Below are 229,082 nucleotides of genomic sequence, written 5' to 3' on the forward strand. Positions count from 1 at the left end.
CCTTAGAGAGTGAAAAGTTGATTGGTGAATTGCCTCTAAGGAAGACTGAGGCCAAGAGGACTGTTTTAAAACCACTTAAAAAAAACCTACAGTGATACCGTGTTTGTTCTAGGTTACCTTTACAGAGCACATGCCCAGTAGTTTGAAACCTGTTGAGTTGCAGAATGGACCAAACTCATCCTTTTCTGAGAGTATGGGTTCTCCATGTTGCACTTCAGCCAGGGTATCGCTTGACTTTCAGAGGAAGAAAGCCCAGAGGTTGCTAGAAACAGGCTTTGTACTGAACTCCATTCCCAAACACTAAGGCAGTTAAGCATCACCACCTTTGAAAACCCAGCCCTTTTGCTTTTAAGCCGTGTGAGTTTTAGTATAAAACCACACATTACTGCTGGATTCAAGTAGAGTCTTCAGCCAGTAAAGCTCTTCCACTGACTCATGTTGCAAAAACCAAGTTTTGATAGCTGGGTGCCAACTTGCCTGAAAACACCATCCAACCTACCTGATGGAGATCACTTACTGCCTTTGGTGTCACTCTCAGTGACACACAGCCCAGCCTGTGTTATCTTTGGGGAAAAAGTCTGGGAACAGGTAAGCTTAAAAAGAAGACAGATCAGACAAAATAATCTTACAGAGTTCTTTGTTATAAAAAACAAGAGAGATCTGTTTTTTTCCTACGCGACAATACTGCAAATGAGTCTAGAAGACACTGTTGAACTTGCAAATGCAACACTCGAAGTGGATGGTTTGAACCAGAAACCAGCTCTCGGCCTACTAAGAAGGAGCACAGGTGTCCTAGTTCAAAGCACAGGCTTCAATTCTCTGCCTCATCTCATTTTGAGCAGAAAATCTGTCAAAAGCAACATATTATCAGGAAACAAGGAGGTATTTACCTAAGCAAATCAAGCATGTTGTAGCTACATCTGACCTATTGCCAGCCTGAGCTGCCATGTTTCTGTGACACGATGCAGCATTTTGCAAAAAATGCTTGATTGGCTCTGCGTGTAATACAGCTTTTGTTGCTCGAGACCAAGCGGAAGCAACCTATGACGTTGGATTGCAGAGACTTTACAAGTGCCTCCACACCACAGTGTCCTTCACCAATTGCTAAATTAAATTGCTTTCTGTCAGATAAAAAACCTTTCCAGAGAATTTCTGACCAACTATAATATTGAGAATATAAATGATTTTTTTAATTTGCACATTGTCTAGAGAGAGAAAAAGCTGAAGAGGCAAACAGTAACCTCTGTTATTAACTGCTTTATCACGTTCCCAATGAAGTGCAGAAAACAGCAGCACAAAGGCATCACAAAACCTCTGAAAAACACGAGCTGGCACATTATCAAAGTAAGGAGACAGAAGAATCAAGCACAGCTCACCTTGACAAGGCTGACAATAAAATCATCAGTAAAATAAACATACTAAAAAAAAAGGAAAGCCAGAACAAGATATGTTCATTTTCAGATTATTCAGTACACGTGTTTTTGGATCTTCTAAAAGTACCATTGATTTTTCCAGTAACATATTAACTCCATAAACACAACAAAAGGCAGCTGGTGTTAGTGGAGAGAATCAAATCACTTAGGAGAGGGACGTACACGTTCCCTGTTGTGGTAAGAAGTCCTCTTGGCACAAAGAAGCCAGAAAATGGTGTCTTTCCCCAGCTCACCAGATTCAGCAACCACTTAAAGGTTATCCTCAAACGACTGCAATTATATTTCCAATTTCATCTGCTGGCCTAGTCATCTCCTCATTTCAACTCTGCCATTAAAAGCATTTAGATTGTCTTAATATTCCCCAGAAGAAAAAGAACAACCCTGCAGTAAACTATGAAGTAGCTTCATGCCATCTAAACAGGAGCCTAAACGACACTTGGTTAAGTAACTGTTAAACTGTAACTATGCTACATTTACAGAGCTTTGCAAAAATGCAGTACTTAAAGGAGTACAGAAAAAGATTATATTTTCCTCTCACTGAAGTATTGAATGCAGAATGTACTCCGCTGGAAATGAAACGGTGGGCGTTTGATGGCGTATTTTAAATAGTATTCCTCTTTGTGCATGCAGTGTAATGCCACCCAAGGGGGGGATTAAAAAAAAGTCTGTAATTTGCAAGTCCATTTCAAACTCATGTTGAGGATGATGTGAAATTCAGGATAGGATTCTTGAGAGAAATCTCCCTGGAAAATGTGTATGTACCTCAGGGAAGCTTTGGATTTGCTTCCCCACACTGGAAGGCTGTTCTGTCTTTTGACATTTCAGTGTTGTTTACTCTTGGCATCTAATTCTGGAATTATTGAGTGGTTTATTACAAAGGTGTATCTTTGACTAACGATAAGATACTTCTGCAACCTCCAAGAAATCTAAAAACCCCTTATTATTCATCTTGAAACTTAATTGTTAGTGAGGATATAGCGGTTACTTTTACAATAAGGGATTAATCCTGCTGTCAGATATTATGGAGGTAACTGACACTTACATGTGTGAAGGAACTTCCTTCTTGGCCCTGGGAAAAAACAGATTGCTCACATTGGTCTGATCATTCTCAAAAAATTGCAAACAATATCATGCTTTAAGGCTTCAGGTAGTCATCGGCGGGGATTAGGAGGGAATACTCTCCTAATAGATTTCTGGCTAAATGGGTTTTCTCTTTCCTCTGCGTTTCCTTCCCTGAAGCATTATAGACTGGCCACAGATGGATCTGGGGTGAGGAAAAGGGTAAGATCATTTTCCCGAGGTCGGATTCTCTTCCTCAGATGCCCAAGTGAATGGATGTTTAGCTTTAAATTCATCACCAAATCTGATGTCAGAAAAGTATCTTCCCCTGGGTCAGAGAGGGATGGCTTCTGCCTTCGCTTGTAGTGCGCAACATGGCTTGATTATAGAGATAAGCAACTTGATCATGTAATCACATCCCACTCATCAAAAAGGTTAGGAGTTACCAGTGATATCATGATCTTTCCTGCCTTTTTTCCATGGCCACAACAATCTGTACTGCAGAAGACTGAAGTGCTTCAGTCCAACACTGAAATCTTTGGATTTAATCTAGCATAGAAACAGAGTGAAAGGAAAAGCAACCACAGAGGACCACAGCATATACTCAAGTGATTTCCTTTTCCTCTTAAATTCTAATTAGTTTAATTTCACTTAATTTTTGCCACACACAAGTTAGACATCTATCCTTACTTAGCCCTCTGCGTTCTTCTGTGTTAGGGGAGAGAGTGTGGCATTAATCACTCTCCAAACCTGTACCTTGGACTTGGCTCACTAACCACAAGGAGAGCCATGACAACTAACTTGGACAAGAAACCTACAGTCCATATAGCTCAAAGTAGGGAAATTTTGGAAAATTATGAAACCATAGGAAGAAAAGGTCTCAAGTATTTTATGTTGATACTTACTGCTTGGCTGTTTTCAGATCAAAGAAAACAGTGACAGAAAAGCTCTTACAAGGATATCTAATCCATTACACTGAGATGATCCCCTCTACCAGCAAGACACTGGCACAGCCATGTCTCACTTCACTCTTCATCGAGGGGTTTTTGTCACTGGTATGAATGACAGATTTGAATCTGGCAGTACCTTTAGTTTGGTTTGTCCAGTTCAATGAAGATAGAAGTCTATTTTGCACTACAAACAAATGACACAAGGCTTTTTTTTTTTCTTTACCAAAAAAAAAAAACCCACACCTCTATACTATCCTCTAAACATACTTGAGAGACACAGCAGCCAGTCAGACTATTATTTTGCACTTTGATCAATGCAACTTTGCAAGTCTCTCATGCCAACAATTCTCCTCTTTGGAACTGGTAATGGGCACGACTATTAGAACAAAACCAGAAAGTTATGCTCACAGTTTATACTCTTACAGGTTAAGGTTTAGTAGTGTAGTAAAGTATAAGCAATAATCTTGCTGCTTCTGTAATAATGCAAAAGCACTATATAGTATCCATATTGCTTAGTCTAAAAATTAACATGTACAAATTCAATAGGACATACATCAAACATATATATGTATACACGATTCACTTATGAAAAGCAGGTATTTGTTCTGAGAAGAGCAAAAGTCCAGTTTTGAGCTAGTCAAGAATAAAGACAAAACAACATAAGCTTAATTATTATTATTTTAACATGTTAAAAATACAGTCACATCAAAATAGGATACACAGTTATAAAACTGTTGCAGATGACATAAGAAAATAGGGTGTATATATTTTTATATATAAAAATCTACAGTATTTACTAATGCTGATACATATTTTGGAGCCTTGTGTTGCTTGCACAAATAAATTGTACAGCTTTGTTATGAATTACAGAACCGTTAAACACTGAGATTATTACACTTAGCCACAATATTATATACATACATTTCTAAGCTGTTGTAACCAATTAGAACTAAGGTAAGCCCAAGTCATATTTTCTTCACAATTTTAGTTCAGTTTCATTGTAGTGCTTTGCTACTGTTACTTTGCTGCAGTTTGCAATTTTTAAAATATAAAATTGCCCAGTTCATTAAAAATTACATCAGACACATTATATACAGAAAAAAAGGTTTTGAAATATACTAAGTAAATGTTACTTCCATTTGTAAAAATTGTTTTACTTCTGTACCTTAAAACTTAGAGCCAACCTGCAGCAATAATAGGCACTAAAGCTCATTCTTTAAAGGGAAAAAAAAAATATTCTATGTTTCAGTTAACAAATCTTACAAAACAAAAGATACAGGACAACCTTCCAAACCATCCAAAACTGGTGTTGATACCAATGTTTGGTACTTCAGTATTAGAAAAATCTCTGTTAAGCACACCAAGGACCTCTTCTGGTGAGATCCTCATCCACCTCAACTCCCACTGGTTTCAACGAGAGGTCAGTGCATTCAGCACTTACTACGCGGCACCCAGCAGCTCGCAGGACTGCATCCCACATGTGCCACTTAACCTGCTTTTTTTTTTCTTCCACCCCCATTTCACAGTCAAGGAAAGGAAAACACGAAGTAGAAAAGGCTGCAAAGACCAATTAAAAATACTTACATTACCAGGATTCCTATTAACAGTCTGGATCATTTTAGTGTAAAACACCGCACGGTCTTTCAGCAGCCTGATAGCACAGCAGCACATGTCCAATCACAGACATGAACCTACCAGCTCTTTGGGGTAAAAAAGGGCAAAACAGAATGGAATTGACATGACAAAACTTAAGAGAAGGGACACTGCATACTCACACAGCTCAGGGAATATCAAGCCTTGACCAAATCTCAGACTCCTGCGTGTACTTTACAAGAGTGTCAAGGAGCTGGTCATTCTCTGATACCTGTGAGATTTGGCCCTGCAACTAGTTTATTTAGTTTGACAGCACAGCACGGCAAAAAGTGAAGGGTGCAGCACCATTTCTGTATCTGGCATTACTCTCACTGTGCTCCAATATTTTGCATATAGGACGACATTCTGAAGGTAGATTTGGGTGAGAAGGTAAAAATTCTCCATTTCGATGCACCTAAAAAACTAAACACTGCCCTGAATTTTAAGCACCATTTCTTAGCCAGATTAGAGAGACATTTTTGGCTTTCCGCTTTTGCCTGCTTGCTCCTTCTTGCTGAGGAAAGTGACAACAGTAGTCAAAGGAGAGGAAATTAACTCTCACATAAGATTAAATTAACAATCCCAAAGCATCTCTCCTGCCCAGAACAGATACCGGGATGCTGAGGCAGCTGTATAAAAATGACAGAAATTCCCACTCAAAACGAATGGCTTCTCAAATAAATTACAAAAAAAAAAAAAAATTAATATGAAATAAAAGTACTTCAGAAGCTTTGCCCAAAGTTAAATGCATTTACATTTAAACTCTTTAGCTCTTTTCCATATGCGTTTGTGTATTATAAGTGCACACTCACACGCACGCATACACGCATCTATACAGTGCATTAACAATGTCAGTCAAAATAAAACTGGCAAATGTGTTACAGGTTTTAGGCAGAAAGATTGTAACACGAGTTATTTAAATGTAAGGAACAATGACAGTATTAACCACATTGTGTATATGATCTTATTGCTATGTCTATGTGCATCAGATCACTTTCAATAGCTTCAATGCAAGTCTAAGAACTCAGCTAGCCTTCAATGAAAGTCTGAAACATCTTTGAAATAGTGTTGTTGCTTTTGAGACTCATGTGAACCGTCTGCATTTCACAGAAGAACTGAGGTGGACTACTACTAACATAGTAATGTTTAACTGGTTTTGGTTCTTGCCATCTTACTCAGATTCTCAGAGAAGCACGGATTCATGCATAGACAACCCATCATTTCTATTTCGATAGTGTTGGGCTTGAGCTGATGGGCTTGAATATTGGTATTGTGGTGAACCATGATCTTCAAAGGTTGGTGAAGTCCTGTATCTTATTGGACTATCCACAGAAACAGCAGGAAGACTATGGTCTTGAAAAGGTGTTGACTGAAAATGCTGGTGTTTCTGGATATTATCCAAGTGGCCTTTGTTAACATCTTGGCTCCAGGGCTGCCTGTAGGGTTCATGTCTGTAAATATATGCAGCATCTGGCCACTTTCTATCTTCTGGTAAATAATCCACTGGAGTGATTATGAATTTGACACCTGTGGGGGACCTTGAGTTGCTGGTATAAGCATCAACAGGGGCTACTTCTATCTGACCAGGGGCTGGTGAAAGAGGATTTTGGCGACCGACAGGATAGGAATTCATTTGTAGTTTATCTGGAGAATAATCCACTGACATAAAAGAACCATATGGCCTACCAGAAGGGCTGGTTCGATTCCCGTGATAATGCAGAGGTACAGAACTTGTATTGCCTATACTGGAAACATGCTTTGGAGAATTTCCATGGTAAGTAGGCGGATTACTATAACATGGCAGTGGCTGTTTTACATTCAGTCCATGAGGTGGTCCCTCAGATTGCGATGAATACTTTGGAGATCTGGGTTGTGAAGCGAAGGTGTAATTACTGGGTATTTTTAATGGAGTTGGTATTTTTTCAGTTTGCTTTCTTGGACTGTTAGAATATGCTACATGCCTAGGACTCTGCGGATGAGCTCTCTCAAGCATCTCTTCAACAAGATTCTCATTTTCATTCTCAACTTCCGGAACATTGTCATACTGAGACGCATTAGACCCCCGCTTACCTTCATCAGCATCCAAAACCCTCATCTTTTGCTTTACATTCAGAGGCTGCGTTTCTCCAGGACTTGGTGGTGGGCCCAAAACTGAATGGTTTATGGGCCTTCCTTTTACCTCTGCAGTAAGTTTCATTGTCTTTTCAATCATTTTGATATCAGATGGTTTATTCCACTTAGGTACAAATTCCCTTCTTGTATTTGAAGTAGCATTCGAATTTTGATTAGCAGCTGCATTATTATACTGTCTGGAGTTGTCTTGCTCTGTTGGATGAGGCTTTCTTCTAGTATCTACCTCGTTCTTAGGCATACTACTCTGTGTCTCTATTGGTCGAGTTTTCTGCTGTTTTAAGGAAGGTTTCTTTTCCAGTGAATTAATTCTTTTTCTGTTATTTGGTGAACTTTCTGGTTCTTCTCCTGGGGACGGCCTCCTCTCTGTCCTTCTTGCTTGTGTACCAGTGCTGTTCTGTCCATTAAGCATTGGAGTAGAGTTAAGTATAGCAGACTGAGGTCCTGATGGAATCTGCCCCAATGGCTTCTTTGGAAATTCATCTTCTTTACCTAAAACAAGAACAGTAATAACATAAATTCACCTTTGTACAGAAGTCTTCTTTGATCTGTTGGTCATGCAAGCAAAAATAGCTACAAACTCTATTCCCTGGGCCTCTCTCCGCGTCACCATTCTGCTGAACACCTCAAAGGTTTTTCTTTATACTGACTTGGAACAAAGATTTTGTTTAGGCTCTCATCTCAACCAGTTACTCTAGTCTTCCTTTCTACAGGTCTTGCAATCTTGCCAAGCTCTTGCTCATTCATGACTCTGCTGCAAAAAATCATTTTCCTAGATGACATTTTGGTTACAGTACCTACTCTGCATATAACCCTCCTCACAATGTCCCTGTCACCTTAAGTAAACTACTTTCTCCACTTTAAAAATCCTTCCCAATATCCCCCTCCCAATCTATTGTCTTCCATTCATTCATCTTTTAACGTTCACCTCTGGTAAGCTATACTATTAGCTGTTCACTTACACGCACAAGCTTCCTAGCAGACATCTTTGAACTTTATCTCACTTCTTTTTTTGGGTGGAGCTCCTCGTGAGCATCTGCACAGTTAAGTCCTTAGTTCCCCCTCAGCCTCTGCCTAGAAATTTAATCTTCAGTATTAAAAGGCTACAGTATAACTAAAAGGCTCTATGCAGAATCATATTTTTTTCAAGTCATTTTTTTTTATCAGTTATAGAACAACGGAAGTAGCTACTACTAATACTGGCTACATCATGATTTCTATTGAGTGTTCAATGGACGAGTTTTGCTGAACACAAGGACATCATTTACAGAACTAGGATACAAATGGAAAGCTCTCCCAGACTGCAGATCAACACATTGCAACAACCAGTGGTAAACATCAGTTATGTGGGGACCCAGAACAATCTACACTGTCACTACAGAAGAATAAAGAAGTGTTTCATTGTTTGATGCTGGTCATAGAACAATTTACATCGCATTTTCCTCTACAGTCTTTCTCCTTAGCAGTCAACATCCTTCATATTCTCAGCCAAAGTCTTTTATCATATCCACTTGCACATAACTTATTTAATTCTGTAATACATTAGTTTCCCATTATAAGCAGAAAAGGTCGCATACTTCTCATTACATATATTAATCTAAATTTAATTTATGTGATGTTCAGTATTTCCCAAAAAATAAAAAAACTTTTAAAGTCAGCATAACCAAACAAATTCTACTCACTCTGTACCTATTTATTAAACAAAAGCTCTGCTCTAAGGAAAAAAAAAGAAATGGCTACCCTTGCTTAAATGTTATGCAAAATAAATTATATAAAATGGCTGTGGGTAAAATAATTTAGTTTAATCACTGCTTCTTCCTAAGACAAGAACTATAGAAAATTTCGCCATCAGCAAAGATCATAAAGTTAGCACCTTTCTAGCTATTTGTAATTAGAATTCCTTTTCTGTGTCTATATGGGTTCACAGGAGCGAATACATACAAATGTCTCTATCCCTGACACGAGTGCTAAGTGAGCTATGTTCATTTTTACAGTCAATAGTATGAGTTGAATCTTTGATGTCTGGTTCATGATAGAGATACAGAGAGGAAAGCCAGCAACCAAGGTCAGTATTATTTATTATAACGGAATAACAAACTACCATCACGGATCAGTTGCTATATAAACTAAATGAAAACTTACAGTTTGTGCCAGCTAGGAGAGAGCAGGAGGACAGCAGAGAAGAATACAATGACACCATGTGCCATGACAAGATAACTAAGCAGAAATACTGAACAGAAACGGACTGGTTTTGCCAAACAATTAAACTAGACCTTTCTTGATTTTCAAAGTCTTTCTGAGGCCAAAGGTCATACGGAAACCTACTCTTTCCTTTAGAAATACATAATTTCAGAAACCTCAGATTATCTATAATAAACACAGCCTACTCAGGCTTTCTGTAGAAAAACCCTCCACTTATTTTCCCCTAGTTATCCTCTGCTCAATTATGATAATACAATTATTTAGATACACAAACCTATGCTTTTACACCGAAGGTACTCACTGTCTACCTTGCTATGACTTGGCAAAGGAAGATACTCATGCTGAGCTCTCTCCTCAATTACCTGTCCCCCAAAAGGGGGATTCCACATGTTAAATCATCTTATGGGATTATACACCTGGCACACTATACTCCATGATGGAGAACACCTACGCACATGGTTGCGAGACGGTGCAGCAGGTTACATGGTGGGGTAGGGCCTCAGCATTGGGCTCCAACAAGTGGCTCTTGGAATTACAAGTCTTGTGGTTTGGTCTCTCTCACTACGGGGTCATGCTATTCACAGACTGGGCTAAAATCTGGAGCATGGATTTGTAAACTTGCACTCCCCAGCAGCATGCCTTTGGAAGAACAGATGAGGGGACAGAGGAATGAGTTGCATGAATGCTGTATACTAAAGGTTTAACAGCTCTGCAATGTGCTGTCTGCTGCACCAGTCTCTTCAAAATTGTTCTTTATTCTTTATGAAGAGGAGTTCACTTTCTGAACTTGCTTCAGTTTGGCAAAAGGCATTTGTACCACTTAATTCCATTTGCATCCTCAAACAGTATCAGGCAAAGCTGAAGATCTTGTCTTCTAAATAAAAGTGAATTTTGCCCATAATAAATATTCCTGATACTGGAACCATGTATTATAGTGCTTTCGATCTTACTAATTTTGAATGTTAAAATAGCATGAACTCTGAATGAAGAAACAATATTCAGAGTACAGACCAAAAACTTGTCATCTAAATCGTACAGAACTAGTGCTTATATGCTGCTAATCCATTTATAACCTTCATGTGATCCATAGTAGTTATGGGGTAGCATAATAAAATGGCTCCTCGACATCTGTAAATTATTTAATTTCTGTCCTTGTATGCAATAAATGTTTTAGAAAAATTATTTATTTTCTTTCATGCTTGAAATTAAACTATTTAAGCTATATATATAAAAAACCTGAAGCTCCTCTAGTAGCTGCAATGCTTCCTTCATTTGTACAAATACATTAAAAGCATGAACTGAATTTCCTTTCTTCCAGCTTTTACTCTAAGAAATGCATACAGAGCAATATGAGATCCTTTGAAATATACTTGGTTGTACAATAAAGGTGGGCTTTGTGTGGGTTTTTTGTTTTTTAATTTCACACACTTAAGGTTTCTTAATTACCATTAAGCTCTAATAAAACCCAAGTGAGAATACTACAGACATTTTTATTGAATTCTATCTAGACTGCTTTGAAGATTACTTTCTGTCATCTTTCCTTCACATTTCAAGGTAAAAAACACACTACAACTAGGCATATGTGGGCTGCACTGTCTAGATGATGTATGCTATAACATGAATTACAGCTGTAAAATTAATATCAGAGAAGTCTTACCATGTCTGCTGTGAAACTGTTAAAACTCAACATTAATTCACGTACTGAGTAACAAGCAAAGTGTTCCAAGAGAATAGCTCATTTAGAAGAAAACCTCTGCATTCTAACAGCATGATACCATGTTTATAGGCTGGTAATACTGGAGCTTAGTGCTTTCAGGGAAAACAAAAATATGGAAGAATAAGTATGTGTGGAAGGAGGGTCAGTGGGGAAAAGAAGAAATACAGCTTTAAATCTTAGCCACAGGGCTTCCACAGAACTTGGTTTAACTTGACCTCAGACAGAAACAACAAACACAGCTTGCTTAATCAACCACATCTGCATGTGAAACTTTAAGAAAGGCCACATTACTGAGTTGAGTACCTCTAGCAATCAAAGCTACAAAGCACAGGCCTTGTTCTCATTCAAAAATGCTTGAGCTCTCATCACCTGCTGCCATAAAAAGCATTGGAAGGAAAGGAGTTATATAAGAATCTACAGTGCTGCAGCACAAAGACATCCTGCAAACCGGTCACCTTCTACAGGAAACCCAATTGGTTTTACACTGCAGAACAGGTATTTAATTCTAATTTAAGTATACAGAACATACATACATATACATACATCCACACAGAGCTGTCACTTCCAGTGGAACTACGAAGTACTTGAAAAACAAATAAAAACTCCCAAAAAAGTCCTCAGAATAAAACAAGTAGAGGATAACCAAATCCATCACCATGCACATTAATACAATGAGACATTCCTCAAATGCACAAAATAGCATGCAAACTATGTCCGTGAATGCTTTAAGCAGTCCACGATCAGCAAGCACAGCAAGAAAACCATGATGCTGCATGCTGGCAAGAAAGAAAAAAATTAATAAAAGCAAAAAGCTGAGGAAAAGAAACCACAATGCAAAAGCAAACAAAAGAAACCAAGTCACAACAAACATCTCTACGGTTAAGAGGCACACAAAGAGCTCACCTGAGAAGCATGCAAGAGCATCAATTCTTCTTACAAGCCGTGTATCTTTTATCTACTAATTTTCTACTCCAGATCTGCCTAAAGCCTCACACACAGCCATCATCTCAACCATCATCTTTACTACTTCAACTAAACTCACTATTCAAACTCCTCAGATCTGGGCATGCAGAAATTTTATTTGGATGTTTTCAAGGACATTCAATTTAGTATCTGTTTGTGCTGTTGATCCAAAGTCTGAGTTAATTCACTTTCTGGACATGCCTCCTGACTGAGGAATGGAGAAACTTTTGAATTCTACAAGTATTTCTGGGACAAGTGCTTTTCTATACAATCTATGATGTTTACACACAAGATTTAAAAGCATTTTAAAACTAGGAGTTAAGACAAAGCTGTCCAGTTCAGCTGTGATTTTTTTTTGGCAGCAACCTCTACAATCATCGAATATGCCTTTGTCTTCTGAAGCAAACCGGGCAATCAGATTTTTCCTAGATTGCCAGTATTTGCATGAGATGCAGAACTGGGTAACTCTGATCCTTCTCTCCCACTCTTCCTTCAACACAACAGGTTCCTAGACAGAGTTTAGTTACCGGCTTTTCCCAAAGACAAACATAATAGCTTACATCAGAATTTACAAAGCTGGGACCTTTAAAAGAAAGGTAGTGATTTAGTTGGCTTGTACGCAGTATAGCATAAAATAAGCAAAAAACAAAGGAAATATGGTGAAAAATGGGTGAGGAAGGAGAGAAATGGAAGTAGAGGTAGACAATTTAAGCAAAACAAGAACAATCAGGTGCTTCTTTGCTGCTGATAAGCACATTACCTGATATGAAAAGGAGCAAAGCAAGTATGAGCAGATCTGATTCTTCCCAAAGAGATCAAAATTCAAGTCATATTAAAGAAAGTTTTAGTCTACTGACTTCTTCCTGCTCTAACAAGTCTTGGTCACCACCCAGTGGAAGTCGATCTCAACTACAAGACCTTTACAGATAATTGCTTCAGGAGGCACTAATAGCCTCATGCACTGAATAGCAGACATATAATTGGAGTAAAGTGCTTTAAGTGCTCTCTCCGGTGAATAACAGTCTAGTCCTTAATTTCAGCACCAGAATACATGCACTTTGACTGTTCTAACACAATTTTCAAGGATGGTAATGGTCAGAAAAACAACTCTTAAAATGACATCTTGATATTTTGTGTTTATTTTCCACCAGTGATGTCCCATCTTACTTCTTCAGTTTATAAGTCCAACAGAATTTTAAAGAAATTTAAGTGCCTGCACTAGAAGCTCAAGCTGCTGTCTGAAAATCAACCTCTGCTCCTCCTCTTTTATATGCCATCATCGGCAAAGGAGTTACTAAAATTAAATCTTGCCTGACAACTTAAGGGTAGAACAAAGTACACCATTTGCCTTTCTGCTGCTATGTCACTTTTGTAGTACTGACAGTAAGGAAAACTTACTTTATAAACATCTGCATTTAGATAAAAAATAGAAACGTCAACACATTTGGCCATCAATAGAAGATACAGGTAGCCAGATGTAAGTCTGTAAGATGCCTTTGTAAAAATAATTTCTAAAATTAACCATTTGGCTTTACATCCCTAATTCCACATTTCTTCCAGAAGACACACTTTCTTGAAAAGTCAATTTAAAATAGGAATATGAACAATGACCAACGTAACTATCTGGTTCATATTTTTAAAAAGCATGCGTTTCAAACAGTAAAGATTTTTAAATGATGCAAAGCCAATGTCTAAAATGCTGAACATAATAATTATATTAATATCATTCCATATATTAATTGCCTTCATAACATCTCAAAGTAGTTGTATCACACAAGAAACAAGGCAGAAAAATTAGTTTAACTGATTAAAATATGAAGTGCATTGTATGAAATAGCTACTTGTGTATTCTTCAAGCACAAGTGAAAAATCCAAAATGTCTCTGAAACAAAACACAACCAAAAGAGAGACACCATCAGAAACAGGAAAGTCAAGCTGATTTACATATTCCTATTGTTTTGGCTGTCAAAAGGTGCATTCACAGCAGAGAATCGACTAGTATAGACTTCTGCACTGTCACTGATGAGTATTTAAAATAGACAGATATTTGAATAAAAGATATTGATAATAAATTTAATAAAATACACCTTTAGAGATAAACAGCAGATAAACATTTAAGAATTTGTGGTAAATGCAAGATTCAAATTTTGCTAGTTTGCCCTGAATACAGAAGAGGCTGGGAGAATAGAAGAACTGAGTTGGAGTTTAAAGTTGCTGTTATGGCACACAAATATAGTTAAGATGACCCAAAGGACAAGGGCAGATTCTAAATTTGCCAATGCTGCTTTAAAATGAAGGTACAAGACCTTTATCTTCGATTTAAGGCCTTCTCAGCTGCTGTAAACTTTCAGTCAGAAATAAAATCCAACCCAGAACCCCTCTGCCCTCCCTTTTCAGGACACCCTATATCAAAATGCAGGTGAGAAACTGTCTCAAGAACAGACCTGAGAGCCTTCAGCCTTGAAGGTGAGCCTGTCTTGTTTATGAAGCACTAGATTAATATACTATTTCCCACCACATATTTTTAAGTAGAATATGAAACTTTTGTTTATTAAAGTCACACTACTAAAAAAAGTATTAATATATAAATATTGCTTATTAAGCATTGCATTATTTATGTAGTCCTACAGGAATAACTTACAGTAAAGCTCAAAATTCTATCCATACCTTGTGAACATTTAAAGAATTTGGCTGCTGTTTAAATAACAGCCAAGGAAAGAATCTGCATCAAGAAATTTTGGAATTCAGTGATGTATAACAAGAAAATTCCTTTCGCTATGCTCTAGATACCATCCTTGAATAAAGGAAGAGATTGTCCACTCTGGGTCAGGTCCAGCTCCTTGAGAAGATGTAAACAGGAGTCATACAGATTGAGAGGAGTGTGCTGTTCAAGAACTTGCTGGGGTGTGGACACCCTTCATAATGTTCCACGCAGTCCAGAAAATACCAATTGTCTTTTCTACTAAATTTGGTTGAGGATATGTCAGAGAAGTACTTTAAAGGACAGTTTCTACTGTACAGCTGTACCAGCCTGCCTCTCTGAGGGCTTGATAACCAAGCAGCTTGACAATAAGAAGTGTGCTTATCCATACAGTTTACTGTTTCCACAGAGTCACTGGAACAGGGATGCCTACCTGGGGGTTTTGAGAACAACACTTAAGTTGCAAACACATCCTCTGAAGGTTGTAGTTGCTAAAGACAGGCTATCCTACACTGGCCAGCCGTTAAGACTAGAAATTACCACAAAGAAGAATGCAAATCCATAGTCTGCTTTATGGAAAATAGCCCTAGCGTTGGCAAAAGCATTTCACTGACATCCGAAATTAGCATGGTGCCCTTAATGTCCATGTTCTGGCTGAGCATTTTAAGGGTTTTATCACTGAGAAAGTGTTAAACAAAGTCCCTTCCTTCCTCTCTGCTCTGAAGGGAACAAGGAGCTCCTTAATCCAGTGGGAGAAGACATAGAGGAAGCAAGCCAGAGAAAGCTACATCATACATAAGCAGACATCCTCTTTAAAGCAATGCAAGTTACTACTTCGTTTAATATCCTACTGCAGCTTACCCTACTAGGGCAGAAAAATCTATACAACCTAACAAAGGATGCCAGATGGAAAATTCCACTGAGCTTAATTAGCTCACTGTTATTCCTAGATGATTGATACTGATGCAACTGTAAAATGAAGATTTTTTTTTTCTTTTTCCTAACATGCGTTTTTACTTAAGTTCTTAAAGGTTTAACTGTTGCTCAATGAAAAAAAGAAAGTACAAGATAGGAAATAGTGCTTTGATTTCAGCTGAGAAAACTAAAATAAACGCTACTTTCTTGGTGGATACTTAAATGAACAGTCTGGTATTTTCTGTGTGTAACTGCATGACATACAATGGTTTCAGAAGTTTTACATGAAAATAGAAGAAAAATACTAAAAAGAGACTGAAGGTAGTAAAGACAGAGTCAGACAGACATGCATATTGGTTTGCATGGCAAGGTTTTGGTAGCAGGGGGGCTACAGTGGTGGCTTCTGTGAGCAGCTGCTAGAAGCTTCCCCTATGTCCAGTAGAGCCAATGGCAGTAGAGCAAATGGCAGGACTTGTGACCCCGTGGGGGACCCACGCTGGAGCAGTTCGTGAAGAGCTGCAGCCTGTGGGGAATGACTCACGTTGGAGAAGTTCATGGAGGACTGTCTGCTGTGGGAGGGACCCCACGCTGGGGCAGGGGAAGAGTGTGAGGAGTCCTCCCTCTGAGGAGGAAGGAGCATCAGAGACAACATGTGATGAACTGACCACATCCCCCATTCCCCGTCCCCCTGTGCCGCTTGAAGGGAAGAGGTAGATAATTTGGGAATAAAGTTAAGCCTGGGAAAAAGGGAGGGGTGAGGGGAAGGTGTTTTAAGATTTGGGTTTATTTCTCATTATCCTGCTTTGACTTGACTGGTAATAAATGAAGCTAATTTCCCCAAACTGAGTCTGTTTTGCCTGTGATGGTAATTGATGAGTGATCTCCCTGTCCTTATCTTGACCCACAAGTCTTTCATTGCATTTTCTCTCCCCTGTCCAGCTGAGTTGGGAAGTGATAGAGCACCTTTGGTGGTCACCTGGCATCCTGTCAGGGTCAACCCACCACAACACATGAGCAAAGCTGAATGTCTAGAGAATGCTGAGAACCTGTAGCAAAATATTATTGCCTGAAGACAGTGATTAGTAAAACCAAAATGAACATCAGAGTGGGAAAAGAAGAAAGGAAAAAAAAAACAAAATCAAAGGCTTGTGAAATTCTTATGAAGAACAAATGAGACAGTCTCACTCAACTACAGATAGCAGCAGACAAATCAGCTAGATTCCCAAGGATTAGGATGAAGGCATTTTATATTTATTTTGTGAAAGGTTAAGTAGTGTTCCCATTTACCCCTGGCAAAAATATACCACACAGAGAGGCTTTCCCAGGCTACTTTGAAATGGAAAAGAAAAAAGCTCAATTCCTCATCCAGCACCAAAATATACTTCACTTTGGCTTCACTTTTTCTATTTTAATATTAAACCTCCCTTATTCATGTTGAAAAAAGAAACAGGCATTTTACTGTCATTAATGTTGCTTTAACTACCCAAAAGAAGGAATCAATATGGTTCAAAACAATTACTACTCTGTCAGCTAGTCATATTGGAAGTTACACTTAAGTGTATGAAGTATGAAACCAAACTACTTGCGTTCCATTGCCAAACTGTCCTGGCAAGAAGATACATTCACTACCTGTTGCTGCTGGTCTCCACAAGAAGACTCTTGTTTCTCACACTTTCTGTTACTGCACTGCCAGGTAGATGGCTCTTATGTCACCTTAAACTTCCTTAATTTTCTGTGAAAATCCAGAGTATTCTTAAATGAAATTTCACTTAAAGGCATTTTACATTCTTCCAAAAGAAAAGCCTTAAAACATAAATAAGTTAGGAACAGACTTTCTGCATTCATTTTTTTCCATCAAGAAAATTTCCAGTAAATTCTGTATTTTCTGCAGAAACTCTCAACACGAGTTACGTGCATGTGATTTTCTAGGCTGGAAGACACATCAACTCCATCATGTAGCAAACTACAAAAATCTTTCCCAACTCTTCAGCTACCACAGTTTCAAGTAGAAATTAGGAACTTCTCACTGATGAAATTTGTTTTACCACATCCAGGAAAAATCTACCTCATCTACAAACAAAGTTTTTTGGGATAGCCCCCTCACCATTCAAACATAATCACAGAGAACTCTATATTTAACAGAAAGCACTCCCATGATCTATCTTCCTGTAACACAATGGAGTGGAACTGATGCTAAAAGACAGAGTTGAGTTGCTGACTGACATACTTGCTCACATCTAGTCACCATGACCAAGCATCAGCTGCGACAAGATGTCTGACAAAGTGCACAACTGAAGAGTAGTGCTGAAAAGAGCAACTTGCTCTGAAGAATAAATCAAAACTGAAAGCTAGCTTGTGGAAAAAGGATGGAGAGAAGGCAGGATGGGAAGGCTGTGGTTAGAAAGGGGAAGCAGCAGTACACGCTGTAACATGGGGAAGAACTGCAGACTCACAGTCTGTAGATGAGAAGGACCAAGAACACTGAGCAGATGAGAAGACAAGAGCAGGAACTAGGCTTAGACCTATTGTGGGTGAGAAAAAGCATGCTGGAGAGATGTTATAGAAAGCCAGAAAGAGGGCAAAAACCAGAAACACAGAGCAAGAGAAATAAGAAGCTCTCACAAGAAGCCAAGATGATGGGAGACATATGTACGCCAGAGGGACAAATCTGCTGAAGAATCAGATGAAACAGGAATCTATCTGTAATGAGTAGTCCTGAAACAGCCCAAAACTGCATGCCATAAATAAGGTCTACAGAAACAGAAAAATGAAATTCATTAATGAAAGAGCTTCAGGAACAAATTATCACAACAATGCCACATAGGCAACCTTTATTCTCACACTTCTTAACTTCTGAAAGCTAACCACAGCAACTTAGTAAAGTTATTTTAGTAATTCCTGCCATATTTTTTAAATTTTTTAAAACATATATTGTTTTCACATACTATTTTACAATTAGCAAGGATAAAGAAAAAGGACTCTGAATAATCACAAGAAAAATTCTAATTAAAGATTGTGGAAGTAAGGATAGAAAAGATAATAGAATCTTAATACAGGAAGAAGAGGTCCTACACGCATTTCATAAGCATCGCCCCATGAAACAACCGTCTCTGCTCTGCAACTAAAAAGCAAACACAAAGGCTGAGAAGAAACAAAGAAAATAATTCAGTTAAACACTCAGAAGGTCTACTACCTGCAAACAATTAAAAACCTGGATTTGGCTAACAGAAGAAACTATTTGACCTTAAGTTTGTTCCACAGCTAATCAAGATACAGTCTGGATTCTCAGATAACGCCATTGCTTCAAATAACTTGAAACCTTGGTATTTAATCTTCTATCTTAAAGATTTTATTAATGCAAGTTAATAAAATTATCAGAACATGAGATGTTTTAAAGTGCTTTGCTATTAGCTTACAATCAGTAAACAAAACATCAAAAAAGAGCAAATTCATTAAAAGAAGGGTGTTGATTTTAAACTGTAAAATACTTTTTGTGGAAAAAAACCCTGAAACCTACGCAGTGATGGAGATGTAAATATTTGCACAGTTTTCAACAGCATGAATAAACACTTTAGAAATGGACAATATGTGAATAGCTTCAAATATCTAAATCTGCATATGTACAAGTTTCTTACCAGCTACTGGCAAATCCAGCTTTGCTCGTTTCAATTCTGATATAGAATTTTGGAGCTGGTCTATTACAAAGTCATCTTCATAGAAGAAATCCTTGGCTAAAGACTCCTGCAGAAATTCTACAAGCTCTTCCATTTGTAATTTCATCAGATGCTCTACATAAGAAGAAAATATTATACATTAAAAATATCTTTATTATGAACATTGGAAGATGTACTTAAGACATTAGATGCTTTTTTTTCAAAGTAGAATGAAAAACACATTAATTAAGCAGATAACAGAATTCTAAACCAGAAATTTATAAAATGCATTAAAAATTCATTTGCAAATCAGCATGGAAATGCTTTCTACTTATCATTCTCTACCTAGGACAATGTTTTCCAAGAAGAGGCATCTCCAGAAAACTAACTACCAGTCACCCTCCTTCAGCCTTCTTATGTTCAACAGCTTCGGGTCTTTATTTTTCAGCCCGCATCCTCAACTTACAAAACAGTGCTGTAGATCTGTACAACATAGATCATCTCTCTTACTAAGAGCTTTGAAAAGCAGTAAAACATTTTTTAAATTGATATTTACAGTATCCTCATTCACAACTGAATTAACTTCTAATGAAATTATGACTGTTCACACTTCAGAACCATTGCTTCAGGCGCTCTGAAAATTCAGGTACTTTTGGATACTTCTATCAGATTCAGGTCATATTTTGAAAGTCATTTTACAGTTATCAGATTATTTTTCTTTCCTTTTTTACACAGCAGTAAGGCCATGTTTCCCACACAAACCTATTTGGGCTTGCAAGGCTATAACTGTATAGCTATGGAGCTTTTAAGCATATGTATGCCATCAAAAGTTTCAGAATGTACAGTTTCTATAGAGAAACCATAAAAAAATGTTTTTACACTGTAAGAAAAATGCTCTTAGCATGCAATTCACAATGGCACTTGACTGGATAGCTACATCATCAATGTTTTTAAGGGTAGACAAGAGACTGGAAAACAAATCAGAATCCATCTTCTGACACCTCCTCTGACAGTCCTCTAATCTTTCCTCTGTTGCCATAAGGTACTTTCGTGTTTTGATTGTGGAGAAAGGTGCTACGTACTTGCTAAGTAAGCAAACCTGCACTCCCCAGACTTTTTCCTCAGGTCTTCACATAAAGAGTGGTGAATAAAAAAAATTTTCAAGCAGACGTCTACTTGCGAATAAGAGAAACCAAAATGCTAAGCCTAATGATTTGCCTCTAAATGTTCAGCTTTCTTAAGTAATTAAAAAAGGAACTTTTTTCATCTTTCAAAGCAGTTTACGAACAAACCAATGAGTACACCCCAGTGAGACAGTGAGGTAGTATCACCACAGTTCAAGGAGGGTAAACTAGCAAGCAAATTAAGACATCAATTCTGCAGGCTCCATGCAGACCTCTGAATTTACGTAAGAGTTAAATGACTTCACTAAGAAAGCCAAAGTTCCATAGTTAAGACTGTATCAAAATTGAGCTACAAGGTATCACCCTGAGAAATGCTCAAGTATATTTAAAAGCTAACACCCATTCTCAAAAACTTTTTGGATCCTTTGGAACTTAAGGTGCTAAATCACATTTCCCGCTGTCCTGCTGAGGAGGGGAGTGCTAGAGTGGCTTAGTGGGCAGCTGGCATTCAGCCAAGGTTAAACCACCACACACACACACACACATTAATAAAGCAAAGATTTGGGCCTTTTTGTGCATAAGGAAAGAAAAATACCTGTCAGAAACAGTGTAAGGCAAATGGGAAACTAAGATCTTCATACACAGTCAGGCTACACTAAATAAGAACAAAACCAGCTGAAACTCTGTTTAGCATTAAATGTCTGAGAGATTTCTTACTTCTGTGCAGTTTCAGAATTGTGTAAGACATAGCAGTGAGAATCCGCTCTCCTTCAAGTATGTAGATATCCCATATCCTGAGGCTTAATGTAAAGGGAGTCTGCAATGACAGAATCAGGCAACACCGTGAAAACAGTCTGTCCCAAGTCACAACTGAAAAGAGAAATAGAAAATGGAAAACATACTCACACGATCAAGGAAACACTGGAAAAACCACTTTGTTGTGTAAAAGCTAGTGGACATATCCTGGGAGTCCTGTGAAAAACGCAGCAGTTTAAAAATACTCACAAAAATCAAGTAATGCCTTGAACTGTCCATGAAAAAACATTTTCACCTTGAAATCGTGTTCCATCCACATCATAAATACCCAATATTCATCATAAAGAATTAATTTAACTACATGAGACACTGTTACTTCAATCCAACAAATATAATTTGTCTTTTATAGTTTTTCTTCATCAGTTTCACTACCTGAAGAAACATGCATTTGGAGATGCAGAGGTATTAACACATCTTAGACTTCCATCTTATTCTTGGGACACAGGTAGCAGAGGATTAAATCCTCTCTCAAGAAAATAAACCAATATTCTGGAGCAACCAAAGTTAAAGCACTGGGTCCATTTAGTCTTTCATTTCTCTATAGCAAGGCTGACAATACGTGCCAAAGGTTGTAAAGATTTTGTGACAAGAATACCTATCTGGCCAGAAACAATCCTGAAACAATCAAATTCTTCAAACACAGGACCTCAAAACAGCACTTAAGACTGATAAGGAATTTCATTCCTTAATTAAGAGGCCTAATTTCCCATAGAGCATAGAGGGTCCATCTGGTATTCCACCCCATTCAAAGATGGCTAAAGCTTCTTTGCAGTTTCATGGAGCTCTTCAACGTTCTTTGCACAGTTAGAGGAAAAGCCAAAGTAAAAGCTGGGAAGTTAAGAAATTCTGAATTTTAACTTTGGGATAACATCATATTCTATGCTTGCCACATTCAGCTTTTCCAAAAATTTCAAGTATACAAACAGTAAATAAGCAATGCACCAAATCCCTCTGGTTTATCTGCAGGCTTTACCTTCATCTTTCAGCAAGTTAAAATGGTCTCACCTTAGTGATACACTCACAGGAAGAAATGAAAAGAAGTAATTCTTAATATAATTGAAATAATCTTTATAAGATTTTCATTTTGAGAGTCTTTAAAAAAAGCAGACAGAATGAAAAACGCCTTATTTTGAGATTTTTCTAACCTATAAGAATGGCTATCAGCCTACTTAAAGATAGATATAATGGACCATGCCTTTCCCTGATAAAAAACCCTGATTGCTGTTAAATCTAATGCCACTAAACTAATTCACACAAAAATAGAACCAAGTTTTGATTTAAAACTGAAAAATATATAATAAAGTGAATGTTTTCTCTGGATCCCACTAAACAGGTGGCCAAGAACTCCCTCAGAAGGGAGTTATCAAAGCATTATATTTAAATAAGCTTTTTCAGTTACTAAAGCAACTTTCTGCACTTTTCTGAAACTTTCTTTTTCAAGTGACCCAAGGTGGGGGAGGAGGAGGGGAGATGGGATGACAGAAAAAAACCCCTTTCTTAAAAAAGCAGTAGTAAGAGGTATATAAGCCATATACAAAACTTAACAACGTGCCAACCTCCAGCAGTATCACCTCAATCGTGTACAATTATTTTTGGATTTTTAGAAAGTATAAGGGCCTTTTACCATTTACTGTTAAAAACCACCCAAACTTCTTGGGATTATTATGTATTTTGTTCCTGAAACATGACAACCTCAAAAATGAGAATAAGACTATATTTCTAAACAAGAATCATCATCTTGCATGTACTGTAAAAACTAAATCCACAACTTTCATTTCAGAGTCGTTAGTTACAGAACTGGTCTTATTTTTCTTTTTTTTAATATGAGAAGATCATCTTGTGACTAATTTTGACTTGACCTTTTAACAGAAGACTGGGGTTTTTTCCTAACCAGATCTGCCTAATTCCATGTTATGAGCAGGTCTTACAGCACGTTGTTAAAAAAAGACATTAAACTCTGTTTTATAATACAACAGGCACACATTAGATGCAATTCATCATTGCCAAGGTGATAGTCTTCTCCCAAATTGTTTTTTTTCCTTTTCCCAAGGTGATAAACATACTAAACAGAAAATAATATAATCCTGGGAAGGTAATGTTTATAAGCAGCTATCACACTTAAAAGATGTTGCTGCAACTGAGCATCTCTTACACTACTTTTTAAGACTTGCAGATGGATTCTGGCAGAACCAATGTGATTGTAAAAGAAAATTCTTGGTAACTATTGGAAGGGCATTTTTCTCCCATTAGAAAAATAAATTGTTCCTTAGAATAAATACAGTCGATATTAGCAAAAAAAATAAAGAGCATATTATTTCCTGTTTAAGAGCATTAGAAGTGATAACACTCAACATTTAGCTTCATGAAAATGCCACTGAGTACGTGCAAATTTTAAAAGGACCATTAACTCCTCTTATCAAGGTTATTTTTAAACAGAGATTAAAACTGGTTGGTTGCAAAGTCACCTCTGTCCAGAGATGAGCCACAAAGCTCTACATACAATAAGCTCTTGATAAAGTGTTTTAACATCAGCTTGCTGTACAGCAGTTCGCACGAGGCCAGGTAGAAGGACCACACATTTTCTTTAACTCAGAGGTCAAAAGTGAGACCGACACCTAATGTAATTACCCTTAGGAACCAATTTTATCCTAACTCTGCCAAGGTGCACCACAGCTTTGTCTATAATGAAAACAACAGCACTTCTGCCTCTTAGAGCTTTGCTTTTTTTTCTGAGGTTTGAGGTATTCTTAACCTATTGGGTTAACCTGAACTGAAACAAGGTAGCAAGCTGTAAATTAGTGCTTTTATTGCAGTATAAATACTTACCAAATGCTGCTTAAGTTTGGACAAAAATTTTTTCAGTATTTTGTCATGGTGTTCTTGAAACCTCAACAGTTTTGGAAAACCAGGAATAAAAAAACCTGAGAAAAGAAGTTAACCATGTAACAGGTGTATGTACTATAAAAATGATATAAAAAAGGCATTCAGAGCTCTGAGAACATTATCATTCTATAAGACCACTGGATCTGAACAGATATTCATAGCAGTATTATGATGTCCACATACGGATATGCACATACTCCTGCCTAAATGACTACAGCAAAACATCAGTATGTTCCCTTAGTGACTATTATTAGATTAGTAATGGTAGATGACAGCAGATCCATCAGTCCTATATTAGTTTACCCACTATAAGATCATGGGGGAAATAAATTTATAATTATTCTTAAAAGAACAGAACAACAACCCACAACCTACACCAACTAAAAATTTTAAAAGCACAAAGACTGAAATTGGGACTATGCATAGCAAATTCATGATAGAAGGGCAAACAGCATAGGCAGCTACTAGAACTGAAGAAAAGACCATAAAAAAAGAAAAGAAGGATATTCTACCAAGATGAATATATAGTTCAAATATGAATATATAGTACAAAGTAAAGATTGTGAGCCCACACAACTGAAACTAAGGGCATATTAAAAACCTTGAATAGTTTTAGTGACCATACACTGGAAAAGGAAGGCACTAAGATCCCCTTCCAACTGAGTTATCAGCAGAATTAAAAATAGGCTCAGAGCAAGTATGCAATACTAGCCAAAAAACTTGAAATGTAAAGGAAAGCTAGTACAGCTACACAGCAGGAAAAGAAACCATTCAAAGAAGATCCTTCAAAAAGCTGAAGCTGTGTTCAGATCAGAAAAGCAGACATGATCAAACACTGGCGGTATAAAAACGTGAAAAACAAGCCTCCCCCAAAAAAACAACTCACAAAAGACATTAAAAAAATACTAATAGAGATTTAAAAAATACTAATAGACCTATTTTCAAACACCTCGGGAGCAGAAAGCCTGACAGAGAATTTGTAGGTTCAACAGTCTGAAGATTTTTAGAACTGCTCAGAGAAGATAAAGTCAAGACTAAAAGCAAGTTAAATTTTTGCATGGAAGACACTGGTGAGGTTCCCAAGTCAGATCCCTGAACAGCTCTAAAAGAATTCAGAGATCACCTAGCTAAAATATTGATTCTGTGAAACCTCTTGCTTAAAATACCAGGAAAGAGGCTGACATGATGTCAGCCTTTCTTAAACTGGTTTTTCAGTACAATATCTGTCCAATATTCAGGCCAATATTCTGAGAAGAAACCAACAGAAACCATAATAAATAAAGTTGGGGTAAGTAGACATCCAGATGGATGCAATGCAGAGAAGAATCAACATGGTTTTTACAGAGACATCATGTCTCTTAAATCTACTGAGCTTCCCTGAAGAAATCAGTGAGCGTGTAGGCACAGAGAGCAGTGGATATTGCCTCTTTGACTTTCTAAAGATGTTAATAGGTTCTATCACCAAAGTAGCTTCATCTCTTCAGTCCATCTCCTAAAGCAGCTAATCCAATGAGTTAAAGACAGTAAAATAAAGAAGATAAAAAGGTTACACTCATGAAGTTGCACAGGAGTTTGTGCTGGGACCTAAGCTATTTAACATGTGCCATGTGTCCCCACTGTGAACAATCAGTCAAGTCCTAGTCATCCTGAAAGAGTATTGGAAAATCTGGAAAAACCAAGAAGTCACAGAGTTAACCAAGTAACAAGCGATAGGACAAGAGGGAATGGCCTCAGGTTGCACCAGGGAAGGTTTAGACTGGATATTAGGAAGCATTTCTTTACAGAGTGGGTTGTTGGGCATTGGAATTGGTTGCCCAGGGAGATGGTGGAATCCCCATCCCTGGAGGTGTTTAAGAGTCGGGTTGACATAGCGCTGAGGGATCTGGTACAGTTGGGAACTGTAAGTGTTAGGTTAACGGTTGGACCAGATGATTTTCAAGATCTTTTCCAACCTAGATGATTCTGTGAAATTATCAAAATATACAACCATCTGTGTCAAGAACAGATAAAAATGCCATGACTGATCAGTCTGCAGTAAAGAAACAGCTGATGGGAAATACCACCAAGTTGTGAGAGATGACTTGTAAAAATAGGTCCTGAAAGAAACAGGCCTGTGAGAAACAAAGACTGAGAAAAACAGCCTGAGAAAGAGATAAAGGATTGTGGGGGGACTGGAGACCCTCCGAGCTAAGGAATGTCTCAAACAGTCACAAGTAACGAAACTATAGTCATGGGGTGGATAGTGTGGAGGTCGAAGCTGATAAGGCTGCCCGAATAACACAGGATGCAGCCGGAGGGGGAAGCCCTGTGGAGACAGGACGGTTCTGCTCTGGTGCAGCTGGTCAGATTTCAAGGGCCATCTGTCTGGTGAATGACCTTTGCTTCATTATCCACGAAATGCATATTAAAGTTAACATCCCTGAATATGCTAATGAAGACTAACAAGATCATGCTAATTACATCATCCCATGAAACACCTTATCCCTCCCCATACATGGGATACGTAGGTATGTGGTGTAAGGAACTGAAGGAAGAAATGCCTCAAACATTCATGGACACAGAAAACCTCATTGCTTTTTATCCTTTTCCAAGTTTAAATTGTTCTCTACCTCAAGTAAAACATTTTGACAGGTCATTTGGTGTCGTTTCACCTTAATTTAACCCAAGGGGATCACAGAACCATTGTGATTCTCTGGGCTTCCAGCCTGGGTCGTGACACGTAGGTCGACCTAGGGGACAGACCCAAAGAAAATGTGTATAAGGGGGTGGGGGGGAGGTCCGGAGAGTGAAGTGAAGCAAAGAAGACAGATGCCTCCTTGAACCCTCACTGGCAGGATCGACACAGGAACCCAGACCAGTGATCTCTATTCCTCTGTTCTCTCCCTCCTTTCCTTTTTCCGCTTTTCCTTCACTACCATTAGGTAATGCAAGGCATACTGTATTGCTTGCCACAACTTGTTATATACTTAGCCAATTATCGTGTATCCAATTAGTACATTGTGGGAAGTTAATAGATGTTTGGACTTTGAGACTTGTCTCACCATTGTCCACTCCATTGGGGATTTACGAATCTGAGTCACTTGTTTCCCTCATGTGAGCAGGACATGACACAAGTGCCAGCAGTGAACAGGTTATGAACATTCACTGTCTTCTCTAAGGCAAAATCTAGAGGGCATCACTGAGAAATCATCGTGTGGCAGAGCCAAAACAAAAACAGAAGAACACAATCCATAGTCAAACGCAATTCATTATTTAAGGAAGAAAAGTCTACTGGAGACTATTAAAGGCAAAACAAACTTCCATCTCAAGAAGTTCCTCCAGAAATTCTTTCAGCCTCTAATACATTTTTCAGGAGGTGTTGATCTTTGGTTGACTTATTCTCAGACACCTCACTGAGCATCTGGTGCTGGTCACTATCAGAGACAGGTTAAATAGGTCTAGTACAGCAATTCCATATTCTTAGGATTAAAAAAGGCTACAAAAAACCCCAACAGTTTTAACTTGTAAATGATAGGCAGTCTGGAAACTGGAACAAGTATGGAGCCACAGAACACATCACTTTATTTACTGATTTTTTTTTTTTTTTTTTTTTTAAAGTCCCAAACCAAAACCAAACTCTTTTTGGGTAGCAATTATGTAATTCAGTGCATGGTCACTAAGCTCTAAGATTTACTATCTCAGATTCACATAGTTTTTGTATTTCATAGGTACAAATGCATATTCTATCATACTTGTCAGGCTGCATATTAGGAAAGGCTGTCAGGTTGCATATTAGGAAATTTTGCTAATATAGGCGAGGTGTTTGAGGTTTTTTTCTTAATGTAAACAGTGAATGACTACATCAAAGTTAATTAGCCATCATTAATAACAAACATTCAGAGGTGTTTTTTCCATAGAAAGTTGCTCTTTCAATTTATATATACCAACTCATTATCTTGAATTTTTAAGACTATAAAAAACCCAACAGAAAGAGCTTTCAAAAACCTAAATCATTTTGAGGGTGAGATACCTGTATCTTATCATTTAGAGACTTCACATCATCCATACAACATGAAACATCAGAGAGGCCAAATTCATCCCTTGTTTTCAAGCGGTGTTATGCTAGAAATTAGTCTGGGTATGTATCTGAGACACAGTGGCTGCACCCAAAAAGCATTCCAGGTTTCCAGATCACAGGTAGAAGAGAAAAACAAATGAAAAACCTTGTCTATAGGGGGGAAATTTTAACCATCCTACTCTTGCCAATATAATTCTGATTGACTTACTCAGCCCACCCCTATAATTTCCATAGAGAGATTCCATTTCAGAGAACTGTCTGATGGTCAGTAGCATCAAGTGTAATTATAAAAGTTTTCCTTCACAAATATCAGCAATTTAGAATAGAAACACAGAATCATCTCGGTTGGAAAAGACCTTGAAGATCATCCAGTCCAACCATTAACCTAACACTGACAGTTCCCAACTACACCAGATCCCTCAGCACTATGTCAACCCGACTCTTAAACACCTCCAGGGATGGGGACTCCACCACCTCCCTGGGCAGCCCATTCTAACGCCCAATCACCCCTTCTAGAAATACTTCTTAATATCCAGTCTAAACCATCCCTGGTGCAACTTGAGGCCATTCCCTCGTCCTATCGCTTGTTACTTGGTTAAAGAGACTCATCCCCAGCTCTCTGCAACCTCCTTTCAGGCAGTTGTAGAGGGCGATGAGGTCTCCCCTCAGCCTCCTCTTCTCCAGACTAAACAACCCCAGTTCCCTCAGCTGCTCCTCGTACGACATGTGCTCCAGACCCTTCACCAGCTTCATTGCCCTTCTCTGGACACGCTTGAGTCATTCAACGTCCTTTTTGTAGTGAGGGGCCCAAAACTGAACACAGTCATTGAGGTGCGGCCTCACCAGTGCCGAGTACAGGGGTAAGATCCCTTCCCTGTCCCTGCTGGCCACGCTATTGCTGATACAAGCCAGGATGCCATTGGCCTTCTTGGCCACCTGGGCACACTGCTGGCTCATGTTCAGCCGCTGTCAATCAACACCCCCGGGTCCCTCTCTGACTGGCAGCTCTCCAGCCACTCCTCCCCAAGCCTGTAGCACTGCTGGGGTTATTGTGGCCCAAGTGCAGCACCCAGCATTTGGTCTTATTGAAGCTCATACAGTTGGCCTTAGCCCATCGCTCCAGCCTGTCCAGGTCTCTCTGCAGAGCCTCCCTACCCTCGAGCAGATCAACACTCCCACCCAACTTGGTGTCATCTGCAAACTCACTGAGGGTGCACTCGATCCCCTCATCTAGATCATCAATAGATGATCTAGAAATAGAATGAATAGAAATTATTTAGGCTTTAAAGAGCTGGCAAACAGTGCTTGAAACTACTTTCCCCAAAGAAGGACACAGAAAAAGTGCAAACAGTTTTATGACATCGGTTAAGTCAGGTTTAAAGTTTCTGTTATAGAATCTACAGTGATATTTACAGTAATGCTGCACTGTGGCATACACTCACTTAAAACATACATTTAAAGAATCATAGGAAAACTAGGTTAAGAAGGGACTTCTGGAGATTATCTGGTCCAACATAAATGATAAACTGGGAACATTTGCGTTTCTGTCAGCATATCTATAAATGTAAACTTCCTTAACAGATGTTGCCAAGACAGCTTCAATGTGTGTATAAACCTGTGGCACGATGGTTCATATGCCCTGTGGAGGAACTTATCAAGCCTTGGCCTACTCAAAGCTCCCTCCTTCCCTCTCTGATCACTTGACAGGTGTGTGCCCTGTAACTGGGGGTGGAAGGAATGAAGGAGGGAGAGAGGAAGGTCCGAATGGGGTATTCAGTAAGTTACACAGGCAGAGCACTGACTCCCATACACACACAAGCAATATGTCTGCCTGTGTAAGTCCATCACCAAAGACAAATTCTCGTGTATATCACAGCAAGTTCAAAGGATGACTACAAAAATCAGTCTGAGAAATTCATGTTAAGAGTTCTCCGTTAGCATCATTTTCCAAGGTTAGAACTCTTTCCCATTTTAAAAAAAGAGGTGCTCTGGACAAAACACCAAGACATAAAATTTGGAAAAATTTTTAAAATCCGGTTTAACAGTCTACAGCATCTTAAAAAAGGCAACTACACCTACATGAAGCTCCCAAGTATCAAAACCACATCAATTGATTTGGTATATTATGACTTGATTTAGACTTACTCCCCAAAACACCTAAAATTTTCTATGACCTTTGAGGAGCTCAACGTTCTACACAGTTGTATTTGCATAGCTCTTGATTATTATTAAATCTATAGATTTTTTTGTAAGATGCTTTTAGTCTGTGTTAACATTGTGTAAAGCTCCAAGCAAGTCTTTGACTTCTGATGAATTACAAATGTCACTATGACATTGATCCTCATGTCAGATTGCACTTTTTTGAAGGCAATGCCTTTGCAGAAGTATAAACAGAAAAATAACCAACTAACACTTTGTTTTGGGGGTGGAGAACATCCAGGAACACTGAAAAGCCAGGGAAGGAAGATAATCACAGTATGAGAAAGTCTTAGGCAGGGAAAAGGAGCTAGAGCTTGTTGGAAATTTGCTAAAAAGCCCCCATTCTAGATAATATTTACTTTTTCAGGTTCCAGGAACTACAGCTTTTCTGAATCACTACATCACTAACATCTACAAATGATGCTGGAATTCCTGGAGTTGTTCCATACCAATAGCCCTGGAATATGCACTGATCGTACTAAATTAGGCATGGAAAGAGAGAACTACCAATAGCATAAAAATAACAAGACAGAGAGCAAGACATGCTGTGCAAGGCAAAGATAAAACTAAGAAACCTGAAGCTAATGCCTAGATACAAGTCCATTTTTAACTATAGATTCCTGTCCTGCCAAATGATAGCACAGCCACAGTATTATTTAACATATTCTGCATTAGGTTTCCACTACTATTTTATTGTTATATAGATGTCTACATAGCCAGCTTTCAATTGGTTACATTCCCTAAGAGATTAAGGGGAAAGGAAACCATCTGATTTTCATTAAGAACTATTTGAAAGGTATTGCATGTAAAAACAATTACTTACCATTATGGGTGAGAGCTCTAGTAACATCCAATAGTCCCCAGTATAAAGCTCCCATTATGTCTTATTTTGACTATACAGACAGAACAGCATAGTTCCATTTTCAAATAATTTACAGCTTAAATAGAGCAGGTTGAAATCTAATATATACTAAGTGACATGAAACTCCATACCATGCATAGCATGCTTTGGACCAGAGAGAAGTTTCACCAAGGCCCAGAAGGCATCTTCTTCATTCATGTACATAAGTAGTAAAGCTGTGATCTGGCTCATTCCCTGACAGTATCCAACTTCCTGAAAATCAGACAGTGAAAATGTTAAAACACTGAAAATAAAAGCCTCATAACCATGAGCTTTTAGTTTTAACTTGAGCTAGTGGAGGAAAGAGGATGCCTATCTTGATGGTGTAAGTTCCCTAATTATGACACCACCAAACACTTAATATTTAAACATTTAAAATATTGATAGATAGAAGGGATGATGCACAACCCTGCAATTGAAAAGTGAACTGGAAGCCTTGATTGTTCATTAGAACTCTCTACTGATGCACAAAATCCATGTCAGTACTAATAATTTCAAGTAACTGTATCATTCTGTGAATGGATGTGGTTTCCATTTAGCTGTAATTTGGGCTTTTTTTGGGTGGGAAGGGGTCTTGCTGTGTTTTGATTTACAGTCAGGGCACCATCTGATAAACACAGGATTTTTCAAGAGTGACCTGTAACTATAAACACACCCATGTTTAGCAGCCCATAGCAAACAGATGTAATAAACACAAAGAAAAAAAAATTATCGTTCCAAAACTGAACTTAAGTATTTCCTCTGCTATTAATTTCAACTTTTATGGCAGGAACCAACTGTCACTATCATTTAGCTGCTCAGATAACCCCACTGCTAAGGTATTTGTAAGGACAATGACTTAATTGTTGAATAAGTTTTTCAGGTTTACAAGTTCTTAGCAGAACTTTGCTCTAGAGATAAAACCAAAGCATAAGAATTGCTATACATTAAAAGGAAAAATGCAACAACATAAAAATAAAAACCTCACTGCAGTATTCCCATCATTACACTTTAACAGTTGATTTTAAATATTATTTTTCATCCAACTTGAAGACACTAGTCCGGTCTTCCATAAGAGAAATATATATATGTCCTTCCAGAGTTTTTATTTCTCAGTGTGTTAAGGCTGCTTACAAAGGAAAGCTTAAGACAACGTAACAAGTAAAGACAACAAATTCCAGCAACGTAAGTTCTTTTATAGGCCAACAATTGTGGGGAGACAGGAAGTGAAACAGGACTTCCTAGAACCTTGAAAAATGAAACAAAGTGGTATTTAGAGTAACTGCTTAATTTCACTTTCTTCTTCTTAGCTTTACATATTTTTACATTGAATTCTAAGGAGCTGCTGATGGATATAAAATGAAAGACGTACAAAAAATGATCAAAATGGGCACAAGAAATGAGGGGATAGTGCATTAAAACCACAGTTAAATGTGCACATGATAGCATTTCTGTTTCTTCTATTTTTAGCATGAAGCCAAAACACATTACAAAATACTAACTTTCTAACTGTTATGATATAGTCTCGAAACCCCACTCTAACAAATCCTTATCCAGGACTGCAGCCAAGACCAAGGGCTTAAGTAAAGAAGATGCAACTTTAAAACCATTTTCCATTTGTCAGAATCCTCCAGGTTATGAAATATGCCTGTTTACTCCAACATGCATCTTTCTGCAGTGTGTTTTCCTTCCCATCACACAAATGAATGGAAGGCATATCATATAATGGGGGGGGGGGGGGAATATCAGTAGTATAAAACTCCAGCACTGCACAAATTCATTACTATTAGACACAATACTATACATTGTAAAAAAACCATAATATACAGTTGAACAGTATATGCACAGTCTGTCCAGTAAGTTACTCATAATCAGGATACTTTATTTTAACTTCAGCTCAAACATGTCAACAAACAAGTAATTTATTTCTATGTACTTCCAAAGGTCTCTGACATATTTGTTGCGTTTTGGTTTCAGGGAGAAAGAAGATATGGAATTGCAAGTTATTATTTGATTGCATGTTCAGAGAAACCCTATTTAAGTGTGAAGGTACACAACTTACCGTATTATATATGGAATATGCAGCTAAAACATGGAATAAAGACTGTTGCCTGGAAAAATAAGAGTAGAAAAGGAAAATATTATAATATTATCTTTGGTAAAACCAGAAAAACATATAAGTAGTGAACTATGTTTTGGAGACTCCCCTGTTTCACTCATCTAGCACTAAAGAACAGGATAAACCACACTTTACAATGATATGCACTTCTGATTTCAAACCAACATTATATTTAGCACTTTTCTGATGTTTTACATGTTGAAAGATTTCAAAAAATACCTATAATACTTTAAGAAGGCAATGATGTCAGACCGTAATTTTTACAGACAGGTAAAGTGAAACATAGAATGGGCTACAGTTCAAACATCAATTTATTCTGAATGTCAAACTTTAAACACCTCAGCCCTGATTTCTGTGCTTGCAGAACAGTAACAGCTGTTACTAATTTCAAACAGAGATGTAGAAGAGTTGAAATACACAAAGCAGCCACAAAGGTGTCTTAATCTTGGCACCCAAATTAAAGGCTGCTTTAGTGACTGCTACTGTCAAACTTAAGAAAAACAATACTAACTCTGATTTGGCATCCTATGCTCAGTCCTCCAGAGTGTACTGATCTCCATGTACTTCAGAGCTAGGATTACAACAAAGAGCTTTGTATAGGTCCTTCGCTTTCTGTAAAAACAGTCTAACTTGTGAAGGTAGTAAGACTGGAAAAAAAAAAAAAAACACCCAACAACAAAAAAACCCCCACTCAACCAAAACGTAATTCTGATCTTTTCTAATGGGGATATCAAAATAATGGTGGAGAGCTCTTGTAATTAATTTTAAACTCACACCCACTTTTTGTGATTTGTTGGGGAGAGAATTTGGAAACCTGAATGCCTACTTTCATCTACAACTAAAACTGCTAAAATTTAACTGCTGAGTTTTGCATACTGTCCTTTTTCTGTCCAGCAAAATTCTCTCTTGACTGTCACTAATCAAATGTATAGAAATAGATACTAGCAGGTTAAAAAAAGTAAGCATAAGCAAAAAGCTGCTTATTTTCTATTGGGAAGAGGATGCACACTTGGGTGAATTTTACCAAAACATCTAGATTATGACATTTTTGCTTGACCTCTTGCAGAACTGAAGCTTAGCCATTCTTCAGTAAGCAAAGTGTACACCCTGAAGGAGCAGATATTAAGCTGGAGTCTTACTTCACAAGGACAGACTAAAAGGTCCCAAATGTACACAAGAACCTTCTAAATCTTCAGTTGACCATATGAAACTGAACATAAGAGCTCAATCTCATTCCCAGTAAGATACATAAAATAATGGTAATTTTAGTGCTATTTACACTAGATGATACCACCAAAGACCTGCAAAAGAATGAACCTCAAACACATACAGTCTACTTAAAAGTCAAACAAGCTATTGATTTACCCACGGGACTTTATTTCATTGCTATGTGAAATGATTTCTGAATTTTTCATCGAGGCATCACTGGAAATGCATTATATATCTACAGTAATTCCAAGATCTATTCCAAGTGTGAAATTGCTTTATGCAGCCAAAGGCTTTCCTGTGGACTCTGAGAGCATGCTCACAATGCAGCTACAGGGACTGGAGCTGGCTCTGCCTGCGTTAACCCCAAACTGATGATGTAGCAAGCTTCTGCTAACATCTAAAATGTGTGCATAAAAACTAACTGAGGCCCAGAAGCACCCCAGTCATTTTTGCATGGCACTGTGTCAGTACTACTGAGAGGCACGGCACGGCAGCTCAAGTACAGACAGCACTGCACAAATGTATCTAAACTACAGTGGCTGCACAGAATAGCTCTCAGCTTGGGAATCTCCACTTTGTACTCCACGCTGTGTTGCAGCCATCAGACAAATTCCCCATATTTAGAATTTTTCCACAAAATACCTAGAATAATAATATAAGAAAATGTTTGTTTTATTATCACATTAAAGTCTCTTTGAGTATTGCTTTTTGAAAATAGCAGACTACCGTACAATCTGCCTTGGAAAGAAAAGGAGATTAAAAACTGAACTAATACAGTCAGAGAAGGGAAAAAAAATACTCTCTTCATTTCAGCAGGGTGCTGATGCTGCAAGCTAGCAACAATACTGGTGTTTGTATTGCCACTTATTTCACTATTAAGCATTTTTAAAAATGACAGCTGCCTAAGATTCCTCATCCAATGAGAGTAAAGAAAATCCAACATTTTGAAGAAATCCAAAAGCATTAAGGCCTACATTTGTAAAACATTAAATGCTCACATGTGAAATACTGCTTTATTTGGTTCTGAATTAGATATCAGGAGAAGACGAATATAAAAATCCAGAGGAAGGCTAAAATCTTTGGGAAGATAAAAGTTATTAAAGATGCAAAAATTTATTTTGGTTTTGAAAATACATAATTAAATAAAATGATTGCGTAATCAATCTTAATTTATTAGCTTGAAATTCCCATGCTTTTGCATTTACAATATTCTGAGACTCTTTATTAAATATGAAACAAGGTGAGAACAGTTTAGAAATGGTTTCCTCTGGAATGCTACTGACCACCTCACAGTGAGGGAAAACTAGTTCGTTGGAAGCAACCATCTGGTTTTGCGGTAGTAACGGTAATTACAGCTTTGCACACAGACAATCCGGCTTTTAAAGTCTGGAGTTTACATTCAATATGCTCATATAGGTCAAAGAGGCTCGAGGCAGATCAGAAGCCAGTTTTAAGACAAGCAAAACAAAACCTTTCTATTTACTTACTTAACACCGTATCTGTCTCGAAACATGATATGATCTCTATATGTTCGATTTACATCAAGATCAATTTGCCTAATATCTGGCGAAGACCCTCGTGCTTGACACTTCAATTTCTGGGAAAACAGAAAAGGACAGAAATTAAGTTTAAAATTGTGAACTCTAAAATAGCAGAATCTGCCTGACTGTACACATATATTGAAGTATTTGCCATCTTATGATTTAAAACACTTAATATAGACTAGCCACACACAAGACAACACTTTTAACTTCCAAAATATGCATATACATCTATAAATTCTACAGAGTCAGACCAATCCCATAACACACGTTTTGGTGACCCACCATTCCCTACCCATATTCAAGGCTATGTTTCAGCAGTTCAAATTTTTAATTGCCATTTTGCAGACGGGCATATCACTGGGAGAAAGACAGAAAGTGAATTTTAATACTCAGGAACAAGAACCAAGATGCAAGTGCTCCAGATTGAACTTTCAGTAAATGATTTAATGTAGTTTTCATACTTTTCCTGCCTTTTTCTCTAAGCAGAAGTAATAGCTACAGAGCTGCCAGCGGAGACCGATGGACTTTTCTCTAGTCATTTCCTCTGTCTTTCTGTCTAATCTAATTTAGTTGTAGAATGCCTCTACTTTAGCACTTGCTTTAATGTCTTATAATTAAATCCAATTTTGAAATTGAATACTTTTTTTGTTTAATTGAATACTTAGGAAGCCTGCACAGGTTAGATTGCCACCTTATTTTTTGTATTTACAATAATTTTCTCCTGATATTCATTCATTCATTCTCACTTCTGTCTCTAAAATTTGAGTTTGCAAGGCATTTCTAACTGGATTCAACATGGTATTTTCAAACCATTACAGCTGAGTAGGCATGATTAGAGAACACCACAGACAATCAAAAGGCAGAACTCTACAGATTCTGGTTGCAAGGAAAAAAAAGGTGCAAAGACAAAAATAAGAAAAACAAAGGGATCAAACAGGGAACATAACATCCATTCAGTCTGTTGAATATAACCAGAAACTTCAGGCACTTTGGGAATTACCTGGAAGTCACTGAACCAACTGGTAGCAGCCATTAACCACATTAACACTAACCTCAACCTCAGCTTCATGCACCTTTCAGCATAATTTAAAGTACTAACATCCAGAATGATCTGTCCCCCAGACAAACAGAAAAGTGAAGAGAAAATTTATAGTTTTAAGGTGGCACGAGGACCCAGAGCCTATTATTTCTTGGAATATAGGAAAAGAAGCACGGAGTCCTTGCCATCATGGGAGATTCTAGCATGAGTAAAATCAAAGGGTGCTCAGAGTTTGAGAAACAGAAAGGACAGAAGATTAAGAACTGGTAATTGCCCTGCACAGAGCACTGAAAGAAGCTGTTTGACCTACAGCAAATGCGCATATTTTCCTTCTAATTTTAAGGTGTGCAATTTGTAAGTGATACTTGTAATGACGAGTGTTAATATCACTTCAGGAAACGGGAAAAATGCAGAGCAGTAAAATGAGCTTATCGCAAATAAATAAGCTAGGATAATGATGGAAGAAACTCTTTCTACTTCTATATCTGAACTACAAACACTTTTTTGTTTTGCATTGAGCACTAGATGGCATTAATCATTTCTGAAGATAAATTTACCTATTTTTAAATGCTTCTAGTTTTACTCAGTATTCTTTCCCACAACTACATTATTCAGCATGAACTCTGTTTTATCCCTTTGGATCTGCCACTAGTCTTACTCATGAAGCTAAACAAAATATAATAGCCAGAAAGAGCAGCCTGTCAACTAAAGAGTGATAAATAATTTAAGAGGAAGATCACAGACACCAAAATTTAGACATCAATGCCAACATTGATCTTCTTTCATGATCTTACAAGATTCCTTGTCTACTCAGACCCAAAGTCTCAGCTATTAGAAAATGCCAAAATCAAACAAGCAATGCATTACCTTGAAACTCCGGACATTATTTCTTTAAAAGGCAGTGAACATTTAAAGTCCTGTGGGGAAAAATTCAAAAACTCTACAATACTAAATTGCATTTCTGTTAGCTAAACTCTCCCTATAATCCTCTAGCAGAAAGAAAGAGAGATAGAGAGGAGAAGACAGAACTTTAAAGGATTTGATTCCCCTTCTGCCTAACTTACTAGCCTGCACATGAACCTTACTCTCCACTCTTGGGTCTGAAGTTTAGCTCTGATGGCCATCAGCTGTATTCACACCCACAGGCAAAAGTAGATTTAGTAGGGAAAAATTCAGAGGAGCATAACCACAATAATTCAAAGGTTGCTAAAACTTCTACCCAGGGTGAGGATGGGGGCTGAGGCAGTAACACATAGTTATTTTCTTTATATTTTAAGTAGGAGATATGCTTAATTGGTTAATTTATGCCTGTAGAGTTTTGTGGGGTTAACATCCTGTCATCAGTTGCATCTCTGAGAATACAATCAAGTAACCAGACAGTGCTTTGTAAGGGATATCTAAGCTTCACTTGGAGGTGAGATGGCAGAAATATAGCCACCTTGTTCTGGTTTTTACAAGATTAAGGCACCAATCTCCATTCCCTCCAGAATACTAAAACTCCTCTTACTGATACTCAGCTTAACAGACATTTCTCAGAGAGCTGTAGCTTCAGAGGTTTATGTCTTCTTATTGGAACAGGGTTTTTTTTCCTGTTTTGTTTTAGTTTGCTTTTAGAAGGGCTTTTGCAAGTATTCAAGGATGGGAAAAGAAATGGAAAGAAGATCAAATTAATTACATGAATTACAGAATCAAACAATAAGCTGAAAAAGTGCTTTTCAATACATATCATTTCTCCTAGCTAAAACAAGCAGTAGAGTTCAACGCAATTTCTGATCTTTTTTTTTTTTTTTAACAATGCATAACAAAAAAGGCTTAATAAAGCCTGTAGTCTTAGTGTCCGAAATTTTTTAATTAATAGTAAGTGGAAATTCTAGAAACTCACATTATAAAAGTCTTTCATTTCTTCTTTCATTTTAGGGACATCAAGTAGTAAAGACCAGACCTGCCCTCTGAACTGCAGTGGGATTCCTTTATAAATTCTCCTGTGAAACTGTAAAAATAAAATAAAATATAAATGCAGTAAAATCTACAGCATTCTGAACAAAAGGAACAGTAAACACAACACGCTAAAGACAAAAATGCAATTATATCAATTGTCCTAGCAAAAGGATGACCAGCTGGGGACAAAGTGTTCCAGTGTCTTTTGAGGGACTGAAAGTGTCCAGTGACATCATCTGGGACATCTGTTGACAGAATCAGCGGAGGCAGAGGGAATTAAAGGGACACACAGGCCAAAACATCACTCTATGCAGGTGGTGCTTACAAGCCAGGACTTCAGGATGGAGGAATGCCTGTCAAAATTGTATCACCTCTGCTGAGCAGCACTTATTCTACCAATATTGGAAAGACTACTCCAAATTTTGTAATTTAAACTCAAAAAAATCAGATTCTTAGCAACACAGTATTTCAGGACAAGCCACAAATAACTCACTATAATTATAAACTATGAACGGGAATGGTGAAAGGCAATCAGCAATATCACAAAGCTTTAAAGACTATCAGTTAAAAAAAAAAAGGCAAAACTGATTTTTGAATTCTTGTAAAACTGCAAGTGCTGAAATGTATGTATGTATGTCAAACAAACATGTGAGATCACAGATTTCAGATCATATTTCTAAACTAACAATCAGTTTTCTAAATGCATATTAAAACATTCGCACAAAAACAATGTATAAAAGACATTCTAGCTACAGTTTCTAAGAATATGGAACAACCTACCAAAACTGCATGCAATTCTTAGCTGCAAAATAGAAAATTAAATTCCCCATTCCTGGCACATTCTGTTCTGACACATAAAGCTTGTACTAGAAATGAGTCAGAAGGGGATAACTCAGCACCTGTGTGTAACTAGAGTTGTTATATAAACTATTTACCAGTCTTGCCTCTGACATGTCCCTGCTCTTGCACTCTCATTCAGTGGTTTGGTTCTTCCTGGGCTTATTTGAAAAAAATCAAGAGCACTGACAACTGTCTTCCTCAGTTCTCTTCTGATTTGTGCCTCTTTATGCTGCAGCATTTAGGAGCATGAAAAGCCCCTAAACAGAGAAAGATGGTCTAGCTGTCTGAAGTCTTGGCTTTACACAGCCAGGAGAGACTGAGGATAAGCAAAGCCTCAGAGCAACTGAATCCTAGTAATTCTGAAAACACAAAAAAATGTTATCATCTTTCAGAAGACATGTTTAAGAAAAGGAAAACCAGACAACTCTAACAAAGAAAACAAACCTTTCTGAACTTCTGTTTTTACCATTATTTTAAAGATGGCACAGGGAGACAATCAGATTTAAAAGAGAATAAAACACACACAACCCCTCCCCAAACAATTTATTCTTTGCATTTAACCTACAATGACTGTTAGACCTTAAAAATTTCAATTGAGTTATCACTTCCTTGAAACATTTATAAATAAGTTATGTTTGTAACTTAAATAGTATTTTAAAAGAAATGTCCCCCTCAAAGACAGAATCCTTTTTTCTTTTTCACGTATTTCACGTCTCCAGTTTTGGAAGATTAATGAACTCCTCATTTCAGTATATTTGTAAACATTCTCCTGTTTGGAATATATGAGATCTCTGAAGGTGTCTTTAATGCTAGCAAGGATTCATGTCTGCGTTTTAGAATGCCTAAGTCTTACACAGGTAAGGTTATGACTTTATTTGCTGTCTCCCCTTTTCAAATGAAAATTTTGAACTTGTATAAGATGTAACAGCAATCCTGGAAGCTGTCCACAAAGAAAATCTTTTAAAGAAAGTTTTGCTGCTTTAATATTATTAAGAACGCTGGAACAGCAACACTTCTAGTGTGAGCACAGTTATGACAGTACGGTTTCTTCTGTAAGGATAAAGAACAAGATACAGTGCTACAAAGAACTCTTCTCTATAGATGTATATCCAGACTTCAGCTCACACAGAGAATTTCAGTATGTGTCCACCCAGGAACAAGGATAACTGCTTGTGAGAGAGGGGATAATTCAGTCTTTTGAAAGCCAAGCAAAACCAATTGCAGTGGTCATCCTAAGAAGAGATTAGCCTGTCTACCAGAAAGCAGAATAAGCCAAATTTGCGAAGTCTTTCCTGGGAACTTGAAAGAAAAAAATTTTTTAAAAAAAACAGTGTTATACGTCCCCAGTGACACATAGATGTATTCCTGAGACCCATGGTACAATAACAGCATACCTTGATAACAAACATTTTTATAATTATAATTTTGTAACCTGTTTTCAAATGCCTCCAACAACCATAAGGTTATTAATGAAGAGAGTTGGTTGAAGAATACATTGTCAAGGCTACTGTTGATCTAAATGAGTATTTTGGGAAAAGGTCAGGTGGACACCAAAGGCCAGAAATAAGACTTTGTGATAATAGTTTCTTATTGAAACAGAATTAAAACAAATTCAAACCATCGAAAGTGTGAGGATGTTCTGTCTTTTTTCAGAAGATAAAACTGAAGGAGAAGAACAACCAGTTTCAGAGGAGTCTGCAGCATATCCAGTTTTCCCATCTCCTGCACTTCCCAGACTGAAACAGCCAAACACTAGAAGAGCCTCTGAAGTAGTAAGTAAAAAGTGAGATAGAGAATTGCAGATGCACTTTTAAAAGAAAAGTTTGAAAAATGAGCTGGCAAATATAACTTTAAAAAGAGTGGGAAGGACAGAGAGATCAGCAGTTTCATTAGCCCACTACAGTTATGCCAAAAAAACCAGAAGGAAAGCAAACATTTTCAGTAGCTAAGATCAGAATTATTGCACTACCTGACAGAATAAACTCAAATAACATTCAGAGCTTCTTGCAAACCATTTTAGATCTGTATCCAGCTGACTCTGCTGTTCCAACTATTCTTTTACTTAGGAAGAGAAAAAAAGCTTTCAGTCATCCCCAAGTCATTACAAGATCCTGCCTACAGACTCAGCAGAACACGAGACTAAAGACTTTCACTGTCTGTCAGGTACATGAGAGAGAAATGTAACTCAAGAACAGAACTTTTCATGGCACAGGCTCCATTACACGAACAATAATGTGGAAACAAGTGTGAATAATTTTATATACAATGGAAAACTGAGAGGAGTGGCTGATATGCCAGAGGGTCACGCTACCACCCAGAAGGACCTCAACAGGCTGGAAAAATGGGATGACAGGACCTCATGAAGTTCAACAAGGAGAAGTATAAAATCCTGCACCTTGGAAGGAACAACCCCATGCACCAGTACATGCTGGGGGCCACCCAGCTGGAAAGCAGCTTGGCAGAAAAGGATCTCAGGGTCCTGGCAAACACTAAGTTGAACAGGAGCCAGCAATGGGCCCTTGAAACAAAGACTAATGGTATCCTGGGCTGTGTTAGATAAAAGTACTGCCAACAGGTTGAGGGAGCTGATCCTTCCCTGTGCTCATCAGTGGTAAGGCCACACCTGGAGGTCTGTGTCCAGTTCTGGGCTCCTCAGTACAAGACAGATGTGGACATATTGGAGAGAATCCAATGAAGGGGCACAGAGATGATGAAGGGACTGGAGCACCTCACATATGAGGAAAGGCTGACAGAGCTGGGGCTGTTCAGCTGGAGGAGAGAAGGCTCAGGGGAATCTTATAAATGTATATAAATACCTGAAGGGAGGATGCAAAGAGGGGGCAGGGAGGGCAGGGGGAACCCACACATACTTCATGGCAAAACTCATTTCTGACAATCAGTCACCAAACAGTTACAGAAAATATAAATGAGCAAACTGATTATTAGCTAACTGAATATCTTTACCGTAAGTACCATACTACTGCCCTCTGCTGTCTTTTATTTCCTTATATACTATGAGGTTGAAAATATGTTGAGAAACACTGGGTTGGGTCTATATACTTGCAAAACCCTACTCTACTCTTCTGTTCTCTCTGAATTAATAATTAAAACAAAAAGTAGAAAATTCATCTAGTAACTTTTTCTTCTAATTGTGGGGAGATGAAGTAATGAGTCAATCTTCAACAAATTCTTTAAAATTAATGATTTCTTAAGATAATAGCTGAAAACAAAATACAAGTATATAAACTCAGAGTTCAGATAATCGTATGAAAACATGCATCTTTCAAAGAATGGTGTTATGGAATACAGGATGTTTCCATCAGCGTAAGACATAGAAAAAAGAAAGTCATCCTCGGTAGATATAATCATACAAGCACAACTTAAATAAAAATACAGGTTCAAGTTCTGTATTCCATCTAAGCTGATATTCAGCCAAGGCTAGCTGTCACAGACTCTTGCAGTTATTACTAATATTGTTGATCCTGAAGTAGATAGGACAAGCGGACACTAGATGAGGCCCTACCACCTGGGAATTCAAAAGGAGCTTCTTATGCCAAAGGAAATTGGACCTATAAATTGGACCTTCCCATTGTGAAACAAGAGAATATATAAGATGAACTAAAAAGCTTACAAAGAAAGAAGAAACAAAAAACTCTCAAATTTGGAATATTCCCATTTAGCTATCATCTCAAATAATGAAATCCATAACATCCAACATTCAATGTTGCCTCCATGCAAAAAATCTGGAAAACATACAACCTCCCCTTCCTTCCCCTGCCCCAATCTCTCCAGCTCATAAACCCAATTAGTTCCTGGACAAGAAACGAGGCCATTATCACGCAGGACTAGTCTGAAGAATAGGAACCAGCACTCTTGCTGCTGCAAGATATAAAACTGGTTTTCTTGAAAATAAAACTTTCTCAGTTATGTCAGGAAGAGCTGCACAAGCAGCAGAGGGACTCTGCCACCTCAAAAAGAATCAGTGATGAGAAGCATAAGAATTAAAATCTGAAGTCTCACAAGAAAGTATATTTATAATGAAAAGAAAGTATATTTATAAAGGCTGCTGCCTTTAGAGTTTCTTCAACTTCTGTGGGTTGCATAAAAGGAAGAAAAAGTGCAAATACAAGAGTTGCTCAACTTCATTCAAAAAATCTCAGGAATGCAAAAAGGGTTCATCATTAAGGTTCTGTGTTCAGACTCTAAACGAAGCAGAAACTTGATTATTATATTCTGTGTGAATGCCAGAACAGCTAGAAATTGCCAGCTACCCTGATTGTTTCTCTTCTTCCTTTCCCTCTCAATTTAGGCAACTTCAATCACAGATAGATGAAGGTAGACAGTGAAAGGCAGAAACACTTTGGTGGGAATACTCAAATGGGAATATAACATATAACAGTTTTATTTAATCTTTCCTGAAAGTTATGATCATACTAAGCCAGGAAGGATTTACTATCTGTGGTGGTTGATTGTACCCTGGATTATTAAGCAGCAGAATACAAATAGGAAATAAAAGCATAAGCTAGAAAAAGACCACACTGAAACACAAAGTTTGCTGCTCTATGACACTTCCTGCATAAGAAATGACTAATGGGGAGATGAAAGCTTTGTTTTGACAAATATCAATCACTCAAAGACACAAGGGCAGTTACACACTTCAGAGACTGGTGTCTGCAAGAATCATGATGCCTCCACTGAAAGAATGCCTAAATAATCACATAGGAATCAAGGAGTTTTATACACAAAGAGGAAGTCAGGCAAAAAATGCCAGGAGGCCTGCATGGGTGAACAAGGAACTCGTGGACAAACTCAAACACAAAAACAAAGCCTACAGAGGGTGGAAGCACGGACACGTAGCCTGGGAGGAATACAGAGAAATTGTCCAAGCAGCCACGAATCAGGTTAGCAAAGTTAAAGCCTTGATAGAATTAAAACTGGCCAGGGACATCAAGGGCAACCAGAAAAGCTTCTATAGGTATGTCAGTGATTAAAGAAAGACTAGAGAAAATGTGGGCCCTCTCCAGTACGAAACAGGAGACCTGGTTACCCAGGACATGGAGAAGGCTGAAGTACTGAATGACTTTTTGCTTCAGTCTTCACCAGCAAGGGCTCCAGGCACACCGCCCAAGAGGCAGAAGGCAAAGGTGGGGACTGGGAGAATGACAAACTGCCCACTGTGGGAGATGATCAGGTTTGAGACCATCTAAGGAACCTGAAGGAGCACAAGTCCATGGGACCTGATGAGATTCATCCGTGGGTCCTGAGGGAACTGGCGGATGAAGTTGCTAAGCCGCTATCCATCATATTTGAGAAGTCCTGGCAGCCCAGTGAAGTTCCCACTGACCAGAAAAGGGGAAACATTACCCCCATTTTTAAAAAGGGAAAAAAGGAAGACACAAGGAACTACAGGCCAGTCAGTGTCCCCTCTGTGCCCAGCAAGATCATGGAGTGGATCTTCCTGGAAACTATGCTAGGGCTCACGGAAAAAAAGGAGGTGATTGGTGACCGTCAGCATGGATTCACTAAGGGCAAATCATGCCTGACAAGTCTGTTAGCCTTCTACAACAGGGTTACAGTGTTGGTGGATAAGGGAAGAGCAACCGACATCACCTACCTGGATTTGTGCAAAGCATCTGACAGTATCCCGCATGACATCCTTGTCTCTAAATTGAAGAGACATGGATTTGATGGATGGACCACTCAGTGGATCAGGAATTGGCTGGATGGTCACACTCAAAGAGATGTGGTCAACAGCTCGATGTCCAAGTGGAAAGCAGTGATGAGTGGTGGCCTCAGGGGTCTCTGTTGGGACTGGTGCTGCTTAACATCTTTGTCAGTGACATGGCCAGCACGATTGAGTGCACCTTCAGCAAGTTTGCTGACAACACCAAGCTGTGTGGTGTGGTCGATATGCTGGAGGGAAGGGATGTGCCATCCAGAGGGACCTTGACAAGCTTGAGAAGTTCAACAAGGCCAAGTGCAAGGTCCTGCACATGGATTGGGGCAATGCCAAGCACAAACTCAGGCTGGGCGGAGAATGGATTGAAAGCAGCCCTACAGAGAAGGACTTGGGAATGTAAACATGACCCAGCAATGTGCATTTGCAGCCCAGAAAGCCAACCATATCCTGGGCTGCATCAAGAGAAGTGTGGCCAGCAAGTTGAGGGAGGGGATTCTCCCTCTCTACTCCACTCTCATGAGACCCCACCTGGAGTACTGTGGCACCACTTTCTTACGTAGAAGGACATGGCCCTGTTCAAGTAGGTCCAGAGGAGGCCACAAAGATGATCAGGGGGCTGGAGCACCTCCCCTGTGAGGACAGGCTGAGAGAGTTGGGGTTGTTCAGCCTGGAGAAGAGAAGGCTCTGGGGCGACCTTATAGTGGCCTTCCAGTACTTAAAGGGGGCTACAGGAAAGATGGGGAGGGACTCTTTATCAGGGAGTGTAGAGATAGGATGAGGGGTAAGGGTTTTAAACTGGAAGAGGGCAGATTTAGATTAGATATTAGGAAGAAAGTCTTTACTGTGAGTGTGGTGAGACTCTGGCACAGGTTGCCCTGAGAAGCTGTGGCTGCCCCCTCCCTGGAAGTGTACAAGGCCAGGTTAGATGGGGCTTTGTGGTCGAGTGGAAGTTGTCCCTGCCCAAGGCAGAGGGGTTGGAACTAGATGATCTTTAAGGTCCCTTCCAACCCAAATAATCCTGTGATTCTACACAGCTATGGAGTTGTACATGGGTTCGTTTTATTGTGTCATCCTTTATCACCTCTAAATCATTACTCAAATATTGTAGAGACTGGCACATTTCTGGTCTCAATGTGACAACTTTTCCATCTCTTTCCAGTTCCTCATGGTCACATATTGCTTCTCTCCATTCCCCCTCCTCCCCCCCCTTTTGTTTTTAATTAGGTTTAAGTACAGAAGTTCTAATGGGAAAACAGTGTGAAGTTGAGATATTCATCTGCAATAAAGATCGGGGAAAGATGTAAATTGAAGCACCTTGCACACACACACACATCAGTCTTTTAATGTTTTCTCATTAATTCCCCTTGTGAAGTTATGACAGACAAAAATAGGAAGCAGACTATAGGCAGCTCTGCAAGGGTATTAAATGAAAACTGTATTTTGCAATTAAGCATATGACAGTTTTGGATAATGTAATCAAATATATGTATTCATTTACAGTATGTGTACAGTATGAACAGACTTCTTCAAGCCAAGACTCTCTCAGCTGTATATTATGAAGGCTCATTACAAAGGGGCTGTCTAAAATCCTGTACTTTGTACATACCTGTTCTATCCCTGGGACCATCACCTTCTCTGACTCTCCCTTGCTCTCTTTTCAAGACCACAAGCATCCCTCAGGTATGCCATTTTCCAAAACCAAGCCATTACTACAATTATAATCTATAACCCTACAACATAATATTACTGCTGTTGCTGCAATGTTCCCTTCATTGCTGTTTCTAAACAACACTGATTTCAGGAGCAGCCTGACTGCACTGAAACCATGGGAGTGTCAGGTGAAGTGAGTCTTTTAAGATACAGGCTGTTCATTTTCCTTACCAATTAGTTTCTCCAGTGTTAACCACTTTATCCAATCAAGCAAACACAGAAAGCAAGAATCAGGAATTGTTCTTGCAACTATTACTACCGTGCCTTAAGAAGGTGATCATGGAAAGCTGGTGCCTTCTTCCAACACACTTTCAGATAGAAACTGTCCTTATTCATGAGTTTTGTTCAACCTTAAGAACATCGCCAGGCTTTCCATAAAGAGCAGTGACAAATAACGTTGGGGCTGGCGGGCGGGGGGAGGAGGCTGATTCTTTATTCTTTATGTTCTGGTTCACTTACCACATAAGATGCAAGAAAGAATAAGGAAAACACCCTTGTTTTTATAGTCTTATGTGCTCTGCAAGGGTTCAACAATCAGTGAAAATTTTTCCTAGCCTCAAGCAAAGTTCATCCCCTTTATGAACATACTGAATTATTCCCACTACTATTTATAGTTCAGCCTATAATTTGTTACATGAAACTCTTTCTGCTCAGCTGATCTGCTATACCTTCTGCATGCCTGGTGAATAGAGGATTATTCAAGTTAAATCAGTGTATCACGGACTGATGTCACCAGTGGCTGAAGAGGAAAACCACTGCTGCTTAGACAACACGTAGCTATTGTGTTACCTGAAAGGTCATATTTAACATTCTCTTTGCAAATGAAGTAGCTGTAACACAGGTTTTTTGATCATCCCTTTGACTTAGGAACACACTTGACCTTCAAATCACCCAGTTGCCAAAGTAAAGAAACAAAGCCACAAGTGTTATGACCTCTAGCTTCTCCTTCCAGAGAAGATGACAGGACAGAAAGTAGGATTATAAGAAAAATTTGGGAAACAAATTATTACTTTTTCATGCATTCACTTCATATTTTAAGAAAATGGATTTGCTATCTTCTTAGTTATACCCTGAAAAACATGAATCACTGGCTTTGGTATTTTTAACAAAAGCAAAGTGCAAGACATAGCTGCTAAGTCTCAAAACCAAAGGTAGTAAGCAGACATCATGAGTAGAGGACACCCTGAGTAAATTTTTCCCTCTACTGGAATTGTAGTGGAGCAGGGAACTGAGAATCAGGCTAACAAGTATGCTGGTCTCAATCTCTCCCTTTAAAGTTTTCCACTTTGCACGGAATAATTTACTAAAACAGAAGTCTAGTAAGGGAGTAAGCTAATGCTGCAGGCAGTTATCCAGGCAGTAACTTCGTATGCTGTCCCCTAGTCCTCAACAAAATACAGGTGGATCAGCAGCATCAGAAAATACCAACAGAATCCCCAATAGAAATACAAGTTTTAAGCCCTATTGAGGGGAAGAGGCAATTTGAATTTGGGAACCTCATATTCTGTGCATTATTCACCAAACAGCCACAAGAACAGTTATGAAAACCTCCCCAGAACACAGTGTTGAGAACATATCCTCTCCATCAAGTTTTTTCCCAGCTGAAATTCTTCCATAATTTTAAAATGACCAAGACTACAATTCCAGCAAATAAACTATTCACATGAAAATCCCTATCTAGCTTTTAAAGCAAGTAAAAGCACTTAGCACTTAATGGCATACCTAACATAACCCACTTTCTGTCATTACCCCCAGACCATTATTTGTTGTCTGAGTAGGATAAAAAGAAATCTGTAACTACAAATCCTGAAAGCAATTTAAAGATTATTAATGGGCAATTCACTTCCTTAAAATTCACCTGCAGCTTCACATAGAAAATAATTTTAGTCTTTTTTTTTTTTTAAGTCAAGAAATGCTGTAGCACTGCTGGGCACTGTAAGTAGCTGCCAGCATATTTCAGTTCTTGCGTATTGACTCCAAAACAAAAAGAGCCCATCAAGGTACAAAGTATTCTACTCAAAAGTAGATCTCATTCATACCATCAAAAAAATGCACTTCTCTTGAGGATTATGAATGCTGCGTTTCATATTATTCACAGAAGAAAACAGACTTATCCCAAGGGGGACAGGGCACTCAATGGCTTCCTGTACTTTTTACCTTCTAACTTACTCAGTGCAACTCTCCTTTTAACAAAGCAACCAGGTATCTTGGGATATCCTAAGATATCTGTGCTGGCAAGTGTGATAATTTAAACATCGAACTATGTGTTCCATGTTATGACTAATCAGTTTCCTTGGAGAGTTATTCAAGGTAGTTTTCACTGATCCATGACTGTAAGCTATCCTAGGCCCTTCAGTAAACCTGGGCTGCAAAAAGAGAAACAAAATAAAGGAAAAAATACAGAAACCATAGAAAAGAAAATAAATAAATAATAGGTCTCAATAAGGTGCTACCAGTAACTCAAAAGAGTAACTTTAAATTTAACTATTAATTAATACAATATCCAGCATACAAAGGAATAAAAAAAGTAAAGTTAAAATTCATAACCCTTGAAAGAAGATTGATGACTCCTGAAGAATTCAGATATACCCATTTAAAGGTGTCCCCTCTTTTCAAGTTTATAAAGATTTTTCTTTTTTTCCTCCTTTGCATTCTCAAAGCCTAAATAAAACACAACTCCTAGCTCTCTGCAAGATAAGACAAGCAGGTCTGATGCTTCAGCGCTCCAGAGATTATTTTGTAGACACGAACACAGTATGCTGTGTGATCCTAGTTCCAATCCCACAGTGCAAGTGCAAAGCGGTACAGCACACAATTATTACTCTGAATACGTTAGAGAGCCTCCGCAATATTGCCCTTAGAAATTCCTTGCATCTGGCCACCAGTTTTGCTGGGTTGTTATCGTTATTGGGTTATTATGTATTATTGCATTTTGGAAGAATAAAAAGCCTTTTTCTTTCACTGTGGGGTTTTGGGTTTTTTTTTTCAGATCTCATAAACAGAAACAATCTAATTTAAGGTTATACATTCCTTCCATAAGTGATAGCTAATGAAGAAAGCATGCATAACTTTACCTTTTCACTATTCTTGTATTTTTCCCAGCTTTTCAGCATCTTAAGCCATTTTGTAGTTCTTTCAATTTCAATATGCTTTTGCTGAAAAGAAATTAGAATTTTTTAATCTTTTAAAAATTAATACATTTTAAATTATTAATGTTTTCTAAAAAAATTGAGAAAAAGTTTAAACACAGCATCATTAACATTTTATTATTCATCTAAGAACAGCAACAAAGAGTAACTTAAAACATCCAAAAAATCAGCCAACCAAAAACTGAACAGAAACCCTTGTTTTCAGCACTACATAAAGAATTGTATGTTGTAACAGGAGTTTAAACACAAGATTTATAAAAATTTCTTCTCTACACATTGTTGGCAGCTACAAAAAAACTTCAGTTTGTTTTTACACTCGGTAAATTTTCAGACAAATAATTCCTGCTGCAAGCTTCTTAAAAGTTAGTTGACTTGGAAGTGATGACTTGCCCTAAACATAATTAAGCTACTTGATCACACAAACCATCCCTTCCTAAAAGGAACAAAGTACATGAACAAAAACAAGTGCATGCAAGAGCGACAGTGCAGTAGCAGAAGTGGGAATAAACTCTAATTCTGGACATTAAAAACTAGAAAGCCTTGTTATAATTCTCATCCTTGGCTTGGTACATTTTTACCTAAATGGCCCTATATCTTAACTTCAAGGATTTCTTCTGAAGGTAAGATCTACTTGCTTAAATTACATTACTGACAAGAATATTTCAGTAACAAGGTGACAAAAATGAGAATTCAAAACAAACCCCATCTTCTCAAAATAAATAGTTATATTAAGTAGTATAACATGTAACATAATAAATATGTGAATTCCACACTTCATATTATATATGACTTTAAAAGCATGGGACAGCCCTACTACCTTAAAGACTGCCATACTGCCTATGAAAACCTTGCTACAGTTGCCATTCTATTCTTGAATTTGGGAACCAAACAAGCATGTGGAATTAGTCCCTGAAATTTCACGACACTGGCTCTTCACAGCCAATAATCTGTATTTTGCTGGCTCCAGTGATAAAATTTTTAGCATGTATTTTTACAGCCCAGTTTTACATGCTGTAAAGTAGGCGAGGTGTCTCTGATTATACTACAAAATTAACTATTAACTGTATATTTTTAGACTTTTTTAACAACATTATTTCAACTCTTTCATAGTGCTTTGGAGCTGAGGATGAACACTGGAAAAGCTAAAGCAGAAAAACGTATCTGTGTGGCTATTGCTTTCTCTTCAAAGATGAATATAAACAAATACTTAGGCTTTCTTGTAAAGGACAGCTCCTCTACCTCCAACTTCAAATCCAGGGCTTAATAAAACCAGGAAGAACATTCAGTTTCATATGGTTAGTGATGCAACCTGGTAACAATGTAAGAGTTTAATTTCAAAGCTCTGTGGGATACTGAAAACTTATTAATACTTTCATTAAGTCAACTTGCATTTGAAATGTTGGGGGAAAATATAAAATAAAATTATTACTTATTATCTCAATAGAATTCTAATTTTACTTCTAGCTTTTACTCATCAGAATTCATGCATTTTTTCTTGGCTATCAATGCAACAAAATGGGCAAAGCACTTTTTTAATCCAGGAGCCCAAAGCCTTGCACTGGCAGAATTACAACTTGATGGCTGTTTAGGTCCACCCCAACCACAGTTCAGTCCATGAAGTATCCTGGAAGTAAGTTTTGGTTTTTTAAGTTATTTTTATTTGAATGCAACTGACATAAGCCTGACAAAAGTGTAAGAAAGTTATGAGGAAAGAAGTGCCTCCACTCTTTCAACCTTAACATATCTAACTATTCATGTTGCAATCAACTGCCCACATTCTTGTTCAGGTTCCATGCTGTATTTGGTAATACCCCAACCACTTTCTTTTTTTTTAAATTATTAAAACCACTGAAGAGTTAGATTAGAGGGGAACAGTAGAAAAAACTACCACTTCCTAGATTTCATAGGTTTCACAACACTGTTTCTGATTCTCCTCCACAATCTCAACCCCTTTAAGAAATAAGCATTTTTAACATCTCTTAAAGCAGATGTTCTCTGGGCATAGTTTAGATTGCAGGAATAACATTGCTATCAAGTCAGGAAAGGTCTCTGACTTCAACAGTTTGTTCAGATAATTGGTAAGAAAAATAAAACCCTATCTGCTCCCACGGTCTCTTTGTATGTTTGATCTACTTTCAAGATTCTTGGTCTTTTGAGCCAGAAGCTCATTTCAACTGTATGTTTGTTCAAGCTTTTATGTCTTCTGTATCAATTTATCCCAGTTCTCAAGCGATGCTACTGTAGTCAAAATAGCAATTATTTCTGTATTCTGCTGTTGAAAACTTTTAGCTATTTTTTCCCAGTCTGAATTATGTTCACTTTCATGTCTAACAGGTGCAACACTGAAAACATGGATAGATCTGACGCAGCTCATTGCAGAGCACGGGGATGCTGCTGCTGCTCTTTCAGGCAAGTTCCATGTAGCTGTCACCAAAAAGAAAAAAAAAATTCCTTTTATGTGTCTTCTGAGTACATTTTACACTTTGAAGCATTTTTGCCATTGGGAATAACAGAATCCCTAACTGAAGCAGAGAAGGTTTCATACTCTCATGTCAGTAAATAATACACTACCCAAAAGCAAAAAAGCATGAAGTTAAGTTGCCAGCATCCATCTTTTGTGCAGCACCCTACCTTCCTGAAGAGCAAGTGTGCTAGATCTGAGGCATAAAGCAAAGCTTTAGCAGAAGCCTCAGACAAAGCCAGAATTCACTGAGCTGTTCCCTGGAGAATTTATAATCAAGTAAACCAAAGACAAAACAAAAATGACTTACAAAACATTTCACAGCACTTCAGGAAAAAAAAAAAAAAAAAAAAAGAGAAGTCAGACACAGATTTTCTGAGGTCAGTTCTCTGTCTACTTCTCTCCTCTAGATTATCTTTCCTCCCCTAGTTTTATCTCAAATGTGCTGGATGATTCATCTGAAGCTTAAATAGTTCATAATGTAGGACAATGATTCAATGCATTTAAGTCACCAAATTGCCCAGCAAGGTAATAAAGCATCAAAATTACTCTGCATTCACAGCAATAACGCCCATTCTGAAAGTATCATGCACATGAACACAGACACAGAAAACCCAAGCTTAAGCTTTACACTAGGATGTATATGAAGAATAGAGATTCAAAAGTCACAAGGATACACAACCTTTTACATAAATTGCAAGTGAAATGAAAACATGACTTGGGAATAGTTTTTAAAACTCACAAGTAAGGCAGAACTTTACATTATGCTACATTAACAAGACACACTAATTATCCTATAAATGGTATCTTGAAAATTTGAAGATTCAAGCACCGCTGACAGAAGACAGATAAACCTTAAACCAGCAGAGGTCAGGATATCATCAGGAGTATAACCAGAAGTCTAATACAGGAGCATTACTGTAGGACTATAAAAAGACACTAGATTTGCAATTTAACATTGATTCAATAAATACAGTTTCTATGCTGACATTTTGTCTGAGACAGCATGAATACAATATGGGACAGAGAACTGAAGACACTGTTTTCTCCCAATAATTTAAGGCTAACTACAAAGCCACAGTGAATCAGCGCTTCAAAACACATATACCACAACATTGCAAGCTCCCTAATATTTATTCTCATAGACTCACCACCCTGCTGTGTCCTTCTGATGGAAACGAAATTATATATACACTCACTACATTATTAAATGTTATGAAACGTGGCAGGAAAATGCACCTATTTCAGGCTGTGTACACAGAAACACACATAAATGCCAAACAAAAGGGACTCAGAAGTTCCCTTTTATGAAAAATGTTTCTTACTAGCCCTATACCGAAGCTCAGAATAACCCATTTTCAGAAATATTGCTGCTCTTAACACTCAGGGAGCTGAACTGCTTTAGAACAAGTCACTCCATCCCTTTTCCATGCACTCTACTGATTTGTGCAGCCAAGAGGGCTAGCTTTAAACTTACAGGTTTAAATATTTTATCCTTAGTTTTCTGATGATACAGAAGATCAATATGGACAAACAAGAAAGATCTGGTCTGGTCTTGGAGATAACAATAGGCCTGACAGACCAAGGGGAAATACCAATAGCAAGTAGGCCCAGATGAGTAGAAATTTAGTTCCCAATGATTTCAATAAAAGCCTTCCATTTTCCCAAAGCATCAGTTCCCAAACTTCTCCTCCAGTACCGTCCAGCAGCAGAAGAATTTTTGGACTAGGGCCTGCACCAGCTGCTGACAGGGCTTGCATGTCCAGAATACACCTGGCTGGTCAACTCAACATTACAGGGGAGGTTCACGGTTCGGTGGCAGCCAGGATATTTGTCACCATTTAGCAAACTACATTCCTCAGGGGACAGTAACATACACCTCAGCATGAAAGCCACCGCCTCACTTGGACAATCCATCCATCCAGCACAGCTGATGACAGGTCATGAGACAAAGACAATAGTTCTCGCTCTTTCAGGGCAGAGCCGGGTGTGATCTCTTAAACTTGCTGTTTTCTTTACTAGGCCATATAACGGGTGATGAAAATTCATGTCTTGTTGCAACTAGTAAATGTAAGATCGTGTGGGCCCCAAGGGATCTGTGGGTGAGTTAACATGGCCTCAAGGACCACAAGTCTTTATGGGACTTAAAACGTGTTTCTTTGGGAATGCAAATCATTAAAATGCTTCACCTCCTCATTTCACAACGATTTATATTAAAAAAGTCTTAAATCTGTAAACATTTACTTCCTAGTCAAAAAAACTGGAAGACACTGGACTTACCTTTTCTATTGCTGCATCATGGACAGGAAGCTCCTCTGGACTGAAAACAAAGACAAAGTTCATATTACTCTTGGTTAATCTTGGCATAAAATCATTTCTGCATTATGATGTGAATTCTTACAAGTAATCATTTACAGTAGCAATATGTAGTAACAAGTAAACAAGAATTCTGAACTTTAGAGAACTAAGAAAATGACACACAGGAACCCTTGGAACTTACTTTTTAAACACAGTAAAACTCACAATATTTTAAGTACAGAACTAAAATTATTTCAGTCTTAAACCTTCTAAATGAAAGTAGCTGCACAGCTTCAAAAGACAAGCACTTAACAGAAAGTTTATTTTTTCTTTACTAAAAGCTCCCTGTGCTGTACCACTGAACTGAAACCTAAGTGAACTGTTTGTTTTGTTTATTACATCATGCTACTGTTAGCTGAAACACACCTATTCAAGGTTTTCCTCCTTCACTACTCTGTCCTGTGAAAAGCACTGAGACTTTGCTTGACATAGGGGAGTTCACTTCCATTTTCTCAAAACTACAAAACTCACTCTGAGCAAGAGGGAGGAGGTGGTAGGAAAAAAAAAAAAAAAAAAAAAAAAAACAACAAAAATCAGTTTTATCACTAGGTATCTAAATAATATTTAAAAATACAGTCCTTTCACTTCTTCACCTAACTCTAAAAAGGCAGGTTATGAATTGAAAGCTTGAAAAGCAGCCTTTGAAAAGACACATTTTCAGACTTCATATTATTTTAGTTTCATTCTGAGGGCTCTAACTTCTGTTTTTCTTATCAAAGAAACTTGTGTTTTGCTTATCAAAAGTAACTGGACCACTTTGATGCCAAATGAGCCTCCCTTCCTTTGCCTGCATCATCTGCAGCTTCTGAAAACATAGCAGCTCGTCTGTAAGTAGCAAGGCTCCCTTTTTCTGCTCTACAAATCAGATAAATAACACACCCAACAAAAGCCTGTTTAAAAGGGACTAAAAAGCAAGCACTATGTGAAATCCTTTTTTAAAATAAATTCCTAGTGAGTCTTGATATGGTGAAAAAAATTCCTACCCACATCATTACAGCTTTCTATAGTGAGGACATTAAAACCCAGTATTTTAGACATGTATCAAATCTGTGCAAGGGCAAAAAAACACTGGGGAAGGCTACAAAAGTAGTTGCTGCTGCAGTGAATGTAAGACCAGTCTGATCCAAAATGCTTGATTTACATTTGATCTCATTTATTTCATTTAAAAGATGCGGTTTCAGATTCAGAAGTTATATTTGAATAAAGAAATACATTTGAATTACTTCATCTAATGGAAAAGCTTGCTCCAATCAACACCTTCTCAGAGACCACACACACAAGTCAGTTTCCAGTACACAGCCTAGAAACCAATTTAAAAGCCAAGAGAGTGTTCCTTTTGAACAGCATTGCAAAAAGCACAATCCATTCATTTAGAAGCACTTTCCAGGTATCTGAAAGTTTTCTTGACGAACAACATCAAAATAAAAAAAAAAAAATGTGATTAACATCTAACACACTAGAAACAGCCTACATTCAGTGTTACCTGAGGTTGTAAAGCTATAAAATTATTGTGCACATTGCCATATAACTGAATTAACGAACTAAAAGGAGGCCCTTTGTATGCCAAATATCACCTAGAAATTAAGCTTATTTGAACAGAAGTGGAAAAATTAAGCAAACGGGAAGAAAAAATTCAATTTAATAATCTGCTTGTGGAGTTTTGTTGTTTGAAGTACAAAGACTGCTAAGCCTTTCAAATGTCACTTAAAATTTTCAATTCTTTCATGACATTTGCAGGCACTGTCTACCTCCACCAGAAGCATCAGTCTCACACAGCAAACCTCATTCTTCGCGGCCCTACAAGATCACACCAGCAGCTGGCTGCACACACAAGAAACTCTTTTTTCCTCCAGTGCTGCCAGCAGCACGCAAGACACCACGGATCTGATGGCTCTGCATCCCTGCGGACTCACACCAGACACAGCAACTCCTCTGCTGGACTGGTACCACTTGACATCTTATCTTCACATTTGCTGATCTGGCATGGAAGCTAATCACATGAGAGATTAATCAAATGTTATTTTGTTACAAAGGAAGAATGAATCGCAATGATTTATTAAGGAATTACTCTGCTAATTTTGCAAGTTTACCATCGATGTGTAAACAAAAGGCACAGCTGAACCTACCCAGCAGTCAAAGAAGGTTCTTTTGTCCTAGGAAGCAGACATCATACTCCCTCACTAAATTAATCCAGCAGCAAATTTATGACCACATTCCTCGTTATTTCTTTAGCTGCACAGCTATGCACTACTACCACATACCTATACATTTTAAGCACTGAAATTCCACAGAAGCACATTAAGCCAGCCCCATGTTTTTATTCCCCAAGATGCTGCTGGCCACTGAGCACCAGGAAAACAACGCAGAAGCTGAGCAAAATGCCCCAGGCTGCCCAGTAACTCACTGGACTGGAACGAAGAAGTTCCTGGAGATCTTCCTCTCAATTAATTAGATTGCACTAACTACGCCCACGTATTCACATACATAATATTCAAATCTGCAAATCCCTGCAAGGACTGAAAGACACAGTGGGCAAACAAACTCGCTCAAGCCCCTAAAGATATTTTAAACAAATAAATTTCCATTTAGTGTATCTGTTTTCTGTTCAGAAGCACCTTATAGACTTTTTTTCCTAAAAAGGATTAGGTGGGATGAGACACAAAATCAATTAGTCTATTAATCAATATAATTTTATTGTACCTTTTTTCTTTATAATGATGAATCTTCCCCTTCCTTCCCCAGCCCAGCCAATCTACTGCTGTTACACCTTCATTATTTCTTTTAATGTTGAATCTTCTCCCACTGTCCCCAGCCTATTTAAACTTGTATTTTTCGATGTTCTTTATCTGTGTACTTCACCAAGTAATAATGTGAAACAGTAAACAGTATCAACATAATATAACCACATCTTGCTTTAAGATGACTGTTTTCCTTTTAGTAGCGCGAGTAATATTCATTTAGGGGATACAGAGAAGAACAGGACTGATTAATGTAATTAGCTCAGAATCATACAATACTTGATATCCAAAAGAAGAGTTACAGAGACAGCTTTTAATTTAACTCAGGTAAACAAGGTCTCACTTAGCAGAAATGATATCTTAACACTATTATCCATAAAGGAAGATTCAAACTTGGTATCTTCATCTGTTTCACCATACAGGCATCAAGAATCATTACACCTGGTACGTGCCTTTGCCCCAGGCATAAAGACTAGAGCTTCCCACTGCAGGCTGGGCAGCCCACACAGCAACCACCTAACAGCAGCCCAGGGGCTCTGGATGTCACTGCCAAGCAGGTCTGGTGTTACAGCATTAAGAGAAAGGTCTGAGGATGTTTGTCTACAGGTTTGGGAACTGCAAAATGCTGGGACCAAATCCTAACTCCAATAAGGAGCAGGGTCCACATGAAGGCATGCTGGGTTTCCTACTAGAAGGCTCCTCAAAGACATTTCACTGGGAGGAAGTCCTAGACTCCCAAGATCTGACTGGAACTCAGGACCTCTACCTGTGGTCCTCACTGGTGGAGGTCTGCAGCACTGGCCCAAAATCTTCTTCCTATCTTTCAATCTGGACTATTACCACCTTATCCTGAGGATTATAAAGCCTATAAATGCAAAGAAAAGGGATTTCATTTTGAAGAACAAGGACTTGATTGAAAATGCTTTTCTTACTATCTAATAAGTGATAAATAGATTTTACATTTTTAAACCCACCATGGTGGCTAATACTGGTTTTCATTAATTTTTCAAGATAACTTAAAAGAAATATTAATCTTAAATGCATAAATATCTGACTCTTCGGAACATTAAACATGCCTCTCTCTGATTTTGACCACTGAGCTATGTGTTGTAATTAGCCTCCTCAAGTAACAGTGGTAGTTTAAATAAATCGAAAAGTCTCAGACTTAACAAGCTTACAGTCACCTACCCACTGCTGCTGTTTAAATCAGTCTTCTTTAAACAGCACTTTGATACATTTGTTCCATATAAACACAAGGAAAGACTTTCTCATATTAATCACTCATCAGATGTATTCTTTTCCTACATTTGTATTTAAATCCCAAATATGTTACCTGCTGGCTCAATTCACAGCGTTTTCCTGCTTGCAGTTTGACTTCAATAGATTTAAGAAATGTAAAAGCTCCTCTATCATTTGCAACTTCAGTTGAGGATGGAAGACATTTAGTGCAATAATCAGCAGTCTCAATACGCTGATATTCCCAGAACTGTAAATTCCAGAGGATCAATTCAATTCTTCACAGTTCCAAGTTGTACAAACCCTGACAGTCAAAATTGACCATAATGGACTAAAAATCTTTATCACAAAGTTTACTTGTCCACAAAGCTGTTACCTTCAAAATTTCATTGTAAGGTGTACTTTCATTTCTCATAACTATTATTTCAAAACATACCACTTGCCTAAAAACCCTCTCTACTTGCTGTAGTCTTTCTTATCCCAGAGAGAATTAGCCAGTGCACTGTGAAGAACCTTGGGGTCCTTCATCCTGAAACATGTTGCACGAATAACTGTGATATGTGCAAGTCATTATTTAATTTTAAAAGTCAATTAAATTCAATATTCCTGTATTACTGAATTCACTATAACATGACTATTAAAAAACTCAAATTCTCACAAAACCTGTGGTGCAGTCCCTATGCAATAGTTTCTCAAACTATTTCTCAATTTTCTCATGCTCTTCTCAAAGTTCTGCTACATGCAGTAGCATCACCTTGTATCACTGCATGAACATTTTAACTAAAAAGTATTTTGAAATCATATTTGGTATCACATATTAAATACAATGTGGGAAGAGTTTCTTGCAGAACACTTATCTTCATGGTCTCACCAACTTAAATCATGAAGAAACAGATGCTGTGCAATCAGTTTTTCATTTGTGATGCAATGTTAAGTGTTTAAATCCATGAGGAAAACACTTGCTACTACCCAGAATTATTTTGAAGCAATTCTTATAAAAAAAAAAAAAAAGAAATCAGTCATTTGTATCATTTTGAAGCTTCTATGACCAAGGAATTTGTGAGTGAAACATCCAGAAAAACATAAGTAAAGCATAAAACTCAAAAGCAACAGTATCATAAAATAAATTTATGAAGAGTGATCATGCACAGGTAAGATATGAGAAGGAAGGGAAGAATTCAGCTGACATATCTGAACAAGAAAACTTTAGTACAAATGGAGTTGTTTTGCTCTACAATATAGAACTCACATTGTAACAAATGACAACATTTCAGTACTCAGATGTACTAGGAAAAAGTAAATCCTCCAAGTATGAACAGTCTTTAGGCTGTGTAATTTGTCAGAAGTGAGTTGTAGGAGTCTATAGCTTTACTAGGCAAAAAATTAGTATCTTCACACTGGGAAACCAATTCTACAACAATAAACACTAGGTGTTCTCTTAGGTCTGCCTCCCTTTCAGTGTCTGATACAGGGCACATAAAACTGCCAAAGCAATATACACTATTATGGATAGTTACAACAGCGCTTTGCAACAGAATACACCTTATTTTATATACACATATACATACTCTTTCCAGGTATATATATGTACACACACATACACAGATACATATACTCTTTCCAGGTAGCTTTTTTTTCTCATGTCATAATATACATACTGATCTTTGTTTTAGAGTTAGCTCAAAAGTGCTTCACAATCATCTTATAGAAGGGAAGATAAATAAGACTAATTGTGTAATTCATAGGACACGCAGCATTGCTACTTATGACTATTTTTATGTCTGCATTATGTCACAAGGTGGACTACAAAGCAAACTGTTTTCTGAAGTCAACTGAAAGAACGTCATTAACCATTATAAGTAGAAACAATACCTATGATCAAGTTATTCTACTCTTTATAGCACAAATCTAAAGCACAATTTAGTGCTGAATTCAGATCATTCAGTCCAAAGAAGTTAATTTTCCCAAGAACTCTGTTTATGGATGATTGCTTTAATCCTCCAACCTTTAAATGGAAATTAAAGGCAATAGTATCATTTTCAAAACCAATAATACATCGAAAAGATTTCTGAAAATATCAAGGAGAAATAAAGCAAGCTGTTTTTTAAACTAAATGATGGATTTTCCACAGATAAAATTCTATGGATCACTTCTTTCTTTCCATTATACGTTTTACTTACGTTAACTTACAATTTTGATGGTGTGTGTCAAAATAATTGGAGCTCTGCTACTGTAATCATCCACTTTGAGTTTTCACCAAATAACCTCTGCACAGTATGGGGGTGGTGACTACAGCAGATTAAGAAACAGCTTTCGTAAGTTTTGTTAAAATTCACAAGCAAGCCAAAGCAATTAATTAACATACGGGATAAGCTAATGTGATATTCCACAATATAATTATCAGGAAATATGCTGCAAGAAAGAATTTAATGCTGGCAAAAGATTGGATTGCATGTGATTTTGTGACTAGGTTTTAGTTACAATTATTATTTGTGGATTCTGTGGATGTTGCTGCCAATACGCACAGCACAGTGCCATGAACATATAGCTCCTGTCCAGAAAATCTCTGAGAATGTGCACTACTTGAGATGAGATAAAATAAAATCAAAAGATTTATCAAATTCAATTAAATCTCAAAGCGGTGAATTTTTAGTGAAGTGCTTTCCTGCTTGAGAAAAGACAACTTCATTGTAAAGTTTTTATTGCCAATATAAAAAACGATTGAGAAATTCACAGCAATAAAAGATACCCATATTTTCACTGCCACATGCTAAAATATATGCTTTCTTGTGTCTTTAGTAAAAGACGTGTTCTACATGCAAACTTTAAAGTTTTCCCAGCTTACAATCAGAAAACCTTTGAGAAAATCTATAATCTGCTTAATTGAGCACAGCAGCATTTCTAGTGATTTCTGATGTCACTTTAATTGAACATAAACAAACACTGAAGTTAAAAACGAGTTCTCAGAATCACATTCCAAGTGTTTCTTAAAAAAGATAAAATTAGTCTAAGCTACCTTAAAACTCTCAAGAGGCTAAAAGACAAATGAAAAAGAAGGAATCTCTGCCTTGCTTCTAATTTACATTTGATATATAAATGTCTAAAACACCTAGGATTTTTTCCTTGAACACATATATATATATATTTTGCTTTTAAGTAAAACCTTGCTTGAAGGTTAATTGCTGTACACATCACTTACACTATCTATTAATAGCGATCCAGGACTTACATGTTGGCAGCTTCATCTGTATTAAAATTCATGTGCTATGCAAAGCGTATTCCAACATAAATTAACTAAGATGGGAGTGTTCCAGCAATATATATTTGTTCACTGCTCAAGCTCAATGCTTTATGTACCTACGCTTGCTTCTTTTATGAAATAAACTTCTGCAGTCTAAAATTCCATTCTGGTGGGTCTTTCACTTGGCTTGAGAGTAGCAGCATCTTTGCACTTCTAAAGACTGTCGCCCCAGACCTGTTTTAGCACTCTTAATAATCAGTGCTAGTGAAGCAAACTCTGGCCATTCCCTGTATTCAGTTACTTTAATCTTCTGTAAATGCTAAATATAGTAGGAAATACATGTGGTAATAATGATTATGTTAAATCCTTACATTTTACGGCTTAAGCAGTAACTCGAAACCAATGCGTTATGTATGCTGTATAAATTAAATCATATATTACCATATTCAATCATTTTCTGAGTTCTGTTACCTAATAGCTCTTTTCATAAAAGGAAGTGGTTCATGAATTCCTAGTACACAGCGGGTGATCTTTTACTCAAATCAAGTAGCAGCAGCTGTTAACACAAACACACTATTTGTCCCTAGTTGGCAGAATTATCCTGCAGCTTACTTTTGTGTTTGCAATCAAATCTGCAGGATTGCATTCACCTCATTTCTTTCTGTATCTGCAGAGGATTGTTGAACTGACAGCCTGAACTAATTCAGCTAAAAGAATGGATTTAAAATTCAAATTTCAACTCTAGTCCTAAGAATAAGCTAAAGAAATGGGTACAATTGTGACAGAGTTTTAGGAAAAAAAAACATTCTATTCTGAATGATAGAAAATAACAAGACTATTCCTTTCTTCCATGGGAAGGACCTGCATGAAAGGAGTAGGACCAGTATATGCTAGATCATCATGATAACACAAGAGGAAAAAGAAAAAAAAAATTCAAAACCCCTTTCAAATTATTCTTAAAAAACCCCAACTTTCATTAAGATGAACAAAACTGAATTAAAGAGAAGGATCTCCTAAATGCTTTTGTAAAGGAACTGAAATTAGCAGTCCAAATTACAGAAAAATTTATTAGTGACTTCTAGACACATAGATATTAAAAAAATTATTGCGACCACGAGAGCACAGCACATGGGCAAAGCTGCTTATTTTCCAATGGAAGCCAAAATTAACTAGACAACAAAAACATGGCTGAGAAACATACACCTAAAATCCTAGCACTCTCGTGGCTATAAATACCAATGCAGGAGGTAGGTTCTTCAGCTATTGTTCGAATTACAGGTGGTTGGCTTCTTCTCTTCAAACAGGTCCAAAATAGGTGATTTCAAGCCTTGCATAAAATGAGCCGATTCTGGGTTCAAATAGCCTCCTTAGCTTACAAGGTTCTAAAGCAAGCCTGTCTCGGACAATGATCTAGCCAAATCCAGAAGTAAGGCCCTTCCTCCTTCTCCCGCTGAAGTTCTACCACCAAGAACACCAGTGGTGTACAAATACTGTAAGATCCCATATGATTGTGAAACTCACAGGTGATCATCTGGGACAGAAAGTCTGGTTCCTCTCCTTTCTGCTAAGTTTGTTTTAGCCAATTTTCATGGAACAGCTTTCAAATAAATGACCATTTTTGCCATCAGGCTGGCAAAAAAGACTTCTTTAAATAGCAAGTGAGGAAAAGCAAACAGCAAAAGCATTGAAGAATTCCTCAGAGCAACTAAAACACATTCTGAAGCAACATTTCTGACCACATGCTATTGCAAAATGAGACAGCGATTTAAGGAAGCAATTACTGCAAATTGCCATAAACATCTCATGTTTTTAGAAATAAGTTCAAATGCACCAAATGCAAAGCAAAGGATTGCAATGCAACCACCACCATAACTGGAGACGAATGCAGAGATCAAAGTTCACTGCCCCGTGGAAGCAGAGCTGTAAACTAAAACAGTCAGAATGGATGACAGCTAAGTAAAATTTACAGCAAGTCCAATGTACTCTTCCACTGTCAGTGATGTTTAAATAAAACTGCCTGTTTACCTTGGTCTCTGAAAGGTCTGTCTCTGAAACTTAGCCCCATCACTTCACAATTGCATAGTAAGCAGAGATTCATTTCAACTTATCAGGAGTTCAGTAACTGATAAATAGTAAAATCTGTAAAACCTCTTCATTAATTGTTTATTATGATCCATCACTGCTGTGTTTCCAAACCAGGCTTTGTCATACAGAAATGCAATTTAAATATTCTTTTAGAAGTAGTTCCCTGTGAAAGCATGCAAAGAAAAAAAAATGGTCTATTGCTAGGAAGATGGACCTAAAAGAAAAAAAAAGCATTCTGAATCAGGAAATCTTCTACGTTTCTCCTTAAATAAAAATAATATCCTCAGTGTACATTAGAGCAAAAGGAAAAAATGTGAAATAGAGCTGAAATTTGTGGTTGTTTTTTTTTAAGCAGCAGTTCCTCAGTATGTCAATTAGCAATGAATATTTCAGAGCAAAATTAGTCCAGGGAAGTATCACATATGAGAGGGCAGAATCCATTGCACACAATGCAAGACTACAGTGGAGTTTTCACAGTAAATCTTTATAAAGTCACATGAAAAATTCTACAGTCACAATGTGGCATATTCATATAAAAAAGAGAATTAAGAGAAACACAACTTTTCTCTAGCATCCGAGATCTGAATTTTTTTTTTTTTTAATAAAGGTTTGTCTTCGGCAGCTGAAAGTAGCTGAACTTAGCACAATTTTTTCCCCAAGGGAGGCAAGAGTTAAGCCACTCTCCTGACAAGCAGGTCTGACCCTGTCTCACAAAGCTGAGAAGAAAAGAGGAGGAGAGGAAAGTGACAGCAAGTCTCTACTGAATGACCAAGACATATGAAATGCAGTAAGATTTAGATTTATAATTGAACTGTTAAGAATAAACATCTCATTGGTCTTTTAGCACATCACTGTATCACTTCGTGTCTTTGGCAATACTTACTGTGCCTAGAAACTTAAGGATTGTGGCTGTGTGTCACTATGAACAATAACTTTGCAACTCTCCTAGTAACCCTAGAGCTCTTAAGCTTTGATGTGCAGACTTTTCTACTAAAAATTCAAAATTCAAATTACATGAAAATCCCTATTTTTTGAATACTTCTTTGATTATTACCAAATTACAGCCACCATGCTTCTTTCTTCAATTTCTGTTACCCAAAACTTTTGGCATCTCAGCATAACTACTTTTGCTGCCAAGAACAATCAGAAACCAGTCCTTACATCTCTCGTTTGGTAAGACTTCACCTGTGCACCTACCAACCAGCAGGGTTAGTTGTGTAAGAGCTACTGTTTGTGGACATGTGGTTCAACAGGCACGTCATAGAAAGTATTAAGGAATGCACAAAGAATAATTTAGAGACAAGGACTATTTTTCAGCAAGGCTATGTAAAAATTACCAAGAAACAAAATGAGAGAGAGTTTAAGTAGTTGTTCATCGTATTGCTTCCTGTTAAAAAGTTAGGGGGAAAATAATCCTGACCAAAAAAAAAAAAAAAATCAATACCTTCATTTGGAGACATTTAATGGAGTATCTCACAATTCTTGATTGAGCTCTCCATTTCTTTGCTCCCCTTGCTCATTTCTGCATCATTTTGCAGAAATGCATTACAGAGCTAATAAAAATAAAGTTTGATGAAGAAGAGCAGGTAGGCCTCTATTTTAGCAAAAGAAAGAATAATGAACTCTCTGCTATTTGAAAAATGCCTCTGGCAACGCAATAATCTCCAGCATTAGCAAACTATTCTAAAGGCATGTTCACTGTTTTAATAGTCTCATGGGATAAAGACTAAGAGTCAGATTCTCAGCTGCTGTAAATTGGTACAATTCCATCAAAATCAGCACAGAGCTACTGTAAGAGTAGTACAAGGATCTAACCCAAATTTTTAAGAGAGCTTCCTGAATGGCGGGGGGCAGGAAATCCACATCTGTATTTTCTACCATTAGTACTTTTACTGTACATGTTTGCCTTCATGAGGGGAAAAAAAAAAAAAAAAAACAAAAAACAAAGCAAAACAACAAAAATACCCAGAAAAAACACCCAGAACAACCTTGCAGAACAAACTTTCAATCTGCCCAACTTCACTGTGCTGATCCCCGGATGTTTATCAACAGAAGAACATCTGCCACACTGCACATAGATCCCCAATTTCCATTTATTGAACAGGTAGGAAAAGAAAAACATGTTTAAGCTGAATCACCCAAGTTAGACCACAAAACCTGTCAATACTGGTTATTGCTATAATAATTATTAATACAAGTTAACACACCTTAATAATAACAAGACCTGAAAATAATTCATATTGTGCAAGTTGGAGAAATGAAAGTCTTTAAAATAATTGCTGCATTTTTTAAATGGTATCTTACCATTTAAATGGCAGCTTACAATTTTCACTGCTCATTATCAAAAGTTAACAGGACAATTCAGCTGATGGCTTTCATCAATGCCTAATGGAAAGAAAAACCTTATTGCAAAGTTGCCTTAAGTAAATTGTAGTTTCTTCTGTTATTTCTACTTTGTATCTATTAAGACCTGAACAATTCTAACACCTTCCACGATAGATTAGTCAGCACATTTTAGTCATAATCTATGTTTCCCAATGTAGAGTAGTAAAATTTGGCCTTGAGCTCTACCTGCCCCGAATTCCAAACAGCAATGTTATTTTCTTCTTTCTTAGAAAAGCACAACTGTGGTCTTACAAAGTTTTCTTATAAAAGAAAACTGAACACCTCCCTCACAGAAGAGTGATGCACAGAAATAGATAAATAAAAGAATCAAACGAAAATATACACAGAAGTATGAATAATAAAAGACTAGATAATATAAATTTTAATTGCTAGCTAAAAAGGAAAGGTGCACAATTATTTTTTTTTAATACTTTTTGCTTGGTCACTCTCTGATGAAGGACTGAAATCACTAGTTCCAACAGGTACCAAACGAATGGTCCTGCCTGATGTCTCATCCCCGAGAGGCAATGTCATTCAATGCCCTAGAGATTTCAGGACAAAGAAGCACAAAACCTGGCAGTATGTTGAATAGGGGCATATTGGTGTGGAGACCTGAGTAAAGGAATATGCCTTCTAACTGTTTGGATTTGCTCAAGTTTTAGTTTTCTGTGCCATCCTAGGAAGACGCGGAGGCCGTTCTGCTTATCCTGCTCTCTGACTTTTGCCCTGGTGCTGAAAGGCCCAGAAGAGGACTCACTCTTTAAACATGAAATTGATGTTGACCTTTAGAGTTGCAAAACGCTGCTTTCAGCTTCTACCCCATTTTAGGAGCACAAACAAAGTTTAGGCTGTTTTGCAAACTTCAATCAGCCAATGCTCTTGTGACCATTCAACCTTAACATTATATGGGGCAGGGAGGAAGGGAAGGAATAAAGCTATTTTGTCCTTGCAGCTAACTGGAGAGTTCCACAAAAAATAAACACAAGAATACATTCACAAAAATATATCTTTAAGCATGTACTTCAGTGATCTTCAGTTAAAGCTTAAATTCTTATTTATTTACAAAACATTCACAGTCATTAGGATTTGTTGTTTTCTCTTGTTGCTTTAAGATCTTTAATTTTTTAACTATAAAAATCATTCATATAATTGACACTTCTATATAGACAAATTAATACAGATATTATTATTTAAACTAGGCTTTTAAAACATTCCTAGGAATGGTAGGGAACTTGCCACCACTCAAGGAATAACATATTAATTCTAGTAGCTTTTTTAGCTATCCCAAAGCAGTAACAAATCAACTAAAGAATTCAAGGAGGGGGAAGGGGGAAATCCCAGGTCCCAAGGCATTACTGGAATGCCTGCTATGAGCTTCAAGACACTCAGAAATGCCTTTAGGTTTTTTCCCCTGAAGTTATTCCCTTATCAATGATTGCCGCTAGAAAAACTGCAAATAGAAGTATCTACAATGTAAAGTTTCTATGAAAGAACAGGCCACAGTGAGAAGATTAAGAACATTTACTTTAAAATTTAGCCAGGCTCCAAGATAAGACAGAAAGGAACGGCTTTTTTTTTTTTTTTTTTTTGGGGGGGGGGGGGGTGAAGGGTGTTTGGTTTTCTGGGGTAGGGGGTTTATTTTTCTGTTCTACTTGTTTGTTAGGGTTTTTTTTAATTGCAACATTCTGGTGCTTTTTTCTGTGTATGTATTCTGAGCATGAAATGAGAACTTCTGATTAAATCTGGAGAAAAAAAAAATTAGGTAGTCTGACAAAATGTTGACCAAAAAGACATAACATATCAAAGAAGAGGGGAAAAAAAAGAAAAAGCCCACCAAACAAAAATCTTATTTTTTATGAATACCAAACACATTCCATCTTTTGCATTGCCAAAACCAACTGAAACAGTTTTTGTTATGACTATCTGTTAAGAGATCTGAGGCATTTCTCCCATTCCTAAAATACTTGATTGAAAAAGCCACATACTATAGACTAAGGCTTAATATACTATAGACTAAGGATGAGCACTGAGGTGGTCCCCTGAGATGGTCTGCTAAGACTTCTGTCAAGTACAGGTATAGAACAAAGTATCCATGAGGTACAGTTTCAAGCACCCATTTTCTAGAAAAGAGTATTTGATCTTATCACACTGGTAGACTGTGCATACAAACACTGGTGCTAGACTTCCTGAAGGAAAAATGTTTCTTTTAAAAATGAACGGTGTTTTTCACATCAGCCCTACTGTTCAGCATTCCCACACTGTAACGTGAAATCAGGAGTCCAGCAGGATTTTTATTGGAAAATGAATTGTATTGAATAAAGACTATGCCTGAAGTTTTTTGGGTACAGATGTTGCTGTCTTTTTTTAAAAAACATATTTTTAGGATTACAGGTAACCACAGAGCACCTGTAAGAAATACACTGGTCTGTTCTCTCAAGACTCTTGTGGTCATGACTAAGATGACTTCCCTGACATGGTCTTCTCCTAGACAAAAATAAGTCTCCTAGACTTATTATATACATGAAGAGTAAAGTTTTAATAGGCACTACTCCATGTATACCAGGTGGCATTGAGGAAGACCAACAGTACTTGACGGAAACAAGTCTATATTACTTAAAATGAACAATGCTAATGAAATTAATACTGTATGAAATGTTATTGAGATGAACCAATGCTACTTCACCATTCTTGTATTGATTTGCAAACTGAGATTAACTAACAGGATTGGAAATACGGCACTGGAAAAAATGAACAGCTATCAACTGGGTCCAGGTGGCACACAAGCAGCATAATCTCAGCTATGAGAAGGCACATCAGCATCCAAAGCATAGCGCTCTCAGAACTGCTCTGTGTCCTCCGAGTCAATTGAGACCTCTAGACTCTGACATGGTCTTGCATTCCTTGGAAAACAGTGCACTGAAAGCATCTCTCTCCAAATACATCCTCAACCTTACAGAAGGAAGCAAACACAGAGTCGAGTTGTACAACAGAATCTAGTAACTGGGGTCACGTTCACAGTGTTCTGGTATCAACACGTCCAGAAAACATTAGCTCCCTTGGCCAGCATCTCAGTTTGTGCCTGTGCCTTCTTTGTGCCTGTGCCTTCTCTGTGCCTGTGAGTTTCCAGTGCTGGACTCCATACCCAGGGTGACAGTTCTTAACCACCACATGTACTGGGCAGAACTGGCAAGGTTTCAGTAGCCAGGGACTGCAGGGGTGACCTGTGTGGGAGGGGGCCATGACCTGCCCTGTGTCAGTCATGGCTGCTCCAGCCAGCTCTGAAACTGCTATGACCAAGCCATCATGTGCCAAAACTTCAGTCAGTTGGAGGAACGCATGATGCCTTACTAAAAACATATTTTTAAAAGCATGGGAGATGCTAGAGGCAGGAGAAATGGAGGAGATGTGGGGAGAAGAAGAAGAGACAAGTGGAAGGAGATGTTACTGGGGGCATGGCTGGAGATGCGCTCTCAGAAGGAGGCACCCCATGCCGGGGTTGGGGGAGACATCTCCAAGGGGACTGCAGCCCATGGGAGACCCACGCTGGGGCAGCAGAAAATGGATAAGACACAAGGAGCAGTAGACGAAAACAAGTAAGAAACCAGGAGCAGCAGAAAGCAGCTATTACATGAAGGACCTCAACCCCCTGCACTGCCTGTTGCCTCACCAAAGCAACTGGGATGAGCCAAGGGTAACCCACAGCAAAACACAGGGGAAATTAGTCCTGGAGGCAAAGGGAAGAGAGGTGTTTCCCCTAAGTGTCTGTTAAAGTTTTATGTTTTGGAGTTCCCCTCCCCATATCCAAATCAGTAATCAGAATGTTGTGTTATTTGGCAATAAAATAAATTACATAAAAAATTCCCCAAGTTGAGGGGATGCCTGCAACACTATATGGCTTAAGTAAACCATGACAACGACCACTTCCTGACAGCCTCGCACAACAGTAATTGGTAAGGCCACGTTTTCTACGTTTTAGCCTTTAATGAGATTTTAATTCTTTCTGGTTCATGCATGACACTCATATACAATTTATGAGCTACTCTACTGAAAGCATACCTGTTACAATTTAGTCAGTCCCACTGACAAAACTCCTCATAGGTGCATTTTGTTTTGTACAATCTGGTCTTAAACATCTCAAGAGACAGACCCCTTCAGCTCAAAATAACACACACACCCCCCCCCCGGGGTTATTTTGCAGCTTAGTGTGTTTGCTGGAAACCTTCTTCTCATTAAACTTCCCTTTGTTCATTTTAAACAAGTCTCATTATTATAATGCTTTGGTACTTCTCACTGAACTTACTTTCTTGTTCCCAAAATTCATTAGGTATTAACTCAGCTTTTTTATTTTTTGTTTAAAATAGCTGGTTTAATAACCTGTCCACAGCAATTTCCTTTGAATATCCAAAGTCAACTAGAATTTCCATATTCATTTGCAGAATTGCAAAATTAAAAAAAAAAAAAAAAAGTACTACAGCAAATAGATTAAATCGTGTTCTTAAGGCAGCAGCTACTAAAAATTTAAGACAGTGCTAGGTAAAGATGGTCCTAACTACGGCATCAATAAATACTAAAACAACAATTAAAATCGACCAAAGCTGCCAGATATTTCAACTGTGGGTCTTAAATGAAGGTTAGCCTTAAGGTGAGATATTTCACCTGAAGGGAAATGTCATACATGTTTTCAGTCACTAGCGATTTCCACACCATTACATAAAAAGGCACCTTCCCTCTGCTACTCAGTATATTCATGGAAAAAAACAGTTTTACTCATTTCTAATGGTGTGGAAGAAAGACAATAGAAGTGTAATTGTCTTCAGGTTCCCCAAGTTTACTAATTCCTAGTTTGATACACAAATAAGGACAGTGGGACACCAGAAGAATCATTGATCTAGACCAAAATTTCTCATTAAAAGTCTCTAGACTTTACTTCTCAGTGGCAAGTTACACAGGCGGCTTGAGTGCTTCATCTCATCAAACTTAGCTTTTCTGCTCTACCAGCAATCAACTGAACTTTGAATGCACCTTCACAGAGCCAAGGAAAGCTGCAGACAGGACATAGCCAAGAAGAAACAGAAGTTTATAAACTACTGATAGTAATCAAGGCCTATTGTACTTGAGAAAACAAGCCTTAATTTTCCATCAGGTTTCCCACATCCAGCAGCCTTCTGACACAAATGACATTTTTCAGCTACTTCATATTTTAAGATGTCAAGCTAAACAAGATTACAAATCATTGCAGATCTCAATTAGAGTACAGTAAGTTTGATACTATCCCCAGATTTTCAGTTTTCAGAGTGCATCAGCCTGTTTGTTAATTTACACTATGAACATCTGACAGAGAATGTCCAGGGAATTATGGCTCTCATGGATAATAACCATCTGAGGCTTTTGGTACATACTGCTTAATTTTTAATTCTCATAGGAACAGGAGTTTCTTTCAGAAACGGTAGATTGCACAAGCTCGGTATCGCAGTTATTCATCAACCCAGACCACAGTTAAAATCTATAGTACAATATGAATTGTCTTTTCAGAGACAGACAGTTGATATGCTTATCCTAATTATATTTCTCCTATTATGAGAGATTTTATTTTTCAGGAAAATAAAAACATCATTTGCAATAAATTTGCTTTTAAAGAATCATGAAGCAGCCTTGATAGCACTCTTAGGTGAAATATGCCTTATAACAAGACATCAATTAGCATACAAGCAGCAAATACTGCACAATTAGTGAAGAGACAAGAGTATCTACAAACACTGTTAATTTGTGCTGTCTTCATGTTTTATAAATCTTTCAGATTTCATTCCTTTAAGTTGACTATATAGAGAATGAGTTCTGTACTGGTGACAAAGACATTACCAGAGAGAAAGTATGGTCTAATGAGTAAGGTCCACCTACCCTGCCACATCTCAAGCATGACAGCAGTGTGATGTAAGGGTGCCCACAGCAGCTTTAAGTTACAGTTACAGCAGCACGGAAACTGGCACACGGTGATTTGCCAGGCTGTACCTCCATAACTGCATCCCAAATATACTACGGCACTGGAGCCATGAAATGCAAGACTCCTGAAAACTGACTTCAGCAGCAACTGTAGCAGACACAAATTACCTTCCATGTCTAATACATATAAAGGGAAATACTACAAGTAACAGGAGAAGTTCAGGAGTTCATGAGGATACTAAAATCAAGAATCCACTCTCAAATCTAAAGGTGTGGGATTCAATTCCCATTGAAGCCAGTGGTGGACTTAGCACAAGAAACATTCTGACATTCATTCTCCACTAAGAATGCCTGCAACTGCAGCCACAATTCCAGACACATAGTGTTTCAGCTGTGGTTTACCAACACAAAGACCTCTCTGTGTAAAATAGAGCTGTTTGCGGGTCATACACCAAATTAACTCACCCTGATGAAGCAAAGGCAGTCTACAGGTGAAAATGACTCTTTTAACTGACATCTTATAAAAACAATGACATTACAAAGGGAGGGAAAATCCCACCAAAACCAAAACACACACACACCTCCCAATACTATAAAAGTACATAGTCATTACTACATTTTTCCACTCATCACTGATTTTTCTGGATTTTAACTGCATTTCATGTATTCAAACATAAATGCCAAACACCAAGAATGGCAGAGAGTCTTGACTGGATATTATCAAAAGTAGCAAGGCAGCTTGTGTTCAGTTTCTGCAAGCTGGATACTTACATTTGCCAACCACAAAAGTCCTAGTACAATTTAATACCCTCATCTTTTATTTGCCAAAAAGACAGAGATTATTTGTTACAAAGGAGGTAAAGGAGGTACCTACATGGTAACTGGATCTGGATTCTGGTATTTGCTGACTTGGCTTTAAGAGGCAACATTAGGTTCCAAATCAACAGAGATTTCAGTAAGGTTACTAAATACATAAAGTTAAATGACACTTATCTTTGAAAGATTGGGATACACAGTTGTTCATGTGCAACCATTAAGTAACCTTAAATGTGTTGGGTTTTTTTTTTAAAGATCAAAAAAATTTTTAAAAATCCTTCCAAGAACTTCAAGTTTGTTCATATATAACACAGTTACTTAAAATCAAAATTTATCTGCAATTAAATTCGGCTTGAAATATCTTTTTATAGACTAATCAATCTTCATTTCCAAATAAAATATTCAAAAACATTTCACTCCCCATGCAGGATCAAGTTACAGAACTAAAAAACAAGATAGAAATGGAATTGAAAAGCAGTGAAAGATTACCCAAAACTTACACAGCAGTTTCCAGATCTATTAAAAGACATAATAATACTTTCACCAAATAGCCAATAAAGTAAAAAGCATAAATAGTAATAGTATCAAACTCTTAATCTTATTTTCTTTTCAAGCTTGCTACTTACTGTAGAAACCCAAATCTATCCGTGACTTTGTAAAGACGATAGTCAGCATCTTCCCACGGTTCAATCTGCGCACCCTCCCGTCCCTAAAAGGAAAGGGAAAAAAAAGAGCCCAATTAAGTTTTATGACACAATAACCTAAAACACAAAAGACAGGATTCAACCACTCAAAGCATAATCTTTGGGACACACTGGTAGTAGGGTAGAGGAGGGGGAGGAGAACACAAGGAAAAGGACAGTAGCACACCTCTCCCAGCCCCAAAAACCAGTATTTTCATCAAAGGAAATCTCTTTCAGTCACTGCTATACCAGAATAAATTTCAACCACAGACTCATTATAATCTCACACCTGTCATTAACCTCCACAATAGTCCACCAAGGCCCCCACAGAGTGCCTTCTACTCATTTTATTTCCATAGTCCATCTTTCCTGAACCATCACCTGACAAGAGCACATACTACAGACAGCCTTGAGATAACATCCATGCTGACTTCCAGCAGCTGTCAAACAGAACGCAGCACCAAGTTTTCCTTCAATGAAACATTCATTCATGTTCCTGTCTTCTACTCCAATTGCCAATTTTACAAAGACTTGCAGAAATTGCAGCTATGTATTCTGCCGGTACGTGCTACGCACAGGTAACTGAGTATGAAGAGAAGCCACGGCTCAGAACATGGGATGTATTGAGTTTAAGTGGCAAGGTTTTGGTAGTGGGAGAGCAACAGGGGTGGCTTCAGTGAGAAGCTCCTAGAAGTTTCCCCCACATCTGGCAGAGCCAATGCCAGCCGGCTCCAAGATGGACCCACTGCTGGCCAAGGCCGAGCCCATCAACAACCACCATAGCGCCTCTGGGATAACATGTTTAAGAAGGGGAAAAAGTTACTGTGCAACAGCAACTGCAGCTGGAGAGAGGAGTGAGAATACGTGAGAGAAACAACCCTGCAGACACCAGGGTCAGTGAAGCAGGAGGGGCAGGAGGTGCTCCAGGTGCCAGAGCAGAGATTCCCCTGCAGCCCGTGGTGCAGCCCATGGTGAGGCAGCTGTGCCCTGCACCCAGGGAGGGTAACGGGGGAGCAGATCTCCACCTGCAGCCCGGGGAGGACCCCACACTGGAGCAGACTCCTGGCAGGACCTGTGGCCCCGTGGATAGAGGAGCCCACTCTGGAGCAGGTCTTCTGGCAGGACTTGTGACCCCGTGGGGGACCCACGCTGGAGCAGTCTGTTGCTGAAGGGCTGCACCCCGTGGGAGGGACCCACGCTGGAGCAGTTCGTGAAAAGCTGCAGCCTCTGGGAAGGACTCATGTTGGAGAATTTCATGGAGGACTGTCTGCTGTGGGAGGGACCCCACGCTGGGGCAGAGGAAGAGTGTGAGGAGTCCTCCCCCTGAAGTGGAAGAAGTGGCAGGCACGTGTGATGAAGTGACCACAGCCCCCATTCCCTGTCCCCCTGCACCATCTGGGGTGGGGGGTGGAGGTAGAGAAAACTGGGAATGAAGTTGAGCCCAGGAAGAAGGGAGGGGTCAGGGGAAGGTGTTTTTTAAGATTTCGGTTTTATTTTCTCATTATTCTACTCTGATTTTGACTGGTACTAAATTAAACTAATTTCCCCAAGTTGAGTCTGTTTTGCCAGTGACAGTAATTGCTGGGGATCTTCCCTGTCCTTATGTTGACACATGAGCCTCTCATTATATTTTCTCCCCCCTGTTCTGCAGAGGAGAAGTTGATAGAGTGACTTTGGTTGGCACGTGGTGCCCAGCCAGGGTGAACCCACCACACACATGCATGTTTTTCTTACTAAAAAAAAAAAAAACCACCACCACAGCCATTCACTTAAGAGCACACCGTGCAAACCACCACTAAGTCTAGCATGTAAAACGTTTCATGAACGCCACAAACAAGTCTATTGCTCTGTACTCCAGTGACACTTATAAAGTATGTAAGTGTTACAAGAATATGTGAATATGATGTAGGCATTCTAGGCATTCTCTGTGCCAGGCTTTTACTTGACAAGTGGTTTAAGAAAAAAAAGGGTATGACTAGGGTATTTCTTCAATTCCTCACATCCATCTACCAAACAATGCAGTTCACTCATCTTTTAAGTTATCTTAATGATGATTTAAATGTTTCTATTACCATAACCAAAAATTAAGTAAATAGACAGTAAAATAAAGAGTCCTTCTGATCTCATAGATATACTGAGCATCCTCAAACACCCGAGTTTCATTAACTCTAATACATTACCGTACCTTAAAATAGCCCCAAAGCAACTTGCCATGCACCTGAAAAATGAGTTGATTGAGTCATTATCCAGAATATCCCCTGTGGAGGGAGAATTTAATTCACCCAGAAGCCAGTGTATCATGAAACCATCAGATTAGTACTACACAGTGTACTTGAAAAAAAGCTGGTGGGAACCATGATTCATTTTTTTAAACAGACGTATTACTAAGATTAATTATAAAATGTCTTTTAAATTATTATCAAGCTCACTTACTCTGTCATACTTGGCAACTATCTCGGCTCGTTCTTGGGCAAGTTTGATAGCAGCATCCTGCTCAGCATCTGCACCTGTAGAGAATTAAAATAGCACTGTTCAGATTCTCTCCCTTGTGAACAAAGAACTGCAGCTAAATACTTGGAAAATAAACTTCAGAGAGACTACTTGGATGGAAAAATGCCAAAACAATTGTATCAAAGCAAAATATGACCTTGGTGCATGTCTTGAATACTGTTCAGAGTAAAATACAATTATTGGATGGTATCCTAACTGCTGAGTTTAGAATGTTCCCGATTTTCCACTAAAGCAGATATTAAAGGTAAAAAAATAATACTCCACAACCCACTAACTGAAAGAGTAAAGAAGGTAGTAAAAGCTACTAGTTGCCAATTACACAAATATTCATAGAGCCAAAGAAAGTCGAAACATACACTAGTGGTTTAAAACAAAAGTGTGAATTATTTACAAGATTTGTAGATAGGGATTAGAAATACTGCATGACTTCATCTGAGAAACTGCCTAAGACTTATTTCTCAGAACACATGGAAGGACATCGTTATAGCATCAGAATTGCAACATGGGCAACCCAGAGTTGGAATAAGCATAAGGGTATGACAACTGGAAGGTTGACTGGCAAGAAAAAACGGATGGATAAGCTTTGGACATCAGTACACTGCAGATGCAGCAGAGTTTACTACAGCAGTGGAGTTAAGAAAGTTTAGATAAATCTGGTTTGATCGAGAGAAGGTGAAGCAGGCTGCGTGTGTAATTGAATTAGGTTCCTTGGCATTGTTCCCTTAGCAGAAACCATCTCTAGAACATGGACAGGAATGTAAAGAGGGCACCAAAAAAGGAAAAGTAAGAAAGATGCTACTTTGAATATTCAACAACATGATGCACTTCAATATCCCAAATGTGATTAAGATTTCAAACCAATGAGGCAAATCAGTTTTAATCAATGATAAGTCTGTGAAAGATTTGAGATTCATTTGTTTCGATTATTAAAAAGCAATAAACTCTAGATAATGCTTTAAGAAGGTTTGAAATAGTTTTTAAGCACACTGTTATAAAAATAACTCCAGGCACGTGTTTTTTCTTCACTGTTTAGATCACGGCAACATAATGAACTCCAGGAATTGTACATTATCAACCATCTGGGCCACGAAATAGAACAACAGATCAGATATTACAGTTTTCTATCATATGATATTAATACATCTATTTGTTCAAACCCAGTATTTCTTTAATAAGATTTACCTACACATTTCTCAGATATTTAAACAAGAAGTTATGCCAAGGAGGACTTCTAAGCCATCTGTTAGAGATTTGGCATGATCTCTGCATGTTTTCTCTTGAAGTTTCTTTAGGGGAATGCAGAGAGAACCTCAGTGTTCCCCATCACAGACACAAGCACCAGCATTCAGGCAACAGCGATGCTTGTCCCAGACTTTCCCTAATAGAAAGTCTGACTGCTTCTTTAAAGCTTTCACTTGTGATCTCCAGAAGTTACACTTTGTTATCCTCATTCTGGCCCTCTTCTGCTTGTCACCATCATTCGCCAATCATATTACACCCATTTATTAGCAAGGACAATGAGCGCTGCCATTTTTTCCAGTGTGCACCAGAACCAACACACACGTTTACACAATTATTTGAGGGGAAAAAAAAATTAGGAATTACATTTGCTATATTTAAAAATTATCTCTGCCACAACACTGATAAATAATTTCTTCCCTTTAAGGTGAAAGGTGAGTAGACTCATTTCATATTGCTCAGCATTTGGCACTGTCCAAGAAGTGTGCTGTTCCTCCTGCTCCTTCAGGTGCTGGATGCACCTTTATCCCTAAGCTTAGAGGACTGCAAGACAGAAAGTTTGGTTTTAGGTTTGTTTTTCTCCAAAGCAGTTTTGTAGCGATTGCAGGACTCTGTGACCCCAGCTACCTGTATGAATGCTGACCAAGATACAACTTTTAGACAGCAACCGCAGGCCCTTCTGGAACCCCTCCCCAACACTGTCACCACACAAGACTGAATTCCATGCTACTCTGAGTGCATTCAAGCACTATATATTCTCCAACACAATTATAACAATCTGGGTTTTATCCTTTACTAGTTGACGTACTATGCCTACTAAACTGACAACATCCACTAAAGCTACCAAATCCACACTGACAGAAAGTAGTAGATGAAGCCAGTATTACTTTCAAAGCGAGAAGCTAAAGGAACCATAATCAAAATGAAATTGCATTTTCTTTTGTAAGACACAAAGAGATCTGTGCTTACAGTAAGTCTTTACAGAAGGCCAATTATGGGGTTTTAAAAAGTAAACTTTATGCTTGCTTAGAAAACTGACATTCATTCAGAGAATTCAAGTATTGAGCAATCCTAATCTTCACTTCTCCAATGGACAGATGCAGGGGAAAAGCTTACTTGTTTTAAGTGCAACTGCTGCTGGGCTTCAAGCAATCGCAAAAAAAATCCTATCACTATTTTCCCGGTTAGAGAGAGATTAGATTTGATTTGAGGAAGAGTGTGGCTATATAATAAGTAGTCAATATTAGTAGTAGTCGATACATTCAAGTAGTAGGTAGTCGATACATTTTTTATTAACAGAATTAAAAAATAGATTACTACTGGTATTTTAAAATGTGCTTGAAAGGACATGCACAGCTTTTCAAACAACACAGATGAAGTAAGTGGACAAAGTTGAAACAAAGTTTAAACCTTTGCTTAAACGAATGCAAAACTGTATTTGCACCAGAAACTGAGTCCTGATTTATTCTGAAAACGTGGCCTTGGCTTACCTTGCTTTCCTCTGCATAAGTAACATGTGAATCAAAGTTTGGCATGTTCTATGCCTCATGACAATTCAATTACATTTAGTGTGGAAATTAACATATTCATTGCCTTTAAAGTAATCCTCTTCACTTTCTGCCAGAATCATCTTAACCTAGCTGCACTGAGATAGTTTAATATTACGTTAATCCATTCACAGTGAAACTCAGAAAACAGCTTGAGACAGGGACAAGAGGTTATATTTTGGGAGATAAGCATAAAATATGATTTCTCCAATGAGAGGAATTATTTAAATATCTCCAAGTTAGAAATTACACAATGATTCCTGATAAAGTAAAAGCTAAATACAAGAACAAGAAAAATTCTTCATGAAATATCTTCCTAGGTACAAAAATACATCACTACAAAATTAAAGACAAATAACTAGTATTCTAAAGTCTTATCAGTTTTATTCAGTAAGTCTTATCTCACTGAAAGCAGTTAAATATGTGAAACAAGTATGATCAAATTTTCTAATTAAAAGTTAGCATTACAGATGGATCAACACCACGTTACAGAGGAAACAATGCAATCTCAGATGAGGCTGACATTAACATACATATAGTCAGTTAAATAGTACAGACAACTGATTTTGATTAAACACTTGAGGAAATATATTATCAATGACCTGGTGATAAAATCTGCCAATGATGGCATGCTAAACAGTGCATTTAAGTCCCCCCTCAAACTGATCAGGCTCACAAGGTACAACAAGCATGCTTAAAACTTTACCAAGCAGCAGCATCATGCAGCTAGCTTTTGAAAAAGGTAAATCATAAAAAGAAAGGCCAGGAAAAAAAAAATCTTCTGAACAGTTAGCTTGATACACATAACACTCCCCAGCAGAGAATATTTTTCTCTCAGCACTCTGTCACACTAATGTGTCAGCAAATGAAACAGAAAAATCCCAATCTATGATGACATGAAAAAGGACTGACATAACAGTCAGATTACTTTTCTGCTACACTTGGAAATCAGATTATCTTACTTGTGAGTCCTGAGGCGACTAGTAACCTGCTGGATTTAAACTTTCAAAAGGATATTTAAGGATGGGACTACAATTGGTCTCATTTTGCAGCTCCCTGATTTTAAACTGCCGAAGTCAGGCCTGCTAAATTAGACACCCAAGGGCTGCTATCAGCCCTACAAAATGAGAGGAAAGCATTGCCTAGGATCAGTACAAGCTTTCTTCCTTTGTCACTCTAATAAGAGTCTCTCCTTACCTCATCATTTATCACCAATTATCGAAGACTTGAAAGAGACACAATTTCTTCAGGAACAGAAGTGGTGAGAAATGTAAGTGGCACAGGCAAAAAATTAAACTAGTCCTACACAAGGACACAATCCTAATTAGTCTCCGGTACTTATTTTCTGAGAGAGGAAATAAGTGATCTGGAGATGCCAGCATTTCTTAGTAGCAACAAATTTACATATAAATTTTAGATGTTACCCTGCTAGGTGTGCATCATAATCACACCAAAAATATTTAATCGCACTGAAAATTTTTAAAGTTGGAAGTTTTTTAAAATTTCAAAACCCCTGTCCAGTTCAGTCAATCGATCTAAAAATTTAAAAACTTCACATTAAATTACAATAAATTCCTAAAACTCAAAACAAACAGGCTTCTTACACAAACTTAAAAACTAAATGGAAACTCCCAGTTCCTACTAAGCACCTGCAATTCTACGTATCTTGCAGCTTGCGAAGAATATTGGGGAGAATAGATTACTTTTCCAGAATTCTCAATTCTTCCAATACGAAGGATGAAAGGCAAGTGCAGTAAATTTAGGTGAAGAAGAACTAATAATATCAATAGACATAATGCAAACAAAAATTATGCAATGTTCTGCTCTATAATGAATGCAAAACTAACTGGAAAGGACCAGCTGCTGTAAGTGACATTTAACAGCAAAACAACAGATCCAAGTAAAAACAAACACTGTTAAAGAGAAAATAAGGATATGCCCTACAAATAGATGTAGAAATGAAATTCTGACTATTAGTAAAAATTTTCTCAAGGACAGACATTTTTGCAAGAAACCAGGTACTGATACAGAGCTAGTTTGACAGATCTGATCCAACTAAAAAAGAAATAATCCTGCCTCACTCTTGCCTTCGTGCCATCCTCCCCCTTCTGTTTCACAGGGAAGAACAGTAGCTGTAGATGTAGGCACCTACAGACACTTTCGATCCACCCACCTAAAATACATTTTTTTAAGGGGGTGTGGGAAAAGACAAATAGAGGAAAAAGTAAAATTGGCAAGAATGTATTTTTGTATTGATTTAAATTAGCAAGCTAAACACTGAGGATCCTTCTTGCAGCCCCAGCAGTAACTCAGTTTTCCAAAATAAAGGCAGGGGAACTGGTAGCACTATCCCTTGTGTTTCCAGCGGCCAAGGAGCAGCAGAACAGCCTGTGACAGCCCGGCAGCACCTCAGATGCTCCTGGATGGGGTGACTAACACCAACAGCCCCTAGTTACACATGGTTTTCATCACACAGCCTGACAGAACTGAGCTGTTGCTGAGTAAGGAATTGCCAGAAGACAGTAAAACTCTGGGTGTTCCCAAAAGAAAAAAAGCTTCTGCTCTTCAAGGTTTACTGAGTACCTGTAGTTTGAACTCTGCCTAATCCTCCATGGCTTCTAATCCTGTTCAGCTACAGAACTGCAAAACAGTAAGGCACAGCATTTTAAAAAGTGCTTTTTGTCTCCAATCCACTGCACGTGCATCTCTAGGCCATGCAAAAGTAGTCATAAGACTTATGGGAATGATCTTTGGGGTGACTCAAACTCATCAGTGATATTCTCCCTGAAAGAGCCTAAAAATGGCTAGTTAGATACAGCACCTCACCTGGAAAAGGTAAAAACAGGCGAGCGCTAGCTCCCTCATCAAGGTAACATAAAATAAGTACCACCAAGAGCCTCAGCATGTTCTTTACGCATATCAAAGGAGTGTGTAGGTACAGGGTACATGATAGTGCTTATGCATTATCAGCAGCATAATAAATAGCCTCTTACAGATGTGCCATAAATTTAAGTAGAATCATAGAATTATTTAGGTCAGAAAAGACCTTCAAGATCATCAAGACAAACCACAAACCTAACACTGCCATTTTCACCACTTAAACCATGTCCCCATGTGCTACATCTACACATCTATTAAATACCTCCAGGGGCGGTGACTCAACCACTTCCCTGGGCAGCCTGTTCCAATGCTTGACAACCCTTTCAGTGAGGACATTTTTCCCAATAACCAATCTAAACCTCCCCTGGCGCACCTTCAGGCCGTTTCCTCTCATCACTTGTTACCTGGGGAATGAGATCAACCCCCCACCTCACTACAACCTCCTTTCAGGTAGTTGTAGAGAGCAATAAGGTCTCCCCTGAGCTTCCTTTTCTCCAGGCTAAACAACCCCAGTTCCCTCAGCCGCTCCTCATAACACTTGTGCTCCAGACCCTTCACCAGCTTTGTTGCTCTTCGCTGGACACATTCCAGCACCTCAATGTCTTTCTTGTAGTGAGGGGCCCAAAACTGAACCCAGTAATCGAGGTGCGGCCTCACCAGTGCTGAGTACAAAGGGACAATCCCTTCCCTAGTCCTGCTGGCCACACTATTTCTGATACAAGCCAGGATGCCATTGGCCTTCTTGGCCACCTGGGCACACTGCTGGCTCACATTCAGCTGGCTGTTGACCATAAGTAATGCCTCTTTCCATGTGGCTGAGGATCAGTATACTAATAGCATCCTCTGTAATCTTATCCCAAATTCTGAAAAGGAGATTTCTCCCTTTTTTGTTCTTTGACCCATCATCACTGCTTCCTCAACTGCACAGTTGTCTAAAAACCCCAAAAGACTTGGAACATGCTAATGTTTTCCATTACTTCACTCCAATTCTTGCTTGTTTGCACATTACACATTCCACTGCACAAAGAGCTGCACTTGCACAAATTCCTGTCTGCAGGCACTACCACCAGCTGCTACGCATCTACACATTCAAAGCACATATCAGAGCAATAAACAAAACATTTTGTAAGTCTCTGGTCATATCAGAAAGTCCCTTTAATACCCAGGCTGTTTATTTTCCTTCCAAACCATTCCCACAAACAATGAAATAAAAGCCATGATGCACACTTCATAGTATTTTGTTGTGCGTAGACGACGTTCCAAAGGAAAAATCTTAGTAAATACCTGCACACAGATACTAAACCTGCTCTGAAGAAAAAAAGATTAAGCATCATTTATTATACTTTATTTTTCTCTTCATGCAGAAAAGAAGCTTTTAACATAAAGTGAAATAGTTAGAAATGCAATCCCTTTTACATAGCAACACTTTCTTGGGAAAACAGTATTTCCAGAAGTTAACTGAGCTAGATTTCTTCCACCATTAAACATAATTATCTACCTCAATAGTTTATAGTATTTAAAACTCAGAGTTACCGCTAATCTGAAATAAGTAAAACAGCACATGATATAAACAAAGACCAGTACATAAAACAAAACGACATTTTACCAATCTTTAGATTGCGATTTTCTGCCCAGTCCTTGTAAAGCTCTGTTTTAGTCTTCATGAAGTAAATCTGTTCGTTTCTAGACCATATTCTAAATCAGTTTATCAAAAATGAATGGGGGAAAGTTCTCCTCCTCCACTTGCAGCATTTGCTCCACAAAACCGAGCCACTTGACACGTGCTCCTTCTTTTTCATGACATGGCCCCTCTACAGTTACACGAGCTGCACATATTCAAACAAAGATGCTGTTTGTTAATAAGAAGTGTCATGCAGGCACCATGCTAGTGTTCTCCACTGCAGCCCACAGCCCTGCGTTCCAGCTAATAATAAACAAGAGGATTTGAACAAACAGCCTCAGAGGACACGGTTCCTGTAACACATCACTGTTACGCTCTTGAGTAAGAATTCTTACTGGTATTTACCAAGTGCTGCATGAAAAGCATCTTATTTAAAGGACTTACTAGAAATGGGGCTTGAAGTGCCCTATTTCTGGCTTATTACTTAAGAAACCATGAAATTAAGACTTAACTCTAAAAATACAGTTTAGATTTCTGTAACTGTTTGGCATTCCCTGCTTACAGGATGGAGCTTTTACATATTTTCTGTTTAAAACTCCTTTGTTGTTCAGGATATCTTGGGGACCTGAAATACCTAGGATGTCAGGAGTTGACAAGAACTTTTTCACTGATGAAAGTATAAAACCTGAAGATTTAATACTGGTAGAATTCATCTGCATCCTCAAAACCTGAAAAACAAATCTCCATGCCAAATATTCAAGGATACACACACACTAAGATACTGTCCTGCATAAATATTAGTCCTTACACGTGCTCTCTGAAGCAAAATGGCAGCTGCTATGTGATGCTTACAGCCAGGAGCCAGCCAATTCCATTTCTTAACCTAAGCAAGTCAGAGCACACATGCTACCAGACCTGGATGGGAAGACTTGAGTGAGCTTCCAGCTCTTTGTGAAGCCAGCAAAAAGATGATCAGTGGGACTGTTTAGCCTGGAGAAGAGAACACTCAGGAAAATCTTATCAACAGACAAAATTATCTGAAGGGAGGTACAGAGAGAACAACAGAGCTGGGCTCTTTTTAGTGGTGCCCAGTGACAGGACAAGAGGCAATGGGCACAATCTGAAACACAGGAGGTTCCGTCTGAACATCAGGAAATACTCTGTCACTGTGAGGGTGACCAAGCACTGGCACAGGTTACCCAGGGAGGTTATGGAGTCTCCATCCTTGGAGACACTTAAAAGCTGACCAGGGCAGCTGACTGTAGATGGCCCTGCTTGAGCACGGGGGTTGGACCAGAAGACCTCCACATGACCCTTCCAACCTCAACCATTCTGTGGTTTCCTTGCACCCTGAAAAGTGTTAAAGTGCTGGGAACAGGAGAGCTGATCAGGTGTGTTGGACTATTCTTCTCTTTCCCAAGGGACTGGGGAAAAAAAAAAAAAAAAGTTCCTTCAATTGTTTTAATCTTCCCCCCCATAATCGCCTGGCAGAGCACTGAACCTAGAAATGAGCAGCAGCTCCTTTGTCTTTACCACTAGTTACTAATCATGGATCCTACCTAAACCCAGGTGTCAATAGTTTAATCTATGGATTCAGTATGAGTTTAGACCGAGCTAGTGGGATATCTACCACTAGGCACGTTTCCCTCCAAAGCAGCATTTTCCTTCTGACATTTGTAAGCACACAGTAGTAACCTTCTTGCTACACAAAAATCGTCTTCCATTCTTCTCATGATAGAACTACTGAACTGGTTTTGTAAAAACAACCTTCTGTTTCCTTACCTGAGAGCATATTTGTGGGGAAGACATAAAGAATTCACAGGCAATGAACACAAGCACTCGTTCCAGGTTAACTCAACAGATACCTTCACCACCTGAAAAAAACTTGCTTTTTAATATCACAGGTACTCCTCTACCACACACTACCTCAGGCAGCAATAAGTTAAGAGCTACATTACACATATTTTTCTTATATTTTTAATTGGTTTTCAAGTTTAGCATGTCTATTTTTGTGGATGTTTTCAAGTAAAGACTCAGAGAAAAGGGAATATTTTGGCTTAATCAAAATTCTTCTCTATTCGGAAGCAAAACAAAAAAAGCTGAAGTTGGAGTAAAACTATTTGCAAAAATCAATATATTCCACTATGCTCTGCATCAGAAAGGAAACACATTCTAACAGCACCTGCAAAACACGTGCACCCCTCCCCCTCTTAATAATCAGCATTTCTTCAGAGTAGAACTTGTAGTTTTACTGCATGAGGAGTAACGGGTGGAAGATATGAAAGTAAGGATTTATCTTTCTAAAGAAACATGATTGAACTCTCATCTTAATGAAAAATTAAGTTTCACTACAGCAGAGTATTTGCAGTTCTGCAACATCCCTTATGAGATGCTGCAGTCACCAGTGGAAAATGGTCACTTTGGAAATTAGTAGAATTAACTGCTATTAAAAACTATCTCAAAGCAATTTTTAAATTATCCCGAAAGGATTCAAATCAAGATCAGGGAAACCAATGCATCCATACTAAGCAATATTTTACACAGGAAGCCTGTGTCAAAACATGAAATTAGAATTATTGCAAAAAATTTAAATCAACTACTCTTACTATCTCACTTGTAAGTGGCAATTGACTAAAGGACTTACAGGAACTCTACTAATATTAATCAGTTATTGCAATATGTCTATGACTTTATTTTTAATAACACAGCCTTGCTAATATGCATTAGCTAATACAGCACTGAAGGAACAAAACTCAGAATCAACCAGCAATAAATCAGAAAAAGAACATAATCTAAAAAACCCACAACTTGGCCATTTATTTAGTCTTAATTTGCAATTTTTTTTTTATATGTTTCACACACATAAGTACACCTTAAAATTAAATCATCTCCATGAGCTATGCCTACAACTAACCCAGCTGATAGCTGCAGTTCGAATGCTCATGTCATCACCTCACTATTAAGCCTTATGAATGTTACCACAAGGGTTACAAAGTGGAGCGACAAGAATTGGCAGTGTTCTACTGTAATTCCATTTTACAAAGTGTTGTGTGTGCAGTCATGAGCCAGAAGATAATTTGTTGAAGGTTAACATAATCAGTTGCAAAGCCAGAAGAAACCATAATTGCTAATTTGCGACAAGCTACACTGAAAAGAGTAAACCCAATTTTGAACAATGCTCCCTTCTTGAAAGAAAAAGAGAAAAAAACCCACAACACACAACCCACCCTCCTGCCCAGGACTCTGTCAACACAACCCAAAACATTTATAGCAACTCTTAATAGACTTAAATGTAAAGACTTGGGCTGGGTATAATTTGGGGCTTGCCAGTATGTAAAGACTGGTCTGACTTGTGCAACAACTAGCTCATGTCTTATGCCTAAACTTAAGTCATCCTTTGTTCTCCTTTTTCGCAAGGGTGTAGTTGGCATGTGGCCTTTTCACTAGTTTATTAATATTTTTCCTCGTTCCTCACTGCTATGAAAGGGCACATTATGACCATTACGAAGTGTTCATTCACCTATACATTTCATCTTTAAGTAATGTAGGCTCTATGCTGACTTAAGTAATGTCAGCACTACAAACAGCTGTTCAAGTGGTGATCAGAGCAGATTGCATTCTTGCTGTTCAACGAGATAGAGAAAGCCTTGTTTCTGCAACATTATAATCCAGCAGCAAAGAAACGACAATGATACAGTCATCATGGAAAAACACAGGAGGTTTTCTACTACATGGAAATCATTTTACAGTCTTCCACCAAAGACTAAATTTCCTAGAACTCCTACTGTGGCTAGAACTGATCCCGCTGTAACATGTAATCTGTTTCATCTACAGCCCATGAGTATTACTCCCACACTTCCCTTGAAATCCATGACCTTTCCCAGTACTAGTCCTAGCCTTTACAATTAATGCCTTAATAAAATATGCTGCAAATCAGCTGCTCTACTATATGGTAAGACCAGACACTTGACCACAGAAGCAGTATTAGCAGATAAAAACCAGGAATATTTCAGGAATTTTACCCTCAACCTAATGTAAGTCAAGTCATCCTCTTCCACACTAGCAGCTTTTTACATATTGGTTATGACTTTATAAGCAAATTTATCTGAAAATACCATTTTTTGATCCCTTGTCCTTTAAAAGCACATTGTACCTGCAGTCCCCAGAGGCTTTTGAATACTAAAGTATCCCTTCTGAACATTGACACTACTCATACTTTTAACCATGACAGGCTACTAAACATACAAGCAAAACGATCTTTCAGCAAGATTGAATGTAAGAGTCCTCTGCAATAAATTTCCTCTTCGTTTTCCCAATGCCATACATCAGGATGACACATAAAAATAATTTTTCCCAGCAGCATAAAGCAAAAGAACATTTTAAAATAATTATCTGAAATTTTGACATAATTTCAGATTTCCTGTATTGTACATCTTCATTAGTAGTAGACTGTGAACGTTTTCACAACACTAAGATTTGCAGTATCAATTTAAACAGTAAAATGGTTCTAGTATTTTAGATTCTGACACAAGCCAGATCATTTCATAAGAGGAGTTATGCTTCCCACATTATCAGACTTGTATTTAAGTAGTCAGATGCCACACTGCACTAATTATGTTAAGACTCCCGATTAATCATTTTTATCTCAGCATTAGTCAAAATTAATGGAGCAAACAATAATTATATTTGAAAATTCAGCATTAATGATGTGAAGTCTATTCCCAGCTTAAAGCATCACCAAAACAACGCTCATGCATGCCCTGGAAGAAGTTTTTGAAAGGGGCTTTTCATTTTTGAGGAAGTTGTTTTATTTCTTTCCTAGGGCTAGAGAAGTTACACAAGTTCTCTAGTTACAAAAGTTTCATCTGTATTTGTGTCATTTTACTGGCTAAAATAGAAGGGTTTGTTCCTCTACACAATCTTTGAATACTCTGACATACACACAGACCAACTCATCATTTAATTACACAGCCAATTTAACTGATTAAAACAGGAAGAAAAGGAGGGTTTGTTTTTGTAGTAGATGTTATTCTGCCAGTTAATGAAACTAAAAAGCTCCAAGACAGCTCAGAAAAACACCAGCGCTGACTCAAGGTGGCAGGAGTAAAACTTTACCAGCATCATTGGGGAAGAAGAAACTCCCCTCGACCTGCCCAGTGACCACAAGCTATTACCTAATGGCTGACACTGTTCTTGCTCAGTTAAACGGGCTGCTGAAACCTCGCTGCACCTTGGTATGGGAAGGGAAGTGTTCGCAAACAAGCAACAGAGGAGCAGTTGCCGGTAGTACTAGCTTTCACTTACCAGCTACACAGATACTATCCCTCTTTCATTTTTCTGCCTTCTCCTGCAAGAGACATCATGAGGTACCTAGGGACTAGCCCTTCCCCAAAAACATGAGGGAACCAGCCTTCAGCCTCTGTTCACACTTCAACTTGAGTCTCCCAGATGCCGAGCGAGTGTTCTGCCTGTTTGGGTGTGGCCTCTGCATGGGGGCACCTCAGGATTTATTTTGATGTTTTAAACTCAGTTTCACCCTGATATGCATCAGGAAAATAAAATCTTAAATATTGCAAAAGTTCTGGCAGGATAAAAAAGCATTTCTTGCTTTGTCCAGCAAAAACATGTTACACTAGTTACTACAGGCTCCCAGACAGGTGGTTGTGATCCACACATACAGTGTGGACCTAAGGTGTCCGTCCCTTCACCTACCATACTGAAGGAACCATCAGTAATCACAGGACCAGTTACAGAGGAGCTGCAAGGCCCTTCCATATTCAACTTTAATTATACTCTTAACATATTAAAAGCGTTTCCACAAAAAAAATACTGAGTTACATGCTATAGCTCTGTTCACTGCAGCTGAACAGCTTTCTTCAGTGACTGTCTCTGAGCTATTCATCTTTGAGCAGATAAACACTTTAACTGCAGTAATACCCTAAGTACAAATAGGATCCTCTAAGTAAATCCTATGAAAAGTCTGAATGGCACCAAGAAGCTCCTATGACACTAAACCTACTCTTGGTGACTCTACGATAAGTTTGAGTAAGTCCACAAAAAGACATCAAGGCAAATTTAGATACCTGCCTGCTTATAATATCAGTCACGTCTACACAGCATGAAGTAGAGTTGTTTTGAAAAAATCTGAATAATCAGCTACTTAAAATATCTGTCATTCATGTTACTAAAAACTAAAATAAAATTTGGGAGAGGGGAAAAAATAAAAAGACTGAAATCCCCTCTGAACATTTGAAATTATCTTTAGTGCCATGCAGCACTATATCGATGTTTTTTCATGTTTATAAAGTGGTTATAGGAAGGGCTGGAGGAATAAGAGACAGCCAAATAAAGGGTAAACAAGTCTGTTGAGCAGCAGCAGAAACTAGAGAAGAAAATGCTATCAGTTTCTTCATCCTTGCGAGGAAAAAAGGAAGTTAGAGATAGACAAGAAAGTTCTGTTGTTTTCAGTTTCGCTGATTGCGGACTGGTAAACAAAACAAAGTAAACACCCATGTGAAACAGGAACTAGGGCCTCAAAAGCTGTCCTGTCTTCTTTGGGTTCCAGGCTCAAGCTGAAGGAAAACACTGCAGAGTGGCTGCAATAAAGCCCAACGGCATACCCCTCAAGTTGAAATCAGGTTACATTTATACTGGTATCGAGCAATACCAGCACAAATTTTTTTGTATCCATTTATTTTGCATCAGCTAAAACATTTATTAATATAAAACAATATTAATATAAAACAAATCCAGAGTTTGGTTAAAACAACACAAAGAAAAAAAAATGTTTTAAAAAAAATCAATCCCTCAAACTTTGTGGCTGTTTATCCACAAAATGCTGTACCAGTAAGATAAACCTTCTGGCTCCATTACATCCATCACCTTTATTTCAATTAATTTTTGCTAGATGTAACACCTAGTTTTTAGATTTAATCTATCCATAAAACTTAGAATCGTCTGTCAAAGAAGTCTGGGGTTTTTCCCCCAACCTCTGCTAGGGAGATGGGAGACATCAGTTAAGCACAGAAAACACTGAGATACCATTATCAGTGAGAGGCAAGCACAAAGCTGCAGCAGTATAGGACCACAAAACAAAAATGAAAAGGCATTTGTTTGAATATTTTATTTTAAAGGATAACACTGGTTAATCAGAACTGAATTCTCCACAGAGGTTATCCATCTCCTTCAACTAAGAGATCACAGTGAGAGGTACAATTTGGCTCATTCTTTGGACACTCTGAATATGTTTTACAAATATCCAGTGTTCATATAAGATGACAATTATTAATTTATTCTGCTGTTGCACAGAAACAATGACTTCAGTAATCAGTGAATTAACAGATATACCATTAATACTTTCTTTTTACTGGTTCAGAGGAAGATTACAAACACTGAGGTACCTTGATGACACTCACAAACCTACCATCAAGTTTTCAATGCTACTTCTCTCGAGATATCAAGGTGCTGGAGCGAGTGCAGAGGAGGGCAACGAAGCTGGGGAAAGGCCTGGAGAACAAATCCTGTGAGGAGAGATTGAAGGAGCTGGGACTGTTCAGTTTGAGGAGGAAAAGGCTGAGGGGAAACCTCATCACTCTCTACAACTACCTGAAAGGACATTGTAGAGAGGTTGGTGCTGGTCTCTTCTCACAAGTGATTAGTGACAGAACAAGGGGGAACGGCTTTAAACTGCAACAGGGGAGGTTTAGACTGGACATTAGGAAAAAAATTTTCACCGAAAGAGTGGTCAGCCAGTGGAATAGGCTGCCCAGGGAGGGGGTGGAGTCACCATCCCTGGATGTGTTTAAGGGTCGTTTGGATGAGATGCTGGGGGATATGGTGTAGGGGAGAACTTTGTAGAGTCGGGCTGATGGCTGGACTCGATGATCCCAAGGGTCTTTTCCAACCTGAATGATTCTGTGATTCTCTCAAAATCAATACTTTTATTTCAGTACTGATGCAAGATGAAGAGCTACAAGCACATGCTGCAAAGACCTTAAGAAGTTTCTCTTACAAGACAAACACAAGGTTAATTCTAGTCTAGGCCTTGTGCACAGGCATCAAGCAAAATATCCATTTATTTGTTAATGATGAAGTCAATGATGCAGTAAACATACTAATGAAGATCCACTCTTTTTTTACCACTACACTCTGTTAAACAGCAACAAAAAACCCAAAACAAAACAAATCCAGAAAAATCTGACCATTTGTCATAGATTCTTATATCTCTGCAGAAAATGACCTGAAATGGCTAAAAAGCATTTTTTAACTCAGTACACAGAAGAAAGTCTACTTCATCTAATCTGAACACTGACACAATGTTTTGGCAACACCTATTCCAAGTTACAAGGATTAGCTCTAGAATAATACACAAATAAAGCCTTTTATGGATTTCAGTCCTGCTCAATAACCTACTTCATTCCAAGCAGATTGCCCTCAGCCTCTGCAAATTTCATATGCCTTACAGAATCAAAATCCATAGTAATAGTCAAGACTCAGTTGAGCCCATGGAGCTGCATCCAGCAAACAAGCATCCTGTAGGCTGGTAAAAGCAGACTAACTGCAGAATCCTCCCAAAGAAAGGCAGACACAAGCTGTCCTCTTATTAGCGAGCAAGGGGAACAGCATGTCTGTACTCAGTGAAGCACAAATTGAGATTGAAACAGATCCACCCACTGTCTGCACTGTGCTTGTATACAAGCAAGGGGAATATTCAGCATTTTGGGGAAGGTTCAAGGTCTCATTTGTGCGGCCCAGACAGACCAGGAGCAACAGGGCCAACTGATTACCCAGACATCAACAAACATCTGAACTCTTCACAAGATAGCTTTGAGCATTAACTACAGCCAGCAACTGAAGAGAGAAAACTTACTTCTCAAAGCACTCGGTATGCCTAAATTGCCTTTAAACCCTCTTTTTGACTTACAGATGTAGCCACAGTGGTCAGACAGGAAACCTTTCCATGAGGTATAACATATTCTAAAATTCATCAACTTCACATAAAGTTGAGCAAGTTCAAGTCTGAAATTTTCATCAGTGAAGTTTAACCCAAACTAATTTCTGAGGGGAAAATGTATCTTGGTGATGAACTTTGGTTCCCTCTTACCTTACCACCAAAGACATTTCTTCAATGCACATTAAAAACCCAACTTTGCATTTCTCATGTTACTACAAACAAAGCCAAAGTATCTCCTTGAAACAAGGAACTGTAATGCAGTAAACCAAGGCATCATCTCTGCAAAGGTATTCCCGAAATGTCTAGCAATAAAATAGGAAATGAAGAGGTTGAGCATAACAGATGTTGCTTCAGTTACTGCATTCTGGAAGGATTAAGAGTTATCACTCCAGTGCCTTCAAACTTGATGAAAATACAATAGCCTTTCATCAATTCTTCCCTCTTTAGCAAAAAAAACAGTTGTCATCTGCCATCACGTAAGTCTGACTGTGAGTGAAAATTATCAAACGTTTCTCCTATTCTAGAATATTTTCTGAAACTGGTTGATTTAACAGCAAATGTCTTGTTGCGACAGCAAGTTCTTGAAAGAATTTACAAAGAACTTGGCCTATCTTAAGGCTGGAAGAAAGATATTTTCAAACTTAAATTTATTTTAATATAATCCACACTGAAGACAACAGCCTTTGGTGTGTGTTAGCCATCAGTACAAACTTTACTGTACTTAGTCTAGAAATTCTGCTCACTTTTTTTTCCCTCTTTTCCTACCTCACTTTCTTCACTGGCATAGAAAAAACAAGGGGTGTTAACTACTAAACACTATAAAATTACTCACAGATACTCTTCATTTGCCAACACCTGCTGTTTTGGAAAAGCACATGAAACCTAAAAATTGACAATAGGGACCAACAGTTCACATTAGTGTGATAGTGTGTGCTATAAAAATGTAGAAAAACAAAAGCATCAGAGAGTACTTTGTACCTGAGGTACAATAGGCTGTTTAATCCCAGGATAACATTCAAGCCATTTCAGACACACGCTGTTGATGGGTTTCTGTGAAAAATGAGTCAGATGCACGTCCTGGGGGAAGTTCTCTCTCTGATTAAAACACTATCGCAAACAGCCATTATTTTTCAGGTGCTGTTGAGTTGAGGTGGCGTTTCACTGAATCATGGGCTCCAACACAAACTAAGTCACATTTTTTTCAGAAAAACAGACAGACCTTCAAGGAGTTTAAGCAAAGGCGCAAGACAAATACACAGATTTGCAACCCAACTAATCAGGTTTTAATAAATCAAAAATCTTTGGTGGGAATGTAATGAAAGGCTACTGCTGTTTTGAGTGGTGCAAATCTGTTCAGAGGCTGTGGATAACGAAGCTGGTGCAGGGTCTGGAGCACATGTCATACGAGGAGCGGCTGAGGGAACTGGGGGTGTTTAGTCTGGAGAAGAGGAGGCTGAGGGGAGACCTCATCGCCCTCTACAGCTACCTGAAAGGAGGCTGCAGAGAGCTGGAGACAAGTCTCTTTAACCAAGTAACAAGTGACAGGACAAGAGGTAATGGCCTCAAATTGCGCCAGGGAAGGTTTAGACTGGGTATTAGGAAGCATTTCTTTACAGAACGGGTGGTTAGGCGTTGGAATGGGCTGCCCAGGGAGGTGGTGGAGTCCCCATCCCTGGAGGTGTTTAAGAGTAAAGTTGACTTAGCGCTTGGGGATATGCTGTAGTTGGGAACTGTCAGTGTTAGGTCAGTGGTTGGACTGGATGATCTTCAAGGTCTTTTCCAACCTAGCCGATTCTGTGATTCTGGATGCAAGTGAAGGCTGTAACACATGGCTATAGAGCAGCCGATGGAAGTACAGCCTAACTGACGTGGCTTAGCTCCAGACACTGCAACCTGTACCCTGACACACAACACACTGGAAAGAGGCAATGACGTGTATAATTGCTTTCTGGTAATATAACACCCTCTGAGACTAGAAAAGCAGAAGACCGACGATTTACAAGTCAAACCTAAGGAAAAGTACAAATGCGAACAATATGAAAAGGGAGAGGGGTGGTGGTGGAGTGTGATGTGTTATCTAGGGAATGGCATTTTAAGAGGACGATGTACAAAACTGCCAGAATATAATTAGCTGGAAGTTAAAGCATACAGGGGTCATCATCAGTAAGGGGTATGAGACTTAAAGCCAACAGAAAGGGATTTTAAAACTATACCTTGCATCATAGGTATTTTAATGCACAAATGTATGAACAAGCCAAGAATTAAATAAATGAAAAAATTATTGAGCTACTCTAAGTTTTTACTGCCTTGTTATACAACTAATTCCATCAGATCTGAGTACCAATTTTCCCACTGCCTTGCACCTGTTCATCCTTCACACCTGTACATAAGATCAGCAGTAGTTTCTATCTCTCTGCATACACAAACAGTGCTGAATTGAAAAAAAAATAAAATCAAAAGCCTAAAGGAAAACTCATGGAAATTTAATTTCTGTGAATATGGAGCCAGAACAACTGCACAGACTTAGAAAGATAAGAGAAGAAATAGGATACATGAGGCTGTGCCAGAAATTAGTGTAAAGGGGTCCACTGAACTATAAGTAACTTTGTGAATGACAAAACCCATAAGCAGAGAGAAAAGCACAACTCTTCTCCAAAGCCTACACAACTGAGACCTGTGAAAAAACTTATCAGCAGGGAAAGGATACTAATAAGGTGATTCTAAATTGGTTTCATTTTAAAATATATTATATATTATAGCTACCTTTTAGGTGGCTCCAAGTTGATCAATAAGAGTATCATACAAATAGAGAGCTACCATATTTATAAACCACTGCGCTGGTCTGATTGCCAGATCCAATTGCTATGTGGCCACTTCAGCACAAGCAAGGCAATTTTCTTATTCTTAGACCTCAGAAGTCACTATTTCTCAGGGAAATTCGTATGCCATTACTACTCCAACTACAAGCAGTTCCCCGATACATGATTTAGCCATCAGTATCTTAAATTCAAGCCTAGTATTCTATTTGTATAAACTTACGAACAGGTACAGCCTTTCACATGGGCCTACAGAATTGAGACCAAATTTTAACTGAAAGACTTTTCAGATTTGTCTCAGAATGAAGAAGAATGGTTTGGAAACAAACTCATCTGACGTTGTTTTAATTGTGGAGAAAAAAAAAATCCAACAATCAAAGTAATAAAAGAGAACTGAAATAGTTTTCACGTTACAGCAATTTTGTAACATCTTTGTATGAAAATAAATTATTCTCAAATCTGAAGCTGAAAGATTTTTCATTTTTTTTTAGTTCTTAATTGGAAACAACTGTTTTCCCACTAATAAGAAATCTATGGACTCAATGAAAGCTGCATGACAGATAAAAGGCAGGCAAAAATAGGTTGGAGAGGGGAAACACATACAGAATACTGCAGAAAAGCTGTTTTAAATTAAAAAGGAATCACAAATTGTCAAGACAAGCAGCTTACTCAAATAAACAAAGCCCAAACCAGATCACTATTAAATAACAATTCTACACCAGCAGGAACATTTAAGATATGTCAAGTAAATGTTGTGTCCCCCTCGTCCACCTGCCCCCCCAAATCCACTTCACATTCAAGTGTATTCCCATTAATCCTAATTCGATTATCCCTTCTACAAGCCTTCCATATTATGCCATTTCTGTAGCTAGGATGCAAGAGAGATAATTTGTTGAGTTTTCCTAATGACAGTAATTACTTCAGTAGTTCTAACACTTACCAGCTAAAATTGCACAAAAAAATCCACTGGCATACCAATAAATACTGTTTCAAAACCAATTACTACAGATTGGTAGTTGGAAATGTTAAGAAGGTGGTTTTTTGGACAAGCTTATTCATTTTTTTTAACATGGACAGATTACATCTAGTAATATATTGAGAGCATAAAGAAAAATGTAGGAGGACATCATTCAGACATCCCGTCCAGGATTTACAGTGATTGTTGAACATGTCATTGCTCTTTGTCTTCAGCTCTGTGGGAAGTTACTGCTCTGGGCTGTGCTGGTAAACAGGATCACGTGAGCGCACTGTAGTCCGCAATGAGAAAAAACAAAACTGCTGAATTAGCTCATGCTACCATCGCTGGCAGCTTAAGGGAACTTGGGCTGGAGCAAACTTGCAGGAACACACGCTGTCAAAGTTTAAAGTTTGTCCGCATCCTTAGCATAGGTGTAGTGGGTTGACCCTTGGCTGGCTGCCAGATGCCCAGAGTTGCCCTTACTCCTTCTACTAAAATAGGATGAAAAAGCTCATTGGTCAAGATAGACAGGGAGATCGCTTACCAATTACCTTCATGAGCAAACCAGACTTGGCTTGGGGAAATTAATTTATTGGCAGTTAAAAATAGAGTAGGACAGTGACAAACAAAGTCTTCTTCCCAGGCTCAACTTCACTCCCTTGGTCCCAATTTTTCTATCTACTTCCCACCCTGAATGGCACAGGGGGATGGGGAATGGGGTTTATGGTCAGTCTGTAACAGTTTGTCTTTGCTGCTCCCTCCTCCTCACGCTCTTCCCCCCACTTCAGCATGGGGTCCCTCTCACAGGATACAATCCTTCACGAACTGTTCCAGTGTGGGTCCTTCCCACGAGCTGCTGTTCCTGCCAGAAAACCTGCTCCTGTGTGGGCTCCTCTCCAGGGGCTATAGCTCCTGCCAGGAGCCTGCTCCAGCACGGGCTCTCCGCAGGCTGCAGCTTCTTTCAGGGCGTATCTACCTGCTCCCCTGCAGGGTCCTCCACAGGCTGCAGGGCGGGTGTCTGCTCCAAGTGCAAGGTCCTGTACATGGGTTGGGGCAATCCCAAGCACAAATACAGGCTGGGTGAAGGAGTGGATTGAGACCAGCCCTGTGGAGAAGGACTTGGGGGTATAAGTGGATGGAAAACTGACTATGAGCCAGCAATGTGTGCTCACAGCTCAGAAAGCCAACCGTGTCCTGGGCTGCATCAAGAGCAGTGTGGCCAGCAGGTCGAGGGAGGGGATTCTCCCCCTCTACTCCATTCTCATGAGACCCCCCCTGCAGTGCTGTGTCCAGCCTTAGGATCCCCAACATCAGAAGGACACGGACCTGCTGGAGCGGGGCCAGAGGAGGCCATGAAGATGATCAGGGGGCTGGAGCACCTCCCCTGTGAGGACAGGCTGAGAGAGTTGGGGTTGTTCAGCCTGGAGAAGAGAAGGCTCTGGGGAGACCTTATAGCAGCCTTCCAGTACTTAAAGGGGGCTACAGGAAAGATGGGGAGGGACTCTTTATCAGGGGGTGTAGGGATAGAATGAAGGGTAACGGTTTTAAACTGAAAGAGGGCAGATTTAGATTAGATATAAGGAAGAAATTTTTCTCTGTGAGGGTGGTGAGACACTGGAACAGGTTGCCCAGAGAAGCTGTAGCTGCCCCCTCCCTGGAAGGGTTCAAGGCCAAGTTGGACAGGGCTTAGAGCAACCTGGGCTAGTGGAAAGTGTCCCTGCCCATGGCAGGGGGGTTGGGACTAGATGATCTTTAAGTCGCTTTCAACTCAAACTGTTCTATGATTCTATGATTCCACCGGGGTCCTCAATGGGCTACAGGGGGACAACCTCCTTCACTATGGTCTTCTCCATGGGTTGCAAAGGAATCTCTCCTCTGGTACCTGGAGCATCTCCTTCCCCTCCTTCTTCACTGACCTTGGTGTCTGCAGAGTTGATTCCTACACATTTTTCTCCCTCTCCTCTCTCAAAACTACTGCACTACGTCTGTTATAATTTCTTAAGTATAACAGAGATGTCACCAGCTTCACTAGAGCCCAGCTTTGGCCAATGGTGGGTCTGTTTTGGAGCAAGCTGGAACTGGCTGTGTCCAACACAGTAGGCAGCCCCTGGCCTCTTCTCACACAGGCCACGTCTGCAGCCCCTGCTACCAAAACCTTGCCATGTAAGCCAAATACAGTGGCCAACCTGAAACTTTCCCATGCATTTAGCACTTTTCTTGAGAGGCAGAGCATATACAAACACAAGTCATAAATGTCAGTCTTCAATACATTAATGCATATTCTCTTGATCCCCTTTCTGCCCTTGAAATATGAACCCTACTAGAACTTCCACTTATTCCTAAGGAAAACTCAAAGACATTCTATCCAATGTCAAGATCTTAAATCTGGGGTAAAAGACTACTGATGTTCCATGCAATTCTATAAATAGCATTTTGGTTTAGGTTGGGAGAGTGCTTTTGGAGCCAATCCCCAGATCATCTCTATTTACTGTTCGTCAGTTCGCGCTGGGAAGCGACATGGACGTATGCAAAACTGGATTCCTTCCAGGTTAAACTATCTGCACGAAGCGCTCCTAATTCTAAATTATGTTCCACCCAGAGAATAAGGCCACGGTTTGATCTAGCCTGAAAAACCTGCTGAAACACAGAGGGATGTCAGACCTTCAGTTTTCCTCTCTACATCTATTACTACAGTGCCATGCTACTTGCTGACACAGACACAGTCTATAAGCTGCTGTTACATTAAATACACTGCATGGGCTCCAGCACAACCAGTCACCCTTTGATTTGCCTAACCATATTTGCTCATTTTTCCCTTTAGAGCCTATCCACGCTATTTATAGAATGGCTTTACATTCTTACTAGTTACCAGACAATTATTGTTAATACATGTTCCATCACTACAAATACTCTTCTGTGAAGCTTTATACATTATGTAAAATAGGCAATTATCACTGCACAGTTTAGAAGGTCATTCCAACGCCTATAAACTAAATAGCAACGGGAACTGAAGTCTGCATAGCTTTTTTTATTTTTCATCTATAGATTTCGCAAGCTCCAAACTAGCATTCATCCCACACATTTTAAAACCTAACTAGGGTACTAACTCACAGTACAGAATTGACAAAAACATTTTTATTGATCTGTGTATCTTTGATTTGTGTAATGCGCGCTCCACACAACAGTCTGCGAACATAACATTTTCTTTTACTGGGTGATGAGACATGGTGGTTCCAGGACTCAGTGCAGCTGCAGCATAGATAAGGAAATTTTTCAAAACACGTTAAAAGTCTTTTCAATGTACAGCTGTCGTCAGAAAAAGGGAAGAATTAGTAATTTTTTTTCTTTTTAGAAGGAGAAAAATTAGGACACAGCGCAACGGTGCAGCCATTTATCCATCACACAGCAAAGTGCCACGCCTGAAATCAGCAGTATACCACACACTGGGGAGCCCTGGAAGCATCCCAAAAACACCCAACACTTGAAAATGATGACGAATTGTTCCACTAATCCAAACAATGTGCCTTTAGATGAAACAAAATATTTCTCTGTGAAAGATCACAGCATATTCATGTTACCGAAGTCCTTTCATTAGTACAAACAGTACTTCCTTTTCTATCAGAAAGAGGAAGTCTCACATCAAGGCAACTTCTCACATTCCAGTTGAGACCTGTGAACTGTACTATAACTATCTCCTTCAGACTACTGCTATTTCCCACTCAAAAATTAGGTTTAACAACAAAAGCTACACTTCCATTCTAACTGTGATAGGAATCAGTGAAGCAAAATTATTAAAATTAAAATTCTGAAGGATATATTTCTAAAAACAAGCCTCAAACTTAGCCTTAACCTCTGGAAAATACTCCTGACAAAAGGGATATAAAAAATGGCATGGAAAAGAGTGCCCTTTAGTCAAAATATTTTTGGGGAAAATCTAGCACATAGTGTAGACTAGCAGACATGGTGAAACTTGCCTATTCACACTCAGGTTCCCCCCCAAACACTTACATATTAATCTTGTCTGGAACATTAGATAAATCCCAAAAGAAAAATATATCTAATCTAAAAACAAGGAAAAGAAAAAACAAACATTTTTCCCCTTCAATTTCCAGGGAAGAAAAATATTTCCCAGTCAATAAATGCAGAAAGTTTGTGCAACCTGATTAACCCATATCTTACAGGCCTCTGCCACTTGCTTTTGGAGAAATAATAGACAGAAAGATTACATTCTGAATGCTTCATGTTCAGACATAACTGGTGCCTGCGTTGGTGCAAGGAGAGGAAGGTGCAGACATCATTTATACCATTATGACATAAATGCTGAGAAAAAAAACATATGATTTTTATATTCTTAAATAGAAACCTATTTTTCAATGAAGAATTAGAACAAAGGGAAATAAAGAGATTTCTTTTCCTACCATCCCACTTATATTTCACTAGTATCTGCATTAGACTACTATCATGTAAAGACCACCTGCGAATGTGCCATAGAAATGCAGCATCTATATTGTGGTAACGTGGCATTCTGAGAGCAGAACAGTGCCGTACAAAGAACAGCTATGTTGGGGGGGGGGGGGGGGGGGGAAGCACTGAAAAAAAACCCAAAACAAAACACCACACACAGTGGGAAGAGAGAAATATGCACGCAACTTTCACCCCCCAAGCACAAGTGGTTTCAAGTGCATGCATCAAGATCATACCTGGCTTAAAAACTACAAAATGCCCAAAGTCTTCAGAACACCCTGAGACTAAAGGCACAATTAAATCCTATATGACTCTTCAAATAACTCCTGTAGATTTGGTGCTCAAACTGCAAATTCCATGTAAAGTATGCACTCAAGCTATTTCCAAGTGGCAGCAGAAAACACCTGCAATCCAGCAGCAGTACTGCAGTGATATTTGGCAAACGAGTATCAGAAGAAGTCTACAACCTGAATATCAATGAGCTTCTCCATATGGACAGAATCTGCTCACAAGAGCTGCGGTCAGTGAGCCCGGATTCATTTTACAACAAAGCCCACATGCACACAGAGCCCTCGTAGCTGACAGGTTACAAGATTTATATCGCACTCATCAGCATGGCCTGCGGTGAAGACTTAAGTGACCGTGACCAACAACCATGAGACCCGATACACTCTTCTCCTGGAGAGAAGCGTGTGCAATCAAGTGTCTTCATATCTATTTTCTTCTAGTTGTTTGAGTATGTTGCCATGTAATAATGCTACAGAGATAACAGTAGGAAAAAGAAACCTACATCACCTGCGATGTGATGCAGAAGGTAGTAGGGTTTGTTCCTTGAGGAAATCATTCCCACAAAGGACCTGCACCCTCCAGGTACAGCCAGAAAACGCTTCGTTAGCTGCTTTATTAACAAAGAGACAGCAGCAGTCTTGGGCATCTGTGTACTTATTTCCTCATTTCCACCAAGAATTTAATTAACTGACATTAATTAAGTTTGCTGTTTGATCTGGAAATTCAGTTCAAATTAACATTTTTATGGATAGTTTAGTACTAATGCTGACAGATAATTTCTTTTAAAAGAAGTTGCTTGGACTTGCAACAAGGACGAAACAGGGGAACCTATTCCACTGAGAAACCAATATTTTTGTTTGCTGTTAGACATGACTAACTAAAAAATTGGATATGTTATCTGATTCAAGAAGTCTGGGTGTTTTGCTTACAAGCTATACCAAAAGATCTAGAAGCTCAACAGGACATAAAAGTACTTTGGAGAAGCCAGATAAGATGTCCAGGGAAGTTGTAAACTGTCAATATACACCAAAACACTATCTAAGGCACCAGATTGCTATAATTACCTGTTGCAGAAAATGTCCAGCTGAGACCCTGTCACTTCGTTTTTAATCACTTAAAATGTGAATATTTCAAACAGGCAAACTTATTAGCATCTATCTCTGCACTGTTGCTTATTCCTATCCACCGCAATTTAACAAATTAATTTGTTACCTTTTTAAGCTGTAAGCGTATTAAATAAATTCTCTACAAGCTTCACAACCAATAAACACAGATGCTAGCATTCATATTTCAAATTTCATAAGCATGAGGATAAAATACCTGGAAACTCAAGAACTTAAGACAGAAACAAATTAGATGATCCCTCATTGCTGTAAGTGTGCATATCTCAACAGCACAAGTTCTTCGTTAAGAAAGAAAAAAAAAAATGCTTTTTAGTGTCAAATAATGTCAACATTACACTTTGAAAGTCCACAAGAAGAAAGAAGTTGTCCATACTTGAAAATAGCATATGCAAAATTGCCACGATCTTAGCAAAATCAAGGTCAGAAAAATAGGTTCACCTGAACTATGAAAATGCAAGACAGAGAATGAAGCTTGTTTTCCTAGATCCTTCATGCGGAGCTTCCCAGCCTTTTCTCAAGTGTCTCCAAATCCAAAACTAAAATGTCTGGGCTCAGTTATAAAATTCACATCATGGTAAAACTACAAGAGCAGCTACAGAAGGAAAGGTACAGGACACAAACGCCTTTTTGCCATGTTCAGGTCCAGGCTCAAGATCTTGTCTCTATTCCAAACATATTGGACAAATGCCCGGGGCAAAACAGAATCCTTGTCTTAGTTGCAGTATCACTGAAACCAGAAATCCAAATCCATTCATTCTACCAGCTCAAGCTCAAAACTATGTAACCCATTAACCTTCTGAAACATTAAGCAAATACTTGAATGAATCGCTAACTCCACACACACAGCTGTCCTATTCTTTCAAGAAACCCAATAAAGACACCTTGTTTTCAGTCGGTCTGTCCACCCAGCTGCCAGGTTCCCTCTGCTGCAGTGAAATCACAAGGGCAAGTTTGACAGGTCAGCAACAGTCCCATGCTTTACACAAATTAAGAAGTCCAGGCAGATTTAACAGCATACATCCACGGCTAAAGATTAAATTGATACTAAATACAACAAGTTTTAAAAAGATATTTAACACGAGGCTTCATTTCTCTCATTTCTACTTAGCCAGAAGCTAGGACCAAACCAATGAATTTCAATTGTAAAAAGCTCTGAAGGCCACAGCAGGGCATCCCACCACCTGCGGGATTTAAAAACCACAAGACAGTCTATTACCAGCAGAGGATAAACAGCAACTTGCAATCATACATCATCATGCAGTCTTTCCAGCTTGCATATTGCTTGCTTCCATTTCTTACTATTTTGGGTCAATAAAAAATTTTAACCAAAGCTATACTTATATTTGAGATTTTTTACATTAGTTGAAGAGAGGCTTGTTTAGATTCCTAGAACATCAGTGGAACCATTCCAGAGTTTGCAGCTCACTATCACTTTACATTTGACTATCCTTGGATGCATTGAAAACAGCTAAGGCAGTCAGCAATCCTAGCAAGTGAACAAAAAAAAATAGCCACCCAAACAACTTCTTTCTAGTATTTTTTTTAATGTGTGATTTCATCTACAGGACAGGAATTGTGAACTCTGTAGCTATGTAAAAACACACACACACCCCTAGAGAAACAATAGGTTTTTTCTGGGGATATTTTACTGTAGGTGGGTTTTTTAAAAAAAAAAAAAAAAAACAACAAACAAACACAAAAAAACCCAAAAAAAATACACACACAGAACAAGTCAGATCAGCTTCACTGATGCCAACACAGCTGTGCTGATTTATGCCAAACCAAATTTCAGTCCCATCTAGCAGAAACACCACTGTGAACCTGTTGTGTTTTTCCCCATTACATTACTGCACTATTCCTTACTCTTCATTCTTTTTCAAACCTACTTTTTTATAAGAAAATTTTATGTAAGGTGCCACATTTCTCATATGCTACAAATAAGAAAACTGAAGTTGTACTTCAGGATTATTGAGAATATTACAGTTGACAATTCATGAGTTTAGGGTCCCACCCCCCCAAAAAAACCCCAACACATACTGGAATAGCAAATCATGGTATGCAGCTGGAGATCGCTTCTCTTTGCTGTGCCTTCCTTGTAAATTAACTCATTTTAGTTGACTAAAATTATTGCATAAAGAAAGTACAAGTAGTACTTCATTTTTCTGTAGCTCCTCTATAGCTAAATCAATTTTATAGAAACACAGGATGGTTTGGGTTGGAAGGCACTTGAAAGATCATCTAGTCCCAACCCCCCTGCCATGGGCAGGGACACCTTCCTCTAAGATCAGCTTGCTCAAAGCCCCATCCAACCCGGCCTTGAACCCTTCCAGGGAGGGGGCAGCTACAGCTTCTCTGGGCAACCTGTGCCAGTGTCTCACCACCCTCACAGAGAAAAATTTCTTCCTTATATCTAATCTAAATCTGCCCTCTTTCAGTTTAAAACCGTTACCCTTCATTCTATCCCTACACCCCCTGATAAAGAGTCCCTCCCCATCTTTCCTGTAGCCCCCTTTAAGTACTGGAAGGCTGCTATAAGGTCTCCCCAGAGCCATCTCTTCTCCAGGCTGAACAACCCCAACTCTCTCAGCCTGTCCTCACAGGGGAGGTGCTCCAGCCCCCTGGTCATCTTCATGGCCTCCTCTAGCCTCACCTGAGCAGGTCTGTGTCCTTCTGATGTTGGGGATCCCAAGGCTGGACACAGCACTGCAGGGGGGGTCTCATGAGAATGGAGTAGAGGGGGAGAATCCCCTCCCTCGACCTGCTGGCCACACTGCTCTTGATGCAGCCCAGGACACGGTTGGCTTTCTGAGCTGTGAGCACACATTGCTGGCTCATAGTCAGTTTTCCATCCACTTATACCCCCAAGTCCTTCTCCACAGGGCTGGTCTCAATCCACTCCTTCACCCAGCCTGTATTTGTGCTTGGGATTGCCCCAACCCATGTGCAGGACCTTGCACTTGGCCTTGTTGAACTTCATGAGGTTCGCAGGGGCCCACCTCTCCAGCCTGTCCAGGTCCCTCTGGATGCCGACCCTTCCCTCCAGCATGGCAACCACACCACACATTTAAGCTGTCTGTATTATGTTGTTAAGCCATAGATCAATTCCCAAGATACAATATCTAACTACTTTGGTAAATGATGCCACCTACCTAATAATCAAAGACCAAATAAACAGACACTAAAGTCATTAACAGCTACATATGTCTAAGCAGCGCTGCGACCTTTCTTAATCATTGCGTCTAGCATCACACAAATGAGAAAAATTAAATAGTTTAAGCATGTTTATATTTTTATTAAATGAAGTAAAAAGGCAATAAATTGTCAGGATAAGAAATGCAATAGCAAAACCATGTTTGTATATCCCATGGAAGTTACTACTATTCAAAGTGAGAGCTAGTGGATGCCAGCCACAGAAATGGAACACTGCAGCTAAAAATCCTCTAGATGAGTCACCATGTGTCCAGTATTTCAATGATCCAACTGTATTATTACTTGCTTGTGTTTGTATCATCCTGAGGTGGAATTCCTCACACTCTTGCAGTAGCATGTCTCAGAGGCACTTTAGGCTAGCGCCAGCCAGTGCCACCACGGAAGGAAGGCCACCCCCACCCTCTCGTATTTACTCACATCCCACTGCGGGCTCCTCCTTTCAGCTGGCATGTTTGTGAACCTGCATCAGTAACTGGATTGGTTAAACTGATCAAGATTAAAACTAGCTCAACAAGAAAGAAAAGTGTAGCTTAATTCAGATCAGCTTCCCAATTCAAATCAGTATATGGCTATAGGAATGCTTATGAAGCTCTACAGGGATTTGAATTGGGATGAGGAGACAAAAAGAGTAGCAGAAGCAAGGCAGGAGTGCATCTTTAAGAGGAGTCATTTATGCTAGCGTTAATTATCTGTGAAACCACAGCCGAAAGGCCTAACTTTAATACAAATATAATAATGTCAGTAGAGCCTGTTGAAATACAGTTAAATTTTGTCACATTGGTAGAACCTTAGCCATAGTAAATAATGAATTGAAGCTGCATATATGTACTGATGAGCTGCAGAATACAATAAATTATCTTGACTGCCATGGGCAGAATTTCATATTTAATGACACCAAAAAAAAATTTAAGTCCCTGCTGTCAGACTTGGCAGCTCATTGAAGAACTTGCCGAGTTCATTTTTATTTTAATTAATAAATAAATAAAATTTACTGTTCACCCATATTCTGGCCTTACAAGAGTAAGATCGCTATTCTCCCACATCCATTCTACCTCCAGAAAACAAATTTGAGAACAGGTATACACATCTACAAAACCTTTACTTCTATCCAGCATTTCTCAGTTAAAATATCCAACCTAGATTATAATAGTATTCCTTCAACAATAAAATACCTATGACTACCCAACCTTCATTCATATTCACATGAACTGTAGTAACACTGGTTGTACAGAGGAATGGCTATAGTCAGTAGTTCACCTTTAAGCAAGAGGTCACATTAGATTGTGATAATCTCATCCACCCTTTAAATATACCAATTTTTCACATCAGCTTTTCTAGGTACACTTGAATGAGAAGACTTATTTTCTACCTCCTAGACACACAGTCCAAGGAAGCTGAAGTTTTTTTTAGGGTTATTTCAACCTGAAATACCACTAAATTATGTTTTTGCCAACCAGAAGACACTGAAGGGTATGAGAGGTGATTGTTTTTGAAAGAAAAGATCGAGGAAAACTCTACGTATAATGAAATCACATGAGCTGGAAAAATTCTTGAAGCAGCTCTGGAGCAGTGGTGGGAAGTCTGAATTCCTTTTTTTTTTTTTTTTTTTAAATACGTGAGAATAAGGTATCTCCATCTACCCATTTTATGCAGGACACCATTTGGGTTTCATTAACAATTTGAAAACAAAAAAGTCTCCAGAAGGTATCCAGTCCTGCTGCATTCTTTGTCTATGTTCAGTTTCCCTGGAAGATAACAGATGATTACAGGAAGATGATACAGGAAGCTGGCACCAAAGAGATACATGCAAAAGCCAGCGGTTTTGGGGTTTGGTTTTTTTTAATACTCATGAAAAAAATCTAAGCAATCTTTGAAAGCATTACTGATTTGTTCAATATTTTGGTTCTGGCTCAGGAGGTGGAAGAGCTTTCTTCAGAAAAATAATCTTATTATTATTGGTTTGCATCAGAAAGCATGCATATGCTTTCATAATGTCACTTGCTCAATCCAATTACACAAAAAAAACCAGTTATCATGACAGTTCTTGCATACAACAACCCTTCGGGCAACTAATCCAGAGCTCAGCAAACAGAACATGAGATTTTCCTGTGACGGAAAAGGAATCAGGATCTTTATCACCTGGATTGAAGGAAGAATCACAGATGATGCACATTAGGCTACAAAGTATTCCAGAAACTTAAAAAATTGGGCCAATCTTAGCACAAATGAGATGCTGGTCAATGATGGTTAAGAACTTGTCCCAGAAATTCCTCAAGAACTTTTCAAGCTTTAGGCTGCATGCTGCATTCAGTCAGCTCATGTGCATGCTTGCAGAACCTTGCCTGAAAGCAAACTGCCATAACATATAGCTCTGCTCTTAAAAGAGGCCAGGGCAAAAATCAGGAAGTCCTAAGATTTTTATTTTAAATAGACATTTCCTACACAGTGTTCATTGCAGAGTATTTAAGTGGGGCAATTCTTAAGTAATGAAGCAAACTGCTATAAGCAGACTGAAAAGTTTAAAAAAAAACACATTAGAAAAAGAGTAAAAAATGGCTTCTCACATATATAAAACAGAAGTCACTTAAGAATAAAGTACTACATTTTAAAAAATCCTAAGAGATAGAAAGGAAAAAGTATGTAATTCTTTCTGAAGGAAAGCAGGAAGTTAAAAAAGAAATTAAAAAAGAAATTCAGGTAACCCTGAAACCTCCCATATGAGTCAAAATTCTCAGCCTCCTGTGCAAAGATGTTGTAACAAATAGAAAAAAAATCAAGAGACTGAAGAGTTTCCCTAGTTGCCCTTGAGGGAATGCGTTTGATTATACCTTTCCTCTACTATCACCAAAGGTAACAACAGCTGCTTGATGTGGGATCTTTATTTTATTTTCTCCATCTTGCAGCTCATCGACTTAGTCCATTCCAAAAAAAATAAACCAAAAAAATACAGCAGATTACTTGCCAAGTCTCAGTCTGAAATACAAGGTTCTACCACAGTAAGTGAATTCAGGCAGTAACCTCTAAAGTGTGAGCTATTACTGGCACATTTAAACATGATTATTCTTGTCTGACCCAACGTTTACATACCTCGTAGGCCCACGTTTCCAGAATGAAAACTATCTTTGAAACTGAAGATATCCGTAAGCTTTGTCTGAAACCTCAAAGGCTGCAATAAGATACATCGCCTAAAGAAATACAGGGGTTTCCTGATGAGCCTTATCTTTGGCTTACAGCCCAAATACTGCAGTGACCAATCTTAGGTCTCCTCTTGCAATCCATAAAAACCTCAAACCAAACTTTTCTCTCAGTTATCCATCTCTTACACTAAATCACTGCATGCCTTTTTAATTCTATGATTTTGATTTAGTTGTCCCATCTGCTAGAAATATTTTAATAAAATATCTCTTTTTATATCCTAACATCAAGGTAATGGTGCCAATTAAGTTCTGCTGTGGCTATCTGTAAAAGGAAGAAGGGAAGAAAGAAGCAAACATAAATATTTATTAATTTTAAACGACTTGGATTTCAACCAGTATTTCAGTGATGGGAAAAATAAAATAATTAATACATTTATACTATACATGGATTTCTCTAGGAGAATTAACATTTGAACTACTTTTAAAAACTTCAAAACGTTTCAGATCTTGCAAAATGTTTGGCTTTGAATTGGACTGCTTATCAAGAGAATTTTAAACTGGTGTGATTTAGGACATTTAGGACTTTATCCAAAGACAGACTTTTAATTTCATAAATTAAGAAATTCAAGTCTTATGAAATTAAAATGATGGCAACCTCTTCAAAATATCTTTATTTTCTCTACAGCTTCATGTTCACCTTCAAATTTACAGAGCATGTAAAGTGTTACCCTTTTGACAATAAATGGATTAGAGGCGATTTTTTTCTTTAACTGACCTGATGTTACCTAAATACGGTAAGGGTCTGGGTTGGTTTTCCCAAAAGCAAAAACCATAAAAAGCAAACAAAAAGCTCTACACACTCAGCTTTCACTGCAATTGGAAGACTGTGAAACACAATTAGAGGGTGGGTTTTTTCTAAAAATAATAAAAAAAAAAAGGATTAAAGGATTCAAGTTTTAAGCAGCACAAGATTAAAAAAGGATGGAAATGTGAGACATTATAAACTGAAACTTACTGTTTAGCTCACTGCGTGTATCACTAAGCAAGAACCTAAGAGGCCTATTGAAGGATTTTCTGATGTCAGCCTCAACAGTCAAAGAGAAACCCATAACCACAGGACTCGCAACTGGGAGACAAGATAAATACTCATATTCACAGTGCCTAACTGTTTGTAGGATTTAGTCTTGTATTTGTAAACCATTTATTTATCACACTCATGATAGAGAAAATGAAATTTAATTTAACTAGGGGCATGAGTCACAGCCACAATGAAAACAAACTCTGGCCTGTAAAAACCAATTAGACTCAGCAACTTTGGCAGGCTGTTCAACTATTCCATTAGATCCACATCTCGACCCATGAAATGTTAATAATGGGTTTCTTTTACACAACATTCTGCAGGAATTTCTTTGGAAGGATTGAATTTTCTTCTCCATAGTAGCTATGCTTACCATAGGCCTTATAACAAGCTTCTGTTGTTGAACCATGGATGCAAAAAAACCACTCTCTTGCCTAGTAACTGTGTTTCTAGGTCTTAGCCTGAAAATAAATGCTGGGAAAACTGGAGGCTGGAGGAATCCTTTCCTCCACAACCTTGTGTACTATTTAGAAAAATAGTTATACAGTTAGGACATTAATTCAATCTTAAACTATGTGCAATTAATACATTATACTACTTTGTAACATTTGTCTCCTGAGTGCAAGTTAGGCCCCTAACGAAGGCTGTGCTCTTCCTCCACTCCCCACGTGCAGTGACCCTTCTGCGAGTGTCTGCTCAGTTATTTTCAATTTTGGTTTCTTGAGTTCCTATTTTTCATGAAAAGGGACAGAGATTTTTAAGAAAATTTTCACACAAGTCAAAACCAATAAATTTCAGACTTCTACCCAATAAATTATATTCTAATGATAAACACTCTTTTTAAGGGGAAGAAGAGGATGCACCCAAGGAGTAGGATTAGAAACATTTACCAACACCAATTTGAAAGCACATTGGTAAACACTTCACATATCATCCCTCATGCCTCAACGAATTCACCTCACATTCACACTGGGCATCCTAGCAACTCTTCCTTTACAAATACATTTTTCCATTTACTGAAAACAATAATGAGTCATTTCTGTAGAATACAATCCTTCACATACAGCAGATGCCTAATGTTGCATGCTGTGAAAAAGAAAAAAAAACAAACCAACAACCTAATGCCTACTCAAATTGCTGTATTTATCACAGAAGTCTGTCAGCATTTTGCATCTTTTGTGAATGTTTTCTTCAGAATGTTTGAATTTTTTTTTTAATGATAAGATCTTAATATTGCTTGTCAAAATGTACTACCAAGTCCTGTAAGATTTAATATCTAATTAGCTCAGTTACTACCAGCTTAGGAATACCGCCCAAACAACAACCCACAATTACTGTCTTTTAACAAGGGAGTAAACCAATGGAGAGCAAAAAACAGTCAATGCTTTGGAACTGAGAAAATGAGCAGTTCCTTATGTTTTTCAAGGCTTTACCTTCCAATGCCATTGAATTTGTTGCAATAAACAAATTTTTTAAATATTTTTTGATGGTGTCTTTTTAAACTAGTTCTTACACTACTTCTATAAAAATCAAGCCTGACTAGCTAGCTACAGGCAGAGCAAACAAGGAGAACCGTCCCCTTCATTCTTCTCTGTAACTAGTGGAGCATAAGTACACAAATCAAAAGATGAACAGTAAACACAGAACTGAAATCAAATAATTCACTCTGACGAAATTACAAAACTGTTGGGTGGGATGTTCAACCAATCACTGCAAAATCTAAAGTAGTAATTAGGAAGCTTGGTTTTCTGAAATGCATGGCTTTTTTTCAGAACAAGAAGGTAGCAGCAGAGCGCAGTTTACCTTTACTCATTTTGTTTTCTTACAGAGGTGTTTCATTAAACTAACTCATTAGAATTACAGCAGCCTGATGTTATTAGATGACTGACTTAAAATAAAAGTACTTGCCTATAGCCACACATTACGTGTAAGGGCAGAACAGAACAATGACACGGTAACAGGCAGACACAGATGCTGTAGATCCTAAATTATTCATGACTTATCCGATACAAAATAAAGCAGTCCTAGAAAATTAATTCTAGTAAAAAAAGGAATGCAATTTCTAAGACATCTCTACAGATTATTTAGTTCCTCTACAAACTATATATCCAGCAACAGCAATTAAGATGTAAAAGTAAAGATGAAAAAACCCTGTTTAATCAGTTCCTAATTAGATAAGTATGCCAGATACCACAAAGGATGGCACTACATTAGCGAAGAAAAAACCAAACATTCAACATGCTGAAGAGAACAAGAAAAGCATTTAACATCAATTACTTTCAAACAATAATTGAGGATTTCAAGTAATAGTTTGTACACTTGCAAGAGCCATTTCGGATTTTGAAGTTAGTTGTAATCTAGAAATGAACTCATTGTAAAACCTAACCAGCAGTGCAGCTGTGTACTTTCAGTCTCATTTCCATAAACACTGAAGAAACCTATTTTTGCTCTTATTCTCATTTAGAATATTGACTCTAGAAACTATTCTGATGGGATTTCACGGAATACGGTTGCTGTTTTCACAGCCTGAGCTATCCAGACAAGAAAAACATTTTTACCACAGAAAAATAAGGAAAAGATCTTTAGAGCAACAGTAGCAGATACAAATGCTGACACAAACTCCATCTTCAGCATAATAAACGTCATCGGGATTCTCTTTGGGAAAACTGCAGTTGCAAAACGATAATAATTAGGCTTAATGTAGTTCTAAGCCAAATCATGGCAGCTGTACATGCCACAACAAAGAACATTTTTAAGTATCGAGTACACAGTTTAAGTACAACCAAACTCCAAAATATTTCTGATTTACAGTAAATTACTCAGAACACTGAATATATCCCAGTGCTGCTCTTACCTTTCTTAGCAGCATCTGTTCTCCGTCTTGCTGGCGACACCAGATCCTTTACAATCTGTAGCACTTGAATCATTGCTTGTTAGCAAGATCAAAGAGACTAGATGCTCTTCTAAAATTCCAACAGGTTTCATTACTACATGTTATTACATGGCTGTCTTCAGCATGCTCAAGCAAAACTGATGCAGGAACAACTCATCTACCTTCACAGAAAGATTTCTGCCTGACGACTCTACAGGCTGGGGTGATGGATTTAAGGTGACTTCAGCACAAGGAGACAAAAAACTGCAACCAGTCCTAAATGTATTTCTACAGAACATTTTAAAATTATTTACTGGAGAGAATGCATACTGATTCCTCTAAATAAAGTTTAAAGGAAACATTCACACCACAAAGTAACTAAAGAAAACACCACTTGAAATGAATGCCGACAGATGCAATGTACTCCCCTAGGCTCAGCATTTAAGAAGCATATCCGCATCCTCTTTTAAAGTCTATCTCAATTCATGAAATTTCATGTAATGCTTTAAGAGAGCTATCGGTGCAGTGTAGAGCCAGCATCAGACCTACTAACAGAATTAAAATTAAATCTAGCTTGCTTGTTAAACTCCATCAGGCACAAGCTAGCACCTGCTAAAGAGAGCCATTCGGTTCCTTTTCTCCCCCCTTGAACACACACCTCTGACACCCGTGTACGTGATGGGAATTCTTGCACACCGGGAGGCACGCTGGAAATCCTGGGAGTATCTCAGGCGTTCTTCTCTCTCCCACCACCAGAGGCCCAGAGAGCTGTTTCAGCTAAGGTATGATCATTACTTCTGTCAGGTAATTTTAAGCAAACAAATTGCAGTATGTGCCCCACGACATTTTTAACGCCATTTGGAAAATGTACAAAGGCACTTCAGAAATGCCTTCTGTCAAAGCCTCTACAGAGTGAACAAAAAAAAAAAAAAATCATGAGAAATCATGTTTTATAGGGTTGTGTTAAATAACTGTCAGCCCTGAAGAGGCTCTGTGAACACTTCAGGAAACCAAATTCCTACACAGCATTGTGAAGTCTTGCCTACACAAAGAGAGTGATTTAGGAAGCCAACTACATTTTCCAAAAGCTGTAACATTAAAACAAACCACAGGCCACAACTGAGGCACAGCAAGACCCATTCTCTGGCCTTTAGACCTTTTGTTCCCATTGCTTAAGTGTTAGATGGTGGGGAGGAAAGGTCATCTCTTTCCATTTCCAGCTGCTGATCACAGGCGTTAGAGATTTTTAGATTTGCTGGTGCATTTATCCACATGCATGTCAGTCTCTTGAAACACATACAGCGTAGGCACGACAAACTGTTTCTGTTATGTCAGTCTTATTTACAGCCTGTCCATTAATCCACCTCTGCCAGAAGTAACAGCAACCCAAAGTACTATCGTATTTGGCTTGGCAAAACAAAGACAACTAAAATCATTCTCTCCGACAAGCTGTCCCATTTCTTCTCCCACTCCACAAATATTCAAGTGTCCACTCAATAGGAAGTTTGTAGACATTGTGTGCAACTAATTTATCTCTTCCTGAAAGAGGATTCTTCAAACCATTAGAAACAGAACTCCCAGGTTTCAGACAAATTACTTTATATGTAGAGAGGTAAGGAAAATATTACTATAAGTACATGTTTCCAGAACAACTACCATTTCAAAACATTAAGTAAGATGTAGAATGCAGTGTTGTCTGGTAAAGCTTACCTTAAGATCCTTTACTTAATAATCCAGTCCTCAAAATTCCTGCTGTAAGAATTTTCCCACCATTATCTTGCCATGATGTGTTTGTTCTTTATTTAGTTGGGCTATCAAACAACTTGTCTTCAAGTTAAAGACATGAACTCAAAGGCACATCTTTACTTACAGCTACATTACATTGCAAATTTTCTCTGAAAAGCTGACTTCTGAGTTTATGGTTTATAGAAGAACACAACTACCTCTACAGCACCAGTAAGCTTTTGATGGCCTTTATATAAACATATTAAGGATAGAAAACAGGATTAAAAAAAAAAAAAAAAAAAAGGAGTAAAGTAGAATAAAATTGTCAGAAACAACATCTGCCCACCCACCTAATGCATATACCTTGCAGATCCTCAAGGAGATTTTTAACTGAACTAGATTATCTCATTTCTACAGCAAGGTTCTCAAGTACTAGAATGAGGAGAAGGTGGTGGACTGACAGAGAAGAACAGTGGGGAAGGGGGAGCAGAAGAGAAAGGAGTAGAAAGCATGCTTTGTACTTGCTTTTGTGTCAAATTTACTAAATAAAAGAAATGGGGCACTTCAGTAGCTAGGAATTAACACCCAGAAAAGGGTTATGCCTGGCTGCAAAAAGGATAGTTGCTCCCTTTTCTTCAGAACTGTCCCTTGAGCTGCTGATAACAAAGACGACTAACTGGGAAAGGACTCCTAGATGATTTGCAGGTCTAGTGGACTGTGGTGAGAATAGAAAACCAGTACCTAGTGAAGTCTGCAGAACAGCCATTAGAAAGTTTTTCATCCCATGGTCACCAGTATTTCTCTCTCTACCAGTGGTAGGGGTATTTTAAAGTCGAAGCCTGCTCTGAGCTTTTAAGAGACACATACAAGAACTTCAGGACTAGAAACCATTTTCACACACATCTGCCTCCCCTGACATGAAATAATCTACAAAGATGGTATGCACAGTAGTTTCCCTCTCTTCTTTGTTAGGGAAAATGTCACATAGAAAGAAACCAAAAAGAAAAACCTAAAGCTTTAAAATTAATACAGGAAAATATAAACAAGTTCACTGAACATCCTGTGTGCAAGGTAAAGAAAGAAAATGGTGCAAGTCTGAATCAGGGCCATGGTGTTCATGATAAACAATGTAACAAACTTAAGACAAACCACTCAGACTTTGAAGAATTATACAATAAGCTTTGTGGCTGCTATTCCTCTTTCCTCAAATCAATTCATACACCTACTAAGCCAATAATATTAAACCATGACATCTTCTTTGATATTGCCACTCTTTTAAAAAGACTTCAAGAAACAAGACACAACTAACGAGCCAAATCATGCAATTTCAACTGTTATTCATGAGTGATAACTTTGTTAGGGTTCACTCTTACCTTTGAATCGTGAAACTGAACTGATATTTATGCAGATCTGTCACTACAACTGCTATCTCTCAGACCACATGCTAACAGAAACACAAACTGTGGACAAGGTATATTCACCAACCAAAAGTTCACAGCAATTCTGACACAGATACACAGGGTAAACTGAAAAGAAACCAAGTGTCATAAATTAAGTGTAACTTAAGTGGATTCTGTTTGACAAAAAAAATAGTATTATACATTCAGTGCATATCACATGAATTTCTGCTAAGCATTTTACATCGTCAACAACGAGTTTGTTAAACAATATTGTGCTTGCTGATGTGCTTGATGATGTTCTTGCATTTTGCTTTTCTTCCTTAACTTCAAAATCATAGGGAATACAGAAATCATGCACATGTTATCAGCCTGATGAAATACATTGGTGTGAGAAGCAGCAGTTAACCAGGATGGGATTTTATGGATCACGGTGTGCAGCCCTTGACCTCTCCTAACCATAATAAAAAGAATGACCTGCATCCTGATTAGTCAGCTGTCATCACTCAAAATTAAAACGGTGCCATTAGCGTAATTATAATTAACTGGTCTTTGAAAGCAGTTCTTTTTCATAAAGCACATTGCCAGGAGGTAACATATTTACAGCACAAAAGATGCTGCAGAAGTATGGCTGAGTGGGTATTTGTCAAATGACACTTGAAAAAAAAAAAAAACACACCACAGAATTTAAGTTTGAGGAAAACTTCATATTTTTTTCTTCATTCTCTTCTTATAATCTGCAATGTTTATATATTCATGACATTCTGTCTAAGCTTTTAAAAAAACATCAAGAACTCCTAGGGTAATCCCAGGCAGCACTGCAGCTACCCAAAAAAGAGCCTGCTTATTGCACCCTCATTTACAGAAAGAAAGATGTACAAGCTACTAATAAAAAAAAAAAAAAACCACAAAAAAAAACCCCAACCACCAAACCCCACTAAAATGGTTTGAGGGCATGCATTCATATGAACAATAGATCTGCACACATTTTATTTGAGATGCAAAGTTATTGTGACCTTTCTTTTTCCAGTTCACATCAACCCAAACTGGCCAGAACTCAGGATGCATACAGATTATTCCACCACATCTCTGCAGAAACCTATGCAGATCTGTTTTCATAATCTTATCTTACGCTTCTCATAGCCAGACTTATTTATGTCCTTTTCCCTACCTGCTAGACTCTAAACACGGTTAAGACACCAAGCTTTCAGGCCCGACACACCCAAAGCAACGGCCACCCCGTAATGCAATGGCCAGTAAAGTACCAGCCTGAGATCCAGTCCTGTTGCTACCTGTTCCAATAGAAGTGAGATCAAGCCTTAAATCTTGCTGTTATCATCTAAAAAGCAGATAAATATACATACACAAAACACCCCTTCTGGTATCTCTTTCGTTCTGTAAAAGAACAAAGCCTGGTGTTACAGGCAGGAGATGGGGATTTACAAGAGCAGAGGTCCACGTGCTCTTTGGACCCTTCCTTCTACATCTGCAAAATACAGACGGCCCTTCAGTATGTTACAAAGTCAGTAGGACTATTCAAAACAAGGGCTATAAAAAGTCAAGCACTAGCAAAAGTGAGGACCGCTGGTCTTAATGACCAGTCTGAATGTTTGCTTTAAAAAGCTGGAGTTTCAGAAACCACACATGGCAGAATTGCTTCATCATCCTCCCTCCCATCTTAACAAAAGGGTCAGAAAATGAAGCAGATTTTCTTATCAGGAGCCACAACTATTTCATAAGCAGGAGAAAAGTTTTCAACAGTAGATTAGTTTAAAGGATTAAGGGAATACAAGGCAGGCACATTAGCTGGGAAAAGATTCTTTAAATATCAAACAGAAGGAACAGCATATTGTAAAAACATTTGCAGAGTGAGTTCACAGTAAAAACTGCATATTTCTTGCGAAAAAGAATAAATTCAAATAAAGTCTACCTAGCAACTAATTCCCAGAAACAGCTTAAGTATCAATAGAAACATTTTGTTTTATGATACTCCTCCTGGACTTTTCTTGTCACAATTGGTCTTCAAATTAATATCTCAAAATAAATAGGCATTGAGCTCTAAGACGGGCAATATATCATGATACAAATGATTACTAAAGCAGCTATAAAAGTAGGTTATCTATCCTTTCTCACCAATAATTTGAATTAACTTTCCACTCCATGAACTGAAGCCCACAGTTTTTATTAAGTTTTAAATAATCTACTGTAGTTGGAATAGGAGAATTCTAGAGTTCCAGATCAATAACTAAACCTCCCCATAAATCTCTGAAACTAAATTTTGATCTTCATTATTTTCTACAAATTATTCTTTGACAGTAATGCACTGAAATGAAAAATATAAAAAAAGAAAATCTAATGCTCTCAAGAAATCATATATGAAATTCTGGTAGCCTTTCCTGTGAAAAATGTTTGCACTAGTGATATGACTCCATTTATTATTCGAGACATTCATTTTGCAAAGACAACTGCTTTTGGCTATGCATTTTGCAAATCATCCATAAAAATAAATAAATAAATATCCTCAGTCTTCTGAATGGTCCTACAGAGTCAATAAATGTCAGTAACTGCTTAAATCAACAGAATTTGCATTCACTTTGGAATATATTTTTTTTGCCTTCAGTTTTGGCACTTTTGCTACAATTTTTAAAGCATGAAAGTATGGCTGCAGTTTTTAAACAAACTGATGTAGATATATGACCCTCTTTTGGAAGAAACCTTCTCGGGAGCAGAAAGAAGCTTGATCTAGAGGCTGAAGAAATAATAAATAATTGTAACAGAAAGCTATCTAAGTCAACGGTGATTAAGGATGAGAGGCATTTGTTCACATTTTTTTTAAAAGTCTGTTTTTCCTTCTACTCTAAACACACAAGAAAGCTGTTCATTAAATTCAGGATGAGTGAGAACTTCAATAAAGGGTCAATGAAATTAACTCCCGTTCCAGGGAAAAACTTACCAACTCAAAAAGGAAAAATAAATGCTGAAAGAGAGGAAAGGGGAAGAGAGAAATACATATAGCTACATTCAGCAGCCATTATTGCACACTTTGAAGTTTTAAGGAAAGAAACTACACATTGCAAAATCCTGTCACTGCACAGTACCCTCACTGTTATCCTTCTAACTCTATTTACGTTATTTTCTACCCACTTAGCTCTTGGTACAACACATTCTGGAAGTGCATATAGATGATAAGCAAGATAGACAGCAACTTTGCCAGACAGGCACATTGATGAAAAGGGAACTGCCCGTGTAGATCACTTTTATCATCCTCCTGATAACAGACACTAATGGAGATCAATATCAGAAGTTTATGTTCAAATTTGTTTGAAATATACCTTTCAAAAGAAAGGTATATTTTATTTTTTTCCTCCTGATAGATGTTTTATACCTATCACCTCCATGAGCAAAGGGCACTGCTTAGTCTTTGCTCATATATTTACTGTAAAAGGGTACCATCAGATTTAGACATACAAGTGCATCTAAACTACACAGTTTAGCAACTGTTTAAAAGGCTTCCAAAAGCTCTTAGATATTTAACCTGTAAAGATTTGTCAAAAGGAATAGCTTAGGCTACAGTGCAGAACTCCTGAGATAAAACAGAGAAATACTTCATGTCTTTTGGAACTATGTGATTATCATTGTGTTAAGCAAGCTACCTGGATATTATGATAAAGAGGAACTACAGAACCACAGATTCTTATGGATCTTCAAATCTATCCTATTTCTCTCTCCTCTCCCTCACACCCATGCCCTTCAAAGGACAAAAGGCCACTTTATAAGGCACACTAGCTAGTAAATAAAGTGCCAACAAAGCAAATGGCATTTTCCCCCAAAAAAGTTGTATCTAAGCAGCCCACTTTAAATATGACAAAATACGCTTTTTTAAAACAGGAGGAGGAAAAAGTGTTAGTACAAGATCTCATCTCGGTGAATGCACACACCCCACAATTTCTCAGTCTCCCTCATATTACAGTCCAAATCTTTATATAGTTTTAGCTGCAAATAATTATTTTGAGAAAAAAGTTCCATAGTAAAAGTCTCAAAAAGAAACCAAACATTTACGAAGTTGTAATTATGACAACAGAAAAGTTTTTAAATATTTTTCCAAACAATATGCAGCATTTCCTGCATATGCAGCATTCCAAACAGAATATGCAGCAATTCTGCATTTCCTGGATTTGGGTCATGGCTGTAATATTAATTGACAGAGATATCTTCAAACTAAATGATATTATTAAATATTCTGTCAAACCTAAGCATACAGAAAGAAGCCATACTAGTCATTAAAATACTTTTTTCTTTTTTGCAATATTAAACAAAAATCAAAACCATTACTCCTACATGTGTCAATACTGAAGTCAAAGTAAATTTATTATTTTAATCTGGCAAAGACTGATAAAAGTGAATGTGTGTTCAATTCAAAGAAAAGATAAAAATGTTGCTTTTAATTTAAACCCTTACTTGGTTTCCTGTTGAAAAGGATATGAATTAGACTAATCATCTCTCACCTCCTTGAAGCAAAGAAAAACTACAAAATTCTGTGCATCACTGTCTGTTAGCATGATTAAATCCTTTATTGCATGTAACATTTCTATGTTGATATTTAATCCCAGTAATAAAATGCAGCTGTCCACAGCCACCAGGAAGAACATCAAACTTTTTTAGTCCACTGCAAAATACACAGTACTTTTATTAAACCCATGTATTTGCAGGCTTAATTTGTGTAGCAAATAGTCTACGGTATGGCTTTCTCTCTGCAATAAAATCAAAATTTTTAAAACAAGTTTTTTAATACTTTGTAATAGGCTAATCTAACACTAAAGAGGTGTCTATTCCCACAAACATAGATTACCTATTGAGGAAAAATCTGTTAGAGAGACACATGCTAGGGAAGAAAGAATTTAGCACTTCAAAAGTAACTGAAGGAAATTAGCCTGAAGGTCACACGGAGCAGGAGCGATCCACCCTCCTCTGGAAGGAAGTGTACCTGGGTCAGTTTGCTTACTGCAGTTGTGTTCTAATGGGAGACACCATTAACTGTTCACTTCCAAACTTCTGCCTCCTGCTCTCCTTGAGCATCCACTCAGAAAATAGAGTCTTTTAAAATATATTTTAACTAACATATCTTAAAAAATCCAAGCTTAGTACTTGAACATGACAATCATGTTAACTGTGACTACTTAAGGGTAATGCTAGATTTACATACCAGATACATATTCTGGTTAAGTGCCTGGTTGTGGCTATCTTTGTGGTTATCTGTTTTGCCTCTGTTCTTACAAAAGGATTTATTTAGCAATGTGCTGTAACTAGCACATCACACTTGCTTCATATCTAATCCTATTTCCCCGTAAAGCATCTACATGCCTCGGCTACTAACCAAGAGTTCTCCTATTTCCTCATCAATGAGAAAACAGGGAAACACCTGGGCAACTTAGCAACACTGCTTGTAGATAAACTATGCTAGACAGCGGCAGGAAGCAGCACTATGAAATAGGCTTCTTGATTCAACTTCACTTTAAGACAATCAAACTCTCCAAATGAAGAACTTACCCACCTATTACAAGAGCAAAGATAGAGGAATGGTACATGTCCTCGTCACTCAGTCCCAATTTTGGCAGACAGAAGACTGCAGTGGATTTACTGTCCTCCATGCTCTCTCTCTAGCTGGAGAGAATTTTAAATCATGCCAAGTTTCAGCCAACAATTGCCCATGGTCTGGACAAGAAGGGCCTGAACTGCATCACTCTACACAATATTACAGTCAGACATTTTATTCCACTCTTGTAACTACCAGTAGTAATACACGAGTGCTAAAGAAACAGAAAAAGAAGGGCCATCATCCTCCATTTACAGTAGATTTATCCTTGAACTTGATCTGTTAGGTTTCACTGGACAACACCCAGGTAACCTGGTCTTACTATACCATCTTGTAGGACCACTGAATATACAGCATCAAACAAAAACACAAATTAAGAGTTAGTTCTCCAAAATGGATGTTCCAGTTAATGACTGATGCATTTTAACAAATAAAAAAAAAAGAAAAAAAACCCCACCACCACCCAAGACTCTTACAGTGAGCTTCACAAAAATATTATTTCTTTTAGTTTGTTTTAATGCATGGGGAATAAATAAATATTGAAATGTCACTAAAAGTGACTCATTAGCCTTTGGCCTAAAAAGAAGTATTTTCCTACCACATAAAGTAAAAACTACAGACATTTTTGTCACTACTTCAGGCATAGAAAAGAGCATGGTGGGGGGAGGAGGTGGGAGGAAAGAAAAACCAAAATCGACACTTTTCAGTTTGTACCTAATGTTTTCAAGGCAAACTATAAACCTGATTTTTCCTCTCCTATCCTCCAAGACCAGCCCCGACACCCTTCAAACACTCTTACAGTAACTTGCTGTAACTGGGGGGGGAGGGGGGAAGAGGAATCTAAAAGCTTGTCTGTTTTTACAGCCAGATATAAAGTAATATGAAATATAACCACTCTGAAGCATGCAAGGCAAGCAGGGTCTGTAGACCAGCCCGGACACAAAGTACGGCTGTAGCACAGCATCACTGGTAAGAACAGAGAGCTGCAGCTGAGTGTCACTTCCAAAGAGTAAGTTTGGGGGAGGGCAGAGAAGGAGGGTTACATCACTATAGCGTTTGTACAACTCAGAAATAGTAGCATCATAAAATAAAACTCCTCATATAATGCTGTACAAAATTCTAGTACAAAAAAAAAAAGAAAGCTTTATATTGAATGCAACAGAACACATTCTGGAGAGAGACTTATTTCCCTATGTCTCTAAAAATTCTGGGAAGTCTGACTACTGCTCAAAGGGGCTCTGAGTGAGCCTTTCAGCACTCTACATGGAATTAGGCAGGTTTTCAAAGAGCTTTTCAAGGGTAAAACATAAAGACTGCATTCAAGAATCCTCTCCTATGGCAAACCAAAGTGCTTTATTAAAACAAAGTGCCCTTTTACATTAGTGATCTATTATATTAATCACTGCACTGACCAAAAGCACTGAAGATTCTACAGCATGTTGGTATGCCTTCCATTTCAGACAATAATTATGTTACACAAAGTAAAACAAGGGGAGAAAGAAAAAAAAAGAAAAAAAAACACTCAACACACCAGCTTCCCAAAACAGCCTATAAATCCTGCACAGCCTCCTGCTCACTTTAGGATAGGAACAGGCATACCAATAACCTTGAAAAAATCCCAGGGCTATCTTGTCAGTCTCCCACATAATTTTAAGAATTAAAATCTCTTAATTATAGGGGGCTCTTTTGCAATGAGAGATTAAACGAACCTTATAATCAGCTGATTGATATCACCTAAAAGCAGCTACTTTGTTTAGACAAACATCTGCGACCATCCTTCAAACACTGAAAGAACAACAGATTGGATAGTTTAAGTAAAGAAAAGATCTTAAATTTAAACAAACACAGAGCCAGTCACGGAGCCAGTAATCCTGCTGGGATTACTTGCATAACCCCACTTATGGCAACAACCCCAAGTATTTTCCATCTGTGCTACAAATCAAAGAGTTGTTTCCCATCAAAAATTGGGTAAAGAATGTCAGAGTAGTTTTGCTTGAAATACAGTCAATTTAGCTTAAAATAACCACACACCTTGTAAATCTGGTGTTTTGTTTCTTGACTATGAACATAAATAATATAACATAACATAAAATGAGGTTGCAGGTCACTTATTTTTCTTATCTGTGGTAAAGTTACACTAATGAGCAGCAATAGCTTCACTTTTCCAACACAGTGGTGCATATTATTCCATCATTTGTACGGAAAGGGAGAACAACATGACTCAACAGGCAAGGAAAGTCCTCTAAATACCTCATTTGACACTGCTGTTGGAAAAGTTCTTCAGCCCATTTCTAATCCTTCATCTGACTCAGCTGTTGTTTTGTGAATTCTCTAACTCAATAGGAAATTATAACACCACTTGGGAGCTTATTACTGCAGCCTCTAGAAGTCCTCCCTGCAGTTAACTAGAACGCTGTTCTATCTCCATAGTGCTTTATGCAAAAAAGGGGGTGCCTGCCCAAACATCTACATTTATAGCTCTTGCTTTTCATCTGTATTTTAGCTGTGAGTTTCTGTATCCTTCCCTCTTTGGAATGTACTTGAACACCACCCTCAACTTATCACAGGATGAATAGGATCCCAGAAATATGAATTGCTTACATAGTAGCAGATACTTAATACGCACTCAAGAGAACAAGGTTACAGTGTTCTTTTGCTACTTACTCTTTCTGCGGCAGGAGTACCAAAGACCCACAATAAAGGCATTATTGTGCAATGTTCTATATAAAGGAGTACAGAGACAGGTCCAAAGACGAAGATTTAAATAAAAAAAACCCTGTGACGGGAGAGCATTATCATGCCAAAGGCATGTACTTCTGTGAACGCCAATTAGTCGTAATAATTCAGTGGTCCTTACTGGCCATCAATCAAAACAGTGAGAGGCAGACAAATTTAGAAAGATGACTCTCCCCCTCTACACATACACACATAAATAAAAGAACTGTTATATATTTCATGTAAGTATATAATTAATACTATAAATAGAAAATAATTATATCAAAATATATGACAAATGTAACATGTAATGAATGTTTAAATATATATTAATTATTATTATAAACATATTTATATCACCTTTGCTATTTTGGATACACACAGAGTTAGAGTGTCATAAAGTAAGTAATTTGTAAATAATCCCACCTTAATTTTCCTTGCAAATGTGACAGAATAAATATGAAGTACAAGTGTCTAAAAAGGACATATTCAGGGAGCAATAAGTATGTATACAGACAGACTGCTCCTCCAATAACATTCATGAGGGTAATTTTCCTGCCACAACTGTCTGTCAGTTCAAAACTAACAATAGTTTCCTCCCAGTGCCAACATCTTGGTTTACAAACAGAAATCACGTGGCTTTAAATGTAGGTGTCATGTTGCACTAACTTATTTAGAGAAGCCCCATCAATCCAACCATCAATTTAAACTCCCAGGGAGAAAGCCCAGCTGAAGGGAGATAGCTTTGAAATTCCCTTTATGTCAAAAAAAAAAAAAACAAAACCCCAACATAAAATAACAACTTCTTTTTAATGTTCAATAAATGTATTTGAAATATATGCAAAGAGTTTTTACAGAGTTATACATCATTAACTAATTTAAATTAAACAGTAAATACTATGGAATAGCTGTTGGTTGACAAAGCCTTATAGAAAGTGAGACTACTGAACTTGAACATACCACCTGGAAGCTCAGTTTCTGAATGGGATAAATATGGTTTTGGTAGCTGCAACCTCCTGCAAAGCTTAGGAAAAGAAAGTGACTTCACTTAAGTCTATGGAGATTGAAGACTTATTTTGTTCAGGTAAAAAAAAGTACAGAACAAAAAAAATCAAAAATGCTTGTCTTCCTATTCAATCTAAAAATAAATTCTAAGTGCAAGGAGAGCCACAACTTACCAGTGTATCCTAAAGTGAACAAAAATAAAGGAAGGATTATGAAAGAAAAATTAATATAAAAAGTCTGTTTAAATACAAATTTCAAAAAGCTTTCATTTGTGTTCTGATACATTTAAATAGCTATACTATCAGCAAAAAGAGTCACAAGGTCTGAGAAGTTGCATCATTATGTCTATTGAATAAATAAGAAGAAATCCAGCATCATAAAATGTGAATATTAAGAAAACAAGCAAGCTTTTACTAACATGACTACATTTCCTCAAGGTGCTTCATCAGTTCTGGGATGTAAAGTATGTGGTTTTATACTTTACTGTGACTAATGCACCCTCTGTATTTGGAGGGGCATTTTAATTACAGCATTGGTGAGAAACTGGGTCATCTAAGATCTGATTAGCCCTCTGGAGATGCCTCTCCTCACTTAGCATAGCGGAAGCCTAGGATGACCACATTCCTAAACAACATAAACTATAGTTCCCTACACACTTCAAGCAAGGGAAAGACGGCATTACCAGTGGAAAGGACAGGCTCACCCACCAACCACTTATTCTCACCCCTGTGCTTCTCTCCCTGCATTACAGCAGCACAACCATTTACACAGCTATGTAGTAACAGCTTAGGGAGCCCACCCAATTCAGATCAACCTCGTGAATCCTCCCAGAACAAGGAAGAATGCAGGAATTCAGACAGTGAAAAGACACCACCCCCACTATGGACAAGGGCAACGTTTTGAGTGGGTCATGAAATGTTACAAGACCCTTGTTCAGCCTTGGCTCCTACAGGCCAGACCTTTCTACTGAAACTCAGCTTCACTCAAAACTTTTCTGCAAGTCCATACAAGTTTCTGTAACCCATTAACTCTCAGCTCTGAATCTGCATTTCGGGGCAGAAAACTATCTCCAGCACGCTTGGACAGCCTCCCTGAGTACTAGCTGCACTGTACAGAAGGGACAGCCAGCCACTATAGCATTAACTAGCAGTATCTGAAGAAAATAAAGTGAAAAGTTAAGATAAACCAGAAGAGTTAACAGTGAAGAAAGATCAAAAGTGGTAAGCGTTTCTCCTGACCGCTAGGTTCAGCGGCCAAACAACTTTGTATACATGTATTTTTCATGCTTGATCCTCCCACTACAAAAAGAAGTTACTATGCTACTACTTCTGGTCCAAGTGCTCAGGTGTCACTGCAGTTACATATAGTGGTACGTTCCCCTGACAGTTTCAAACAGAGCAAACATAAGATAAATGCTGATGTGATCAATGAAGTAATTTTTATGCGGTTGTTAAGATACAGTAGCTTACTATTTTAACTATCTTGTGAGTTTTGTCTTTTGCAGATAGCTGAACTGCAGAGGAGGTGATGATTATTTAGCTCTTAAAACATTTTAAACATATCCCAAGTCTTCAAACTAACTTTTTTCAAATCTGCATTATGGCTCTTTATCCCCTATGTCCTACAATTCTTTATCATTCAGATCTTCAGTTTTTCATAAAGAATTACTATTTCAAATTTCAGAAAAGACGACCTAGGAGACAATAGCTTCTGTATTTCTCAAGTCACAGTATTTCTAAATTAAATTTCTAAATGAAATCTAAATGAAATCAAAAGAACAATTGTTAAAGAAAACACTTCACATACTGTATCTTCAAGTTTGTATTTCACGAATGGGTTTTCAGGGTTCATGGTTCAAAAATAAAATAAAAACTTAGCACATAATATAATAATCCAACACCCATTATTATTATTCATTATAAAGATCTTTTAGCTTACTTCTAAACTTGCCTTCCCCAGTATGGAGTTTTACATATGCATCTGAACTTACATCTTTTTCCGTCCTTTCAATCTCAGCTCACTGAAAAGAACTGGTGACTACAAAGCCTCTTAAACTACATCAATCAGCTTTATAGTTATTTGCAACACTTTATCCCAAAATACACAAAATGCACAGCCACCTTACACTTTGTGTAAACCACAAAAAATTGTCCATTTCCCAGCATTTACTTTATGAACAGTTTGACTTGGTCCTCAGTTCAATACAAATTCATTCTGGCATACAACAAGGGGAGATTGGAGGTGAAGGGTGAAAACCGGGCCAGCCTTAACCAAATAGGCTTCTCTTAGCCTACGAAGCTTTATAAAAGCCCAGAATGCACTTTTCTCAGTTGCAAGCATAGGAAAAATAATGTGTACTTGCTAAAGCATTCTACCTTTATCTATTGAGGCTGACCTTAACATTTGTTTTAATTCCCAAGTTTATTGCTCATGAAATACTGACAGCCAAGACTATTTCTTTACACACACTACAAAAACTCAAAAAGAAAGGGAAAAAATTACTATTTTTTTTCAGAAATCACAAAACCCTAGGTTACCTCTGTGAACACCAACTAGAAAGCCAGCTTTAATGAGAGGTCAAGAGAAATAACCGACAATCAAACAGAAGCAGCCTTTAATCACACCATTGTGGTCTTGATTTGAACTGGTGAAGCAAAAAGTTTCCCACCTCATTACCAGGCCACACTGACCATTTTCAAAATATAAGATTACACTGCATAGCCTCTCTCCAAACACACAAAATGCACTCCTACCCTCAGTCAATCACAAAGAAAACCTGAAGAGATGATACTGAAGCATGAAGAATAGCAGGTTAACGCTGCATGCAGTTGGGAAGTTATGTTTTTAGGGTGTGGGAAACAAAACTAAAAGCAGAAAGACAAAGCCAGGAAAGAATTATTCTCTACAATTTATTATGGCAGCAGAATAATAAATTTTAAAAAGAGTTGGCACTCCATCCTATACATTTAAGGGGAAAAAACCCAAAGATGTCAGCAGCTTGTTGCAACAGTATATACTAACCTTTAGTTTAATTGTTTGCAAACTGAGTTCACTGCAGCAGCTCAAGTAAATTCACTGCACTGACCTTTCTTCAAAGGAGAAAGCACAGGAAAACTCCCAAACATAAAGAGCACAGTTTATAATCATCAGAATTTATCATGACACTACACATTTTCTGGCAGCCAAATGTCAACAATTGGAGAAAACGTTTAAGATTAAACCAGCTCTTTCTGTGGTGTGACATTCTGGGCAGGTTACATATAGCCAGATTTTCTCTGACAGGTTATCTTTAAATTCAAAATAAATCAAAATCAATTTAACTTAGCTACACTGTATAATCTTACCCATCCTTTAAGCACGTGACCACACTGTCCTATGGGGCACACAACATTAAATTTGAAATACAAAATTGTCTTATCCTTATTTATGAACACAGACATTTATAAAGGCATTCCACAACAATAAAAGCCTTGACAGAGACTGCCTCAATTTTAACACCTTTTCAGATTCTCTGTATTGCCCAGCAACTAAACACAACTACCATGAATGGTGGAATTTACAATTCTGTCAATACTCTTCCCCAATACTAGAGAAGATCCAGCACAACAGGATCCAAAGCACTTACCTACACACCTGATAACTTTTAATAAAGTTATACGACAGTGGTTCCCCTACTGACTTTCCAAAAAGTTTTAACTGATCATTTGCTTAAAAATAAGCTTGTGTGAGCATCTTAAGTACCCAGATATTACAGATTCACTTCTACAAGCCATTTCAATAAAATAATATGCTCTATGTAACAAACCACTAAAATGACAAATGTGATACAAGGTAAAAATTACTTTCTAAGCTAATGAATGAGGTTGGCAGAAAACCAAATAGATATGAATTGCCTGTGAATAAATTTAGGACAATATTAGAAAACAGATTTAATCATTTTAGGACTGAGATTCTAGAACAGCCCTTCACAAACAGCAATGGAAATATATATTTCATCAAGCGTATCACAAGAAAATAACAAGTAGGATTCTATAAAGTAGCCTGCACATAAAGCATTCTGAATTTTTTAACCAAGAAGTTATTAGCCTTAAGTCTGACATTCCCACATTTTAGATGATCATCTTAGATAGATTTTCGGTTTGAAATACACTAGGTGATGCACTAGTTTGAAATGCTAGAGTCTCCCATCACTTTTAATACATCTAGCTAGCCTCGGTGCCCACAGATTTTGTGAATAAGCCTACATGTACAGAAGTATGCAAATAAACGCATCTTCATAAGATGAGAAGTGCCTTATAGACTGAGGTGTTTAGTAGAGAGGAGCCTAAAACTACGTAGACCATGCTTAGAGTTCAAGTTTCTCTAAAGTAAACCATAAACTAAGAAATCCAACATCAGCTGAACAAAACATCTAATCTTCTCTAAAACGTATTTTCAAAAAAAGTGGCATTTTCTGTTGTGCCCTTAAAGCCCATCACTTAGCACGGATTTAAGCATCTCATCTACCACAAGAATGTGGTGTCCTGCAAAGGAGAGACTGTACTTTGAATAATATTATTAGTAACCACACAAAAAGTATTCCCCAAGTGTTATCTTTCATTTGAATAAGGGTCTTCATTCTTCCTAATATAAAGCTAAACTCTCCACTCCGGAATCATGTCAAAATCTCACCAAAACCACCAGTGTTTTGCTCAAGTCATGACAGTAATTGTTGTGCTCAAACCGACAACATCACAGCAGCACCTTGGTGAGTCACACTTAACACAGCAACTATGATTCAAAAGGCAAAAAGACTTACAGTTCTTTGTTATGTTTAAGACTATACATTAGGCAATGACAACACATGAGATGCTCTATAAAACAAATGAAGATTAATATAGCAGCATTTGACAAATCAGGATATTCAGGTACTTGAACAACTGCCTGTAAAGTTGTCATCTATGCAATACAGTAAATACTTTAAATGTCAGAAAGTAAGCAAGTGTGAACAGCAATATGAAAACCAGATATAATTCCATATAAATACTAAAACAGTTCTATCTACGCTAAGCATGAAAGCTGAAGTTCAGCAATGCATTCAGTCCTTTTTTTTTGATGTAGTTTTTCTTCTGCTGCATTTAGCAAGCATTTCCTTTACCATTCTTTTTTCCTTCCAGATGTCAACAACAGTCATTTTTCATTTAGTTTGACAAGAAATTTAACCAACAATTTTCTTTACTCACTTCCTCCCAGAAAATCAAATGATCTTATTTTACTAACATGGGATATAATTATCCTATGAACTAGATACTCATTCTTCAACAGATTCAGTACAGTTGCATTGAAACTAAGCTACATTATAAATACAGTTCCTGTGCATATGAAGTTATATCCTTATTTCCACATGATGTAAGGCTAGGTAATGTTGCTGCCAAGAGTTATATTAATAAGTCTCACATCCGCAAAACTTATGTAAGACCTTTAAATACTCAAAACAGTTCACTAAAGAAGATTATCTTAGCCATCAGATATGGCCTAAAACAAAACTTCTGGTGTCTTTCATCTGTTTTTTTTCACTAAAACAGATCTTAAGTCACAGTTTTCTATGGCTCAGATCTTTCCAACACAAGCCAAAATTCCTTTGGGATCAGACCTCTATACTGGAATTTGAGTAATATATTTATTTTTTTCCGCATAAAATGAAGTCCATTCATTTTATGTTGGATTTTTACCAGCTATTTTAATTTACTGGACAGTCACATATTTTGGAGTTCTTAGCAAACCCAAGACATTTTCCCCTCAGAGTTACATGTTTTATTTATACTGGAAAAAAAACCAAATATGAGCTTGTTACAGAACTCACCTTCTTGAGAATGACACCAGAGTATCAACACAGAAATCTTAGAGAGCACACACTGATCAAAAATTTGCAGATTAAGAACAGCCTCTGCCAAATCTCAAATTTCTGTGGCTATTTTTGAAAGGACTGAAGAGACAAAACTCAGTATGAACATTTTTGAGGAAGAACCACCTTCTAAAACCCACTACAGAAGTACCTTTCTTCTAAACTGCAAACTAAGGGTTTCTTTTTTCTTAAATAAAGAAATCTACTCACTCATGACTGGAAACTTCTTTGCATATAATCCAAGACAGGTCTTGAAGCAAGGTATCTTGTTGGAGAAGGTTTCTCAGAGGTATTCATGTCCTGATGATGGTAGGAAAATAAAGAGACAAATCATTTTTTCAACTTCAAATAACTAGAATAAATGTTTATATATAAACTGTCTTTCCTACTACCTTTTCATCCTCCTTGTTAAAAAAAGGAACACAAGGATGTATTTGTTATGACTGAGGAACTTTACCGCTTATGGATATATTTTGAAGTTTATGAACTCAAAACATTCATATTCTAAACTTGCATGCATATACTAGTTCATAAAATATAACTGCTCCCAAAAGATAACAAACATTCTTAAGAAGTTAAAAGTACGAGACTACAATATGGATATAGTAACCGAAAATACCATCAAAATAGTACTTTCCTTCAGCAGCCTCAGCTAGCAAGAAGATGCAATATACTCTTTAAAACACAAGAGCTACAAGTAAGTTTACTATCCAACACTTTCTCCTCAGAAACAAAACCTGAAAAAGTTACCATTTCTAGCCACTGTAAATCATCAGATCAGTCAACTCATAATCAAAATGAAAAAAAAGATATCCAAGTAGGGCAGATATGGATTCACTAATAATATGCCTGGCTCTCCCCAAAGCAAAACATAGAGGACAAGCTCCAAAAATTACAGCACAGCAAGTACATTTTGGAAAAATTATTATATGATCTCCATCCTGCTGCTAAAAGCAAGTTTATACAAGTCTGATAGAACAGTTAAACGGAAATAACTTCACCTCACAACTGAGATGAAAAGAAAAAAACAGACATACCGATTAAGCTATAAAGAGTTTTCTTCTAATACCTGCACAAATGGAGTTTCTGTAAATTAAGGAATATTATGCAATTTATCTCCTCTTTTCAGAGCCAATTAGAACTTGCTGAACCTGACCACCTGTGCTAATCCAGCCAGACAATACCTTGTGCTGACTCAGATTTCAGTCTCAACTGCCCAGATCTCTTAATGTTTTAAGAAAATAAAATAAAACAAAAAGACAAAAGAAGTGATCTAACTTTTCTTAAAGTATAACTTCACATAACGTTTACAGATTTACAGCACATGCCAAAGCAGTAGAGGAACTATCACAGGACTGGATTCACATCAGAAGGCGGCTCCTGTATCCATTGCTAAAACCTGGTTCGTTTAAAAAAAAAAAAAAAAAAAAAAAAAACAAACAAAACACAAACCACCCACCAAAACAGAAAAAAAAACCCACAACACCCCAACAAAGCAAAAAACCACCACCAAAACCACCCACACACCACAAAAAAATCCAACTGTCAAAAGGAAGCCGTTGGTAACACTGCAGACTGAAAGTTAAAACCAACTTCTTTTGCACTGAAAAAGTAATGCAGGGAAGAGACTTAATAGGGGAAGAAAATGGTATCATGCTGAAGAAATACATATGCAAACATTATAAAAAACCACAGGTGAACACAAAGCCATTAGATAGTGCAATCACCGAAGAACGGTTTGAACTGCAGGTCTGCCAATTCTCTATGAATGGCTGATGAATTAAATATCTAAGCACACACAGCCTAATAAAAAAAAAAAAGTGTCTGGTTAAAACATATCATTACAACTGCAGTCTTGTCAGCTTCCTTTTGATTACTCATATCAAAATTAGCAAATATAACTTACATGACATTTAATTATTTACTGGGTTAATTACAGTTATTATGTTAAGAACCCCAAATGAGTCACGCAGATGGCCCTTAACCCAGGTCCAAAGCACTTATGACCAGAGCTCCATACTACCTTTGGGCCCAAATTGTTCTTCAATCATATGCAGAGTCAACTGGAAGACTGGAGTCTCCCATTCAACTTGATTTTTCAAAGGCACAGTTTCACCTTAGTTTTCTAAATACGAACTAAAAATACTTTGCCTCACAGACATCAAGTTACATGACATTTTATTGTGTGTATGTACAGGAAAAAGCTGTTCATTAGATAAAAACAAAACATCAGTTCTGAAAACCACTTAAGGCTAATAATAGCATAATTATGCACCATATCATTTATAAAAATCTAGTCATGTAACACTAAGGAAAGAAGTAGGGGAGAATATAGCAGCTACATACTACCTAAAAGCATGTGTCATAACCATGAAAAGTGAATGTTTCAGTACACCACAGCAACTTGAACTCCAAATGTTACTCCTATCTTGCCTCCTGTGCCTAAATATTTTGCTTAGCTATTGCTAATATCTGTTTATTGGTCAATATGGACTTCTGGTTAAATTCAGTTTTTGTCTTTGTAATAACACTGTATATGTACTTTACAAAATTTCCCTTGTTCACAACTTCATCATTTTGCTGAAGGCCATTTACTTGGACTATTTGAAAGTGCTTAAGTTCCTAAAAAGGGAAAGTTTCATCTTTTATCTATAATTTCAAGTATAGCAATAGCAAGCAGTATTGAAAAGTCAGGAAAAGTCCATACTACCAAGTATCAGAAAGTCTGTACTTTCTATTGCATTACAATATTGATACTTTTCCTAAGGATATGTGTTAGAAACTAAACAGTTACCACTTAGCTCTCTCAGTCAACAATTTCAACGCTTATAGTGTTCTCTCCTGCACAGAAACACTACCACATATTACACAACAGAGAAAGAATATGACTTGTTAAGTGTCTTGATGAAAGATACCATCTTGGAAAAACTGTCTTTTTAGTATCTGTCATCCTTCATGCTCTCCCTTGCAATTAAAAAGGCTATAAAAAAACCCCACACACATACCTTAGATCTTTCTCTTTTCCTGAAGAGCTAACCCTTGTATTCCATCCCCTGTTTCCTCTACCAACACATATCTACTAGCCCTTGGTGGCATTCACCTTAAGTAGTTGTGAAACTATCAGCATTTTAACTTAGATTTGAAAGGAATACCTGAAGTGAGAGAAGCTCTTTACAACTTCAAATTCAGGCACACTAATTATACATTCAATTATCTGTTTCCACACCTAGTGCCAGGTCTCTTTTTTTACCCAATACTCTGTTTCAGGATAATTAATATGAGCCAGATTGCAAGTAAATTACCTTATATTGCATATATGCATATTATAATTCTATGCACTATGACTCTATCCAGAGAAAAGATTTTCCTTTAAATTGGCAATTAAAGATTCAGGTCTAGTCTGCGTGTATGTTATTGTAGTATCTGTTTAACTTAGATGCTAAGGAGTTAACATTAAGAATTTATATCCCCAGTTCCCAAGAACCAGAAATCACAGGAGCAGCACGCAACTGCACTGTTTAAACACACACACACACACAAAGACAAAATAGTCTAAGAGAGCCTGCCTGGCACAAATCAGTATGTTACTGTCATTTACTTTCTTCTTTAAACCCAAATGTTATGGCCCCTCAAAGAAAACAGATACAGAGATTTCAGAAGCACATGTTTTAAAGTTTTATAGATAGCTGGCTGGCAAAACATTAAGTCCAAAATGATTGGTTTCCATGCTGTATAATCAGAGGGCAAAAGAACAGCCGGTTAAGAGGCAGTTCTACTGAATACTTATTTTACACTGCATCCAAGTTGAATTAATTTCAAAGTTATAACCAGTAACAACAAGCAGAACAAAGTCACTTAAGAGCACGGCTATTAAAAAGCACATAATAAAAATTCCTAATATAGCACCAAGCTTCTGAGCGTCCCAGCTCAAGAAAACGCAAATGTAAAATTCACAACAAAATATGACTACTACTGCTGAAGTACCTACACAGAATCATTGACTGGCCACAAATGAGGAAGCACATACAAGTACAAATGAAACAAGCACGATGACACACCCTCCTCTTTGTTCATAGCAGGAATATTTACACTACAAAGCGCTGAAGCAAATTGCTTTTAGTTTCAGGCACTGCTGATTGGCTGCCGTATTTAATACACATACGCCTAGCCGAGTTTGAGTTTCGACTGTCACACAACAGCTCTAGATTGCAGGGTACACCTCAAGCTAAATAACCATAGAGAAAAATTATTTAATAGACTTATTCTAATTGAACTGATCCTCCACAAAATAAATTTGTTGTGAACAAGGCAGATGCGTGCGTGCTTCATTCCACTGTAATTCAGTGAAAGCTAAAAACTAGCGACACTGGTAGCCAGCTCTCTGTGCAGCTGCCTGCTCCAAACACAAAACAGCACAAAGAAAGTTATTCTCAAGTGTATGCGGGCAAACGACTGGTACAGGAGTTTGGTGACAGTGTTTTAAGTCACCACTTGACTCTCATTCAGCTGGCAGTTCAAAGGCTTCGGTGGTTTCCTACAGGCAACCATCCATGCCACAGAATGAACCCAAAACATCTGATAATTGGCTCTTTTGCTGACAGTCCCAGCAGACCAAGGACTAAGAGAGGGTTGTGGAGACTGGAGTCTGTTGGCAGCACAGCCTGTGGGAAGCACGCAGGGCTGTGGACCCTCCTGTACAGGCCACGACGCTCAGCCTGGCGCTTTTTCACCACCTGAAGTATTACAAAAGGCAGAGGAGGGAGCAGGTACACAAAGCAGTAGTGCCAGAAAGTCACGTTAAAACAAGGGTTCAGCCATCCAAAACCTCCCTGCTCCCAGCAAGGGTTGATATTACAGCCTCCCACCTTGACAGAAAAGGGGGGATCCTCAGGAAGGCCCCAAGGGGTGTCTGACCCACAGCCCTGCCCCCCCCTCCCCACTCCACCGCCTCAGCCCCATTCTGACCGCAGAGGCCCAGGCCACCACAGCCCCCCACGCCCTGAGGGGAGCGCACCCCTCACCCTCCAGCCTGGGGGTGCCTTCCCCCGGGGCGGCCCCCCCGCCGCCGCCACCCCTCACTCAAGCCTTACAATGGGACCCAGGGACATCTCCAACAGGGCTTCCCTCGGGCTCCCCCACACACTCGGCTCAGCTGCCTCCCGCACAGCCCCGGCCGCCCACAGCTCCCCACACGCTGCCCCCTCCGCCCCCCGAAGAAAGCGTAAGGACCCTCCAAACACACACACCCCTTCGCTGGGAATGGAACAGTCTGAAGCACCCCAGTACCCTCCGGGAGCCGGCTCCCGCCTCTTCCATCTCCCCAGCCCCGCGGGTGGTGCGCGCCGCCCGGGCTCCCCCCAGGGGAGGATGGTATTGCCCGCCTCCCCTCAGCTCTCTAGGAACTGGGTCCCACCCCGCCCGCCTCAATGGAGAGCTCCGGCGCGGCATCCCCCCCTCAGCACGCCCCCCGCGAATGGAAGGGTCCAGCCGGCCACCCCGCCGCGCTCGTGGCGCTCCCCCACCCCGGGGGGCCGCACAATGGCCGGACGTCCCAGCTCGCCCGTACCTTTGCTCGGCTTCCTCCTCCTTCCGGGGCCTCCCTCCACCTCCTCCCCAGCGGCACTTCCCTGCTTGCTGCCCCGGGACCGGCGGCCTCCAACCAGGAAGTGCCCCGGTGTGACACCGGCGGCCGCCGCTATGGAAACCCGCCCCGCCCCTCCCCCGTCGCCGTCCCACAGGGCTGACCCGCCGCCGCCATCTTGGGCTCACAACGAGGCGCGGAGGTGCCCGACCTCGTCGCGCTCCCCGCTCCCGCCGCCGCCATCTTCAGCTCGTAACGAGGCCTGGGCAGCGCCGGGAGCCGTCCCTCGCCGAGGCCGGGGCTGCACCAGCAGCCGTAGGGATGGGCGCCCAGCAAGACTCACACGTTTGGCCCCTGGGCCAAGCCCTGCTCCCACCAACACCCAGCGCAGGCCTCTGCCCGGCCGGTCGCCTGGGAGCCACTGAGGCACCTGGCAGGAGCGGGGGAAAAAAAGGGGGCGGGGGAACACAAAACAGGCCTTATGCTCCTCAGATTTATTTTGGCTGCTAGACTGTGCTGCGTGAACTACCGAGGCGCTCGATTCGAAAAGCCCGTTCTGCTTTTATGGTTTTCTCTGGCAAACCACCAGCATTCGGTATTGGAGGATTGAAGTACAGGTAAACGTCGCAGGCTTGTGTGTGAAAATGCATCCGGCGGGATAGGCTGGGTTGCCCATTCCAGCTCTCCTGGCATCGTGCACACATCACAAGAGGGATGACTTTGATCCCAGCCCTACCTCTTCCTGAAGCAGAGTGCTCCCACTCCCTCTGCAAATTACTTGTGCATATACATCCCTGTGCTTTGCATGGGGCAGTAAACCAAGTTACAAACAAAACTGGAAGGGAGGAAGCATAGAAATGCAAAAAAACAGCTGCTTGAGACTACGAGACATCTCAAATGCCACAGCAGTGTCAAGACCAGAAGGGTCGACTCTGGTTTAAAAAGAAAACCATTGTGGTTAAGAGGGAATTTGGAGTAGCAGTAAAATATGATGTTACATTAGAAGCAAGATTAAAATAAACAGTAGTTAAAATGTACTACCAAAAGACAACCAGTGATGATACGAAGAGAGAGCAATGTTCAATAAATGTTTGGAGTATTTTAAACAATCCTGTATTTGTGTAATACTTATATTTAAATACTTCCTATTCAAATAGTAACCAAGGTATTTAGCATAATCTACTAAAGATAAACTCTTTAAAATAAGCAGTTCCAGACAACTTGCACTATGAGTTGTGGGGCCCTTGACTCCTGATATTTTTACGAAATCTTGTAACACAAAAACATTCTGTGACAATTTGTAGAAAGCACTGCTCTATTATTTCAGGGTAGATTAGATGAGTTGAATAATTATTGACTGGTTAGCCAGAGATCAGTAAATCTTCACCACAGATATTTCCATTTTTAATACACTTTCTGTCCTCAGAGTTCTCTTTTTAGATGAAAAATAGCCTGAATAGTGTTACTTCTGGAAAAACTGGAAGTATCAACCCTGACATAGGAAATACCCATGCCAGCACACCTCACTGCTTCTGAAAATCTAGGAAATCTACATAGCCGTGTCTGAACACGGTTGCATATGACATTCATTTCATGTGGGAGAAAATGGCTAAAGGCAGTAAGACATAGCAGCTCGGATCGCTTTTGTCTAAATGTTTCCTCTCCTAGTGCAGAGGAACAGAAAAGAGAAATTATTTATGGTTTTGCAATACATTTCAGAAAGTAATTGTGATTAACTAGCCTGTCAGTATCCCATAAATCTCAAGAGGGACACTTGGTTGGATCTGACTCCTTCCAATTTCAAGTCTTAATTGTCTTTTTAAAAATTTTAGGTGTTGGAATATAAAAACATACTTAGCTTTCTTCCAGCTAGGGATTTGTTTCCTCCCAAAATGGCTAATTAGTTAAGATAAATGTCTTCCACAGGGAGCTCTCTACTTCATCTGAACCATCTCATCTCTATTTCATACATTCTCAAACTATATATCATCATTTTTGTTTCCCCACATGCTCATTGTTTCCTGTTGCACTACTATAACTAGGACGTGGAACAGTTCTAAAATCACAGCTTTCCAAGTGGCTGACAGTGATATCATACTTGTTTTATCGCTACTCCCACATAAAAATCCTGCAATATCGTTTCTACCAACACTTTCTTTTTTATTACAGTTCTTAGTCTAAGAAAGTGTATGCAATCATTGTTATTTATAATGCTTAAAATTCTGTACGGCATTGCAAGAACGTAGAAGAGACGTTGCCTAGGTCTCCGCTGTCTTTGCAGGAGCGTGTCCCAGGAAGCAGGCAAATCTCTGCATGGTTCTCCCCAGTCTTTGACCACTGTTTTATCTACACTGCCCTCAAAACTAGTCCTTTATGTAGCCTGCCAGCCAGCCCCATACTGCTTGGCTTCATGCGATTCCCAACGTGCTGATTTATCTTCCATGTCTTGTAGGTAGGATGAGCAGTGCGGGTTACAGGGTAGGAAACTTGCCTCTGTCAAATCCATCTGCTTTCTAAACAGGAAAGCTGCAATTTGTTCACCGAGTGTGAACTTGGACTAGAAAGATGTAAGGCACATTTGGATTTCTGTTGGGCATCACGTTTATGATACGGTCTAGATATTTTCATTAAATTACATTCCGAACTGGTAGTATCTGTTAATGTTTACTGGTTACCTCAAAGGATGACCTGGTCTGTGTTTAAGTTGAGATGGTGTAGCTGCCTACAGCTGTGACTGGAGCCATAGGAGCGAAGATACTGAACACCTGCAGACTTAACACTTCACCTCTTCAAGCCTGCACTCAGGATATACCTCATCAAGATGCTGAGCACTGAGCATAGCCAATGACATTATTGGGCAGCTATATTACAAAGCCAGAGTCAAAAGAAGAGAGTATTTTAAAGTATCCTATTCCCTGTAACATTGCAATCCTTCCTACTGGACTTCAAAGGAATACAAGAATTCATATTGCAAAAATTACAAGATTTTCATCAGCAATTATTTCTCAATGTGCTTTGCTCTTTGTTTTTTTTAGCTATGAAGCTTCTGAAACCCATTCTGTTCAATAAAAGAGCATTTTTAAAAATTAAGCAGAACACAAAGCATATGTGCAGAATTATATGAGCTAACTGCAAGATCTCATGGAAATAAATTTGTCTGTCTGCAAGTTCTGTTTACAGTCTGACCGTACTGTATCGATGGGTTTCCTAGCTGAGTCAACCCTGTGAGATCTGAGTCTTGCAATGGGACAAGGGAATGATTTTGATGACCCCTCAAGATTCCATCTTGAGATTCTTTCTTCCTTGCTGCGCTCCCCAAGTCTTCAGAGTACACTCAGCTCTGCAGGGCTGTGCGTGTACTGCTGCATATGTCTTTTGCCGTCGACTGCCTCAACCAGTCATTGATAGAGCTGTAATCCCTGACAGAGCGAGGTTCCAGGATAACCACAGGTTTGAAAAGCAAAACCCAGGCTTTGAATTGGCAGTTGTAGACTGGAAGTCCATGAAAGTTTTGGAGCATTTTGCTGTGGTGGCCTATCCCTAAGGCAGCCCACTGGGCTAAACACATAAATTCACACAAGGACACAGCTGTGGCCCTGAAGAGCTCAACTTTGACTTCACAGAATTATGCGTTCTGTGACCTGAAAAGACAACAGTTAGTAGAAGTTTGTTGGTCCTAAAATAATTTTTAAAACTTGTTTTGGACTGTTCCTTTCCAATTGTGTTTGTGCTATAGGTTTGGCTTAGCTTCTGTGGTGTGTAGGATTTCAACATATTTTCTGTGGCATATGGCATTTCCACTTCTGCTTGCAGATCATTTTTAAGGCACATGAGCTAATGTTGTTTTTTTCTGTGTCACTCAAAATACAAACCATTTATGCACAGGCATGTACCCGAGAGTGAGTGGCTCAGAAGATCCTGCAGGTATCTGAACAAATACAAGCCTGTCTATTAAATTCAAACAATTGCCTGTTCAACCTCTGAGGCTTGTCACTTCTAAAACCTACTGTAATCATTACAAAGGATATCACTCAAAATATCTGATTTGATATGAAGTGTTTATAGGACTATGAACAATAGGTGGCAGATGGCGATTCTCTCCAGAATCATGAAGTACATATTTTATAAGATTAAATGTACTCAGCTGCTATACTACCTGCTGGTTTTGCTTTTGTTTATTTTCCCCAGAATGAAGGTTGTGGGTGACTGTGTTTCAGGTGTTACTTTCAGTCCATCACTTGCCTGATCGTGTCACAGACATTTCCAGGAGCTTAGTATCAGCCAGTTTCTGCAGAACTGATGATTTAGGCAGAGGTTTGCCTGTACACAATGGTGGCATCAGCCCACCATTTTATATTGGAATACTGCATTATACTGAGGAAGGGATGTGTTAAAAGCAGGGATGGGAGTGGGACTCCAAGCAGGAGGGTTTGCCCTTTGCTTCATTATAGACTGCTGACATAATTTTCTGGCTGCCTGAAAGACTGCCTTCTCTTCCTTTTGGTTCTGATTGTTCGCTCGCCCTCACTCAGTGCCATTGTCTACAGGCTCCCTTGGTTTGCTGAGGTTCAGGTTTCACTGATTCAGGCCTTTCTTCCTGGTTTAGGTGGCTTCTGCCATGGGAATCGATTTGAATGTATACAGCACTTGCTGTTGCTGCCTGCTGAAAGGAGCTATTTCTGTCCCCTCTGTCAAGACAGATTTTCTTCATCTCCTTCCTTTTTTCCCAAATTTTCTGTCTCCTATGGCATTTTCTTGCCTTTTCCCATTCACCTCTTTCTGTCTTATTCCTTCCGTTACTTCAGAATTCTCCCATTTCTTTCTCTCTCCCCTTTCAAATGTTGATTCAGCTTTCGGTATTCTTTTATCTGTGAAAAGTACACATAGAAGAAAGTTTAATACACTCATACAATGTAACTTTCTAAAATGTCTCCTTAGTACCAGGTAGTTTTTCAGTGAATTGAAAAACATCACAGTACCAAAAATATGTCACTTACCTGTATATCCCATGTCATATAACTTCCTGGAGATCCCTTTTCACATTGACTAGATAGATGATGGAAGATGGCTATGCGGAAAAAATGCAAAAGTTAGAAAGCCTGCCTGAAGAAGGCACGTGTGGCTGTATCAAAACTGAAGCATATGATGGTTTTAAAACATGAAATTGGGGTGCTTTCCTGAATCTGAATCTTAGATTCTTGTTAACCAGATTTCATCCTGCTCCCACAGCAGAAGGGGAACGGATTTCATGAAAAAGAGCAAAAAGCTATAATTAAATCATACGACTTCAAATCATGGAAAAGTAGAACATACAACAGAGAAAGAAAAGGAACAGGTAAGACAGAAGATTAAGTCTTGTTGGGAATGATGTACAACAAAACAAAACGTTAGCTTCATCTTTTGTGTGCCTTAGTGTGGTTTTCCAGGACAGTAGTTGGAAGATACGTTTTTGTAAACTCTGAAGATCCGATGTGGAGTTACAGTAAGACAAGGAAGCTCATGACAGTATTTTATAGAGTCAGTTTTCAGAGCACATTAGAGCAAAGTTTATTATCACTCACCCGTAACCACCAGAATGTCAGAAGTAACTCAAAGTTAACAGAAATAGAATAATTTCTTAGACACCAACTAGTTTTAAAACCTCAAAGGGATAAATTTTCATGAAGTTACAAGCAAATGAAAACAGGAGCCTATAATAAAATGTGTAGATGCTCTGTGCTGGAATAGTGTATCCTGCAAAAGGTGTAATTACTTGTCTAATGTAATGCAAAAGTTAAATCTTTATGACCTTTTCCATTTGCTGCTGAAACAAGCAGACAGAGAAGTGTAATTGACTGATGGAGAAGAAATATATTCAGTTCACTGAGGTAAAGCTCCTTGTGGAAGATCAAAATTTTTTTTTCAGCAGCATGGTATTTAGAGTCTTTTCCCAGCTCCACTTCATGTAGAATTTATATAGCACAGCACGAAATGGAGGATGGAAGTTGGGCTTTTAAGCACGTTCTTCCTCCTCTGCCTTGAGCCATCTGTGTTCGGTCAGCCTCCTGTTCGGGGTAAAGCAGTGTGAAGGTTTCCTGTGAAACCTTAACTTTAGAAATAGCTTGCCAGAGAAATGGAAGTCCTATCCATTTATCTTTTCCCTAACCAAGCCCATATGGCAACCGTGGAGTGAGACAAGCCAACTAGAGGGTGGCCAAGCTCTCTCAAGCTGTTTCACACCAGTAAGCAATTGAGTTCATTTCCCACCGTAGGGCCATTGCACAAGTGGCAGTAAGACTGCCCAAATACGGGGACCGTGGGGTAATTCACATTCCTGGCTGATGAAGAAGATGTGCTGACAGATACTGCTGAGGCTGGTGTTTACACCAGGCCTTACTAGGAACCAGTTACCCAATTTCATCCTGTAAGGAGGCCAGGGGACCTTGTAGGCAGCCACCATCGTTAATAAAGACACCCCTCACCTTTGGCAAACAAAACCAGCTTTAGGCTGTAAAGCAGTATGAAGCTTCCCAAACATTTGGCAGATACCTCTGGAGTGTAAACATGGTTTATTCTGTCACAAAATTTTTATGCAAAGAAGAGCTTTCTGAAAGGTGAGGCACCAACCACCAAATAACAGGGGTTTTTCCTCAAAATTTCCTTATAATCCAATAATTTACTATCACATCTGGAGTTTTTTCCCTTCCCTAACTTCAACATAATAAACAGGATTCAATCTGACCACAGTTCAGATCGATCAACATTGTGAAAGGTGGATTTTCTTAAATACTGGGTTGAGGGGAAAGTGAATTTGTGCAAGGACACACATACCTTGAGATATATGAGCCAATCGGCTTAAAATGTTGTTTTGCCCTGACCTGACAAGGCTTGCTGTCTCTGGCAATGCATAATCTCTTTTAATATACTACCAGGAAGGTGATGGCTGTTTGAAATGCTTCTAAACTGCAGTTTATCTCAAAGGCTGACACCTTAATAGAAACTATACCATCTCTTTGGGAACCCTGTTACAAGCAGATATTAATAAGGGTTTGTGTTGATTCAGGAGAGAAATGGATAAGGAAACACTCTGAATCAACTTGTCATAGGTTTTGTGCAGAAGTTCAAAAAATTGTGTGTCAAGGATTTTAAAGCGGACGCTGCCAATGGAGATACCTAGTTCACTTGATAAAGTCATGAGTCTTCGTCCTGCATATCACTATGTTTTCCTAAGAGTGTGCTTCTCTTACTCATCACCATCAGCATGGTTTGAAGTTGTGCATTTAAGACTCAAGTGAGCTTCTCTGCAAACACTCTTGAGAATAGGATCAAAATGGGAAGAGATTACATGTAGTCTAATTATGTTAGGTTCCATTTGAAATCATTCAGTGTAAAAATTAAAAGAATACGTCACAGCTTTACAATATGCTATAGCTCACATGGAAATTATATGAGCATGTGTAAATGAGGCAATGTGAGAAAACATCGTGTGTTGGGTATACATCAACATTTGCTTTAAAGAATCTAAATCTGAGGACTAGAATGGTTTGGTGAACTAAAAATAAATTATAAGAACTTTACCACCTCTGTCATTAATGTGAAGCTAGCCTTTGCTTCCTATTATTCAACCAAAGCTCATATGAAAAAAATGGAAATCAAAAGATCTGTATCAAAAAATCAACACCAAACATGACATTGGTTGGTGAGGTTGTGGCTGGAGCAGCACTGATGCTGAAGATTAACATCTGCTCACAGGACAGACAGTGACTCTGTTGCTAAGTGGTCTGTACATTTACACCATAACACTCACTTTACAGTAGGGGCTGTAAGGACATCCATAATCACTAGAGACTGGTTTGAGTAATTCTTCATTTTCACAGTCTTTTCAAAAACACATAAGTGAATGAAATTAACTTTGACTGTAGGATAAGGAAAGGTAGTTTCACTGAAATTGCACCATCATAGGATCCACACTGAATCAGGCCTCAAATTATGTATTAAATGTCTGATAGACACGTGTGCTCCAAATCTGCTTGGAGGGAGGTCCTAGAAAGCCCTGTAGTCTGACTCACCTTGTGCATTGAGTGCTTCAGATGATCTGGTGAGAGGCTCAGGTGCAGTACTTCCCCTCCACATCACCACCAACGCTCCCGATCCATGCATGATCAAATTCAGAACTGGACTATGCTTAATTTGTCACTTGGGTTTTGGCACAGAGGCTGTCCTTCCTAGACTTGGGTCTGGAGCACCATCCAACTTCCCAAACTGTTCTGGGAGATTCCTCAAAACTGGGATTGTAGAAAGCTCATGAAAACTTCTTGTCCAGCTATATTTCCATTATCCTGAGTTACGTCAAAACTGGATTCAGAAAACAGGTTCCTTTCTCATTTTTAATTTGATCTATGAGCTTAAGAAGTTTCTACAAAGTCCCCTTAAGAAGGAGGAGGTTGGATTTCTCTTCAGATTTTTCTCTGATTTTAGAAAATGGATCAAGCTGTAAAATTCAGACCTGCATTTTGCCCTCCACCACAGAACTCACATTCCAATTCACTGTAAGACTACAGATCATTTGCCAAGGCTACTTCTAGCGCAATTCCAAACATCTGGGCACATCCTGATCTCATGTTGTAGTCTGGGTCTGTCTGATCACAGAACAGCAGCTAGGGAATCCTCATGTTATGTGCTCTACAACCAAAAGAAACAAATACGTTTAAAACAATGAAATAAGTTCTGTACCAGTTGCTAGCCAGATGGTATTGTGAATTGTTATAATTCATCAGCAAAACAGAGGAAGGAAGTGTTTTAAAGCAAGATTATATTATTTTCCTTAAGTTCTTATTATGAAATCTTCCTGAAGTGAACTTTCAAAACTTGAAAACCCTTCCAGAGGGAATGAATGGAACAGGGCAAACCGGAGACTCGCTGGGGAGTAGTTAAAAACAAGGGAAAAATATAGCATGCCAGTGAAATAAAGGAAGAACCCATTACCAAGTTTTCAGTTTGGGAGGACAAATGAAGAAAACCACAACTAACAGAAAAAAATAAGTTGTACGTGAAAATGGTGTTTCTGTCCTCTTAATAACTATAGGTTGGAAAGCACCGAGGGTCTTCCCTTCCACTGGAGGGAAATAAGCCTGAAAGCTGAGAAAGCAGATAAGGCAAGCAGTGACATATTCACTATATAGGAAGACTGCAAGATTTAGCAAATTACTGCCAATAAAGTGCCTTGAGATCCTTAAGAAAAAATGCTGAGAAAAATGCATTTTATTTTTGCTGTAATTTAAGAAACAAAATACATTTGAAAACCATGAGAAAAATGTGTCTTAAATGAAAATGACCTCTGACCATTAAGTTCACTCCAGTCAAATAAAACACATCCTGTTTTTCTAACTTTTTTATACAAGGCAGATCCTGGTCTGTATACACTCTTTCCAGCCAAGGATTTGACCCACAGTTGAATTTTAGTTAGAAGCATGGGAGGTGATGGAAAATACAAGATGCTGCTTCCACTCTAAGATAAACGATGAAATCTGCATTTGGGAAAATACAGAAAATGAAGTAAGTTCATTGCACAGTCTCTCAACTAAAACTAGTTGGTACAAAGAGTTTAGAAATCCTCTGGCAGGGCCAGCATATCCACTGTATCAGTTAATTAAATGACACACAATTGGTCACTTGAAACACATCCTGGACTTTCCATATGTATCAGGTCTGGCTGAGCCAGAATTGGTTTTCCCCTGTAGCAGCCCTCATGGTGCTGTGTTTTATGTTGGAGCTGGCAGGGTGTTGATAGCACACTGGTGTTGTGGCTACTGCTGAGTAGTGCTTACACAGCATCAAGGCTCTGTCCGACATTTTCCCCCCCCCCAGTGGGACGGGGTGGGCAAGATCTTGGGAGGGGACACAACCAGGACAGCTGACCTGAACTGACCAAAGGGATATTCCAGACCATATGACGTCTGCTCAGTATAAAGCTGGGAGAAAGGAGGAAGGGGGTGGGGTCACCCTTGGTCCTCCGAGGCAACCACTACGCGTATTGGAGCCCTGCTTCCTGAGAAGGCCCGACATCGCCTGTTCATGGGAAGTAGAGAATAAATCTGTTTTCTTTTTTTTTGCTTCCGCACGCGGACCTTTGCTTCGCTTTGCTTATATTAAAACTGCTGTTGTTTTACCCACAAGGGTTGTTTTGTTTTCCTATCTTATTTTCTTTCCCTTCTTTGCCCTGTTGAGAAAAAAAGGGGAAAGGGGGGGGAAGTGATAGAGCGACTTGGTGGGTACCTGGCATTTAGCCAAGGTCAAACCACCACACCATACAATCATGAAAATCTGTTACACAAGCTTCATCAGCCTTTTCATTATTATATTCTTCTGAAACATCTGCATTGAGATACAAAGGCATAATCATGTTGTGTCCTGCATCAGTCACCCCAAAGTCTTTCCCATGGGAAGAAGGAATTGTTGGTGACCCCCCCTCACTTATCGTGCATAAAGGAATCTTTTTTCTCCTTGCCTAGACTTTGTGGAAGAGCTTGGAAAAGCCTGGTATGTGCAGAGTCTCTGGGCAAGCCATAGGTGAGAGGGCTCACAAGTATACCTAACCACTTTTTTTGTGAGACTGCTTATCCAGGGGCTGCTGAACTCAGTTCTACAGCCTGTTTCAGGCAAGAAGTCAGACGAGAGGATCTCATCGTCTAGTAGCCACCTAGGGTAGGATTGATCTCACTTAACCTTAGGTGTCTACAGTGTATGTGCCTATATGTAAACTAGGTGTCTAGGCTGCCATTCTGGTTGCTGGAGGACTAGTCAAAGGAGTTTAGGTCATGATTCAGCTCATTATAAAACAGACAGAGTTGATTGGATTAATCGCACTCTAAGCTCCACTGACCAGCTCTTCATTGATAATACTGGGACACTACTCAACAAGTACCTGCTCAGCTTTAGGTGTCGATCTTATAAATGCCTGATATCAGGTTCAGGTTGCGGTTTGAGACACCTAACAGTACATGTCTTCAAGATGCGAGTTAGGTGACTAAGCTCCCTTTACAGATAATGGTGATCTGCTCAGCAGTCAATGAATCTTGAGCACTATGAAGTGAACCAGCCGCAGGTGCCTCTGCTGACCACGCTGGGAGCTACGACAGCTAACTCACATGTAAACACCTACGTGCAGACACCTAAATTTAGGTAAATGAATCTGCTTCCAGTCATCTTTGTAAAAACACTGGTTTAAAATCCAGATTTGAATAACTTTGATGAACTAAATGTAGAGAAGTAAACGGTTCGGAAAATATAATCAGAACTGCATTTAGAGCTGAATATAAACCAGAATAAGAACCAAACGGGAATTTGCTCTCTGTGCGTGGTATCTTGTCTTTAAATATATACATACCTCCTACTCAGCTGTTCAGATGCCAGAATAGGATCTGCCTTCATAGAAATAGATCAGGATAATTTGTCCTCTCCATGATTATAAGCTGATTATCTATTTTTTAGTAGATAAAACACATTTTGTCATCATTCGTCCTTACTGACAAGAAAATGTTTACTTTGCATGGAAATCTGCTGCCTGGTTGATACTTTCAGTCATTTCAACATCAAAATCAGTGTTGATACAATCTTAATGATTTTTGGTATTTTTGTTGCAAATGAAAATCAAGGATTTGTAGGTTTCAGTGTTTTCAGGTGATGACATTGTGTGGCCATGTAGGTCTAAATACTTAGCATTTAATACAGTGTAAAAAACATGAGGCACACAATCTATTTTTGCCAGAGATGGTCTATGTAACTAAATGTTTTCAATGCTAATTAAAGCATTCTCATATAATGACGATGAGTGTTAGACAAATACCTTGTAATCAGGCAGCACTCCAAATCTGCTCCTGTGTTCACACTGAATATTGCTGATAATTATCCTCTTCCCAATCATATTACCACAGAAAACATAAGTGGAAGGGACACTGAGATGGGCCCATCCACTGCATTCTTCTACCCCCAGCTGGATCAGCTATGCCTAAAGTTTCTAAGTAAGTATACTTTTTTTTTAAAATGCATTAAAATAATATCTTGTTCTTTACTGTTTTTTTCAGGATTGGACATTGGTTTATTTCCTTTTGGGGGACAGAAAATGTTTGGATCAAAGAAATAGGTCAAAAAATCCCACACTTCTTGGTTTATTCAGAATCTTGGACAGAATGCACCTACAAATTACCTGTCCATACAAAGAAAGCAGACTGGCTTTTTTGTCCCAGCTGCCATGTTTGGACATAACTGGAAGAGGAACAGTAGGCTTGAGGATATGGAGAGGAGAATTATTCTTCATCAAAAGCCTATGTCTTCCTACAAAGATTAACAGAGTCTTCTAATGATAATAACAGGCTTCCAAAAGTTAGAAAACTACTTCTGAGCAATATCAAGTCATGCAGGTCTAATAACAGGAACAAGATCAAATTATTCTCTTGGATGCTTGTCAGTCTTTTTTTACAAATGGGTGGAAACTGTAGGTGTACAGCTGAGCAGGATATAGTTCACAGCCTGCAACATTCCTTGTACCTGAACCCCTGCCCATGGCAAATCAGTGTGAAGCTATAAAAAGAAAATGGGAATTCCTCAAGACAAATTCTGACCCCTGCTCTAGCAGATAGGAGCAGATGGAAGAAACAAATAGACAGTGTTACAGGAGAGCTCCCTCAGCAGAGGACAAATGCCAAGGTGGCCTAGAGCTTGTGTAGTGAAGAAACAAAGGGGCATAAAACATCTCTATTTTTATGTCACGTGATCAATGAGGCTATGAGCAGCCAGATTTCATTTAAAACCAGCATTAGAGTTGCTCTAATTTAGCTTGCAGATACCTAGCTTTCATTCCTAAACTTGAAGATCTGGGCCAATATTTTCAACACATTACTGCAAACATTCCTCTGTGTATGCTGTGTGTTTCACTCCTTAAATCTGCTTTAAAAGGAAGTTCAGAAAGAGAAAAAATAAACTATAGATGTTCTGGCTCACATCTAAAATGACAGTAGTCCCCATTTCTGGGGGAACCAGGTCTCAGGGAAAAAGCAAGCCATGAGAGCAGCTGCCAAGGCAGGAGTGACAACCACCCCCAGAGCCATTCTGCAGTTCTGGCTTGACTTTCACCCGTGCTCACTGGTTGTTTGTTCCAGTCCCTGTGCTCAAAATCTCTTTTACATCAGCTTCATTTCACTCCTGTTACTGTTACTCCAACAATCCTCTTTTCAGTATCTCTTCCTCTTTTTCTTTTCTTTGCATTTGTACTCTCATAGCTAGTCTTACATCACCAAAATACTACATAACCTACATGCTTGCTATCAAATTGCAACCCTCACTTTTACATAAACATTAAGCTGCTTTTCTCCAGCTCTGAGCTTTTTTGGAGCAGGGAGTACAGTGTCATGTTGGGGGGAGCTTCATACCTTCTCAGCCTTAGGCACTTGTGTAATAAATATGATTTACCTTCCTAATGTCCCTGTAATTTCACTTCTATAGATTGATCCAGACCTAGACAACTGATTAATGTTCATGTGCGCTGAAGAAAAATAGTTGGTTTTCTACTATCAAAAAGCTTTTCCATTATGTACTTATTATGCTGCCCTGCAATTTTAGGAGCACCAGGGAGCCAAGGTGCTGTCTGAATTCCATTTTGTACTGTTGCGGCTCTGAGACTGCACAGACATTGTTAGCACTGCATATCCCAAAGCTGAAGGTAAGTCTTCATGAACCGTCATGAGTTGCCACAAGCGTCAGTGCTTGAGAATTACTGGGCCGGGTCCAGAAAACTGGCAGATGAAAACCTGGTTCCAGTGAAGTCCGTAAGAATCCAGACATCCACTTCAAACAGGACTAACATTCATCTGGCTTGCAAAGTCAGACGCTCTTCCAACCTCAGCAATTCAAATGAAACCTTCATGCCACTGTCAACAACCAAATCTGTATGTTCATGAAAAACATGAAGAACTTGAAAAACTTCACAGCCGCAATTAATTCATATAATCATATTTCAGTTACCTCAGATGTCCAAATATATGCTGTTCATCCTCCCTGAAGATTTCTGCTGAGAATAGTATCAGCTGAGGTGCCCAGGTTCCTAGAGCTGAATGTGCAAAGCTCAAAAGGTACTCCTGAAACAAGAAGAAATCAAAGAAAGTGAAATTTAAATAAATTACTTAGCTAGAAATGGTCTTTTTTGGCCTCATCCAGAACTAAGCACATAAATACTGATGCAGGAGAAATTCAGGTAGCTGTGTTTTAAAGTGAAATATTAAACTACATTATTTTAAAGAGACCCAGCCAAACCCTCATATTTTGCCTACTGTACAGATCTAACTGGACAAATAAAGTACCCAGATTAAAGTAATTTAACGTCAGTGGGATTAAGTAGGATGTAAATTGGGGAAGCATTTGATTTCCTTGCCTCTGATGAGAAGAGAGGGGGAAATTGGTGTACACACGTCTCTCCTGCTATCATGTAAAGCCCAAGCACAAGTTTCTCATACAAGTGGAATGAAAAAGTGAAAATAAAAGCAAAGATAAACTAGTCAGTTGGCTGATAAAATAAATGGAACTCTAAAAATTCACTAATGTGATTAGTTCATTAAAATGTTCATTGATAATTGATAGGTCTATTGCTGTATTAAGAATCTTTCCAGTACTAATCAGCTCAGCTCTCAATAAAACAGTTACACAGCAATGAAAATCAAGTTTACTATAGCATTGCTGTCGTGTAGGAGGCTAGTCTTCCTGAAAACAACAGTGTAATTTTAAATGTAGGAGATTAATGTTATCATGGAGGTTATTTTAGCCTGGTTTCCATTGGAAATATGATCACACTCTGTTTCCTGTTACATTTGATAGCAGGTTGGGCATCTCAGTGATCTTAAGTATCCACGTCTCTTAAGAACACCAATGACCAGACAGAGATTAGAGACCCAAATTATCGCCTCTAATAAGAGAAAACCTGCAGAGTTCACTGGGCAGTCATCTGTTGTGTTTGACCTGCCAAAACCCTGCACCCTTCACACCATAGCACGTCTTGCTCAGTTAACGGACAGGATGATCGGGAGGACTGGAGGTATGGTGGGGGAGTGAGAGGGTAGGCGATGCAAGTGTTACGGATGTAGCAACACGAGTTATTTCTCCAACTACAGAACTAGTAAAAACTGTTTTCTACAAATTTTAATTCAGTCATGCACTGTCACAGTAACCCAAAGTCCCCCTTGTATATAATCCCCTCTCTTACAGTGTCTCTGCTTGGCACATGTACAAACACACTCTGTCTTGGCTTCCTTCTACAGCCCGTAATTCCTCGTGGGGTGAGAGGCGAGGCTGGGTCCAGCTCCGAGCAATGCGTATGCAGAAGTACGGAGGTGATAGTCCCCCTGTGCTCTGCACTGGTGAGGCCACACCTGGAGTATTGTGTCCAGTTTTGGGCACCTCAATATGAGAGAGATATCGAGGTGCTGGAGTGAGTACAGAGGAGGGCAACGAAGTTGGTGAAGGGCCTGGAGAACAAATCCTATGAGGAGAGATTGAGGGAGCTGGGACTGTTCGGTTTGAGGAAGAGAAGGCTGAGGGGAGACCTCATCACTCTCTACACCTACCTGAAAGGACATTGTAGAGAGGTTGGTACTGGTCTCTTCTCACAGGTGATTAGTGACAGAACAAGGGGGAACGGCTTTAAACTGCAACAGGGGAAGTTTAGACTGGACATTAGGAAAAGATGTTTCACCGAAAGAGTGGTCAGACAGTGGAATAGGCTGCCCAGGGAGGGGGTGGAGTCACCATCCCTGGATGTGTTTAAGGGTCGTTTGGATGAGATGCTGGGGGATATGGTGTAGGGGAGAACTTTGTAGAGTCGGGCTGATGGCTGGACTCGATGATCCCAAGGGTCTTTTCCAGCCTGAGTGATTCTGTGATTCTGTGATTCTGTATTGATTGGCACATGCATGCCAATTAATTGGTCAGTAGGTCACACGAGATAGATGATCACTGAACTTGTGCTGCAGCCTTTTCCTCATAGTAAGCATTCATTTCTGTCTTTTTGTTCTCCTCAGCAATAATTTTCCTGCAACTTTTAACATCTCTTCTCTTCCAACCTCCTTGACAGATCTCGGTGACTGGCAGACATAATTCCCTGAACCTTTTTTTTTCCTTTCAAAACTAAATTAATCCTTTATTATAAAAATGGCCCTTTTAATTTCTGGGTTAGTATTCCCTGAATACATATATTAATATTTCCTCTGCCTGGAAACAGGAACCACAAGCACTTTGACACAGACAGTTACAGGATGTTTCTCCACAATATCAGACAGCTGTGCTGAATCAGACCATCGCCCCTTCCTTAGTGCCAACACATTGTGAATTTAACATGTGTGGCCTTGATAAGATAAAATGGTGCAGTGAGAGTATTGGGGCCATCTGGCTTATGGTCCGAGCCCAAACTCCTACCTGGTGTTCCCTCCCCTACGAGGAAAGAAACTACACACGAGCAGTTGGCAGCTCCGCTGGTGACTCCCTGTCCTGCCTCATGGCTGCCACATTTGACACAGCACGGGGGAGCTAAGGTGTAAGATAAGGTAAGGCAAAATGTACGACATTAAGATACATAAGTCACTGACAACCCATTAATGAGCAGCATTCTGGATCAAGCCCCTCACAAGAAATGTTCCACCTGAGGACACTTGAAAGCATCCTTTGCCTCTTGCCCCAGTCTGGTATTGACATGCCTGGCCTCAGCTCCTAACTGAAGTAATTTTTTCTGTGACTGTGTAAACTTTTGTACCCAAGGTGGATTTTATCTGTGTTATCCCTGTGAACCTTCTGACTCTGGTGGTACCAAGGAACCATTAACTATTAAGATTCTGTCATTATCCTATTTCCCTGTAAATCTCATGCTCATTTGTAAGATTCTGGTATTCTTATTGGATAAAGATCCTATTTAATTGAAAAGAAATTGGTCTTTTCCCCAGTTCTAATACGACGCCTCTGGTGGTTGTTACGGGGCAAAAAGAAAAGGAATGAAAGAAAATGAAATTAGCTGAAAATTGGACAAAGGGCAGGAAACAGGTGAACGGGAAGAGTCCTGAAAATTCAACACATTTTGCTACGGAAAATAAGTTACTAGCAGAGGCGGGGACAAGGTGGGTAGAGGGTGGAATTTTGTGGTGAGAATTGTCATTTGCAGACGTGGCTTGGAGCAAAGCCACGCAACGACAGTGGCTGTTCCCAAGTGTGGAGAACTTTTAGGCAAATTTTTGCTCTTGGCCCCAAACAGCAGCTACAAATTTCTTCTTCTTTCACAGCAATGTTTTTATCCGTAACCACAGCAGAGAGACACTGACATCGGGAAGTGAATCCTGCGATACAGTCAGAGGGTCGTCAGGCTGAGAGGATTCTGGGACTCCATTCCTCCGGCGAGGTCCCTGGGCTGAGATCAGCATTTGTACTTTTTGTGTGGGTGAGGGGAATGTTCACACCATCTGCAAGAGGCATCTGACCGGTTTTCCTTGGTTTCCTACGCAATCAGTAGAGAGAAGCAGGCAGTCTGGAGAGGCACTGGGAGCAGGCATCTAATTTAGACACTCTGACCAGCCCTGCGGAGGAGCGCTCATCTCTACTGATCGTATGAGGGAGCCTTGCAGGATTAAGTAGCTAAACTGGGAACCTAAAGTTAGATACTCCGAGGGCAGGAATGAATACCACCTTTTATCCAAGCCTGTTATAGCCTCCCATATATTTCATAATTCTGATCATTGTTCACATCTTAAGAATCTCATAATTGGAAGGCACATACGAAAAATCTAATGCTAAAGCCAGGGGAAATATGAATCACTTGAAAACCTCTGAGGAAGTGAGGACAATGAAGGATGAAAAATGAGTGTGGGAAGGATAGAGAAAACCATCAAATAAAGATGAACAGGGATGGGTCTAGTGACAAAAGGACTTTGATCATTCACCTGGTTCTCAAGCTGAAGGGAAAATAAGTAGCATCCATTACGTGGAGTAGTGCTGCCACACAGTGACAGAGAAAAAGCTCTGAGCACTAACTGCAAAAAACTGCAGCAATAATGACACTGAGAGCTTTATGTTTAATGTCAAAGCCAAACAGGACACTGGCTTGTTTGCCGAAGGAACGCTAAATGTAATTACAGGAGGCAGCAGTGCTGCCAGGTAAGGACCTAATCTGAGCCTGACTGGAGTGGCAGGTGTTGAGCCTGCTTCACAGGTTATTACAAAATATCAATAGCAGCCATAGAGTCAAAACTGGATTCAAGTCCTTTCTTTTAGCAGAATAATATTTTTTTAAAAAAAATCACTTTCTCTTAGAGTACAGGCTAAACTTTTCTGATAGTCTGCTATACATTTATCCTATAACTGATTTTTAATTACTATTTCTAGTAATTAAAGCCTCTCTAAAGAGAAGGCTGATAAACAACATATCTTTCTGTGACTAAAGTAAAGTAGAATAGTATCTTTAAAAGAAGAAAAACCAAGGCTAGGACCCAAAAGGTTAAGTAGCAAAGTCATATGAATTTCAGGCATGAACAGAGTAAAGAGCCCAAGAGAAAATCCCAGCCCAAGTGAGTATTATCCTGAAGTTTCTGTGCTATTTCTATCTTAATACCAATATAGAAAACATGAATTGTCTAAGGATACAGTAAAAAATGTTACACAGACAGCACCCATCATGTGGTGCTGGGACTCAGCATGGAGTCCTGTCTGAATGGGAACAAAAATGCAAAATCTTTTTTCATCTTTTCTTCAGGCAGTCCTGGAGGGTTCCACATCAGAGAAACCGTAATGCACTAATCTATCTCTTTGCTAGCAGAATTCACAAAGCAGGAAAATAAATTATTTTCGTTGGCCTGGGTGCAGGAACAGGGCCCTGCTCTCCCTGTTATGCTGGAACTACTACACACCTGACCAGAATTAAGCAGTCCTTGAGTTTCAAAGGTGCTGAACCCCTCTGGCTCCCAGTGGGATTTGAATGCCTTCAGCAGTGTTGAGAATCAGGTCACAAGATCCTCTGGGAATGCCAACGTTTCACAAGAAATAATTTGCATGAAACTCAGCTAGGGATATGCCTGCCTCACGTTCCGTAAAATAGTCCCAATTTTTCATCACAGCATCCCAATTAATAGGTAGTAGTGTCTTTATGTATCTATTTACTCATTTACATATGTGTGCATATATGTATTATACATTTCAGCCTCATCCCAACGTCTCCCTTCACCCTGGGATGAGCTGCTCCTTATACTGACCACTGGGGTGAAGCAGGTGCTCCTACATGGTGCACGTCCCGTCTGGGCTCATTGAAAGCCAAGGAAATAAAGACCTAAATAAATACTTGTGCTTTATAAAGAAGGGGATCCTGTATGCTATCTTTGCTGTCCACGCATGCTCTCTAGCAACATTAGAATGGAGACCCCAGAGTGCTTTATAGCAGCTAAGCACACTTGAATTTCAAAACATCTTTCCCTAGTACAGTATGATACCCTGAGAGTTTCTGTAATAATCTAATGATGAAGTTGCATTATGTCCCTTATCGTCTCTCTTTTTGTTTTATATGAAGGATCAATACAGCTAAAGGTTAGAAAAGCCCCGTCTGGTACTTGCAATCCTGGCTCCTACTTGTCTCCAGTTGGAAGTGTGAGCTCAGCCGGAACCACAATGCTGCTAGCAAATGCTATAAAAAGGAAAGCTGCCTGAAATTGGAAAACTTTTTTCAGCACTTTCTCAGAGAAGGCAGCAGCAGGTCTGTTTAATGCATTGGGGAAGCTGCAGCCAAAAAAAAATCTGTAATGGGGGTGGGTGTGAAAGGAAACATGAGGTTGTCAATCAAAGTGAAAAAGAACAGAATTTCCAGGGAGCTGGAAATTCTATATTAAAAAGAAGCTTTTTGGAGACCAAAAAAATTTATTTCCTTGGAGATGGACAGAAAAAGGACAAGATAGAGAAAGATAAGGAACTGGAAGAAAAAAATTAAGATCATATTCATAAGGCCTGCTTGAAAGAGGTCCCTGGTCAGAGTTGCAGGGGATTGAGACCTCCCAGAGCTAGCACACACATTGTGTTCTCTGTGTGCTGGCCGTTGCCACACCAAGCAGGGACTTTGAAAACTGCTGTGATCTATTTAAGATGATTTCACTTTCTTCTAAACGGCCGGGTTTTTTCTACAGACTCCTACCATATATTAAAAGCAAATTTTAGAAGAACTTTTCAGTGAATGACCACGAAGTACAACCAACCATGAGAAAATTAAAATGGGCAAGTGGGGAAAGCCCAGTGCAGACCTAGCTCTCAGGCCTATCAGTGTCCTTCAACACTTTAAAGTGTACATAAACCCACTACTGCCATTACAGTAGAGTCACAAAGCCCAATGATCTGACGAGTTATTGTTTTAGGCAATATAAAATCACTAAGCAGAAAGCACATCCCCACGCTAGCTGTTACTATCTGTATAAGTAAATATTATTAAACACAAAATTCAAGTGGTTCTTTTATGAGGCTGATGTTCAGAACTGAGAAGCCACAATTGCCACTACACTCAGAAGAAGCTGCAGGGGTTCAACAGACATGATGAAACTAGAGACACCTTTGGGAACCTACAAGTACTTTGCAAGAACTCACAGAGAGTGGGGAGATCAGGAAGCAGCACAGATTTACGTTTACAAGGAACATATCTATTTTATTATAGGGTACCTACTGTTCTGCCAGAAAATGGAGCACAGACAGTGAAGACTTGCGTGTGCATAAAAGAGTTCAATTACTAATACTTTACCTTTGCATTTAGGAAAAGATATACGATGAGTAGGTGAGATAAAGAGCAGGGAATTATGACTGGGACAGCCTGTATCTCCTGAAACAACGCCGCTTGGTCTTTGGGCCTGTCAGCATCTCATGGCAGATGAGATTGTTCACTAGCTGCCTCATCCACACTGCTGCTTCTTTCCCAGGAGACTGCCTGAGCCAGGTGTGAAGAAAAAGAGGTCATCGCTCTTGCGAGTAAACAGAGAACAGAAGAATGAAAGAAATGTGAGAGGTTATATTGCAAAGGGACATTTTCTAGAAGAACTATTTTGAGTAATTGGGGTCTGCAGAGAGCTGTGCATACCTCAAATTAGAAAGACTTATTATGCATGATACCAGCAGCTGGCAAAGGAGAGCTCTGGCATTCAGCAGAAACACAAATGGAGAGGGACCCACTTCCCCAGATCCATCCCACTGGTAACCTAGGCAGAGACATCATATAACCCCTTTTAGAAGCCTCCTGAGCTCCCTCTTAAAAAAAAAAAAAAAAAAAAAAAAAAAAAAGAAGCAGATTTTATCCCTGTGCTTCTATGGCAGGGCTGTTCCACAGTCTCACTCCTCTAACGGCAGTGTCTTTGCTCCTTCATTTCTGGCTCAGGTATGTTAATGTTCAGCGTGTAGCCCTTTGCTATAGTGCCCGCGCAGTCCTCCATCTTACAGAGCTTTGTGCCTTCTCGGATTGCAAAATGCCTGCCCTCTGGAGACAGCAGTCATAAGTTCTTTTATACTTGTTTTGCTAGACTCAAGGAACAACACTCCTCTCATCGCTCATAACAGAGTCTCTGTTCTATGCCGCAACTATTCTCTCTGCCCCTCTTTTAGTTTGGCTTCTTGAACACAGGCGACCAGAAGTATGAGCAATAATCAAGATGAGCTGGGAATGTACTTGTATGTCCCTAAAATACCTTGCATCTTAAAATCACATTTGAATTTTAAAATCACCTCTTAAAATCACATGTGTCTTGTTCTTTTTTTTCTTGGGTGCATCATACGGACTACAGGCTGACTCTGTGGAACCAATTAAAACACCCAAGGTCTTCACCACAACCATTTCTAGATGATGAGCTCCCAGTGAATAAATGATGATTTTATTAATTCCCAGGTATACAACCCCAAACCCTGTAGTACTGAATATCATCCTGTGACGCTTACTCTCAGCCTGAGTGAGCTCGTTCTCTCTGCATTACAGAGTTGTCCTCTCTGGTGAAGATACAACCTAAGTGCCACTAACGAGTTTTCTCAGCAGAGCCCTAATCCCCATCCCGTGGTCACAGATGCAAATGCTCAATGGAAACTGAAGAAATTATCGCAAATGTCAACTAGTACCCCTCCCGCCTCCCCAAGATCCTCGTTGATGAACGCCACCTCCCCACCCAAGTGTCCCCGAGCAGGAGGTGGCGGGAGGCCTCGCTGGTTCTACACCCAACATGGGGAGGTCAGGCCCGACACCTGAACCGACAGCGAGCGCAGAGTCTGTACCGCTTTGTTCAGTCCCCGGGCTGCAGCCGCCGCCCCGGGAGCCGACACGGGCCGCCCTCCGCGGGACCCCGCGGGGCCGCGCCCCGCCCCGCCGCAGCCGCCGGGCCTAGAGGTCGGTAGCGAGCGGCCCGGCGCGCCTGCCTGGCAGCCATGGCCGCCGCCCGGCTGGGCCGGCTGAGGGGGCCGCTGGCCGCCGCCTTCAGCAGCGCCGCGGCGGCGGGAGCCGGGGGGCCGCCCCCGCCCGCGAAGCTGACGGTCCGGCGGCAGGCGGGGGGCGTCCGGTGAGGCGGGGGGCAGGGGGGGGAGGCACCGCTACGGGGCCGCCCCTGAGTCTCTGAATGCGATTATAACTTTTTTTATAGTAACCCTCGTTGTTTTTAACGGCTTTTACAGGAACATTATCTTGAACAACCCGAGGAAAAGAAACGCCCTGTCCCTCTCCATGCTGCAGTCCCTCAGGGAGGACCTGCTGCACGACGTCAAAAGCAAAGACCTCCGAGTTATCATCATTTCAGGTACTTCCGTCATTTAAAGCCGACGGAAGAGAAGGAGAGGGCGAGGGAAGGAGGAGAAACGGGATAATACGGAGTTTAAACCGAAATTTCTCACAGAATTACGGAAGGTGGGACAGGAAGGGATTTGCATGTTGTTTTCCAGGACAATGCAGAGTATCCTACAGGTGCCTTCACCCTTCAGACCCTGCTCTCATGCTGTTCTTTCATACTTACCCCTATTTCCACTCTCACTCACTTAATTCCTCATTTTTGAACACAGCATTAACACTTGACTTGGTTTTTGTTATATTTTTGTTTGTAGTTAACACGTCTAAGAAGAAATGCTGTAGAAACGCGTTTCAGAATGTCAGTATTCCCAGGTTATGCACCGTGTTTAGAGTCCATGAGCTTTTTCCTTCTGTTAAAAAAAAAAAAAAATCAGTAGATTAAATAACTCGTTTAAAATTTATGTGTAAATAATACTTTAAGCAGAACAAAAGCCAGGTTCTAATGGTGATCAAAGTAAAGAAATAACATTCCCAGATACAGGGTTTCGTGCAGGAACAGGCTGAGCAGGTATGACACTTGTCACCTTCAGTGGCAGGTATAGATTGTAGTAAACAGGGCTCACAAAGTTTCTTCAAATCATCTGCTCAGTTCCCCTGTTCTAAGCCCGGATCAGCCTCATTATCTGCTACTGGCTTGTCAAAACTGGTTTTAAAACTGTCTGATGAAGACGAGACCATAATAATGATACTGCAGTCACCTCTACCTGCAGATGTAAAACTTTTTCTCTCACAGGCTATTACAGTTTTCCTCCATTTAGGTATTAACCTGTAGAGTTGTTAAAGATAATGAAACTTGAGCTGTTCTTAAGCCATCTTTTTTTCCTCTGCTATTTTAAGATCATCTTGCCCTGTCCCCTTTCCAAACATCTTGGAGAAATAGGTTTATTAGTGTGGGATGCCGCTGTTTCCTGTATGTAAAGTTAAACATTGTGTGTTAGTGCACAGACGTGAGAGTGGAAGTAAGCTAACTTCACAGGGTGAGTTTAAATACATATAGTCAATGTTCCAAACAGCAGCTACAAATTTTGTGAATCACTTCAGGTTCTTCTTTGGGAGTACAGTAGTCTGGGAGTTTGTGAACATGATTTCATTTGTTATTTTGTTTTAGTTTAAAAAATTGCATGTTTCTGTTTATTTCCAATTCCCTTGCTGAATGGAATGCAAAAGAAGAAATCTCAAGAAAATAAAAGACTTCTCAGGGAATGCTTTGAGTCTTTAACACAGACTTTGCAGTGGATTCTTCTTCAAACAAATGCAGATGGGATTAATTTTCAGATTTGTATTGCTGATCCCATGAGCTGACTGATGTTAATTGTGTGGTTATTTCTGGATAGCCTGTGTCACAATCTGATCCCTGAGAAACAAATGTGTAGGTAAGGTCCTGTCTGCGTAGTTGTAGCTGGAATTGTCACATCTATACAAATACCTGAGAAGTTCTGAAGGATTCAAAAGCATCAAATTGGTTTATTCTTATGTCAGATACCCTCATGACAAAGGAAAACTCTTGTAAAGATAGTGTACCCCTAAAGGCTGTTTTGATCTTAGATGCCGCTGGAGGCAAGCAAATCCAAAGCTTAAGTCCACAGAAACCTGCTCTTTTGCTGCCCAAACCATGGACATGCTTTCTGGGATTCTCTAGATGACAATTTAGCAGTGGAGGAAAAGAGGCCCCAACAAACCTTCTGGTTCTCCTCTGGCAGAACTTTTTTTTTTCTTTTTTTTCTTTTGCGCCATTGTGGCCTTGAACGCCATGACACAAAAATATCGATGCTTATTTAGCAAAAGTTAATCATTAATGCTGGATACAATAAATAGGGACTAACTGTGTATTAGTCTGAGAGCAGAGCACTCCTACCATGCTCCAGCTGACGAGTTTACATTGTACCAAGGAGCTGTTTAGAACAGCATCCTCACAAGAAACTGGGCTCAGAGGTGTGAAGTGCCTTGTTTTTAACTGAGTTAACTTGGAATGGAAGTAAAACTAGGCCCTTAATAATATTTATGGGTGTCACTGTGGTTAAATGTTGCATTGTAGCAACTTAAAGTTGTTACAAAACCCAGGAGGCAGTATTTTGGAATGCTGTGTGAAACTCTCTCCCCAAGCTCCTTTTTGACCATTGACAGACCTTTAGCTGGGGGATTGATATGCTACTACCCCTGGTTTCTTGATTAATTCAGACTGACTTTTACTGAAATTCTTTGTAGCTGAAGGACCAGTATTTTGTTCTGGCCATGATTTAAAGGAACTGTCAAGTGAAGATGATATGAAGCATCATTCCCAAGTGTTTGAAATCTGTGCAGAGGTAAGCAGTTCTTCTTAAGTGCCGCCCCTTTTGCCTGGAAAATTTGTTGCTTTCAGGACCAGAAGAATTTAAATTGTCCTGTATGTATATCTAGCACTGTGGCTATATTCAGGATTAATGAGTAGTATAGCAAGCTTAACTTTGATTAATAAAAAGACATAGGAAAAAATAACAATGTCAGCATTTAGAGTTAAAAACATGCCTAGCTTTCTTTGTGAGAATGGTGCCTTACTCTATAGTAAGTTTAGTAAGGGGCATTATTACAAATAAAAAATGGTATACCAATTTCAGATGAAAATTCCTGAGACCATGAAATTCAGAGATTGGGAGATACTCAAAACTCAACTGGACACAGTCCTGGACAACCTGCTCTACCCGAGCTTGCTTGAGTAGGGGGGTAGGACTCGATGATCTCAAGAGGTCACTGCCAACCTAAATGCTTCTGTGAAACTGGCAAAGCAAGGTCAGGAAGAAATTAAATCTAAGAGATGAAATGACACTTGAAGTGATCCCTTTTCTGATGTTCATGGTAGTGATAAGTGCTTTAAACTCTCTACCTGAGTATCCTAAAGGGATTTAAGTTTCTCATAAATCACAACTCACTGTTATCCCCATGGAGGAAGAAGGTCTTACTGGTTAATAATGGCACTTTACAGGCAAACAGAAATAGAGAAATTTAATTCAGGCTTTATTTAGGATCCTAACTAATATTTAAATTTTAGTTGTGTGGTAGAATAATGGACTTTTGCTTCTTTTTTGGTTAATAGAGAAAGGTACTTTTGGGGGCTTCCAAAATGGCATCATGTCTTCCTAAATTGTAATACTTAAGTAGAATGGATCCTACCCTAAATGACATGCCTGCAGCATTGTGGAGCACTGGACTTTCAGGTTTTCAGGAACCTTGGCTTCTACATCTGGCTATGATTGGTGACCTTAAGCAGATCATCTCAGCTGCTACATCTGTTTCCCTATGCATATAACGGTGTTAGCAATACTGTATAATGCAGTATCTGAGAACTAAGTACTTGCCACATACACGTTTGAGACAGCCGAGAATATCACTTCTCAAGAGGCTTTTCAGATACAAAAGCATAAGTACCAGGGTTGTTGTTTTTTTTCAGAGAAGCTGTTGACTTTGAATTTTTATAACCACAAGAGCGTTCTATAGTTATTTGTCAGCACACATGCAAGTGTTGTTATTCTTTTGTTGTCTGCTTCTCAAGATCCACTGAAAAATTGTTTTTAAACAGAGATAGAAGAATGGAGACAGACTGATGAAATACAACACTGAATGTACGTAATTTTACCTAAGGAACATAAAATTTGCTGGACTTCACCTACTGGAAAAATTGAATTAACAAATGAAAATTTGTTATCTTGCTGCAGTGTGCTAATATGAGACATTATTTTTTAATCCAGATAATGACTGTAGTCATCTAACTAGTGTTTTCTATCTTCAGGCATTAAAATTAGGTGAGTTTATTGATTCCCACTGTATGGAAGGAAAACCTGAGTTAGAAAAGTTAAGACAAATTAATCTTTCTTAACTTCAGCTGTCTAAAGTTGAATGTCCAACCTTCAAGAATTATCTGAGAGAGAGAGATACAATGAGTGTATTTTCCCATAGTATGTCTAATGCAAGCAGGAAAAGTTGGGTTTTGGCAGGTAAGTCCCTCCCTGGAATGCAGAGTAAGCCTGGAAAGACATCCAATGATTGTGTTTGGGTGAGATCAACCCAGACTCAAGATCATGCATAAACCATCGAGAGTCTGGTTTCATTTCTCAGGACAGAGATTTTTATGAAGCCAGTTTTCCATTATGGGGCAAATGGAGGTGGGGATGGTGTGTCTCCAGTACACATCTTCCCACAGCCAGGAACTCTAGACCCGCAGCGCAGAGGCACCCAAGCTCCATACAGATCCGATAACAAGTGTTTCTGCCTTTCTTTCCTGTGTTTTCCATTTCCACTGGCCTTTGCAGACCAACTCGTGCTACATAAACACAGCTGAGAAGATACTGCAACAGCAGTGGTCTTGTGCGTGAGGTTTTACAGAAAGCTTACTTCTTTTTCTAAACCCCAGTTAATAAAGCTGAGGTGTGTGAAATTCAGGTGTGTGAAGCAATTGCAAGTTTTAGAACAGCCACTACTTAAGTTTCAGGGACTGACAACTTTCTTTTGTGCATGCAGGTTATGACTTTAATCCAGAAACTTCCAGTACCAGTGATTGCCAAAGTAAATGGCTTGGCTACAGCAGCAGGCTGTCAGCTTGTGGCAAGCTGTGACATCGCAGTGGCAAGTGAGAAATCTCAATTTGCTACTCCTGGAGTAAACATTGGACTGTTTTGCTCCACACCAGCTGTGGCCTTGGGCAGGTCTCTTCCAAGAAAGGTAGGCTCCCTTCCCAGATACTCTTTGTCATTTTGCAAGAATTAGGTTCTCATGTTTCAGTTCCATTTCCTGAACTTTATTTTCCTGCCATACAACATTCAAAATACTTCATTGCAAAAAACATCCTCATAACTCTTTGGACTGGGGAAAAATAATAAAGGGATGAACTCTGTTTAGGGAAAGCAGCTTCCTACCGATGCAGTCCCAACCAGCATGAACTCACACCAGCAGCACACCAGCTCAGCAATCGCTTTCCTTCCAACAGACAGCTCTGGGCTTTAGACAATGATGTTCTCCCCTGACGAGGAAACCCCTGCAAGTTCAGGATATCAGTTCCACCACGGTATCAGTTCTTGCCAGGCAGTGACATTTCGCTGCCAGCATGATCTGCCTGGGTGTAAATCAAGATGCTTTAAATAGCATCTAAAACCCTCCTGTACTTTCTTCTTGCTTTATTTCCTACTGATTGTGACCACACATCTCTCACTGCATAAACAGTAGTATGATCTGTAAAGCTTCTGTAACTGAGAAAAGAAGCTTTAAGTTCTGATCCAGTTGGATTCAGGAGGACAGACTCTCTGAGCCCAGCAGGGCTCTGTTGAGACGCAATGACTTAATTGCACAAGCCCAATTGCTGTAGAAGAACTTCAAGTTTAAATGTCCCATCTGTAAATCATCCTGTTCAAATATAGTCTGCCTGTGGGGTATTTTTGCAAGTGTTCCTATAGTGTACAGTTGTAGCTGTTTCTGGGGTTTATGACTACCTTTTTTAGATGTGTGTGACATACTTTTCTCTGTGCCACTTTTCAATGTAGCAAGAACATTCCCTGCAGTTCTCAGGATTGCTGATTTAACCTTTTATCAAATGAACTGTTGCCACTGTTTGTGGCTACCAGAGCAAAGATACTAATGAGGATAATCAGCTCTTGTGATTCAGGGCATTGGTCAGTTGCATCAGGAATCATGGAAAAAAATTCTTATTGGTATATAACATTGAATAGTCACTGAGTGTTTGGGGGATTTTTGTAATCTGAAACCTCAAGTACAAGATGCTGGCAGCAGCAGGAGACTGAAACCGATGCGGCTATAAGAAGTGCATATTTAAAAACACCCCAACCAAACTTAAAACTAAGGCAGGTATTTTTAAAAACTACACATTGACATAGTAAGTCTTTATTTATTATTATATGCCCAGCTTAAAATACTGAGTTCAGTCATTTGACATTGTGGACCATCCACATCTCTCAATTCCTACTGCAATCACTAGAGACTGTGGGCTTTTGAAAAGTAACCCAGAGGTGTCAGCCTGGGACAGCTGGCATCAGTGGGCAGGTTGGAAAAAAGGCCAGCTTTAGACCCAGTGCTCTTTGCTGAAACCTCATAACAATTCCTTGGCAGTTTAAGAGGCCAAAAGATTTAAATCCTACATTTGTCAAAAGAGTAACCTGTACTTGAAGGAGGAGGCTGAAATTCCCCAAACAAACCAAAGCAATAAGGCAGTTGAATTGACTTAATACAGTATTTTTTCTTGTTCAGGTGGCATTAGAGATGCTTTTCACGGGTGAACCTCTTTCTGCCCAAGAAGCATTAATGCACGGGCTTGTCAGCAAGGTGGTACCAGAAGACAAGCTGGAAGAAGAGACCATGAAAATCTCTCACAAGATATGTGAAAGCAGCAAATCTGTCCTGGCATTGGGGAAAGCCACCTTTTACAGACAGATGACACAGGACCTCGATACTGCTTACAGAATGACTACTCAGGTCATGGTAGACAATTTGACTTTGAGAGATGGGCAGGAAGGTATTGAAGCCTTCATTCAGAAGCGTAAGCCTGTCTGGTCACACTCTCAGGATGAGAAGAAATGAATCTTGTTTCCTTAGCTGTGCTTTATGATTCTTCACGCAGTTGCCTTTGGGGACTATATTTTTGTTCTTCCTGCAAGTTAAATTTCTCTTCTTGCATATGCCAGACACAATAAATTTATTCTAAGTACAGAATAAATGTTAAGAAAAATCAAACCAAATGGTTTTTTTCAGCAATTAATTTAGTCTGTGGTTTTAGAAGGAACTCTGTGCTGCAAAAATCAGTTTAGTACATCCCAGGTTACTTGGGGAATCACAGGGGCTGGGAAGGAGCTCAGATGACCCTGTTCAGTACCTGTCTCCATAGTTCTGGATGAGAATTTCCATTTATTGTTATTAATAGAGAAGTAAAAGGCTTGGAGACATGCCAGAGATGATGGTAGTACATATAATGGATTCCAATACTGTTCATATGTTATAGACAAAAGCCTGTAACAGTAGTCTGTTGCTCCTTATGAATAGATCTGCTTATGAACTGTATGTGTTACTAGTTTGTCTCCTTCAGCAAATCCATCAGTTCAATCGCTTGTCCCAGCTCTAGAGAATTTTGTTGCTGACTCCAGTGAGGCTGAGCATGGCTTGGGTGTGTTTAGTTTCACAAAGGGTACACCGCGAAAGCCACTGCCCGTGGGCTTCAGCAGAGATTCTCACCTGGCAGTGTGTTGACCCAGCTGTAATTTTCAGGCTGTACATCTTCAGTTTATCACAGAATCTGAGATGTGTTCGTTGGAATGTCCATCCTTGTGCTGAAAGCTGGGCTTTTACCGACACCGGAGCAGTTCAGGCATGGATTTACGGTCTTGACAACCTCTAACAACAGAGATTCAGCTGCTCCTCTGGGTAATCTGTTACGGTGCTGTGCAACCCTCCTGGTGAAATATTTTTTCTTAATGTTCAGTCTGAGCCTCAAAGGTGCATTTTTTTGGCCATTGCCCCTTGTTACATTATCTGACATTACTGAGAAAACTTCAGCTCTATTATCTTTGTAACTCTCTTCAAGCAGTCACAGGCTACAGTTAGACTGCACTTAGATTCCTCTGTGTCATAGCAAACAAGTCCAGCTTCCCCCACTCTTCTGTGGGCCACGTTCTCTAGGTAACCAGCTTGGTAGCCCTCCAGTGGACCAATTCCAGTTTCTCCACATCCCTTTTGTACTGGTTGTGCCCAAACTGGACTGTATTCCAAATATGGCCTCACCAGTGCTGAGCAGAGGAGAATAAAATATTCCCTCCATCTGCTGGCCACTTTCAGTCAGTCAGTATTGCTCACTGTGCGTTCTGTTTATTTGTGATGAGAGTGCACTGTTGGCTCGTATTCAGTTGGGCATCCACTGTAAGCCTGGTTTCAGCAGGACGGCTGCTCTGCCGCTCAGCTCCCAGTCAGGTACTGGTGCTTGGGGTTAGCAGAAACTTGCATTTCTCCTTAGATTATGGTTCTTCTGGATTGAGGCCAGGCCAGGGGGTTAGTAAAACTGCCACCTTAGACTTCCGGAGGGCAAACTTTGACCTGTTCAAAAGACTGATTAACAAAATCCCTTGGGAGGCTGCCTTGAAGGATATGGGAGTCCAGGAAGGCTGGACATACTTCAAGAGAGAAGTCTTGAGGGCACAGGAGCAGGCTGTTCCCGCATGTCAAAAGGTAAGCAGGTGGGGAAGGAGACCGGCCTGGCTAAACAGGGACCTTTGGCTGGATCTCAAGAACAAAAGGAGAATCTATTGCCTTTGGAAGAGGGGCCAGGTCTCTCATGAAGACTATAAAGATGTAGTGAAGCTATGCAGGGAGAGCATTAGGAGAGCCAAAGCACAGCTAGAGCTCAACTTGGCTACAGCTGTTAAGGATAATAAAAAAAGTTTCTATAAATTCATTAACAGCAAAAGGAGGATTAGGGAAAATCTCCCTCCTTTATTGGATGCAGAAGGAAACATGGTAACTAAGGATGAGGAAAAGGCTGAGGTGCTCAACGCCTACTTTGCCTCAGTCTTCCGCAGTGGAACTGGCTGTTCACTGGACACCCAGCCTCATGAGCTGGGAGATGGGGATGGGAAGCAGAATGAGGTCAGCACAGTTGAGGTGGTCAGAGACCTGCTACACCACTTGGATGCACACAAGTCTGTGGGACCAGATGGGTTACACCCAAGGGTGCTGAGGGAGTTGGCAGATGTGCCCACCAAGCCGCTGTCCATGATTTACCTGAAATCATGGCTAACTGGGGAGGTCCCATTGGTCTGGAGGGTGGCAAATGTGACACCCATCTACAAGAAAGGCAGAAAGGATGATCCAGGAAACTATAGACCTGTCAGTCTGACCTTGGTGCCAGGGAAGGTCATGGAGCAGGTCATCTCGAGTGCCATTAAAAGTCATATAATGGACAACCAGGGGATCAGACCTAGTCAGCATGGGTTTATGAAAGGCGGGTCCTGCCTGACAAACCTGATCTCCTTCTATGACAAAATGACCCGACTATTGGATGAGGGAAAAGCTGTGGATATTATCTACCTGAATTTTCGAAAAGAATTTGACACAGTTCCCCATAGGATTCTCATAGAAAAACTGGCTGCCCATGGCCTGGATGAGCAAATGGTCTGCTGGGTCAAGCACTGGCTGGATGGACGGTCCCAGAGAGTGGTGGTCAATGGAGCTAAATCCAGCTGGCGGCCAGTCACAAGTGGTGTTCCTCAGGGCTTGGTGTTGGGACCATTTCTGTTCGACATCTTTATTGATGATCTTGATAAGGACATAGAGTGCCTTATCAGCAAATTCGCAGATGACACCAAGTTAAGCGGGAGTGTCGATCTGCATGAAAATAGGGAGGCACTACAGAGGGACTTGGATAGGTTGGATCGGTGGGCCAACGTCAACGGGATGAGCTTCAACGAGGCCAAGTGCCAGGTCCTGCACCTGGGCCACAACAACCCCATGCATGGCTCCAGGCTTGGGGAGGTGTGGCTGGAGAGCTGTCTGGAAGAGAAGGATCTGGGGATTCTAATTGACAAACAGCTGAACATAAGCCGGCAGCGTGCCCAGGTGGCCAAGAAGGCCAACGGCATCCTGGCTTGTATTCGAAATAGTGTGACCAGCAGAAGTAGGGAGGTGATAGTCCCCCTGTGCTCTGCACTGGTGAGGCCACACCTGGAGTATTGTGTCCAGTTTTGGGCACCTCAATACGAGAGAGATCTCGAGGTGCTGGAGCGAGTGCAGAGGAGGGCAACGAAGCTGGTGAAGGGCCTGGAGAACAGATCTTATGAGGAGAGATTGAAGGAGCTGGGACTGTTCAGTTTGAGGAAGAGAAGGCTGAGGGGAGACCTCATCACTCTCTACACCTACCTGAAAGGACATTGTAGAGAGGTTGGTGCTGGTCTCTTCTCACAGGTGATTAGTGACAGAACAAGGGGGAATGGCTTTAAACTGCAACAGGGGAGGTTTAGACTGGACATTAGGAAAAAATTTTTCCCAGACAGAGTGGTCAGACAGTGGAATAGGCTGCCCAGGGAGGTGATGGAGTCACCATCCCTGGATGTGTTTAAGGGTCATTTAGATGAGATGTTGGGGGATATGGTGTAGGGGAGAACTTTGTAGAGTAGGGCTGATGGTTGGACTCGATGATCCCAAGGGTCTTTTCCAACCTGAATGATTCTATGATTCTATGATTCGGTGTGTCAGCCATTCCCCCAGTTTCGCATCATCTGCAGATTTGCTGAGGATGTATTATTGATTATGATACTGAATGATATCAGCCTCAGTATCAATCCATGGTGATCAACATGGGATGACCTCTCAGCAAACACATTTTTTCTGAAGTTCCACATAGCCAAGTCATGAAGGCTTATCCATTTCATCCTTAAATAGGCATCTAAGAAAGATCAGGTGAATCACTGGGCCTTTTTCTTTGTTAGCAGTAAAAGTAGCCTAAAGTCCTAAACTCAGATTTATGTCTTAAGTTAGATCAGGTGAATCCTACCTACAGCTACTAAAACTCCAAATGTGGAAGTATCATGAATCAAAAAGGATTTTTTTAAGGTATGTTTGCTCCCATATCCTTGGTTCCCTGTCTGTATGAGTGTTAGTTCATTCCTCAGTTCTCCTCTAGAGTGATCAGATCGCAGAATCACAGAATCATCTAGGTTGGAAAAGACCTTGAAGATCATCTAGTCCAACCGTTAACCTCACACTGACAGTTCTCAACTACACCAGATCCCTCAGCACTATGTCAACCAGACTCTTAAACACCTCCAGGGATGGGGACTCCACCACCTCCCTGGGCAGCCCATTCCAACGCCCAACAACCCCTTCTGTAAAGAAATGCTTCCTAATATCTAGTCTAAACCTTCCCTGGTGCAACCTGAGGCCATTCCCTCTTGTCCTATCACTTATTACTTGGTTAAAGAGACTCATCTCTCTGCAACCTCCTTTCAGGTAGTTGTAGAGGGTGATGAGGTCTCCCCTCAGCCTCCTCTTCTCCAGACTAAACCCCCCAGTTCCCTCAGCCGCTCCTCATAAGACCTGTGCTCCAGACCCTTCACCAGCTTCGTTGCCCTTCTTTGGACACGCTCAAGTAATTCAATGTCCCTTTTGTAGTGAGGGGCCCAAAACTGAACAAAACAGATACCCAGTAAAGTCCTGGGACAGTTCTCTCCAGGGATCAATTACTCCTAGGCAGTATGGACGAGCCAAGGCTTACTCAGCACTTCACAGTGCCCTGATACTATACCCACAGGCCTTGTCTAACTCTCCTGAGCACCCTCAGCATCATATTAAAAACCACCCCACTGGCAGGCCTGCCTGTTTGAACTGTAAAACTGCCACAATGAAAAGTCAGCACTTTTGTCTTTGGGCCTTTGGGCCATGAAGGTGCTGTATGGAGCTAGAGGAAGCCCAGGCCAAGTGCTGTGCAGTGCAGTTGCTGCAGGTCTACTGCAGAATGACCTAAGCACGAGAGCCACCTTGCAAAGGACGTTGCTGGTAGTGTCAGCCTTGTCGTTGGCCCCGTTATGAGAAGTGGTCTGGTTCGGCCAATCTGCCCCCCGCGAGGTAGCAATGGACTGTAGTCTTATCAAGTGCACCACTGGGATCAAGGTGTTGAATGACACTTCGCTGCCTGAGTAGCAGAATTAAATTCTGTTATTTCTTATACTGGAGCAAGACCTGGATAGTTTGAGCAAAAATCAGCCTTTTTTCTTTCTAACTGGCCTACACATTTTCATTCAAACCAGTGATATAAATACTTGTATCATTTCTACGTATACAGCCCCACAAAGCAATTCTCTTTTCCATCTACAATGCATACTCAGGATGAAGAGAAAGCAATTTCCAGTTCTGCTGCTATTTTTAATTTAAGGAATGGAAACTTGAACTTAAACGCACCATTAAAAATAGTTTGTTTCTATAGAAATGTGAAAAACATGCAGCATTTGGAACAGTTTTTTTAAAAATATAAATTTGAATAGTTATCACTAGGAAAGATGGGTAAGTTTTATATAAACTCACACAGTTTATATAGGTTAGGAACTGTTATGAGCAGTTAAGAGATAGAAGGGTTAAATCTGGAGCCCAATAACCTTCATCATGTCCTTTTTAATGCAGTAAGATGCTTCACTTAGACTCTGTTCCCACATGCTGCTCTAAAAGCATTAGGAAAGAGTAAATTGTTTTTAAAAATATTTATATTTAATGGCTATCTTGCAACTACTCAGCAAATCTCTACTGGCTCTTTTGTTCCAGGCTTTTAGAAATAAGTACATTATCTGATTTTTGCAGAATAGTGTTCTTTCCAACTAACTGCAGTAATAAAATGGTTTCACTGGCCATCTTAAAACATGAGTGATAGTTTGGATGAGCACATTCTTTCAGATATTTAGAAATTCTCCTTCTGCAATTGATTGTCATCTACGCAAGAACGAGGCTTGGCATTAATTCCTGCTTATAATTTCTGAAGAAAATAAAATTTGCATTTTTAAAGAATAATTGCTTCATTTGAAATAGTTACACTCAAATGGAATCAAATTTTGGTCATCTTATTCCTGCACATGGATTCATTGAATTTGACTGGCCTCATAAGACACTAATATTACAGAGACATATAGGTGTCTTTAGTATTATTCCCTGTGAGCAGACTGACATTAATGGAAGTGCTATGTAACGTTAAGAACAGGCATCCTTTAGCAAGACAAAATGGTGATGGGAGGGGAAGTTAACTATCAAAAATGGTGGTCTGGTTGTTTATTTGATAGGCAGAGGGTGTGAGCGTTACCTTATCCTTGGCTTTATCTGTAAAAGATCAAACACCACAATCCCTCGAGCTCCTTCACAGTTCAAATCCATGGAAGTTGAGGAAGCACTGGATGACTGAGTTCAGATCCTTCAGAACACTTCTTTTCTAAGCTCGTGGTCTTTTTCAGTCTAATTCACAGCTATGACAAATGTTTTTGTTGTACTTTCAGATCTTGAAGAGAAAAAATATTTATGTTTTAACTCCATTTTCACAGTATTTGTACTATTTCATGCAATAAAGTAATTATGTAATTAGTAATCATCAGTTCCAAAAATGGTGGCATCCACAGGAACATTTCCCTCCTGCTTGAACCACTAGACAGAAAAGCTTCAGAAGGTTTTAGCACATTCCTGTACTGGCCCCTGTGGATTGACAAAGCAACATAGTTTTTCATTGCTGACTTGTGTGGGATTTTTATTTTTGCCCACATCTGCCTTTAGTGTTTAATTTAACGGATTTACAGGCTATTCCTGGGAAACAGACTGGTTCCAGAATTGTTAATTAAGTTCTACAGCCAAGAAAAAGCAAACCGAATGATAGATTGGAAGCCTTACTGCTGTGGCTATCTGCTGCCTGAGGAGAGAGTTTGTCCCAAAATAGCAAGCAGTCTATCCCTTGTCACCCCATTCATTTTTATTAAAGAATCTGCTCTGCAGCGATGTCTGCCAGGTAATTAGCCTAGTTTCAAGTGACCCTAATAGCATGTGTCATACACTCAGCCTTCTCCGTAAACTAAGTACGACTCCATCTGTGTACAGCCTCTAGGATGCAGCTCATCACTGCAAATGACAGACAGGGACACGTTTTCTATTCATATACACAGGAATGGCTGGAAACTGGTCAAGAAAATGCAAGGAATTGCCAGTATGAATGGGATGAGCTATCCAGCCACTGACCTCAGGGTCCATGGAGGCCTTAGAAGAATGGCTTTGAGCCTTTACCTGGAAATTCCAGAAAAGATACATTCGCAAAATCTGGAGGATATGATCATATCATCACTTGTGATGTAACTTCAGTCTCCCCCCATGAACAAGGCAAACAAACAAGCCAGGGTGCAGCAGTAGCTACAGTAACACTCAGCACAAGGTTGTTCTTAATTCATGGACCAGGCAGCAAACTGCCTCACCACACCATTTAGGGGATACATGCTGAAGACAGAGTTAAACAGAGGACTCAGGTCCTCAGGACTCATGTATTTATACCTTCCACATTCCACAGAGCCAAAGAATAGAATGGGACTTTATATAAGCTTTTATATAAACTTGTCATTTTCTTAAGTCCACCCAACCCAGAATTCAGCAGACCGCGTAGGAATTAGTTATGTGTTGGTTTAAAGTAATCTCCTGTAGCTGTGGAGGAGAGAACTTGAAAGTGTGTACTACAAAGGCACAAAAAACTGGACGTAGTTAACATTAAAAATACATGACTAAGTCATTGGCAAAAGTCAGCAGCATAGTTTTTACCATCGAGCTCATGATTTCTGAGCATTTGGATGGCAACACTGTGCCCTTCATAGATTTGCCTTTGGGTAATTCCTATATTGTCATTCCTGTATTGCAGATGGGGAAATTGAGGCCAAATGTGCTCTGCCTGAGGTCTCACGGTGAACCAATGGCACTGTAACAGTGGCATCCACAATGCTGACACCTGCTCCTTGGACTTCTTCAGCAACAAAGTTTGCAGTAAAATCAGCAGAAAAGCAGGATGATTGAATGCCCTGAAAAGACTGCAAAGGCTTCTGAACAGGAATTATGAGCTACTGCATCAAAGGCCCCATGCTTGACATTTATGGGCTTTTTTGATGAATGTTGAGGTAATTTTACTGTCAACAGTTTCTCATTAGGAGCCTGGCAATGTTCTTTCTGACCATTATCTTGCTCAGTATCACACTGGGTTGCTACAAAGAGCAGAGATTTTATGTAAAACCCATCTATCTCTGTAGCTGCAAAATTTTCTAATAATTCTACATTTAAATAATCTTGTGGAAATGCTGGGTGCCTTTTCTAAGCAATAAGGGGAATAGACAAACAGTTAAATTTCCCTGAAGACCTAAAGCTATGGGACAAATCTCACACTGCAATGAGTAGGATTAATTTGTCTTGATTTCACTGGCATTGCACCTTGATTATACTAATTCTGAATTTAGCCACTGAATAACGCATCCCCATCCTGTTTTACACTTGCAAAGGAGGGAAAAAAAACATTAAAGCTATACCTTTCTCACTCTGTATTGTATGATGTACCATCTCCTGGCTCCTTGTTGTCAATATTAGGAATTGTTTTTGTCAAACCCATAGTTTTTATAAAAAGAAAATAGTAGAAATGTACCCCTAATACCATTGTGTATTTGGAAAGGGGAAAATCATTCATTAAACTTTGATGTGGCCAACTAGTACTTTTCATTATATGACTTCTAAAATGTTAATAATTTAAATATTTGTATCCTGGAGTTGTGATAATGGGAGCATCACAGGGTTATTGTAGATTTTATTGATTGTGTTTGTTATAGAGAAAAAAATGAAAACTAAACCAGATGATAAAATAACAAATTGAATTTGTACCACTAAAATTTAAGCCAGATTCACGGGTTTGATTCGTGACTGTTGTTCATAGTTACTTAATACAAGAGACTTTAATTTTCCCTCCTTAGGTAGGACAGTATTTTCAGCCTGCTGAAACCAAAACTTGTAATATTGTGAAGTTAACTGAAAATGAGAAACATTCCTGTAGCCTAGATCAAAACACAACCAACTTTAAACTAACTTTCATAGCAGTGCAAGTTAACCTGTTGGACTCAATGTGGATATAGACATGGATCTCATCCACCGATTCTGCTGAAGGAAAGTCACCTCCTGGAAAGGCAGAACAGGTACGGATGGCAACGTCTGAGGCTGTTTGCAGCTTGGCTGGTTAGAGCCGTATGTCAGTGCGGTCTGATGTAATGGGTCATGTCTAAGAGAGCGGAAGCTCCAACCGCAATCTGCTTTCTGAAGGAGTTTTTAAGGACAAATTAACTGCAATAAGAGAATGTTGACATTCAGGCTGCCTCAGCTGCTGATGACAAGAGAAGGCGTTAAGTCTTCCAAAGTGGCACTCAGGTTTTATTCCAGACCTGTCCTCCTATAAACAATTACAGTGGATGAAATCATTATTGGAAAGATGAGCAATGTTTTCCCTGTCAACTCTACCCTGTCAACATCAAGGATAATATGATATATACCAGCTCTGGTCTTCTCCACTTCCTGGCCCAAAATTCTCAGTGTAGACACTGAGTGATGTTTCTGGAAAGAAACAGTAAAGAATTAGTAAAATGTATATAGAACATGGGGGGAAGGAGAAAGCAAATGAACGCATGAAGTCATTCTCCTGATGTGTTCTTCAGTCTAGCTGAGTATTTTGTTTCTTGTACTTGTTTATGAAAATAACCCTTCATGCAATTAAAACTTTACCATCTGTTGTTTAAGGGAGTTAATCCTATAATAAAATCTCTATTCTGAGTGTTAGGATATTGTATAAATATAGACATAGTGAATACTTCTGAGTTAGTCTCCCTTATCTTTCAAGACCTCACTAGATTAGCTTAAGAAGATTTTAAAATTAGTGTACTTTCTCTTGCTTTTCTGTTTTTAAGTCCTTAGTGTGAAGTCAGAACTCATATTCTATTTTTTAATCTCCCTCCTTGGGGGTTAAATTTCTTTTTTAAATAAATTCTGAGATTCTTATAAATAAGTACACAAATCTGGAAAGTACACAAATCTACAAAATACCTTTTAATACATTTTAACAATACAAAACACCTTTTAATACATTTTAACAACTCTTAGCACTGCCATAAATACTGGAGTGGGGGAAAGCATCAGGTTTTAATGCAAAATCTGTAAGAAATGAAAGAGACTTAACAAATGAAAGAGCAGGGTAATGAGAGAATTTGGTTCTCTGAAAGATGGTCCTGCAGGAGAAAAGTGAGGTGCTCTCCAGAGCACCCATGCAGAGGACTAAAAAACTGACTCAGTTTACCCCTTTTTCATTGGGATCATCAAGAATATTCATGCAAGGACAATCAGCCCCTTATTCACTAGCCCGAGGTTATTATCAATTATCAATATTATTACTTACTATTATTGTTGCTATTATTCTTGCTATAACCTACTTAATACAGTGACACCACTACAGTTCAGTCTCCTCCCCAAAGCTGGGCTTGGAAACTGGTCTTAATCGCTGAAATCAGAAGCTTCTGCTGCTTGAGTTGGGGCATAGCATTTGTCTGGGGGCAAGAGTAGACTTTTATCCTTTTACATCGCCTGTGAAAAAACACTTAGTATTTACCATGCACATAGTATGGTAACATAGAAGTTGTTGAAGATAACAGTCCTTTTTGTCTGCTGTCTGTGGATATTCCTGTAAGCTTCTAGTCTTTTGCCATGTCAGCATTTATTCAAAGCAGCCAATCCAGGAATATTTCCATGGACCGCCTGAAATCTTTATGAGGGACTGGATGGTTGAAATGCAACACCAATTTATTCAGCACTCACAGCTACCAAACTAGTAAATCCAAACAGTAAATTTACCACAGCAACATCCTGGTAAAAAAATGTCCTAGACCTTTCTGTCCCATTCATCACTATAACATTTAAATACATTCCTATAAGCCATTTGCTAGATAATTCTGAAATGTAAACAACAGGAAAAAAAGATTTTAAAGCCCTGGACAAAAGAAGGAAAAACCCAAACAACAACTGGATTCACTTCCTGGCTTTCTCACAAAACTACAGCGTGACCTTGGGCAAGCTGACAGAGGCAGAAAAGAAATGTGACTGTCCAGCCTCCTATTTATCATAGGTCATTGCTTCTTGGCCTGCTTACCCCAATACGGCATTTGACTGAATTGCAACTTTGGTTGAGCTAAGGAATTATCTAACCTTGTGAAGAAAAAAAGAAAAAAAAAAAAAAAAAGAAGCAAAAAAAAGAAGACGCCAACAATGTGATCCATTCTCCTTGTAGTCAGAACTTGTGGCTTATTTCTGCTTTGAATTCATCTGACTACAGCTTCCAGGCAGGGTAATAGAGCTGCCTTTCTGTGGGCTCAGCTAGACATTTCAGTATCTCAGCAGCCTATATGTAAAATGGGGCTGATCATTCTTTTTTTTTTTATTTTTTTTTTTTCTGCTACTCTTTATCTGTCTCGTCTCTGTAGACTGCAAGCTCTCCAGGCGAAAACTGGCTCTTGCTAGCTATACACTCATTGCCTTGCTCAACAGCTTAGACTGGACTTATCTTTGATGTGAGATGATTGATACGTAAGTCTAAGTTATAACAGTGAGAAAGGATATAAACAAATCAAGCAATAAACCCCAAAAATCTCTGTCTGAGGGAGGTTCCTTCAGTTTACTACAGAGCCTCAGAAATCCTTGTTTGTGCTACAACAGAAGGAGTGGCACTATATAGCGAACTGTCAGCAGAGGGCAATAACAGCTCACGTCTTGAAGCAATTCCTGGTTAATGTGTTAGGCCAGTCCTGCCACTGTTGTTTTTCTACTCGACTGCTCACAGGGAATGAGCCCCCGGTTTAATCAGGCAGCTCTCTGAACAGCATGTGTGAGAAAGTACTCCTGAGAGCCGTGCAAGTCATGGGTATAAACTCTCTTCTCCCAACTCTCCCTGCAGCCCCTCTCTTTGCATCCTCACTGATTACATTGGAGGACCAGTTGCAATCCAATAGTCAAGATGGGCGACTGTACCGAATCCTAGGAAGATCTTTGGAAGCAAGAGGAGACCCTGTTCTGCTTTAAGAAATACATCTGTGAGAAATAGAGATGTGTTTGGGGAGCTGCAACATTCAGCAGAGCGCAGCTTGGGAAAGCCTGGCTGTTCTGGCTTTCCTAGGGAGTTTTAATTTTAGATCCAAATGAGTTTGTGTAGATTGGTAAGAGGTTCTGGAGGGAAGAAGTGATTCAGAAAGACCTTTCAGGAGACTGGATCAGCAAGCCAGGCAGAAGAGGTGAGCAGAGTGTGACAATCATGCCTTCATGCCTCAGACTTTCAGGAATAGGTAGCAATCCACAGAATGGGTCTCCCAGCCAGTGTTCAGCCAGCCAGGATCTCAGTGTCTCCTCTTCCACCCTCCTTAACAGGTGAACTAAGTGACACCACCTCTTCTCTCCATGACTCAGTTTCCCCACCTGTAAAGGAAGTTGTAAATTCTCTGTGACACACTAAAAGCAATGAATGATAAAAACTAATCAACTGTGCTACTCACAGCTTGATGATGAACTAATGCACTTGTCACACTGCTGGCCCAGAGTCTGCTGGGTAGAGAAGAAAACTGCTGAAGGTGTTAGTCCAGATGGACTGTAAATGTCAAGGCCCAGCAGGAACTGTTGGAAAATAAAAATATTCTCTCAAGTCCTCTCCCAGCAGGAACAATATTCCAACTGTAATGCAGATATCCTGCCGAGTCATTCCATCCCTCAGGGCAGGTGAACACTTTGCAAGACTCTGCAATGGTAATCATTATACTATCGTAAATATTAAAGAATACAAATGCCAGGTGTTTCTTTATCTGAGCTTCAGCTTTATGCCTGGCTTCATGAAAAGTAAGAAAGCGTGACCACCCATACTGATACCATTAATAATATTTGGAATTTCGGGGAACACTGGTTATCAGCCTGAATTAACTGATTATCCCCAAATTCCCACACTGTAGAAGAAGGATGGGGAGCAATTACATTGTTCAAAGCCACCACGGTGAAGGAAGCCTGTAACTTTAAACATCAAAAGAGCCAGTATACCTGCCTGTGCTGAAGCTGCAGAGGAATTCAAATAAACAACATTCAGTGACCAGCTCTGGAATGCAGTGAACCAAGCTAGGTCAACAAGCACACCGATAAGCGTGCAAGGTGACAAGGGAGGTCCAGCCCAGGGTAAACCTCCAGGAAACTGTGGTAATGGGGTAGAGGTTATGTCAGCTTTGTGCTCGGCAGCTTCTGGACAACTCTCACCAGCAGACTGAGTGGAAGATGCAATTTAACTGCTTCATCAGTTTTTACTGCGAAGGCTCCACTCAGACCAGAGTCATGCCTGTCAGTCATGATTCAGTGCCTTTTCTCCTAGACAGCCTCAGGTCCTGTTGTACAACTGTGCTCCCACACAGCTGAGACAGGGGTGATCTGTGCCCTCTGTTTCATTTTCCTCTCTGCCACTTTTGATCTTCCTCTGGCTCAGTGTGGAGGATTAAGCTGGTTCACACAGAAGCCATTTCAGACTATGGCCATCTGTAACCACAGAAGTTAAGACACGGCCAGTAATAACACTAAAACCAAGCAATTGAAACTTTGAAACAAAGACCAAATGTTACCTCAGAGCGATAAGCAGCTATGATAACAGACCTGGCAAGACAGTATTTTAAGCCAAAAATGTGCCAAAGAAATATTTTCACAACCCTTTTTGAAATCTTTTCTTCAAAGAAGCTAAAATGTTGGTTCTAGGAAAAAGGTACTGAACCTCAGTTTTAAGCAAAGGGGGTTTTTTCTTCTTAATTAAAAACTTACATCTTAAAGGGTTTAAACAAAACTTTATGCAGGCATTTCCATATAGATGAAAAAAACCCCACCATTCTTTTATGTGGACAGAGAGTTCCTGTTAAGGCGTGGTTGCATAGAGGATACAAAAATAGCTGGTAACATAAGTGTATAGGGGATGCCATTAAGAAATCAGGTGCTAATGAGCCTGCTCAGGACTGAATCACGACTGCCCCGTGGCTATTCCATGACAGCTCTTCCAGGAGGTGTCTCTAGCAGCCGTGAGTCAGATCCCCGTCTCTGTGTCAACCCTTCTGCAGGAAACTCCCTACAGAAAAGCTGGCAGGTATGTCCTTGGAGGCAAAGGAACCAGGGCCTTCCCAGCTCTTCCAACTGCAAGAACAGATCACAAAGGCAGCTTGGAGTGGGCACAGATAAAAGCAGCCTGAGAAATCTCTGTACAGAAGCACAGGCAGGAACCCATCAGGGTGGTAAAGGTACAAATATGGCTGTGAGCCAGTTTTGCTCCTGTTGGTCCTTGAATTGATGTTGGCTCTGACTCTTATGATCTTGAACATTCTGGCCTAGAGAACAGGCTCTTTATTGCCTGAATTAAAATCCTGCCCTCAGGTACCCTAGGCAAGGTTAACGACTATAATTTATTAAAAGGCCTATAATGGTTTGTTAAATGATGTTGAAAATGCTAGTTTCATGAAAACAAGTTACAAAGCATCCTGACAAACAAAAAGTTTGCACTGTACTTCCTTCTAAATGGAACAGTCATAAGCCCTGCATTTGTCACCTCTTTTGGGCCAAGATCAATGCATTAACATGTACCTACCATATACATACAGGTGCCCTATACCACACCGTTTGTTGATGTGCCAAATGCCACCGTGTGGTTTCCTTCCCATCATCTGCACTCCATGGATGTCACACGAATGGCACCTATAGCAGCCTTTGTATGGAAAGCAACAAGTGAACTAGCTGCAATCCACCCCTCATTGCTGTCTTCCTCTAGCAATGCGGGCTCAGCAAAGCAGCACCTTTCCTTGTGAGAACCAGCAAAATATCCGTAGGCATTACCTCCCAAGAGGCAGGGCTGGCAAGAGAGGAAGGGATTAGTGCACAGGTGACATCACTTGTTCTGTTTGTACTGATGTTATTCATAAAACACTTTTATAGCTATTAAAGAAAAACCTGATATTAAAGACTGGCACTGTTACTCTGGTATTTAGCATTTGCAAGAGACCCTGCATGGCTGGAACTCAAAAAAGCCTCCAGCATTCAAACCATTTTCTCCTTTTCCCAGGGTCATATTCTCTCACTAGCCTATTGCAAAGATCCTGATATCCGGTGTCTAGTGTTTAGCTGCCCAGCCAAAAATGATATCTAAGCCTGGAGCTAATTGTCTAAGTTCCTTCTATAGTTATAAAGAGAAATAAATGCTTCAAAAGATCAAAACACCCAAAATACTGGAAGGTACAGAGCTCCACAGGCTGGTAGGGAACTGATGTCTCTGAACACTTGACCTTCACGAGGGAACTCCTTGGGAGGTGGAGTTTGACACATTGTCCTGAGCATAGGAATATTTTCAAGAGCAGAACAGGGCCACTGTTTTCCTCTTGAAACCCACAGAAGATTTAAAAATAAACTTTTAAAATGTTATTTTGCACTTACATATGGTGACTTTGCACTTATTTAAGGGCCTGAATGTTGCTCTCATCTCAATATGAGCCTTTTTTGATATATCCTTTTTTTAGTTTGGAATGCCTCTCCCATTCCAGTTTTAGAGGTGCACATGATAGCAGTATCCTGACCTTAGAAACCGAGCTGTTAGTGCAAGATCTGGTACTAATTGTCTCACTACCTCTTCCATCTGTCTTCGCACAGCACCAAGAGAAAAAGACGGGAGGGAGGGGAAAGAAGTAACAAATGTGCTTTCATTCCTCACTTTTAAGGGTGAGATTTCCTTTTACGGGGAAATCTCTCAAATTATTTACTACTGGAGCCTGATATCTTTAATGGTACCTTCTTTTACCAAGAGAACAAATTATTCTGTAAAAAAGCCAGTTCTTTGCTTGTTGCCACTGCCAGCTGCATGCAAGTACAAAATTACAAAGCACTCACTTAGATGAAGTGAATACTTCATTAAACAATTAAGCAATAAGGCAGAACAAAGGCTGTGGTTTCCAGGCCTCCTTCTGTAATTGTATCCTACAGCATTAGGAGAGCCAAGGCTCAAGCATAGGGGCTGCAATTTAGGCTAGGATTATCCTCTAATAGCCTTGTCCTGTGAGATTAGAGGATTGCCACAATGGGGAATTTTTTTATCCATCAATGACAATGTAAAATACGTGATTTGTCCTTGAAGGTCTGGAGGTGAGGATTTCCATCCCTCTTTCCTCCTTTCATCTTCTTGCTGTAACACCTTGATTAGAAGCTTTTATATCTGCTTTCACTTTCTGAACCATGAAAGTTATCCACCAGCCCAGCTTCTATGAAGGTATATAGAAACCCATAGAAACCCAGTTCATAAGCAAATATCCCCAAACACACTGTGGACACTTTGAGCCTGAGTGACACTTAAGGATGAAAAATGTATAAGCCACTATGTTGAACAAGGTTAAGTTTGTGCTGAAATTTTCTGTTCACTTCATACAGCATGTGCTGCTAGTGAACTTTCAGGTCAAACTGAGAGGCACCTACAGAGATAAGGCAGATACAGGTTTAGATGGCTGGTAAGAAGAGATTGTTTGGATTGCAGATGAAATTTAAATGTCTAAAGTCCATTTACATTCCGCTACAGAAGTCTAAACCCTTTTCTTGATCTAGTAAAGGCCTGACTGAGCTCCTAATGAAATTACCAGTATTTGTTCCACTGACTTGAAGCTGACCCTGGACAGAGCCCACAGCCCTACCAGAATCCCTTTCCAGAACAGTTACAGAACATCCTGGATGACAATGGCAAATCCTTTCTCCAGACATGATATATAAGGAATGCCTCCGTGCCGCTCTCCTTCTCCATAAACCATTCAGTTCTGCTGAAACAGAAAATACAGCTCAAATGCAAAATACAGCTCACTGTATGACAGGACACCCTGTCCTTGGGCACTGGAAATAAGATCATCCACACTTATATTATGGGCCAATGGAAGACCATTAGAAGAATTAACTTTCAGTTCTAAAAGGAATCAAACCAGAAATTTTTAAAAAAAGAAAAAAAAGCCCAAACCATTAAAACACACAACAACTTAAAGAGACACGTTTATTTCTGAACGTATATTCAGAAGTTATGCTCTCTTAGAATAAACAATCTTCTACATTCCTTTGATTCTCCTTGCACTCCTCCCCTTTGGAAATAACATGATTAATATTTAATTCCATTCAGTGACATATGTTTCCATTCCCCACAGGAAAATAAGTTGCATTCATTTCAAACTCATTGACACTGAAAAGTAACTAGCTGTCTGTACTCATTGGGATGTATGGGAGAACAAATTATCATTCAGTGTCAGAAAACTTATGCTTTAAATACTAGAAGCCAAGGAATAGCTATTAGGCATACTTTTGTATTGCATTAATGCTACAGGACCATGCTAAAATTGGGCCACTTTCAGCCAGATATTGCAAAACCAGTAGAAGGCTCTCCCACCCCCTCTAAACAGACCAAACATGGGAAAAGGGAAATATTTGCTCTAAGAGCAGGATCTGCTGAAGGAAAAGATGAGGGACTAGAGCTAATAAAGGATTTAGGAGTCAAAACTAGAATTTAAGTGAAACTGAGGTACTGAATGCCAAAAATACACTGCAGCTCTCCTTTCTCTCCCCCCAGCTGAACTGCAGACAAACCCTGAAGACAGGACAACTCATTAGGCAACTTCTTATTCTGCAGAGTTCTCCTCATACCTGCAAATCTTGTCTCAGCAGTGAGGTGCACTAACATCAAAAGTGAAATGAGGAGAGAAATTAGGTCCAACTTATTAGACAGCTTACTAGTATGCCTACCAGACTAGGCTCTGGAGGCACCAACAAGGAAGAGGGACATGGCTTGATGGAGAGAGAAGGCAGTAGGAAGCCAGAAAGGCAAGATGGAGAGTTCTGGAGAAAGAGGGTGGGTCAAGAAGCACTGGTGGGGTGGGGGTGATGGTGGAGGAGGCCGAAGGAATGGCTTGGGGACAGTGAGATGACCTCAGCAATACAGGAAGGAGATAAGGTACTGAAGAAAGAAGGGGGCAGAGGTGAATCTGGGGATACAGAAGACAAAAGGAAAACTGTGAAGGCTTGCTGGAAAAAAATAACCACAGCTCTCGATGCCTTCAGCTCTGCTTCTGTACAGGTACAGAATGGCACTGGCCACAGCAGCCTCACTGATATTTCTCAATTAACTTAGAACACAACCTGGAAATTAGATATCCTTCTGGCTTAATCACAAATAGAACTAAATGCTAAAGGCATTTCTATAGAGTGCCAAATAAATGCTGACAGTCTCTGCTCTCCCCAGGTCCTCCTATCTTGGCCATTTTTTTCCAGCAAGTGATGGTATCTCAAATGCTTGTCTAGGAAGCGTTAGTCTAGAAGACTCAGTTGTCTCTGAACCATTAGACCATTCAAACTCACCTCTCACTTTCCACACATGCACCCTAATCACCCAGGGGAGGAATGGAAGTTGCTCTCTGCAGCTCAGATGACAGGATTGTAAACTTCCCATCTTCTCTTATGAGAAAGTTAACATTTTTAGTTCTTTTGGAGCTTGGGTCACCACTTTTGGAGTTCCATATTCCTGTCCCTAGAGCAACAGATCTATCTAGTTTCAAAGGTTGCTGTCTCCCTCAACCTCAAGTTTGGTTTTGTCCCATGACACTCTGAACCAAATGCAAAATTATCTAGGTTAAAAAAAGATACAAACTCCTTCCAAAAATGTTCATGGAATCATAGAACAGCCCAGGCTGGAAGGGACTTCACAAGATCACCTGGTCCAGACCTTCGTGGGAAAGGGAGTCTAGATGAGATTATCTAACACCCTGTCCAGACACATCTTGAAAACCTCCAGCAATGGGGACTCTACCATGTCTCTGGGGAGGTTGTTCCAGTGAGTGATTGTTCTCACTGTAAAAAATATCTTTCTCATATCAAGATGAAACCTCTCCCAGTGCAACTTGTACCCATTGCCCCTTGTCTTCTCCATGTGGATCCTTGTGAAGGCAGAGCCTCCGTCCTCTTTGTAGCAGCCCTTTAAGTACTGGAATACTGTGATGAGGTCCCTCCCGAGTCTTCTCCAGGAAGAAAAGACCCAACTCCTTCAGTCTTTCCTCACAGGGCAGGTTCTCCAGCCCTTTGATCACCTCAGTGGCTCTCCTCTGAACCCTCTCCAGTCTGTCTGGGTCTTTTTTGAATTGCAGAGACCAGAACTGGACACAGTACTCCAGGTGTGGCCTGACAAGCGTTGAGTAGAATAGGATGATCATGTCTCTATCTCTGCTAGTAATGCCCCTGCGGATGCAGCCCAGGATCTGATTTGCCTTCACTGCTGCAGTGGTGCACTGATGACTTGCGTTCAGCTTGTTGTCCACCAGGACCCCCAGATCCCTCTCAGCAAGGCTGCTCCCCAGCCACACAGATCCTGGCCTGTATTGGGCTCTTGGGTTATGTTGTCCCAGGTGGGACAATGTCCCAAGGTCTGTCCCAGACCTTGCGCTTGTCTTTGTTAAGCTTCATACAGTTCTTGCTAGCCCACTCTTCCAGCCCGTCCAGGTGTCTCTGTAAGATGGCTCTCCCTTCTGACATGTCCACCTCACAGAATCACAGAATCATCTCAGTTGGAAAAGACCTTGAAGATCATCTAGTCCAACCATTAACCTAACACTGACCGTTCTCAACTACACCATATCCCTCAGCACTATGTCAACCCAACTCTTAAACACCTCCAGGGATGGGGATTCCACCACTGCCCTGGGCAGCCCATTCCAACGCCCAACAACCCCTTCTGGAAATAAATACTTCCTAATATCCAGTCTAAAGCATCCCTGGCGCAACTTGAGGTCATTACCTCTTGTCCTATCGCTTGTTACTTGATTAAAGAGACTCATCCCCAGCTCTCTGCAATCTCCTTTCAGGCAGTTGTAGAGGGCGATGAGGTCTCCCCTCAGCCTCCTCTTCTCCAGACTAAACAACCCCAGTTCCCTCAGCCGCTCCTCATACGACATGTGCTCCAGACCCTGCACCAGCTTCGTTGCCCTTCTCTGGACACGCTCAAGTCATTCAATGTCCTTTTTGTAGTGAGGGGCCCAAAACTGAACACAGTCATCGAGGTGCGGCCTTACTAGTGCCAAGTACAGGGGTAAGATCCCTTCCCTGTCCCTGCTGGCCACGCTATTGCTGATACAAGCCAGGATACCATTGGCCTTCTTGGCCACCTGGGCACATTGCTGGCTCATGTTCAGCCGGCTGTCAGTCAACACCCCCAGGTCCCTCTCTGACTGGCAGCTTTCCAGCCACAAAGTTTAGTATCACCACCCAGTTTAGTGTCATGAACAAATTTGGTGAGGGTGCTTTCAGCCCCATCACCCAGTGCTGAGCAGTGTGGGGCCCAGTATCGATCCCTGGGAGCCCCCCCTTGTGACAGACTGCCAGCCTAAGACCACTGATCACCACCCTCTGAGTGCAGCGTGTGAGCCTATTTCTTATCCATCTCGCAGACCACCCACCCAGTCTGAATCTTGTCAGTTTGTCTTGTTTGTTTTAATCTGGATCACTACACAGACCTGACTGACAGCCCCACAAAAGCCAGTGAATTGGCACGAGAGAGGCAGCAGTGACATCTAGGCTGGGATGTCAGTCTGCTGCTGAGTCACAGACAAATCCTGAAGTTTTGATTAGTGTAAGTTTATGTCACTGTTTGGAAATCCATTCTGCCAGCTAGGCACTGAAAAGCAAGGTGTGCTGCGACACCAAAGCCTTTCATTGGCTCTAGCTGCAAGTCCCTTGCCAAAAAAAGGACATGGTCAGTCATGAGGAAAAGTTGTATAAATGAGTCATGAAGCATATTTTGTGTGGGATTACTGATTGTAAACAAGAATAACAGTGACTGTACGCTACCTGGTATTTGTACAATGCTTTGTACAATAAGCCATGGTCTTGTCTTGAGGTTTCCAATGACCACTCCTACACAAATAACAAATCATAGTATTATGTTTATCAGAACAGTAAGTAAACTATAATGACCATAAACGTGATGCAGCCTTCACTTTGTCTAAACCCTGTTTCCTGCACAGTTACCTCATCTCTCAGTGCACATTTATTTCCTATTTTGTCTATCTGTTGTCTTATGTTCAAAATGTAAATTACCAGCTTTGTAAAACGGGATTTTTTTTCCCACTTCATATACACTGCCTTGCACAAGGGAGCTCTGAATTTTAACTGTTGAGCTTTCTAAGCCTACAGAAATTCAAATAAATAACAGAGAGCTTTCTATCATTCTATATTTTTTTCCAACTGCTCAGTTCTACCAATTGCTTACCAAGTCCAGGCCCAAAACAGACCCAAAAGGAAATCTACTTGTGAAGAAAGTCCTAAACAGGTGAATAAGATTCTCTTTGACCGCAGTTGCTTAGTTTAATGTCTCTAGTCTCAGCTATTTGCAGTAATAAATACAACAAGCACATTCTGTGAGAAGAAACTTGAATTTTGGCCTGGAACACAAGGAAAAGGAGTCTGATTGCCAAGAGGAGTTTTGTAAACATGGGCTTGTACTAGTGGCTCTGGTTTGGGCAGCATTGCCAGGGGGGCTGCAGAATGGGCTTCCCGTACATAAGACTGACACTGACAGTTGGCTATGTTGTGACATCGATGTTGGAGAACGATAAAAGTTAGAAAAGCACAAAAAATGCTGTTTTGCGTTATTAAGTAGCAACCAGAAATGTCAGTATCACATGTTAATTAATGATTAATGTTAGAGGAAGGAGGTGCATGCCTGACATATTTTTAAACTGGTATAACAAGTTTTCACAGCGCAGAGGGAAGTTCTCTATAATACATAGTAATGGGCTGTGTACTTGGAACTGTGCACCATAAATTTCCCCACCTTCAGGACAGAATGTGTCAACACACAGTTGCTCTCCTAGAATAAAGTCAGTGCCCAGATTAGTAGTCGGTAATGTTGAAGAACGAGGAAAGAAAAAAACGTAGAAATGATGATCAAAAGGACAAAAAACTTTCAGACACACACCTGGGGTAGAAAAATGTTGACCGAGCACATTTTTAATGTAAGACTAAACCTGATATTACAAGGTGCTGAGAGTAAATCAAGAAATAAAGAAAATAAGACTGTGTGGAGCTGACAAAGCCATGGAACTGTAAGATCTTCCTCAAGGTAATATCCTACTTGGCAAGGAGAGCTTTAGCTCAGGCAGGGTGAGTTAGCATATACTTACACATAATGCTGTAAGAATAATACATTGAAATTATCTAAAATCCCACACTGATGAATCTCAAAGCACTCTGCATCTGCACATTGATGTTCCCACACTAAAAATCAGTAAAGTACATGATTACCTTCAAGTATATTCTTGAATTAAATATGTTTGCCAAAGAAAGATGTTCTCCTTAACCAGGGTCTATGTGCTGTATGTAGTAGATACCACACCCACTTTGCTCCTTGATGAAATAAGGCACTTTCCCCTCCTGTACTCTTGTGCAACAGATGTTACACAGGACAGTCATACGATACTGTACCAAGTTGTTGGCAGAGCCAAGAATAAAAAATAGAGGTGAGATTCATATAGCCTAACATTAGCAAGCTATAAACTAGGCCTCCAGTCAAGAGAGACACGTAGGTCAGGTTTCACCATTCTACAACCACTGGAGACACATTTCCTCACGTGATTTGTCCAACCTGTCTCAAGCCGGTGGAGATACCCTATGTCTCTTGACTGCAGAATGATCAAACAGCTAAGATTAGACATCAGCTTTAAAATAACTAAAGATTACCTAAGGTAAATCTCTTTTTGGGATCTCAATCATTTGCTCTCCTCCTAGACACCACTCTGGAGGATGCTCAAGAGAAAGATGCAGATTGGGGATGGTCTCACCATTTCCAAGCCCTCGTTGACCCACACTGCACAGCTGTCCCTTCCTGGTTCTGTTACGCCATTTATTTTGGGTAGGGCCACATCTTTTTGAAACATCTCCTTCTTTCATACTTTGAGGTACTTCCTGCTCTAGGAATATTTCTGCCACCACAACATGGGTGAGAAATAATGATTTCTGAGAGTGGCTTGAAATTTTTACAGTGTAACATAAGTCATAATCATTAATCTGATGGCTGCCATGGCCTTGCACAATGAAGGAGGGAGGGAACATGATTACTTGATAAATACCAGTGAGTATGATGACATATTAGCAATAAATAAGAGTACAAATAGGCAATATTTGTTACTGAGCTGTTGAATATATGGGTGGTACAGATTAACAAGGCACACAACCCCCTTTCTTTTCCTCACTGAAGACACAGGCTCAGGCAGGGAGCATGTGGCCCAATGGGGAGGCAGGGGGTTGGGCCAGTGATTTTCGACCCTCTTTTTTCACCTTTTACCCTCAACATTTCCCAGTAGCTCAGTGGAGGGCTAAGCCACACGGACACCAGATCCAACACAATTTATCCCTCATGACTGCCCTGAGATACGAGGGCCGGGCAGGGTTTTACTTCAGGGATCTCAGACAAAGCTAAAGGTAACACCTTCCTCCTCACCCACCGCGGGCCGTCATGGCGCCCTGCTCGCCTCCCTCTCTGCCCTCACGGGGTGGCTGTGAAGACCCACATCCCCCACCCCGCACACACACTGCTTGGGGGGACACTGGGGACCGCTCCTCAGCGGAGCCATCTCAGGCAGCGCTTTGGGCGAGGGGACGCAGGTTTAAACCGCTGACCGCGGGGTTACACGGCAGCACAGCGAAGCCCCTCAGACTAGAGCGTACCTCAGACTAGACTAGAGCGTACCTCAAACTAGAGCTTCCCTCAGACTAGACTAAATCGTACCTCAGGCTGTCTCCCCCGGCCGCCCGGGAGGGAGGAGTACCGCCCTTATGCCCTGCCCAAAGGGCCCGGACTAGGCGGAGCCGTAACGAGTCGCCGCTCCCCACACGGGGCGCGCAGCCCCACCCCGGCCCGGCTTGGCTGGGCGCCTGCCGCTTTAACCGCCCGCCGTGGGTGGTGGCCGGGCGCAGTGCGCATGAGTTCGGGGCCGGCGGAGCCCGCGCTTGGCCGGAGGTGCTGCCCCCGCCACCTGCCCGCTGCTGCCCTTCCTCTGGGCTCGCTCCTCGCTCCGCCGGGAGAGGTGCGGACTGTTCCCCGCAGCCGGTGAGTGCAGCCTCCCTTCAGAGGGCTCCCCTCGCCCTGCGCGGAGCTTCGGTGCTCCGGCTGAGGGGAATCTTCGCTCCCGCCCTGGCCCCGGTGCTCGCCTGCCGGGAGCGGGGGCTGGCGGCGCGAGGAGCCGCTGCCGTGAGGCGATGAGCTCCCGCCGCTCCGCCTGCCCCTGGTTCGGTCTCCCTCAGCGGCCCCTTCGCAGAGATGCCGCGGAGTGCTCCGCGCGTTTGCCAGCCTTGAGAGGAATGGTTCAGTATTGGTCTTACTACTTACTAATTGATTTTCTAATTTTTTTTTTTTTTTCTTCTCCCCCCTCACGCCCGTTGCCGCGGTTCCCAGCGCGGCGTTGTCAGCGGGGAGAGGGGGACTGGCACAGCCCCCGAGGGTGCTTTGGACTTGGCTTAGTTCTGTGTACAGATAAGGGGAGGAGGAAAACTCTTCGCGAACTCCTTCCCTGCTGTATATGAGGCTTAGTTTCTCAGTATTGAGCTGTGTTAAGGTTTATTTCCCCCCCCCCCCCCCCCCTTGGATTTGTTGTTCTTCCTCATCATATCCTGTCTAAAAAGAATTTGTGTGTGCTAATTGGCAACTTAAAAAAAAAGAGAGTTTAGGAAACGATTCATGCCTGTGCATTGTTAAACTTTGGTACGATATTACTGACTGACTGAGGCTGATGGGAAAGAGCTGCTTTATTCCTCCTCATTGTTTTCTGACTCTGCAATTTAACATTACCAGTGGAAAAACTGTGGGCTTGAACAGTAGCAGATTCCAGTTCAAAGTACTTTTTTTTTTTTTTCCCTACCCTCTGTCAGGTGCCTTTTCCATTGGAGATGGTAAGCATGAGATGGATGGTGCTTATTAAGGTTGTAATCTTAGGTAGTTCGGTGAGGTTTAGTATGTGTAAGAGAAACCACAGTCTTATAAACAGTCTTGGGATTTTCAGTAATCCAGGATCTCAAGGGCATGTTTCCTGAATAGTTTTTGTTTTAGCATGGAGAGGAGGTAGCTGAAAGTGGAGCTCTGTTGTGCTTGGTCCTGTGCATGGGTGTAGCAAGAGATGATTCCTGCAGTAACGAGCATGCAGATGAAATAGAGAAATTGGGAGGAGGTTGTTTATCTTCCTAAAAATTTTGCAAGGATTTTAAACTATAACAAGTATCAGAAATGTAAGTAACAATTATTTCCGCTTCCTTTTATGAAGGGCACAGAAGGAAAGACATTTCCAAACCCTAAAGCATAAGTTTTAGTTTTAAAAGCTTTTGCAATTTCTGGCTTAGGCTAATGAAAAGGCATTATTTTAAGACTGTTCTACAGATCCTTGACTAATGCAGCATTGCAGATGGACTTCCTTGTACAGGTACTACTATAAAGAATAACAATTGTGGCTTTTCTCCTTCCTTTGCAGTAATTACTGCTGTATAAGGGGGGAGCTGGTGTTTAAACAGTAAAAGGAAAAAAAAAAAGTTACTCTCAGGTGTCCAGGAAATGAAGATACTAATTATTTCTCAGGAACGGAATAGATTTTTTTCCAGCTGTGTCTTTCTTGTCAAGGTTTTTTTTGGGGGTTTTTACAACAAAGGCTGAATGAGTAAAATGAAGTTTTCTGACTAGAAGTAATGCCTGATACTGGAAAGGAACTGGGAGATTCTGTATTACATCTCTAGTTTGTCAATAGTAAAACTCTACTCTTGTTGGTCATAGCTGCTTTTTCTCTGCGTGCCTCTGAGAGAAATATTAACCAAGAATGTTGGCAGAGGGGCTTGCTGGCTGGATATAGTAACTGGAACAATTTAACTCCTGAGCAGTTGACAAGTCTCAGGCTGACTGACCTTCTAAAATACTGGAGCATGAAAATAAATGAGCATATGAATGTGGCTTTCAAAGCCAGCCAGACAGGCTGTGTCAAATACTGTTACCAAGTCCTCCCTCCTCCCCTTTTTTTTAATTAAAAAATAAAAGCAACGAATTTTAATATCCAGTGTAACTAACTGCTTGAAGATATCCTTTTCAATTAGGTGCGTATTGATTATCCCTGTACCAAGGGAAGTCCAGAGCAAGACTTTACTGCTCTGTTTTGCCAATGCACTTTTCAGCGCTGTTTGCCTTGGGCAGGCAGACCTTTATGTACTGACGTAGGAATGAAATGTGCATTAAATTAGCTGCTTTTTAAAGTAAACACCTCTGCTTTGTGCTTCAGATGTCTTCTGTCCTTCTCCCTATGCCAGCACAGCAGCTGCAAAAAGAAACATAGGAAAGCAACCTAAGATCCAGCTGTGAGACTGACACAGCTGTACTGGGGCTGAAAATTACCTTTCTGTCCTAAATACTTTGTAAAACAGGATTTGGTTCACCTTTGCTATGAGTGCAGCAGTAGTTACATAATGAAACCCTAAACCCCAGTGATGTTACACCTGTGACAAGACAGAAGTTGACTAATTACAGAGGAGTCTGTACCTGAAATTGTTTATGTACATTTCATGTTTCTAAAGTGTTGGCTGTCATAGATAGCACCACCCTGATGTTAACAGGGGAGACTTAAAAAGGGTAACTTTTAAAGAATTGGATACTTTCCTTGTTGAAATTTACATAAGGAAATCTGAACTCAGAGGAGACCTCAGCCACCACCTGGATGTGTTTAAAGCCCTGTGTAATACTGGACTAGACAGCTCTGGCTGTCACATGTAGTTTTCCCACTGAGCAGGTACTGGTACTGGTCATCAAATCTGAATTGGAGAGTACCAGTGAGAGCCTTATCGTTATCCTTCAGTAATATGTTAATCTAAAGAAAAGTAACTGCTTGTCCCTGGCAGTAGTTTTATTTTTAGTTGGGGCAGGGAGGGATTCTGTCACTGTAAACACGTGGGAAAATGTGAGCACTTCAGGGATCTTTCCCTGCTGGTTTAATCCACAATGTTGTGTATGAACCTTAGCCACTGGCCTTCAATTGAGGCAACTGGATTCAGCTGAAGCTGTTATTGTAGTGAACTGGGAACAGAGTTTACTTGCAAGGGATAAAGACACGTGAGAACATGCTTCATGGTTTTTTTCCCCAGATAAATTCTGTCTTGAGGGTGGACCAGTGTGCTTAGCGTTATCACATCCTGCATTGATACTCCACTGTCTGTTTTAAAAGATGCAGCATTTCCCAAACACTGCAGAGAGGATGATGAGGTAATGATGATCTAGGCTTTTGCCAGAGGTCTCTTGGCTTGTGTTGGCTTAGTTGTCTTCAGTAGGTAACAAAGTTTCTAAAGTATAGGGTCTCAAAAAACTAAAAAGGCTGTTCTTGAAAATCCAGAAAGACCAGTTAAGAATGAAGCACAGTATTGAACCCTCTTTTTCTGGTATCTTGAGGCTTGGATTAGCATGGTCAAAGGTGTGACCTTAAACTTTGTTTCTGAGCAAAGCATGATTTGGGGAATTCAGTGTAGCAATTGAATTATTACTTTGGTGATGTAAATGTTGTTTTGTGATTGTTTCCTTTCTTTTTAAGTGGTTGCTACATTTAATTTGTGATCCAATTCACCAAACCGTTTAAGCGTGTGATGAAATATCTTAGTGAAGTCAGCTGGATTTAAGTTTCACTGAATTGGTGCCTTACCCATCTAGTTCTTTTAAGAACTTGTGTACACAGGATTAATTATTTCACTGTTGGCAGCTCTCACAAATTCTAGTGCGAGTTGTATGAATGACATTCAGTGTGTTTTTTGAGGCTCCAGATTCGTAGGACTGAGAGAATCTTTGTCTTTAGTTTTAAAACTAACGGATTTTGTAGTTCTCCAGCCTGTAGAGGAAAGTTTGAATTGTCACAAATGCACCACAGAAACCAGAAAGTTTAAAACAAAATATTGGGGTTACTTGCATTAAATTCCCTTGAATTCTGAGAGTCTCGCATGGCTGTTAGCACTCTAATTATTTTGGTTGTAGCTGCATGTCTGTCCTGGGCTGCCATGCTACTGTGAGAGTACCCCCAGTTCCCACTTTGCTAAACATTGTTCAGACTTACTTGACACCTGTCACCCATTCTGAAAATCTCCATCAGATTTTATATCTGAGGAAGTGTTTATAAAAATGCTGTTGGCCTGGTTCTTCTTTAGAGGACCATTCTGTCACAGATTGGGTGAGTGGGGTGTGGGGTTTTTTTTTAATGGTCACTATTTCTATTTGGCTGGCTGTACTGTGGTGACAGTCCCTCTCTAAACAAGGGCAGAAACATTTCCTGGTTACTGGATGTTAAATAGCCATGACTGTTTCAGACAAGATTTTTCATGAGCAAATAAGGAATGTGCTTCGTGGTAAAATGCATTAGCATGTTATCATAAGCATCTACACTTATGATATGGAAAAGAAAAATCCCAACTGAACTGTGTTGGCCAGTTTTGGTTTACCTTGGTTCCTGAACATCAAGCATTGTCAATTGTTACTTCAAGGTTTTTTTGACTTTTTCTGTAAGAACAGCTTACAAATTTACTGTCTGATTCTGGGGTTTTTGTGTGCTCAAAGCAATACCTCTTCAGCCATCCTGTGTGTTCCTAGAGTTAGTCAACTTGCCTGTGAGGTTTGGCCTTTGTAGGCAGTACTGACAGTCTATTCTTCTACCAGAAAGCTTAAATCTTACTGTATATCACAAGGGTAGGACATGGATTACCTCTAAAGCTCAAGGATTTATTCTGTATTTCGTACGCTGAAGGAGGTGAGAAGAATTCGGTTGCCGATAGCTCTGCTCATAAGGAGGAAATATGTCCACCATACTGGATCATTACTTTTGAGGAGTCTGTAACAGCAGTGGTTCAGTGAAGACATGTCATGGGCCAGTTGGTTGGTTAGCTGTGATCTTGCACAGCAGGTTCAAAGGTATGTTGCAGGAGCACTTAATACAAGGAGAAATTCATCAGGTTATTAGACACAAATACCTGGCCTGTTTTGGGAAGCCCTGTGGTCTCCTGACTGCAACGTGCAGGAATCTGAATTAATTCCTGCTCTCTGCTTGCCTTGTTTTACAAACTCTTCCCTCAGCATCAGCATCTGCTGCTAACTGTCAGAGGCTCATAGAGGTACAGGTCTCTAGTCCACCCCAGTACCATCATTTTTATAAAACCTATCCCACAATTACCTCAGAGTACTTTCAGATGTTTTTTCCAGATGTTTAACTCTCCAAACTCAAGCACCGCTATGGAGAGCAAATGATTGACGGTGTACGCAGAGCTGAGTGTGTGCATTGGTATGTGTGTATACAGCTGATGGATTAAACAAACCTTGAAGTTCACTGGCCGTTTTTTCTGTTTCAGTTCATCACTGAGCTGTTCAAGGACAGACAAAGTGTGTGTGATGCTCAGAGTACACCCTAGGCTTAGAAATCTAGCTTAAGAAATGGTTCAGGCAAAGAGCGTTCTAGAAATTGTATGAGTAGTGAAGGGAGGGAGAGACTGATATTGTGCCCTTTTAAAAATGCATGATAACTTTCTAAAAATTGTTGACTCTACTTACCTTAAATACATTGTGCAGTAAATGGCATGGTGCTGTCTGTTTGCTGGCTTTCAGCTCCTGGCTTATGTAGTGGTTGACTTTTAGCCTCTAAATGTCTTCCATTTTTGTAGGATTGATCTTTTTGCCTATTGAGCTAGTCTTCAGATAGGATTGTTAAACAATTTTCTCAATCTCCTGCTATTACAGAAACAGTTGCCTGTAAATGCTAACATTGAACTTCAGTGGAGAAGTAATCCGAGTCAGCAAAACTATAAAAACATCCTTCTTAAAAGGACAGACCACACCATTATCTTTGATGGCAACTTAATACAGTCTCTCTGAATTATGTGTCTCTGTCAAAGCAAAATTAAATCTTTGGAAGCAAAATTCCATGTTAACTTCGAAATATTTCAATTTCCTCTTACTGCCCTCTGACAAACATGCATGATATGTGAATTGTATTAAGTATCTCGTGAAGGCTAGCTCTGGTGTAACCAAGAAGTGATCATTTCAGCTGATACAATCACATCTGCCCTAAGATGCCTTTTTGATTTAATATTTGGGATCTTCTCTCAAAATAGTACTGTTCCTGTCACACTTCTGCACTGGTCTGCTTTTTTTTATTAATCCCTAATGGTACAGGCACACATCTCTTAAATGAAGGAAAAAAAAACCCAAACCTACTGCAATGCGTTGAATAGACCAAGCAACAAATCCTGTTGCGAGCAACTTTCATATTTAATGCATCTCTGAAGGTCAGGAGGAACAGCTGCCTGTCGTCCTGCTGTTCTTGCTCTCTCTGAGGATGGTTACCTTGTTTTTGAACCCTTGCTTGTTACCTAGGCAATCCTACTGAAACAGGCAGTGGGGTGGTCTTGAGATTCATTAGGTTCTTGGCTATTTCTATCTTAAATCCACAAAGTCTTTCACTTAATAGAGGGGACATAAAACGAGCGAAGGGACCTCTGTGTTAGTCATGGTTAGGAGGGGAATTTGTCTGTAAAGCATGCCGTATGTATTGCAGCAGTGCCGGGCAACCTCGCATCAGCTGTAGCTGCACTAGATACTGTACAAATATGTAGGAGTTTATCCCTTATAGCATAAAAAAAACCACAGCAAAGGGGAGAAGTAATAATGTGAATGGGTTATGATCTTATTAATGTGTACCCTTGAAGTGTTAAAGATGATGTGAAAGATAGAAGGGAAAACAATCTCCCCCCCCCTCCGTCTTTCTGCAGGCTCACAGGCTCTATCCCACAGCTCCTGAGCTTTTCTGAAATGAGTAAAACCTCCAAAGAAGTCGTGGCTTACAACACAAAGCAGAACCAGCGCCATAATGCTTGCTACTTGATCTTGTGTGGGTGGCTCTCTTAACCAGTTGCAGTCACTGCCTTTATTCTTTGTTCAGGAGCTTTGTGAAATGTCTGCACTCGAACTCCAAAATGAGTAACAGGAGCTTGATGGAAGCAGAGTTATTTGTTGTAATTTAGAACTTGTGGCTGCCATGTTTATTGCTACTGAATCTGGGTGTTCCCCTTGTCCTGGATGCGGATAGCCTGCTATGAAGCTTAGACCTGGGTAGGCTAAGGTTTTGCTGTTGGAGAAAGAAACACAGTACTCTTAAATACTTTCTTCTCCCTCAGAGGTTTGGCCCACTGATTAGTTTCTTGGTAACTTGGATTGATAACTTCATGTGGTTGGTCTTTAAATGTGGGTCTTGTCTGTGATGTCACAGCTCCAGACTGCAACAGATCTCTCATAATGTAGTCTAGAAAATTCTCAAAACTGTTTGTGAACATTTTATAGAAATCTGGTAGCTAATATATCACCGAGGGACTGAACAAACATGGCATGTCCAGTTTATACTGGGGACACCGGGATAAAAATTGATGCTGCAGCTGATGAGAAATGATACTCACCTTATGCTGGATGTCAGTAGGAGTATTTGCCTCTTGCTGGTCCCTCCTTAGAAAAATACTCTTTTCCATCTGAACATCACCTTGAAAGTCATGGGATGAAATGTGAAGTCAGTGGGAGTTTTCTGTGAATTTCAGAGGTGTCAAGATATTCTCTGATAGTTTTGCCTTCTAAAAACCATATATATTTTCTTGTTTGTGTGTGGCTATTCAGTGCCACAGGGTTTGTTGTAGATGGAGCTGCTGTTGCAGGGTATGTTCTAGACTCGGGCTGCTCTTTTCTAGTTTGGCCTTCTGCAGCAGAGCTTTTTGGTTTGAGCCTGGATATGCGGCAATCAAAGGTAGAGCAGCTGCTGCAGTGCTCTCATGTCGGTCTGAAAATCAGGACCAAGAGCATGTTTCTACCTCTGTGGCATCACTTAAAAACCATTATCATGAGGATGCACTGTATTTGTTTATAGATAATGTTATTAATGGAAGAAAGGAAGAATGTTCTTTTTATGTAAAAGCAAGGCTAAATCTTAATCGTTAGCCTTTCTTATGAACATTAGGTCTAGCAGATGCTTTTAGTGTGCAATCCAGTGCTCTGTTTATGTGGATTGTGCTTCCAAGACTTGCTGGACTGCAGCCTAGCTACATTGTGTGGGAGCCTTCCCACAGGACACGTTGGTGCTAGAGCATAGACGAGGGAGCATTACCTGTGGTAATGTCATAGCCCCCTCCTGGGAGGAAACGATCAGCGGGATGGAATTGTTGCTCAGTATTGGCAGATGTTATCTCTCTGCTATGAAACACTAATCAGCTTACCAGGAGGCTCTGGTTTCTCAGCCCTCGGCTGACAGGGGTAGGGAGGAAGGAGAAGTAATCCAATTGAATTGGAAATGCAGACGTGACTTTGCTTCTCATGTCACCTCTTGAACCATAACAAAGGGAGAAGCACTTGGGAAGCAGGACCATCTCATTTCATTTGTACAGTGTCAGGGTAATGGTATCCAGTTCCCAGCTGGTCGCATATAATGCGGTACCTCAGAACCAACTGTTTTGAGGAATGTGTCACAGCTGCTTCCTGGTCACAGGCAGGGTGGGTGAAAAGATGGACTGTTAAAGAACAAGGCAATTTCTTGTTGCGAAGGATGTTTTAACGTACTGGAGAGAGAAATGAGCTAGGTTCTACTTTTTACCCACCCCGTGTTTGTGCTGTTAGTGCACAAGGATGACTTTCATATTTGTGATACTTTGAGAATGAAGGAAGAAATTCTGCCAGAGTGTTTTGAGAGATGATGACAATTCAGAGAGATACTACAGAACCGAGCACTAGGATAGCTTAAACTGGGGGCTTTTGCTCCAGTAAGTGCTGGTGCATATGTCTCTTTCAATAAGCATCTTCCAAATGTACAAGCAGTGTTTCTTCATGGCTGAGTGAAATAAAATCTCTGTAAGCTTTAAAACTCAATTTTGCTATGTAATGTGATGGTGCAAAAATGGCATTAAGTTCTATTCATGGATCTTCCCCCAGAAGTAGTTGGCATAGAGCTGCTTCAGTAACACACGAGTTAACTGCAGCAGTGTTAGGAAATGAACTGGATTCTGTTTCCCTCATGTGATCTGATAAATAGAATTCTTGTCTAAAAGCTAATAAAAGATGAAGATATTTGAACTGGGTCAGTTGATAGCTGAGGGCTGAGGGGTTTTTGTTACTGTGTCATAATGGAAAACACAAACCGAATCTGTAGGACAGGTATGTGTACCCAGTCGATGCTCGTAATTGTGTGCTTCCACACCAGATGTCTACAAGATGGGGATACAGAGCCTTGCTATGTTGCGTTTTTAAAGTCACCTTTCAGAATAAGACCAATCTTTTTTTAAAAGATGCCCATGGTAGATGTGTTCTAGAGCATAAAGATATGCCTTTTATTAACTTGTGTAGGATTTTTTTTTTACTATTTATTTTCCACTCCTTTTCAAGCATTTTAAAAGCCAGATTTAAATGTATCACGTTATTCTCTGTTTTCAGAAATGAATAAAGCTAGCAGCCCTACGTAATACGCTGATGACATTCTACGCTGCATCGGGATCGATAAGTCAAGAGAGTGTGATGCCTAGAAATCTCGTCTCAGATTCTCCTGAAATGGCATCTGAAATCTCTCCAAAGCACGCACGAGGGAGCGTGGAGAGGGATGGCAGTGTGGAGAATCATGGCAGCCAAGCTAGATGCAGAAACCTTGCCTTGGTAAGTGGTTAATGAGCCTCACACGTAGTGATACAAATTACATTAGTAGCTTTGTTCACGTCACAGGACCTTTTTTTTTTCATTAAGCATTGAATTTTGCCATTTCTAGTCCTAAATGGTTGCTTGTGGTCTTGGTGGTTAACAAACTGATAGGCCAGAAATAACTATTCTGATTTGGTACAACAGCTTGTTCTTCTGGTCTGACTGTCTCTGAGAGCTTGGAGAGTGCTTCTCTCCGGCCGTTCCTCCCAGGGATCCAGGAGCAGCAGTAAGGAGCACGCCTTACACTGGACTACTCGGTGCAACCACCTGCATGTGGTGCACAGTTTGGTGCACATCTCTGCCCTCCCTTTAAGTAGTTCATGAAGGAACTTGAGGATAGCGTTGGTTCTATATGCTGTTTCTTGATTAAGCTCTTTGTTGACACTACTGAATGAAGGTCTCGGCTTATTCCACCTTCATATAATTAGGTGAGTAACAAATACGTCACTATAAACAAAGCTGTCTTCACATTAGTGAATATGAGTGTGTGGCCATTTAAATAGTATGTGAGTAATTGAGGGAGTAGGATGAACTTCAGCGTTTTTCCAATTAGCAGAATGATTCAGGCAATGAACTCAACAGTACTGTTTGTACTGTTGTACTGTGACAGGCTAAGCCTAGAAAGCAGGTATGGTTCCTTGCTTATTTTTTTATCATCACAACCATTTGAAAAGCATCCTTTTTTAATTGAGGAAAGAGCATTCCAGTAAACATGCTTTCCCTAAATGGAAGTCTAAATCTCTGTCTTGCCTTTAAACATAGAATTAAGCTTTCTTTATCTTTCCCTCTGCCCTCCCTGCCAGCTTCCTTTTAGTGAAGTAGTTTTCTGTGAAAGAATGAGTGGTGAAAATAAGTTGGCAGGTTGATACCTGTATTTATATATATACACACCTCAGAAATGCTGTGGTTTTGTGCTACTCTGTGAGCTTTTCGGCAGCTAGAGGTAATTCTAAAGATGTTCTTTCTTGGTTGTTTCTAATGAAAATACAACTCTGTTAATATTGTGCTGTATCCTTCAGCTTGTGTTGCTAGTTAAAACACAAAACAAGTATTACTAAATTTAGTCCCCTAACTGTTTCTGATCTGTGCTAGAAAAAAGTTGTGAAGGGTCAGGGTGGGGGAGTTTGAAATCGCAGCCAAGTACACCATTTGGACTCAGGTATTTAGAGTATGTTGTTTATTATATGAAAACTGTTTGGATCTTGGAGAATTACAGTGGGAGTGGCACTTTGTTAAAAGATTACAGCTTGATTTTATGCAGAATTGCAAGTTAATTTTATGCATTACTCTGACTCTATAGTTTTCCAGGTTATCAAACTAGTAACCAATCATGTTTCCATGGGGTTTATTCTTAGCTGTGGTAGCAAGCATGAGACTAGTCATTTGAAAAAATCAGTATTGAATAATGAGGCTATGTATACATTGGTATGTTTGTACAATCTCAACCTGAGTCTGCTGTGTCAGAAAATGACATAGATTCCCTTAGTCTGACTAGATCTTACCATGTGATAATCCATATGATGATGCATCAGCTAGAATTGGACTCCATTCCTACTCTATAATGCAGTAATTTACAAATGGAATAAAAGCTGGCTGCAGGTTTAGGCAATTCCCATCAGACCCGTGCATCGGCAAAAGAAGTTCCCGAAGCCTTCAGTTTGTCTTATTTGAGTTTGTGCATGAAGAAAGTGAAGCATGTACCAAGAAGCTTAATTCTGGTGCCACAGATCCCCTTCCATGACCGTTCTTCCAGCAGTATAGTAGGTGGCATGTCCGATAAAGCTGACAACTAGTACGTGTGGAATAACAGGTTGGGGAACAGAAAATCTTTTCAATAAAGGCATAATTTCAGTTTCTGAACTGCCAATTGTGATTGAGTAAATAGTAGTCAAGTCTGTAGTGCTGCTCAGATCTTCCTTTTTGTGATCTGATGTAAGAAAACAGTATTGTTCCCCTGGCTGATACCTTTTGTTTTTGTTCAGCACTGAAATAGGCTTTAGAAATCCTCAGGATAAAGAACACTATTCTTCAAATATTTCTTTTTCTATATCCTTGTGTAATTGTGTATTAAAAGCATGATTTTTACAGTCCACTAAGCAGATCAGGGGATTTGTAAGAGGAAAAGCTAGTTACTGGAACATGCTCCTAAAGGCCTTAACTTCTTGTTTCAGTAGTTTTGTTATAAAAGTTCAGAAGATAAAGAAGCTTTGATGGCCTAATGAGAAGGAAGGCATAGATAACTTTGTGTAGACAAATAATTTCTTATTAAACCAATTCTCAGAAAGGAAGGGGCAGATTTTCAGGCACATTGGACCTTCGTAGCCCTGAAACAGAAGCAACTACAGACTTACCTGCCTTTTCAGTTATCACTTTTCTGGGTCTGTTCGCAAGGAAGGTTAGGGTTCACTTTGAAATTTTTTTTAATGGCCTTGCAAAGGAAACCAGTGTAGCAGTGCTTTTTATGATAGGCCTGTACTGCTGCAGGTTTCTTCCTACTTGATTACAAAAAAGAGGCTCTCAAGCTTCTCAGTGTCAAACTACATTAGTCACTAAATATAACCTTTGTATTACATCTGTGGAATTCAAACAAACCGAAGGATGTGATAATAGAGACAAACCCTTGGACCGGCTTTAGCCTACGCTGACTGCGTAGAGCTGGTTTGGCTGACTGTTGGCTGTTCTTGCATACTGTGTGTCAGTGCTGGCATTACTTGCTGTGGAACTGGTTGTCGGTTTAGAAATGACTTGGAGATGGACATGGATTGCCATGTGCCAAAAAGGTCTTAAAATTCTGTGGGTGTGATTCTTACCAGTCAGCTGTTGTCAGTTCAGTTTAATTTTGTGAGATTTCTCAGCTTCTTACCTACACAGTGGTGCTTTTAGTTTTTGACAATTGCAATCCTTAAAGCCAAATTTCTTTTTTTAAATGGAAAGCAAAGTGCTGATGTCCTGTCTTGATTGCAGTAGAATTTTCCATATAAATGATAGACACTCAGGTCTGAATTTACACTGCCAAATCTCTCGCAGCAGCTGAAGGCAAGTACACGAGCCTGCGTTTAGATGGGAGGAATGTTTGCCTTGATATTTTCATCTCACACCAACTTTTACAAACATGAAAGTTCTTATATATGAGGACATGAATTTGCACATATATTCTGGTTTCTTTTTGATGAAGGTGGTGTCCATACATATGCTTGGCAAAAGCATGAGACAAGTGTACCTTCTCAATACATTCAATCAGTTGCACTATCCGAAGGGGAAGGTAAGCAAAAACACTGTTCTGCCTGGCAATTCCGACTTCCAAAACCCATTCTTGAATGATGCTCCCTGATATGTGGTACAAGAATTAACTTGCAGTGAAACATGGCTGCAGCAATTTAAGGGCACTTAATTTGGAGATAAAGCTAGGTCTTAGCTTTTCTGAAGCAATTCGTCTTGTTCCATTGACCAAATAGGCACAGACCGACTTCTTAAAGCCAAGCCTTTTCCAGTGCTTCACTCTGGTAATTGTACTGTGTATCTGTTCTCAGCTATGAGTAACTGCTTTAGTTTCTAGGTGTGAATAACATGCTAGTATAATAGTATCACCTGTGAAAATTATACCAGAAGGTGCTGATTGTACCTAAAGTGAGCTGTGCTACTTGGAACTGCACTAGTAATAGGGTGTGACGGTGCCTTGGATCTGTTGATGCAACTTCAGTACTGTACCTTCTGTATTTGAACATGTCTGAGTGATGGGTTTGAGGGATAGTGAGTTCTTGTCACTCTCAATGGATCATGCTGTGGTTTTTAAATTTTTATTTTAATTTTGCCTTTGGTTCTGACAGATCCTCAGTTAATGCCACAGTTCTTCACCACTCTTTTTGGGACAGTGGTGACCTCCGGAATTTGGTCAAGTGACTATTTCTTTTGGTCACTAATCAAGTGGTTTAAATTGGCTTCCTCTGTGGCTCTAACAAGACTTAATACCCAGTCACTGAAGATGTTTTGTCACTGTCAGACACCTTGTATAGTACGGGTGACATTTTGCACATTGGTTACATAGACAAGAGCAAGTATCTTGTGAATAGACTGAGCTAGCTCAGTATCTTATTTCATACACTCAGCCATTTAACTTGGGGTTGACCTGGTTATTTTGTAGTTGTGATGTCTCTTGGAGACTAAAAATTAGTTGCTATGACCTTTATCCTTTTTGGATCAGTACAGATAATTCAAATGCAACAGATGTTGTTTTCTAAGTGCATCACATTGTTATCTCTTTGCCCCAGACTCTCTGATGGAGGTCCTGGAATTCCAATGTGGTTTTAGGAGTTACTGGAAAAGGACGGACCGTGTGGCTGTTAGCCCACTGCCACCTTATTTTCTTGCAATTTGAGTGTGCAGAGTCTTGTGATGATGAGCGGCACTTCGGGTACATTCAAGGGAAAGTTCTGAGAAAGACTCCTTTCATAAAATGAATGTGTTTTTTCCTCCTTAATACTGATACTCTGCAGGCTTTACTGTACTACAAGGTCTCATCATGTCCAAGCACTTTGCCAAATAATAAACAAAAAAATGAGAAGAATTTTTATGTCTGTTATGTACTTTCTGTGGATACAGCTGTCTCTGGGCAGGTGGAAGCCATTCCTTACAGGGTGTGGAGAGAGCTATGCTATGCTTTACCCACTTTAAATTGATACTAGTATGACTTGGAAGCAGTATGATATTAGTATGACTTGGAAGAGAATTGATATTAGTATGACTTGGAAAAATAAGAGTCACTGTTCCTACCAGGAGGGCGAGAAGTAGAGGGGAGGAGGGGCTGGAGGACCAGTTGCTTTGGACCATGAGTAGGGTAAAGAGCCTGATTCCTAGTAAGGAATGACCTTGCTGTAAAATGTGCTAGTGAGAATATAGATCTTGAAGGCAATTTGTGCTCTGTGCACAAGCTGCATCGTCCTACTTCAAAGCAGGATCTGGTAGATAAAGATTATTGCCGCAGGTGGGCAGCTCTGCTCTTTAACCCTCGCTGCCAGGTGTTCCTGAACGTCTGAAGCAGTTTCTTTGTACTCTACTACTTTTCAAGGAATACTTGGATTAGAGTTTCTGTACTGAGAAAGCCGATTTCCACTTGTCTTGCCTTCAGTGCATGTAGAGAAAATTTGTTGTAATGATATGGGTGGTCAACTTCTTATATATTAAAATACACACAGGGCTGCATCTGCCTACCACCCACTTATTCTTTGCTGTTTTAAAACATAACATGCTTCATTCTTCCAGCCTTCCTGTGCAGCTAAACTCTCAGCACTCCTCGCTCTGTTCTGGACCCTGTCCAGCGTGGCGGCATCCTTTCCAAAGTTCAGTGACTGAATCTGAACTCTGTATTCCAAATGAGGATGTGCTGTTATTTCATCACCCTGGTTAATATATCCCAGGATGACATTCGCATACCTGAACAGCACTCTTTTTCCTCTTTATGGCACTTAAATTGACCTGCAACTCCTTTTGTCTTGTGTTGCCAGACATTTTTCATCACTCTATATTCATGTGTTTTTCAACTGAATTTCATCAGTTAATTTCATCATGGACTACCAGCACACTTATATGGCTCATGAAGGTCTCATTCCGTCGTACCTGGTTCTTGCACCAATGTCTTCCAGCATAAGGGGATTAACAAATACTAAGTTAACTGTCTACTGTTGTTAGTGAAGTATCAAAAGTTTAGAGGTATAAGCATAAATGTGTTCAGGACTTGTCTTGTTTCATTATACAATTTATGATACATTGTGCTACTTCTCAAAAATAGCAATCTTCCCCCTGCCCCCCAGTTATATAGGTACCTTGCAATAACTTCATCTAGGCATAGTTTCCTTATTCATCTATGAGTATGTCTTGGGGAGCCATGTCATAAAGCCTTCAAATCAAGGTATATGAGATCTTGTGCTTATACCTGTTGCCCAAGTCAGTAACCCTCTTGTGAGAAATGAGATCGGTGTAAAATTACTTGATTTTTGTAAAAACAGCATTAGTGGCTTTTGCCTGAAACGTCTCCCAGTTTTACTCAATGTTGTTCTAAAATAGAAATTAAAGGAACGAAGAAGTTCTAAGCTGATCAGCCTTTGATAACCAGAGAGATGTCTTCAGAGTTTATATAGATCTTGCACTGCTTTAGCTTGCTTTTTTTAAAAGGTTAGAATTAATTTGTTTATGACTTCAGTTCATCTAGTTTATTTTTTAAATACTTCTAGATAACTTGTTTCCTCACATATGACCTATTGACTATATGCTTTGCTAACTATTATGAAGCACATGGGTACAATTATATTAATAAAGTGAAGAAAACAACATTCAGTATTATAGTCTTCTTCACCAAATGGAATGGTATTATCGAAATCATCAGATAGTGGGTTGTAAAGGAAGTACTTTTTGACACAGCACACAATTAAACTATGGAACTCATTGCCACAGAATGCTGCGAATGCCAGCCATTTAAATGGGCTTAAACAATAAGATGAATTCATGCTAGAAAAGCTCATTAAGGGTTATTAAGTACACCGATGCGGATGCAACTGGGAAGTCCTTTAGCCATGTATTGCTGGAAACTGGAAGGATGCAGGGAAGAAAAATATAAATCCATCCAATTTACAGCAATACTCTTTTCTCAGCCCTGTTCCCCTGTCCTGTGCATTACTGGTGGCTGAAGGCAGGCTACTGAATTAAATGGACTTTTTGGTCTGATCCTGTGTGGTAGTTCTTGTTCTTATCTATAATTCACTTGCTTCCAATTTAAGCAACACTGGAGTATGATCCATTCTGTTTCCCTTTCTGTCAATATAATCAGAGGTACTTGCCTTTCTTCTGCGCTGAAGCTTCTGTACCTGTTCTGATACTGTTCCTGCATGCAGGACTTTTTTTTCCCCCCCTTTCTTTTTACAGGTAGAACTGCCTGCCTTGTTATTAACAGGCTAAGGCCTGAGTGGTGCTATATGGGTCTCTTTCTACTACAAATTAGAACAGTTTGCTCCCTTCATGTTTTTTTGAGAAACATCCAGTCACTTCTCTCCCATGGAACTGTGCCTCTTAATTCTTTGGCACTGTCAAGTGATTGATGATAAATCAGTTGAATCTGGTGTTCTCCTGGTATTTTGCTAATTGAAGTTTGGTTCTCTAGCAGTTTTCAGAAAAATGTTTTGCCTTTTTTTTTTACCACTGCAGATGTCTTGGGATTTCCCCTGCTGTTCAGTTTCTGTCAAAGCTGTGCTGGTTTTAGGATTCTAGGTCTGGATGTGATGTTAAGAATTTCTTCAGATGCATGTGAAGAATTGTGGGCCTTTTGATATTAATCCTATTTTGGACAGGTAGGAAAGGGTTCTTTTCTATGAAACAGATTCTGTTATTCTTTTATTTTCTTGTTTCTTTTTTCCTCTTTTATACCAAACACCATCATAACAGACCATTTCCTATTTGGCATAAGCAGGAACTGTTTGGCTGCACAGAGATCTAAAATATTAATGCCAGCTGAGCATACTCAGCTATTTCATCTGTTTGCATCCCAAATTTCTTCTGTCCAAGCAGTTTTTTTTAATCTTCAGCTAAGGCACAATTTTCAAGTTTCAAATTTAGACTGTCTTTTAACAGTAGCTTTAAAGTCAGTAGTGTTAGGTGTATGTGAGTTCTAGTTTTGGGAGGCTTGTTTGTGTATTAAGAGTAGGGAGTTGGTGGAAAGTATGAGGGGAATAACTCAAGTAGCTGAAAAGAATCTACAGATTGTTCAAGGAGACAGGAGGCCTGGAAAACCAGCCCAGAAAGAATATGAACTGTTCCAGTACTTGGAATATGTGAGAAATAAACTAATTAGAAATAGACTTGGTAACCTTAGTTAAAACTGGCATCAGTTAACCACAACAAAATTCCTCCCATCTTTCTGAAAGCTCCACTATAAGTAATACAAGTGGGTATTTTCTAATACAGCACTGTTCTCAAACCAGTGGTAAAGCAAGTCACTGCTTGCTTTACATTTCTGAGCTCCTTTGGTTTGACCAGCTTAAGTAGGTTTATTTTCACTGTCTAAAATGGGATTATTTCCTTGACTCAAACTGCAACATGCTTTGCCTGAAGTTTTCTAACTGGGCTGGATGCCTTGCACGTCAGTAAGGTGAACTGCCATAATGCTGTCCTTTCTCCAGAGCTGCTGTCTTTTTTTGTTGGTTGTTTTTTTTTCTGAGGAAATGTGACATTGGTCATCTTGAAGGGAAACTTAATGAGGAAAGCGATCAAGGTGCTAACCTAGAGGAGGTTGCCCTTTCACATCTAGGTATGCTGTTTACTACAGATGTATTTGCAAAGGGATGGTTACTCGTTTCGGATCCTTCACCTAAAGGGAAACTGCTCACTTCAGCAAGATCCAGGAGGGATGGTGAGTCAGGCAGAGCTTTGCTGACCAATCCTCCTGCAAATCTTACCTGGCATGGAAAAGCGCTCAGTCCTGCAGCACAGAAACGGATGAAAGCAAGGGCTTCTGAAAGTCTTTGCTTCAATTCACCTGCTGTTTTGCTCATCTCTTGATCAAATGAGTTAAGCTCATGTGAGAGCAGTTGTTATTTTACATAAACAGTGTGGTGCAATCATTTCTGTACTGCACTGCTGTCTGGATCTGCTGCCACTATGAACTTCTTAAACACAACCCGCTTTTTTTTTAGTTTTGCCTGCGGAAGTCTGGCTTATACAATGAGCTCACCCACAACAAAAGCTTCTTGGAGTCCTGTTCAGCCCCGGCTAGGGCCTACCTAATAACAGCTCCTTTCCTGTCATTCTCTTGCCTACTAGACACAGCAGCCATATGAGTATTTGGGTGGGGAAGGAAGGAGATTGCAACATCCATTAAGAAGAAAAAAAAAAAGGAAGGCTTTTCTGTCTCTCACTTCTCAAGTGCAGCTGTAAAACTTTCCTTGGCCTTTGAAAACTGGGTTCTGCCATGTGGTGGGTGCGAGCTGTGGAATACGTCAGCCTTTGAAGTTAGTCCTTTAAATAGGCAATTGCAAATGGCATCCAAATTTAAACTTTTATAGCAGTGTTGCTGCAAGCTGGAATAAGTTACTTATTCTGACAGTACCCTGTGAATGGTAGGACTAAGTTACGAATACCCACACCTCTGTGTGCATCTCGCAGCCATCAAACCACGTTCACCCTGATGACAGTAAATCTAATCTCTAGAAATGTAGTTGTAGCATGAGCTCCTTGTAGTAATGTAGTTGTAGCATGTAGTTGAGTCCCTTGTTGAAACCAACTTTGTATTTCCCTGTAAGACTTCAGCCTTCGGTTTTAACAGAAAACTCTGCCAGCTGTGACTGAAGACTGCTGTGTTCACATGATTGCAGCCACAGATAAGCAAACCTGTCTTGAAGTGTCTGGACTAGGAGTGGCTGAAAGGCAGTGTGACTGTCTTCTGTATGTCATTCATTTATTTACAGGGAAAATGTTCTACAGGCCACACGGGAGAAGGCAACTAAGAGCCCTAAAGCATTTATTTTCTCAGCTGTAGTGTTTTGAGTGCCTAGAGACTAACTGCCACTTGGTACAATGCAGCACTTCATAGTTCTTAATCTATAGGCATTACTTTTCTACAGAGGTACACTGTTCTTGTTTTTAATGCTGGGGATGGGGATAAAAGCTTTGTTTGTGGAAGGAGTTAATAGAGCTGCACACAGCTTCTTCTAATCTAATGTAAGGTGATCTGAACAGGCACGGTGAGCTTGAAGCAAGTTGTGCTGCCCTAGCAAGAACATGTCTACCTCTTGGATATTTGCACTGCATACCTTTATGTATTTACCTACATTTCCCCAATCCACCATTGAGAAGTAGCCTTATTACCTTACCTGCATGCACAGTCAATGTCCTCGGAGAAGAGAAAAGTAGAGATGAGAAAGGAAACTCTCTTGTATTGCTTTGCTGGTGCCTTCTTGTTAAGTTACTAATGGCAAAGTTTCCAGGATATGCCTGGTGGGAGAGAAATTCAATCCAGAAAAGGGAAAACCTCACTTACTTTTTCAACAATACTTAGTTACGTTCCAGAATTTACACAGCTCTCTTGGGAAATGTTTTTCCTGTATCCATTGTCTTTATGTAGTGCCTTTCCTAATCATTCTTTGTCATCTCCAAGCTTCTGGAAAAGTGTTTCCCAGGGTGTAGGTGGAGGGAAAAGAGTTTGCACACTGCTGCCTAGCTTCTCACAGTGATACTGTGTTAATCAAGAACAGTGACTCATAGAAAATGAAGACTGGATAATCCAAGTGACTATTTATCACTCCTGTGGTCTACAGGATTGTTTCCTGCTGGAGAAAATAGCCTAAGGCACTTTACTGCTAGGGAACAATCTTACTTACTCTAAACTTTTCCTTTCTGTAACTCAAAGGTAAAATCCTTAGAAACCCTCTCCGTCCTTATTATTACTTCATTGTAATGTACCATGTAACTCCGGATAATTCAGAGATTGCGGTGGTAGAGCCAGATTTCAGCTCCAGCTCCGCCTCTAGAAGCCAAGTCCCACTTTGATCTAGAGCAAAAAGAGAATCGGCCCATTTGCTGGACTGTCCTGAATGCACCCTGTCCCTCTCATGCTGCTCCCCAAGCCTTGTCCCTGAACCTGACACAGCAACTGAAACAGCTTACTCCAGTTTGGAGCCTGAAGAAGTTATCTTAACCCTTGTAAAGGTACAGGTGTGGGGTTTTTTGCTTTTTTGTCTGTTTTTATGATGTCTTAACAATTTGTTCTGTCCAACTCAAATAGACACTTTTCTGCTGAACTGAAGTTAGGTACTTTAAAGGATTGTCCTGGTTTTGGCTGGGATAGAGCTAATTGGTTGGGTTTTTTCTCCCTTCTTAGTATCTAGAATAGTGCTGTGTTTTGGATTCAGTATGGGATTTGATATGAGAAGAATGTTGATTAAAGTACTGATGTCTTTAGTTGTTGCTAAGAAATGAAGGACTTTTCAATTTCTCATGTCCTGCTAGTGCGCAGGTATGCAAGAAGCTGGGGGGAGCACAGCCAGAGCAACAGACCCAAATTGGGCAATGGAATATTCCATATTGTATAACGGCATGCTCAGTATATAGGTGAGGGCTGATTGGGAAGCTCCACTCGTGTTTTCAGGATGGTGGTTTCAGGATTCTCTCTTCTCTGGGGTCCTCTAGCTAGGAACAGGCTGGACATCAGTCAGAGGGTGTTGAGCAATCACCACCTGCTGTTTGTATTTTCTATTACTATATTATAATTATTATTTTTATTTTAATTATTAAATTGTTTTTATCTCAACCTATGAGTCTCCTTACCCTTACCCCTCCAACTCTCTCCATTCCCCGGGGGTGGGGGAGCGTGAGCAAGTGGCTGTGTGGTGTTTGGCTGCCAGCTGGGTTTAAACCACAACAAGGATGAAGTACTAGTTTTTCTTCAGTCAAAATAAATGCCCTGTAAACTCCTGACTTACCTCCCCCCCCCCTTGCATTGTAGTGGCTGAATGCCTCTTTGGGAAGGGATGAAACTGGAAGCAGGAGTTGCTTCTGATGTGACTGCTGCCTGTTTCATCCTTCCTCTTTCTGTATTCAAAAAGGGGTGCTGTGCTTGCTGTCAGTGTACTTACCAGTACTCACCTGTAGGGTGTTAATGTTTCCCTTTTTTGTTGTGTTTTTTGTTTTGTTTTGTTTTTTTCCCCCCCACAGGATGATGAAAGTCTGAAGTACTTAACTCATGAAGAGCAGGATGTTCTCATGTTTTTTGAGGAAACCATAGATGCCTTAGAAGATGACTTGGAGGAGCCGGTCCTACGTGATAGTGGCATCCACTGTCAGTCTCCAAGGTCAACAGAAGAAAATGTGTCCAGTCATTCAGAGACTGAAGATATCATCGACTTAGTACAGTCAACACCTGAGAGTAGCGACCATGAAGGCCCTCCTAGCAGAGATACAGAACCAGGTAGTGGTATTTCTTGACAGTGTGGTTTTTTTCCCTTTGACCTAGCCCTGACATGTTCCAGTTCTCATTAGAAACAGCTAAAGAAATTCTGTACCTTCCTTACTACCTCAAGATTAATCTGTTACACATCACGACTTTTAAGGACCATGATTTTAATTTGACGTGGGATTTCTGAAATTCTTGCTGTTACTAGAACTCTTTCTGTTTTTTGGTTTTCCCCTCATGGAAATCATGCATATGATTAAGTTGTTGCTATCTCAGTCCCCTACCTGGTGACTGAGTTGTAACAGAACTGAATATTATGCAGAGTCACTGCAGCAAGGCAGACTAGTATTCATCAATGTGTTCAGGCTCTGCTTCTCTCTAAGACCTCTTAACACTTTCTCTAAGAGTTTTAAGATAGCAGATTGTTTGTAGTGTTACTTCATGTGGGACTGAAAGGCACACGATCCTATCAATGAGTTTGTGACAAAATAGTGTATGGCATGTTGTTTTCTTCACCCTGTAGAGTTTGCTCTCTCCATTTTTGCAGAATGGATTTATCAGCTAGTACATACAGTGGGACGTAATGTGTCCTTTCCTGGCTGTTATAATAAAAAATAAGGATTGCAAAACTCTTACAGAAGAAGCAGCCATTGAAACACAGTGAAGCTAATGTGCAGATTGTGAATGAATGGCAGAAAGAGAGCTTCTAGTGAATGCATTGTAATTATGGTGATTTGAACTTATAGCATCGCCTACAAGATGTCATTGCTAGGAGTTCAGTTACAGTTTCTTCTGGCAATGTGGGTTGAGTTTGAGTTAGAAAGTTGGGGGGAGGGGAGCACTGATGCTTGCTAATCCTAGGTGAAAGAAAGCCTTGTATTCTGCTCTGTGTGAAGACTTAATGACATTATTGATGCTTTGTCTTTTAAGTGTTGGATGCTACGTGGAGAACTGAGAGCCCTAAGCCAGCTGTACCTGCTGACCTTCCCCCACATCCCCCTATACCACCGCCATCAATGTCTGAGACACTTCCTCTTCCTCCTCTACCCCCTCCTCCAGTGCAGCATCCAAAATTGCTTCGTTCTATTCCCACTCCACTCATCATGGCTCAGAAGATGTCTGAGCAGCAGACGGAGAACAGGGTGCGCTTCCCCAGTGCCGTCAAGGAAGGGAATTTGGACAAGAAGAAGATCCCAGTAGTCAATGGTGATTATTCTGCAGCTCCAAAGCACCCTCCTGCACCTGCACCCAAACTGTACCGGTTCCCGAGCAACATCAACATAACAAATGTCAGTGGCAAAGAATTCAATGAGACTATTTCAAAAGCAGCAGTTAATGTCCAGGAGCGGAGAGCTCAGGTGCTGGCCAACATCAATGGAGGAGCTTTTCTGGCAGCTGAACTGGAGGAGAAGCTGCAGAAAAGTGATTTCTTGTCACGTAACAGAAGTTCTTCCTTAAGGGATCTCTCCTCTGAGCAAACACGATACGAGGCCCTGACAAAACTTGGCCTAGTTAAGGGGAAGCCAGCTCAGGACCAAGTGGACCATGCCCCAAACACTCAGCAGCTTGATGTGCAGCCCAAGCAGGCAGACACTGTTCCCAATGGATATCAAAACATCCATGAGATTTTAAAAAGTGAGCCCAGCCCTTTCCTTCCTATGGGCAAAACGGTAACAATCAAACCAGAGGTAGCTCTTGCTGCTAACAAGGTCAGCAGCGTGCAGCAGAACACAGCAAATAATTTTAATGATTATAAACAACCTAGTCTGAACCTGGATATGAGGAGGAGATCAGGTTCGCTGCCTAGACCTTCAGGATTTCGATCCCAAGGGGTAACGGTAAAGTTTTCTGGCCGCGGCTCAACAGAAGAAGCAAGGAGAGAGGCACTTCGGAAACTGGGGCTACTGAAAGAGACTGCGTAATTCAGATGGGAATGTTGTGGCAACAGGGGGGAAAGTCGTAGCATGGCTTTGTGCTAGAATAGTCCCAACAGGATTGGGATCAAACGGATTGGAAGAAGAAAAGGGAAGTTCTCTGCTTCAGGCAAGCTAAGGAGGCACTAGACACTGTGGAATGACTGCTTATGTTTATCCCAGAAGGACTGGCACCACGTACGGTCATGCATGGCAGTGGGTTTCAGCTCTCCTTCCTACAGAGATACTCATCTGTTGCTCTTTGACTCAGAGGAATTGTATTTAAGTAATGCTGGAGTATAGCAGACAGCATCTCGTTAATGAAGTGTACAGTGCAGTATTGTTGTACATAGCAAACCAAATGGCTCAAATCTTCCTTTTGCTCTTAGGCCAAAACAGAGAGCACTGTTTGTCATGCCCACGTGCATGTGTCTGTTTGTGGGAGCTTGAGATAATGTCAAAACTGAAATTTCTGACCAGCGTGGCACGCTTCTGTGACTTTTTGTTGTCTGTATTATCTGGCTTGGCTTTGTTCCCTACCAGTGGTGGAGCCTTCCACTTCCTTGCTCTGTGCCCACTTGACTCAAGACTGTACAGAGGGTGATTTCTGTTTTGACCTTCTCCTTGACAGAGCAGCCCAAGCTTTGAGTGGGTGACTGCATCACTCTGCTGCTTCACCTGAAGTCTTGCCTTTCTTCCCAGCCACCTGCTTCTTGGTCACGCTCTAACAACCTACGTGTCCAGTGAAAGGCACCAGATAAGCCTCAAGGATATGCACCATGCACTGGTTTTCACACTGACAGCCAAAGAGACTCCTGACAATCTGTGACCCCAACTGTTCTGTACCAGTGACAATCTTATAGCGGAGAAGCCATAGGAACAAGTTAACTTTGAACCAAATGCGAGAACCGCATGTCAAAAGTCTTATGTTAGGGTTCCTGTGAAGAAACTGTTACATTTTGAACAATAGCTGTACTACACTGAATAGTTGTAAGTTCTGTTACTTCTAAAATCATCCCGTAGTTTGACAGCCCTCATAATCCTCTGTTCATAGCCTTATTTGATTCTACCCTGCCAATGCATAACAAAAATTACAGCCAAAATTCTTGCAGGCTAAGTGGAGTTACAGGAGAGAGCTGTATGTAAAAGCACGTTGCTCCTGAATGGTCCAAGTTGGCGTTATTTTGCCTTTGTTCAATGCTTTTAAAGATGGTCCCAAAATGTATTTGTGTGTTGGTATGATTTTTTTTTTTAATATGGCAAAGCTGCTCTTCCACATTAAAACTCCCTTCCCTTTTTGTACACCTGAAAACATCAAGAATAGCCATTTTAAAATCAAATGCCAAACTTCAGACTCTCTAAATTTCTTGTTGTTATTCCTGCATGTTTAAGAGTTCTCAGTGTTTTGTTTTTTTCTAAAGGGAAAAACTCACTTATTCTCTGCACTTTCTAAAGCCTCAAGCAATCCCCTCTTTTTCCCAAGCAGCTGAGTAATAAACCTTGGAGAAGAGGAGGGGAGTGGCTATAATAGAAACTGACACACCCTTCAGTGAGGAGCTCTGACATAACTGTGATAAACAAGTTTGTAGTTCTTGTGATAAAGTATTTCAAACTTGCTGAGCTGTACTTGTAAATGAAGCTGTTGTGAAGGAAGAATCTTTGCGTCATTCTCAACCTGCCTCATAAGTTAACGTTTTTTGGGTTTTGGGGGGTTTATTGTTGTGGTTGTTTTTTTAAATTATCTGCTTGCTGCTTAAATTTTTAATTGTGTTGTTATGGTATCTGGCTGGTTCTGTTATGTAGTTATTCTTTTCAGCCTTTTCACTGGGTAAGTGATCATGTTCCTCATTGTGACAGGCATACTATACATAAGCAATCAGTAATTAAAATACGTGGCCATTCCTCAGTCTGGCAAAGCACTTACGCATGCATAATCGAATGTGAGAAGTGCTGCTGGAACAAAAAAGGCTGCTTGTATGCTGCGAGTAAAGCGCATACTTATTTTGCTGGGCCCTGAGTCTGTAGTCCTAAATCAGAAAGACAAGGAAGCACATAAAATACATCCAAGCACCTGCTTCAGGGCAGCCTGGAGTGGAGTACTACATGTGGATAATTTATTAACATAACCTGCTAAGTGAATTTAAATGTTTCATGACGTTTGTGCTTTTAAATCCTGTTAAAGCATATTCTTCATTATAAATGTGAAGTGTGTTCAAAGCAATCTTCACATCTAATCATTTCTTGCCAGTTGTTCTTTGCGTTGTTTACAGTTTGAGTCCATACTAAGCAAACGGGGGAAAAAAAACCCCCAACCCTGGCACTAATTGCTTCATTGAAATTCAGTCCTATTCAATAACTCTGTAACATAACCCTATTTTAAAAAAAAAAAATATAGATGTTTAATATCTAAAGTATAAAGTTGCAGTATGCTGAATTAGCTGGATCATGTTTTTTCATCCTTTGTGCAGGGCTGCGTCCTCAACCTGTGGGAAGTGACAGTTAGATCTTCATTAGGTAAAACCGATTTCTGCCCAGTGAGGACTTGGAACGAGGTATTCATTGTGGCCCTTCATTATAGCAAATAGCCTACTGGTAAATTCTTCTCTGTGCCTAAAACTGTAGTAAGTAAAGCCATGTACTAAATGAAGTTAAAGAGTCTAGCTGCTAATAACCAGTATATAAATTTAGCTCTATTTTGTGTATCTTGTTTTGTGTGTATATGTTGCTGTGATTTTTATTTTTTTCCTCCCCTTTGTGTTAGAGGTAACTGTCTTGCACAAATCTGATAAATAATCTATTAAACTGGGATAAAACCAATGAAACGGTGGCTGATGGGAGGTGCAGTTTTGTTCTTTGTGTCTCAGTAGCATGCAACCTCCTTGGAGGAGGGAAGTGACTTCTTTAAATGGCTAGTATCAATTTAATAACTTTTCTTTTTGCAACTGTGAATGTGTGTGTGAGCCAGAGCTCAATCTGGCCACACCATGGGTGAAGGAGAACAAAGGAAAAAAAAAAAAAGAAGAGGTTTATGGCTGTCTTCTGACAAAAGATGTGTACTCTCACTTCTGGGTTTCAGGAACTGTGACCAGGGTCTTTGCAGGAATTAAGTTCATCATGAGCAGTGTTTGAAGTAGACAAAAGCCCTCCTCTCCCAATGTTTTGCAATATTAAAATGACTTTTCCAAGAGGAATATTGTGTATGTGAAAGAATAGTAACTCCTCCTTGTGCTTCCGTGGGTGTTACTGTAAGTCAGTGTGATCCTTCTGAGGGTAGAGGTCTGTCTTGTTGCACAGGACAAAGTTCTCCTTTAGAGAATATTCCTGTCCATCCCTTCTGAGCACGTGTGCTTGCTGCCTTTCTGTCTTTCGTTTGGATACTTGCATATCAAGACTGCTAGGACATTTCCAACCCAGAATCAGTGCTGACTCTGACATGTTACTAGAGTTACTGCTGCTAAGTAGAGTATAGAGGTGAAGATTTCCAAAAGAAATGCTACATAGCTGAGGTGGTGGCTAAATCATCTGCTGCTGAGACTTGTCCCACTTAAGTAGGGAATGGTTTAGAGCCAAAACTAACAACCTTTGATTTAATAACAATGATGACAAAACCCTCAGAAGAACCAGGTGTTCAGGAATGAGTGGCTGCATTCAGTGGCCTCAGCCCCTTGTGCTTCATGCAGGCTGCCCCTACCACCCCAGCTTGTACCTGGGAGGAACCCTTGAAACAATTCTACTGTCTTGAAGATGGATTTCTTTTTATTGTATACAGGTGGCGTTGAGCATTTGTCCAAACGTATCATAGAATGGAAATCACTGTAGAAAAAAGTTAACTTCCATTTGCATGAGCTACTTTTTTATCCCCCAGGCAGGATGTTGGTGGTAGCCAAAAAGAATCAGCAGGTCTAGCAGCATGTCCCTAAGGTTTCCAAGGCTGCCTCAGGGCTTGGGTACATGTCTCAGCCAGGACAGTGCAGGTGGCCTCTGTTAACTGTGTCCAGCTTGGAGCCAGTGTGAGAGAATAACTTGGCTCAATCTATAGTGAAACTTAAACTAAATTGTAAGTTACAGTGCCTCACCTTTGCTGTAGGGTAAAACCTCACACAGCTGCCCAGTCACTGTCAGCCTTTCAAGTGGCTGCAGATTTGGGAATAAGCTTTTGATGTTTTGATTCCTCCTGTACTTGTTTTATACACACACACACAAAAAAAAATGTGGCTTCTCCCTTAAAAATAAACAGCTTCAGAAAGTGATATGCATAACTGATCAGGGAAGGTGTGAGGCTAAATGTGTAGATGGTAGTTTTAGCTCAGCAGCTGGGACTGGTTTTCTGTACTGCTGGAGGCACAAACAGAAGGACTGGAGTTTACAGTGCTCCTGAATGAACTCAGACTGTTTTGTAACTGAACCCACAAAGGTAAAAATTACAGAACATGTTCTTTAGCTGCCTGATTGGTCATCGTTACTCCTGGCAGAGTGGAAGCCAAGGGTAGCACAGCTCAAAAGCCGTGGTGAGCACAGTGATGGTGTAGGATTGTTCAGGCAGCACTGGAGGCAGCTACAAAGCCAAGCCGTCCCTGATAGTTCAGTTTTCAGGTGTATCCCATACCCCTGCAGCACCCAGAACTCCAGCTAACTTGTTCTTGATGACTTGTACCCTAAACAGGTCATTTGATGTGTTTAATAGGTCAGCACTGAAAGATGACGGGAGTGAATGTGAAGCGAGTGGAAAAACTTGAAAGTCTGTTTACCTTACTTAAATGTATTTACCTCTAAAAGTTACCCTCTTTCTTCTGCTCCAAGAATCTGACAGCAAGTTGGTCTGGCATCATCCTACCAATATACTTTTAATATTTTGAGAGGTTATGAGCTTACATCTGTGCTGGAATAGCACTGGCTGCAGCTACATTGGCAGCAGTCACGCAGATGGTGGTTTGAGTGGTGTCTTGGGGCCTGCGTTCAGAGGTTGCACGACCTCAGTGATGATGGCAAAGCCAGGGGATGAAGGGCCTTGGAGTAGGAAGGCAGCAGCGATGTGACTGCTCAACCTAGTGAGAGGGGAGCATGGTCCCTGCCTGCGCCGTGAGGCGCTTCTGCTGTTCCCTCAGCTCTTCATTTAGCATTGCTTGGCCACTAGCTGAAGAGCGAGTTATGTTAGCTAGATACCTGTTTTGTCCATAATTCTGTCTGACACTTATTCCTGTTAACTTGCCAGAACAAGCGATACCAGCGTACGCTCATGTACTGGCACTAGTAATTGAGTTTAGCAAGGTGATAGTAAAACAGATGCGTATGGAAGATATGGATGCTCCCTTTAGACATGGACCTTAAAGGAGAGGAAGTCTTTAATTCATTGCTTCTTGCACGCAACCCTCCACCTGCACAGCATCTTGCTTTCAGATAATCCCTGCCTCGTGTAGACGCAAAGGCAGAGGAGTCTTCATCACGGCACTGACTCCCAAACTATAAATATCTTTTTCCCTGAGGTAGGGAGGGTCCTTAGACTAGATGGAGCCAAACCATTCCAAGGGAACACACCCTTCTCTCGCGTGTTTTAGTTTTGTTTGGTCTTTTTTTTTTCCCTTTCAGAATGGGGCTTTCTTTTCCTATATGAGGTGACCCCTCCCAAACTAGGAAATGCCTTCCTTGACAAGTTGTCAGTGCATCCCTGACTACTTCATCAAATGGTCAGATGTGCTCTTACCTCAAGGGAGCTGCAAGGAAAGGTTATTTTTGTTAGTAGGGCTAGTCCTTGCTTCTCAGCCTTTGGATTTGCCTGTTGTTACTTACAACCAGCAAAATAAAGAAAACCAGAAGACATGTCAGTAACTTTAGGATTAAACTGAGCAGGCATGAGGAATGGTAGAGAAACCAGCTGGCAGACTTGAAGGAGCCAACTCAGCTTCAGATTGTCTTTGCACCTGCCCCTGAGCTTTAATGAATGTTTGACAGAGCCCCAGGAATCAAACTAATTCTGAGAAGTTCCCCAAAGCTTCTGAGGCACTGTTAGCCTGGGGGTCTCTGTATCACAAAGAAATGCAGCTGTTAGGTGAGGACAGAGGGAGGCACAAACAAAGCCCAAGTTTTTGGGGTATGAGGGTGGTTCCCCATGAATTAAAAAAAAAATTTATAAAAATTTGTGTACAGTAAAGGTTTGAATTTAAAAAAATACATAACATTTTTTGCTTAACTATTGAAGTAAGGTGCAGCTCCAGTTTCCAAAGCCTGCAAGGTTGAACATCCCCCCTGTCCCTGTACCAGCCAAGGACTGTGTTGAGCTTCTGCTTGAGGTCTGTCACAGCTATTTGCCCTAGTCCCTTCACTGGCGATTGCTGCACCCAGTACAGTGTCCCCTCTGATCCCGCAGGGGTGTCACCTCAGCTGCACTGCTCTCAAACCAGCCCTTCCTGCCAGCTCAGCCCCTGCCAAGTGCCACACCAGCCACCTGAGCAGCAAAACGCTGCATGGAGCAGAAGGCAACAATTGTCTCACCTTATCTGTTGTGAAACTCTGCAGTAATTCCCCTTATTTGTTAGCGAGCAGCCTCAGGCGGAGCTATGAGTAACCTGGGGCAGGTTGGGTTAGGAAGTGTGGCTACACCATGGCTTTCATCATGTAGGAAACCCTGGTCACCTTCCATGACCAGCCGTGGTGGAGGAGCCAGGACATCCTTCCTCTCCATTTCCCTGTTTGTAAGCAGAAGATTACAGCAGAGTTACTGAAAAACATCTGAGAGACTAATGCAACAGGGCTGGAAATGGTCAAGCGATGTGTTGCCCAGAGATGAGCCAGACCTGGAGGGGAAGATGGGCTTAGTGGTTACTGCTGAGCAGCACACTTGTATTTGCAAGTCGATGACAAAACCACATCCAAGCTCTTCCAGTAAGCGCACATCTACCTCCCAGTGGCTCCATGCTCCCTGTCAAAGCTTCACACAGACCCTAGGGCAGGTTCCAGCTCCTTGAGCCAGGTCTTGTTCAGCCCAGGAGTGACCAGGAAGCCTTAGGGAGCTGGATGCAGCTGTATGACAGGGTGCAAGTGTCCTTTGTGAATGGGAGAGCTAGCACCGAGCTGCCCTGGAGACCCAGCTCTTGCTGGGTGCAGCACACGTGCGTGCTTCGTGGCAGCTATCACAGCACTCCGCTCCTATCGCTGACAGTGCCTTCCCGTGCAAGTCACTTCCCTCTCTGATTCAGCCTCGGAGTGCTCTGTTACAATGGGATCACTCATTTCCTCAGAGGTTTGGGGAGGTCAACTTCACCATCAAATGTTCATGATGTATTTTTTCCCATAATTTCAACGGAAGCTCTCTACTCTTTGAGCTTTTGCTATTGTAAGCATCTGAAAGTTGTGTAGTTTTTTTATCTGTTCTTTGCTTGCTTACCCATCCCTGTGAGAAGGGGCAAGAGCTGCATTTCCCAGCTGGGAAACGAGGGTGATGATGTTAAGCCAAGAAAAAAAAGCAGAGATGAGCTTGACCTTCAGTTGCCAGGCTTACACACTGATCCTGAATCACCCTTCCTCTCCCACCACCACACCTACCCCTTCCGTACTATTTACTTGCCAGCCCAGGAGAGAAACCAGGAGTGTGGAAGCTTACACTCGTGTTCAATGAGTTGTTCATACTCTGATTAATGAGGATAAGCCATCCATTGTCCTGATGTTCAGAGGGTGGAATGACACCAGAAGAAAAAGAATATTTGTATAAGCTGTCATGGCAGGAGGGAGATTATTTCTTCATATTTAAACGTCTATTAGGAACCAGTTGTCAGCACATTTCTACTCCCAATATACAAGCCAGCACAAGGGTAGAGGATCAACAGGATCTTCGGGCTTCAAGACACAAACTTCATTACCGTGGAACATTTCCTGCCTCCTAAATGGATTTAGTTTGCCTGATTAGGTTTAATTTTTATTTATGGCACGAGTTTCCCAGCGCGTTCATGCTCAGGAAATAGGCACAGTGTGCCCGGCGCGGCGCTTCCTGGTACATTCTATAATAAACCCCTGGGCTCTGTGCCGGCCATGCCAAGCGCGGAGACTTTCCTCTGCGGCGTGTCACCCTGCAGGCAAGAGTGATGCTTTCTCTGATTTTATGTTAGGTGAGACTCACAGCTGGTAATAAACCCCTAGTTTCACAGGGCATTGGATTTGGGACCAACCTGAATAATAAGCTGCAGCCAGTTACACCTCTCGGGGGTTACAATGAGGAAGGGAGAGTTTGTCTAAGTCCTGCTGTTGCATCCATCTTTCCACTGGAAAAGAAAGGCTGCTGCAGGAGGGATGAGGAAGCCACAGGAGGGATGAGGAACCGGTGTCTGCCTGGAGCAGCTCAGCTGAATTCCTGGAGAGAAGCGGCCTGATCCTCCCTGACCAGGCTGACGGCCAGTTCCTCCTCCCAGGAGAGGGCTCTTCCCACCATGAGCCCCAGGAGGAAGCCAGAGCCCCCAACTCCACCTGAAGAGCTTCTCAGAGTGGAGATAAGAAAAGCCAAAGCTGCCTCTCAGTTCGCTCATGCTACTTGGTTACCTGGACTTCATTTCCATCACTCCAGGGATGCAACTTCCAGCAACTTGTAGCACTTACTGGATTAATAGAGACACCAAACCTCTCTTCAGGTGGGTTATGAAAGCCTGACACATTCATCTTGCTTCCCAGGAGAGAACATCTGATCTTTAGCTTAATATGAACAGATACGTGAGAGAGAGATATGTGTGTGCATATATATATATATATAAAATTTAAAAAATCAGATAGTGGGGCAGCAAGCTGGGCAGTGACACTGAGCAGCTCTGCAGCCAGGAACAGCTCTCCCTTGTAGAGCAGACATGAGCTTTGCAGGGCAGCTGGAGGGGGCTTCCAGCAATCCATTCCCTGAAGATGCAAGCAAGGACGAGCAGTGGCCCCAGTGCCAGGCACGCACAGTGTGTGTGGTGTCCTGGCCCTGCTGGTGTGGAAGTTTCTGAACCCGGCTCCCTTGGAGCAGCCCCTGGCTGAGGAGAGGCGGGTGCAGTTGGTCAGTCACTGCTCTTTCAGGGCATTGCTCTTTTCCATCGGGAACTGCCCAAGACATAAGCCAAGAGTTCAGAAATTAATGTCTGTCTCCAAAGTGGGGATTATTTTATTTTATTTTATTTTATTTTATTTTATTTTACCAAATTAACCAGAAAAGAGGCTTTTAAGGGATGATTGGTGGCTACAAGTCCTAGGAAGTAGCATCAGCAAGCAGAGAACAGCAGTCCAGAGCAGGCTCCTTGGGTATCCCCAACCCCTGTATCTGCACGGGCTTTTCCTTCTGTGCAGGGAGGCAGAGCTGACAGTAGTGGGTAATGCCAACAAAATTAAGTCTCTCGTTAACACTGTTTCAGCATTTTTTCTCCCACAGCGAGCTGACTGCGGTCAGAGCAACCCAATTTGTTTGCTCACATGTATTTAGGGATGTTTCGTGCCCTGGCATACCCTGGCTGAGCCTCTGGTGCCACTGGAGAAGGACACAGGTCTACCCTAAGCCCCGTATCATATCTGCCAGTCCCACAGAGAGGCCTTGGGTAGCACCTCTGATAGCCTCACGCACTTAAAGGCACCTGAATTTTGGTGGCTATGGATATGCAGGACACGCAGCTCCTACTACCACAACGGCGATCTTGCCCGTGACACCTCGGCAGCAGCTGAACTCACCCTAAAGGAAACACCTAGTAGCTGCTGAGGCTTCACTGATCTGATTTCCACCAACTGCAGCAGGACTTCGATGCCTCACACACAGCGTGGACATCTCAGCCCATTTTCACATGCAGGCACCTGAGCAATTTTGCATCTGTATGAGGCTTTATAGATACCAGAGGGCTTTTTTTTTTTAGTGGAATCAGCAGGACCCAACACATCACTTTTTACAGCATCACTCCCTGACTGGTCACACCACCTTTGGTGTTTTCTGCATTTTAAGGTTTATCTTCCAGTTTAAATTCCTATTTTGAGGAAGAGCAGTACACAGCGGGAGACTCCTCATGCACAGAGAGCTCAAATTCCAGCATCTGGGAGGGAAATTTGACATCTGAAATAAATGAAATATTTCAAACTCCTACAAGTAGCTCTGTCTACCCCAAAATGATGCTCCTCACCTTTATCACTGCAGGATGCTGATACTGATAGAGGCCTGGGGACGGCCGAACACCCATCAGGTGCCATGGAGCTTGCTGGGACCAGGCAGCACTGACAGGTTTAGCGGCGCAGCTGTTTAGATGCAAAGATAACACCCTGCAGTAGGGCCTGGACTGTGATTCAGGTGATCAGCACGCTGGAACAGCACTTGGCCATGCGGAGAAGTTATGGTCCATTAGGACAAGCTGCCACAAAAATCATCCCTGTGTTGTTACCAAGGGGGCTCCAGGGGCAGGAACTGTCTAGAAGTATTTTCTGCAAATAGAGCTGAGTGATGTAACCAGCCTTCAAGTACTGGGTAATTTATCAGGAGCACGCCGGTGGTGTTATTTCTCAGGGACAAATGTGGCCTCACGGATTTCACACCACGTAGATAAACTCAAAGCTAGTATTTTTCCCAAAATGTCAATAACTTAAATCAAATGGATGGAGCAGAGCGTGCAGCCAGGTACCTACCACAATCACATGACCCAAACTATAGACACCCGCTGGTTTTCTCATCATGCTGCCAACCCCTGGGCTGCACCGGAGGGAGGTGGCTCACACCTGTGGAGTGTTGGGGCTGGCAGGACAGCAATGATGCTTATCTCCATTTACCTACAAAATGCTACTATCAGAACTACAAGGAACAGATGTGGGATTGCAACAAAACTACAGAGCCTCCCAAAGCTAAAAAATAATGCCAACAGCTGTATCACAGCTAAAAGGTTGGTACCTTTAGTGGAGAAGAGCATCACCAGCACCCAAAATGGCTTCCCAGGTCCCTCATGAGCATCAGGGCTGTGAAACACATTAATGAGAGTGTGATGGGTGTGTCCTTACCAAGAGAACCCTGAGGTACTACCAAAAACCTGCAAAAAAAAAAAGGGGGTAAATAAAACAAAGTTTTTAAGCTCTTGGACTGTCAACCATGACTTGTTTCCAGCAGAAAAGGTCACTCCTCTTTATTCCATGCACAACAGAAATTTTTTTCCTACAGGTAAATGTCAAAGAACAAACAAACACCAGCAAAATCTAAATTTTTAAATGTCTCAGCCATTTTTTTATTTGCCTGACAGCTTGGATCCAGGTAATGGAGGGAAGGAAGGAAGGAAGGAAGGAGTCTGTTGAACAAAACACTGTTTGTTCTTAACGATGATCATAACCACCAAGTGTTTTAATGGCACAATCATAGCCTGACAATAATAACTTAAAAGCAAAGTTTATAATTCAAACAATACGAGTAAATGTTTTGACATTTACTCACTTGTTTGATATTTGCCCAAATAGTTTCCTACTTCCAATACACTTGGAGTGGTTGGAAAAAACCTATTTATAGTTGAGTTCTGAGAAGAGACAGCAAAGTGTCGTCTCAGACGAGCATCTTCAGCAGGGCAGTGGCACGTGGCCGAGGAAAAAACGTGGTGTGGAAAAAATGAGAGATGAAGCTCAAAGGAAAAAAAAAAAAAAAAAGGAAAAAATCTAATGTGTTTATCAGGGGGCAACAGCAGGCTCAAGGTATTATTATTGTTGTATTTATTTTGAAAATACTGACTTAACCTGGCTGGCATACGTGATCTTAACACTACAGCACAACTTTTTGGGGACAATGGTAATTAGCAAGTTGGTTTACCCACTTTTTCATTTCTCTACCTTCATTTATACCTCCCGACAGAAAAGTGCACTGGCCGTTCTGATAACGAGCGTGTACTGACAGCGGCTCAGCGACCCTGCCCGGGCAGCGCCGTGCCTCTCCCGCAGCGTCGGAGGTCCTTCAGGTCGGACATGCACGGTCTATTAATTGCTCGCCCTCGGCCGCAGCCGGTGCTGATGCTGCTCAGCTGGGCGGGCTGGGAAGAGCGGCGCTGCCAGCCCACAAAGCCCATCCTGGGTTATTTCCCCAAGTCAGCACTTTTCAACAGCACTGCATTTACTTAAGTCAAACGCGTTCCCGTGTGAAGTAAAGAGAAGGCTGCGTCAGCGAACTGCCGGGGCTGAACACGGTAACTCCTCGCAGCTCTCATGGGGCTGCCCTGCCAAGCACACAATTGCTGCTTCACCGGAAAGGGCAAATGAAGAAAAAAACCTGAAAACTTCAGCAAATCAGGCAGTATCCACAATGCGGAGGTGTTTTTTTAAGCATTATTATATATAAAATTACATTATGCGTGGGTGCCGCGGTGTGGGTGCTTTGATGTATTTGCATATATTATCTCCATAACACAAAGAGAACTGACTTCTCTAAAGGCTTGGGAAGTCAATAAAATTAGAGCAAGTCTGAAAACTCAGCAATTCACTAAAAAAAAAGTTTTATACCATTTTTAAAATTTTATCACATTACAGCATTGCAGGGTAGAAAAAGACAGCCGATCCCACCAGCTGGACTTCACAGTGTTGCCTGTGAGTACTGACATTCCCGGGTGAATCCAGCACTTTCTAATTTTGGACCTTCCCAGTCACCTTGGCTCCATCCCAGAGGAAGGACTAACACAGCACCTCAGCTCAAACAGGCCTCAAGTGAGGTGCTGTACATCACAGATCACAGGATGGTTTGGGGTGGAAGAGACCTTAAAGACCATCTAGTTCCAGCCCCCCTGCCATGGGCTGGGACACCTTCCACTAGCCCAGGTTGCCCAAAGCCCCGTCCAACCTGGCCTTGAACCCTTCCAGGGAGGGGGCAGCCACAGCTTCTCTGGGAAACCTGTGCCAGTGTTTCATCACCCTCACAGTAAAGAATTTCTTCCTTATATCTAATATAAATCTACCCTCCTTCAGTTTAAAACTGCTGCTCCTCGTCCTATCACTACAGGCCCTGGTAAAAAGCCTCTCTCCATCTTTCTTTAAGCCCCCTTTATATATTGAAAGGCTGCAATTAGGTCTCCCTGGATCCTTCTCTTCTCCACGCTGAGCAACTCCAAGGCACAACTCGTTGGGTCCCATGGACTTACATATGTTCAGGTTCCTCAGGTGGTCACAAACCTGATCTACAGTGGGAAGGACTTAATTCCCCCAGTCCCCTGCCTTGAGTTTTAGGGGCTTGAGAGATGCAGGAGGAGATACTGCCATCGAAAACAGGCAAAAAAATTGTTCAATCATGCAACACATTATCTGGTTGTCAGCAAGCCAGGAAAAACGAGCCTCACATCAGTGAAGACGCAACTTCAAATTCCAGGACCTGACTCGAGTCCAAATTCTTTCCAGAGAACGATAAGATAACAGAGATCTTTTACACAATCAAGGATGTGAAACAATTTCTCTTTCATCTACGTACATTTTCCCAGATTTAACTACTTGCTCACACGTTCGGGAATGCTGCTTTAGAAATGCTCTTTGCTAAATGCGCTTTTGACTGGAATCCCTCGAGAAACGCTCCCCAAGGAACATCCTCTCGCCCATCAAATGATTTACCCAGTGACCTGTCACACCTGCAGGTCACTGTGCTGTAGGAAAAGAGGAGCAATGGTATTAGACTGAACTTCATTAAAATAAAACATCCTGTAGCCTGGATAAAGCAGCAATATTCCTAGGTAACAGAGAAGCACTGATCAAAATATAGGTTATTCCCCTGTTCCTGTATCAAAACCAGGCTGCTCACCTGACCCTTTTAATTAAATATTCTTTAAAGGAAGCCATGCAATCCACGTAGCAACAAACTGTGCAGGAATCAGGTGGCAAAACTGCTCTGCAAGCAGCAGGAGGGCAGCAAGGCACACCACCAGGTTGGGGGGGGAGCTAGAAAATGGAAAAGCGAATCAATAGGATGCAAACATTTTTTCAGTGTATATGCTCAACGCTGTTTCACTCACAATGATTTTTGACATAAGATTTTTATTCAGCATAACATTAGAATAATTTTTTCTAAAATTAAACTTCAAAAGGTTTCACTGAATTGTTTTTTGATTTCAGCCTGAGGTCAGGGAAATCCCCAGCTGACCCCAAACTAATTTTCTAAAGATATTTCCACTGGTGCAAATTCCATCCAAGGCATTGACACATACAAAACAGAGCTGATGTGAATTCACGTTTTATTTTTATGCAGTTATTCAATTTGGATAAATTAAATGCTTTTGAAACTAAGCAGCATGTTGAGAAAAGGAAGTTGACTTTAGTTTGGACCACAATTAGCTGCTTAATTTGCTATTAGGAATTGGTGGGCATTTTTCATCAGGGAAGGGAAAATTAGATTTGACCAATGGATATGGTCATACTGCTGTAGCAGACATTCCTGGAGGAGCTCGGAGTTACAAATGTGATTAATACACCCACCCATAAATTTTATGTAGAAAAAAATGAAATTAAAAGAATCACACAAGGCTTGAAACGAAGACCCGCTCTTCCTACAACATACTCCTCCTTAGAGGGCACGTACCCCCCCAGCCACGGCACGGGAAGTACCTTCTCTGAGCACAGACACAACTGTACTGGAGAGAGCTGTGAAAAGGCAGCGGGGTTTGGGTGACTGCACGCTTCCAGGATACTTGCCTCCTTACAAAATGTAGAGAAACGCATCTACGTGTGATGTTATGAGAACTTCAAGCCACGCTCTGCAAACCAGAAGCTGTCTGCCACCAGCCTGACCAGCGAGGTCCTCGGGGAAAAGGTGCTCCAATGATTCCAGCACTTCCCAACCCGACAGCGCGGGAATGAAGGAGCAGACCTAGAGCTGCACTTGTCGTCGTTCCTCTCTCAGTGTTCAAATTCTGTGATTAAAGAATGTAAAGTAGGCACATTGTAAAAACCTTCAATTCTTCTCTCCAAAGCATCCCTGCTTGATTTAGCTCAGGGCAGTTTTCCGGTCGGTTCACCACGGGGCTGCACAAGCC

General features: G+C 40.0%; 3 protein-coding genes across 10 annotated transcripts; 2 read left to right on the forward strand and 1 right to left on the reverse strand.

Moving 5' to 3' along the window:
• Positions 1–4,102: 4,102 nt before the first annotated feature.
• Positions 4,103–137,156, reverse strand: USP6NL (USP6 N-terminal like). 6 transcript variants are annotated; one of them, XM_074869750.1, is made up of 17 exons: positions 137,069–137,156; positions 132,814–132,901; positions 131,713–131,802; positions 86,066–86,157; positions 76,919–76,992; positions 74,429–74,511; positions 55,284–55,323; positions 50,468–50,548; positions 39,108–39,215; positions 36,130–36,239; positions 33,377–33,425; positions 31,428–31,548; positions 24,122–24,216; positions 21,386–21,451; positions 21,197–21,296; positions 19,338–19,490; positions 4,103–7,696 (listed from the first exon to the last, which is right to left on the reverse strand). In XM_074869750.1, exons 4-17 carry the CDS (start codon positions 86,073–86,075, stop codon positions 6,258–6,260), a joined length of 2,529 nt encoding a protein of 842 aa, XP_074725851.1. In that variant the 5' UTR covers positions 86,076–86,157; positions 131,713–131,802; positions 132,814–132,901; positions 137,069–137,156; the 3' UTR covers positions 4,103–6,257. The 6 variants fall into 6 exon arrangements, with proteins under 6 accessions (XP_074725851.1, XP_074725849.1, XP_074725850.1 ...); XM_074869748.1 differs by lacking the exon at positions 132,814–132,901; XM_074869749.1 differs by lacking the exon at positions 137,069–137,156 and having other exon boundaries at positions 132,814–134,976.
• Positions 137,157–159,284: 22,128 nt separating this feature from the next.
• On the forward strand, positions 159,285–166,958 carry ECHDC3 (enoyl-CoA hydratase domain containing 3). 2 transcript variants are annotated; one of them, XM_074869764.1, is made up of 5 exons: positions 159,285–159,353; positions 159,755–159,876; positions 162,129–162,226; positions 164,415–164,615; positions 166,152–166,958. In XM_074869764.1, the coding sequence occupies exons 1-5, from the start codon at positions 159,310–159,312 to the stop codon at positions 166,479–166,481; spliced, it is 795 nt and encodes a 264-aa protein (XP_074725865.1). In that variant the 5' UTR covers positions 159,285–159,309; the 3' UTR covers positions 166,482–166,958. The 2 variants fall into 2 exon arrangements, with proteins under 2 accessions (XP_074725865.1, XP_074725864.1); XM_074869763.1 differs by lacking the exon at positions 159,285–159,353 and adding an exon at positions 159,462–159,642.
• A 23,512-nt stretch (positions 166,959–190,470) lies between these two features.
• PROSER2 (proline and serine rich 2) lies at positions 190,471–216,947 on the forward strand. 2 transcript variants are annotated; one of them, XM_074869761.1, is made up of 4 exons: positions 190,471–190,620; positions 200,023–200,238; positions 211,975–212,230; positions 213,143–216,947. In XM_074869761.1, exons 2-4 carry the CDS (start codon positions 200,059–200,061, stop codon positions 214,132–214,134), a joined length of 1,428 nt encoding a protein of 475 aa, XP_074725862.1. In that variant the 5' UTR covers positions 190,471–190,620; positions 200,023–200,058; the 3' UTR covers positions 214,135–216,947. The 2 variants fall into 2 exon arrangements, with proteins under 2 accessions (XP_074725862.1, XP_074725863.1); XM_074869762.1 differs by having other exon boundaries at positions 211,975–212,227.
• The last annotated feature ends 12,135 nt before the right edge of the window (positions 216,948–229,082 follow it).

Source organism: Strix uralensis, chromosome 5, assembly GCF_047716275.1.
Source record: "Strix uralensis isolate ZFMK-TIS-50842 chromosome 5, bStrUra1, whole genome shotgun sequence".
Classification (NCBI taxonomy): Eukaryota; Metazoa; Chordata; class Aves; order Strigiformes; family Strigidae; genus Strix; species Strix uralensis.

Coding starts and splice junctions, on each gene's coding strand:
- USP6NL (XM_074869747.1), bottom strand. CDS start 84,326: ATGAAGACTAAAACAGAGCTTTACAAGGACTGGGCAGAAAATCGCAAT. Junction 74,512..76,918: donor TAGTTGCCAAGTATGACAGA/GTAAGTGAGCTT, acceptor CTTTCCTTTTAG/GGACGGGAGGGTGCGCAGAT. Junction 21,452..24,121: donor CCAAACTTAAGCAGCATTTG/GTAAGTATTTAT, acceptor CGTTTTTCACAG/GACTCCCAGGATATGTCCAC.
- ECHDC3 (XM_074869763.1), top strand. CDS start 159,512: ATGGCCGCCGCCCGGCTGGGCCGGCTGAGGGGGCCGCTGGCCGCCGCC. Junction 159,643..159,754: donor CGGCAGGCGGGGGGCGTCCG/GTGAGGCGGGGG, acceptor CGGCTTTTACAG/GAACATTATCTTGAACAACC. Junction 159,877..162,128: donor CCGAGTTATCATCATTTCAG/GTACTTCCGTCA, acceptor AATTCTTTGTAG/CTGAAGGACCAGTATTTTGT.
- PROSER2 (XM_074869761.1), top strand. CDS start 200,059: ATGACATTCTACGCTGCATCGGGATCGATAAGTCAAGAGAGTGTGATG. Junction 200,239..211,974: donor GATGCAGAAACCTTGCCTTG/GTAAGTGGTTAA, acceptor TCCCCCCCACAG/GATGATGAAAGTCTGAAGTA. Junction 212,231..213,142: donor CAGAGATACAGAACCAGGTA/GTGGTATTTCTT, acceptor TTGTCTTTTAAG/TGTTGGATGCTACGTGGAGA.